Raw genomic sequence first — 288,358 nt, 5'->3', positions numbered from 1 at the left:
TACTCATGGAGAGCAATGAACTAGGATCTGTGAGTGGATAATGCGGTGTGTTTACGGAGTCTGAATTAGATGTTGTTTGAGTATGTTTCACATCAGGCTTTCAGGTCCCAAACCTGGAATAGCCATTCCTTGCATCAGTGGTTCTCTTGCAGCTGGTGGTCTCCCTGGGCGCTTGTTAGAGATGCATACTCTCAGGCCCCACAACAGAACTACTGAATCACAAAGTCTTCTCCATCTTTTGAGAGTGCTAGAGTTTGAGAACCACGGCTCTACGTTACTTATGTTGTTTTATCTACATCCTCAGTTTCTCAGCCTTATTCTTAGATTAAACATGAACCTTATCAAGCTCTGGTTGGATATTTGACTGACTTTAGCTTGAGGTCATCCAAACATTGTGATGGGAGCTTCTGATTTCCTTCAGAATTTCTTCATAGCTATCTCAACTTCATTTCGCTTCATTGAGGCTGCAATCTCTGGAAGGAAGATAGATGAAGAAAAGAACTTTAGTAAATGAGTGGGGAGAATGGCTTGCAGGCAATTGTGATTTTAAACCTATACCAAATCTCCAAGGATCTGGCCAACTTCAGAAGGAACAAATTTGTGGCCAGGCAAGCTCCTAGGGAAATTTATGGTTGAAGCAGTTCCCTGTTTCTGGGTCAGGAAGTGATAGCACACAGATGGAATTTACAATGGGAGCATGAATGGAGTCTACTTTGCTAAGCCCCACCAAGGCTGCTTAGCAAAGGCCCTTTTCACAGGCTCAATTCAAATATAATGAGAGCTCCCCAGGCTCTTGGAAGACCTGGCTGGCCCCCTTTCTCTTTTTCCTCGACTGCTTTCACTTTTTCACAGAGGACTGGCCGTTGGGGTCCACTTGGGATTGGTGCAAGCCTTGATTTGGCAGGAGAAAGGAAGTAGTACACTGTGGCCTACAAAATTGAATTATTCTGCCTCTCTGGCCCCTTGCCTCAAATAATAAGCCTTTGTGCTTTGAAATGCAGGGAAGTCCCAGTTTCTCAGGCTTAGAAAAACAAAACAAAGCAACCTTTCTACGGTCTCCTCTCCGGCCTTAAGTTGCTTAGCAGGGAGTAGTTAAGAGGCAGAACAATGATTAAATAAAACATTTCTTTATTATTTTAGAAATTACTCAGAAAGCTGACTTTTAAACAAACACACTTGATACATTCCTTTGGAAGAACAAAAATATTGGGTCAAGTTAAAAAACTCAGCTTAAAAAATCATATGGAACAAATTGCTGTATGTTTAAAAGAAAAACCCAAAACTCAAAATAAAAGATTTTTGCTATAACCAGTGATCCACTTATGAAATATTTGACAGAGCAAAATTGTATTACCAAGAGGAAGTCAGTCTTTGGAATCTGTTGAGGAGGTTAAAAGTTTTTAAAAAAAGGTATTTATAACCATTTACCTTTATATTTTCTAATTTTTTTCATGCCTTTCTCTTCTTTTAAAGGTGCATTATAATAGCAGTACAGTCTCTCTCCCTCCCTCCCCCCTTCCGTTGTGCTGGTCCTAGGGCTTGAACTCAGGGCTTGGGCAATGTCCCCTCAGCTTTTGTGTTCAAGGCCAGTGCTCTACCACAGCTCCACTTGCAGCTTTTTGGTGGTTAATTAGAGATAAGAGTTGCATGGACTTTCCTGTCTAGGCTGGCTTTGAACCCACAATCCTCAGAGCTCAGCCTCCTGAGTAGGTACAATTACAAGCATGAGTCACTAATGCCTGGCTTCATTTTTTTTTTTTTTTGCCAGTCCTGGGGCTTGGACTCAGGGCCTGAGCACTGTCCCTGGCTTCTTTTTGCTCAAGGATAGCACTCTGCCACTTGAGCCATAGTGCCACTTCTGGCCGTTTTCTGTATATGTGGTGCTGGGGAATTGAACCCAGGGATTCATGTATACAAGGAAAGCACTCTTGCCACTAGGCCATATCCCTAGCCCCCTGGCTTCATTATTTGTTTTGAAATTTTGGCTTAGGTCAGTGGTAAGTACTTGCCTAGCATGCACAAGGCCCTGGCTATATTTCTTTCATTGCACAGACATTGTGTTGCCTTCTGTTCAGAGGGCCCATGGGAGCAGGGTCTACTCAGAGTCTCTGCTTTTAACATCTTCTTGTTCCTTTATGAGCTGCTTAACCTCTAAGGTAGAATTAAACATTTCCCCTTAGTGTTCCTGATTATCACATTTATCTCCTATCTTGTCATTTATCAAGTGCTTATTATGTGCCAAGTTCTGTTCCTGACACAATAAAAAATAACACAGTTATAGCAATGAACAAGACAGACCAAAACCCCTTCCCACCAGGCACGAGTGGCTCATGCCTGTCATCCTAGCTACTCAGAAGGCTGAGACCTTTAGGCCGTAGTTCAACGCTAGCCTGGGCAGGAAAGTCTGTAAGACTCTTAGCTCCAATTCATCACCAGAAAACTGGAAGTGGAGTTGTGGCTCAAAGTGGTAGAGTGCTAGCCTTGAGTGAGAAAGCTCAAAGACAGTGCCCAGGCCTTGCGTGCAAGCCCCAAGACTGACAAAACAACAACAAAAATCCCTCTTTCTGAATGGCCAGAGATATACAAAAAACCAAATAGTAAGTTGTTGTCTGTAATCAAAGTGGATTAATTACAATGGTGAAAATATGGAAAGAGGATAGGAGCCAACAGGGAAAGGGTTTCTAATTTTGATGAGCTGCTGAGGGAAGCCTTCATGGAGAAAGTGGCATTAAAGCAAACCGATGGAGTGAAGAAGTTCTGTGGTGTCTGGGGAAAACCTTGTCCCGGTCAACTGCAAAGGTCCTGCTGTGGGAGCCTGGTGTGTTTAAGGAACATCAAGGAAGCCAGTATGGGAAGAGTAGGGAAAGCACCTGAGGGTTTAGGAATATGGGAAGGGTTAAAGATCACTTTGAGCTTTGTAAATGATGGTGGTTGAGGATTTTCAGCAGATGAGGAACATATCTTAGACTGTTTTCTGCTGCTATCACAGATTATCACAGACTGGGTTGCCGGGCTAACTCTAAACCCCCTTCCGTGTAGAGACCCTGGGCCTATTTGCCCCCTCCGTGTGTTCCCCTTTCGCTCTCATGCATATCCTCTGGCCAGTAGGAAGTAATGTGGGAGCAAGGGCCATGGGTAAGCTCTGGACGGGGTGTGGCCGCGAGAATGCCCCCCCCCCCCCCAATACTCGCCAAGGAGGCCAGGTATGCGTGGACATCTCGGAGTAAGCTTCACGAGCTTCCCGAAGTTTTATTCAGGGGAGGGGTTTACCTAACAGTAATGGCGGTAGGAAGAGGAGGGACTAACTGGCTATTAACGATTGGCTGATGAACTGTCCATCATGGTGATGTCACGGAACTTCCCGCAGAGGCGGAGATCACAGTCCCCCCAGGACCCGGCCGCTGGGCTCAGAAGGCTCCATTATGAGACATGTGCTCCAAGACGAGAGGCGGGGCTGGTTTAGCTCCCTCTTCCGGGGGAGGTTCCAGACCCAGGGAGAAGGTAGGAGTGGCTAACAGCCAAGCAACCCCAGGTCTTAAAGGTATAGCCATCCCGGACACTGGGTAATTGATAAATAATGGAAGTTTGTTTGGCTTATGGTTATGGGAATTGGGAAATCCAAGATAACAGGCTGTATCTCATAAGATCTTCATGCTGTAATAGAACGTGGTGGAAGCATCATGTGGCAATAGAACAGAAGGAGAGAAAGGAGGGAGGAAAAGAGAGAAAGAACAAGGAGGGAATGAACTTACTTTGTTACCACTCCTTCAGTAATGAGATCAGTAATGGCTTTGATACATTTATGAGGTCAGACTGACTTCGTAAGCACCTTGCAAGGTTTCACCTTAAAAAAAATTGTTATTATAAAGATGACATACTGGGGCTAGGAATGTGGCTTAGTGGTAGAGTGTTTGCCTAGCATGCATGAAGCCCTGGGTTCCATTCCTCAGCACCACATAAGCAGAAAAAGCCTCAAGTGGCGCTGTGGCTTAAGAAGTAGGATGTTAGCCTTGAGCAAAAAGAAGCCAGGGACAGTGCTCAGGCCCTGAGTCCCAGGCCCCAGGACTCGGAAAAAAAAAAAAAAAGATATACAGAGGGGTTATAGTTACATAAGTCAGACAAAGAGTACATTTGTCTTTGGACCATGTCACCCCTTCCCTCCCCACCCACAAACTATATAGTTCACTTTCAACGTAGTGTTCCCCTTTGTCCCTCCCTTTCTGTGCCTCTCCTACCCCTCCCAAAGACAGATTTCACCTTTCAATACCCAATGGCAATCAAATTTCAACTGGAGTTTTAGAGGGCAAATGCAAAAACCGCCGAGGGACACGGCTTCTGTTTTCTGCTTTAGAAGATCCCTTCGCTGTTACTGGCTTGAGGGTGACTGCTAAGTTCCTAGGCTCCTCTGCAAGTCAGTGCATTGCATGACAGCAGAGACCAGACTTTTGTTGTTCACAGATGCTTTCAGTAACCTGCCCAGCATCTGACTCAGTAAAGGTTTGTTAATTGAACGAACGCCTGAGCCCTTGGCTAGACACAGGGATATTTGCTGTCATTACATAACAGGTATCAGAAATTCAACCCAGCTAATTTCCAGTATTCAGGGTAATGGTGGGACACTGGCTCCTATTATACATAGATATAGACTATGCAGTGGACTATGCAGCTAAGATACAAAACTAGAACATTTGTTGAACTTCCAGTATTTAGCCAGCTGAGCCCTAGGCATTGGTATGTGAAGGCATGTGGATTATTCTAGAAACAGTGTTACCATTTTGAGTTCAAGCCTGATGGCAGAGTGGATATATGCAAAATATTGCTGGGTAGGTTTTACATAGGTGCTTTTCTATATTTTCTCTCTCTCACATTGACTTTAGGAAATCCTTCATAGTATGGGTAAGTAAACTATGGCTGGCTGAATCTGTTTTCTTCAGTTTTACTACTGAGCTATAACCTTAGACCCTTGTGAACTATTTTTGTGCAGGCTAGCAGAGTAGTTGAAAATAGTCAGAGGGGGGCTGGGAATATGGCCTAGTGGTAGAGTGCTTGTCTCGTATACATGAAGCCCTGGGTTCGATTCCTCAGCAACACACACACACACACACACACACACACATATCCAGAAGTGACAGAGTGCTAGCCTTGAGCCATAAGAAGCCAGAGACAGTGCTCAGGCCCTGAGTCCAAGCCCCAGGACTGGCAAAAAAAAAAATTATATATATATATATATAATTATATATATATAATTATATATATATATATATATATATATATATATATATATATATATATATATATATATATATATAGTCAGAGGATCAGGGATAGTGGCTCATGCCTATGGTCCTAGCTTTGCAGGAGGCAGAGGTAAGAAGACGTCCATCTGAATTTTGGTTGGCCTGGACAAAAAGCACAAGAATAACTAAAACACAAAGGGCTGGGGATGTGCCTCAAGTGGTAGAGCCCTTGCCTAGTAAGTCTGAGGCTTTAAGTTCAAACCCCAGTACCACCAGTGCCCCCCACCCCGAAAAACAGAATTCCAATTCTGGTGTCTGTTATAAAGTTCTGTAGGTACCCAGCCACATCTATTTGTTTACATATGTCAGTAGCTGTTTTTGTGCTGTAAAAGCAGAGAACAGTAGTTTTGACAGAGTGGCTTGTTAAGCTCAAATACTTTCTTCCTAAGTAAATTATCCTAAGTAGTCTTCCTTGTACTCCTGTGGTCTTCAGCTTTTGAGCCATTTCAGTGTTCTAATCATTTTCTTTTTCAAAGTGCTTTCCCTTTGATTTTTAAAAAAAACAATATATGCTTGTTTTAAAGCATCCAAACAAATGTATATAATGATATAAAACCTCTAGAGGCCCCCAAGAGTGTTAGAGAGCACAGTCCACATGCCCCTCAAGGGGACACATGCATGCAGGAATAGGAGGCTGCTGTGGCCTAATTTTAAAACCTGATTTGGGGGCTGGAAGTTTGGCCTAGTGGAGAGTGCTTGCCTAGCATGCACCAAGTCCTGGGTCCGATTCCTTGGTAACACATAAACAGAAAAAGCCAGAAGTGGCGCTGTGGCTCAAGTGGTAGAATGCTAGCCTTGAGCAAAAACATCTCAAGGGCAGTGCCCAGGCCCTGAGTTCAAGCCCTAAGACTGGCCAAAACAACAACAACAACCCCAAAACACCTGATTTTGTGCATGTGAAAATTTGTGCAATCCCTTTCTGATGAGTATTAGGGGTGTGTTCAATGTTTTTCTACTATGAGTAACTTTTTTTTTGTTGTTGTTGGTTGTGGGGCTTGAACTCTGGGCCTGAGCTCTTCAGCTCAAGGCTAGTAATGCTCTGCCACTTGAGCCACAGGGCCACTTCTGGTTTTCTGGTGGTTAATTGGAGATAAGAGTCTCATGGTCTTTCCTGCCTGGGCTGGCTTTGAACCTCGATCCTCAGATCTCAGCCTCCTGAATAGTTAGGATTACGGGCGTGAGCCACGAGTGCCAACTTATGGGTAACTTTTTGACACTAATTTCACATATGTTCTTGTGGGTTTCTTTCTTTTTTTTTTTTTGCCAGTCATGGGGCTTGAACCCAGGGCCTGAGCACTGTCCCTGGCTTCTTCTTGCTCAAGGCTAGCCCTCTGCCACTTGAGCCACAGCACCACTTCTGGCTTTTTCCATATATGTGGTGCTAAGGAATCAAACCCAGGGCTTCATGTACTCTACCACTAGGCCATATCCCCAGCCCCTGTGAGTTTCTATTCTCTGTTTTTAGGACGAGTTCTGATTTTGGTGGAAGATAACATCTGTGTAGAGATTTGTTCCTTTTGTTTTGTCTTTTTTTTTTTTTGATGTTGCCTATTTTAATTTTAGACATAAATTTCCAAGCAGTTTTCAAGTAATATATGAAAGGATTTTAATGGCTTCTTTTAACCTTTTGCTTAAGTAGAGCCTTCATATGGTTGACTAAAAAACTTCAATCAATGTGTGATGGGTTTCTGGGCTGGTTGTCTCCCTGGCCATTGTTGGATGGCATTGTGTGTAACCATGGTGACAAGACTTACTATCATTTCCTTCTTAAAGAGTTGTCATACCAGTGAGAGAAAAAGAAGGGACAGATTACATTAAACAAAAGGAAAGAAATGTACATATCACCTGACCTGGAAGGGATTGTTTTATGGTTAATGTTCATAGAGGTCATAAGCATTGTAGACTAGAATGACGATACCCATCATTGGGAAGGCTAAAAAAAATGATGAACACAAAGGGGGGGCGGGGGGGGAAGGGAAGGTAGGAGAAAAATTAGGAAGGGCACAACAAGTATGACAAGTAATGTGTTGACTACCTTAAGTATGTAACTGTAACCCCTCTGCACGTCATCTTGACAATGAAAAATAAAAAGAGTTGTTGCACCATCAGTATTTCCGGTGTCTGTGGCCCCCGCTGGCCTGTGTGTTCAGCAGCTGAACTGCCTCCAGAAGCTGATGCTTTGGCTGGGGTGCAGCTAGGTGGGCAGGGACAGAACCTGGCTGGTACTTGGAAGGCTTCTTCCCTACTTCTTGGCCTTCCCCTGCCAAGGGACCTAATTGTGAGCTGTGTAGTGCTATGCAGTTTTCATATATGTCACATTGCTGACTCATTCTTTTGTCTAGTGAGTACCTCTCTGCCCCAGGTTGTAAGCTTCTCAAAAGGAGGGATCTTTCCTAATTCATCCGTGTCCCCCAAGTTTCAGATATAATAATACCTGGGACATACTAATGCATGGGAAATACATGCTGAATGAATGAATGAATACCACTGTGAGTGAAAGAATGCAAGAAAAAATGCTAACTTATGGAAGGAGACATGGCTCAGCAGTAGAGTACTTGCCCAGCAAGCTGAGGCCCTGTACAAACCCCAGTACTGCCAAATATAATAGCCAATGAGCAGAAGGGGAGGAACACAGAAAATGAACATACAGCGGAAGGTGGAAATTACAATGAGAAAACAAGGGCTCATGTCTGAACCAGGCCGCCTACCACTCAACTCTACTGCATGTAAGTCTAATTATGCACAAAGGGGAATTGCTTCAAGCAACAGATGACTTAAAATGTATCGATTGAGTGCCTGCTACCAGCTGGGCACTATCCTAGGTGCTTGGAAATCAGTCTTTCGTGGCAACTGTGGGGCTGAAGTTCTCAGATCAACTCGAAGAGAGAACCTTCTGCAAGAGGTGTAATTAGCTTCAGCCTCCTGAGACTGTGCCCCAGAGTTCATGTTGATGCGACATTCTTCTAGGGCTGTCCCTATCTGTGACCGAGCATGCAAAGACACTAGAGCACCAGAGCTGAGGCTCATTCCACCAACCATTTTCTCTCCTCCCTCCCCCAGCCCCTTCAGTGTCAGGCCATAAAGTCTAAGGCTTTCTTTGCTGTTTCCTTAACCCCTAGGTGGTTTTCCAATATATCCCTTGTATGTCTAATTCTGTCTTAACATCAGTGTCCTGAAAGTCCCAACCTGATGACTCTGTTCCTGAGAACCTGCCCTAATGTAAGTGGAAGAGCACCTACCTCTGAAGGCTGTGATGAGGATAAAATGAGATAATGTGAAGAAGGCCTTAGCAGAATGCCAACACGGGGTTAGGAGCTCAGGAGGTGTGTTGTTATGATTGCTGCCCTGTCCCCCATCTCCTTCTCCAGAGAAGAAGGTGGCAAATGGTACTTGTCAGGTTTCAGTTTCATCAGCTGCTTTAGCCCAAGGGACTGCACCCTGTGCCCTTAGGTGTTTCTTTAGAAGCCTGGGAATAATTGCTGCTGAGTATTGGGAGTGAGAGAAAGAAGAGAGGGCAATTGAACATGGAAGAAGAAAAGGGGTTTCCACCGAATGACTGTTTATTGAACAATTGCCATGTTCTGGGCTCTGCAGGATGCTAAGTATAAAGGTGACTAGGGCACAGATGTTGTTAAAGGGGAAGAGAAGTATGGACAACCAGGTCGGAAACAGTACAACACTTAGATCTCGTGACAGAGGCAGACAAGGTTACCTTGCACTTTATCATTGATGTTTTCCTCCCTTTTCAGACCGAGTTAGCTCTCTGAGTGAGCTCTTAGATTTTCCCAGAGTGCACACTTTTCCTGTGGGCTCTTACTATGTGTCCCTATGCTGCCATATGGAAAACTCTAGGAACACAGAGACCCCATGTGCCTTACTCAGATGCACCCCCAGGATCCGCATAGTGCTTGGCACAGAGTGTACAGCTTCTGGGACTCAGTTTCCAGTATTGTACAATACCTGCGGTCAGTGACTTACGAAGAGGAAAGGTTTATTTTGGCTTAGAGTTTTGGTTCATGGTTAGTCAGCCCCATTTTGGTGGCACTAAGGTTTGAACTCAGGGCCTCATAGCACACTCGCAGGGCGGGCATTCTACTGCTTAGCCATGCCTCCCGTTCTTTTTGCTTCCTGCTTGAAATGCATCTGGACTGTGATCTGCCTATTTAGACTTACTGTAGTAGCTGGGATGAAAAGCCACAATGCCAAGCTTCTTACTTTGATATGGTATCTCATGGACTTTTCTGTCCAGGCTGGCCTGGAGTCCCAATTCTATCAATCTCAGACTTCCAAGTAGCTGAAATGACAGCACGTACCTCTGTATTCACCTATGAGTTGAGAAGAGGTCTTACTAACTTTTCTGCTCAAACTGACCTCAAACCATGATCCTCCCATTGCTAGCCCCCCAAATAGAAGGATAACAAGTGTGATCTGGTAGTGCTGGCCCCATTGCTTTTGAGCCTGTAGCAAGGCAGCCCATTGTACTGGGAGCATGTAACAAAAAAGGCCTAATTGTCTCTGGGCCAGGGGAAGAAAAGAGAAAGGAGAGCGGCGTCCCACAGTCCCCTTGGAGGGTACTCTTATCTCCAGTGACCTGAAACCTACCAGGCCCTACCTCTTAAAGGTTCTGCCACCTCCTATTAGTGCCACAGATTGGGAGTTGACCCTTTAACACATGGTCATTTGAGATGAAAACTATAGCACAACTATAGTGTTCATGTGAGTTAGATGAGGCAATATTTATCAAGTATAGATCACTTTGCAAATGTTATCCTTTTGTTTTGGCAGTACTGGGATTTGAACTCAGGACTGCACACTTGCTAGGCACTTGCTCCATCACTTGAGCCACTTTGACAGCCATTTCTGGTGTTGGTTATTTTTTGAGATAGGAGTCTCAAAACATGCCTGGGTTGGTCTGAACCTAAATCCTCGTTTGTGCTTCTCTGCAGAAGCCTGGAATGATAGGTAAATATCACCTCTTCCAGTCAGTGGTAGAGATAAAGGCTTGAGAACTGCTCAGACTGGCCTTGAATCTCTGATCCTCCCGTGTCTGCCTCCCAAGTGTCTAGGATGATAAGGTTGAGATACTGCTTAGCATTTTTTTTTTTTTTTTGCCAGTCCTGGGCCTTAGACTCAGGGCCTGAGCATTGTCCCTGGCTTCTTTTTGCTCAAGGTTAGCACTCTGCCACTTGAGCCACAGCACCACTTCTGGCCGTTTTCTATATATGTGGTGCTGAGGAACCGAACCCAGGGCTTCATGTATACAAGGCAAGCACTCTTGCCACTAGGCCATATCCCCAGCCCCGAGATACTGCTTAGCTTATCAAGGCTGTATAGACTTTTCAAATTGGTAGTCTTATTTTTCTTCCAGTGCTGGGATTTAAACTCATGACCTTGTAGTTGCCAGGTAGATGGTCTGCTGTTTGAGCCATGCCCTTGGCTCTTTTTGCTTTAGTTATGTTAGTTATGGTCTCACATTTATGCCCAGGCACACCTGGATTTCTGTCCTACTATCTGTGCTTCCTGCACAGTTGAGATGTCTAAATTTTTTAATTGGTGGAGGGTCTCATGAACTTTTTGTCTTGGCTGGCCTTGAGCCACAATCCTCCTGATCTCTACCTCCTGAAAAGCTACAATTGATTATAGGTAGAAGCCACCATGTGTACAGCTGGTGTAATCTTTGGGATAAATACAGTGAGCTGTGTGATCATTTTTTGTCTTCTTCACTTTTATGAATGGGGACATTACAGGAGTTAATATGAATCAATTGCTTGTAACGAAGCTTTTCATGTGGTAAGCACTAAAAAGTATAAATATAAAATTATAGTTATACAGAATGAATAAATTCTAGAGAGCTGATGTATGACATCATGCCTATGGTTACTATTGCCATAATTGTATCCTTAGCCATCCATGAAGAGGTAAGGTCTCATGTTGTGTTCTAACCACAGCTGAAAACAAGCTAGCAAATGAAGTGAAGGGAAAATCCAAACACTGTTACAGTTTATCAGTATGTCTAGAACAAATGCTATGTAACTTTAAAAATTTATCATTTGTATCATTCCTACTTCAAAAGAAAATGGGCAGGGGCTGGAGAAGTGGCTCAGGTGGTAGAGCTCCTGCCTACCAAACAGGAGAACCGAGTTCCAATCTCATACCACTTAAAGAAAAAGTGTGCTGGGTGTTGGTGGCTCATACCTGTAATTCTAGCAACTCAGTAGGCTCAGATCTGAGGATCATGGTTGGAAGTCAGCCTGAGCAGGAACGTCTGTGAGATTCTTGTTTCTAATCAACCACCAGGAAACTAGAGGTGGCGCTGTGGCTCAAGTGATAGAGTGCTAGCCTTGGGCAAAGGAGCTCAGGGACAGTGCCCGGTCTGGAGTTCAAGCCTTACAACTGACAAAAAAAAAAAAAAAAAAAAAAAGGAGGTGGAAAATGTAGAATAAAAGATTGTTAGCTGTTAAGAATATTGTCCTCGTTTTCAGTGTGTGTGTGGGTCATTTTACTGACTAAAGTTCTGAGGTTCAGAGTGTGGAAGCATCTTCCTTGGGATTGCCCAGCTGTGTGTTGGCAGAGCAGTGACTAGAACATCTCAACTAGGATTCTCTGGTGCATTCATGGAATGCTTCACCAGGTGGCGCTCACTCCCTGGGATAGGATCTGACCATGGCTACTGCACCCCACTTCCCCCTCTCTAGGGTGGTCTAGCATGCTATACAGCTAGTAGGGATTTTGAGCATGTCTAAGCCCTCATTTTAGAGGGAAAGAAATAAAGCTTTATTTATCCAGGCTCAGAGACATCTATGGTCACCAGGCGGTGCTGGGGTAGAGTCCTGGTTGATCTAATTCTGGGTCCCATTTGCTTCCTACTTCTGAGTGACATCACTTACCCACCTCTTCACAGACATTTCTGGATCTTTCCTTGCAGGCACAATCTTACGCTGGACCCCAGTGAGCAGAGTAGAATGAGTGTGCATCTCTGCTACCTTGTTAATTCCCAACTATGCTGTCTAGACAGGGAAAGCCTTTAGGTGCCAAGTGAGGCCCCCGTTCCTTCCATTTCTTCTCTTTCTTTAGAGGGACTCAGGAGGCTCATGTGTAGTCCCTGGTCTGGGGGCCCCTGGAGCCAAGCTGCTTTGTCCCAGCTCTTATCCTCCTCTGGCCAGCAGATGCCTTGGCAATGAGTGAAACTGTGGGTCTTCTTATCCCCTCTATAAAATGGCAGCAATAAAATAGCTTACCTCGTAAGATGACAGTGAGAACCGAGTTAATACAGGCGAGGCACTCAAGGCAGTTGTAAGTACATGGCGAGAGCCATGAAAGCCGTGGCTTTGGTGATTCCACATCATCCTGCCTGGATGTAGAAGGTTCTGTGAGAATTTCAGGATGACTCATGGTAACTCCCCACCTGTTCATTCATTTCACAGCATCCACTCAGAGCAAGAGCTGACATCCATTGCAGGTACACTACACAGTATGCCAACCCCAGGGTTTCATGACCTCCATGGATACACAGCACAGCTCAATGAAGCGGGCACTATTATTGTTCCCTTTTCTTGGGGAGACTTGGATAAGATTGTCACTCAGCTAACATGATATGGTTAGTGACAGAAGAGGACCTAAGGACAATGATTAGTATAAGCTACTCTATTCTACCTCCTTGAAATCAAGGAGAACAAGCATAAGCCACTGAGCAGCCACAGGCATCAACTATGTATCCCTGAAGGACCCAACCTTCACAGAAGCAGGACCCCCCCCCCCCAATCTGTAGGGTGAGATATCTTCTCCCTTTTATCCCGGGGCACAAGAATCATATTCTCTTGAAAAGTGCTTTGACCAACAAACACAAAGGCCTCTTCATATCAGAGTTAGTATAGAGCTTAAAAGGGTCATCTTCCTTCCATTTTGTTTTTTTTTCTGCAGCCTCAAGGCTGGCTATCTAGGAAGCTAGTAGCCTTCAGCCCAGTCACCTGGGATCTAACAAAAACACTCAGTGACTCAGGCCAGCTTGTCTGGGATTTTTCCTCTCTTGGCACATGGAGAGTTTGTGCAGCATTGGCAGCTTTTAGCTAAGAAAGAAACAGCAGGCCCTTGCTGCATTTCCAGAATAAGAATGCCAGGCAGAACCAGAAGGAACCATACCTAGGAAGTACAAAATGGCACCCTGACCCGGGAAAGGTCTTGATTAAGATGCCAGTGAAAGCAAGGAAGGTGACCAGATTTAAGCCCTTTGCTTGTCTCCAGTACCTTCCCAGAACTCTCAGTTCCTAGAGGGGCTGAGTTGGGAGTGGGGTGGGTAGCCAGGCTAAGGAGTTCATGAACATTCCACCAGATGATGCTCTCTCCGTCTTTCTGTGACTCTCTGTCTCTGTCCATCTGTCTGTCTCTTTGTGTTTTTTTTGTTTGTTTTCCAGTCCTGGGGCTTGGACTCAGGGCCTGAGCACTGTCCCTGGCTTCTTTTTGCTCAAGGCTAGCACTCAACCACTTGAGCCACAGCACCACTTCTGGCCTTTTCTATATATGTGGTGCTGAGGAATCGAACCCAGGGCTACATGTATATGAGGTGAGCACTTTACCACTAGGCCATATTCCCAGCCCCTGTCTGTCTGTCTCATATGTAATAAAAAATAATGTTTCTTCTTAATCTCACCATTATCACTGTCTTGGTGATAACTATCATCTAATGGTGAGCACCAGGTTTTTCTGATACTTGCTAAAAAAAGGAAATAGTCCCCATTTGTGTGACAATAAAGGATGATTTCAGATATTACTTCCAGATGTCTCCTGGTTTTTTTTTCCCCACTCTTGTTGAGAATCACTGTCCTAAGAACAGACTCTTTCCTCCTTCCCTTCTGGAACACGTTTAAAGAACTTTCTACATTGCCATGCTTTGCTGGCTTGTTAACCAAACACATACTCTGTCCTTAAATGATTCATAGTCTAGCTAGAGAGACCAGAGCATCATGGAAGCAAAGGGGAAGAGTTTCAATGGAGACAAGAATTAGAAGCTCAAAGGAGCATAGAGGGGCAAACCCCTCAGTGACTGTGGAGATTACAAGAAAGACAAATGGCAGCCAAGGTGGGTGAAAAACATGCTAGGCAGAAGGAATAAACAAAGTACAGTTGGAAGTGTGACCTGGGGAAAATATATTTTAGTATGTCTGTACCCCAGAATGGCTCAAGTGGTAGAGTTCCTGGCTAGCCAGTGTGAAGGCTTGGGTTCAAACTACAGTTCTGGGCTGGGAATGTGGCTTAGTGGTAGAGTGCTTGCTTAGCATGCACAAAACCCTGGGTTCGATTCCTCAGTGCCACATAAACAGAAAAAGCCAAAAGTGGTTCTGTGGCTCAAGTGGTAGAGGGCTAGCCTTGAGCAAAAAGAAGCTCAGGAACAGTGCCCAGGCCCTGAGTTTAAATCCCAGGACTGGCAAAAAAAAACCCAAAAACACCCAAAACCCACAAACAACAGTACTACCAAAAAGTATAAAAAAATGGAGGGTGGGAGAGAGAGAGAGTATGCACAATTAAAAATGAATGGAATAAATGGCCAATGATCACATTAAAAATTCTCAAAGTCAATGATTTACTAGAGAAATGGAAGCCACAGGATACCATCTCACATCCATTATGGTGGCCATTATTAAAAACAAGAACACCCAGAAAAATCTGGGTGTTGATGGCTCATGCATGTAATCCTAACTACTCAGGATCCTGAGATCTGAAGATCATGGTTCAAAGCCAGCTCGGGCAGGAAAGTCTATGAGATTCTTTTTTAAAAAAGAAAACTTTTTTCTTTGTATTATTATCTCTAAGCAGTTATGCAAAGGAGTTGTCATTTAACAAAGCAATTTATGAATTCAAAGTAAGAGTCTTATCCCCAATTAACTGCTAACAAAAAAAATCTGAAAGTGGATCTGTGGCTCAAATGGTAGAGCACCAGTCTTGAGCCAAAAAATAATAGCTAAGCTAAGGGACAGTGCCCAGGCCCTGAGTTCAAGCTCCAGTACCACCACACACACACACACACACACACACACACATGCACACACATACGTATGCACAAACACCACGCACACACACAAAAAAACAGTTGTTGATATGGTATGGATGTAGAAAAATTGCAATCCTTGTGCATTATTGGTGGGAAGGTGAAATATTGTAGCCACTATAGAAAGCAGTATGGTGGTTCATAAATATAGAATTACCATTTTACATTTCTGTGTATATGTGCAAAAGAATTGAAAGCAGAGACTTGAACATATATTTGTATACTAATGTTTATAGCAGCATTATCGTAATAGCCCCAAAGTGGAAGCAATCCAACTGGCTATCATTAGAGGAGCAGAGAAACCACATGTGATATCTATATCTATATCTACATATGTGAGTATGTGTATACAATAAAATATTTTCAGCCTGAAAGAGGAATGAGAGTCTGATACATACTACTACATAGATGAGCCACAGAGACATTATTTTAAGTGAAACAAGCCATCTACAAAAGAAGAAATATGATACGATTTTGTTCATATGAAATCTCTCCAGTAGTAAAATACTTAAAGATAGAAAGCAGAATTTTGACTATGATGTACTGGGGAAGGAGATGGGGACAGAGGATCAGTTTGGAAAGGCAAGAAAGTTGTGGAGATGAATGGTTGGTAATAATTGCACAACCATGTGTAGACATAATACCAGTAACTTGAACATCTAAAAATGATTAAAATGGCAGATTTGGTGGTATGTGTATTATATACAATTATGAAAGAGTTGAAGAAGACAGGAAATATCTTGTCTGTTGTGCTATTCTCCATTATCTTTGTCTCTGAACATATTCCTTGACTGTCATTTTAGTGGAGTCTCAGGAAGAACAAATAAGAATGTGTGGTCACTCCACCAATTGCAACTAACTCCCCTAAGACTTTTTATCTGAATGCTATCTATATGGATAGTACTGTGCTATAAAATACAAGGATGGGGGCTCTCATGTTTAAGGAAGAAAGGGAAATCAAAGACATGGTATCCTTCTGCACTAGTATAAAACAATTTTGACTCTGAGGCCATTAAAGAGTAAAGAAAATAGATTTACAGCAATATTTAATGTACTTTCTGTTGTCTTGGACTGGGGCCCTAAGTTGCCTTAGCAACAGACCAGAACAGGAACTTCATTAGAGGAAGAGCTCCTTGGATTTTAACCATGTTATCCAATCAAGTATGAATGACCAAGTAGACCGTCACATGGCACTCAGAAGATCTGCTACTCTGATAATCTGCACAATTAGCCAAATCTAATAAGTCTCTGGAAAAAGTAAAACAATTCAAACCTTGCTTTTTACATCTTTTCCAGAGTCATCAGTAGCCAAAAGATTTCCTTGGAATTTCTTTGGTAGAAATGTGCAAAGCTGTGTTAGCAATGTTACTGGAGCAGGGCAGTAAGGGGCACTAACAGATAGATACTGAATAATAGACAATATCTTATTGTTGGCATTTGCATTTGAAAGAAAATGCCTGGCATATGCAAGATCATCACATAAAGAAATCACTTTGTACTAGTCAAGTTTTAGGTCCTCATTACAGGGGCGTGGGGGGTTGTTTCTTGGAGAAGAAGGTGTTTTCACACACACGCATGCATGTACACACGTGCCTACTCATCTGAAAAATCATTAGTAGTAATTTCAATGTATCCTGCAGTGGGTCTTGTATTATAAGGGAATTTAGAATTTAGAATATGGTTAGAATCAAGCATGGTCAGGATGGCGTCAAGAATTTTAAGCAGAATTTTGGGGAAGAAAAAGAAAGAGTTGCATCCTCTTGAGGAAGTCTAGTTCTTTAAGATTTTTTTGCCATTACTCCAACCTCAGGTTGTCTGTTTGTGTTTAAGTCGGACTCCTTTCATGCGTTTCTCCCTTACTAGCCTTCTAGGGGGACCAGGCAAAGCCATGAAATAGATCACGTTCTGGTCAGCTTCTTCAGGTAAATGGTTATTTCCAAGTCTGTACCAACCCTGGAAAGGCCATTGTTTTGTTGGTTCATTTTTTTTTTCTCCCTAAAGGATAACTTTGGCATTTAACCCCCATATTCACAATATATGTCTGTTTTCCTGCAAGTTTACTTTCATTGGGTTGTCTTTTCTGGATAGAATTGTAGTATAATCAAATATATTATTTAAGCTAGTAGGTTCTCTTTATCCATTTATAGTATTTTTTTTTGGCAGCTGCTAATTGTAAAGCCCAAGTAAGGTACTGTGCAGTTTTCAGGGGGATCATATGCAGCCCTTTGTACTCTTGAGGGACAACATACAATGAATGACAGAAGACACTCAGTGATTAATTACCGAGTGAGTGATTTATACCAGGTGGTCCCAACCTGAGCTCTCAAGGGTCTTAGAGAACAGTAATGGGGAGAAAGTGGAGGGCTGTCCAAATGCTTTTTCCTGTACTTCAAAAGGACTGGCCCCCAAAGCTCATATTTACTTGAGATTAGATGCACAGGCTAATTAAACCAAAACATCAGCTTTTTTTTTTTTTGCTCCAGGCTAGAATGCTAGCACAGTGGAGAAATACCAGTTACCTCCTGCTGACTGGAAGCTCTGAGTGGCAGTTACCTTTGTCTTTGATGAATAAAAGATGAGAAAGTGAATTCGTTATTACTTGATAAATGTGTTTTGTTTGGCGTGACATTTGTGAGTGGAAAATTATAAAATATTCTATTTTGGTGAAAGGATTGAGAATCAGTGAGACGGACTAGTGACTAGTTGGAAGCTTAAGATGGGTAGAGAAAGGAGGGCAGGTCTGGTGGAGAGCAAGGAATGGGCCCACCTAACTAAGCAAGGTTTTAGAAGATACACACGCACGCATGCACGTGTGTGTGCGCACACACACACACACACAGCTTATTTCTGCAGTGGTTCTCAAAATGTGGTGTAGGCCAACAGCATCAACCCCATCTGGGATCTCGTTAGAAATACAAACTCCTGAGCTCAGTCAGGGACAGAGCCCGGCCATCTGGGTTGTAAACAGCCACCAGGGTATTCTAATGCATTACAGTTTGAGAACCACACATCTCTACAGTTCTTCCCTCAAATTTGAGATACTAACAAACCAGTGGATGATTTTAAGAGGCACCTATGCAGTCTAAAATCAGGGTGGAAACAAAATGAAATTATGGAGAAATACTGTGGAGAAAGTTGTTTCCTTTTCCAGTCCCTCATGACTTCTGATAACATCTAGTAAAAAGACCCAGTTTGATTCTAGCAGGTTTTGAATAAGAAACCTCTCCTCTCCGCCCTCCCCTGATTAAGAAGACAGGCTTCATTCAGTTTCAAGAGCTTTGGCAAGCAATAGAATTTAACTTGAGATAATTTGGTTCTCTTTCATTTATTTTTACAGTTACCATCTTTTTTGGCAAGTGATACTAGTTTTCAATTTACAGGGGAGATATATTCCATATGAAAACTTCATAAAAATTTGATTCAATACAAAGAGAAAGGCAAATAATAGTGCTAGATGTATGTGAAAATGGAAAACATAGGATCTATATGACTACAATTTGTGAAATACATTTAAGGTTGTGTGTGTGTGTGTGTGTGTGTGTGTGTGTGTGTGTGTACCAGTCCTGGGGCTTGAGCTCATGTACTGGGCCCTGTCTATGAGCTTTTTTTTTTTTTTTTAACTTAAGGCTAGTACTCTACCACTTGAGCCACAACTCTACTTCTGGCTTTTTTGGTGGTTAATTGGAGATAAGAGTCTCATGAACTTCCCTGCCTGGGCTGGCTTTGAACCATGATCTTGAGAAGTTAGGGTTACAGACATGAGCCATCAGCACCTAGAACTTCTCAGGTGTTTTTTTTTTTTTTTTTAAAGGGAGAGAATAAGGCACAGAAACATTCCCATCACAGAAAGTGCAAGTGCAAGGAATAAAGTGTCTAAATAGCCAAAATGTTCCCAGCTATCAAACTATGACCCATTCACGCTATAATCTCTGTATAAACAAAATCTTGCACAGCAAAGGGAACTCATGGTACTTTGGAGTTAGTTATGCCATGACTTTGTGCTACTTCATTTCCTTAAATACAGGGCTGCTGAGCTGTAATGAGAGCTGGAACACAGCCTTTGTAATCTCTTGACAAAAATAAGAAAACAGTTATTGAATAGGTGACAATTACCAGCATGTTTTCACCTACACCAGCCTCATAGAAATGCTTTTTCATCACTTTATTTTAGTCCAGGAAGTGCCATAATTAGTTGGTTTATATACACACATAGGTGTGTCTTGCAGGGTTATTCAGGGGGAAATTTTACTACATCTTCATGCCTCCCAATATTTTAATTATGAGTAAGATCTGATTAAAAGCAATAGGATGGACATCCTATAAGGCAGTGCCTCTATAACTCTTTTGAGTTTCTTTTTGTTTTTGTTTCCAGCCCTGGGGCTTGGACTCAGGGCCTGAGCACTGTCCCTGGCTTCTTTTTTTTTGCTCAAGGCTGGCACTCTGCCACTTGAGCCACAGCGCCACTTCTGGCTTTTTTTTTTTTTTTTTTTTTTTTATCTGTGGTGCTGAGGAATCGAACCCAGGGATTCATGTATATGAGGCGAGCACTCTACCCACTAGGCCATATTCCCAGCCCCCTCTATAACTCTTTTGAAATCAACTCCTAAGCTTAGCACAGAGCATGCATGAAGTGCACACCACACACACACACACACACACACACACACACACACACACACACACAACCTTTAGCAAAGATTTCGTAAAGCAGTTCTCATTTTATAGCAAGAGTCACACTCAGAGTTTTCATTCTATTCTACTTCATAGAATTAAAAATCCTAATCCACTAATGGTCTTGTTTGTTCATAGGTTTACCTGTAAGCTTGTTAAAATTTGTTTTTGTTTTTTGTTTGTTTGTTTGCCAGTCCTGGGGCTTGAACTCAGGGCCTGAGCACTGTCCCTGGCTTCTTTTTGCTCAAGGCTAGCACTCTACCACTTGATCTGCAGCGCCACTTCTGGCTTTTTCTATATATGTGGCGCTGAGGAATCGAACCCAGGGCTTCATGTATACGAGGTGAGCACTTTACCACTAGGCCGTATTCCCAGCCCAGCTTGTTAAAATTTAAATCACTGGGTTCGGGACATTTCCACTTTCCCACTTTCTCCTCTCTGGACATACTGATTCAGTGGGTTTGGGCTATGGCTTGTATTTGCAAGTTTATTTATTTATTTCAGTACTGAGGATTGAACTCAGAGCCTTGCTCTTGCTATACAGGTGCTATGCTGCTTGAGTCATGCTCCTCCAGCTCTTTTTGCTTTTGTTATCATTCATATAGGATCTTGTTCTTTTTGCCTGGGCTGAGTTGCACTGTGATTCTCCTATCTCCACCTCCCAAGTAGCTAGGATTACAGGTATGAGACACTTCATCCAGTTTGATTGGCAAGTTATCATAATATCCTAGAGAGTTTTGATTCAGGTGGGACTTGGATCATATTTTAAGAAAGACTATTAAAAGGGAAACAATAATATAATCCAAAAATATTAATCTAAAATTTATGAATCTTGTGGACCAAATTTGGAAGTACCTTCACTGTTTACTGGATATATCTCAAATCTAGAGTGACATTCAGGCTTTTCATTGTCTAATCTCTGTTGAGCGCTTCAAGCATATTCTTATCCTGGAGGTATAGCTTCAGCCTTTACTCCACTCTGTTCCATCCAGCCAAACTATATCAGTCTCTTGGCCATTTACCCAGTGCCTGCTTTTACATAGCTGTTCATTATTGTACTATGTAGGATAGATTCCTTGGCTGTACTGTGAACAGGTGAAACATTGACTTAACATATGAAAACAGCTTCATAATTGTGCTTATGAGCCAGAAGTTTATTCAGGAATTCTCATGTATCTAATACGAAGGGTAAACAGAACTCTGTCTTTTGCATCATAGATACTTGCTGAACTTGGTAATTTTATTTTAATTTTTTTTTTTGGCCAGTCCTGGGCCTTGGACTCAGGGCCTGAGAACTGTCCCTGGCTTCTTCCCGCTCAAGGCTAGCACTCTGCCACTTGAGCCACAGCGCCGCTTCTGGCCGTTTTCTGTATATGTGGTGCTGGGGAATCGAACCTAGGGCCTCGTGTATATGAGGCAGGCACTCTTGCCACTAGGCTATATCCCCAGCCCTGAACTTGGTAATTTTAGAGCTTTGACTTCTGAGAATAGAAATTTTATTTAGGAGAAATTATTGTTCATCCATATACCATCCTGAAGTGTTCCCCCTGTGTTTTCTTCTAGTAATTGAATTGTTTGGGGCCTTACATTGAAGACTGAGTGATTTTGAGTTTATTTTTGTATTTGGTGAGAGAGAAGGTTTAGTTTTATTCTTCTGCATAAGAATAATCCATTTTCCTAGCTCCATCTGTTGAAGACACTGTTCTTTCTGCACTGTATGTTCTTGAGGATCTGTTGGCTGTATGTGAATTTAATTCTGCCTTTTCCCCCCCATTCCATTGGTCTGTTTTGTCTTATGCCTGCATTGTACTGTTTTGGTTATTGTGGCTTTGTACTATGTTTTAAATTCAGGTTTTGTGACACCTCTATCTTTGTTCTCTTTTGCCCAGGATCGCCTTTGACTATTTGAAGTCTTTTGTGTTTCCATACAAATTTTAGAATTATTTTTCTATTTCTGTAAAGAATGTCACTGATACTGTTTAGGAATTATATTGAATATGTAGATTGCTTTGGGTAGTAAAAATTAAAAAATATTAGTAAATAGTAAAATTAAAAATATTAATTCTTGGGTTGGGGATTTAGCTCTGTGGAAGAGCACTTGCCTGGCCAGTACAAGGCCCTGCGTTCAGTCCTCGGCTCTGAAAAACAAAAAAGAAAGAATGAATTATAAAAAAAATTTAAACCTTCTAATCCATGAACAAGATTGTCTTCTTTGGTTTCTTTCTTTACTTTCATAGTTTTCATTGCAGAGACCTACCAATTCCTTGGTTAAATTTATTCCTAGGGTTATAGTCTTGTTAGCAATTGTAAATGAAAACACTATCTTGATTTCTTTTTCAGACAGCTCAGTAATGTATAGGAATATTATCAATTTTTACATGTTGATTTAATATCCTGAAACTTTACTCAATTTGTTTATTTTTCTAACAGAGTTTTGTTGTTGTCTTTATATCTCTGTTGATATAAGATCATGTTTTTTACAAATAGGTGCCTTTTGACTTTTTCTTTTCCAATCTGGATGTCCTTTATTTCTCTCTCCTAATTGTCATAGCTAGGACTTTAGCATAGTGCTGAACAGAGTGATGAAAATGACCTCAGGTCAGAGGATTCTTTGATGGCCCATTTCAGGGGAGCTCAGAAGAAGGTTAGAGATTCTGCTTCAGCTGTTTTCTCAGATGCCAAAATGACGGGATTTGAAAGAGAATGGTAGCTGTCTCTTCCCTATGCAATCTATTCTTATAACACTAGTCTCATATCTTTACTTCTGGACAGCAGAGATGGTCTACCCCTGTGGGGAGGAGTATTTCATCACTGGCATTGTTTGGAATTGCTAGTAAGTTATAACGACAAAAGCATATCAACTTTTATCCAGTGATATCATGCTTTTAGTTCTTCATGCAACTAACTCTTGACACTGTTCCTAGATTCTCACTGATCATTTAGTTCACAGATATCTGGCTTTTTTTCACTCCATCTTATATTACTTGGTTTGAAAAGTATGGTCCACAGACTCTTGAGTTCCCCAAGACTCTATCAACCAGTCCTCTAGGTTAAAATCGTTTTGCATTAATATAAGTTCATCACTGGTGATTTTACTATGCTTGCATGAATGGTACAAAAGCAATGGTAGCTGAAGTTGCTGGTCCCTGATCAGAAATCAAGGCAATGGATACTAAACTTGAGTAGTACAATTGACCCTCATTCTCTGCAAAAATCCATGTTCAAATGTCTGGTATAAAATGGTGTGGTATTTGTTCATAACCTATTCTTCCCATATACTTTAAGTCTAGATTACTTACTTACCTCCTACTGCATATATTTAGTAAAGATGCTTCCCTCCCCCTGCCCCCACAATATTTTCCCTTTCCAGTTGGTTGAATCTCTGGATCTGAAATTTCTGGATTTGGAGGGCTGGCTGAGGTCACTCTATTATTCTTCCTTGCCACATGCATGATAAAACAAAACTAAAAAAAAACAACAGCAACAGTTTCACATGTGTGTTTGATGAAGCAGTACAAATGACTTACTCATTTAATGTCAACTTTAAGTGCACACGTCTTCTCCGTGTTTGTGTAATTAAATGAGAAATACACATAAAGCACTTACGCGGCACACGGAGGTAGGCTGGCTGTCCACGGTTGAGCTGTGAGCTGAACTAGCCTTTTTTTTTTTTTTTTAATATTCTTTACTCCAAAGACTGAGGGCCATAAAATTGTAGAAAGGTTGTGCTTCAGGAAAACTGTACATTGTTTATTGCACACCCTCAATTGATTCTGATGCTGTGTGGCTGTTACACAGTTCTGTTAAATTGCAGATAACCAACAGCAAGGCAAAACAGTCTTGTCTATAGACATGCAAATGAATTCTTCCCAGTTGACAGACATCCCTTCCCCACCCAGTGGGAAAAGCATTTTTTTTTTTTTATCCATTTGTAATTTCCTTTCAGTCTTTTGTTCCCTGTGAAGTTGTGCATCTTAACTTTTCCTTGGAGCTGGCTAAAACCTTTAACATGTCAGGAGGACACTCTGAGCTTTATCATTAAAAAATTATATTTTATGAAACATTACAGTTACTCTAGCATGGGTATTTGGAAGAAAATTTCTCACAAATAATTGAAATGAGCCTATCAAGGAAAACAACCAATAATAATTTGTTACTGGGGCTGGGAATAGTGGCAAGAGTGCTTGCCTTGTATACATGAAGCCCTGGGTTCGATTCCTCAGCGCCACATAGATAGAAAACGGCCAGAAGTGGCGCTGTGGCTCAGGTGGCAGAGTGCTAGCCTTGAGCAAAAAGAAGCCAGGGACAGTGCTCAGGCCCTGAGTCCAAGGCCCAGGACTGGCAAAAAAAAAAAAAAATAATAATAATAATTTGTTACCTAAAATCACAGTTCAAACTTTCAAGTTGAAATTAGAATATGATAATGTCTCAGTCCTGAAAGACTTACTTACATTATGAGATTGGTTGTAATGTGCAAGTTTAGTTTTAGCTTATGTTTATTTTATTTATTTATTTTTTAAAACCTTGTTTTGTATCGCTTCTCGGCCTTTTGGCTAAGATCAAGTGTAAAACCTTGTTTTGTATCCCAGGCTGGCCTGGCCAGGAAATGGCAAGCCTTCTTCCTGCCTCAGCCATCAGAGTGCTGGGAGTACAGGTGTGTACCGCTATGCTTGCTGAGTTTTGTTATGTCAAATGCTGTTTTGTCTTACTTACCAGCCTGGACTCTGAGTCCAGGACCTGAATGATCACAGCCAACATCCTAATATTCTTGGTCTTAGTTTCCTAATCTATAATACAAATGGGGTTAGACAGCTTCCTAGGGTGAGGTTTCCAGCTCTGTGAAGTAACATAAAGCACATTCCTTTCTTTGCCTTCAGGAGGTTCCCAGTTGGGTGATGCATAAAGTCTGGTCAAGCTGCCAGAGCAGTAACTTTCACAGCTGTGTGCTTGTGCTAACCCTGTGGTGCTGGGGTATGGATGTCTGGATGGTGGTAGAGTGAAGAAGCCTGCCTAGGCGGAGAGGATGAGGAAGCGGCCAGTCCATCAACGTAGAGGCAAGATAGTAGCTTAGTAGTTAATTTATCATGTTGTCACTGAATCTTAGAGCATGGTACTAGAAACCTAAGCAGAAAGCTTCTATTACTGGATGATTAAAAAAAAAAACACACCAATTCATGAATTGCTTTCAGTCAACATTACCTTTGCTTTCTGAGCACAAGCCAGGCTATTGTGCTGGGAATAATCTGTGTTAGTCTTATTGGAGTGGCTTGTGTTGCCATAGTTACTGTTTGGGTTCTGTGCACCTAAAATTACAAGTATTATCAGGCAAAAAAAAATTGCTGATTTTTCTTTTTTCCTTTTCTTTTCTTCTCCTCTCCCCCCCCCCCCCCCGCCCCTTGGAAAATCAGAGTGGAAAGAAGGTAGACTTTATGTCCTATTGTATTAAATGTCAGTTTTGATTGGAGACTCATACCCAGCCTCTGCTGGGTAACAGTGAACTCTCCAGCGGTGAAAGGCAGGCTTGGCCATGGCCTTGAAAAATGAGTTATCAGCTTCCTGCTGAGGACCTACCATCACTGCCTGGTGACGGATGGAAATGCAGGTTGTCATTGCCAGTTGGGCAGCTCAGGAAATTACATGAGGCAGTGGATCCTTTATGATGGAGCAACTCAGAGCTGGTCAGCAGGTTTCTCAGTGGCTGCCACTCTGTATAAATGCTAACTTTCCCCGAAGCACAGAAAGCTGGGGCAGACATTGTCAGGGAGGTGGGAAAGGGGGAAAGGCCCAACTAGCCATCTATAGGGGTCGGGGGTGGGGCGAGGAATGAGAGCTTAACCACTTGGTACTTGTGAGCAACTGAATGTGCAACCCAAGAACCTGCTTCAACCGCCATATGTCTTTAGACTGCTGCCTGTTTGCCTGTCTGGCTCACGGACTCTTGAGTTGGTTCATGTCGGTGGCCCAGAAGTAGTCCCCTTTGCCTGGTCGCCATGAGCTGGACTAGTCTTTATGTGGCTGTCTCCTAGGAGCCCAAAGCTATGCCACATGGCTGGAAGCTGTGTTTACAAGCTTTTCATCTGTCTTTCTTAACTTGTGGTTGCTATGGTTTCCTTAGCCTGCTGGGCCTGGCCCTTGAAGAGGGACAAGCTGTCCACTCAACCAAAAGCTGCAGCTTCGTCAGCATCAGTATTTTGGCCAGGGAGGGACTCCCATATATCATCTATCCATTCTGCGCCCCAAACTTTTCCCCTATTGAAGCTGCTCTTGACCTTGGCCCCGAGATGAGTCTAGTGTGGGCTCTATCATGTACTACCTGTCCGAGCACCCTCTGCTCATTTTGCAGACCGATTCATCAGTAGCTCAGACTTTACTGCAAATTCTGGCCTTGTCTATTATTGTAACACCCTACTTATATCCAAGGCTCATGTTACCTGGAGGTAGCCATCATCATCTCTCTGTCATGGACATCAGTTGCTGCTTGTCTAGCATCCACTGCCCCCTTTTCAGATGATAGCGTTTTATGTTTTGGGGATCCATTGCCAGCCTATTTTAAGATTATAGGTTTCGATTGGGATTCATCCAACCTCTCTTATTCCAGGCACAGTCAATTAATATATTATTTTCTAGCTTCAATGATTGGTCCAGAGATGGACACACGATTCAACCCAGGTTGAAAAAGAATCACTTCTAGAATTTTCACTAGCAACCTTTTGCTGTGTGGTTCTTTAGGGTGTTAAATGTAATCTTGATGGGAGGAGGAAGGGCCACTGTGTAAAGAAAGTGAAACAGCACTGGGAACAGAGCTCAGAGATCAAGAGCAAGCCTGGGACTTGACGTTCCGCATGCTCTAACTGTAACCTAGTTACCTTGAGTCACAGTAAAATGCTCTTTTTTATGCAAATGACTGTGAGGTTTTCTGTTGCCTGTACCTGAAAGAGTCTGAAACATCCCAATTCCAAGGATACCAGGCTCAGTGAAGTGAGATCACCAACCTGGGATAGTAGGCTGCTGGGATTTGACCCCATTTCTCTCAGCTTCAATGACTGAGTCTCTCCCACTATACTATACAGACTTTAAATAGCAACCTTACACTTTGACACCTTTCACAATACACAAAGTACTTCCTATGGTTCACCCCACCAGTTCTACTGCTGTCATTATCTTCTGGCACACAGGGTCGTTGTTATTATTATTAAGATTATTAACACAGTGTTATTATTCCAGTTTTTTTTTTTAATGAAGTCAGTAAGGATTAGTTACATTTGCATTTAGCTTTTGAGTGGCAGAGTGGGGGCTGCCTCCTTCAAGTCTGGTTTACTATTTGTTTCCATTTCCCTACGTGATGGCTGGTGGCCTCTTGAACCTCCATGGCTTTTCCCTAAGGTAGTCTAGTCCATTGCATTCCTCCAAGGCCTTTGGCTGGGCAATGACACAATGGAAAGGGCTTGAGGCCTGCCGGACAAACAAACCCAAGTTTAAGTCCTGCTTGCACAACTTCCTCCCGTTGTAATTCTCCTGCCCATTTAGGCTGCTACATACCATAATGATCAAAATGCCATACCACGGGTGGATTATAAACAACAGAAATTTATTTCTCACAGTTTTAGAGGCTTGAAGTCTTAAAATCAAGGCATCAGCAGTTTAGGTATCTCCTTGTCTATAAGATGATAGCTTTCACTGTTGTGTCCTCATGATTGAAGGCCTCTTCAGGTAGCATCTCTCTGTGGTCTCCTTAGTAAAGGCACTAATCCCATTCATGAAGGGTGAATCACCTCCTAATTCAGCATTCAGATTTTCTTGGGTGGGACCTTAACAGTAACCAAATTCAAATTACTCACATGATCTGAGTTTCCTTTTGGTAAAGCCTATGAATCAGAGAGAATAATACCTACCTTGCCTACCTTGCAGGGTTTTTGTGAGGATTAAATGAGGACAATGCATGAATCATTCTGACAACTAACATGAATTGCACATTTACCGTGTGCATTAATTCATTCCTCAAACCAATTGTACATAGTCAGTACTATTATTTCCACAGGAGAAAATTAAGACATGGGTAAGTCATGACTTGCCCAAAGTCATGTGTCTTGTGGGCAAGCAGAGCTGTATTCATCCTAATCCATGCCGGTTGAGTGCTTTTTATCACAGCATTGTGAAACTCATAGCACGTGTCCACAGAGCAAGGACTCAGCTAATATGGGACTCTTTATCTATCCCACTCCAACTTTTCTGGTAATTTTATGAACCATTGTTTAGAACAGAATTGACCCAGGAAGATAGACTAGGCCTGGATGCCATTCAAGATGGTCCTAGCAAGACAGGTGGGCTCAGGAATCAGACCCATAGGAGTAGGGAAAGGGCACCTTAGTGATACAGAAGACTTTTAAATCTCAGGCCCACGGCTCTGCTGCAGTTTCTGTTAAGCCAGAAACCTGTTAAATAGCAACTGACCTGGCAAGAGAAAGGACCAGGGTGACTCCAGTGGGTGTCAGGCATACGTGTTTTGACATTGACTCAGATTTAATCGTGATAACTTTTTTTTTTTTTTTGCCGGTCCTAGGCCTTGGACTCGGGGCCTGAGCACTGTCCCTGGCTTCTTTTTGCTCAAGGCTAGCACTCTGCCACTTGAGCCACAGCGCCACTTCTGGCCATTTTCTATATATGTGGTGCTGGGGAATCGAACCCAGGGCTTCATGTATACGAGGCAAGCACTCTTGCCACTAGGCCATATTCCCAGCCCCTCTTGATAATTTTTTTAAGGAAATCAGAAAAAATTATTCTGAGCCTAAGATGAGTGACCACGGCCCAGGATCACAGATTTAAGTTACTCTGAATCCCATAGTCTTGATGGATTGACTAATTGATTGGTTCAACCATTCCTTATGTGTTTTCTCTTCTTCCCTGTCTCGGCACTCTTCATGGTTCAGGAGACACACATAGGTGGTACACACTTGGATCTGCGGCTTTAGGTTGGAGTGGGAAGGGGTGAGAGGGGGCTCCTAAGCATTCCGTTTGAAGAACAATAGATGGTTCTGCTCCACTGACAGACTGCTGGGCTCTTATTTGACTGAGTAGACTGGCACTTTAAGACTAAACTCTGAATAACTGGAGGACAACAGAGCTTACTTTTTAGAGGCTAAAAATAGAGGAAGAAGAAAAGGAGGAAGAAAAGTAAAGCAGACGGGAGAGCAGAGGACTTTGGGGGAGAAGAAAAGAATATTAAAAGGGACTTTTATGAGGCTTTATTGTGTTACACACAATATAATCTTTCTTTCCTGCCTCCTCAAGTGTCCTGTGGTAAAATGGAGGATCCTGGGCAGTGTGTGGTGAACTTTGATCTCTTTTGAGGATGCACGGAAATGCTGAGTCCCATTTTAAGGTGGGAATGGGATGAACCCAAAGTTTCCCACCAGGATCTTGCTGTGATTGAGTCCCTTGTTTTTGGGTTCCTACTGTGTGGCAAGTGTTATGTGGCATTCTGTTTACAAGGATAGCAAGGATATGGTCTCTGTAGAGCAGGCATGGAAGCAAAGGAGAGTGATTGTCTTTAATCTGGGAGACTGAACATTAGAATTATTCTAAAAGGAAATGAGACATAATGATTCATATAATCGCAGACAGATACACAAATGGGATAAAATGGAAAGCCTAGAAATAAACTGTAACATATATGATTGAATAATTAAACAAGGATGCCAAGACCATTCAATGAGGAATAGACAGTCTTTCGAATAAATGGTTTTTGGGGAAAAATGGATATCTAGATGCAAAGGAATGAGTTTAGGCTCTCACTTCTCACCATATATGCAAATTAGCTCAAGCTGGGTACTGATGGCTCACACCTGTAATCCTAGGATTATTCAGGAGGCTGAGATTTGAGGATCAAAGCTCAAACAAAGCCAGCCCAGGCAGACAAATCCTTGAAACTCATTATCTCCAGTTAACCAGCAAAAGCTGGGACTGGAGGCATGGCTCAAGTGGTAGAGCAATGGCCGTGAGCTTAACAGTGGAGTGAGAGCATGAGGCCCTGAGTTCAAGCTCCAGTACTGGTATTAAAAAGCAACAACAATGAAATGAACCTCTAAGTATATCAAAGATCTATCTCTAAGAGCTAAAACTACAGACTCTTAGAGAAAACATAGAAAGAAGCCTTTATGGTATTTGACTTGATAATTTCTGGGAAGTGGCACAGAAAACATGGACAGCAATAACAAAAATAATAATAGATTGGACTACATAAAAAATGGAAACTTCTAGTTGGGTGCCAGTGGCTCCTTAATCCTAGCTACTTAGGAGGCTAAGATCTGAAGATTGCAGATTATGGTTCAAAGCTAGTCTGAGCAGGAAAGTCTGTGAAACTTGTATCTACAATTAAACACCAAAAAGCTGGAAGTAAAGTTGTGGTTCAAGCAGCAGAGCACTAGGTCTGAGCAGAAAAGCTTAAGGACAAAAAAAAAAAAATCTCAAAACCTTAGGACTGACACCAAACTAAATTAAAAAAAAAAAAAGGAAACTTCTCATATCCAAAAATACACAAATAGTAATGAGAGAAAATATTTGTAATGAGAGAAAATATCTGTGAGTGATAGTATGAGAGAAAATATTTGTGAATCATATATTCAATAGAAAGGTGGTAACTAGAATAACGAACTACAGTTCAGCAACAACAAAAACCAAACAACTGGCTATGGTTTGGATCTTGAATATCCCCTAAAGTCCCATATGTTAAATACTTGGCCCCTAGCATAGCGCTGTTGGAAGGTAGTAGAAACCTTAAGGGATGGAGCCTGGCAGATGTGTTTAGGTCAAGGGGAATGTCCCATTGGAGGAATATGTGAGGGCTGGCCCTGGCCTCTTTTTCTCTTCCCTCATCCTCTCTCTCTGCCACCCTCCCAGAGGTGAGTGGTTTTGTTCTGCTACAAACTCCTACCACGATGTATTGCTCCATGTACAAAATGGAGCCAATCAATCATGGACTGCAATTATGATCCAAAAAAACAAACAAACCCAATCCTTTCCTTTTCTTCTTCTTCATTCTTTTGTGTGTGTGTGTGTGTGTGTGTGTGTGTGTGTGTGTGTGTGTGTGTGTGTGTGTGTGTGTGTTGTGGGGCTTGACTCTGGGCCTGGGCGCTGTCCCTGTGCTCTTCAGCTTAAGGCTAGTGCTCTACCATTTGAGCCACAGCTCCACTTCTGGTTTTCTGGTAGTTAATTGCAGATAGTCTCATGGATTTTCCTGCTTGGGGCTGGCTTTGAACCGAGATCCTCAGATCTCAGCCTCCTGAGTAGCTATGATTACAGGCATGACCCCCTAGCATTCAGTACATCCAAGTGTTTCTGCCTGGTTATGATGTTCATTCATTCTTCACACATCATCTTTCATGCATTCAATATGTTCTAGGAGACAAGACAGAGGAGTTAGTTACTGATTCATGGCTATATACTCTGCTTATTTCCTCCTAGCCTACAGGCTTTGTCACAGGATACCTCCTTAGTCTTATAAACAAGGCTAGTGATGGAACAGAAATCCAATCCTAAGAAATAATACCCTATGGCCAGCAATTCTAGCTTCTCTGGAGATGGAGATTAGGAAGATCATAGTTCAAGGACAGCCTGGCCAAAAAGTTCTCAAGACTCAATCTCAACCATAGCTGGGCCCAGTGGGAGGCCAAGACAGGAAAGACTGCAGAAAAAGCTAGATGTGGTGCCTTGTAACTGACCTCGAAGAGTGAGATACAGGCCAGCTCAGACAAAAAGTGGGTACCAATCTCAGGAAAGTAACCAAGCCAGAAAGGCTGGAGGTGTGGCCGTGTAAGGTGGGGAAGTCTTCTGCCTGTCATTGGATGCAGGCTGCTGAGGGAGGTTCAGGGCAGAGCTTGAGGTGAGTTGTAGCTTTGAGTTCTCCACAGTAAGCACTCCAGGCACTTGGACTTAGTCTAGAAGTGCAGGCAACAAAATAAAGACACAACAAAGGAGGATCTGGGTGGCACAGCACGCGCCCACTCCCTAGGGACCAGCCCTCTGCTTTGGTCCTCACAGTTATCGAAGTAGGGCATTTATTGGGAGGGTAGACAAAATACCAGCAGCAGGAACTAAAAGGAGTTGGATTTAAAAAAAAAATCTCTTGCTCAAATAATATTCTAGCAAAAAAAAAATAGAAATAAAATTTTATTAGACTCCCACTCCCTTCTGTTTTACTTGTTTTCACCTACTGTGTTATTATCTGGTAAGTATCCTCATGTACACACCAATTTTACATAGTTATGATTATAGCTATTATGTAGATGTGTACATAGATAATATTTGTATTGTATGTATATGTGACACTTTTTGCTGATCACCATGTGCTTTGTTATTGTTAGTTTTGTGTGTGTGTGTGTGTGTGTGTGTGTGTGTGTGTGTGTGTGTGTGTGTGTGTATGTTGGCCTTGGAGCTTGAACTCAGGGTCTGAGTACTATGTCTGAGCTTTATATGCTAAAGGCCAGTGTTCTACCATTTGAGCCACAACCCTACTTTCAGCTTTTTGGAGATAAGAATCTTTCTTGCCTGAGCTGGCTTTGAACCCCACAGATCTCAGCCTCCTGAGTAGCTAGAATTACAAGGCAGGAACCACTAGTGCTTGGCCTTACAGTGGTCTTTTAAAAAGGATTTAAGTTTAATATAGAGAAGTGTATAGTATTAAATACACAATAAACAAAACTTAGTTTGGATGAGTGTATGCACCAGAGTAATTACCATCCCCGTCAAGGTAAACATTGCTGTTATGGTCTCTTTGGGCTGAACACTGACCCATACGTAACCCTACTTGATTTCTATAACAATAGGTTTGTTTGGTCTAAATTAAAAAAAATTTTTTTTTTCCAGTCCTGGGGCTTGAACTCAGGGCCTGAGCACTGTCCCTGGCTCCTTTTTGCTCAAGGCTAGCACGCTACTACTTGAGCCACAGCGCCACTTCTGGCTTTTTCTATATATGTGTTACTGGGGAATCGAACCCAGGGCTTCGAGTATGTGAGGCAAGCACTCTACTACTAGGACTCATGTATTTTTATTTTGCTGGTCTTGAGGCTAGAACTCTGGGTCTACATGCTGTCCCTGCACTCTGTTGGATCAAGGCTAGTGCTCTACAACTTGAGCCACAGCACCACTTCTGGCCTTTTCGATGATTAATTGGAGACAAGGGTCTCAGGGACTTTCCTGCCTGGGCTGCCTTAGAACCATGATCTTCAGATCTCAGCCAACTGAGTAGCTTGGATTGCAGGCATGAGCCACCAGCACCTGGCTTCATGTACTTTTTTTTTTTTTTTTTTTTTTGGCCAGTCCTGGGCCTTGGACTCAGGGCCTGAGCACTGTCCCTGGCTTCTTCCCGCTCAAGGCTAGCACTCTGCCACTTGAGCCACAGCGCCACTTCTGGCCATTTTCTGTATATGTGGTGCTGGGGAATCGAACCCAGGGCCTCATGTATATGAGGCAAGCACTCTTGCCACTAGGCCATATCCCCAGCCCTTCATGTACTTTTGTAATGATAAGATATGTGTACTTTTAAACCAGGCATGGTGATGCATACCTGTAATCCCAGTCATTGGGAGGCTGAGGCAGGATTGTGAGTTCCATATAGCAAAAAACTGTTTCAAATAAATAAGTAAGTAAGTAAATAAATAAATAAAACAGCAAACAGGCAAGCCGGATAGCTGGTGGCTCATGACTGTAATCCCAGCTGTGGAGATTGGGAAGAGCTAAGCTTGAGGCCATCCCATTTCAATCTATTGTCTGGGTGTACTGGTTGCATGCCTTTGATTCTAGCTACTTCAGAAGTCATTGGTTAGAAAACTGAGGTCGGAGGCCCCAGGCAAAACAATGGGTCCTTGCTGAAAAATAAAATAAAAGAGGGATGAGGATGTGGCTCAATGTGGTGAGTACTGCTTAATAAGCAAGAAGCTCAGAGTTTAAACCCAGCCCTGCCAAAAGAAAAGACTTTTATTATCAGTATTAAACAACATAGGATAATATTATGCAACATTATAAATCATCATTGTTAGGCCCGCTTCCTACATGTAGTAGATCCTCAAACTGTTGAATTTCCAGCCTCATTGCGCTGAATCACAAACTCTGGGTCTGGTATCCAGCAGTGTGTTTTTAAGCCCTCTAAGTATTTCTGACACAGTGGTATTGGGAATTGTTTCCTTCATTCAGGCTTCTTTTTATAAAGACATTAGTTTCCACTGGGAATGTGGCTTAGTGGTAGAATGCTTGCCTTGCATGCATGAAGCCTTGGGTTCGATTCCTCAGTACCACATAAGCTGAAAAAGCCAGAAGTGGTGCTGTGGCTCAAGTGGTAGAGTGCTTAGCCTTGAGCAAAAAAAGAAGCCAAGGACAGTGCACAGGCCCTGAGTTTAAGCCCCAGGACTTGGGGGGGGGGTGAGAGAGAGAAACAAAGAGAGAGAGAGACTAGTTTCATTGTGAGACCACCATACTTTTTTTTTTTTTTTTTTTTTTTCCAGTCGTGGGGCTTGAACTCTGGGCCTGGGCACTGTCCTTGAGCTCTTCAGCTCAAGGCTAGTACTCTACCACTTGCCACAGTGCTATTTCTGGTTTTCTGGTGAGACCACCAGCCTTATGACCTCATTTGACTTTAATTATGTTTCAAAGGCTCTATCTCCAAATTCCATCACACTTGGGTTTAAGGATATAGCATGTGAATTTGAGGGGGCACAGTGCGAATTATAGCAGATCTGCTGCCATGTCAACTTCTGTGGTTGTGGCAGGATTCAGCTCCTTGCAGCTGGAATGAAGATCTCTTCCTCAGTTCCTGTTTCTACTTGAGTCTCTCCAGAGTGGCAGATGACTTTACCTCCAACAGGCCTTCTAGCATTTCTCCAGCCTGTAAAATGGGGAGACTCATAGCTGTTAGAGCTGTTGTGGGGTATCACTAAGAGCTTTGAGTAGGAGCTGGCACATTGTTGAGGCTTCTTAAGTGGTGATGTTATTCCTATTATAACTTCTACAGTACTTGACACTCATGAGGCCTGGCTGTTGTGTAGGCAGCATACAGAGATATGCCTGGTCCCCTGCTATAGCACAAAGATTGTCTCAGGTAAAGAACACTTTCTCAGCTCTAGAGTGAAGACAAGGCTTTACTCAGGCACTCAAGACTACGACACTGGCAGTTCTCAGAGATGTACAATGAAAATATAGTAGTCACACTTTTGTCCCCTACAATAAAAGCACAGCTCAACAACTTGGAACAAGCCCAAGAATTTCCTTCCCATACCCAAGAACTGGAGGCCTTGCAGGGTTGGGGAACTTCTTTCTTCTGCCAGTGGCCATTTGGATATTTATAACATCATTATGGGCCATACAAAATTACCAATACAGGCAGATTGGCCTCAGGCAGCTGACCAGAGGTATTGTGTGTTTGTCTTTCATGTACCAAATAATGTTGCTACAGTATCCATTGCTTATGGCATGGCATGAGTTCTCTGGAAAGTGCAACTTGAGCCTCTCTTATACGATTGATCTGAATTTGTCCCATCTCTTAAACCACTGTCTCTGTTCTTTGTCCTGTACTTGCTGATTTTACAAAGCATCTGTGTGTACTTTCTTGGCCTTCAGTCCTGGACACGATGAACATGCTTTCCAGAGGCCTTGGGAACTTTATCTCTCTTAGTGATTATTTGGGAATGTCATAGAGGGAAGTATTATTTGGTCTAAGCATCACGGAATATAGATAGCTTAATCCTTGCAGGGGAAAACTAAGACCAAACTGAATGTCTGTTCTGAATTATTTTTCTGCTGAAATAGAGCCCAGGAGGGACCCTAACTTGCAAAAAAATATATTATTCAGCCTGATGCTGATTTCATTTCCTAAAAGCAGTTGGGTCCAAATAACACTTTAATTGAATTCAGCCTCTTGACCTGACACTGACTGTTCTCCCTCCCTGTGCTTCCCAACATTACACAAAGAAGAAGGAGGGGGTGGGATAGACAAAAAAAGCGATTCACATGAATTTATAGGCCAAGCCACTTCCACATTCCATAAAGCCCAAATGACTGTATAGGAAACAGCTGCGGTATTTACCGGGGCCTGGTAAGGCCTCATTACCGTGCCACCTCCTCACAGGGGGTGTCGGGCTCCAAATGGAGTGCAGTGGAGGGAGTAATTGACTCTGTTGCCCTGGCACCTGGTGTTTCTGCCAAATGCCTAAGGTCAGCACCACAAACCCCAGGGGCTGGGTGGAGAGGGGCCTCGGGGCTTCTAGTGAGAGTGGGGAGCAGAGCCAAGTAGAAGTCAGATGGGATTTATTCGGTCCTGTTTTTGCCTAGTCACTACAGAAATATTTATCAAACACCTGTATGTGTCAAGCACTGTGGCAGGTATTACAAAAGACAAGCTGTAGAACTGTCCTTGACTTCTTAGAGTATGTACCTGAGTGTGGCCCTGTCCAGCACAGTAATTCTTAGACATAGGTGGAAATTTTGAGTGCTCAGTGGTCATGCATGGCTAGAAGCGATTGTATTGGACAGCACAGAGGACAGAACACTTTCATGATGGCAGACAATTCTCTTAGGTATGGTGGTGCAATGGAGATTTGGTGTGGAGGGTCTGGTGACAGTCACTAAGTGAATAAACATGCATATATAGTAAGTTTCAGCTATGGTTGTGCTATGAAGAAAATTAGACAGGGAAGTAAGCTAGGCATCTTTGGATAGGTGGTTTGGGTGCACCCCTCTGTAAACCAGGATCCTGGGAGGATCTGCTTGAAGAGCCAGTGCTTGAAGCATTCCAGAAATATGAGAGCGTTCGGAGTAGGGAACAAGAGGAATAGAAGTAGGAGATGGAGTGAGTAGCTGGGCAGAGGCCCAATCACATGGTGCTATGGGTGGAAGTGTTATAATCCGACTCCTATACTCACTCTGGATTCTGGACAGAGCCTGGTGAATAGGGAGGAAAAGTGGGGGAGGCAGAGGAACCTGTAAGCTGTCCGGATGAGAAGTGGAGGCCATGGTATCACAAGACGGATGGGCAGCAATAACTCCGAGAGAGACAGTATTTGAGATGGTAGCTCTGTGGGATACATTTCTTCACCCTAAATATCACGGTAATAGTAGCACCCAGTGACACAGGAATACAGTGAGATGGTATTTAGGAATGCCACAGCTTTTTCAGTATAAGAATAGCATCATCTTATCTAACCCAACCTTGTCTCTGAAACTGTTTTCCTTCCTTTAAAAATATTTTTTTTTTAGGTGGTATTGGGGTTTGAACCTGATCAGGGCCTTACAGTTGCTAGGCATATGCTTTACCTCTTGAACCATGTTTCCAACCCTAAAAAATCTTCTGGTGTGTGTGTGTGTGTGTGTGTGTGTGTGTGTGTGTGTGTGTGTGTGTGTGTGTATACGTGTTTCTAGAAATGGAGCCCAGGCTCTCGAAAATGCTAAGCACCCACTATACCACTGAGGTATACCCCCCAGCCTCCAACCACTTTCTCTCTCTTTGTCTTGTCTATTCTGGTTTTGGCCCTGCCATTGGAATAACCTTTCCTCAGAGGGCAGAGGGTGAGTTCCTTTCAGAGCTTCCTGGATGAACTTGGACCTTGCGAGCACAACTTGTGGGCTCTTCATGCTCTGGCAACCTCTCTATCTAGTATCTCCTCTCTCACCTTCCACCTTGAGCTGTGGGTTCCAACTACACAGCTCATCACCTCTTAGCTCATACCTCTTCCTTGGCTGAGAACATATCCCCTTGCTCTTGGACTTGCTATCTCTGGCTCTCTGTCTTTCTAGGCTCAGCTGAGAAATTTCTGCCTTCAAGAAGCTGTCTGTGACCCTCCAAGTCTAGGGTATATTACTACTACTATCACTATTACTGTGAGGCTCTGTTGAATTTTAATTGCTTATTTGCTTGTGTCTTTTCCATTAAACTTAGATTTCCATGAGAGTAGGGATGTCTTTCTAGCTCATGAATGTTTCCAATTCAATGCTTAGCACTACTTAATGTACTTAAGACATATTTAGTGAATCAATCAATTAATCCGTATTCATATCCTTTGGTACAGCTACTCTTATTTTTCTATACCTTCACTTCCCTCACTATTATTTCTTGAAACAATGGGGCATCAAGCTTTCTAAGCCGAGTGCCACATAAAACACCACATGTGGCTTAAACAACAGAAATGTATTTTTCTCACAGTACGGAAGTTTGATGTCTGAGATCAAGGTGTCACTGTGAACCCATTTCCTGCCTTTCAGGAATTCTCATTGTGTCCTCACATGACAGAAAGGAAGCAGGCCAGCAAATATGCTTACACACTGGCATCCCTTCTTTTGCTTATTATTATTATTATTATTTTTGGCCAGTCCTGGGGCTTGTACTCTGGCTTCTTTTTGATCAAGGTTAGCACTCTGCCACTTGAGCCACAGCGCCACTTCTGGCCTTTTCTATATATGTGGTGCTGAGGAATCGAACCTAGGGTTTCATGTATACCAGGCAAGCACTCTTTGCCACTAGGCCATATCCCCAGCCCCCCTGGCATCTCTTCTTCTAAAGGCTCTCATTGCATCATTGTGACCTCATCTAACTCCAATTTCTTCCCACTGGCCTTTCCTTCAAATACTGTGACATTGCTGATTAGAAATTCAACATATGAATTTTGGGAGGATACAAACATCTAACCAGCTGCAAATGTAGTAACGTAGCACTAAATAAAACAAATTGCCAGGTATGGTGTATGCCTTGAATCCTAGCACTCTAACCCTACAAGGCTGAGGAAGAGGGATGAAGAATTTTAGGCCAACCTGGGTCATCGAACAAAATTCTGTCAAAAAAAAAAAGATACTAGTTGTTCGGTGGATTCTTGGAGTTTATATATAACCCCCCTTCCAGTTTCAAGTTCCAGAGCAGATAAGGAGATAAAGGAGACAGAAAGGTGGCGATTTTGTATTCGACAGATACTCAACATGACACTTACTAGGTGCCAATGCACAACTCGCCAAGGTCACATTGGTAGGTGGTGGAAGACTGGGGTTTCTCAGAATGTAAACTTTATTAGTGATAAAAACTTGCTGGGTCCTGATGGGCCTGGGCAAGTAAATCTGTGAGATTCTTATTTCCAATTAACTACTCCTGCCTGCACCCCAAAAGCTGAAAGTTTTGGCCAAGAAACATTATACTTATAGCCTGACTTATGGAATTGTACAACTACATAATAATGATAATGATAATAATAAAGCTGGGAGTAGAGCTGCAGTTCAATTGGTAAAGCATTCCTTGAGCATAAAAGCTCAGGGACAGCACCCAGACCTTGAGTCTAAGCCAGGACTGGCACAACAACCACCAACTCCAACAAAAACTAGCTTGGTTTAAGAGGTTCGGAAGGCTAGCGAATGATCCAAGGTCAGCTGGTCTCTCTCAGGTAGCTGCACTCACCTCCACAGGAGCAGAACATGTCTTTCTTTTAAGCAGACAGATATGGAAAGAGAGAATTTAGGAATGATCTCAGACTTTCCTCCTCAATTTACCCAGAGCGAAGTCACTTTTCCTCTCCTGGGTAGGGGTTGGGGAGGGGTGGGGTGAAAGGTTGGAACTGCCCATGTAGCTAAGAGCTTGAACCCGGTAGAGGTTTTGGTGCACATGCTACATCATTGCTGGAAGTGTGCAAATTCTGCTGGCCACAGAGCCAAGAGCTTCAGTGTTTAAAAGTCCTTCCTTCTGTTCTTCAGAATTAGAACTCTGAGGCCCATCTGTGAATTGCTGTCCCCGGGGCTGCCCAGTTCTTGGATGGACAAGGAGACAGCTGGGCTTCATAATGGAAAGAGCTCTTCTTGGAAAAGGAAAGGACTTCTGCAGCATCGCAGCAGTCCTTATATTCTGTGTCAGGTCCAATAGCTGAGGAACTCGTTTCCTCTCTTTTCCTCAGGAAACAAGAGTAGAAAGCAGAGCCTGCACCCAGGCCTCTGTATATATGATATATATATATATATATACATATACATATACATATATATGTTCCTATATATATATGTATATATATTAATGTCACAAAGTTGAGTTGGAAAAGTCATTAGATGAATGGTCAGGTGTTCAGGTCTCTTTCCTGGAGCTGCCTTGTTTAAACCCATGGGATGCCTGTGTACCATCGTTACCTCCACTGTAAAATGAGAACACTATAACCTATCTCGATAGACCTTTTGAAGATCAAGGAAGTGGATGAGAAGGTGTGTTTTATGAACACTAAAGCTGGATAATTTCAAGCTGCTATTATTAATCTTTTCTTTGAATCTATCCTGTGACTCCCATTTCCTTTCCCATATTGCTTTCAGAGCAGACATATATTGATTTTGCCCATCATCTCCTTGGAGAACTCTCAGACTCTCTGGGTCCTGTTGATTGTATGTATAGGTCTTGCCTCCAGGCAAGCCTGCTCTCTAGTCCTGGCCAGGTATAACAATTCTGCTCCCATGGCTACAATGAGTGCTCAGGGATGGGGCTGATGATCGTCCTCAAAACTTTTGTTGGAACGTTTGTCTTCCTCATTGGCATTGCCATAATGTACGCCAAGGAGTGTTGGGGGGCTTCCCTTTGCCATCTTACAGGAAGAGCTTGCTACCTTACAGTAAGGCAGGATAGAGAGTTGGAGAAAGACATAATCTTGCTGACCTTGTTACAGCACCTGGATCCAGCTGTGCCTGATTATGTTGATTCCAAGTAAGGTTGCTTAGTATTATATGTATTTCCCTATGAACACCCTTTACTAATTTTTCTCCTGGCCTGTTGATGTTTTTCTTGGGGACCTAACACATTTGTTTATTATTGTGGTGAAATTCTCATAATGTAGAATTAACCACATTGAAGTATACAGTACAGTGGCTTTTAGTACATTCACAGTGTTGTTGTAACTACCACTTCTATTTTGAAAACACTTCTTCATTTCCAAAGAGACCATAAGTGTCCATCAAACAGTAGCTGCATATTTCCCACCCTTTCTAGCCTCTGGCAACCTCTGACCTGCTTTGGATTTACCTTAGATATTTCATATAATTAGGCTTATCATATGTAAGCTCTTGTCTGTGTTCTTTCACACAGTGCATTTTTAAGATTCATCTATAATATGACATATACCAGTACTTATTTTTTTTTTTCTGTTATGGTACTGGAATCTGAACCCAGGGCTCTGTATTTGTTAGGCAGGTGCTCTACTGTTAAACCACACCCTAGCCCTGTGTTTTTTCTTATGTTAACTTTAGGATTTGACCTTGCTTCCTGCTTGGGCATAAGCCTGGATCATGATCCATCTATTTTAGGCTTCCTGTCATTTCTGGGATGGCAGGTGCATATCAGTGCATTCAGGTTCTGTCTGTGGAGATAAAGTGTGTAGACTTTTCTGCCTGGACCGGCCTGGAACCCAAATCCTCCCAGTCTCAGCTTCCCGGGTAGTTTAGGATGACAGATGTGCTTCACTGCACCCATCTAGAGTTGGAAAGGGGTCTGGTCAGCGTTTCAGTTTGGGCTGGCTTTGAACTTCAGTCTTCCCATTCAGCCTCTTAGGTAGCTAGGTTTATAGGTATGAATACTGGTCCCTAGCTTTGCTCATTTATTTTACTAGTCAGATTTATGTATCTTACTAATTCCATCATCCACTCATAGATATTTGGGTTGTTTCCAACTTTGCCACTGTGAATAATGTAAGAACACACACATATATATGTTTGAGTTATATATGAGGGAAATTAGTATGTATGTATGTACTAAATAAAATAGTGCTTAGCTATGGTAGGTATTATAAACATTGCTTTTCAGTGTGCTTTGATTTTTCCTATGGTATCATTTTTTTGCCAGATAGAATTTTGAATTCTAGCCAGATTGTATCTGAATACTGTTATAGAGTTAGTTGAATTTATCAGTCTTTTTTTTTGCTTCTGGATTTTGTGACATAGAAATACCAGCCATGTCTTAAGGTTATAAAATATTCTCTAGCCAAAGCTTCCACTTACCTACCCATTTTTCCTGTCAGTAAAACAAGAATTAAAAACAAGTTTCATTGATTCCAGAGGGTTACTGTGAGGATTAAATAGGATAGGATATGAACAAGTTTTTTTTTATAAAGTATAAGAATATCTATCTATCTATCCATCTAAATATGGCGTACTGCCTTCTACACTATGAATTGTATCAGATTCTGGCACTAACCAGGTGAGTTTTATTGTTGCTTTCATTCTGCAGAGCCTAGATTGGAATGTTAGAATTGTTCATGGAGCAGGCCAAGGATTGGTAGTAATGTGGAACAGTAGAGGGAAGGTGTTACTATTTGGCTAGAAAAATAGAATTGCTTTAAACCAAAACCTATTCTGGTCACTTTCTGGTCAGATGGAGCCTTTTTACATTTCTTGGTCTACTAGGAAAAACAAACAAACCAGTTTAGTGAGTTTTGTATTACTCAGCTGTAATTTCCATTAAGCATCACCAATGGTCATTTGTGTCATATTTTTCTTAATCCTCATTTGTTTAAATGGAGAACTTTAGATGAACACTGTATTGGAAACATACGTGATTCTAGAGAGTAAAACATACATTATTGCTTGATGGCAGTTATGACAATTCCTCTGGAAAAGAACAGGGCACTGACTAATTCCTTGGGTTCTGATATTGGTCAGAGCTGGGCTTCTTCTACTGGCTGCTTATATGCTCTTGGGCAAATTGCTTCACTACTCTGTATCTCACTTTGCTCACCTTCAAAGCAAGGATGATTATAGTCCATGACCCATTGGGTTGTAGCAAGAACTGGGTGATGAAATCTACATAGAGTGTGAGCTCAATAAAAACAAAAACAAAGCAGCTATTTGTATAATTCAGAAATATATAAAAAGAATTCAGGAAATGAGGCCCAAGGAAGTGAAAATCCACTTTTGTAGGGGATATTTTCATCTTTGGGGGTTGGCACAGATCAAACCACATGGTAGAATTCCTCCCTGATGCATACCACAATTACTTGGGGGAAAATCTGGTTCCTCTTACTACCACAAGATGGATAGACATCAGAAATAGCAGATTATTGTCACATTGTTTGGACCATTCAAAGGGGTTGCTGCAGAGGGGTATCCTGGGGAGTCAAGTGAGTTGTGGGGAGGGAAAGGGTAAAGCCAAGATGACATGGGCCCAGACTACACCATTTACTTCTTAGGGACAAGTGATCGTGTGTGTGTGTGTGTGTGTGTGTGTGTGTGTGTGTGTGTGTGTGTGTTGGTCCTGAAGCTTGCACTCATGGTTTGGGTGCTGCCCCTGAGCCTTATTTATTATGTTTTTTTCAAGGCTAGCGCTGTACCACTTGAGGCATAGCTCCACTTATGGCTTTTTGGTGGTTAATTGGAGATAAGAGTTTCACAGACTTTCTTGTCTGGGCTGCTTTGAACCCCAACCCTTAGATCTCAGGCTCTTGAGTAGCTAGGATTACAGGTATGAGCCACTGGCACCTGACAGGGCAGATGATTCTTGATGATACGTGATGATGAATTTGTAGAGGCATAACCCTTTCCCTCTTTCCCTCATTTTCTTCCTTTTCTTCCTGTTTCATCTTGAAAATCTGTCCCAGCTTTGGTCATTGGCTTAGTGTGGTTGGGCCTCTCAGAAAAGAAATGATACCTGTGAGACTTTTGCTGTGTGCAAAATTAAATTAAATTAAATTCATGGGCACATCCTGTTCAATGGATGAGATCATTATCATTCGATGAATGAGAAAATGGAAGCTCAGACAACATAAGAAACTACCCAGGGCCCCTCATAGTTGGGATATGGCACAGCCAGCAGGCATACCATTGTCCCTCCTTCTCAGACATCTGGTTGCTTCTGCCACTTAGTGCATAGCTCTATTCCACATACTGCTTCAGCTTCACAGAGGTTTTCCTGACATCTCCATGGCTCAGTGTGGTGTGTGTGAATCTTCTAGGTGTGTGTGTGTGTGTGTGTGTGTGTGTATTTAAATTTTTCATCATGGCCAAGAGAGCTGACATTTACTGAGTTCCTGACACAAGTAGGTACACAAGATCATGTCACGTTCTCGAGTCATTATGGGTTGGACTCCTGGAGAAGAAAGAGTTAAGGAATCTAGTTTATTGCATTCCACAGCCCACTGCAATGACTCCCATTTTTTACTTTGGGAATCTAGGCTTGAGGCAGATGATGTCTTTGAGACGCTGTCGGTCTCAGATCATATCTTTCTCTGGTGACACTTGTGGCTTTTGCATAGGAGGCCCGAATATACAGAAAACGGTGAGCCCGGGAGGATGTGGGCTGTAGTGTCTATTTATGGGCTTTGTGACCATCTATCTCACAAGCCTCATGACTGACCAGTGGGACTTCTCCCTGCTCTAAGCCTATCCTGTGCTTTCCCACCTGTAGGCGTTGGCTCCTGCTGATCACTTAGTGGGAACACCCTGTCCCACCTCACCCTGGTCACTAGGCTGTTTGTTCTAAAGACCTTCATTAAAGCTACAGTGTCCTCTGGGAAGCCCCCAAGGACTGATAGAGCTCCCTTCATTTTTTTTTAAATAAACTATATATATTTTAATCTCTTAGATAAATTAGGTGCCAAAATATATTATAGTAACATTTTTGGAGGACAAAGAGAAATGATAGATGTAAGGAACTCAAAGAACTTAACATCAAAAACACTACAAATAACCTAATGTAGGGCATATAATGAAGTTTAAGAGGTAGATATTGTGATATCCTTTTACAACCCTCATTTTTTCCCATAGGTTATGGGGCTTGAATTTGGGATGGGTGTTGTCTCTGAGCTCTCTTCCAGTCACAGCGCCACTTCTGGTTTTCTGGAGGTTAACTGGAGATAAGAGTCTCATGCACTTTCCTGCTCAGGCTGGCTTCAAATCACGACCCTCAGCCTCCTAATAGCCAGGATGACAGGTGTGAGCCACTGGCACCCACCTTCCCCCCCTCCTTCTTTTTGCCAGTCCTGGGGCTTGAACTCAGGGCCTGAGCACTGTCCCTGGCTTCCTTTTGTTCAAGGCTAGCACTCTACCTTTTGAGCCACAACACTACCTCTGGCTTTTTCTGTTTACATGGTGCTGAGGAATCGAACCCAGGGCTTCATGCATGCTAGGTAAGCATTCTATTACTAGGCCACATTCCCAGTCCCCTCCCCTTATTCTTGATGTCTCCTACCTTCTAATATTTTTTCTTTCCACAGTACATCCATTTTCTACCATATTAATGAATTTCCTCATTTAGTTTGCTTTTTGTCTTCTCCCACAGGGCCTCCAGTAGGAGGCCCTGTTCAATTCCAGTAGGTCCCATTGAGGATACATTCTGTTCGGGGCAGACTTTCACCAAGAATATTGGTCTTAATGGTGGTTACTTTTCCAGAATTGTGTGATTGGGGAGTGAGAAGCATGAGCTTCAGAAGGATAGGGTTTTGGTGGTGGTGGTTGTTATTTTTTTTTGAGGATTGTTAGGTCTCTGTGCCCAGAACACCACCAGACTGACAGTAAGCCTTAAGCAAGTATTTGTTGAGAGAATGAATGAAAGGGCTACCAAGAGAGCCCATTTTGCTGGTGAAGAAACTGGGCTGAGTGAGAAATTTGCACAAAGCTTCAGGAGACACTGGCCCAGCTGTTTGGGACTGCACCCCTGCCCTCAATGACTTTTGTAAAGCTAAATGTTGCAAACTCCTGGCTTTATTCCCTACCAAGTAATTGCATAAAAAATATTAATGCCCTTCCCGACATGGATCAGGCTCCCTGGTAGATTCTTAGGTGGAGTGATAAACTGTCATGTAGCTGTTGACTTGAGAGATTGAATTAAATTTCACAAAAGGAGAATGTGTAGTTTTTGTTAGGAAAAAAAAAAATCCCTAGCTCAACTGCCAATAGCTGGAGTGTGTGGGAGCCTCCCAGGCCTTCCCAACCTGATTTATTTTTTTTTTTCTCCTGTAGCCTTCTCTTTTGTGAGCTTTTCTTCCCCTTTTTGCTTGCAGTGAATTCTGCTCTCCTGTAGGCTACAATGTGTCAGTTGTTATAAAATCCGGGAGGCGGAGTCTAGTGACGAGCTCAGTGGGGGAGAGATCCGCCAGCCCTGCAGTCCAGCCCTGGGCTCTCGGGAGCTCGCTCGCTCCAGCGCTGCCCCAGGAAAACTTGATTTCCATCTCCTGGCTTTGATCCTCACTGGACATCAGACCAGAGGCGCCGAGGAAGAGAGGGAGAATGCGCGATGACCGGCCCTCTGGCAACCTGACCACCTCCTTAGCAGAGCCTTCCAAAGCAAGCTGGGGGCTGGCTGCACAACCCAGGAGGCGCCGCGCCTCTCGCCTCTCGCCTCTCGTGGATGTGTGTGTGTGTGTGTGTGTGAGTGAAAGGGCGGGTGTGGATGTGGATGAGTGAGGGTGTGTGCGTGCGTGTGTGTGTAAGTGTGGGTTTGTGTACACGTTGCGACGGTGTGTCTAGATGAGTGTGCATGTGCATGCGTGAGTGTGTGTGTGGTGTGTGTGTGTGTGTATGTGTGTGTGATCCTGGCGATTATTATTAATCTTTTTTTGGAAGAAAAATCTTGGAAATCTAGGGCAGTTTACTGTGCTCCTGGGGTGATTCTTCCTTTTCAAGAGCTGACCAGTGCAAGCCACTAGAGCCATTTTCTTGGAAGTAAAAAAAAAACACACATTTTCCTCCCTGAAGAAGAATTTTTACTCCTGCTCTGCAGCCAAGTAAAAGAGATCAGCCCCTAAACCTGTGAAACTGACCAGCGCGGTGTGATTACCGGGGCCCCAGAAAGGACTCAGAAGGGAAGGAGAATTCAACCAAGCAAACTGTCAGTTCCTTTGGCCACATCAGAAGATGTCATCTCAAACTAAGTTCAAGAAAGACAAAGAGATCATTGCTGAATATGAAGCCCAAATAAAAGGTGAGATACCTGCCAAGGGACTTTGCCTTGCCTTTCCTTTCCCCCTTTCTCTTGCCTTCTCTCTTTTCCTCCCTGCCATCGCGAAATGTTGTTATGCATCAATAATCTTATTGTGAGGAGGAACAGTGGCCGCCACACAAGTCCAGGCTGGTTTCCACTGCAGATAGTGCTGGGGCTGGGAGTCGGGATTCTGGAAAGGGCAGCAATCTCTGCATTGCAGGTGTGCGAGGAGGATCTTACGCCTGACTTTAGGAGTGTCGCGGATACTCCATCATCCTGGGCAGTGACATGTCACTCTAGGCCATTTTGACAGTCACAGCCTCTCCCCTGCCTAGCATGGTAAAAGCCCCTGAATAGTGATGCTATTTTTTTTTTCTTCCTATGATCTACTCCTCCTGTCCTCCTTTTGGCTTTGTTGTGGTGGTGATGGTTTTGCCTCTCTCCCTCTCTCTGGGCAGGAATTCACATGCATGTGTTCAGAGAGCAGCCTCCCCAGGCAGCCCTTCTTTGTTGGTGTTTCTCGCCTGGCCTGGGTTGCCATGGATTAACTGTTATGAAGCATATTGATCCAGACTAATGCAAGCATTTAGGCGTAAAGAGAGAGCTCGGTGCGGAAAATGTATTATCTCGAATATGCAGCCTGATCCTTCAGTGCACTAGCGTCTAGGGTCATTAGTGTTGGTTCAAAGCCAATGCTCTAGACTGTTGGGCACTGCTTGGCTTTTGTGGGTTCTAGGGAAAGCTGGCCCGGAGAGTGAGATGACCCAGGGCTGCAGCTTTGGTGCCATCAAATGCACACTTCTTTCAGAAGCCGCTCCCTAAATCCACGCTAGCTGCAAGTAATGGAAAAAAAGGACACAACTGCATAGCTAAGCCCAGGCCAGATCTGGGCTTCTCCCATCCTCGGGCATTCTAAGCTCCGCTTTGACAAGGAAAATCCCCGATCTCTGTGCACTGTGCTCCATCTTCCAAGAGGCTGCACCCTAAGAGAAGCTGGGCACGTGGTGCTTGGCATCTGCGTTCTTCCTGGTCATGGTTCTCCGTGCTGCGACACAGGTCAGCAGTGTTGCGGTCTCTTCCCGACAGAGCAAAGGCAAACCACACCTTCACTGGATGTGGAGGCCTGTCTTTGAGCTTATATAGGGTCTGTTGAACAAGTTGATTTGGGGGGCTCGGGAGACCTGCGGTTGCCACCCCTACTTCTGGAGCTGCTGTGGCTGAAGATTCTGAGTTCCAGGAAGTCAGAGGCTGCCTTGGGAGTGTGGACTCTGGTGGCTACAGTCTCCACTGCTGTGCTAGCCTCAGATGCGGCAGCAGCTTTGGAGGGGAGGGGGCGGTCACCAGGGGAGGGCTTTGTGTTTACCACGGTCTTTCCAAGTCCTTTTTCTTTTACTTTGGGTCAAACCCAGCATGCTAACCACCCCTGAGCAAAGACTTTCCTCTTCCCACATCACCGCCTCCTTAATTTCCAGTTCAATGTCAAAAACTATGACTTAGGAAGCTTCAGCCTGGCGGAGGATTCAGACCAAGCCCTTTAGTGGTTAGAGCTTTGAATTTACCTCTCTGCTCAATACAAAAGCCCATTTTCATCTTTGAATATACAGGCATTTAACACTAAAGTGTTACATACTTTGTAGGGAGTTCATGTTTTGTAAGACTAACTTGACAGTTCCTTTTACTTTATTTTTTTCAAAGATCAAGGTCCATGTGAAAAATTATATGATAGAGAAGGTGATGATGAATTTTGCACAGTTTGGGTTTAAGCACATTGTCTTGTAGAAAATGTGCTTATCTCATTTTTAAAAAATGGCTACTACTGTGCTGGTCAGTGTTACTTGAGGAGCCGTTAGGCATTGATTTGTCTGACTGATTCTTTTTTTTACCTTTCACCTTTATTTTAACAACCAATCACCAAGCACTAGGTAATGAATTTCCTCTGGAAAGTTGTCCAAATGTTCTTCTGTCTCCTAGACTCTGAATTCCTCTGCACTCTGGTTGAAGGAGTGTAATTTTATTCCTTTAAAACTGATACTAGGGCTGGGAATATGGCCTAGTGGCAAGAGTGCTTGCCTCGTAAAACTGATACTAAATTATATTGCTGTGCTGTTGGAAGCCCTCTGAAATTGTTCCCTTCATAATTCTATTTGTTTGCCTGGGGTATAACTCCTCAGTAGAACACTTTCCTAGCATGAGTGAGGCCCTGGGTTCCAGTCCCAGCCTCACACACACACAAAATGCATTTGTTAATCCTATTGTCATTATTAATGTGTCCAGGCTCCTCAACTTGAACAGTTTACTCCTGCCCTGCACCCAGAAGAGTTGGTATAAGCTCCGTTTCAGAGATGGGAAACAGAGGCTCAGCACTGCTCAGTGACTTGCCCAAGGTCACAAGGCCGGGCTTCTCCCAGGCCTGGCGCTCCCTGATTCATTGTTTGCCAGAAGCTGCCCCTTGATGGATTGATGTCAGGAGCAGATGGCAGTCTTGTGGGGGAGACTGGCCAGTTCTTCTCCATGCTCCATTGTTCCCCTCTCATTTTCATTCCATTGCCTTTGTCACTTGCCTCTGAGGAATGTTTGACCAATGACCAAAAGGAATGCTGGGTGTAGTTACCGTTCTCCATGGTATCATTTGACTGGCTTGGTGCACAAGAACCCACCGTATTAGACAGATTTTGCACTCTGAATTTTGCCGAGGGAACTTGTAATTTTCAAAAAGGATGTTGACTTATTCTCTCCTCTTTCTGAAGTGTTTATTGACTTAACAAAGGAGAATTTTTTTTTTTTTTTTTGCCAGTCCTGGACCTTGGACTCAGGGCCTGAGCACTGTCCCTGGCTTCTTCCCGCTCAAGGCTAGCACTCTGCCACTTGAGCCACAGCGCCGCTTCTGGCCGTTTTCTGTATATGTGGTGCTGGGGAATCGAACCTAGGGCCTCGTGTATCCGAGGCAGGCACTCTTTCCACTAGGCTATATCCCCAGCCCCAAGGAGAATGTTTTTAAACAGTATTTTTTCTATGGTTTACACTTTTAGACTTCTCTTGAGATACTTGGATCACTTTGATTATATACCTATAATGTCATAATAAACCATAAACTTACATATTTCCAATGATGGAGAACACAGAATGTCCCATGTTCATGCGTGCTGTCTTTGGACAGCTCTAGCTTGTGGGTTGCATTAAATATGTCTTTTCTTATTGGCTGTATAGTTTCTCCCCTTTGGGACTTCTTAGAACAAGACAGATGCCCTTTCCCTATGACTACTCATAGAATTTTTGGAGCCTCTGAGTACAGCCCCTGCCATTAACGTCATCTACATAAGATGACTCCATGCCACTCACCACCTTCATTGCTTCTTTGGATTTTCTGCATACTGGGTTACAGAGATCTATGTCTTGGGTGCCTGGAAGAAAGAATTAATGAGTAAAATTGGCCATGTTGACAATTGGCTTACTTCCTGAGAGCCATAGGAGAAAGGGGTGATGATGATGATGGGCCAGTCATGCTTGCATTAAACCGCTTGCTGCCATTTAGGAATATAGGTTCAGCTATATATTTCATAAAAAAAGAGAAAACAACACAAAAAAGATACTGGTCATCTGGGTGAAAGCTTTATTTTTTTTTAAGGTGTTGCCAAAAGGACCTTTTACTGTCAATATCCAATAAATCAATATCTAGTAAATCAATACCAATATCAATACCTGTCTACAAGTTGGGCACTAAGTTCTAATGTGATTTTCTAGATGCACTCAAAGAAAGAAGACAAGTATCTCCATCTTTATACTGTCCGTAATACTTCTGTTAACATAGCCCCCAGGTTGAATTAGCACTTGAATTAGTCCTTTAGCTTCATATTGCATATATCATGTATATGCTGCCTGCTATATTTCCTCTAATTTGCTAGTCTAGGAGTCTCATCAGAAAGAAGGAAGTGAAATGAATTTACTCTGACTTGTTCTTGGTGACACTGTGCTGGCTCCAAATGGATGTTGCTTCCTCTCTTAGCTGCTTGTACTGTTCCTATCCAAATCTGTTCGGGAGCCTTGCCTGAGAGTGACATCGCATTCTGTAGTCTGGAACTGGAAAGCCTAACTTCTTTTCCCTTTGGAAAATCAGAACAGTATTCTCACCTCTCCATATTTTTGGCATCTGTCCTGCTCTCCACAATTCCCTCAAAGATTGCTGATAGTGTTTGGTGCTCTTATTTGCAGGCATTTGCAGTGTCCTGAGCTCTAATTGATCTTGCTGCCTGACACTGTGGTCTGCTTTGTATTTATTCAGAGTTCCTATTTCAATTTCAACTTCACAGAAAATTGAAATAGAAGTGCAGTGATGGTGGATTGGAGTGCCTTATTATTTACTTTATATTCACATTCATTTAAGGCCATCTTTTTTAATAGCCAAAGTCTAGAGTTTGGGGGAAGAAAAGCAGGTATTAAAGTATTACAGAGGTATATATATGTGTATGTGTGTGTATGTGTGTGTATTCTTCGTTCATACATTCTTTTAGCAATCATTAATTATGTATTTGTACCTTGTTTTCTACTGAGTGTTGTGGGTGATGCAAATTATATGACATATCCATTGCCTTCTGAGAGTTTCTTTGGAATATTGTAATCAAATATGAGAAGGAAATAAAAAAAAAGGCCCAAACAGAACACTCATTCTGAGCACCCAAATGAGCTTAGTCTGTTTTGTTCTTTTCTATTCTGCTTTTTGGCTTTTCCCCCCCCCTTTTTTTTTTTTTTTTTGGCCAGTCCTGGGCCTTGGACTCAGGACCTGAGCACTGTCCCTGGCTTATTCCCGCTCAAGGCTGCTAGCACTCTGCCACTTGAGCCACAGCGCCGCTTCTGGCCGTTTTCTGTATATGTGGTGCTGGGGAATCGAACCTAGGGCCTCGTGTATCCGAGGCAGGCACTCTTGCCACTAGGCTATATCCCCAGCCCCTTTTCCCCCCTTTTTTGAGACAGGGTCTGACTATGTAGCTCAGGCTGGCTTGGAAATAACTATGTAGTTCAGACTGGCCTCAAACTTAGATCTTTCAGTCTCCATCTCCTGAGGTCTGGGATTACAGGCAAGTACTACCATACCCAATTTGAGCTTCATCTTTAATTGTTTATACATACAGTAATTGAAGAACCTCCCTAAGAGTGGCCATGGATTTCGGCAGGAATAAAGCAGGAAAACCAGTTAGAGTGGGGAACAGTGGTAGTAACAGGCACTGTGGTCAGCTGAGTAGTTTATCTGGCGGGAAGCCTCTGCTCTAGCTTATCATCGTGAAGCAGGAATATGAGCCTAGAATGGTCAATTGTTTCACTGTTTCAAGGGAATTCAAAACTTAAACTTAAGTCTCCTGATGCAAACACACACACATAATGTGCATGCATGCAACATATATAATATATACAGTAATGCATGTGTGTATACATATGTTATGTATATATACAGTGATATATATGTGTGCATATATACACATATATATGTTAAATAATTTAGGGGTTGGTGTCAAGGCTGGTTCTGTACCACATGAGTGCCATCTCTACTTCTGACTTTCTACTGGTTAATTAGATATAAGAATCTTATGAACTTCCCTGCCCAAGCTGGCCTCAAACCACAATTCTCAGATCTCAGCCTCCTGAGTTGCTAGGATTAATAGTGTGAGCCACTGGCACCTGCTGTAAGGCTCCTGATTTTTTTTTAAATGATGGCTCAAACTTCTAGAAATACTATGGTGCTTAAACAAACATTGAATGGGCTCAATTCCATTTGTTGGGCCATTAATTCTCAACTTCTGGTCTATAAGTTGGAGTCTATAAAAAGCCTGGTGGTAGAGCCTCAGCCAACTTTAGTATTCCTCCTTGGATTGTTTTTGCCTCTAGGCCTGTGATCTTATATCTACACCAGACCTGACCAGTTTCTCGGAACCATCTATTCCCTTTTCCAAGGCTACATCTTTCTGTACTCATGCCTCTAGCCCCTACCTGTCCAACTCCTGATCATCCTTTGGTGCTTACTTGCATGATTCATCCTCTGTGATGCCTTCTGCCAGGCAGAACGAATCTGTCTTCTTGCTTCTTACTATGGCTCACTTCAGCTTGATGTGCAGGCCTTTGGCCATGAACTGTGGAAGGCAGAGTTACATATGGTAGTTTTGTGTTTGGCAGAGTTACATATGGACACGCTTGTGTTTCGTTGGAAGAGGAGCCTCTTAAGTTACTAATAAGAAGTGCTAATCTTATCGTTTATAGCTACCATTTTCTTTTTCTTTTTTTCTTTTCTGTTTTGGTTCAAAACAGGGACTCAAACTTGGTACTTGACACTTCTGCTCATTGGTTTGTGTTCTGCCAACTGAGCTATGCCTCCAACCCCTAAGTTATTTTCTGTAACATTTGTCTTAGTTAACTTTGGCTGCTATAACAAAATACCACAGACGGCGTGGCTTATATTTACGTCTTTCAATCCTAGACCTGAAGAAGTTCATCATCAAGGTGCCAGAAAATTTGGTTCCTAGTAAAGGCCTATTCCCAGGCCTGCTGATGGCTGCCTTTCTGCTGGGAGTTCACTGGGCATGCTCACAGAGAGAGAGATATGTCTCTCTCTTCCTCTTGTAAGGGTACTGATCCCATCCTGAAGCCCCACCCCCAGGCTCTCCCTAAATCTATTCACCTCCAAATACCATCATTAGGGGTTGAGGGCTCCCACACATGCATCTTGAGGTCACAAATACTCAGACTGTAATAACGTCCATACTTCCTGCTCGATTAAAAGGAGTAGCTTTACTGGGCCAAGGAATATTCTCTATGGTGTTGAATTTCCTTGTTTGTCTCTGTTACCAATGCTTGTCTTTATGGGGTTGAGTTGGTAAAGCCTGATGTGTTGAAGCCACCAGTCTTTGATGTGTGGTGTCGGTCATGTCCCAGTGGGGTGTGGTCTGGTGAGCACTTTACTCCATGCCCCACCCAGTCTGTGGAAATCAGTGGATCTACGGGTCTGTGTTTGTTGCTTCTTGAGTTCTTACCAGAGGAATTTGTATATTAAGGGTGATCTTTTCTTTCCAGAAACCTCTCTTATTCATTCATCCAGTGACTATTACAAGCCATGCTTCAGGCTAGATAGCTTTATTTAGCAGTGGGAGGTAATTCATTTTCCTTTAGCTTCTGTGTCTCAGTCATATATAGGGTATCTCATTTTGTGATCTAACTTTGTGAGCCATTATTATTCTGATTGTGCAGATAAAAAGCTAATGTTCAGAGAAATAAAATGAATTGCATTGGATTGCACAGCAAACAGATCCAGAGCCAGGATTAAACCAGTCTTCCTGACTTCTGCTGTTGTGCGACCACAAGAAGCAGGCCAAGGCCACATGGTGGTGTAACCTGGGGCTGGTCTGGAAAGGGTTTTGATCTTTGACAGCCGCCCTTCCCAACACTTCTACTTCCCCTCTACTTTGTCCTCTCCTAGTCCCTGCTTGATGCTACCTCTGTCCGTCAGATCTCTTCATGTCCCCTCAGGGGGAAAGTGGTCCCTGGAAGCACCCCCACAAACTTCTGTAGGGGAGCTGCTAGATCTCTCTCACCTGCTGGCTCACCCCTCCACCCACCTGGAAATACAACACCAGAAATTTTAGATGTCTTGTAGTCCATTTTCCTCATGGGTTTCTGAAACTGATGCTCAGAGAAGAGCGCTGGCTCTTAGATTACCAGTGGACTAGGTCTCTGTGATTTTTGTTAGCTTGGCTTATCCTGCTGTGGCCTGGTACCTGCCATCCATGGGCGATCGGCAGACATTACTGGTCTCAACTGCTCTGGTGGGTGCTAAGTATCTTCCGAGGAAAGATGAGGCCATGGTGCCTAACAAGGTAAGAACAAGCTAAGTCCAAGAGGAAGCAAAATTAGTCTGATTCCCGAAACGGAGTTCTTCACTTTGTAGCTGCTAGAGAAGGGAGTAAGGGGATGGAGTTGTTCTCCCCTCCTTTGCCCACCCTGTTATGTTCTTACTTTTTTGCATCTTCCAGATGCTGTCTCTTGGATTCTGGAATCTTCTTGGGGGGGGTGTCCCTCATCTTCTCTCCCTTGGCTTGTTGGGATGGGTGGGGGGCAAGGGGCAGGTTTGTCTTTTCTTTTTTCCTCATTGGCTCTTGATATCTACATCTACCTTGGTTTTCCGATTGTCCCCTTTGGCACAGGAAATCTTTATTTGTATGTGTGGCATGTGCACAGACATGTGTAGGACTTAGGGAAATAAGGTACTATCCTGCCTTTTGTCACCACACCCTTTTTATTTAATTTTAAGTTTTTGTGCTGGTCCTGGGGCTTGAACTGAGGGCCTGGATGCTGTACCTTAGCTTTTTGGCTAGCATTGAGCCATAGCTCCATTTCCAGATTTTTGGGTGGTTAATTGGAGGCAAGAGTCTTATAGGGTTTCCTGCCTGGGCTGTCCTTAGATCTCAGCATCCTTAGTAGCTAGGATTATAGACGTGAATCACTGGTGCCCTTGTCTTGTCACCAGGCTTTTAAAGCTGTTGTCTATAAACCACTTTCTTTCTCTTTTTCCTAAGGACAAGTTTTTTGAAAACTCAGAATCAAGAATTAGCTCTTTCTCTGTATTATCCCTAAGGCAGTGAACCCAGAATGTTGTCCCAGGCTGAAAAGTGTCCATGGAATAGAAGAAAATGTGTAAGAAAATCTTCATCACTTCCGTATGTGATGGATTTCATTCCTTCTTTATCTTCACCATGCTGACATGACAACTATGTATCCTTGCTGGGAACAGAACAACTTCCAAACTCTATGTTTCTCATGAAGACCCAACATTGATATTGTGGGTTGGGGACTTAGCACCTTGTTAATTGAACCCCCAGTTGTGAGGGCCCAGATTTCCTGCATATATTGCCAAAGGTCCCTATATAACCCCTAGAGTTATACTTGTAACTGGTCTTCCTGCTTTTTCTGTATTCTGGTCTGTTTTCACAGAAGCCAATAACAATTCTTATTATTTAAATGTGATTGTGCCACACTGCTGTTTAAAACCCTCTTGTGATGTCTCATGGTATGAGAAGAGGGTCCAAACTCTAGACTGGATTTACAAAGCTATGGTCTGATGGTCTCTTCTCCGTTCCCATCCACTGTCATCTGTTATCACTTCTACACATCTCTACCTTCTTGACTCCTCAAGCTTGTCCCCACCTTGGGCCTCAGCACTTAGCTTTTCCTTCTTACCTTCCTTCCTTTCCTTCTTTCTTTCTTTTGCCAGTTCTGGGGCTTGAACTCTGGGTTTGTGTGCTGTCCCTAAGCTCCTTTTACTCAAGGCGAAGACTCTACCACTTGAACCACAGCACCACTTCTGGCTTTTTCTGTGATTAATTGGAGATCAGAATCTTGTAGTCTTTTCTGCCCGGGCTGGCTTGGAACTGCTATCCTCAGATCTCAGCCTCCTGAGTAACTAGGATTAGCTCTTAGCTAGCTTTTTTTTTTTTTTTCCCCCTGAAGCAGTTTTTCCCCTGGATTGCCACTTGGTTGGCTCCTTTTTGATATTTGACCTTCAAGTTGAATGATACCTCCATTACCGGAGTAGTCAGACAGCAGTTCTTTATTGTTCAGATGACTTGAATTCTCTGCAGAGTACTTTTGACAATACAATATTTTTCCTTCTGTGTTGTTTCTTCTCTCATGCTTTACAAGAGCATGACTTCAAAGGCTGGTGTGGTTAGGCATACTGCAATTTAGCACTCAGAAGTCTGAGACAGGAGGATTGAGAGTTCCAGTCCCATCTTGGATATCATAGTAAGACCCTGTTAAAAACAAATGAAACCAAGGATTTGGTTTATCTCACTCATTTTTTCCCTCACCTAGAATAGTTGTTGGTATGTAATAAGCAGTCACAGTTTTTGTTTAGTGAATGAGTGTAGATGTCCTTGAAATCAGCATTGCCCACAAGAACCAACACATATTAAGCTTTGGTTGCATCCTGAAATGGATCCAGGCTTTTCTTGACTGAGAGATAGCTCAGGAAGATGAAGAATCAAGAGAAGGGACAATTCTGTCAATGCAGAGCTACTCAGTGGATGGCGTACAGGGAGTGAATTGGTCTTTTCATCTTGTAAAACCCAAAACGCTCTACCTGTTAAATAACTTCACATTCTCTTTCTTTTCCTAGCTCCCAGCAATCCCCATTTGACTTCCCATCTCCATGATTTTCTACTCTAAGTACCCATGTAAATGGAATCACGATGTCTTTGATGGGGTCAGAAATGTACTTCTTTTTAAAGACTGATTACTTACTATTCCATGGTATGGACATTGCTTATTCACTCATCTGTCAGTGGATGCTGGGGATGTTTCTGTGTTTTAGTTATTGTGAATGATGCTACTAGGAACATAGCTAAATAAATATGAGAGTTTTTTCGAGACAAGGTTGTACTGTATAGTCTAATCTAGTCTGAAACTCATGATCTTTTTGTCTCAGCCCCCTGAGTGCTTGGAATACAGGCATTTGCCACCACAGTAGGCTTTCTTTTATGATTATGGATGTAATATATGCTCATTATTTGAAAAGATAAAAATACAGAAAAAATACAAAAAGAAAGGGAAAGAATATAGAATCTACTAGCTGAGATAATGACTACAAGCATCTATTTGCATTTCCTTCCAGACTTTATATATCTATATCAAATCTGCTTTTCATCCGTGTATAACAAAAATTAGATTATTGATCCTTAATGCAAAGTTATCAAAGTAAAGCTGGTGTATGATGTTCATGTTTTTGTTTTTGTTTTTTTGCCAGTCCTGGGCCTTGGACTCAGGGCCTGAGCACTGTCCCTGGCTTCTTTTTGCTCAAGGCTAGCACTCTGCCACTTGAGTCACAGCGCCACTTTTGGCCATTTTCTGTATATGTGGTACTGGGGAATCAAACCCAGGGCTTCATGTATACGAGGCAAGCGCTCTTGTCACTAGGCCATATCCCCAGCCCTATATGATGTTCATGATAAGCATATATGCTGAGGATTTAAACCGGACCACAGTTTCTAAGTGAGAGAATCAGTAAGTGTGAGCTCCCACAAGCATTCGGGTTGTGTCTCTTAGGGCACTAGTTTGTTGGGAGACGTTCTGTTGCAGTGATCGCTTGTGTTGGCTACTTCTGTCCCACCCTTGGCAGGCTTTCTATACAGTTTTTATCAAACTGAGCTCACTCATCATGAACTTCCCTACTCCCTCATCCGTCCCAGTTACATTCAGCTTGAATTTTCCCTCTCCCTAGCCCCCTGTAGTCTCACTTCCCTCAGTCCCCAGGCAGTAATTCCTTTGGCAGGAATTTTTTTTCTTTCTTTTTTTTTTTGCCAGTCCTAGGCCTTGGACTTGGGGCCTGAGCACTGTGTCCCTGGCTTCTTTTTGCTCAAGGCTAGCACTCTGCCACTTGAGCCACAGTGCCACTTCTGGCCGTTTTCTGTATATGTGGTGCTGGGGAATTGAACCCAGGGCTTCATGTATATGTGGCAAGCACTCTTGCCACTAGGCCATATCCCCAGCCCCATTGGCAGGAAATTTGAAAAGGAGAGTTTTATCCAAGGTAAAGAATTTATTCCGAGTAGGCAATTGCTCTTACCATTTTCTTCCCTTGATACTTTTGGATGTCTGATTGCTTGTCTGCTCTCAAAGATGGTAACCGGCTATCCTTTTGCTTCTGAACGCTGGTGAGAGTATTTTCAACTTACTGTTCAGATTGGTAAGTTTTTCAACCATTTTTTCAAACAGGAAGACCTAGATTCTTGTAGAGGAGGGAGTTCTCACTGAGAATTTGGCTTCGGCAGATAAAATAGTTCCTTAGGGACGTCTTCTATAACTTATCTTGTCCTAAAATGGATGGATGGATAGATGGATGGGGGAGAGAGGAGAAGGAGATAGAAAGGGAGAGAGAGAACTTTTACTAAATGAAATATCTATATGGTATCTTCACCACCTTCAGAGATGAAAAAGAGTGAGTGTTATTTCTGTGACTTAATTTGTATTGAAGAATGCCAGCTGGCTGGACAACATGCCTATTCTCTGTTGTCTCAGCAGGATACTCTTGAGTAGAGTTGGCCAATCCAATGTCTTTACTTTTATCACTGGACTCTCCAGACAGGTTATTTTGGATTTCCCAAAGATATATCACCTTGAGGGAAACCGAGACAGACCAATAGTTACTCCCTGGCCTCATAGTTACTCCCTGGCCTCAGGCACTCATAAGTAGTGCTGATTGTTGGTGCCTCAATTGCTGGTTTTGCTAACATCTTCACTGTTTAATAAATGCCACTGTGTGATTTTTATTTTTTGTCCTGGCCATCTAGATTCCTGATCTTTTGGTTACCTGAGTCTTTTGAATGTATATGTCCCTCACCTTTCATCTAATTTGGAACTTTGTCCTAACTTGGTCCTACTAGTTTAGGCTCCATTCTGAGCATCATTGTGTTGCTGTATTTCATAATTGGCATAATAGTACCATCAAGACACTGCTCAAAAATGATATAGGGGGGCTGGGGATATGGCCTAGTGGCAAGAGTGCCTGCCTCATATACATGAGGCCCTGGGTTCGATTCCCCAGCACCACATATACAGAAAATGGCCAGAAGTGGCGCTGTGGCTCAAGTGGCAGAGTGCTAGCCTTGAGCAAAAAGAAGCCAGGGACAGTGCTCAGGCCTTGAGTCCAAGCCCCAGGACTGGCCAAAAAAACAAAAACAAAAACAAAAATGATATAGGCCTGCTTGCTCTCTGCCGGAAACAGTTATGTTATTGGGAATAGCAAAACAGAAATACTGAGACCGTGGAGGCCCACTTCACTTAGATTTAGTTTAATAAGTATTTATTGAGCTCTTGCTGTGTTTCCTGCCCTCTTAGGTTTAAAATTCTGTGGGGAGGACACCTTGTAACCTGTAATTACTGAAGTGTTGACTTTTATATAAGGGGTGGTATAGAATACAGGGAAGAACCTATAGCAAATGGATCTAAATGGTTGAAAATGCTGTGGGTGATTTTCTGATATTGATCCGTAAAGCTGAATCGTACTGGCTAAGCTTATCTCTCTAACAGTATTTCCAGCGCTCTTTAGGATCCAGACAGAAACATCTTTCCATTTAAAAGAGGGTCAGAAGTCATCAAAATATTTAAAGGGTCAAGAATCTAAGTGCTTCTAAAAGGGAAACACAACTCCAGGCAGAAAAGATAAAAACTATCCCAGAAAAAAAGGATTTTAAAATAGTTTTACTTAGGATGGTAAATAAAATCACAGGGTAAGTACTTTAAAGGTGAAAGCCTTGGATTAACTGAAAAGGATAAAAAAACCACCTTGGTTGGACAGAATTAAGCTCAGCAATAGATGAGCCAAGGAAATGGAAGGTGGGAGGAGTCAACAATGATTCAGAGGTCATGCTCTGGACAGAACCTCACTGACCTGGCTTTGAATCATTGTTCACTGCCAATGAGCTGAATGGCCTTGGTTGGTAAGTCATTTAGGTTTTCTGAGCACTGTTTCCCTCACTTGGAAAAGTGGGATAATGACACCTCACAGTGAGTATGTATGTAAGTTAATTAAAATAAGATACATCAGAATTTCTGGCCCAGTCTTTGGCACACAGTGACATTTATTAAACAGCAAAGATGTTAACAAAACCAGCCATTGAGGAACTAGCATTCAGCATTTTGGACAGTGAATCTGAATGTACAGATGGAGCCATTTGTAAGTGCGCCTTTGGAAAGGAAAGTAAGATGGGGCAGAACTCACAACATTGACAGTAATGGAGATGACAACATAGGTTGCTGGCAAAAGAAAGTTTTAGTATGTGGCAGATAGGTATGATGCTTGCTTTGCCCCTTTCAGAATGGTTCCTAGACCACCTATATAGAATCACCTGGGAGGAACTTATAAGCAGTTGAGGTTCTGGGATCTCATCCAGAATTGCTGGTGTTGGATCATGGGTATGTGAGTTTTATAAGTGTGCTAGGTTTTATATATTATTGGCCCCCCCCAACTGTAAACTCTTCAACCTGACTTTGCCTTCTGGGGTTTTGGTGCTTGGGATGGAACCTAGGGCCTTGTACATGCTAATAACCAAGTCCTCTACTACACTCACAGCTCTGTATATTTTTTGTTTTTGAAAATAGAAGAGTATTTATTAATGGAGTAGATTCTTTCTGACTGAGGGGGGAAGACCTTGTTAAGTGTGTGTGTTAACTATTTGGTAAATGAAAGAGTGTGTATATATATTTGGGTGGATGTAAAAACAGTCCTATGTTTCGTAATAATCAGTAATGATATTTACCCTGGTGACTAGACATAGGAACTAGGGAGAGAAGGATAAGATGTTAGTGACAGATAACAGTGGAAAGAAGATGCTTTAATCCCTATAATCGCCAATTTTAATTGATGTCTGAAAAAAGTGAGTCGAAAATGATGACTATAAAGATTGTGTATACTTTTTAAATTGAAAATTCCACCCAGAGTCAGTGGTTCATGCCTGTAATCCTAGTTACTTAGGAGGCTGGGATCTGAGGATCTCAGCTGAAAACCAGCCTGGACAACAAAGTCCATGAGACTATGATCTCCAATTAACCACCAAAAATTTAGAAGTGGAGTTGTGGCTCAAGTGGTAGAGCACTATCCTTGAGCAAAATAGCTCAGGGACAGTGCCCAGTCCCTGAATTTAAGTACCAGGACTGGCACAAAAAAAGCACCCCCCCCAATTTCTCTAAGTAAGGAATTGATGAATTAATTTATACTGAGAATAAATTCCAAGAACCTCATAAATGCTAAGCATGAGCTGCAGCTCTGAGCTATATCACTCAGTCCAAAGTATGGAATTTATTGGCAAAATTTTTTGTACAAGCTTGCCCACTCTAAAGGGAAAGAGATACCACCAAGAGTTATTTAAGTCATGCTTAACTTATTGTGGCATTCATTATTTATTATAAGAATAACTGTAAGAATGACTGTTGAAGCGAATTGTAATACTTTCCTGTGTCAGTCCCTCATGTAGTAAGGAAAATGTTTTTCTATACTGTTGCAAAGTTCTAATAGATATAAGAGTGGAAAAGCCAAGCCCACCATTTCAATGTATTAGATTTAAGTCCGGAAGCGTCATGGTGATGTGGCTGAGTGGGATTCAGACCACTAAAATGGATTTGACCCTATCTGTTATCTCTTTTGAACAAGTCACATCTCCATTTTCCATCTTCATGTCTTAACTGGAGAGTCAGCTGAGGTGATGTGTAAGCAAACTTCACTATGCTGCAGAAATGCTCATTATTTCTATTTTTTTTCTGGCTCCTCCTCTGGACATGGTGCTCTTAGTGGGCTTGTTTATGTGTCTGTCTCCCTGTGAGCTCATTGAGTGCAGGGGCCTTGTTTTTTACTCACTCCTAAATTCTTGTGCTTAGTGCCTGCCACACAAGAGGCATTCAAAGACTGTTCTGGAATAGCTATCAAGGACAGAAAAATACACACCGTTTGGTGCAAGCTTATGAAAATATTAAGATAGTCTTGTAGAAAACATTATACTTCACTTCTACTTAAGGGAATTAAAACACACACACACACACACACACACACACACACACACACACACACACACACACCCCTGACCTAAGTCTACCACAGAAATGATACTGCTAGAAGAAAATAAAGAACCTCATTAAAGAAATTTTAACTGCCCAGTTTTCTAAAGGGACAGAGCTGTGCCACTCCCGTCTCATTGCTATCAACTCTATGACAGCTGTTTCCAACGGGGGTGGGGGGGCAAGATGAATGAAAAGATTGTGAAAAGGCAAATCCTGACACTCCTGGAGAAAATATCCCAACGAAATGGGAGTACCTTGGTTCACCAGTTTCACTTATTGTTTGTCAGAGTTCTGGAGCAGCCTTCTCTGGGTTCCTTACACAAAGGCCCTCTTTGGCCTCTACCCCAGACTTTGGCAGTAGTCACAAAGTCCTCATTTCCCCTAGAAGTGATAAAAATTCCAGTTGCTTGACAAAATTGAAAGGATTATCTGAGAAGTTCAAGGTAGGGGGGTTGCTCTGGTACCTCAGAGGCCCTGATAATTATCATCTGAATGGACACGGGAAGACTGGAGCCCTGACACCCGGAGTTAGCAAATAGGGGACCAATCTCAGTTTTGATATTCAGGCTGAGTTTTCAAAGGAACTTTCACATTCCTTTTCCCGCACCAGTTTCTAAGCACAGAGCAGCCAGATAGCACCATTGTACAGCGTCGTAATTGTTTATGAATAAATGCCAATTCTTGCATAAACTACTGTGAGCCTAGGTGAAGTCTCTTGTGATCTACCTGGTTGTGTCCTGTTCCATGTTTTAGTTGAATATTTGAGTGGGAATGTAAGCACTTTCATCTAGGCTGAGAATGGCAGGAAACCAAGAAGGGCAAGCTTGGAGCCTCACGGTAAATTAATCATAAGTTGAAAATGCATTTAGGAGCTAGGTTTTGGTGGCTCACACCTCTAATCTTAGCTATTCAGGAAGCTGAGATCTAAGAACATTGATTTGGAGCTAGCTGAACTGAAGTTAGAGACTGTCATCTTGAATTAACCTACAACAAAGCCAGAAGTGGAGGCACGGCTCATACCTGCAATAGCAACTACTCTTGTTGAATGAGATTCTGCCGTTGAGACTACCAAGGATTGGTCCCTAGGAATGAATGGCCACCTCTTGCAACATGGAGGTGCACTGGAATACAAGTGTAGTGTCTGGAAGACCTAACAATGAGAGGCTCCTGAAGGACAGCCAGGCATCCTCAGGAAGCCTGGATCTTACTAAGGGCAGGTGTTCTAGGCTTGGTGAGTTGCCCCTGCCAAACACAGTCAGAGTAGGAAGTTAGGCTTCAGAGGGAGATTTGTTTCAGGTCAGAGTAGGAAGTGAGGCTTCAGAAGCAGATTTGTTCTAGGTCATGCAGAAGGTTGTTGCTGACCCTGAGGAGTTCACTTTCCTAGGAGAAGAAAATACTTTCTGTAGCTAAAGGGAAAAGCCTTGCTTTCTGATAGAGGACGAGACTGACTGGAGAGGCCCATTGACATATCCATTTCCCCCCCTCCAAAATGGGAATGTCAACTTTCAGTTCTTACCAAGCAATTTGGGAAACAGGTCAGTGATCCTATCTTAGTCCCCAGCCTACCTCAGACCCCTCTCCCTCCCCCATTCTACTACTCAGAGATGCATCTGTTTTGCACATTACTGTAAAGTTTTTAAAGCTAGACTTTTATGCAGAGTTTGCAGACTGGTGGTACAGGCCAAATCCAGGCCTCATATGTTTTCTTTGGACTGTACTGTGTCCTTTAAAAATGTGAACTTGATGCCAACATGTAAAAATGAGATTTCACGTAAAATATGGGCTTCCAGCACCTTTGCAAAAAAAAAAAAGAAAAAAGAAAAAAAGAAAATCAGAAGGTCTAGAAGCACTGGATCAGCTAATTCCTGCCTGGTAGTCTTGGCTAATGGTGAGTTTCATGTGACTGCTCTTCTTCAACAGGACTTGAGCCTTTCCCTGGCTGTTATTCATGGGAGCCCCACATGGCCTCTCAACTTGTTTGTGACTTCTGGTTCCACGTGTTTTGTCTTGTTTGTTTGTGGCCCTACTAAGGTTTGAAATCAGGGCCTTATACTTGCGAGGTTGGTGCTCTACCACTCGAGTTATTCCAGTCCCTGTGTGTGTGTGTGTGTGTGTGTGTGTGTGTGTGTCTGTGTGTGTGTGTGTGTGTGTGCGCGCGCGCTGTACCAGTACTGGGGCTTGAACTTAGGGCCTAGGTACTGTCCCTTAGCTTTCTTATTTTTTTTTTTCTTGAGGCTAGAACTCTGCCACTTGCTCCACAGCTCCACTTCTGGACTTATAGTGGTTAATTGGCTTACTGATGGTATAGTTACTTGGGGTGTCCAAGAGTATGAGTGGAAATCACAGTGCTCCCTCCCAAACAACAAACAAACAAAGAAATGAAATCAATCCACAAACACAAACCGCAAACAAATTAAATAAAAGTGTGGACCAGATTTGAGCCACAAGCTGTAGTTGTCCACTCTTTGCTCTGGAGTCAGCCTCCTATGGTATATTTCCTAGACAAGGACAGCGCTCTAGGCCCCCCAGGTCAGTGGCCATGTAGCAGAGGTTGAATGCTTTGCCCAGGGATACGAGTGCTAATGGTTGTCATGGCTATGCCACCAGGCCCATGACTATGGCTTGTATCTGTTTTTCATTATTTGCTGCTCCTTTGGACCCTTGGGTTGATTCCTTGTTTTGACTACTGTGACTATTATGTAGTGAACATGGGAGTACAGGCATCTTTTCAACATAAATTTATTTTCTTCAGATACATAAGGAAGGGCTTTATTGGGCAAATATGCCTTCCTTGAGGTTGAATTCAGAATAGAGTTTTTCCCAAGGAGATCAGCATGGGTAAGACACTGATTATACAAGTGAATGGCGTCTTGGTGGGGGCATTAAAGTGGAAGGTTCCTTGACAAGAGCAGGAAGCAAACTGCAGGAAGGTGTGGAAAGTAGACTATTTTACTGGAGACCCAACCCACAGCAGCCCATTAACTGTCAGGAGAGGACTGGAAGCCAAAACTGCTACCCTGGAAAAAGGAGAGCACACTCAGAAAAGGGCCCCCAGCTTAATGCTGTAAGAGGAAGTTCATGCTGATAGATATGTGGTCTGGCTGTGGAGCTGGGGAATTGAGGGATGAGACTTGGGCACTGGGGACTAAGCAGATCGCATTGCCCATAGGGTGGTCCAAGGTGGAACCTGACAGTGGGAGCAAAGGAGCAAGCCAGGAACCCCAGGCATCAGCAGGGGCCTGTGGTGCATCAGCAACACGACTGGCAAGGAGAATGGAGTCACTGTGCCTTCTTCAGGCTGTCTTCTTTCTCCTGTTGCTAAGGACCTTGCAGCCTACCATTAGCTGATCGTCTGGAGGGGGGCGGGGGTCTGTGTTGACATAGCTTGAGATGCCAACCCGATGTAGTGAGTGGTGCTTGCATTGGAACAGATGCTTTCAATGCCTGGAGCCGAAAGGACAGGGACTGGGATTTTAGGACAGAGACACTAAGCCCAATGTCAAGGATTCCATCTGTGCCCTTTGTGGAGAGAGCTCTTGTTTGTGGATGCAGTGATCAAACAAGATGCCTGCTGTCCTGCAGCGAGGGAGGGGAGCCCTGCCTCTGAGCACTTTTAGGGCAGCAGCTGGTGGGTTGTTGTCTAACAATCGGGGCAGCGTCTTTAGGGAGGAGCAAGCGGAGCAGGCAGTATAGATGCTGCTGTGGATGGCTGGCTCCAGAGGCAGTTGCCTTTGATGGCTGCAGCTTCAATTACAGGTGGGTGGAACAGGGACAGGCCTTGGAGATGGCAGATCGGATAGGAATTCTTGATCCTGTTCTTCCTAGCTGTGAAGCTATTCCATATCCATCCTCTGTAAGTGGAGGCACTCATATTCGCCATTATAATCTGTGTGCCTGCCACACAGTCTATGTGTCTGAGTTATAGCTGAAGCTCCAGCCATTCTTCGACTCAGTATTTGCCCTGGTGCCCTCCTTGTGCTGGTTATGAATAGCCATGCAGCTTCTGATCAGAACTTCCACTAGCAAGGGGCTGGCCATCTCAGAAACCACACTGTCCCTAGTGGGAAAGGTTTCCTAGGAGGAGATTCCTTGAATAGAACTGCAAGGTGGCTCTGTCCATTGGTGCAACTCAGAATGTGAAAGCTAGCTGACTCATGGTGATGTTTGCATTGTTGAAGCTTCATGTCCTCCTAAGTCAGGAATGGGATGGTTTCTGTCTCTTGTGCTGGATGGGAAGTGTTTATCAGTACTGTGCTGAGAAGGATTTTGAGCCTGTATCCAAGATGTATAAGAAAGAGTACTTACCTGCTGTTTACTCAGGACACTGCCCGGGGGCAATTACTGGCTTTCTCTGCTAAGTATCTCTGGCTTAGGTTCTATCTTGCTTTCCCATGGCTTTTATTTCCTCACCTCTTCTCTGTGTTTGTTTGCTTCTCCCTCCTTCTCCTTCCCTTCCCCTTCCCCTTCCCCTTTTCCTCCCCCCTCCCTCTTCCCCTTCCCTTCCCTTCCTTTCCCTTCCCTTCTTTCTCATACTTGAACTTATCGACATGTAAAAGGCAACCATCAGTGCCCTGCTTACTCCTATCTCATTTCTAGGGTCGATATAACCCACACTGGCTGGTGGGCTGAGGTCTCTCGTATCATAAGGTTTTCTCAGAAATCTTCCAGTATAGAAGGGGACCCATTTTTGGAGACTGAAGTCTACCAAAAAACCTTGTAAATGATAATGTCCTTCTTAAAACCTGGTGGCCAAAGCCAAGCACTATAAAGTCCTCTGAATTATTATGGAGGACAAGAAACTAACACTGCTCTAATGAACACCTGTTAGTGCTTACCCTATATCTGCACGGCTGGCATGCTGGAGCTCCTCTCATTAAGGTAAGGGGGGCAGCAGAGACAGATGTAATGAGGCAAGATGCCTTCCTGTGTCTACTCTGCCAAGTACCCACCACCCTCCCTGCTTTTCGTGAGGTAACGACTCAGGCATGACTCACTGTGGGAGGAAGTAGTTCAGCTCAGACTGGGAAGTACTTACTGCCTCCTTTGTACCATTGCAGTTCTCTCCTGCTGTCCCTGCTGGGCCTCTGTCACTCTCGTGGTTTGGCTTTGGCAAGTCTGAGGTCTGTGGGGGGACCTGTGGCCCCATCACAACGAGAATCAACCTCCATAGATCCCCTTCTTCCACAGTGAAGGGGTTGTCCCTAAAGATTCCCGGACTATTGTCCATTCTTGAAATGCCCCCACCTCCCAACCTGGAGCAACATACAAAAAACAAGAGCAATAGAGCAATATCCCCTCAAAGAAATGAGGGCTCTGGGGCACAGCAGTGGACTACGGATGACTAATTTTATTAGTAGTTTAACTTTCTTACAGCTCAATTTATTTAAAAGGTATGTTTCCTGGATGTTTCCATCGGGCCCTAGCTCTGGGTATAATTTAAAGAGCATGGTTTTAGATGCAGAAGACTTGGTTAACTAGCTCCAGTCTTGACAAAGTGTTTACAGTGGTAAAATACACATAGCATAAAATTTACCATCTTGTCCACTTTGTTCAGTCCAGTCCAGCATTAAGTATATCTCAAATACTGTGCAACCACCACCACATCCCCTTCCGCAACTGTTTTCCTGTACTCACTAAACACTAGCTCTCCCCCTCCCCCTCCTCCAGCCACCCTGACTGTGCTTTCTATCTCTGTGAATTAGATTACTCTGGATAGATCACAGAAGTGGAGTCGTAAAGTATTTGTGAATGGGTTATCTCACTTGTCATATTGCTTAAGGATTCATCCACATAGTAGCTGGTGTCAGAATTTCTTCTTAAGGCTTAGTATTATTCCACTATATTGTAGAACACCTTTTGCACAGGCATTTACTTGCCAGTAAATGCTTATACTGCTTTTATGTTTGGGCTGTTGTAAGTTAAATTTCCAGCCTTGTTGGTTTTTAGTCATGGGTCAGGCAAGTGATTTAGTCACTCAAAGCCTTAGTTTCCTGACCCATTAAATCAGGATTCATTCTTTGCCTAGGATTGTTGTAAGAACTTATTGTTTGTCACTATGTAGTGACAAAAGTCTACAAATGCTGCTTATAAACATGACACTGAGCAAATGTGTGTGAGGACATTACTCGGAGTTCAGCTTTGCCAGTGTGTGGTATAGGAATAAGTTATGAGAAATTTTGAGAACCAATGAAGAGATTGAGGCTGAGAGCATTCCAAGGAACATTTGGGGCAAGGTAGTTTTCCATTCTGGGACTGTCCTAATATCACAGATGTTTTACACCCTGGCCCCCTCTCTCAGCATTGTGAAAACTTCAAACATACCTCAGTTATTTGCAGGATTGGTTAAGCCCCAAGACAATAGAAAACATAGGCTTTTATTTTTTTTTCACGTTTCATATACATATGTCATTGAATATTTTATTTTATTTCTTTTCCCTTTTTTATTGTCAAACTGATGTACAGAGAGATTACAGTTTCATACATTAGGCATTGGATACATTTCTTGTACTGTTTGTTACCTCCTCCCTCATTTCCCCCCCCTCCCTCCAAAACATAAGCTTTTAAAAAACATTTTAAAAATCATTAAAATAGACAATTATTTTAAGAAAAAGAGCCCCTCTGAAATCCACAATGGGAGAAGTTACAAGGCATCCAAATGTTGTATCTCAGTTTCCAGGTGTGCTATGGAATCCCTTGATCAAATGAAGGCCAGAGAACTTGGGACAGGAGGGGAAAGTATATGAAGAAAGATGAAAAAGTCTATCTCTCCATTCCAGAGTTGCAAAAAGAAACTATGACTAATAAGGAAAATTCATTGTAGGACACTAACCACATGCTACAGGCAGATCGGATTTCTCTTTCTTCAGACCAGAAAGTTAAAGGCACAAAAACCAAGGCATATTTTAAACCATCTTCTCATTCCTAGTTCAAAGTAAACAGAGTCTAATATCTCTGAAGGGATAAACTGAAGTACCATTGGGAGAAAGGAGAGCTGAGCAGTTGGGAAGGGAACTTCCCTTTGTTTTTAACACTATGTGTTTTGCATACTATTCTTTGTGCCTATATTGCATTTTCAAAAGATGACATTATTTTAAGCCATCAGAGAATGAAAAGAGAAGGAAATATCTCAGCAGACTGGCCCTTTGAACTCCAGCCTCCCTTGTAGATTGCATCTTTTCCAATGTAAACAAAGAAAGGTAATTATTTTCCTTTGGTCTCATGGAAATCTAAGCCATTTTGCCTTCAACTCCTGGAGCCATAGCAGTGAAAAGGACCACCTTCTCCAAAGCCTTTATGAGAGCCAAGAAGGGAAGAGATTTTCCCAAGATGCCCCAGTTGGTGAGTGGAAAATCTGGAGCTTAAATGTAGACCCTTCCCTGCCACACCAAACTTATTTGATACCGGGATGGAGATTTTAAGCAGGGAGGCAGCACGGTCAGTCTTTGCTTTGGAGTAATTTCTCCTCCTAGAGTATAGACATAGATTATTGGTAGGCAGGGAAAGCAGTAAGACTAGTTAAGGACTAGTGTACTAGTCAGAAAGTACAAAGAGAAAAACCATCCTTGGAGTATGTCATCTCATGTAAGCACTTTCCCACGAAGAGGCTGGTGTTCTGCTGCAAAGGACAATATTCTCCGCTCTCCTGCCCATGAGGTCCCTCCTCCAGAGAGATGTATGGATGTAAGAATGTGGGTAGGGACAGATTGCATATTCTCCTGGATGATGCAGAGTTCTGGGTCTGCACATTCCTATAGTTAAACAGCATGTGTTCACTGATTGTAAGAAGGTTTCCCCAAGACTTTGCTTTTCACTTCTAGCTAGCCTTTCTTGTGGGCACGGTGAGTCAGAAGTTCCGTGGAGGGAATAGTCTCTTCCTGCGACATTGACAATGGGCACAGGAGCAGCAGTGATACTGCCCAGGGACACCTGTGTTGGCTGTGTGGGTTTCTCCCTATGCAAGGAACCTGCTTGAGAAGTGATGTCTACAGTCCAGTATGGTCTCTGCTTACATGGCAATTTGCCTTGGCTTGGAGCTGCAGGAGCCTGGAGAAAGGGGCATCTTTTTTCATTTAGCATCTGAGCTAGCAGGAGCCCTTCCCAAGCCTTGGGGATTTCTGCTTCGTAGCCTGCTTCACTTTCTCCATTCTTGTCAATTACCTTCACTTTAACCAGTATTTATTAAGCACCTACCATGTGCCAGGCACTAGGTTTACATGGATAAGCCAACAGACCTAACTCTTACCCTTGTGAGCTTACAGTCACATGTAGGTCATGCTATCTTCCTTCCTCTCTGGGGAGGCCAGGCTGACCTCAGCCTCTTGCTTCTGAGGCAGGAGACATTGCCACATGATTTGGGAGCTAGGAAACAATGACTGCTACCCATTGCACACCTACCCCGTTGTCTGTCTAGATGGTAGAACTGGTATGGTTTATGGACAGTTTTTAGCTCCTTCATTCACCTCTGATTAAGAGAAATAAGAAAATGAAAAGAAAAGGCAGCGCTGTGGTTTTCATTGGAAAAGAGTGAGAGTTATTTTAGTCTTCATGAATCTTCATAAAAATGTTATTCAAAGTATGTGCACTTCTGTAATATATCTAACATTTCAATAAAAAGTTCAGAAAACATGAGTTAAGTTTGTCTACTTGCCAGAGTCTAGAGCTCAGAATTCCAGACAGGGAGATGGGCTGGTGTATCCACCAGGGTTTCTTGGTTAGGTCTTTTCCTCAGCTTAACTGAATAATTAGATTCTGTGATTAGCTTTTGGTATCTCAGAGTGGTTGACACCAGGAAATTCACCTCACCTTTTCTGGGCTGTTCTCCTCAGCTTCAAGGTGCCTGGGAAATGGAATCAGACATAGTTTGCTTGGGGAACTTGAAATGAGGGAAAGACAGAGCTGAGTAGTTTTCAGACTTCTTTTTTTCTCCAGGCTGTGGTGGAGCTTGGAGAATTAGGGATTCCATACAGCTTGTGACCAGATGTAGTGTCATCAGTAGGGTGGGACTAGACAGTGTCCAAACAAGAGTCAGTGTTCAAAAGTCCCTCTTTATTTGCTTACTTATTTATTTTCATATTTATGGTGTATCTGAGTGTGTATATGTGTCTGTAGTTTTGCAGTGCTAGTGATTGAACCCAAGGTCTTTTGCAGGATAAGCACATTTTCTACCTGTGCTGTACAACTAGTCTCTGGCATATGTGTTTTTAAGTTATATTTATAAAATGTCTACTTTCCTCACGATATTTTGTTGAGAACTTGTTCAAACATAAAGCCAAAATATCTCATTTCAAGAAATCAAATAGGTGAAAAACAAACTATAGAGAAAATGAAAAGTTTTTACAATTCTGATTCCTGGAGAAGTGCCACTTGCCAGTGTAGCCTATAACCCTGCAATCCTGCAAGGGTTTGCTCCAAGTGTATACTAGTATATATTATTATGATTGCTTTAGCAATCTGATAATGTTTATATTTGTTTAAAGTAGGCATTTGACATGTGAGAAATTATTGATCTGTTTTTTTGTTTGTTTGTTTGTTTGTTTTTTTGGGGGGGCAGTCCTGGGCCTTGAACTCAGGGCCTGAGCACCATCCCTGGCTTCTTCCCGCTCAAGGCTAGCACTCTGCCACCTGAGCCACAGCGCCCCTTCTGGCCGTTTTCCATATATGTGGTGCTGGGGAATCGAACCGAGAGCTTCATGTGTAGGAGGCAAGCACTCTTGCCACTAGGCCATATTCCCAGCCCTGTTTTTTTTTTTTTTTTTTTTTTTGCCAGTCCTGGGGCTTGGACTCAGGGCCTGAGCACTGTCCCTGGCTTCTTTTTGCTCAAGGCCAGCACTCTGCCAACTTGAGCCCCAGTGCCACTTCTGGCCTTTTCTATATATGTGGTGCTGAGGAATTGAACCCAGGGCCTCATGTATACGAGGCAAGTACTCTTGCCACTAGGCCATATTCCCAGCCCCTGATCTGCTTTCTGTATTTATTTTTTGATGATACTGGAGTTTGAGTTCAAGGCCTCACACTTGTCAGAAGAATGCTCTACTGCTTGAGACACACCTCTAGCCATTTTTGATTTTTTTTTTTTTAGTTGACTGCTTTATTGGCTTATTCCTCTTCCCATGTGCTTTTTTTTTTTTTTTTTTTTGGCCAGTCCTGGGCCTTGGACTCAGGGCCTGACCACTGTCCCTGGCTTCTTCCCGCTCAAGGCTAGCACTCTGCCACCTGAGCCACAGCGCCCCTTCTGGCCGTTTTCCATATATGTGGTGCTAGGGAATCGAACCAAGAACTTCATGTGTAGAAGGCAAGCACTCTTGCCACTAGGCCATATTCCCAGCCCCCATTTTTGATTTTTAATTGCTTTTTAGATAGTGTCTTGTGTTTTGCCTATGCTAACCTCTGCCTATGATCCTCTTAACTATACTTCTCAATTAGTAGATGTGAGTGTATAGTCATGTCCTGCCACATATAGCTTATTTGTTCAAATGGGACCTCACTCACCATTTTCCCCCCGAATGAGTGTCCAGCTGTGAGCCTCCTGACCTCCACCTCCCAAGTAGCTGAGATTTTAGGCATTAGCTACCATCTCCAACTTTTACCTTCTGTGTTTTTAAATAAAGAGTTTGTTGAGGTATACCTTATGTACCATAAAATTAATTCATTTAAAATCTATAGTTATTGACTTTTACTAAATTTTCAGAATTATGTAACTGGTACCATAGTTTAATTTTAGAACAGTTTTATGACTCCTAAAAGATTCCTTGGGCCAATTTGCAGCTCTCCTCTGATTGTCTCTGTCACACCACTTATCTGTCTGACTCTGTAAACTTGTCTTGGATAGACATTGCCTGTAAGTGGAATGATAAAAGATGTGTTCTTTTGTGTCTAGCTTCTTTTAATGAGCATAATGCTTTAGGTCCATCCACATTGTAAATGTGTACTAATACTTTGTTCCTTTGTGTTGCGGAATGATATTCTTCTTCAGGATATGCCACATTTTATCTGTTTTTACCAGTTGGTAGAGGACCATTTGTTTGTTTTTAAACACTTTTATTGATAATGTAGATAGTGTTAACACTGGGAATTCTTGTGCATTTATCTTTGCATACACAGATGCATGTTTTTGAAGGTTATGTGTATTTAGAAAATGAGGCTCAGAATCCATAGATGTAAATCCTTGAAATTTACATAGCTAGTATTAAATAGTCTTCCAAGAGAAGTTTTGTCCAACTCCAGTAGGATACAATTCTAACTGGGCTCACAAACTTGTCAGTGCAGGGCAGAGTTAAGATATTAAACCTTTCATAATCTCAAAAGTGAAAATCTCTTTCTTGGCATTTAAATTGACATCTTTCTTTATTAGGTTGTTGGCCAGTTATATGTCCTTTCCTTAAAATTCTATTGTGTTGTTTATCTTTAGCTGTGGTTTAGAAATAACTTTGCTCCTCTTCCCACTCCATGCTATCCATGGTAGTTGTACTGTACAGATTTTTAAAAATCTTACATCCTTATTTTTCTTTCCCTTCCCTAGATCCGGTAGGCATATATACAATATCTAGTGTACCAAAATCATATACAGTAACCACGTAGGGTACGCCACAGGAAATTCATCCAGAACTTTAAAAGGTAACGTCAAGAGTAGAATCCTCCTGTGTCCTTCTCTTGGAGTTGTACAGATGTTTTTGAGTAATCATCTCTATTAGGAAAAGAACCATTTGAGTACTTTATGATGTCACTCAGCATTTATAATATGCCCAGAAGAAGGTAGGAGAGATAAAATATTGATGGGAGAGAAAGCTGAGGAACGTCAGCTGCATGGCATCTACCAAATCTGACCTTCTCTTAGTCGTTTTGGAATCCTGTAAGCACAGCCTCTGTGTGTTGGTGTGAAAGTAGAGAATGGAGCCCCAGGGTATTTGTTGCCTCCAGCCACAAGTTAGCAACCATACTGATACTCAACATGACTCAACATGCTAACTGTGAGCTAATTGTCCCAGTTAATCTTTGCAGTGAGTCTGTGAGACCAGTACCCTTGTTTTCCCATGGAAAAGACAGGGATCTTACAGCAGCGTGCTCCAATCAGACAGCAAATAGTGCAGGTGGGATTCAGATTGAAGCTTCCTGGAAGCCCACCTGTGTCACAGGAAGACTCCTGGAACAGGAGGTTCTTCATTTGTCACAATTGGGATGGGCCTGGAGGGAGTTATAGTAAGTGCACTAAGCCAGATTCAGAAAAACAAACAAACAAACAAACAAACAACCTCAGGATTTCCCTTATATGCATTTTTTTTTTTTTTTTGCTGGTCCTGGGGTTTGAACTCAGGGCCTGGGTGCCTCTTTGTGCTCAAGGCTAGCACTCTACCACTTGAACCTCAGCGCCACTTCCAACTTTTTCTGAGTAGTTTACTGGAGATAAGTCTCACAGACTTTTCTCAGCCTCCTGAGTATCTAGGATTACAGGCATGAGCCACCGGCACCCAGCATGAAATCATTTTTATAAAGTAAAAAACAATAGAGATAGACAATAAAAGTCACTTATGTGAGTCAAAAATAGATAAAAAGACACAAAGAGAATAAAACAGTAGTTACTAGGGGGTAATGGTGGGAGAGAAGCAAGGTGTAGGTCAAAGAATTCAAAATAGCAGGTGTGTAGGATGAAGAAGTCTACAGATCTCATGTCATGCAGGAAGATCATAGCAAATAAAACTGTATTAGGGATTTTTGTGAAATAAGTAGATTCTAGCTGCTCTTACCACACAAAAAGTAACAGATAATGGACATGTGTTTTGCCTCACTACTGCCTTTACTATCTCTATGTGTCCCATAACATCATGTTATAAACCTTACAAACGCATAATAAAATTTATTACTTTAGAAAAGATGATCTTCACAGAGGCCAGGACTGTGCTCTTCACCGCTGCCTCCGTGCCTGCCTGGCCCAGTGCCTGGTCCCACCATAGAGCTCATAGAACGAGGGTCAAGTGAGCGAATGCTGCAGTCTAGGTTGGGATCTCTGGACTTTGGGGAAATGGTGCTTTGAGCATCATTTGGATTCATGCTATTCAACTGTGAAGTATTAACAGATTGTTGGAAGGGAACTCATTTGGTCAGAGCCCTGTTGCTTGCTCTCTGGTCTGAGCCCCAGGAAAATGGAGCTAAAAACCCTAATTCAGGATATTAGGATAGCTGACTAGCTCATCCAGGATTGCCTGGGACATTCTTAGTTTCTACATATGCCAGAGACTCCCTCAGTTCCTGGCCAACCAGCATGGCAGTCGCTGTTACGGAGGACTGACTGAGGCACTCAGTGCATTTGTCCATTCAATAACGGTTTGTTGATCACTAAGTATGTGCCAAGTGTCATTTCAGGGTTCAGGGATATTAGCAGTGAGCAAGTAAAGTCCCTGCCCTTTTGATATTACCTTTTAGCAAGGGGAGGTGGAAAGGCCATGCTGCTTGGTAAACAGTGTAAAGGCAAATTAAGAGAATAGGGTAGGAGGCTCTGGGCCAAGGGCTGTTTTAGAAGGGGGAGGAGGCAGGAGGGCCTCGGGGACAAGAGGATCCTTGTGCAGACATCTGAATGGGAAGAGAAGCTACACAAGCAGACCTCAGTGGAAGTGTACTGCAGGCAGACAGAACGGCACCGCCCAGGGCCTGGTGTGTCCTCGCAGAGTTTGGGGAAATGAAGGAGACTGGCAGATGTGACAGGTAGCAGAGGCATCAAAGGTCCAAAATCGTGCAGGTTCTATGGGATGGGGACAGTAGAGGATGTGGGGTTTTATTCTGTGTTGGCTTGGGGAAAGGGAGTGGTTTATGTTGTGACTGTTGTGCTGAAAATAGAATAGAACAAATGTCTCTTCATTTCCTTGCTGGATTATGTCTCCTTCTATTTGAGGACCACCAGAGAAGTTTTGCAGAGGAGGTGATATTTAAAACATGGGCTCAGGAATCCAACTTCCTGAGTTCAAATCCTGGCTCCAACATTAATCAGATGAAGAATCTTGCAATGTTCATCTAATGCATTTAAGCTATGGTTTCCTCATTAGGAACACTGAGCTAATAACAGTACCAATTTTATGTACTAGGTTTGCTGTGAGTCTTAAATGCTAATTCAGGTAGAGGTTAGTATAGAGCCTACATATTCTACTCTCTTCCTCTCTCCTTCTCTTTCTTTCTCTCTTTCTCTCCCTCCCTCCTCTCCCCCCTTCCCTCTCCTTCTCTTTCTCTTCCTTCTCCTCCTCCTCCTCCTCCCCCTTCGTGTTGTGCTGGAAGTGGAATCCAGGGCTTTGCACCTGCTGGCAGGCACTTTGCCCCTGAGCCAGACCCTCAGTCCTCTTTGACTGCTTTAAAATGTACGTCTCTGTGGCATTAAGTACAGTCACTTTACTGTGCAACCATCGCTACCACCCATCTCAAGAAGATTCTTTTTATCTTTTCAGACTGAAATTCTACTCACTAAGCATGGACTTCCTAGTCCCCTTTCCCCTGCCTGAGGCAACCATTCTACTTTTTGTATCTATGAACCACAGTAGTTTAAGTCCTCCTGGTGGCCTCATACACAGTGGCTCATCTCACTTAGCATATGGTCCTTAAGGTTTATCCACTGAGAGCATGTGTCAGAACTTCCCTTCTTTTTAAGGCTGAATAAGAATAGCTCAGTGTGTGGATGGACCACAATTTCTTCATCCATTGATCTGCCAGTGGACATCTAGGATGCTTCCATCGCTTGGCTGTTTTGAATACCGCATCTACATTGTACACACCGGATCTATCTTTTTTATTCCGGTTTATTTGAATGTAGAGAAAGGCTAGGCATATAAGACCAGGAGCCAAGAGGTACAGATGCTTGATTTAGGTGAGCCTAGATTCTCTGGTCCTAAAGGCCACCTCAGGAACCTGGTTGTAAATATCAAACTAGACATAATCCACAGACCTCAGAGCTGCACTTTCCAGTGCTGCAGGTAATGGCTACATGTTGGAGACATATTGATTTTAAGGTCTTAGTACTGAATAAAAAGAATGCAATATATTCCAGTGACACTGTACTATCAGTTATATAAAGAATAATGTTTGGGTTAAAGAAAATATAGTATTAAATTAATTTCACCTCTTTTGCTATCTACTGTGTCTATTGGAGCATTTTAAATTCTACATGTGCTTGATATTTCAGTTGGACAGTCATGGTCTGAAGGTACCCATGCATTTTCAGCAATCAGCAATGTTCTTTATGGGTGATCCTGTCCTGTTTGGGGTTTGAGAGGAGATCCTCTCCCAGAACACCAGCCCACAAACGAGTTACATCCCTAAGTTATTGCAGTCTCATTGTGATCAACGCTTAGCAGCCATGGAAGCTTAAACAAGCCAAGAGAAACATAGGGCCCAGCACTGCTGCCGCAGCATGGCTGTTAACGTGCAGCTTGGCCGCCTCCACAAAGGGAGGCTTCAGTACCACTGTCCCGCTAGGATTCGTGTATTTGCTTCCTGCTCCCCAGTGGCAAAGGGGGGGGGGCAGCATTCCTTGCTCAGGCCCCTATATTTTATTAATTATATTATCAGTTTCTTCAGTGAAGACCCCTGCATTCATTTAGAAATTTAGCACTGAAAACAAAACCAAGAGGACCCTAGGGATGGTTAAGGTCCCTTTGGCCCCAGCTTTGGCTATAGAATTCTTGCTCAATGGGACTGGAGAGAAAAAAAAAATCTGTTTTGCATCTGGAAGAAAGCTTTTGTGTGTACACTCTTTTCTTTCCCTCCATTTTATCTCCCAACAGATAGGGTATTCAGGGAGCAGAGACAACTTGTGTTCAGCACAGAAAGAATGATAAAGTCAGAGTTCAAGGCCCTGGAAGCAAAGGCACATTTAGTCCAGGCCCAGGAGTAAGCTGGGTGGCAGCCCAGATAGGAGACCTGGGAACGTGGCAGGCTGACCCCCCCCCCCCTCACCTTCTCCCCCACTCTCTGCCACGGTGGGTTCCAGCTAATTCTCCACCTAGAGCTGGATCTCCAGGCCTGCATGTTTCCATATCTATTGCTTTTAAAAAAACCTCTTTTTCTTGTGGTGGTCCTGGGGTTTGAACTCAGGGCCTCCCCTGTTGGAGCTTCAATGCGAAAGGCAGGTGATTTCAAAGTGGTGGGCGAGAGCTATCGTACGGTATGGTCAAGGCCTACAGTAGGAACACAGATGTATCTGTTCTAGTCTTAGAGATTGAGGGGAGCTTCCTGGAGTCAGTCATATCAAGGCTGAGGTATAAGGAATGGAAACACCTGGTCAGTTCTCAATAAGTTAGTAAGATAAAATATTCTTGGAACTGCCAGTAACTAGTCAAGTTTTCAGCGATCCACTTAGAAGTAGGAAAGTGGCTCCAAGAAGTAATTCCTGAGGGCTCCCGGCAAGTATATGGTAGAATTAGCCTTAGACTCCAGTTTCCTTGTGCCAAGTGCTTTTCCTGAGCCTGGGCGGGTGGGACAAGCAGCAGCTGTAGGCACATAGCTTGGAGGGATTGGGGATAGGATGCTACCTCCCTCCCCGCCCCCCCCCCCCCAGTTTAATGAGAACTAATACTCTTTTCTTGTGTGCTGGTCCTGAGGCTTGAACTCAAGTCCTGGTGCTGTCTCTGAGTTTCTTTTGCTCAAGGCTAAGGCTAGGGCTTGACCACTTGAGCCACAGTGTGACTTCCAGCTTTTTTTTCTCAGTAGTTTATTGAAGATAAAAGTCAAGTGGACTTTACTGCCCATGCTGGGCTTTGAACCGTGATCCTTGGATCTCAGCCTCCTGAGTAGCTAGGATTACAGGTATGAGCCGCCAGCACCTGGCAAGAACTAATATTCTTTATGAGCATGAGTTCCCAGAGAGCTGGTCTCTGCATGAGATACTTTGGGGCTACAGTTTCATGGGACTTTGTGCAAGGTAGTAGGAGCAGGATTGGACTAAGGGAGAGGCCAAGCTTCAGTGCAGTCCCATGGAAAGCCTCAGCTGATCTGACAAGGGAGGCTGAGGCTGGGAAGGCCTTCAGCAACATCGTAAGCTGCAGAGAGGTGGCTGGAACAGCATCTTCCATCTGGAGAGAGACTCTCCTGAGAGCTGTCAATGCCAGTACCCCGCTGGGAGGACCCATGACGAGGGGCTGCCACCAGCCCCAGGCTGGGGGAAAAAAAAAATACAAGGCCTGCAGGCTCAGGAGAGATTCAGGCCGAGCATTGACTCAGTTTCTGTGGAATAGAAATGTCTGGGGTGGGGGGTGGGGCGGGGGGTTTGGGCAGAGCTGCAGCAGGAGCCCAGGAAGATGCCTGAGGGGGAGGCAAGCAGAAGTTTCCATATGGAAGGCAGAACCCTGACTTCCATCTCTGCTCAGAGTTCATGGTTGTGGAGCAGGCTAGAGAAAAGCTGAGTAGCAGCCTGTCCTGGGGCCACCCTTGGGAGGGGTTGAATTTGAGGCTTAAAGGTTGAGGAAGATGTGACTTCACAGAGAAGTGGGGTCTCCACTAACTGGTAGCCTAGCAGGGGACCGAGCCTTGCAGTGGCCCAGCTGTGGCACAGGAGAGGCCAAAGCTGGCAGATGAAGTGGAAGCTCACACAAATCTCTCTTCATCAGGGAAGAGTCTCCAGGGTACCCAACCCAACTGCCTCAAGGGTAAGCTAATTTGGCTGCTGTTCCCACCATGGCTGTTTCCATGGATACATTTCAAGCCTCCGTCTGGTCATCTTCAAAAGCATCAAAGGCAGAAACCCCATCCATGCATAATCTTTTGTTAGATCCCCACAAATAGCTTTTGTTACAACCTTCCTCCCATCCTTCCCACCCATCCTCCAAACAGGAGAAAGTGGTTTAATTGTGGCACCGTGCAAGGGAAAGGAATCCTTCAACTTCTGGAAGTTGGGAGATGTAAATTTTAATCCCTGTCCATATCATTTATAAAGTGCAAATTGCAATACCTAGGGCATAGACTTAACGTAAGGATTCAGTGAGAGAAAATGCATCTAAAAAGTCACTAACACACCTGCCAGGCCTATTACTGCCAGACATGTTACTTTCTTTCCCTTCTTGTTTGTCAGTTGAGTGACTTAGTTTCTTTGCTCTGTATGGACTCTGTACAGTGTCTCCTTGATTGTTCTGTGTATTTGACACAGGGTAATTTGCCCTGATAACTGCAAGTATCAAGTTCCATGACTGCATCCTGGCCCATCTCATGACCATAGCGTTGCTGCCTCCTAAGTTTGGAAGGAATCAGAAGACTGAAGGCGAATGGGTGTCCTTCTCTTTCTCCCTTCTTGAAGCCAGGCCTTTGTGGGAGCATGCAGAGGCACCCAGGGATGGGGAAGCTCTGGTCCCTGGAGTCTGCTTCAGCAGATGGCTCCTCTGCAGCTCTGCTTAGGGGGTTAATGGACACCAGATGTCTCAGCAAGCAGGCTTTCATTTTCTCTTGGAAATACTTAATTTGGCCAAACATCTGCCTTGGCTCCTAGGCTTTTCCATCACCTGAGCACGAATGCTGGTTCAATCACCAATGGATGTTGGAAGAACTCACATACATTTTTTCCTCACTTGGGATCCTGGGATATGCCAGCCTGATTTGTGAGAGAGAGGTGGTGGTTAACTGAGGGCAAGAGTGGGGGAGTCATGAATGGCTTCTGTCGCTTTCTTTCATGTCTGTTGCTTATGAGTCTTCCTGTTGGAGAACCATTGGTAAATCCACAAAACCACATCTGCCCAGTTAGGGAATGTATCTGTCTGGACCAGCTGGTTGTCAAGAGCAGAGCACAGGGTGTCTGGAAGGGGCTTGAAAGAGGCTCTGGCCTTTCTCCTGTCCCGTGGCCTCCACTGGTGCATTTCCAGACCAGCAAAATTGATGATCTCAGGTGTGACTAAGGTTTGGAAAATGTTCTCTGTTACTGGTTTATTGGGTTTTAAACTTTAGCCTGTTTACAGTGGCCTAAGAAGCTTAGTAAGGTATAGGTATCTGGATCTTGCCATTAAATCTGTTTGGTCCATGGTGGACTCCTTGATGCTAGGAAATATCTTCAGCTTTCTTTCTACCGGGATTGTAGCAAAAGAGCATGTCATAGGTACCAATAATTCCTTATAGTCTGGATGAAGGATTCCTTACAACCCCTTAATGTAGTCTGTTGACAGGGTCTTTATCAAGTCTGTTCAAATAGGGTAGTTCCTGTTTTGATAGTATTTATCTTAAAAACCAAATACTTTGGTGACACTTAAGGACAAATACATTTTCCTTTCCTAGCTCATGGTCCTAATCCCAGTGGGACACAGTTTCCTTTGCTTCCTGGTAATAGTTACTTTATCCCCTTCAACCAAGCACATAAAATATACCCTGCAGAGACTTCTACTTTGTTAGTCTCTACTTTTCAATGCCATTTTCTTGGTACCAGTCCAAATCTACAACGTAATACTACATTTTATAATTCATAAGACATTTCTGAGGACTCCACTATTTTCCTTAGCCATTTATACTCATAATGACATTAATCTGTTCTTTATTTTTATTCCTCTATTTAATAGCTGAATGGTGACTGTGTGAAGGGCAGGTTTCCTGTGAACTGGAAGCAAGCATTTTTAATTCCTTTTGGTCAGGACTTGGCACATCAAGCCATAACAAACACGTATGTAGTAACATACAAAGCAATAACAAATACTTATATAGTAACATACAAAGCACTTTCTTATCAGCCATGCTTTGTGTGTGGAAATACTATAATTTCTCCTTTATAGTCTCATTACCTGGTAAGAGATATGACCCAAATTTTAATCTCATGCTCTCAAAAATGTCCATTGCAGCAGTGCCTATCATAAAAATGAAAGCAGAATCTTTGCACAGATGGTAACTACAGATAGTGATAAAGTCTGTATATTAAAAATAAAAGTCACAGTTGGGCACTGGTGGCTCACACCTGTAATCCTAGCTACTTAGGAGACTGAGATCTGAAGATCGTGGTTCGAAGCCAGCCTGAGCAGGAAAGTCAATGAGACTCTCAACTCCAATGAACCATCAGGAAACTGGAAGTAGAGCTGTGGCTCAAAGTGATAGAATGTTAGCCTTGAGTAAAACAGCTCAGGAACAGTGAGTGCGCAGGCCCTGAGTTCAAACCCCATGACTGACCAAACATATATTAAAAAACAAAACAAAACAGAAGAAATGGTTTTGAATGTTTTCATGAAAAGAAATGATGTCTATGAGGAGAGAGCTATACTTACCTTGATTTGAACCTTATACAATGTCTCCATGTATCAAAAGATCACAAGGTGCCCCATAAATATGTACAAATTTGATGTGCCAAATAAAAAAATTAAAAGTAGCAGAACCTGTACAAGTAATACCTAGCAGTAGGAAAATGGTTAGTGGATGGTTGTAGCTACTCAAGGGAATAGTATATGGCCACTAGAAACGAGATCTCTGAAGGCAATGTAGCAACATGGAAACAGGACACAGAAAACCATTTGATTGGTGGTGGGGAGCAAAATGCCACCACGTTTCAAAGAAAATTTCAATCAGTGTTGCTAGAATATTGTTGAAAAAACCAAGAGCACAGAATGGTACACCCTGCCCCCACCCTTGCCAGGCAGCATTCGCCCTTGTGAAGGCTGCCAAGGGGCTGGTGAGTGAGAACAACTTTCAGCTGGCCGAGCCCTAGTGAGCGTGTGAGTCACTGGAGTGTGGCCTGATGCAGATGATTAAGCCCATTGCAAATGCAGAATTAAGTAACTCTGATAACAGAGCCCTTGAGCATCCTTCTTGGAGATTAAACCTTTAAGGCTTTTAGCAGCAGAGAGGTGCTGGGGAGCAGAGATAGCTGGCTTAGAAAGGAAAGGAAAGGGAGGATATTGGATGGGGACAGCAAGGAAAATGCACTACATTCAGGTTAAGGTTCTTTGCTGAAATTGGCCATCGCCTCCAGAAGTGCTGAAAAAAAAAAAAAGCCCCATTATCAGGGAGAGAGAACACAGTGTGTCTGGCTGCTTCCTGTCAGTCATTGGCTTGCTTTCCTACAGGCTGGGCGCCTAATGTTATCTGCCAGCCTGCTTCTCCAGCCCATGTGTGCATGAGTTTTCACTCTTGCGTGGTAGTCATTCTGTTTAACATATATGAATGTCAGTCCGAAAAAACAAGTTTGTTATAGGCCTGGATTCTCTGAAGAAGAAGGACCAGGCCTCTTTTCTCTGTAGCTTCTTGTTTGCACCTGTTGGTTCCATCACGCACGTGCATGCATGCACACACACGTACTCTGCAACTTTGTTGTGCTAAACACAAAGCAATGTGCTGGGCATAGACAGGGGTGACCTTGACCTTCATAGAGCTTACTATTCAAAGCCGATTGTTCAAGAGCAGTCACATCAATTGCAAGGCTCAGTGTAAAGTGAAAAAGTGGGGCCCTTTGTTCAAACAGAGTTTCAAGATGGTGTTAGTAGAGCACCAAAACAACTCTTCTGAGTGCTGGGCTCTCAGCTAGCTGCACAGGCTGCATGCCTAGGAAGCTGACTCGCCAGTCAGATTTTCTTCATCCCCCTGAAGCAGCCTTGGGAGAAGATGTCTTCCTTAATTCCTATGTAGAGAGTGGGCCTATATAGGGAGATAATAGGCACAGATAAAAGGCAAAATAAATATTGACTGTTTGACAAACTGATTGCATTGGTTGACACAGCTAAGGCCACAAAGACAAATACAGAATGTTCAGCATCTTGGGGCGGGGATATGGCCTAGTGGCAAGAGTGCTTGCCTCTTATACATGAGGCCCTGGGTTCAATTCCCCAGCACCACATATACAGAAAACGGCCAGAAGCGGCGCTGTGGCTCAAGTGGCAGAGTGCTAGCCTTGAGCAAAAAGAAGCCAGGGACAGTGCTCAGGCCCTGAGTCCAAGCCCCAGGACTGGCAAAAAACAAAAGCAAAAACAAAAACAAAAAAAAAAACACTTGAATACAATAAAACATACCAATAGAAGGCCTCACTATCCAAAGTTTTGCCCATAGAGCCAGTGAACAGGCTGTGTGTAGTTATTATCAGCCTGAGAAGCAAGCCTTGTGCTCTGTATAACCCACAGATTACCAGTTTCTGTCAAGAAATGGACAACCTTGCTGGGCACCAGTGGCTCATGCTTGTAATCGTAGCTACTCAGGAGGCTAAGGTCTGAGGATCACAGCTCAAAGACAGCCTGGGCAGGAACGTCCATGAGACTCTTATATCCAATTAACCCCCAGAAAACTGGATGTGGCACTATGGCTTAAAGTGGTAGAGTGTTAGCCTTGAGCAAAGAAGTTCAGAGATAGCACCCAGGCCCTGAATTCAAGCCCCACAACCAGAAAAAAAAAGTAAAAGTAAAAAAAAGGAAGAGAAAGAAATGGACAACCTAACTGCAAGTCACAATAAAATTAAGAGTCACTATAGTTAAGATAATTCCATACTTTCTGAAATGTTTTCTGAATATTATATTTAGGATAGAGATTCTACCTAACTTGGGTAATTTGACAAATCAGTTGTGGAAAGATTTTACTCCCTCTGGGAGATTTATAGTTCCTGCCCCGAAAGAAGAAAAGAAACCCGTCAATAAAACTTTTAACCCCAATGTAACTTAATAAAGACACATCTTTTAGAAAGTAGTAACTACTACTTTTCCTTTCTCTCCATATCTGTGTGTGTGCGTGTGTGTGTGTGTGTGTGCCCCTTTGTCTCAAGAAGCATTTTGTAAAGTGTTTAATTGCAAAATACTTAGTACTCTATAGTTTAGAGAACAGGCCACCTTGTTACAAGGCACATCCTGTTGAATAGCTGGAGGTGGGTGCTGGCATCAAAATGCCAACTTTCCTTTCCAGCAATGACATCTGATGCTAGATGAATGATAAATTCAGGGGTGACAGATTTCTAGAGGCCAGTACCCATGTCATCTGAGTCCTTTTTCTATCCTGAAAACTGTCATTTAAGTTTATTTAAAAGGGAAGGCTGTGTGTGTGTGTGTGTGTGTGTGTGTGTGTGTGTGTGTGTGTGTATGAGGGAGAGACAGAGACAGACAGAGACAGAGAGAAAGAGACCAAGACACTCTGTTAGATTCTCTGTTATATGTATCTTTTAAAGAGGAGGACAGAGACTTCAGAAAGGTATGTGTTCTAGAAAAGGACACATTGTTTCTCTTCCTTCTTAAAGGTAAAGGTGTGTATTCTAGAAAAAGACACATTGTTTCTCTTCCTTCTAATGAGCATATTTCACCAGCAGGAAAACATGGAACTAGACATTACAGGGCCTGAATTCTAATCTTGTTTCTGCAACTCACTGGCTACATGGTTTTGGGTGTGGTAGGTTTTCTCTCTCTGGGCTTAAGTTTGGCCCCATAAAATGACTAGCTCGTAAAGTTGAGAGCATATCACCGTAACTTTTTTTCTATTTTTCTTTAATCTGAGTCTGTACAGATTATTTTAAAAGGAAACATATACTTCAATGAAAATTGACAGCTGTGCTATGTATTGAATGTAACTGGAAAAGCCATTTAAGAAAGGATAAAGTATAATTTTGCTATGTTTCCTCTATAGTTGAAAACTTCAGAAACAAAAAAAGCAAAGGCAACATAACTAGCAAAATAAATAATAACGTCCCTTTCCTCACATTAAAGCTTCCATATATTAGTATCACTATATGATCTAAAGAAGACCTTCAAATTTGAAAGGTTTTTAAAACAGATGACATTTTAAATGCAAAAGAGAACACCTTATTTCCTCCATCACAATAATTTAAAAAAGAGAAGAGAGGTGAGGATTTATGGTAGAGAAATCTAATTCAGGGAGATTGGTCAACTATACCTTTAGTGTCTTGTAAGGAGTTGGCATGTTAGTGCTCATTGTCAGTAGAGAGCTGACAGGATAGCTTCAAGAAGAGAGAAAAAAAGAGTAGACAAAAGCCTTTTGCTTGACCCAGGATTGCAGAAATGAATATAATGAATTCAGTCTGAGAATGGAAGTTAGGGGCATCCCCAAACCTCAGCTTCTCACCCAAATGGCTACTACATCATCCATCTGGTTGCCCAGGATAGCAATCTGGGGGTCATTCCATTTTTTCCCTTTTTCCAGTCCTGGGGCTTGGGCATGGGTGCCATCCCTGAGCTCCTTTTTTTCAAGGCTAGTAGTGTTCTACCACTTGAGCCACAACAATATTTCTGGCTTTTTCTGTGATAAGTTGGAGATTAGAGTCTCATGGATTTTCCTGCCCAGGCTGGCTTTGAACCACAATCCTCAGATCTCAGCCTCCTGAGTAGCTAGGATTATAGGTGTGAGCCACTGGTGGCTGGCTCTGGGAGTCAATCTTGACTTGTTTTCCCACACTAGAGTGTAATTGGTTACCAAACCTTCTCACATCTATTTCTTGCATTCAGTTCATGTGTATGGCTCTTGTCCACTACCAAGGGATGACTGCTTCTGACCTGGAGAGGTATCAGCTGTCTCTTTTATGGTTCCTGCCTTCCTGCTTCAGACTCTTCTTCTTCCTGTCCATTCCATCCTGCAATTGGAACTATGTTCCAGAAATGCACATTTGATTTGAGCCCTTCGGTTCCACGAGTACTTCAAGGTGAAGTTCAAATTCATGAACCTTGCAGGCACTAGCCCTCTTGCTCTACTCCTGCCTGACCTGGCCTCCAAAACCATCCTCACATTGGATAGCTCACTGGGTCTCACAGAATGGAAAAAGCTGCAGTTTTACTAATGGCTCTTTTATTATATAGCACAAGAATACAACTTAAGATCAACCTAGGAAATGAATGTAGAGTCCAGAAGTGATAAGACATCTATGTTTTGGATTTGTCCTCTCTCGGTGAAGTCTCCACACAGAGCTTCATTTTCTCAGCTGTGAAATATGACAACACTTACAAAGTACTGCCAGTCACAGAAACCTACCTGAGCTTTGGTGTCCAGAGTTTTTATTGGAGGGTCAACCACAGAAGTGTGGACTGCCCATCTAACAACCTTAGCCTCTCAGTCTTCGGCCTTCCCACCACTCTGAAAGACCAAACAGATACAGCATGCTCAGGACCTCAAGCAAACCCGAGCAGCCCTTAATCACGAATTAGCATTAGCACAAACTGGTGTGGCCTAAACCACAGTGATTACAAAGAGGCCCTGTCAGGCAGAATATCCCAAGGACTAAGAGATTGTTTCCCAGAAGCCGGTCAAGGTCTATTTTTTTTCCCCAAAATTTTATTATCAAACTGATGTACAGAGAGGTTACAGTTTCATACGTTAGGCATTGGATACATTACTTGTACTGTTGGTTACCTCGTCCCTCATACCCCCCTCCCTCTATTTTTTTTCTTTGAAATATGCAGAGTTTGAAGAAACCAAGCCTGTGAGTTGACCCTTTATTTCACACATTCTAACCACCCACCCAACATTCTTTCCCTTGTACCCCACATTCCAGCCACATCATTTAGCCTTCACATCCATGTCTGTCCTGTCCTATCCCTTCCTCATTTCTTGCCCTAGTTTACCAGAAGAGCTTCACTCATCCTCAGTCCTTAAGGAAGTCTTCCCTGACCCCCGCAGGCAGGCCAGGCTTCTCCTTCCAGTTATTGTCGGTCACCTGCTGTTCTGTGGATAGGTTGCATGTCTATTTTCCCTGTAGTAGAATATGCCATGAGTTTCTTTGGTATAGGGAATGTTTGCTTTTCCAATTGTGAAAGCAGTTCCCAATTACCGTAGAGGAATTTGGACAGCACATTCAGTGTCGGCTTTTGCTCTTCAGTGCAGCTTGTATGCAAATGATCATTGTCCTAGAGCCCATGGGGTCTTGACTGTGCCTCCACATGCTGCCCAGTGTCTGAGTCTCTCCAGGATGTGGGTGAGGATGCTGCACCCCTGTGTTCATCCCTGCCCTCTAGGAGCATGTGGAGCACATGGGGGTTGAGGATGCAGAGAGTAGAGGAAGAGAAGAGCTTTTCCATTCTGCAGGGGTAAATACGGATTGGAGATGGGTTCAAGGAAGATTTCCCAAAGAAGCTGACAGTTAGGCTCAGCTTTGAAAGAACTTAGGGTTTTGCTCTGGGATGGCCAAGGTTATAGAACAAAAAGTGGCTGGCCGACCCTGAAGTGGTGGCCTCCTTGCTCACAGGTTCCCCAGACCCAAGGTAGGATGTACCATTTGGCTTTCCTTTGATCCCAAAGAGTGGTTATTCTCAGGTCCCTGCTTTTGCTGAACCACTGGCCACAAGTTCTGATTTGGTCACGAGGCTTCTTTGATTTTTTTTTGGTCCCTTGGCTCTGAATTTATGTAAAACATGAATGCCGGCTCCAAATAGTTGGCTGATTAAAGCCCAATGAAACAACAGCAAAAAGATGGGGGAATGTGCACTAGCACAGATGTCAAGTGGCCCCAGGTAGCATCTGTGCAGGCCAGCTTTGAGCCTGCCCTGAGCTTTGCCAGCTCCTCTGCGACGATAAGTCCTCGGGCTGGAAGCCAGCCTGTAATATTCCATTATGCCAGTTTTAGTTCTAGGGAGTGTTTTGAGCAAAATAGGACCATCAGGGGCCTACTTGTCATGCTTGTCATCGGAGTGAAGCCTGAATGTCCAGGGAGAAAGCCTGTGTTCCTGTGTCCTGCTGCATCATGGTCTCATTTCCCACCGCCCGAATCCCCCATCGCTGCTTCCTCCCACACCACTAGGACTTCTCATGCCTTCTTCAGACTTTAAGGAGTTGGGGAAAGTTCAGCAGGACTTCATGGGGGGTAATTTCCTATGCAAGTCGACTTGGTGTCAATGAGATGATCAGATCCTCCCACTGCTTGTGTTTGAAAATCCAGTTCTGTTCTTTCCTGTGTTTTTCCTACTTCTTGTGTTTACTTCCTGTGCACTGGTTCTGGGATCATCCTTCACTTCTGGCATTTTCGCCTGTGTAGTGGGGATGATGATAGCACCTTTCTCTGTGCTCTGGCAGGATTAAATGAGATTGTACCTGAAAAGCACTTAAGATGTCCTTGACACATAGTAAGCACTTAGGAAGAGTTCTGAGTGTTATAGCTCTACTCTCAGACCCATCTCCTGTCTTAAACTGTGGATTATAGGACACTGCAAGATACAGCGAGAACTGGGTTTGAGCCTTGTCAGCAGTGTACTCTTTGATGCTAGATAAAGCTCAGAGTAAAATGATAGGGGAAGATTAGATCATGAATGGCAACCATGTGAAGGGCATGGAACTTCTGGATTCTCTCACTTATTTCTTATTGGTCCCAGATATGCTCTAAAACTCCTGTGATTATAGCCCTCCAGGCCGCTAGCGTCTATTATTATTACACGGTGCCTGGCTTGGTATCTGTTTTCTTTCCCTGGGTTAGATGATCTAGAGATCCTGAAAGCTTTGATAACCCAGAATCTTAAATAAAAGAAGGGAGGAACGCAATTTTCAGACTCCATAGATAATTCATCCCATATTCACACAACTTTGTATTAGGATGGATACACTGAATTTCAGAAGGGACTTGCTACTCAGCATTTGGCTGAGGATAGCAAGGCCTTCTTTTATTGGTAGCCACATTTCTTTTTTTCTTTTTTTCTTTTTTTTTTTTTTGCCAGTCCTGGTGCTTGGAATCAGGGCCTGAGCACTGTCCCTGGCTTCTTTTTGCTCAAGGCTAGCACTCTGCCACCTGAGCCACAGCGCCTCTTCTGGCTTTTTCTATATATGTGGTGCTGAGGAATCGAATCTAGGGCTTCATGTATACGAGGCAAGCACTCTTGCCACTAGGCCATATCCCCAGCCCGGTAGCTACATTTCTTAAGCTACTTTTCTTAGCATAATATTAGGGAATGCTCTAAAGAAGGTCGGAAAACATCGCAACCTTTGCATTCGTTATTCATTTCTTACTATACTTTCTCGCGTATGGCTTTCAGGCAGATGTAGACAAGGAGTTGCCTCTGCCATAACTTGCTAGAAAATATAAGACTGAAACATTGACAAAAGTGAAAGAACAGTACAAGGCTATGCAATCATGCTAAATTCAGTACTAAAATAGAAAGTTGAAAAATACAGCATCATTGCCTTTTTTCTTTTTAAAAAATTTGCCGTGGCAGACATAACTAATCAATTGCAGCAGCCTTTACTGGTAGTGTTACTGTAACAGATATGCCAGGAGTTGGATACTTATAAAGAAAAGAGGTATGTTTAAGGTCATAGTTTTATAGATTCAAGGGCATAGTGCCAGCTTCAGCTTGCTGTTGATGAGAACTTCATGGTGGCTGATATCCTCATGTCATGAGTAGATACAGGAGGAAGAGATCACACTGCTGAATAGATCCAACAAATAGCTTGCTCTTGAGAGAGCAAATTCAAGGTCCCAGAAAGCCATTTTAATTCCTGCTGTGGGCACACTCCCAAGAGCTTCTAAGAACTTCCCACTAGGCCCTGTCTCCTCAAGGTCCCCAAACTTTTAACATGACTGAGTCTTTAACATGTGCACCTTTGGGGGACACTTAGACCATGCCCATATCATAGCAAATAGCAGCTGTTTGGCCTTAGCCATGGTCAGAGACCGATGAGCAGCTATGAGCAAGAAAGCCAGAGGAGAGTGCAAGTTCAAGCCTCAGTACAGCCCTTCCCCTGCCAAAAAGAAAAAGGAAAATATGAGACGAACTGGGCTTAAAGCTTATAGGAGAGAATTCTGAGTGGGTAGGACTCGGTAATAAGTTAAGGTAGACCCTTCTTGATGGTGGTGATACATTCTCCCCTCAATGACAGAAATCAGAGCCAAGTATTTTGTCTCCAGCTGAAACGATGAAAAAGGAAAAAAACCTCTGTAGCAGATATCTGTCTGCTTCTTTAAGTTTCTGGTTTCCTTTTCTAGAATTCTTCAATGAACCCATGGCCTGCTTACAAACATTATCCCTTTCCAAGTTTCTTCAAGCCTTTTTTCCCCCCCAGTATAAAGAGAATTTGCAATGAGAAGAGAGCAGGTTGAGGAATAGGGAACACTGATTCTTAGGCCAGCTCCAGTCTTTACCTATTTGCATTTATTATCACGCACTAATTATTCACTGAGAGCCTTACCCTTTGTGGGTTCGCATTAATTTAGATTGCTTTTGAAAAGCAATCAAGGAGGGAATTAAGTGATCATACATCAAAGGGGAAAAAGCCAGGCACCAAAGAGATGGGATGTGCTTTGTGTAATGCCTATCAGGCTGCTCTAAGCCCAGGAAACAGGGGGCTTCACCTGAGCTCTTCCAGCCTTTTGTGAGCCTGGCTGTTTCACCTTTGTCAGCAAGGCTAGAAGAGCTCAGGTGAAGCCCCCTGTTTCCTGGGCTTAGGCAGAGGATTCTGGGAGAGCAGAGGATTCCTGGACAGAGACAGGACTCTTTCCTTTTATTAGTCCCTGTTTAGATGGTCTTTCATATCCTTCCTTCTAAGTCTACAACTGCCAGAGTCTTTTTAAAAATTGATTTATTTATTGTCAAAGTGAAGTGCAGAGGGGTTACAGTTTCATACATAAGGCAGTGAGCACATTTCTTATCAAAGTTGTTACCTCTTCCCTTATTTTTCTCCTACCTTCCCCTATCCCCAGTTCCCCTCCCCCCACCCGAGTTATACAGTATATAGTTTTGTAAGTATTGCTGAGGCATTGGTTTGCTTTTTTACCCTTTGTCTTTCCATTTTGATGTTCTACTTCCCTTCCCTACTTCTGGTAAATGTATATAAAATGCCCAGAGTACCAAAATCATTTACAGTGATATCAGGGATAAAACTAGGGGGAAGAAAGACAAAAGAAAATAGCATAATTTCACATGGTATGTTGAAGCTAACAACAAAGATAGACCACTTATTTTCATGACTTGGAGTTCGTTTTGCTTAGCATCATCTTATGTGTCTATCTATCTATCTATCTATCTATCTATCTATCTATCTTTTTTGAGCTATTATGATCTTCTGCTAGGATTATCCTAGATGTGTACTAATTATTACCAGTGAGAGAAACCATAATGCCAAAGTCTTTTGAAGACTTTAAACAATTGTGTTTAAAGGTTTACTCATCGCTTGCTTATAACCATGAGATTCTCCTTGCTCAGTCTTTCTAAATTTAGGCACTATAAAAAAACAACAACAAGAAAGTTGCCGGACACTGATGTCTCACACCTGTAATCCTAGATACTCAGGAGGCTGAGATCTGAGCATTAGGGTTTGAAGCCAGCCTGGGCAGAAAAAGACTCATCTCCAATAAACTACTCAGAAAAAGCTGGAAGTGGCACGGTGGCTCAAGTGCTAGACCATTAGCCTTGAGCAGAAGAAGCTCAGGGACAGTGCCCAGGCCCAGAGTTCAAGCCCCATGACAGACAAAAAAGAAACCCAAACAAACCCAAAACAAAAACAAACAGGGAACTCATATTTCTACTTGTCCCTCCTGCTTCAGTTACTAGTCGAGGGTTTTCTTTTTTTTTTTTTTTTTGCCATATTATGTTCTTTAAAAAAAACACCCTGTTTTTATTAAGACATAACACACACAAAGCAGTGCATTTGATAAGTGTTCAGCTCAATGCTTGCTTTTTAGAGTCATTTATTTTCCATCTACCCACTTGCTTCTAATTTAGGATGGACACAGAAAGGGACTGGGACCAGAGTCCCTGATCTTGTTTGCTTCCACAGGCTTCTGACAGGGAGCTGTTTGCTGAGTGAATTTGGGAATTCACTCTGGATCTGATCTCTCAGTTTCTGTAGATGGCGAATATAAAGATTTGTGGGTGGTTCTGAGGGTGTCACTGATGGATGTATGCCATGGAATCATCTGAGGAGCACATGTCCAGGGAAAGGAGATGAGGCAGAGGGCAGAGAAAAGGCGACGGAGGGTGAGAGGGGGACAGACAGATGTGCTGTCAACAAGGGGAGACAAAGAGGTTTCGTGGTTTTTGAAGAGCCAGGCGACTTGGCCTAACAGTTTTGACACATACAACCCAAGGGTGCTGTGGTGGGGACCAGAGGGAGTGGCAAAGATAGGAGCTGGCTGTCTGCTTTTGCTACTGCAGAGAGAGGGAAGAGGTTCAGCCTGGGATGGGCCACTGGGCTTGTGATTAGGAGACTGGCAAAGCTGTGCTGCTTTGAAGGGGTGAAAAGGAGGTGATATGTGGAGAGATAATGGATGCGGAGCACTTAGCACCGAGTTTGCGCATATGATGGAGTGGTTCTCCCTTAATTACCTTCCATCTCCCCTTAATTACTGAGGGGAGATTGATTAAATCCTCCTCAGCCCCTTCCTCAGTTAATTCACCCACTGTGTTGATTCTCTGTGACTTCTTTATTTTTGCAGACATATTGCATTTTAGAAAGCTCACCATGAAAGCTCTTTATGTTGAAGAAAAAGTGAAGGAGAGGGAGAATTTAATGCCCATTGGCCTTTGAAAGAACTAATTAACCTCACTCTGGGGCTGTCAAAATGACAAGCTGCTCCTCTGTAGACCATAAGCACCTCCAATGTTTATTCAAGAGCAGCTGATCGATTGGCCTGACTCAAACGGAGTAGATTTCAGTATCTGGAAATAAATATCTACCCTAGGCCACCTAAGGATGAAGCATGATTATTCTTAGGGTCAAAGGTACCTTCTTGGGTTTGGGAGAGCTGGAGTTAGCCTGTTGAAGCTGGTTTATTCTTTAATCTCATATTTAACTGAGGTTCTTTATTTGTAAAATGGTGTAATGCTTAGTTGGTGAGCTATATGAGGACTCATTAAGATTTTGTGTCCCAAGTACTTGGTGTGGTGCAGTTGATAAAAGGTGTTATTAATAATGATTATGAGATGGATTATTATGGAATGTCCCTGGAGCTGTTATAGAATAATTAACTTGTTAAGAATTGATGATGCAGCAGTACAGACAGTTATGAAATATAGTTGGACCTTTATCATTCACAGGTTCTGCATTCAGAGATTCAACCAACCATGGACCAAAGAGATTCGTAAAAAATTGTGTTTATACTGAACAACACAGGCTTTCGTCCTTGCCATCAGTCCCTAAACAACACGGTATAACAGCTGTTGATATGGCATTTACATTGCATTTGATATCATAAGCAACCTAGAGGTGATTGAAGGTATGCAGGAGGATAAGTGTGTAGATTCTACACAAATTCTACAAGGGGTGTGAACATCTATGGATTTTGGTGTCTTGAGTGGGTCCTAGAACCAATTTTTCTTCCCCTCAGGAAACTGTTAGGGAGAGAGAGAGCCAGGGATGATCTTACACAGGAAATAGTCATAAGGCAATAAGGCAGTGTGGCAAATAGTGTAGTAGAAGGGCACTCAGAGTACTGTGAGAATAGGAAGAAAGGGGAGAGGAAGAGGTCTATCTATATCTCTGAGAGAGATAGGCAAGGGTACCCTAGAGGATGAATCTCGGAGGTATTTGGGGTTTGGACTCAGAGCCTTAGGTGCTTTCTGGGAAGGGGCTCGACCACCTGAGCCATACCCCGGGTCTGAAGACTAGACATTGAAGGCCAAAGCATAGAGAAGAGCGCAGTAGGCATTTGAGAGTGAAAGCCTAAAGGCAACGGGGTTTGAGACAACTTGGTGCTTTTGAGGTGGTGCGACTAGTTAGTTCCATGTGGCTTAAGCCAAAAGGGGTATGATGATTTGTAACTGCCTAGGAGGTCGCATGGGGTGATGTGGCTGGAGAATGCTGCGTTGTCTCACTCGACTGGAAAGGGGATCGCTCCCAACACTGCTTTTGTTGACCCTGTGCACCTGCGCACCGCCTTCCCTCCATCTAGTGCTCGTGGAAGCCTATTGAAGGGGACCAAGTTTGGCATCCAAGGCACTTTACAGTCTATTTTTATACATCTCACACATCACATGTTCTCAGCATTTGCCTGGTGAGCCTCCTTGCTGTTGGGGTGGCTGGCATTGATATGCCTGCTCCTCCTGAGTCGGCCCCAGTCACAGACGACTCTTTCTTCCTTTGAACTCTCCTTTTGGACTGCTCTACCCTCGATCCTTTCTTCCTTCTCTTGGAGTACATGGTGGCAAATGTGAGGGGCTGGGGGCCGGCCTAGACCAGGCCAGTTGGGGGATGGAGGGAGAGGTTCATTCTGGTAGAAGAGGTGGGCATTGATGTCTGAGGGTGTTCAGCCTGTTAGGTGTAGCTGAAAATCCGGGCAGGCAAAGAAGCCTGCAGTGCGTTTGGAATCATAGATTCCCAAAAAGTGGAAGAAGCCCTGAAAAAGGGAGTCTAGTGTCTGAGGAATCACAGGGCAAGATTCAATTTGGGGAGGGAGATGACAAGGCAAGAGTAATCTAGGAAGGAAACTGATGCACACAATCAGCACGCTGGGTTTTAGGAACAAGGTAAGGTCCTGGCTGTATGGGATTCACACTATGAAAGCTTCAGTGGGGAGCCCGGGGAATTCGGACACTTTGCCTCAAGGGATGGTTCTGGAACCGGGGGAGAGGCTCTTGGAAAGAGAGAGGCACAAGCATAAGGAGCCAGTGCTCCTTCTAGTCACTCTTGACCATCTATTTGGTCCTTGGCGTTCAGATGCCTTTAATATAGTGACCCAGGCCTCATGGAACTTTCATGTTCCCTTCTTAACTTCCATTCGGGACCAAAAATGCCCTGAAGGCCAGGTCTGTGCCATAATTAATAACAACAAACAACATCAATAACAATAATGGCACTACCAATAGCAGCATGTGCTTAACTGATCCCCTTTGGTGCTAGGAGATTTATATGATTAGCCAAGCCTCTTGATAAACCTTTGAGGTCTATTTACTCCTATTTGGTGAAGAAATGGAAGGTTAAAGACCTTAAAACCCGTGTTGCAGGTCACCCAACTAGTAACCATTGTAGTTCAGTTTTGAATCTAGTCTGATGCAATTTGTACTGTTTATGGCTGCGTTATGCTATGAAGCGCAATCATTTTAGCTTCTGGAAATAGGTCTCAACTAAAAGCCTTGACCATGCAGAAAAGGATCATTACCACGCTCCTCACCTTGGCCCCTGTTTTTATAGAAGGTGCCCTCCCCTCCCCCCTCCACTCCCGTCCTGTAATCTCTCTAGGTAAACTAATTGATGGATTGAATTGGGGGAGGTTGAGGATATGGCAACTCAGGGGCGCTGGTGTAGCTCCTTTTCTTCCTGAAGCCTCTTTGGAGAGGGGACCCCTGAGAGCAGATGGAAATGTCTGCAGAGAGTGTTTTTCAGTTGGCCCCAAAAGCTTTCTGCCTGGCAACAAAGAGCCTTTCAGAACATAGCTCTGAGAGGAGGCAGGAGCTTGCAAGCTGAGAACGGAGAGACACTGGAATCGCTACTGCATCTGGCTCCACAAAAGAGACACACCGCAGAGGATTGGATTTCAGCTCAGAGCACAGCTGCGGGGGCTGCGGGGCTTAGGCTGGGGGGGGGGGGGCGAGCGGTGAGTCTGACAAGAGTGAGGTCTTTAAACGAACATTGCAGTGTGAACGTGTGATGGCAAATTTGTGTTTCAGCATTATGGCACAATCATGTGGGTGTGGAACGACGTGCTCAACTGGTTTCCTGGGGAGATACATGTTTTTAATTAAGCGTAGTTTTACGTTCTAAAAGCAACGCAAGCTTGCTATAATAAAAGTTCAAATATGCCAAGAGGTATATAAACCTATATGTTGAAAGCCATTGTCACAAACCTTAAGTAATCACTGTTACACTGTTAACATGTAGGTATATGGTGTGTGTGCGTGTGTGTGTGTGTGTGTGTACAATGTTTCATATAAGGTGGCCTTTCCAATTTGTTAGGTTTTATTAGGTAACTGAGAACACCACGCTGTATTCAGGCAGGAGAGAGAACTTGATTCTGAGCTGCTGCCCTTGAAGGGGTGGGTGGGCAGCTGTGGGGCCCCATGTTTAGCTAGGGCAGGGGCGGAGAGAAGGTGTGGCCAGGTGGGGGAAGGTGGGGCCACATCCAGAGCCTGGGACTCTCCCACGGTTTTTTTTTTTTTTTTGCCAGTCCTGGGCCTTAGGCTCAGGGCCTGAGCACTGTCCCTGGCTTCTTTTTGCTCAAGGCTAGCACCCTGCCACTTGAGCCACAGCGCCACTTCTGGCCGTTTTCTATATATGTGGTGCTGGGGAATCGAACCCAGGGCTTCATGTATACGAGGCGAGCACTCTACCACTGGGCCATATTCCCAGCCCCTCTCCCACGGTTTGATGGGAGACCAGATGGGGCGGTCCAGGATGTGGCCTCAAAGGAGGGGGAGGTAACTGGCTCCAGGTGTGCCATTTACCCAGGTAACGCAGATACTGGGCAGAGACTTAGACCCTTCCCGGGCAGACCTTACACTATTGAAGTATATTGGTCACTTTTCTATCATTCTAACAAATACCTGAGGTAATGACTTATAGAGAGAAAAGGTTTACTTTAGCCCAGAGTTGGAAGGTTTTAGGCTGTGATTAGTGGACCTCATTGCTTTTGAGCCTGGTGGTTCCTGCCATGGCAGCGGCTCCTGACAGAGCAAACCACTCACTTCATGGCCGGCCAGGAAGCATGGAGAAAAATAAGGACCAGAGGTCCCTTTCAAGGTCATGTTCCAATGACCTAAAGACCTCCCACTAGGCCCAACCTCCTGAAGCCTGTTTTAATTCAGGATCTGCAGTGGGAAGGGAGAAATACTTTTTGGTGCTACCTTAGAAAGAGGAAATCCACTAGGATTCATATAATCCAGCGACAGAGTCGCGGAGGAGGCTGGGTTGAGTGAGGATCTGAAGAACAAGCAGCAGCAGGACATTGTGATGGCTGAGTTTAGGTTTCTGCTGTGATTGCAGGGTTTGCCTTTTTGCCCACGCCTTGAGACTCTGGTTGCTTTGGTAAAACTTGCCAGCAGGAAGTGGGTCAGACCTGAAGTTCACCTATCCCCACAGCCTCTGGGCCTACCCTCCTACTCACCCTTGAGTCCCTCTGGGTGAATGAGGGTGCACAGTGCAGCTAAAAGGAAAGTGGTGAGAGAGGAGAGAGGTAAGGGAAGTGCACAGAATAACTTCCTACCCAGTCTCACTCCCCGTGACTGCTTGCTTGCCCCACCATAATGCTCGTGTCTTTCTATGGGTGGGAACCAGGTGGCCTGACTTTGCAAGGTAGCTGTCTGCTGATTAAAGGCTCTCCAGCTGTTTCCACTCATCCCTCCTGGCCCGGTGTGTCTCTCTCTCCATCTTAATCGCTGTGTGACCTCAGCATGGAACATGACAGCCAGAAAGTCACATGTAAGTCTTGGTCTTCTGTTTGCTAACTGGGTGACCTTAGATGAGTCACATCCCCTGTGTCCTCCCAACCGTGTCTCAATGAAGATGACTGTCACTTGGAAAGGGGGTTGTAAACTGTAAGCCCCATGGCGGTGACAGTTGCTATTCCCTCATTTGACCCCCTAATCACTTTGTGAGACAGGCATTACAGGGTTGGTGCGCCCATTGCATAGATTAGAAAGTGAAGCCTCAGAGAAGTTGAGGAGTGGGAACTCAACATTAAATGTTCCGCTTCTTAGTTGTGGACTATTCTATTTTATTGGGTGGGTGTAGTCACCAGGAGTCAATTGGTGATAATGTTAGATATCATTTTCAATAATAGCAACAGCAATAACTAATATTTACGGGGTACTTCCTAAGTTCTAGGTTCAACTCAGTGCCTTTGATTATCCTTACTTTCTCTTTTTTTTGTTTAACAGATTTTATTAGTGTTCAGATTAAAGTATGATATAGAAATATCCTTACTTTCTAAGTGAAAAAAATATGAGACTCAGCAAGGATAACTAACTTTGCCAGGATCACTTTTCTTGGAAGAAGCAGATCTGGGATTCAAATTCAGATAGGCCCGAGGGCAGAGCCTTGACAGTCGTCTCTGTGGTGCTTATCCAATGGGGCATCTCAAGTTCATGGAGCTTAGATAACCGGAGTGTTCAGGAGCTTAGTGGGCCGGCAGTAATGAAGCCCTCCCCCTCACAGAGAGGTGCCCCAGTAGCTGGGGCTGGGGAACACCATAGACAGATGGCTCGCTTGTGACCAGAGATGGAAGAAGAGTTAAGTTCCAGACCAGCCAGGGCATTCAAACCTAGTAAAGTCTTAGGGCCTTAAGCCAGGACTAATGAAAAGTTGTGGCTGAAAAGATTCCATCTGGGTTTTAAGAAGATGGCTTTAACTAATTGTGGAGAATGAATTTTAAGAGTGCGTATTAAACCATGGACAACTGGCATTGTCAGTAAACGTGTTGCTCGGGTAAATGAAAGGTTATGCCAGTTAAAAAGAAGAAGAGATGGCATCCTGCAGCCTGCAGTTACAGGGTGAGTGGGTCTTGTTGAATATACAGGGTATGAAGCTCCGAAAGGCAGTGGCTGGTGTGAAGGGTGGACCTGCGGGAGGAAGACTTGACTAGTGAGAGTCCTGGGAGAGAAGACGTGCAGGGCCAGGCCTTTGCGTGCAACAAGGGAGCTGAAGTTGGTCTGAGAAACCATTGCAACTGTGGCCTGAGGGCTAGCCAGGCTGTCCCTGTCCCAGCCACAAAAGGAAATTAGTACTCAGAGACATCTCTGGATGTTCCGGGGTGAAACTGTATCATACCACTTGTGTTTTTCTTTCTGGGGCTTTGAGGTTAGAAAAAAGTGGAGGCAAAGCTGCTTTTCCCTGTAGTCTGGCAGGAGGTGGAAGGAAGAGAATGGTGGGGTCCAGACCTTGAGAGGCTTGAGGAGAGTGGTCAAGGCTAACAGGTGACAGACATGGTTGATGCCAGCCTACTGTAGGAGCACTGGCTCAGGAGTCCAGAGACACAGGCGCTATGATCCCATCTAGTCTGTAAAGTTGTGTTATGGGTTCCCCTCTAAGACTCACTTTCTCAAATTGTGTCTAGAGAGATGTCTGACTAAGAACTATTGACTATTGGTTGTAAGTGACAGATGTTTGTTGGCTCCATGATAGGCAAGTCTGGGGAGAGTTACGATTGTAGGAAAGTAGATCTGCTGCTTCATATGGAGTGCATGTTTTGGGAATCCATTTCCTCTAGGATGACATCTCATAACTTCTGCCTGTGTTAGGTATATTGTGTACCAGCCTAGCAACCTATAAGAGAGCTTTGACCAGGAGTTCATCCTGGTATGGATCTCAATGGTCCCACTTGGTCATTCGCCCATCTTAGACCAGGGTTGAACTTCTCTTATTGGCCAGCCTGGGGGTCACATGATCTCCTCTTAGAGGTGGATATAGGGTTAATTCCACAGAAAACAGAGGAGTAAGAATGGGATGGGGGTGATTTCCCTCAAAGGAACAGAAAAATGTGAACGTGAGCTTTTAAAAAGGAATAAGGGGAATGAATGAATACTGGGCAGGCAAAACCTGTATGTACCCTCCTTAGCATCAAAAGGCAGGTCTTCGGGTCTTCAAATGAAGTCAAGTATCAGGACCTCTGACAATGGTTTCTGAACTGTATTGAGACCATGGAGCCCTTTGAGAGTATGATGGAGGTCATAGGCTCCTTACACACACACACACACACACACACACACACACACACACACACACACACACACACCAGACTCCTAAGCATGGTCTCTGCAATGCTGCTGGTCTGTCCTGACCTTCTAGGTCTTCCAGACTCATTGCCTTCCTCACTATTCCTTGAACAAACCATGCTCCCCTCTTTCTTAAACTTGAAGGAGGGCTTGAACTGGTAGTTTCCTCTGACCTAGTTAAATGCCTTCCAGGATGTGTGTTCTCATTGCACTGTGAATCTCTTTTCAACCCCCAATTCACAACTGCAGTTAAAACATTTTAATATGCTCAATAACCTACTATGTATCTTTTGGTCAACGGAAGAAAGGAGCTCAAAGTCTACAAACACAAAATAATGACAAGGGTATGGAAACATTAATCGCCATGATTTGATCAGTATATTCTGTAAGCACACATGGTACTACCACACTGTTCCTTACAAATAAGTGTAATCACTAGATGTTAATTCAAAAAAATTAAAGAAAAGGTTTAAGGGAATGTAAATGTTCCCTACTTTGATTTGATCATTATGTATGGTAGACACATATCAAATTACTACATTCTTCCCCATAAATTTGTACAATTAAAATAATAATAATCACTTAAAAAAATAACATTTCACATGTTGATTTGGTTAATCTCTCTTTTCCATTGGAATGGAAATTGAGGAAGGAATTGATTTTTTTGTTCCTTTCATATCCATAGCAGTCAGTAGAGTGTCTGGCACATAGTTGGTTATCCAATAGATGGGTAGATAGATGGGCAAATGTATACCTAAAGTGAGTCTCTGACCTCAGATTAAAAATCTCAAGAGAGGGCTGGGGATATGGCCTAGTGGCGAGAGAGCTTGCCTCGTATACATGAGACCCTGGGTTCGATTCCCCAGCACCACATATACAGAAAACAGCCAGAAGTGGCGCTGTGGCTCAAGTGGCAGAGTGCTAGCCTTGAGCAAAAAGGAAGCCAGGGACAGTGCTCAGGCCCTGAGTTCAAGGCCCAGGACTGGCCAAAAAAAAAAAAAAATGTCAAGAGAAGAGTCTTGGTATAGTTCAGTGGCAGTACTTTTGCCTAACATACAAGACTCTCTGTATTTCATCCCCAAAACTGAAAAAAAAATCTTAGCATATAAAACTAGGAAAATTAAGACATTAGACAGCTTACTTATAGTAGGGTGAGGCAAATGAGAACCTCTTGGGCCCGTTTTCCTGACAATGTACATGCCACTGATTTTTGTTAATGTCTCTTAAGTGGAGTCTCTTGATGACTAACTGTGGGTAAATATTCATGCTCAAAAACATTTGGGAAGCATGGTCTTTTAATCTAATGTATCCTCCTCTTGGAGAGTCACAATTTACATCAATAATAGCAATACGTATGTGTGTACAAAATTAGTATAACCACTATTTATGGAGGAGTTAGTACATGCTGGGTATCTATGTTAGCTTTCTGTCACTATTACAAGTCCCTCATTTAAAGCAATATATGGGGGTGAAAGGTTTATTTTGAGCCCTTTGCTTTGGGCTTGTGGCAGCACATCATGACAACAGCATAGGGTGGAATAAAACCACACACTTGACCAGAAAGCCAAAGAGAGAACAGGAACTAGGGCCTGCAATCCCCTTCAAATAACCAAGACCTCCCACACCCTCTTAAAGGTACCGCCAACTCCCACTCAACAGACCTTTAACAGGTCGACCTTTAACACATGGGCCCTGGGAACTTTAACACACGGAACCCAAACTGTAGCAGTACTTTGCTGCCTTTTAGGGGTATGTCATCTCATAATAACCTTGTGCAATAAATTCTGTCATGAATCCTTAGAGGATAAAGAATGATAAGCTACCTTCTAGCAAGTAGTAGATCTGAGACTTGAGCCCAGGAAATCTGAGATGTGTTCAAAGTTCTTAATCACTGAAGATGTGATAGATCTTACAGCAGGACCAGTGGATCATGTCACTGATCTCTGTTGATAACAAAACCCTTTTTCTCTACTGATATCTGTTGATAACAAAACCCCTTTTCTCTTAAAACACCTAGAAGCATCACACCAAGTTTAGGACTTGCTTGTGAAATATTCATTTATGTTGGCTAGGACCGAGACCAGAGGAATGTAGGTCTGGCACAGGACCAATTCCACAAGTATTTCCTGAGCACCTCCTCTAACAGGCATGGTGCCAGGAGTGCTAAAGCTGCATCTCGCCGCCAAGGGCATGAGTGCCCCATCCTCTACCCATAGCAGACCAGAGCCTGGCCCTCAGGCTGCCTCACCGAAAACATTCCAATTTTGGGGTCCCTCTAAGTGCTTCTAGCCTTGTCTTCCCTCTGGTGAGTGCTGTTCTGTCTGTCATGTTCAGGAAGTAGTTCAGAGCAAAATGCACATTGGTTCTGGAAATGTTGGTTGAGAACTTACTGTAGCTGCTGGCCCAGTGCTATCAATTGAGGATACAGAGACAAATATAAATTATGGTCTCTTTTGCTAAGATACTCATTATCTAGTGAGGGAGGTGGGCCAATCCATGAGAAGCCATAATAAAGCAAAGTACAAGACAGCCTGAGAAGCACCTTCTCTAGAGACACAAACCTACCTGCTATGGGAGTTCTCAGAAATGAGGACACCACAGGGCCTGGGGTCCCAGGAGCAGCCTGTGCTTGCATTTTACTAGCCCCCCTCCCTTCTCTCTGTCAGTCATGAGGCTTGGAACTTGGGGCCTGGGCACTGTCCCTGAGCTCTTTTTTGCTCAAAGCTAGCATTCTACCACTTTGAACCACAGCGCCACTTCTGGTCTTCTGGTGGTTAATTGGAGATATAAGACGCTTATGGACTTTCCTGCCTGGGCTGGCTTTGAATTGTGATCCTTAGATCTCAGTCTCCTGAGTGGCTAGGATTACAGGCGTAAGCCACCAGCCCCTGGCAGGCCGCAATCTCTTTATCTCTCAAATGGGAGTAATGATTCTTTCTTTCTTTCTTTTCTTTCTTTCTTTCTTTCTTTCTTTCTTTCTTTCTTTCTTTCTTTCTTTCTTTCTTTCTTTCTTTCTTTCTTTCTCTCTCTCTCTCTCTCTCTCTTTCTTTCTTTCTTTCTTTCTTTCTTTCTTTCTTTCTTTCTGACAGTTTTGGGGCTTTAACTGAGGGCCTGAGCACTGTCCCTGAGCTTCTTTTGCTCAAGGCTAGCACTCTACCACTTGAGCCACAGCGCCATTTTCAGCTTTTTCTGTGTATGTGGTACTGAGGAATTGAACCCAGGGCTTCATGCATGCTAGGCAAGTACTCTACCACTACGCCACATTCCCAGCCTAATGATTCTTTTGTGCCAGTCCTGGGGCTTGAACTCAGGGTCTGGGCACTATCCCTGAGTGTTTTTGCACACGGCTAACACGCTACTCCTTGAGCCACTTCCAGGTTTTTCGTGGTTAACTAGAAATCAGAGTTCCGCAGACTTTTCCTGAGCTCTGAGGATCTCATCCCCCCGCCCCCCCCCCCCCGCCCCTAAGTGGCCATGAACTACTTGGGCCCTGCAGGAGTGATTCTTTCTCTCAAGGAGGTTGGGAGGATTAAGTCAGATGAGACATGAGCATGCCAGTCCTGTTGGAGGAGAAGGAGGGGGCTCTGGTTTTTGCAGCCCCCACTTGGCCCTCGTGTGAAGGGACAAGATGAGGTGAGGCTGGTTTTCTTCATGATTTTTGGAGCCTTATATGCCCTCTTGCCTCTGCGTCCTTGCTGGCCCGTGAAATGCTCGCTTTGAAGACTTCAGTGTAGTGCCTGCCATCCACTAAGCGCTTCCTGCGTTGTGGTGGCTCCTGCGTGTCTGGTTCCGTTCCTGTCTGGCCTCCGCTCTTGTGCTTGCTCTACCTGGCAGCCGCCCTGTCTGCCTCTCTCCCTGAATTGTGACTGCCTCCTTTACACATTTCGGAAACCTTTTCCTCCATTACATTTTTTGGATTATTTTGGTTATGGCAAAATGACATAAAATTTACTATCTTAACTAGTTTTGTTTTTTTTCATGACCTTAAGCATTTAAAAATACAGGTCTCAGAGCTGGTGGGCTTAAGGGGTTGAATGCAGTTCAGTTGTGGGATGCCGTTTCTTTGTGCTGTCTCCTTGGAAATACCCGCCAACCATCAGGTCAATGGCTACTTTTTCCTCCCCAGCTTCTCTACCCTGGCTTTCATCCTAGTCAGTTCTAATTTTCTTTTGCTTGGCTGTTTCTCCTACTGGTCAGTGAGCTGCTGGAGTACAGGAACTGTCTTCATTTATTTATTTTGGGACCAGCCTTGCAAACCTTGACATGTAGACCGGCCGTGAGGAAGGTGAGCCCTTTCATTGGCCATGTTGCACCGCCTGTAATGGGCAAAAGGCTCGCAGAGACCGCAGTGCGGCCTTTACAGCCGGTGGATGTGTTCCCGCTCTGCGGCCTCCTAAGCCAGAAGAGTGGAAGGCGTGTTCTGTGCTGAGCTAGGATGCCCGTGACGGAGCCTCCCTTGTAGCATTTGCCTCCCCGCCCCCCAGATGCACAGCTGATTGGGCCACGCCCACGTCCATGAGGCTCAGGGGTTTGTGGCTGTGAGCTGTGCCCGCCACCGCCTCTCCTGTTGGCCTTGGTAGCTCCCCAGCCGCCTCTCACATGACTTCTGTCTCTGTTTACTTCTCCCTCCAGCCTCACTGGCTGCAGCACCCCCCCCCCCCCCATGCCACATTGAGTATGTTCTGCCTTAGACACAGCTTGTGCAGGGACTTCCCCCAAGCCCCTGTCCAGGGACCTTTCAGCAGGCTGCCTGTCTTTAGGGAGCACTCCTAGCCCCCATTCCCCTCTGTCTCCCACTCTCTTCACCACTGTGAAAGGAGGGGCCAGGCACTTTGTCGTTTTAAACCAGAAGAGAAACAGCTCCTGTGGGTCAGAAGGAGGCTCATTTCACAGTCACGGTGGCCAGCCCAGGGCTTGACCGGAGGCAGATAAGAGCTGTAGAAATGGGGTGGGAGGAGGTGGTTGTAAGCTGGGGGTCCCGGCCTGGAGATTTGAGGGAAGATGTTTATGATGGATTGAATTGTATCCCACGAAAGGGTTTTCAGCTCTCCACTGCCAGTACCTGTGCTGTGAACTTACATGGACATAGGGACTTCGCAGGGATCATTAAGTTAAAGCGAAGATGTGAGGGTGGGCTTGGGTGTGATAGGTCTTGGTGTCTTTCGAAGAAGGCAAGTTGGAACCCAGAGACAGACACGTGGGTGGGGCGCCATGGAAGTGAAAGCAGGGACAAACTGGCAAACCCTCTGGAGCTAGGAGAGAAACCCAGAACAGGCTCTCCCTCCGAGGCCGGGAGGCCCTCCCTCGTCCTCACCTCCATCTCAGATCTGGCATTATGTTCTAGCCTGCAGTCTGGGCCACAGGGAATTAGTACATCACTCGAATACCTTCAGAATCTCACCTTGGATTATGGATCAGTGCACATCAACTATGAGGCTTCATCATGTTGTGTTTGGTTTGAACACAGCGAGGCTATTTTGAGGCATCCCGATATAGAATTTAATAAATTATAGTAATATAGTAAACGCTTTAGTACAACTCTTAATAAGATTTTTTTAATAAGATTCCAGCAAGAAACTTTTTCATCTTCTTCCAACTGAAGTAGAGCGAGGCAAGGGCTAATAAGACAGTGATCCCATATACATGATTCCAGGCCTTTCTGTTTCACAAGAAAGACTTCTTTTTTTAAAAATTTAATTTATTTATTAATTGAACACAAATTTTTTTGACAAGGTGTTGTGCAAAAAGGGTACAGTTACATAGTAGGGCAGTGTGTACATTTCTTGTGATATCTTACGCCCTGTTTTTCTATCCCTTCTCTAGGTCAGGTAGACATATATACAATATACAATGTATCAAGAACATATACAGTAGCCATGTGGCCACGCCCAAGAAAGTTCGCCTTGGGCTTTAAATGTAATGTCGATATTAGACAATATGTCAACAGTAGTCTTATATGAACGTACATACATAGCTTTTGAGCTATTGTATTCCCCTGAGAGATCAATTTTTGACCTTTATATGTTGATAATTGTTTGGTTTTAGTTACATACTGTTGGGTTGCTGCCCCAATCCTGTGGGGAATACTATTTGACAAGCAGTTTTTGGTTTCACAGACTTGGTCTCTACTATCTCTCTTTCTTTTTTTTTTTTTTTGGCCAGTCCTGGGCCTTGGACTCAGGGCCTGAGCACTGTCCCTGGCTTCTTCCCGCTCAAGGCTAGCACTCTGCCACTTGAGCCACAGCGCCGCTTCTGGCCGTTTTCTGTATATGTGGTGCTGGGGAATCGAACCTAGGGCCTCGTGTATCCGAGGCAGGCACTCTTGCCACTAGGCTATATCCCCAGCCCCTCTTTGCCATTTTTATATCTTCTCTTGTGAAGTCTCTCTTTAGCTCCTTTGCCCATTTCCTAATTGGTTTATTGGGCTTGGAGGGGCTTAGTTTTTTGAGTTCTCTGTAGATGACAGATATCAGGCCTTTGTCTGTTGCTGTGCTGGTAAATATCCTTTTCCATATCGTTGGCTGTCTTTCTATTTTGGTGGCTATGTCCTTAGCTGTGCAGAAACTTTTTAAATTGTAGTAGTCCCATTTGTCGAGTCTTTCCCCTATTTGTTGTGCCCCTGGGACTCTATTCAGGAAGTTCCTTCCTGTGCCTATAAGTTCTAGCGTCTTTCCTACTCTGTCCTTCAGTAGTTTCAAGGATTCAGGTCTGATATTGAGGTCCTTGATCCATTTTGAGTTGATCTTGGTGCATGGTGATAGGCTTGGGTCTACTTTGAGCTTTCTGCATATGGCTTCCCAGTTCTCCCAGCACCAATAGTTTAAGAGGCTCTGTTTATTCCATTGTATGTCTTTAGCTCCTTTGTCGAATATCAGCTGACTGTAAGAGTGCGGTTTTATTTCTGGATCTTCAATTCTAATCCATTGGTCTTCCAATCTGTTTTTATACCAATACCAGGCTGTTTTTGTTATGATGGCCCTGTAGTAGAGCTTGAAGTCTGGTATTGTGATACCTCCTGCACTGCTTTTTTTGCCTAGAATTGCTTTGGCTATTCTAGGTTTTTTTGCTGTTCCATATGAATTTATGGATTGCTTTCTCTATTTCAGTGAAGAATGTGGCTGGGATTTTGATAGGGATTGCCTTGAATTTGTATAACAATTTGGGCAATATGGCCATTTTCACTATATTGATTCTGCCTACCCATGAGCATGGGAGGTCTTTCCATTTCCTTGTGTCTTCTTTGATTTTCCTTATTAGATTTTTATAGTTTTCATTAAATAGGTCCGTTACGTCCTTGGTTAAGTTGATCCCTAGGTACTTTATTCTTTTTTTGGCTACTGTAAATGGAATTGTTTCCATAATTTCCTTTTCTGTTTGTATATTGCTGGTGTACAGAAAAGCTGCTGACTTTTGTGGATTGATTTTGTATCCTGCTACTTTGCCAAATTGGTTTATTAGGTGTAGGAGTTTGGGGACTGAGTTTTTTGGGTCCTTCAGATATAAGATCATGTCGTCTGCAAATAGGGATAACTTGATTTCTTCCTTGCTGATGTGGATCCCTTTGATGTCCTCCTCTTGCCTTATTGCTATGGCTAGAGATTCTAGCACTATGTTGAAAAGAAGTGGGGAGAGTGGGCATCCTTGTCTTGTTCCTGAGTTTAAGAAAGACTTCTTTTTTTTTTTTTTTCTTTTTTGGCCAGTCCTGGGGCTTGGACTCAGGGCCTGGGCACTGTCCCTGGCTTCTTCTTGCTCAAGGCTAGCACTCTGCCACTTGAGCCACAGCGCCACTTCTGGCCATTTTCTGTATATGTGGTGCTGGGGAATCAAACCCAGGGCCTCATGTATACGTGGCAAGCTCTCTTGCCACTAGGCCATATCCCCAGCCCAAGAAAGACTTCTTGATCATGCCACTTGACCCCCTGGCTGGCCCTGTGAGTCAGTGCCTGGGGAGGAACGGCCTGAGTTTCCCAGGTGCTGAGGTTCCAGCTTTGTGTTAAGTGACAGGGCTAGAATATAAGTGCTCCTGGGACTTAGCTCCTTGTTCTTTCCTTGCTGTTCCTGAACTTGGAGCAGGTCTGATGTTTGGAGAGCAGCTGAATGAGCCCTTGCCTGAGGATGGGGAGGGGAGGGGGACAAGATGGAGGGGCCAAGGAGTTGATCCTGTTTTAGGATCAAGGACAAGGGACATCTACCTGCCAGGAGTGGTCTAGATTTTCTTGGGGCTCTGTGGAGGTCATTGGGTTCTCGGGTGCTCGGGAGCTGCCACTAGAATCTCTTCCAGAAGATCCTATTGTGTTGCTTTGGGGTCATCTACTGCAGGACACGGTAGGATGTGGCTGTTCAGCGCTGGGCTTGACACTTGCTAGACTTGTGAGCTTTTGTCCTGTTGATGGACAGAATAAGGCTGAGTCTGCTGTCACCCCTCACGGACACAGAAAGCTAGGACATGTCAGCTGTGAGCTATCCAGGCGGCCTCATGACATTCTGGACCCCTGAAAGTGACCTTGCCCTCCCAGCAGGAAAATGGCATGAGAGGGGTGTAGAATTCACAGCCCAAGGTCTGAGTTCTAGACTCCATGGTGTGCCAGCCTGGCGAAGCCCTTCACTTCTTCATACCCTACGCCTGTGGAATGACCCAGGAGAGCCTTTGCCTTGCTGTGCAGAGGATACAGTGGGAGCCTTTTGTAGTCGTTGCCAGTGTTATTCACAGTAACAACAACAACAACAGTGGGTAAAACACTAAGACCTTCTCCTGGTGAGACACACAAAGAGCCCAACTCCCGGGCAGCAGGGCAGGACTCGCATTCTTTGGCAATTTTTGGCCTCTTCAGAAAACTCTCTGGTTTCTATCACCAGCTTCTTTCCACTCAGTCCCTCCCTCTACCTCCCCTCCCACCGCTACCACCACTTAGTTGTCATGTGAGTGTTCTTTTTGTACAAAAATCTGGGAAACCCATTCCAGCCAAACAGAAAGACAATTTTACCACGTGAAGTTGAGGGAGTTTATTGCGTTGCCCTGGTTCTGAGCTGCCATGGGCTTGTAAACTTCCCAAGTGGCGAAGACTTTGATTTTGTTGATTTAGAGGTCTGCAGATGTCTGCTGACACCTCCCTCTTATTAGAACTGTATCAATGGCAGCAATCAAGATCTAAGTCCCTTCTTCTGTGTTTCTGTGGGGCTGTCACTATATTAGGTGCTTTTGTATACTTAGTCCTTGTTTGTTCACTCCTCGCAGTTGTCAGACACAGCTCTGTGTGGCTCTCAGCAGATAGGATGTTCTTCTGTCTTCCAGCCTGGAGGAACTCCTGCTCCTTTGTCTTTCAGATAAGGAAACAGGCTCAAGAAGGAGTCCGAGAGATGGCATGGAACCCAGTTATCCTGACTTCCAGCCCCCACCTTTTTATCTCTCCTTCAGAAAGCACTAGCCCTGCTACCAGGAATTGCCCATTGAGTACCAAAAGGAGGGACAATTTAGTGATGTTTCAGCAGTTACTTTCTAAGTCTCCCTGAAACGTGGCCACCTTGGTGTTGCTCAGTTTAAAACTGTTGTCAACTTCAGAAGGCTAAATGTCCAAAGCATGGCTACTCTGAGTCCCAAGTCAAGTATTGGGACTCATAAGCTTGGCACCCAGAGGGAGTTGTTTACTTATTGCATACCTGAACTCAGCCAGGAATTCATAATTAGTAGTTAGTACTGGGGGATCTCTCACTAGTCACTGGAACAAGCAGTGTCACGTGACACCTCTAACTTCATACAGATTGTTCTCTGCGCCTTGAATGTCCTCCACTCCCCACCCCACCTACTCTTATTCCTTGCTTGTTGAACTCCTGTCCATCCTTCAAGAGCAGTTTTCATGGTTCCCAATCCTGCCTTCAACCCTGGGTGTAAATAGATGAAATAGTTTTTAGAGTCTGCTTCTCTCTCCAGACTGTTTACTCCCCAAGTGCAGTGACAGTGTCTTATATACGACAGCTGTGATACTCCAGTTCATAACTTAAGTATTTTCTGACTTTATGCTGGTGTGTACAGCCCATTCTGCTTCTCACTGTCAGAGCTGTCAACACTTTATTATAAAATAAGCTTTGGGTTGGGTGATTTTCACCCAACTGTAGACCAGGAAGTGTTTTGAGTATAGTTAGGGTAGGGTGGGCTGAGCGCCAATGTTTGGTAAGTCAGTTGTATTAAATGCCTTGGTGATTTATGGTGTTTTCAATCTGTGATGAGCTTATTAGGATGTGGCCCCATCGTAAGTTGGCCGAGGGAGGTGTCTGTGCTTCCTTTTTGGTGAAGTTCTGCACTAAGAGCTTTCTGTGCATTATCTCATCCTCTACAATATTATAATATAGATAGCATTACTTTTTCGCACTTCCTAGATGAGCACATAGATTCATAGAGAGGCTCAGAAACGCGCCTGAGTTTATGTAATAGGTGTCAGAGTCTGGACTGAAATCGGTGCTGCCATGTACGGTAGTTGTGGCTATGTGCTACACAAGGGTGCCCGGGGTTGGTGGGGGAATTGAGGCTGACATGTTGTTTTGACCTTGCTGCAGAGCTGCGAATGTTGGGGGCAAAGGTGCTTCTTTCTACTTCATGTACAAGCAGCATGTGGCCTGACTCCAGGGCCCGGGCTCTTAACCATTGACAACCTAAAGGATATGGTTATCATATATTGCCAGTGTCTGGCACAGAGTAAGGCCACCGAAATGAATGGATAGGAGATTATAAGCCAATACACTTATCTTTTTTGCTTCCTTTGTCTTCATTCAGGGACCTCTTGTTTCCCCATAGCTGACTTGGTTTAAGAAGGACATCTTTCTGGAGGTCGTTGGCTCACACCTAGAATCCTAGCTACTCAGGAGGCTGAGATCTGAGGATCACAGTCAGGGCAGGAAAGCCCCTGAGACTTTTATCTCCAAGTAACTACAAAAAGCTGGAAGTGAAGCTATGGCTCAAGTGATAAAGTGCTAGCTAGCCTTGAGCTAAAAATCTTAGAGATAGTGCTGAGGCCCTGAGTTTAAGACCCAGGACTGGTGAAGAAGAAGGAGAAGAAGGAGAAGAAGGAGAAGAAGGGGAAGAAGAAGAAGAAAAGAACCACATGTTACATTTGGCTCACCCTATAGCAAGCAGGTAGAGAAACAAAGAGACAGCTGAAAACCCCCAAAGAGGTCTTCATTTAGTTCTGCAACTGTTGCACAATGTCTTTTATTCTAAGCAATTCATTTGGCCACCTCTAGACCATTGAGGTTGTTAAAGGAGTGTTCAAAAGCACAGGTGACTTGAAGCAAAGGATTCATTCTAACAGGAGTGGAGAGAGCTGATTCTGTTCATGCACCCTGTGCTGAGTGCTGACTGGGCACTGAGCACTGGGGCCAGTCTCAGGACCTGGCTGGGGTGAGGATACTGCTACCCAGCCAAGTGCCTGTCCCACATCACTTGAAACAGCTGGTAAAGGCCAAGCTGGTGGTTGGGATTTAGATACCACAGAGGTATGGCTGTCAGATGACATTTCTGAGCCAGCCAAGATCCAAGTGAAGGCTTGAGGACGGCCACATTCTCCCCGATGGATACCTGGACTAAGGCAAGTGTGCTGGAGGACCTCTCCTTTGTGTGCAGATTATCTGGTGATACCCATGTGCTGTCATTTGCTAGCTTCCCCCTTATACATATCTGTTCATTCTGGGCTTCTGCTGCTCCCCAGCAAAAGGGTGGGGATGTCATCTACTGCTCAGGCCTATGGCAGGCAGTGAGTGAGAGCTGATGTCTTGCGAAGAAAGCATTTTGTGAATTGGAAAGCTGTACACATGCTGCAGCTACCACTGTTTGTCATTAGAGGGTTTTTCTTGTCAGTCCCTGGAGGCATCTTGCTCCCAGCTGCATCTGCTGAGTGTATGAGGAGGCGGTATGGAGGGAGGATTGGAGTGGGAGGAACACAGCGAGACAGGCCGAGGGCTGGAAGCTATTTAGGCCATGCTCTTGTGTAGACGTGGAAAAAAATGGTTCGTGCTTTCAGCCTGGCGTGGGGAACAGGGCTGGTCTTCTGCAGGTGCTGTGGGGTAGTTTAGGGGCTGGACCCTCCTCCTTCCTTCAGTTGCATTGTGCGTGTCTGGGGGTGTTCCTGAAAACCTGCACATCCTGAGGATGGAGCCAGCCCAAACTAGGGAATTGGCAAAGAAATGTAGGTCCCAGCTTCTCCCTCCTTCTCGGCGGGTCTCTGTAGTTTGCTGGTTGTGTCACACTCACCTACTTCTGAGCTCGCCCTCCCGTGTTCCCTCCATCCAGTACATGCTTCCTGTGCCTGTGCACGGCAGATCTGCCTTCAGCACTGTGCCTGCCTTCATTCATTCCATTGCCCAAGACCTGGAATACAGAGGCACAGCGGAGGATTCATTTTCTTGGAACATCTAGCAATGGGGACTGTCTGGCTGTCCAGGAGGCAAAGGGGGAGTCTGGCCCTGGAATTTAAGAGAGGATTGGAGAGCAGGGGTGGGTGTTGTCAGCATGTGTGGGAAGCAGAGGCGTAGGCACCCGGGAGGTCACCTAAGGGGAATGGAAGTAAGAGTCAAGGAGAGCCAGAGAAACAAAAACAGTACATCAGGAATACCAAGTGTCAAATGTTCATGTGCAGACAGGAGTTTTCAGTGGAGTACAGAGTGGGGGAAAGGAGAGACGAGGAAGAATAGGGTAGAGGAAAAAGGAACCAGAAGCAAGGAGCAAGCTTTAGAGGGATCTCTAGCTAGATGTATCCAAGCTTCTTTTGTCTTGGCTGAAACTGGAATTGTGGGAGTCAGGGCCGAGGTGAGGACAGGAGAAAGGAATTCCTACCCCTCGAGGATCAGCATCAACCTTTCTCCTGCCTGGACAGCCACTGCCATAGGTCAGCTTCAGCCCGTGGCCAGTGGGGGGCGGGGGAAGTGGGCCAAAGCTCTCACATTTGTGCCGAGTAACAAAAGGAAGCAAGGCCCCGAGGGGTTAGAATCTCCAGAAGGCAAAGAATAAGGGAGGTAGGCAAGAAAGAGGCACAGGCATGGGAACTGGCAGCTGGCAGGAGGTTTCCAAGTGGGTTTCAGAGCTAGGGCAGTTTCTGGGAGTGGACGAGGTCAGGGTTGGACTGTCGGAGAAGACATGGTGTGGAGAAGACATTTAGGAGAGTGAAAGAGTCAGGGTGACGATCAACTGTCATATGGGCTCTGAAATGCCCTGGCCAGTGGCAGAAGGGAAGTAGCAGGGAGGCTATACCTCGGCATCCAGGTCTCCATCTGCTCCTGAGTCAGGTGAAAAGGTCAGCAGGCTCAAGCTGTGCAGAGGCTCTGCTCCAGGCTCTGCTCCTGGCTTCTTCCCTCTTTGCTCTCCTGCCATGTTCTGGGACACTGTGTTCATCTGCCTGTGGATGCTCGATCACCACCATATCTACACACTGCCTACTGGAAAACAGTCACCCAGATGCCCTGAGCTGCAGGGGAGGCTGGGGGATTTTTAACTGGGGAGGAAGGCACAGTTTCCGAGGGACCTAGCTGGGGCTTTCTTCCTGTGGATGACCATGGGGCCCACCTGCAGTCTGGCCCCAAAGGCTTTAGGACAGGGAGTCCACCATTCAGCAAGCAGTGCGCTATAGTGCCTGGATTGCAAGAGGCGGACAGGACAGGAATGTGTGGTGTCACAGGGCCTAAGGCCTATCAGGAGAAGTTTGACCTAGCGCTGCCATCTTCTGAGGAGCCTGCAGACTCAGCACACAAGAATGGCGATGAGAACCCTCACAGGCCAGGGATAATGGGAGCTAGGGCAGCAGGGAAGGACAGATGGATTGAGACCGCTGGTAGAAGAAGATTCATTCATTCACTCCCGTGTTCACTGTGTGTGCACCCTTCCCAGATAACCTGAGTTTGTGAATCAAATAGAACCACAAGCAGGATCTGGCTCAACCAACTGATGGGTCCATGGGACTGCACACACCTGGCACCAGACAGAGATGGGGCGGGACAGGGGACCTCTAGGCGGAGTTCCCTCCCTCTCCCCTCCCCACCTGTTTTATAGTTCTGGGACTTGAACTCAGGGCTTGGGTACTATCCCTGAGCTTTTTTTTTTTTTTTTTCTTGCTCGAGGCTAGCACTCTACCACTTGAGCCACAGCTCTACTTCTGGCTTTTTTTTTTTTTTTTGGCAGTTTACTGGAGATAAAGGTCTCATTGACTTTCCTGCCCGGGCTGGCTTCAAACCGTGATCTCCAGATCTCAGCTCCCCTAGTAGCTAGGATTCGAGGCATGAGCTGCCAGTGCTGGGCTCCTGGGTGAATTTTAGGCCTTACCAATGTTTCTAGCTGAGAAAGGAGACTTTTTCTGATGAGAAAAGGGAAGATTCCCTAGCAGCAAGGCATGCCACGACAGGTGCAGACATGGCGATAAGGATGCAGATGATCTCAAGTGGAGGAAGACGGCACATGGAAGGTGCCTCCTGCAGCGGGCGTGTGATCTGTTGGAAGTGGGCAGGGGGCCTCCGCTTCCTCAGCCTCGAGGAGTTTGGCTGAGTCTCTGCAGCGTGGACAGGGCAAGGTTTCCACCGGGAGTGCCAGCATTTCCTATCAGGATGCTTCCGCCGGGGGGAATCCTGGGGTCTGTGACTCACCTGGCCCTGACTGCATAAAATCTGATCTGCCACCTGCTACCGTCCAAGGCATAGCATGGAGATGCTGCAATGGTTCAGGGCCTTCCAGTGACCAGCATCTCCACTCCCAGAAGGCCTTTGGGGTCCGTATCCACCTGACTTCCACCTCCCTGCCCCCTCTGCTCTGATAATGGCTGCCTTCCATCTGGGCCCCAGCAGCTGAGGGGCCTAAATTTAGCCACTGGCTTCAGTGGTGAGCCACAGGAAAAGACCGAGGGGAAAGCAAACAGGCGCTACATTTTCAAAATAACTATGGTCAAGATCACAAGCTCAACAAATGTTAGGCCAGCGGAGGGGCCCACACCCTCTGCTTGTTTTTGAGGGCAGGGTGGAAAACAATCTTATTTCCTTCTCCTTTACCTTCCTTGGTTGAAGTGCCCTGGAGGAGGCCTGCTGGCAGCAGGCGGCTATGCTTCCCTCCCTTGGGGGTGGGCCTTGGGCAGGGGGGTTGCTCCCGTGGCTTGTGTTTGGGTCAGCTGGGCAAATATGTTTGGCCCAGGCAAACTAGTTTCTATCATGTGGGACTCATGCTCCATCCCTCTCCATGTACTCAGGGCTGCTGCTTCAGGAAGCCTAATCAGACTGAGGTCTTGGGTCCATGGTGGCAATTTCCTGTGCTTATTCAACACCTGATATGTATACCAGGAATAGTTCTAACAGCTTTACCTGAATCTGTACAGTGCATTTTTCTTAACAACTTCAGAAGAAGGTACATTTCTCACCCTCTTTACAAATGAAGAAAATGAAGCACAAATAGGATTAATGGGCTTTCTCAAAAATCTCATAAAATCAGTTGCAGAACTAGGGCTGAAATTCAGCCTGCCTCCCAAACCCATCTTTATCCACTGCCTCTGTTATAACGGGTTTTGGCTAAGCATTTTTTTTTTTTTTTTTTGCCAGTCCTGGGCCTTGGTCTCAGGGCCTGAGCACTGTCCCTGGCTTCTTCTTGCTCAAGGCTAGCACTCTGCCACTTGAGCCACAGCGCCGCTTCTGGCCATTTTCTGTATATGTGGTGCTGGGGAATCGAACCTAGGGCCTCGTGTATCCGAGGCAGGCACTCTTGCCACTAGGCCATATCCCCAGCCCCATTGGCTAAGCATTTTAATACATGTTATCTCAATTATTCCTCAGTACACCTCATGAGTGGGCAGTCTGTGAAGAGTTATGTCTTCACACACATGGAATGAGTCTCAGAGAGTTCATCATCGCCTAGCAAGTCTGCACAGGGACAGTGAGGCCGGTGGTACCACTGGGCTGTAGAACTCATGCTTCTCAGCCCTGCCAACTCTTCATGTGCTACTCAAAGCCAGCACCCTGCTGTGTGTGCGTCCTCCTGCCAGATCATCTGGGGGCCTTTGTCCCTGTCCTCACTGTGGTTTATCTTGTGTGCCTCATCACAACAATTGACAAGTGCAACAGAGCATGCAGGGACTGCTCAGGATTCAGAATTGCTGCCAGGGCCCCAAGAGCTAGGGTGAAAATAATCCACGTGCTCCTCAAGGATGGGGAATCTTTGCAGTCATCCCAGGGCGGCCATTCTGGATTGTCTTAATATCCCTATTTTTGCACCAGCTATTGCATATACTTCTGTGACTATGTATTTAAGTGAGGCAAAACATGCATAACATGAAAGCCACTATCTTAGCCATTTTAAGTATATAGCTCAGTGGCATTAAACATACTCACACGGTTGTGCAACCATCACTGCCCACCATCTTAGGACTTTTTTTTTTTTTTTGGTAACACTAGGGTTTGAATTCAGGACCTTGTGCTTGCTAGGCAGGTGCTGTACTACAGGTGCCATACCACAGTCTTTTTTGCTTTATTTACTTTTCAGATAGGGTCTCATGTTTTCAACTGGGGCAGCCTGCACTGAGATCTTTTTGAGTTTCTCAGAAAGCTAGGGTGGCAGATGTAAGCCATTATGTCATTATGGCTTGCTGGTTGAGATAGGGTCTTGGGTAACTTTTTGCCTGGGTTGGTCTTGAATTTAACCCTTCTGATGTACACCTCTTTGGTATCTAGGGTTCCAGGTGTAAGCCAATGTGTCTTTCATTTCCCTAAACGGAATCTCTGCCCTACTAAACACTAACTTTCCTTTCCTCTTCCCCCAGCTGCTGGTAGCCACCATTCTATTTTCTGTCTCTATGTATTTTGCTCCTGCAGGGATCTCACGGGCATGTCCCTGCTATCTGGCTTATCTCTCTTAACTCTAGCATCATGTCTTCAAGGGTCACCTATGTGGGAGGTATCAGAATGTCCTTCCTTGTTAAGGCTAATAAGAGCATCCCATTGTCCAGATAGAACACATTTTGTTTATCCATTTATTGGTAGGCATTGGGTTATTTTTTACCTCTTGGAAATGTTTTATAATGTTATCATATATTCAGATTTTGTGAAATAGTTTGTGTGGAAAAATTTTCTAGTAAAAGGTATTTGAAAGCCATTACCTTATCTAAAGGTTTGGGGGCTGGGGGAGGTGGAGACTCAGCAAGCATGAGTGAGCGCAGACCCAGCAAGCAAGACAGGCAGAGCTCAGACTATAACCTTGAGATGACAGCCAGCACTTCTCTCCTTCCTTCTCCTGGTTCTGCTTATTAAAGGAAGGAAGGAAGGAAGGAAGGGAGAAAAAAAAATGCAGCTCTGTCCTAGGCAACTGCCAAGGTTTTCCAGAAATCCCCTGGAACTGCAGAGGACTTGATTCAGCAGTTCCTGAGTGCTGAGGGAGCCAGTTCCATGCAGAGACAGACAGTGGGAAATATCCAGCCTCTGTTTCCTCCTGGCCAGGTGGCCCTGGCTGAGTCTGTTGCCTTCTCAGAGCAAAGGGTCACTGTGAAGATCCAGGGGGATGTACCCCAGGGGGAGGGCCTCACACACATGGGCTGCGGCTGCTTCAATTACGGGGGATAAAGAGATGAACAAGTCAGGTTCTGGCCCACTGTGGGTTTTCTTAACACTACCTTTGAGGATGCTGATATGTGTCAGTTGATTAGGATGGAATCTGCCTGTTTTGTCCATTGCGGAGTTAATTAGCATAAATCAATTCGTTTTTAGTAAGCATTTTGTCGGAATTTTTTTAAGTTAGCATGTTCTCTTCCCCATCACATTTCCTGGCTTTAGCATCATGCTTTGTCAGATGATAAAAGGCCGGGATTTGTTGGTAAAGGCTCCGCCTCCTTGACTCAGACACTCTCTACTAGGCCCTACCTCCCAACACTGCCACACGGAGGGATGAAGGATGCACTGCATAACTTTCTGAGGGACATTCAAATGATAGGCAATTGTATAAGTGAAATATTAAAAGAAACCAAGACACTTGAGAAACGGAAGAGTAGCTTTCTTGTGTGTTGAGGCTTGGTCTCCGGGCCTTGGACTATTGCTTGGCTTTCAAGGCTTTGTGCACTTTCTTGGCTTTCTTGTTCACAGCGGGTATCCTACTACCTGAGCCACACCTCTAAGCTGGCTTTTTGCTGGTTTATTGGAGGTATAATCTCACAGACTTTTCGGCCCAAGCTGTCTTTCAACCTTGGTCCTCTAGGTCTCAGCTTCCTGAGTAGCTAGGACTACTGGTGTGATCCACTGGCACCCAGGCCGAGTAGTATCTTAATAAATACTTACACTTCTTGGAAAGAAAGGGCATAAAGGATATTCTTTTGAGATGCCAGGCCTTGCTCTGCTTTGCTGCATTATGTCTGTTGAAATACACCGGCTTTTTTCTCTACTGATGTCACATTCCCAGAACTACTCCAAGTCCTTTGGGAAATATGTTAATAGATTCTACATCCCTGGCTAGTGTAATTCTCCACTCCAAGGCTGAAGCAGCAATGCTTTAGTGACAAGACCAAGTTGTTACTCCCCCTGGAATACATTGTGGCAAGGGAAATGAGTCTCAGAGGGCCCATGAGAGGCAGGGCTCTAGAGCCGGCCAATTTCTTTGAGATATGTGACTGGACTAGAGTTTTGTGATCTGGAAAAGGAGGTTTGAGAAAGCTGCTTTGACTGCTGTCTAAAGCTGTTGGAAATACAAGTGATGTACTTGCATGTCCTTGTGGACAGTACCTGGTTAGGTTACCTAGAAAACCTCCTACCAAGATGAGCCTACCATTCCAAAACCTAATGTAGTTATTGGTGAAATATGTTGGTTGCAAATTTACATCAACTGTTGACTGTAAAAAAAGACAAAAACAAAGCCAGGCACTGGTGGCTCACATATATAATACTACCTACTCAGAAGATTGAGATCTGAGGGCAAGGCTTAAAACCAGGAAAGTCTGCAAGACTCTTAACTCCAGCAAAAAAATAAAAGCTGGACTGGAGGTATAACTCAAGTGGTAGAGCATTAGCCGTGAGGCAAAAAGTCAAGCAAGAGCATGAGGCCTTGAGTTCAGCACACACACATACACATACACACACACACACACACACACACACACACACACACACACACACACACACACACACACATACACATACCCCAAAAACAAATAACATGCTGGGCATGGTGGTTCACACTTGTAAGCCTACTTACTCTGAGGCAGAGATAGGGAAGACTGGACTGAGAAAAAAAAAGCTAGTGAGATCACCGGCCATCTTAACAAATGATCTGAGTAGAGACTTGTCCCTTATAATGCTACTTATAGTAAAAGGCAAAAGATTTATACGATCTGAAGAGAAACCAGAGTATTTGTCCTAGCTTTTAGGGGGGTATGTGTAGTAGGATTATTGTATGAGCTGGGCATGGGCAAAAATAGGAGCCCCTACATGAAAAATAGCTGAAGTAAAAAAGAACTAGGAATGGGGCTTGACTGGTGGCGCTCCTTTCTAGCAAGCAGGGTCCCTGAGTTCAAAACCCATTGCTGCCCCAAATACCAAAACTTGGTACAAAAAAAAATTAGAAAGGGCCATTTCTACTACCTTTTAGTTGATTGTTGCCACATAGGAAGGAAGCTTGGTGTTTCCAGATTACTAATTTTTTAAAAAGACAATCCAGAAAGCAAGAACTTTTATGTGAAATTTTCTTACTTTTGAGAGCTTGCAACAATCACAAAAATATACTTAGCATGCCAAGCTCTTCAACACTTTGCAGGTTGAATAAGACTTGAGCTCATCCTTCAGCCGGCAGCTGGTGGTACTTGATGTCCTTTCAGCTTTCTAGTTCCTGTCAGATGAGCAGGAATGTCTTTAAAGGGGAGGCAGTGTTTGTGCTGGGAATGGAAGGAAGGATGGAAAACTTAAGTAGAGAGGAATGAGAAGTACTCTTGAGACCGGGAGGTAGGAATGACCCAAGAATGTCTTGAGAAAGAATGAATCTGATGGGGCTGGGTTAGAAGAGGAGGTTAAGGTTGGTTGGGGGCTGGAATATAGTCTCATTTCCTTGTGTCCTCATTTCTTAAGGCTTGTATTCTTAAGTCTTAGTGTTTAAGGACTAGGCTCCAGGGTGCACTAAATTAAAGAGACAGACAGACAGATGGAGGACTGCACAGAGCTCAGTTTACCGGGGAACTTGATGGAAATGTAGTCTGGGTTGGCAGCAAGACAATTAGATTCCTGCTCTTTGGGTCAGAAGGAGGGGTACATATGGGTTAGGACAAAAGTGGCTTCATCCTAGGTGGGGATGGCCTTGGTTGATCTTAATTAAGCTACTCTCAAAGTCAGCTCCATCTCTGGAGCCAGTGTCCATGTAAAGCGCCACTGACCACTTGAATGGTTTTGCCTCTCATAGTTTGCTGGAAACTATACAGGAAAAACTAGCTAGGATTATGCTGGGCGGTCATCGCAAGAGGACTCAAGGTGGCTGCGATTGGGTCAAGCTGAAGCCATCAAATAAGCTAGAAGCGAGTCTGTTTTGAGTCATGTGGTTTAGTGTTTTCTCTTGTTCCTTGGGACAGTGGTGGTGAAGAAATGAACACTACTTGATGGGTGAGAGTCAACACACCGATAGGAAAGGCAAGGCGGAGAGACTCTGGCACAGCTGGGAGAATGTGTGGTATGAGCAATGCTTCCCAAGGAGCTACGTCATGCGTCAGCCAGGCCTTTAATTAGAAACAGCCTCTCCACAGCGTGGCGGTGGCGGTGTGGTAATTCACGTGAATTTCTCAATAGCTTGAGTCTCTGGCTCTGGGTTTTTCTAAATGGCAGTGTTGCAGTGCTCAACACTGGGTTGGTTTCTTTGAAATCAGACCAGATAAACAAGTGGAGAGGACGTGGGTGGCAGTGGTGGAGGAGAGCCGGGCCATGAGTCAGGAGCCCCGGGTCGATGCCCTGTGTCTGCCGTCGTTCCCTCGGGGGTGGGCCCCACCAAACAGGGTGCTGATTCCCTCCTCCCCATGTCAGCCACAGCCCCCAAGCTCACCTTGGAAACATAATGTACGTGGTCAGTGGCAATGTATATGTGTGCCATGGATGGGTGAGGGTGCCGTAGAACACCTGTAACCACGTAATACCCCTGTTCACATGATCTTCTTATTTTGTGTTTTTGTAACAGCATGTATGTTTTGATTGTGTATGGGAAAAATGTTCCTAGGTTGCTACTATATTGTATGAACTTGAACATTGAAAAAAAAATCTCTCTTTTGGGCCTCAGTAGGTATAAAATGGCTGAGTTAGGTCATCTGGAGGCCCCCGTACAACTGACTTTCTTTTTTTGGCCAGTCCTGGGCCTTGGACTCAGGGCCTGAGCACTGTCCCTGGCTTCTTCCCGCTCAAGGCTAGCACTCTGCCACTTGAGCCACAGCGCCGCTTCTGGCCGTTTTCTGTATATGTGGTGCTGGGGAATTGAACCTAGGGCCTCGTGTATCCGAGGCAGGCACTCTTGCCACTAGGCTATATCCCCAGCCTCGATACAACTGACTTTCTTACATCGTCATCTAATATACAAGAAGCTGGGTAGAATGTGGCTAAAGGTATAACTTCTGTGTCCAGCGGATTCCGTTTTTATTTTGATTTTACCCCTATACAATTGTGTGCTCTAGGGGAATATACTTCACTAGAATAATCTTTTAAAATCTATACAATGGGGATAATAGTATCTGCCTAAGAGGTGTGTGTGTGTGTGTGTGTGTGTGTGTGTGTGTGTGAGAGAGAGAGAGAGAGAGAGAGAGCGAGAGAGAGCACCTGTGAGGCAGATACTAATGCTGTGGGGATGTAATACGTGTGGAATAATGTCAGGCACATAGAATTTGCTCAGTAAATGTTATTATTATTACTTTTGCTATTATTTGTAAAGCACTGTAGTAAGTACTTGTCTGAGTGCAAAAAGGAGTCACCATAGTTGAAACTGAATTTGCAAAAATGGATACCATCCGTCTAGCCAAGATTCACTCATGCTGCCTAAGGATTAAAAAAAAAAAAGAGTTTATTGTAAGGATGTAGGACACAATTTTAGGGGAGCCCCGGGGAGCAAGGACTAAGATGAAGACGAGCATGCAGGGTCTTTATTGGAGGGCTCAGTTGGGTTAGTGTTTGTGAAAACCAGACAGAGGTTGCAGGACTGAGCAGAGGAAGGAGCCTGGGCTCTGATACAGTCCCCGTGACGGTTCCAGCCAACTTCAGAAGCACCTGAACCCGGAGAGGCCTTTCAGAGCCGATCTGAGTCGGAAGAGTTTGAGCCTTTCTGTTTCCGTGTATTTGATTTATACGTAGTTGGACTTACGCAATCAAAAGGCACACATGGTGAAAAAAAAAAAAACCATCGTTGTGTACACTCTGTGGCACATTCCGGTACACACTATATATATTCATGTACAGTACTGCATATGCTAAAACATGATTGGTCCCAGATGTGTGCTGCCACTGTCTCCATAGAAGGCCAAGAGCTAAGATAGTTTCCAGCCATCACAGTGCCAATCCACAACACCCAGGGTCTGAGAACAAAGTTGAGCCTGCCCCTCACCCCTCTGGAAGGCCACCCTGCTCATCTTTCTGTTTCTCTCATTCTGTGGACTCTTTTGACTGCCTTCTGTGTCTTTTTAGACTGCCTTCCTCTGCTTGCTCACTTTGTGCATGGCCACGAGCCCAGCATCTACATGGCTTTGAAGGGTCCAGGGCTAACAGTAACTGTGCTCAACTCTTCTGTCGTAGTTCAAGAGGGGAGAAGTAGCAGGGTTTCTCCCCGAACCTGATATCATTGTCTCCTCTCTCTGTGGAGCTGTCAGTGGTTTCTTTGCTGGTGCCTTCTTGTCACTTCCTTCTTTGGTCTCCAGCTTTGTCCTCGGTTCCCTTATCTTTCAGGAACGGCGATTCCTTTCCTTACCTCTACCCTCCTTGGAGCGGTTTGCTGGCTTTCCCTCAGCCAGTTTAACCCAATATGTCTATGGGTTTTTTTTCCCCCCTCCAGCCTCCCATCCTCATAGATGTGAAACCTTGGGATGCTCTGCTCTGCTTTTCCTAGCCAACCAGCTGTCCAGTTGTGTGGAGTCTGCTTCTCACATCTGCCTCCTCTTCAGCCAGCCCTGGCATGGTTCCTCTTGGCTTTGGTCTCTCCTTTCCAACCCATCTCATTAGTCAGATGGATGAATATTCCTGAAATGCACTCCTGATGTCCCAGTTTTCAGTATTGTCTTCTGAGAAAACTTCAACCACCTCTTCGTCTCCAGAACTCCCTCGATCTGGTTGTAACTTACCCTTCTAGCTGCTCTTCATGTTTTCCATGTTTTGATGGCTGTATTCCAAACACCCAGTATAGGTCCTTTGTTAGGTTCCAGGCACCCATACCTTCATACTTTGGGTGGCTTTCCTCCCTTCAGTTCAACCCCATCTCCTCAGTTCGGGGTTCATCTTTCAAAGGCCTTCAGTGATTCATTTTGCCAGATATGGCCCCATCTTGCCCTCTTCCAAACCTTACATTTGTTAGCTGTATTGCTCACTATTCCGCATGTATCTTCTCTTTCCTACTCCATGGCTAAGCTAAAGGGTGGCTTGAGGTGACTCCAACCTCCCTCGTGCCAAGCCGCCTCAAGTATGTACGTAATCTAAGTAAAAATAGGATCTCACGATTCTCAACCAGCTTCAAGACGGTTTCCCTGCTTTCAACAGATTGCCACCTCTAAGCTCTGCCTGTATAAAAGTTAAGAGTCTCCTGGTTTCTTCTAGATTGGAGGTCATTGAGGACAGGATGACTGTCCAGTCATCTTTTAGTCCTTCATAACAAGTGGCTGCCAGTTTAAAAATGAGTCCACCTAGGGAGTGCTTTTTGGCTAAATGGATGGATGAATGAACAAATGAGTGCTACAACATGCAGCTTCCCTTGAATATCTCCCCCCAGCTTTTGTTTCAATGTGGAGACGAAGTGTACCTCTATCTCTCTGTGTCTGGCTACTTTCTAGTAGTTCTGAACATTCTGGCATGAAACCTTCATTTCTTATCTCAGGCTCTCAGTGGGAGGGATTGAAGTACACCCGTGTATACAACTGTAGTCACACAGGGCATCAACCATCCTGGGTTGGCATTCACAACTCACTAGTGCCTTGGGAAGTCACAGTCATTTGATGGGCTCAGGAGCTTCAGTTTCTTGCCTGGAATATGGAAATGCTATCTGTGCTGCCTGTCTCCCATAATCACACAGAATTCATTCATTTCTTCTCCAGTGTAGTCTGAGCTTGAGGAAAGGATTATAAACTGTGAAGTGCTGTGGCACAGGAAGTGAGACTCCTCCCACATATGCACTTGGCCAATTATACAGGGAGGGGTGTGGGGCCGTGGAGAGGGTGGTCAGGGAGACCAGGAACCCACACACTGGCCTCACATCCCAGGCTCCTTGCCTAGGGTTGCATATTGAAGCCCCTGTGAGATCTCATAAATAATGGATGCAAATGGATTTTTAAAAGCACCAGGCATTAGGTAGTAGTAAGGTATTATTAGGAACCCGTACAACCTGTGCCAAAGTAGCTATTTGAGAAGTCTGGCTTCACCCTGTAGCACTTCCTCTCTCCCCAGACGAGATGGTTGGGAGAAGACTGTTCTGAAAAGATGGATTCATGGTCCAAGAAAATGACAGGCAAGGCTTGTTAGGTATTCTTTTTCTGCATGAACCCTGGAAGGCCCTGCCTGTAAAATTGCTAGTGATTATTTCCCCATTTCCTCTGGTGGGGAAAGGTTGTGCATGATGAATTCTTTAAGGCACTTTCTGTTTCCAGTGCCACTGGCCTTCCCCCCTTTTAGAGTGCTGGTAAGTGGGGCTTGAACTCAGGGTCTCCAGCTCTTGCTTGGCTTTTACCTCCAAAGCTGGTACTCTACCACTTGAGCCATGCCTCCCTCTACTTCCACCACTTGGCCATCTTTTGGAATACACACCCATAATTCTGGAGGGGAAACAGCCATTTTTTTTCTCCCTCCAAAAGTTTGTGGCCCTTGGTGATTTGCCATGACTCTGAAATGCAGATGGGAAGTTTACTTGAGCGTTGGACCTTAACTGGACACATGGGTATTTCTTCCACTGGCTTTGGAGGAAGAAAACCAACGCCACGGTAGCCCTTCCACCCATGAGGTGGAAGGCATGGCTTGAGGCCTTTCACCCTCAAACCCAGAGAAGGAGGTTTTGAAAGAGAGGCTTTGAAGGATAGGAGGTGCAGAATGGAGTGACAAATTCTCAGGGCCTGGGCCCGGGTGGAGTGGCAGCCTCTGACCTGCACCTGCATGGTTATCTGTAGTCGAAGTGAAAACTGCTTTTTTTTTTTTTTTTCCTTCTGGAGCCTTCCCATTTCTCCTGAGGCCAGCACGCTGGATGTCGGTGTGGAAACACCTGGCCCAGAATGTGGCCAGTTCCCACAGGGCAAAAGGAAGCGCCCGCGTGCTTCTCACCGGGAGCACGTTGTTATTTTTTTCTTCCCTCTCTCATGAATCACTCCTCCTGGAATCTGCCTGGGGAATGTTCATCTGGCTAATCATCCTGTCCTCTGAATCAGGGAAGCCATCACACTGACCAGGCAAGATGGCTGAGATTGGGAGGGACCAGGTGGCTTTGGCCCCAGATCAAGTTGTAGCTACAGCATGGGAGAGCCAAGTGAACTTGGGGAGCTCCTTCACTGAGCCCCAGTTCCCACAGCCGTAAGCTCCTCTGGGTTTGTGGTTGCTGTAAAGGAGATGAGGTATCTGAAACTGCCTGGCACCGGTGGGTTTTGGATGATTAAGCCCTGTGTCTGCTGATCCTTCACCTCCCTTCCTTGGTGGCTGCCTTAACCTCACATTCTTCTGCTTTCCAGAAGGGGAATTCAAGGTGGAAAGCTGGCTCTAATCTGTAGAAAACATTTCTCTTTTGTGTTTACTTCTGGATAGAGCACCGAGGAGGGAGAGTCCTTGGGCAAGTTATTTAATCTCTCTAAACTTCAGCTTTACCTTGAAAATGGGAGTGGCTATTGTCCTTGCTGCTGGAGATTCAGAAATAACATATGTGGTTACTGGCAAAGACTGTATTTAGTCATAGCCGAGTTAACACCACAGCTCATATAAGTCCAGTCTTCCTAGGCTTTGGGTACAGAGGGTCCCAGGAGCGTGGAGCGGCTGTGGCCTCAGGTAGGGAGTCGTGATGGTGAGGAGAGAGAGTACCTCACAGTGCCAGCGCCCCAGGACTTTGTAAAACTCCCCGTGAGGAAATGCTGGCTGGCATGATCACCGAGATCCCCAGATTTTCTGAAAGTAGGACTGGGCTAGGCCACGTTACTTCCTATCATGGACTGTTGAGTCTTTGTAGTCTACTTATGTATGGGAGCAGTGGGCATGAGACTTATAATGATCATGGTTTTGAACAGGGCTCCCTGACCTGTCAAAGATAGATGGTGAAAGGAATGAATGACACTGGCATTTGCGCATCTGCTATATTTGTTGTTGATGTTTTTTGCCTTTGTCTTGTTAGGGACTTAATTTTCCATGTACAAACAGCTTGGTCATAAACTCAAATGCGAATTTCGTTGCCATTTGGATCTATTCATATCCCCTCCCATAAGCCAACTCCCAGAAACCTCCCTCATTTAGAAGGGTGAACATAAGATAAGTTAGAAGGGAGGGGACCTGCAAGGCAGCAGAAGTTAGAACATGTTGTGTTCTTGCTGGAGCACACTGGACCCACTAGAGTGTTGGGGAGGAATGAATGCAGGATATGGAAGGCCTAGGAGGCTGGTGTTCATGTCCACGAGATGCTGTGTGTGGGGAGAATCCTTGGAGAGTATTCCTACAGACTATTTGCGTGTGTGTGCATGCACACACACACACACACACACACACACACACACACACACTTGCCTGTCCTAGGGCTTGAACTCAGAGCCTCTGCACTGTCCCTAAGCTTTTTGCTTAAGGATAGCATCCTGCCATCCTTGAGCCATACTTTCACTTCCATTTTTCTGGTGGTTAATTGGAGATAAGAGTCTCATGGATTTTCCTTCCCAGGCTGGCTTTGAACTGCTATCCTCACATCTCAGCCTCCTGACCAGCTAGGAATACAGGCACCTGGCTTTTCCTTCAGATTATTGAGCACATATGCTGATTTAGACCAAAATGTGGCATAGAGGTGTGTGAGGCCAAGAAAGTACCCACTTGGTTGACATCCAGTAAGCTCTCCATGATAGGACGGACTCCATTCTAGCTTCTTCACTTTCTGTGGCATTTGAGGCCCACAGCTTGGTTCATAGTAGGACCACAAAAGCAATCCAGTGATCAGCTGACCTAGAGCAGTAAAGCCATTTGACCAAAGTTTCACAAAGAGTTATTGCCCAATCAGGGAGTAGAAAGAATCCACTATACAATACTGCCAAGGGATAAGTTATTAAACACAAGGCGTTTTTCCTCTTTGGTAATAGGACCCAAGACATGAAATAGGAACTTGGCAGAAAGTTCCATATTGCATCCAAAGAACAAATAGATTTATATTAGTGTAGTAAGTGCCTTCTTTGAACCCAAGTATGAATGATGGAATTCCAGTCTGACTGTGGAAATTTGCTGCAACATTGGGAGAGGTGTTTGAAGAAATCTGTGAACTTTTCCTCTTTGGCTGATTTGTGTCAATATGACAGTCAGTGAGCATGTAAACAAAAATGTATATTAATTAATTGGTAGCTAGTGGGTTCTTAGAAATCAACAGGAAACATACTAAGAAGGAAACGAATACTTAATTGTATAAATTTTTTTTCTCAAATTTTTATTATCAAACTGATGTACAGAGAGGTTACAGTATCATACGTTGGGCATTGGAATTGTATAAATTTTTGACTGCTTCTATAACCTTTCCATTATGCAGTTTGACTTTGCCTCAGTTCTCAGGTAGGTAACACGAATCCCCATTCACAGATGGGGTTACTACCCTGAGGAAGGGCAGAAATGATTTCTATTCATGTTTAAGTTTGAATAGGAAAGTCTGCTATGCTTTGGATCTCAGATGTCCCCAGAGGCCCCCATGTTAAAGGCTGTGGTTCTGTTGAGAGGTAGAGGAAGCTTTAGGGGGTGGGGCCTAGTAGGAGTCACTAAGGGAGTGCCCTTGAAAGAAATGTTAGGATCCCGCCCCCTTTCCATTTCTGTTTTTGCTTTCTGGTTGCCAGGAGATGAATTATTTCCTCTGCCATGTTCTCCAACCCTGATGCACTGCCTCACTACAACCCCAATGCAATAAGGCAAGAGACCATGGCTGAAGTCCAAACACGGTGAACCAACCTGAACTTTCCCCCTTTTAAGTAGATTTCTCTCATATATTTGTGCCAGACCATGGCCTATGCATATTTTGACATTACCTACTACTCGAAGTCCTATCACTCCTTACCAAGCCACTAGACAATAATGATTTTGTCATTTTTTTTTCTGAATCTACTCCTCAAAGTTTGTTGGGCTCAGCATTTGAAAGGGTGCTTATTTTGTTCCCTTTTATTGTGTCTTGTTTTATTCTGTCTATCCTGAGAGGCAGAGAGGGTCCCTTGAACAGATCATTTGAAGGGTTTGCTGCTTGATAATATTTGGTAGGGGCTGGGAATGTGGCTTAGTGGTAAAACGCTTGCCTAGCATGCGTGAAGCCCTGGGTTCTATTCTTCAGTACCAAGAAATAAAAAAGTAACAATAATATTTGATAATGCTGACTGTACCCTAACTTGACTCTCTCAAATAACCACTTAGATACCTAACCTTCATTCTTGTTATGGGATGGATTGAAGTTCTCTTTGAAAGAAATATTTTCAGTTTTGTAAAGTTAAAAAGAAAACCCATATATTCACACATGCCTACACATATACGCAAGTGCAAAATCAGACCCTTCTTGTTCCTCCTCTCCTTTCCAAAAGCCAACTGGCAAGAATTTGCAAAGTGACCAGGGTGAAGTCATGGATCATACTCACATGGCTTTCTGAACCATAAAGCACTCACCCTGCTGCAGTGACTTTCCATCTTGTGGCAAGCCTCTGGGAGCAGTAGTTTCAATGTGCATAACGTATTTGGACTTCACTGTGGCCTGGGATATTCTTCCATGTGGCATTCTCATTAGAAGGTCAAGGAAATTCATCCTGTATCCTGTTACTGTCAGTTGAATGCACACATGGCCAGAGGCAGCTTCTCAGTGGAGATTAGCAGCTCTTTTGTGAGTGAATGGGGTCAAGATGGAGACAGCTTTGAGATCGGGAGAGAGCCTGGCTCTGGATTTGAACCCAGCTTGGCTAGGCCTAGCTAGGAAGATTTGCTGGGAAGGCTTCCTGGAGTTATAGGCTGAAGGCTTATAGATGGTTTACACTTAGCAGCTAAAGAATTCACCCTACGTGAATGTGCATATATTTTGTCAGAGCTTATACTCTTTGCATTATTTGATGCTGCATCTCCAACCCCATTTTTGTTATGTGTCTAACCCTAAGGAGAATTTGAGGATGTCACTCCCTCCTTAGGAGATTCAACTCTACTATGCCCATCTGATCTTCCCAGGACTTACTGATATTGAAGATTTTAAAGAAACTGATGACCCTATTCATCAGAAAATTCATTAGAAAAAAATTAAAAAAATCATTAGAAAATACAAACAAACATATTCAGTACAGAAGTTGATGGTTTATGTTCTGTAAGCCAAATCTAGCCCATCCCCTATTTTTATAAATAAAATTCTTTTGTGTGTGTGTGTGGTATTGGGGTTTGAACTCAGGGCCTCACGCTTGCTAGGCAGGTGCTGTATCACTTGAGCCACACCCCTGGCCAAGTCAAGTTTTACAGGCACAGCTGCCAGCACTCATTTCTGCACTGACTATACTTGCCCTGAAGGACTGATGTGAGTGGTTACTACAGAGATTATATGACTGGTAAAAACTGAAATATTTCCTCTCTGGCAGGAGCCAGAAAAAAAAAATAGCTAAACCTTGGCATAGCACCTAAGTGCTATCTGTAATTCTAAGTTACCCACTACCCAAAAGCAAGCATGGCTAACATTTGGATATGCTTGGTCAGTTTTCCCTCTGTGTGTGGGAAGTTACATTTGGGGAGAGGAAACCATAGTTTTATGTTGTAACCTACTTTTGTTATTTAACAACAAGCTGCGAGCATTTCCAGACTAATCTTACATAACACAAATCTTAAACGACATAGAAATTTATCACATATATATGCCAGGATTATTTAACCAACCCTCTGTTGCTGTATGGTTTTGTTGAGTCCAAGTTTTCACTTATATAACCAGTACTGTGATAAATTCCTCGCATGTACGTTTTTGTATCTGTTTCTGCCACCAGATGGGAAACGACTTCATCTTAGTTTTTTTTCTTGTAGGTGTGCCTTGTAACCCACCACATTTGGAGTTACTTGAGGGCAGGGATCTTGTATCCGTATTTCCATTGCTGTTGCCTCACACAGATGCAGTAAGCAGTCAAAAAATGCTTGCGGAAGCTGTGCTTTCTGTACTACTCACTTTTTAGCTGGTATACTGTGCTTTCTCCTCCTCCTCTCCTCCTCCTCCTCCTCCTCCTCCTCCTCCTCCTCCTCCTCCTCCTCCTCCTCCTCCTCCTCCTCCTCCTCCTCCTCCTCCTCCTCCTCCTCCTCCTCCTCCTCCTCCTCCTCCTCCTCCTCCTCCTCCTCCTCCTCCTCCTCCTCCTCCTTCCTCCTTCAGAACTGGAGTTTGAACTCAGGGCTTCAAGCCTATGTAGCTGGCACTCTACCACTTAAGTCACAACTCTAGCCCAGATTTTTGCTGTTTTGGAGAAAGAGTTTAAGGAGCTTTTTTTTTCTTTTTGCCCTGGATGGTCTTCAAACCTGGATTCTTCAGATCCTCAACCTCCTGAGTAGTGAGGATTACAGGCATGAGCTACCGGTTCCTGATTCTACTCTGTAATTCTTCAGTTTTCGAGGTGGTGAAATGTATACTGCATTAGTTTCTAATGGCTGTGGTTGCAAGTTACCACAAACATGCTGACTTAAAACAACATACATTTCTTCTCTCCCAGTTCTGAGAGCCAGGAGTCTGAAACCAATTTTACTGGGCCCAAATCGAGCTGTTGGCAGAGCTGTACTGTCTCCAGAGAAGAGTCTGTTCCTTGTCAATTCCGGGATCTGATGGCTGCTGGCGTTTCTTGGCTTGTAGCCACATCACTACAGTCTCTGCCTCCATAGTCATAATGCATTTTTCTTCCAATGTGTCATGCCTTCTTCTTCTATCAACAGCATTTGCTGTTGTAGGTAGAGTCTGCATTCAGAATCATCTCATTAATTCAAATCTTTAATCATATTTTCAGAGCTCTTTTTTTGCCTTCTAAGGTAACATTTGAAGATTCTAGGAGCTATATATATATTGGTGGTGGTTATATTTCGACCTACCGTGTAGGTTGAATTGATCCTTTTTATTTGTTTACTTCATTTACTCTTTTTATTTCTTAGGGGTTGTACTGACATTTGAACTCAGGGCCTCCAGCTCGCTTGACAGATGCCCTACAACTGAGCCATGTCTCCAGTCTTTTCTGTGCTAGTTATTTTTGAGATAGGATCCCATTCCTTGCCTGTGTTTATACCTGGATCTCAAGCTCTGTGTGTGTGTGCGTGCGTGTGCATGAGAGAGAGAGAGACAGACAGACAGACACAGAGAGAGAGACAGACACAGAGAGAGACAGAGAGAGAGAAAGAGGAGTATCCTGGGTTTTGAACTCAAGGTCTGGGGGCTGACACTGTGCTTTTGTGTTCAAGAGTTCGCTACCACTTAAGCCATAGCTCTTCTTCCAGCTTTTTGGTGGTTAATTGGAGATAAGGGTCTTCTGCTCATGGCGTTTCCTGTCTATGCTGGCATGGAACTGTGATCTTCAGACCTCAGCCTCCTGAGTTGGTAGGATACACAGGCGCCCACCCTTGATCATCTTCTTGTATACTTCCTGTCACAGCTGGGATGACAGATGCTGGTCACCATACCCAGCTATGGCTTGAGGAGGGAGTCTTGAGAACTTTTCTACCTGCGCTCACCTCACACCGTGTCCCTTCCATTCTCAGCCTCCCATGTAGCTCAGAGGCTACGGGCTGGATCCATCTGTACCTGGCTTTTCACTAACTCATTTGAAAATATTTTTAAGGAAATGTTTGGGAGTCTGGGGGGCAGTAGTGTACATGCCGTAGTCGCAGCTGCCTGGGAGGCGGAGGCAGGAGGATTGCTTGAGCCTAGGAGTCCAGGGTCAGTCTGGGTAGCTTAGTGTAAGGAACCACACTGGCACTGGTGCTGTGCTAGCTGCCTTCCATGCCAGCAGGGCAGGAAGGACTTCTCTATGGAGGACTGAGGGCAAAAGTGCTGAGTGCTGGCCAGGCTGCTGGAAGACTCAGGTTCTGGTACCACCCCGGGGTGGGGCTCTCTCTTTCCCCTTTCGTGGACTAGTAGTGTGGACCAGTCACTCCCTCTTGGCTACTAGCGTGTTACATGCACGATTCTATGCTAATGCAGGCAAGGACTCTGAAGAAGAAGGGCTAGCTGCCTTTCACAAATAGGAGAACTGCTTCGCCATAGGCACCCGGGAGAGGTGCTATTCAGCTTTGGGACACTCGCTTTGAAGTCCAGGAACTGCTGGAGGGTTCCATTGGGCCCCACCGTTTCTCCTACAGTGGGGGATTGGAATGTCCCCTCTCCCCCCTCCCACCTCTCTTCAGGAGGCTGCGCGTGGGTCTGGCAGTGCTGTCCTGTGGAAGTCCGTGCGGTGATGGAAATTGCCTGCAGTGCGGTGGCCACAAGCCACGTATGACTTTGAGCACTGGAAAGGTGGCAAGTGTGACAGAGGAATGGATTTTTCCTTCTAATTCACTCTACATAGCCATATGGTTACTGGCCTCGTACAAGACAGTGAAATGGTAATATATGAAGTGCAATGCCTTCTATGTGTCAGCATCTATTTGCTTAACAATATAAGGTAGAGGGGCTCCCCCCCCCCATTGTGTGTGTGTGTGTGTGTGTGTGTGTGTGTGTGTGATACTAGTGACTGAACTCAGGGCCTCATGCTTCCTGGGCAAGCACTCCGAGCCGCGCACTAAGCCATCTGCTTTTCGTTTGTTTTTCATTTAGGGTCTCATGCCTTTTACTTTGAACCTTCCACCTATGCATAGAATGCAGGCATACACCCGAGTAGCTGGGGTTAGAGGCACAGCCCCCCACACACACTTGGCACATAGGGAGATTATTATGAACTCCATTTTTGCAGGGGAAACAAGTCCGAGGGAAATGAGGGGAAATGACCCAAGCTCTCCCAGGTGAATATGCGGCAAGGTCAGGGTTTGAGCCACCCTGGCAGGTGAACCTGCAGCCTGCTTGTACTTGAAGCTGAGGTTTCCTTCCACCACAGAAGGCCCGAGGCCAAGGTCAGAATACGTTGGGATGTGTACATGATGGCCAGGGCCCAGGCCCGGGCTCTGTGCTAATAGCACTGGGGTGACAGATTGAGCATGGGGTGGAGTGGGAGTGATCTCTGAGCCGGAAGGTGTTAGGGCCCCTAGGTGTACACCCCGGCGTGGGATACAGTCCCCTTACTTGGAGCACCGCCAACCCAGCTGAGCGGTTATCCACAGGGCTGGAAATGCTTGATTCCGCTTTTCAGGATGAACACAAATTGGGTGGGGGAGGAGGACTGTCCCTTCTAAGTAGTGCCAGAAAAATCACTGCATTTCAAAGCTAGGGTTCAAGGATTCGAATCCTGACGTGGCCTGGAAGGCTGCATTTCCAGTTGCTCTTGTGGTGACACTCTTGGCTTCTTTCTTAATCCAAGAGGGCCATCTGCAGGCTGGGGACAGAGGCCCCTGGGGCATCGTGGTACACCCAACTGGTCAGACCTGTTAAGCCAGGCTGCGGGCTTGGCCTCAAGTTTCTGGCTTTGTTCCCCACCCCTCCCACCTCCCCACACACCTGTCCTTCTCTCCTATGGAAAATTTCAAACATGGTAGAAGCAAAGGGAATCACATAACTTGCCCCTTCTTCATACCCATCTCTACAATTAGACATCATCAATGAATGAAGTCAAGGTCAACATGCTTTCTTTTGAATAATTGCTGTGCCAGACCCCCAATGTGAGCTTTTTGATCTTCACTCCCCCTAAAGAAAGTATCATGAATCATTACAGATTGTGTACATGTATTGAAAGGTCACATTGCACCCCATAAATATGTATAACTACTGTGTGTCAATTCAAAAACATACTGATTTTTAAAAAGAATGTCTCTACCAGAAGCTATTCCTACACAAGTACAAAACAATAATACATGATTATGAAGAACTGAAGTGTGTAGCAAGGGAACGCCACAGAAATTTGTATCTTCGTAATCTTTTTGTCAGTACTGGGGTTCTGAACTCAGGGCCTTGTACTTACGAGGCAGGCACTCTACCATTGAGCCATACTCCTGACCTGGTGTGATGATCCCAGATGTGCAGAGAGGCATAGGTAATAGGATTCTGGTCAGCGGCTTCGCTGTGTGGAAAGAAGAGAACCTATCTGAAAAGCAAGATAGGACCGACATTGTGTGACTCAGCTGATAGAGCAAACTGTTACTAATAAGGAAAACTTCACGGGGAAGAAAGGATTTATAAGGACTATGCGCTTTCTGATTAATAGTTTAGTAAACATGAAACAGTTCTATAAATAATCTATTGGTGTAAGAAGCGGAAATTCTAGTGTCATTGGATACAAAGAATCTCTGTTCCTGCTTGTGAGGGGCAGGGGTAGCCGTGCCACAGGTGGGCACAGTGACCTTCAGTGAGGCAGTTGCCTGGAAAGCCAGAAGGAGAATGGCAGGTAATGGGTTCACAGGCTATAGATTCTTGGAGCTTTGAATGCCACAGGAATGTGACTTTGGTTCTCTAAGCAACTGGGTGCCGTGGAGAATGTCATCAGGAGAACAGCCCTGAGAACACCGTGCTTCAGGAGACCTGGGGTGCAGTATTATTCCCTGTGCTCTGGGCCTCATTCCTCAGCAAGGGTAACAAGGAGGCTTCACTAAGGCAGCGGGGAGGTCACCCTCCGCTCTGAGGTTCCGAGATCAAAGCCCACCCCTATTTCCAAACCCCTTCTTTTCCCTTCCCCATTTCTGTTCATTTTTCTGTCACTCTCTGCTGTGCTGTGGTTAGATCTATCCCCTGGAGGGAATGCCTGCTGCTTTGGGAACACTTAAAAAAAAACTTTATTTTTCTCTCTCTTTGAAATCTTCAAGGGGAAGAGCCAAGTCTGTGCCAGCTTCTAAGCAGTCACTTGGAAGGGAGTTTGAAGTCAGGAGACCGGTCATGAAATCCCTCAGGGTTACAGAGTGGGGCTCCTGCCAGGGCCTCTGCTTTGCTAGACAGACTCTGAGCTGTCCAAACTGCTGGCAGAATCCAGGCCTGGCCGGGCCTGCAAGCCTCCAGCTGGTTGTATGGTTGTATGCAATGGGGAAGGTTTCTCTGCTCCTTCCAAATTGTCCCTTGTCATCACAGTGTGATTTATGAGCTTTTCCTCCAAAATATGAGAACATTGGCTCCTGAAGATGCCCTGTAATGGAGGAGGCCAAGCCATCGCATTTCAAAGAAGCAATATCTCCCTAGATCCCCGTCTTGTTAGGCAAAGGGTGCAAGAGGTGGAATAAGGGTGGAAAATGCAGGCCGCGGAGGTCTGTAGGATCTATTACAGCATCGAGAGCAACCTGGTCGCTAGAGGGACGTGATTTTCCTTCCTAGCTCTGCTCTGCGCTTCCTCTTTCTCATGGGGGCACTTAGTAGCACAGCGTTGCTGGGACTGCTTACATGAAAGAAGGGTCTACAGAACATGGTTCTGGACCTGGAACAGCTATGTGCTCTTGAAACGCTGGCACCTGTGGGGACTGTTGTGACCATGGATTTGAAAAGTATTGGTGTGGCGGGGCGTGGTCTGGTGGGAATGCCAGTACTTCCATTTCACTCCAGCAGTGGGCCACCTACTTCGCGTTATCTGTGTAGTTCTAATCAGAGAACAAAATGTGACCTTGGACAAGCCCCAGATCTTGGATTCCTTAAAGCTTTTGTTTCTTCATCTGCAAACTAGACAATACTATTCATATCGAGAGTGTAAGGGTCTGATATATATGGTATGTAGTGTGGGGATAGTGTGGTAAATGGTGTGTGTTTTCTGTGATGTGATGTGTGTGTGTGTATGTGTGTGTGTGTGTGTGTGTGAGAGAGAGAGAGAGAGAGAGAGAGAGAGTTTCACACACCAGTCTTGGGCCTGGGCACTGTCCCTGAGATTCTTTGTGCTCAAGGCTAGAACTCTACCACTTGAGCCACAGTGCTACTTCTGGCTTTTTCTGAGTAGTTCATTGGAGATAAAAGTCTCATGGACTTTCCTGCCCAGGCTGGCTTCGAACCCCAGTCCTCAGATCTCAGCCTCCTGAGTAGCTAAGGTTACAGGTGTGAGCCACTGGAGCTTGGCTAGCTGTGTCTCTCACAATCACAATACTTAGTACACTTGAGCAAAGGCACTTGATAAGGGTGAGTAATTACTTGATGCACAGATATCTATGTCCGTGCATCCTAATCTTGTGCTGATAGAATAGTCTCCCCATCCCTCCAGGGGTTGGTTTTCCTTTGAGGAGCTGGGCAGACACATCTGAAAGAGGAATGAAATCTCTGAAAGAGTGAAAACCACCACTTTCAGACTGGCAGGGCAGTCTGAGGTGTCTCTGAGTCCTGATGAGTTCAGAGGAGGCTTGCTGACCAGTGGCCCGGGCCTTGCTGGTAAAGTAGTGTCTGCCAGGGCTCTAAGAAAAAGACTTGCAGCCTTTTTGCTTTCTACCCTCCGAATGAACTTAGGGGGAAAAGCTCTTCTGCTTCATACATTTTAACTTGACATCTAGAATGATTCATTCTAGGTTTATGTAGCTACAAAAAATATGTTTCTGCCATCTTTTAAATATTAACACTTTAGAATAACATTATATCACTCTCAAAAATGTATTAAATGGAACCTAAGTAATACAGCCATTTCTGGTCTGTTCTTACTGAAGTGTCACTTAAGTACAAATGAATTCACAGATCTTAAGTGTGCAGCTCAATTAATTTTGACCAGTGTACTTACCTCCTACCCAGATGGAGGTATGGGATATCTCTAGAACGTCAGAAGGCAACTTTGTGTCCCTTTTCATTTAATACTCTGTCAAAGGTGACCACCTATCTCCTCTTTGTTATTGTAAACTATTTTTTCATGATCTCATTTGTTTTGGTTGCTTTCCATTAAACGTTAGGTCTATGCATTTGAAACATGTTGCTTTAAATAGAAGTAGTAGTTCATTCCTCTTCATTGTGATATAGTCTTCTACCAAAGGATTAAATCACATAAAAATCCCTTTTACTGGTACTGTCTATTTAAGGTTGTTTCTAATATTTGGCTGTAAAACTAGTACTCTTGTATATATTTGGTGGGGCAGGGAGCAGATATAAACACTGATTTATTTTGGTATATAGCCATTAATAGAATTGCCAGGTTGTAGGATAAACGCTGTAATATATGGGTATTCTCTACCATCTATCCACAATTACCCAAACACGTAAAAATTACATTGTTTCTTTATCTTCTTGAATTCCTTCATGGAATTTTATTTTAAATTGTTTTTATGCTTGAAACTTGTTGGTTATGCTGCTTCTTTGTTTCCTCCCAAAACATAAATGTAAATTAAATGACACTTTAAATTCACCCTTGACCATACAAATCTAGTGATTTTTTCTTTTGGATTGATTTGTGATGCAGTGATCATAAATCCACAATTCTTCAGGATGACATCAACATTTTACACATCTGATTAATACAAAAATCAGAATTGTGTAGGAAATGCATGGCGGAACAGTTGATTTGGGGGCTCCTCACACTTTTTTTTTTTTTTTGCCAGTCCTGGGCCTTAGGACTCAGGGCCTGAGCACTGTCCCTGGCTTCTTCCCGCTCAAGGCTAGCACTCTGCCACTTGAGCCACAGCGCCGCTTCTGGCCGTTTTCTGTATATGTGGTGCTGGGGAATCGAACCTAGGGCCTCATGTATCCGAGGCAGGCACTCTTGCCACTAGGCTATATCCCCAGCCCCTCCTCACACTTTTAGTTGCCTCTGGGGGACCTAGGGCCATGTGAAAATGCAGATTCTGATTCAGAAGGTTCTGGGTTAGGACTTGAGATCCTGTGTGGGCTTCCCCCCTAGCTTTATTGACATGTGGACATTGATAGACAGAAAACTGCACATAGCCAGTGTAGACATATTGACGGGCTTGGTGCGTCCCTGTTTGCAAGCCCTGTGGTCATGGTGATGGTGGCGCTGCCAGCTAATGGATCTGTGATCGCATTTGTTCTGGCTGTTGTCCATTAAACATTAGGTCTCTGCGTTTCAAGCACACATACTTTGCACAAAAGGAGTTTATGATGCTTTGATAAAAGGAAGATTTGCTACTACTGACATTTTTTTGAATTGTCTTTTTTTTGTAAAAAAATAATTTTATTGCTATTATTAAGGATTTTACAGAGGGGTTGCCACTTCACAATCCAGGTAACATATACATTTCTCCTTTGGACAATGTCACCTCTTCCTTCATTTTACCCTAGTTTCCACCTCTCATCCCTGCCTACAGGTTGCATAGTTGGTTTTCTGCACAGTGTGGACTGGGTATCATGAGTACATTTGTTCTCCCTTCAAACTGTCTTTTTGTGTTGGACACCCAGGTGTTTTGACATTTTGGGGCACCACGCTGTAGTCAAATTCTGAACAAGTGAAATACCGGCCTTCCTCCTACAAGGAGACAAGACCTTTGTGAAGAGGGAGGTGTGGTGGGCTAGGGGTCGCTCTGTCCGGACGGAGGCGAGATCTCAGAGCAGGTTTTTAGGAGAGAGTAGACATAGGCCCTGAGGATGCTAGGTGGGTTTCCTCCCGCTTCCCCTGGCCTGTGGACTCCTCAGGACACCTTTGTGTGCTTCTACAGACTCCCCCTCTCTCTCAAGGATGTTAAAAGGACACTGGCCACCATTTTAGATTGCACCTTTGGTCAGGTGAAACTGGATGTTCCCTGGACTGGTTTGAATCGTTTGGAGATGATCTGGAGAGGAACGCCTCAGCCATCATGTCTGGGGCTCTGTGGTAGATGACTTTGAACTCCGTGCTGAAGAGCTGGACTGTGTCGTTGGGCCGCAGGGGGCCCCGGATTCCGAGCAGCTTGCCAGTGTGAGCAGAGTATTTGAGACAGATGGATCTTTTGAGAGCTTGTGGGGTAGCCGAGGAGAAGTCCCTCCCTACCTGGGGACTGCAGCAGTGACACCATTAGGGCTTGACGATGAGATTGGCTGTGGGTCTGAGGATTCAGCTGTGATTTTAAATGCTCGACTGTCTGCTTTTCAGTTTTTATGCCCAGACCTGGTTTGATCACTCAATACTTTCTCAAGTGTGGACTCCATTCTTCTAGAGGCTCTTAAGATGTTTGCATATGGAGTTCAAGGTGATTTAAAGCAGAATGCAGGCCTGGCCTCAAATAACACTGAAACCCCAGAGGGAGCCATATCCTCTTGGCAAGCCTCTGGGTTCTGACAGCCCTGGAGAATATCTTCCTTTCGCACCTTTCCCTCTGCCACTTCCCTTTTGTTGACAGACAGCAAACCACTCAGGTTGAGGGCCTTTGGCAAGCAATCGTCCAGATAGGAATTTTTACATAATGATTGCTTTTGTTGAACTCATTTCTTATGTCCTGGCTGGCAAGGTCATGACATAAACTTGGTTTTTAAGCAAGTCCATTCCAGTGAGAAAGAATTAGCTAAACTGCTAGATCTTACGGAAGAACGTCCTAGCCATCCACCCCCACCCTCCCGAGCCCCAAACTTTACATGTGGATATTTCAGAAACTGTTGTGACACGTATGGACTCGGTTTGGGAACAGTGGCTTAGGCTGTGGCAAAAATGGGGTCTCCACCCTATCTCTGTGCCAGCGGTCTGCCAAGGAATGGTCAGGCTCAGACCAGCCCTGGGTGGTAGTGGGGGGAGTGGTGGGCGCTGCTTGGACTGCTGGGTCTGGGCTGGCGTTGCTGGGACGGCTGGGTGGGCCCCGCTGCTGTCCCCGTCAGCGGCCTAACCTTGGACTCCTTGCCTCCTGCAGAGATCCGCACGCAGCTGGTAGAGCAGTTCAAATGCCTGGAGCAGCAGTCCGAGTCTCGGCTGCAGCTGCTTCAAGACCTCCAGGAGTTCTTCCGCAGGAAAGCTGAGATCGAACTGGAATATTCCCGCAGCCTGGAGAAGCTGGCCGAACGTTTCTCCTCCAAGATCCGCAGCTCCCGAGAGCACCAGTTCAAGTGAGACGTGGGCCGTGGGCTGGGGGGCGGGAGGCTTCTGGGCAGGCAGGCAGCTGGCGGCAAGGCATGGAGCAGGCCAGGACTTCGTGAGGCAGAGGACATCCTGGGAGGCCTTGGCTCCGCAGGCTCCTTGTTCCTCTGGGCCTGCATAAATAAAGTGCAAGTGGAAATAAGAGAACTAGAGGAGGAAAGGAGAACTGAGTAACCCCAAGCAAAGTTCCTGTCCCAGACAGTAAGTGCCCAGTATTGACGTGACTATTATTAGCCTACCAAGCACCCGGCTCACAGCTCTCTATTTATGTCTACATGATACCCCTACTCCCTTAAGGACGCCCCGACTCCATCTGGTTGTGCTTTCATCTGGGTGCCTGCCAGCTCCCATCCAAATCCCTTCAGCACAATGACCTTAAAATTGCTTCTCTACTGAGCAGGTACTTCCACCAATCCTCGGTGCCCGGAGACTTTCTCCCCTTACCTACTCACTTATGGTATGTGGACCCCACTTTCCACCCCACTCCCCCCTATCCCACTCCAGGTTCTGGGCTCTGCTGGCTGCACGTCTTGACACTGGCGGCATGGTCTCTGGAGCTGCCCAGGTGGTGGGCCCTCTGGTTACAGAGACAGGCTGTGCTGGGGTCTCATCTCCTGCTCTACCCCTTCCTCTTGAGAAAGGAAGCAGCTAACTTCCCTTCCTAAGTGTGAACACTGGGGAGAGGGGGACACGAGGGCCACCTCTTCCCTTGCCTGGCCTGTCATGAGCTCGGCCAGCCTGGTATGGGTTCATTAACTGAGCCATCACATGGAACAGGAGCCCCAGCTGGCAATCGGGCCAAGCAGGCTGCTTGGTGCACTGTGAAAGTCCAATTAGGGTGTTGTCCAGGCTGGTGCAGCTGGGGTGAGCCCTCTGTGTGATGGTGGAGCTCCCCAAGGCTTTTGGAAGCCAAGGGTGTTTAGGACAAGCTGGACTCACCTTTGACCCCAGGGTGCTCACTGACCCCTGGCTGCCTCTCCCTAGAAGCTCGGTCCACTGGGTCTGAGCTGCATTCTGAGCCCTTCAGCCTTGCTCCCTTGCTTTCTTCCTTTAACAGTGCCCTCTGACCGCCCGGTAGCTCTAGGGTCTGGAGGGCAGTGCCGGAGTTGGGAGTCTTCTTTTATTATCACGACAGGAGGCCCAGTTCTGACCACGGATAGTATGCTTGTGAATTACAGGGAGAAAGGAAGGAGCAGGGGGAGGGAGGGAAGAAAAAGAGAAGGGAGGGAAGAGGAAAAAGGAAGAGAAGGAGAAGGAAAAGAGGAAGAAAAAGGAAGGAGGGAAATGAGGGGTTTTATTTGGTCTATGTAATCCATTCTGGCTGAGACATTTGGTTCGGGAACGGAACTGATTTGTCCAAGATTATGCAGCAAAGTAGAGGCAGAACTGAGATCCTTCACCATAGGTCCAGAGCATCAATTTTTGCTCTGGGGGCCATGGCTTTCCCCAGGCTCCAGGTGCTCGCTATCTGCCTGGAAAGTGGGAACATGTACAGCTTCCAGAAGGTACTGTGTTCAGGCTGGGACTCAGCAGGGCTCAGTTCTGGGTGACATGTGAGTCAAAGGGTGTTCCTGATGATGGCCCTGGGGATCTCCGGGGAGGAGTGGGGGGTGGGCAGGCTGAGCAATACAGAACTCCTTTGCTTTTTTTTTTTTTTTTACTGTTTTGGTGGTATGGAGGTTTGAACTTAAGGCCTTGCACTTGTTCAGAAGGTGCTCTATTACCCCCAGCCCTCTCCCCCAATCCTAGGGACTTGCTTTCTTGGCTGGACAATGGTTCACCTATTTTAGGCTTCCCACAGGTGCTGGGATGACAGCCACATGTTTCCACATCCAGCTCTCCACCACTGAGATGGAGTCTCATGGACTTTTCTGCCCAGGCTGGGCTCGAACCATGATCGTCTGGATCTCAGCCTCCTGAGTAGCTAGGATGACAAGTGTGAGCCACCAGTGCTTTTCTATCTGCCTTGTACTCCCCCATCCCCCCATCCACCATCTGGACTTGAACTCGCTATCTGACCCTTTATGCTCACTGACAGGTGCCCTACCACCTAAGTCCACCTGCAACCCCATGCTTTGCCTTTGTAAAAGACCACCCAGGTGAGAGGGCCAGAATGCAGCTAAGGAAAACTCCTAGGGGGTTGGTATAGGGAGAAGTGCACAGAGGCTGGGGAATCTTACAGAGGTGGAACAGGGGAAAGGAGAGGAGTGCAGGATGTCTCCTGCTTCTCTGACTTGAGATAGAAAGGCCTTCAGGAGATGTTGAGGCAGAACCACCTCTGTGTTAAGCTCCCCGGTTTGCTTCTCTGTCCCCTTTGGAGGAGCAACAGGCTGTAAGCTGTGCGATGGCAGAGAGCTGGGACCCCCAACACCAAGCGTGTTGCATGATCGGCACTAGATGTTAGTCCCGTGAATGAGTGGATGGATGGAAGTCCAGTGGGAATTAGAGTTGCTGTGGGGGACACTGTATCTTTTGGCTGCCTTAGGACCGGGGCAAAGTGTCCCCCATCCCTGTACCCAGCACCCAGCTCTGGGTTTCTGAGAGGGCGAGTGGCCTGGACAGCAGCCTGGCTACTTGGAGAAGGAAGACTAGACCAGCAGGAATCTGGAGGGCCGGTTTGCAAAGCTTGGTGACATGGGAGCTTGTGTGAAATGCACAGCCTCATCCTCCTACGTGCAGCTGCTGTCCCAGCCGTCTGCCTCACGGAGCCCACCCGGGCCTGGCGGCTGGAGACTGCCTGGGAAGATGATTTGCTAGGTGAGAAATAGTTTACCCCCCCCCCCCCCGCTTTCAGCCTGCACTGACCTTCCCTCCTTGGACCAGCACAAAACCCATGCACTGCCCTTTGCAGCCGCGCCTGCCTGCGAGGCTGAGCTTCTCTTTCTGAGGGCCTCGAGCGGAAGCCCTCTGAGAGCAGGGGTGTGCTGTGGCGGGAAGCGCGCAGGGGCTTGGCGCTTGGGTAGGTGAGTGGGCTGTTCTGAACAGATTGTCTAGTTCCATGAAGACAGGATTCTCAGCACTTAGACCCTTTCTCCTCTAGGTTTTTCTAGAGAAATATTTTATAGCTTAGCACTGATGACTCGGGTCTATAATCCTAACTACACAGGAGGCTAAAATCCAGAGGATCATGATTTGTGGCCAATCAGAAATGGCCCCGAGACTCTATCCCCAATTGACCAGCAAAAAGCCAGGCTGGAGACATACATGGCTGAACGGTAGAGCACAGGCTGAGCAAGCAAGCCAAGCAAGAGCCAGGCCCTAAGAAGCCCTCAACTCAAACCCTGATATCTGCAACAACAACAACAAAAAAGAGTTGTTTTTTTTTTTTTTTTTAAAACACCAACATTTTGATATGTTTGGGGTTGGAAGTAGAAAGGGGAGAGGGAAAAGAGGACGAGGAAGAGTAGGAGAAGGAGGAGGAGGAAGGTAAGGGATAAAGGAAGGGGAGGAAAAAGAGAGTCCTGTGTTGGGAACACAGACCTATCCTTATCACTCCCCTTACAGATTCCCCAAGCCCATTGGTATATGGCAGGCTCTGAGAACTTGTGGAACTGGTTGGCTTCTTTCTGGAAGTTATTGGCCACAGAACTCTTCCTCCTCATAACATGTATTTATATTTCACAAATGAGCACCTCTTGGGACCCAACTAAAAAGCTCTGTTGTAGACAAAGGCTGATTTCCCTCTGTAGTATCCATATTCTGCAAATATTGCTCCATATTTGGGACAACCCACAACCTCTTTCTATTCCAGTTCTCATGATTTGTGATAGCCATTACCTCCCAAAGGAGATGCCACTAAAAATGCTTTCTCCAGAGGGGTTGAGTGTTGAGGGCTGGGTTTTGGACCATGGTGAGAAAAGCAACAAGGAATTCCATTGAAATATGGAAGAATTGTTTGGGAAAAGTCAGATTTTAGGGAGAGCTGGGAGGTGCTCAGGTGGCTAATGAGTAATATTCTATGCAAATGTTTTCCACAGAGGGGGTTTGGAGTGTCTTCCAGCTTCGTAGGACAGCTGGGTGGGAGGATCCTAGTGAATAACTAACTTCACTTCAAAGAAAGCGCTTTGCATTTAGATTTAGCCTTCCAGGTTATTCCTGAACAGAGAAGCATTTTTGCAGAATTGGGCTCATGTGTAACAAATTCAGATTGCTCAGTAGAGATGGAGAAGGAGAAAAACCCTGGGCAGAGCTGTGTCTTCACAGATAGTCACCACCATTTCTATGACTAGAATCACTCTAGTAAATGGTCTCATTTTTCAATGACCTCTTACTTCCACATTACCAGTGCCCAGTGCTCTCCCAGATAAATCACATGCATTGTCTCATTGAGCTTTCTTGGTAAATGTCCTGTCTGGGGGGCAGATACCAGTTTTACCTTTCTAGCTGAAAATGAAGAGGTTGTGAGAAATCTTAATTTGCCCAGAGGGACTCAGCTACAGCCCCTAAGTGGTACAGCTAGGGAATCTTGGTTAATCTGACTCCAGGAGTCAGAAACACTAAATTGGTGTTTCCTCCCCCTCTGTAGCTGAGACACCATCTAACCAGACCACCTCTTCCTTTGTGTGGACATTAGAAATACCTCCCTCCCTGCCTGGCTAACTTCGCTCTTCTCACAGAGGCTGGCTTGGGGGGGCCCTGCCTTTGCAAAGCTCCCAGGGACCTCAGGCTTGTAGGCAGTGGTTGCTCTGACTCAGTTGGTTATGTGTGTGCCTCTCCCGGGGCCTAGATCAGACACCATATACAAACACACATGTTCATGCATACACACGCAACATATGCTCCATAAAGTATTCTGAATGAACGGCTACACAGATGAAGCTACTAACAAGGACTTTCTTCACGTACAGGAGGGAAACGGACTTATTTGATGGGGCTGCAGGAGAGAAGTGAAGCAAGGCTAGCATTTCAGAGAGGCAGACTTTCAAGTCGACCTTAATTCTAGTAGCCAGAGCTGTCCAGCCACGAAAGGGCCACCGAGGGAGGCAGTGATCTCCCCTCCATGCGTGTCTTAGGTGACCATTTCTTAATGCCGTGGATGGTTAGATCCAATCCACATTCCTCAAAATATTGAGGAATCACTGGTGACCCACGAACCCCAAATACTGAATTCCCTCTTCACTTCTCAGTCTTGTCCGTGGCCTTGACTAGAAAAACTTCAGTTGGTTGCGCATGCTGTTAATGGCTCTCTGGTCTCCTTTTGAGAAATAGAGAGCGGACCTTGGGCTCAGTACCTCTTTATGACCAAACAATGCTGTTTTGATTTTACCTTTTCAGTAGTCTGCTATTTCTGACAGGTAAAGCTTTACAAAGCAAAACGGAGCGTAGAGCAGGTCCTCTGTGCCTGGCTGTGGAGAAAGCAACAATCAAGGGAGCCGTTGAGCATGGTATGCAGCGAGGCGGGGAGCTGAAGCGGGAGTCCGCTGGCCGCGGGGCCCTCCTGGGCCTCCCTGTGAACTGGGCAGCTATCTCTTCTGCCTTCCTTTCTCCATCACCAGCAGAGATTTTTAAGATTTTTAAGTCACTGCTCTGTGCAATGAATGCTGCCTCCTTTCTTCCTCTCCGCCCGGTTGCATACAGGTCCCCTGGAGCCCTCGGAGACTATTTTCGGCACACTCCAAAGTGTCAGTTGGGATGCAGCTTGTTTATGTATCTCTGTACTATACACGGACATCATTTACATTTTATCCAGAAAATATAAAGTAGATGTGGCAAGAAAGGAGATTTTTCTGAAGTGGCGTGGAGGGATTTAATTTTATCTTGCTTTTTCTAGGCAAAGCTTACCCTTCGCTTCTTCCTCTGCCAGTCCTCAGCTGCTTAAGTCCTCTCCAGGGGGGTCGGCTGGGGTTCGGAGAGTCAGGGAAGGAGTCCTCATCCCCACCTGGCAGGCAAGGGACCTGAGGGCCAGGGAGAGGGAGTCCTAGCTCAGGGACGCACGGCTGACAGCGGGAAGAAGGGACCAGATGAGCCTCGGGTGAGGACACATTGCTCAGTGCCTCATTTTGTAGGTGGATCCGTGAAAGCACAGAGGCGTGCAGGGCAGGCGATGGTAGCCCAGGTGTTGCCTAATGGGGCAGGGAATTGTGTGTTAGCACCAGGCCAGGGACGGGGTCCTGGCTTGTGGGGAAAGTGTCAGCTGCAGAAACTTGCCTCCCTCTCAGAGGAACCAGGGTCTCAGGGCGGTCGAGTTTTGGTTCCTCTGCAGTATGGGACTCTGGAAGCTTGGAACTGGATTCTGTTTGCTAAGCGGAATTTTCCAGCCCCCAGCTGAGAAGTTGGAGAAGCTGGCTCCCTGCTAATTTCATTTTCCTAGCTCACCAGCTTGGCAAGGCTTCATTTCTCCAGCCTCAGTCTGTTGGAACCTCATACCCACCTCCCTTAGCCAAAGAAAGAAAGAAAGCTGTGACTCACCAGAAATGTTCATTGCTACTTTCTGGCTATTAAAATAAAAAAGAAAGGAAAATATATACATATGCAAAAGTTCCAACATTATGTCCTAGCTCAGCAGCTCTGCCTGCCGAGGAGAGGCTTGGCTGCAAGATGGGAAGAGCAGAAAGGTCGTTCAGACTGTGCCTTTAATGAAAGCGCACTGGCTTGGCTTCACCACGCCAACCAGGCCATCTTCTAAAAGGGAGTCTGCAACAGAAAAGGTAGCTGCTTGCAGAGGAAGCTGCCAGGATCTCTGGCTCTTTATTTGCAAAAGGGACAAGTGACCCCCTGGAAAGAAAGAGCTGATGCCTTGGGTGTCTGCAGCTGCACGGGGCTTGGAGCCACTTCTGTCACTCCCAGGATAATCCAGATGGCGCAACTATGGCGCTGGTACATTCTTCGGAGTTAGGCCTTGAAGCCCTACCAGTCCCATGATGTGCCATCTTCTGTTCCTGCCCACCTGACCTCCCATGCTCCTGCCACACGGGCCTTGATTCAGTTCCTCTGCTCTGCCCCAGCACACCCTCCCAAACTCTTTCTGTGGCACTCTCCAATCTGTCTTTCCAGCCAGGTTCCTAGCCCTTTCTGAGAATGTTCAATGACCTTGTCCCCAAGCTCACCCAGTTCCCCTTGTTCTGGGCTGCCATGCTCCTCTCTGGTACTTTCTGCCAATCTAACTACACACATCTGTTGGATGAATATAGGGATGCTGTCTTCTCCACATCCTCTCTGCTCCCTGGAGTCAGGAACCCTCATGGGCTCCATTGTGTCCTAGAGCTTGGCCTTACAGATTGCTTAACACAAATGGATCGTGGGGCTGAAAATGGCTGCAGAGTTGTTTGCTTGTTTGTTTGACAGTGTGGTTTGAGTAGCTAGTTCTAGTGGGATGGATGATCTGCGTGAGAGCACACAGGTGGGATTGCCAACACGGGGAAGCATCCACTCCCAAGTCCAGGTGTCTCCATTTTACCATATTGGCTCCCATCTGCCACCCAGGGAGGCAGAAGGGCCTGGCACTATTGTGATCAAGGCCACAGGCGCCAGCTTTCTACACAGAGGTCACTTTCTGGCCCTGACCCAGTGGACAGTTCGCCTCAACCTTTGAGTCTCTAGCTGAGCTGCCCGCCTCCATACACGCGGGAGGAGAAGGCGGAGGGCAGAGCTGGAGAGGCTCTGCATGGTAAGGCAGCAGGTGTGGGACAGCATCCCGGCAGAAAAGGACGGCTGGGCTCATGCATATCCCAGCCCTCTTCCTAGGCACCGGGAAAGGACTGGCCCAACCACCTCGCCAAGCTCCCTGAAGGTTTGCTTCTCCTTGTAGGCGGTCATCTGTGTCTGTGAAGCGGCCCCGTCCATGTTATTCTGTGGTTTCAAAGGTCACCCTGGTACTTGCTGCCAGCTTCCAGTCTTGTCTCTAGCCCAGAGGCCTCCAGAGCCCTTTGAAGTGAACACACTGCCTCTCATCCCTGACCTCCTTCTGCTCTGCTCTTCAATTGCAAACCTTACCTCTGTACACCCAAGCATCCAAACCAGAAAACTGGGAGTCATCCTGGACCTCAACTCCCACCCCGCCAGATCCTGTCACTTTACTACCCCAGTACTGAACTCCTCAACTTTTCTCTTCGCTCTTGGATGTGGCCTGCTGTCCTCTGCATAGGAGCCACGTGGGGGACTGACAATGCAATTCCAGAGGTTGGAGGTGTGGCTCAGGTGGTGGAGCACCCGCCAATGAGCATAAAGCCCCAGTTAGTGAGTTCGAATCCCAGCCTCTGACAGAAAAAAAACCCCCTGCAATTCTACCCTTTCACTTCCCTGTTCGAAACCATGCAGTGGCTCTTGGTTGAGCTCGCAGGTCGCACTCCTAACGCCCCTTTGCGGTATGTTTTCTGCCGATTTCTCCTCAGCCTCAGCCCCTCTCAATCCCACTGAGACTCACCCACCTGCCAGACATTTGGTCACCACGCTTCTCCACCTGGAAAGATTTTCCTGTGGATACTCCAGCCCCACCTTTGGTCCTCAGTCTAGAAAGTGCTTCCTCCAGGAAGCCTCTGCCCCCTCCCCCCAGCTCCTTTCCACTAGGACCCCACCCATCGGTCTGTTTCCTGTGGATCTAGCTCCCTTACTCAAGTGGAATGTCACAGGTCAGGGGCTTGTGCAGCTTCCATTGGACCCAGTATGTACACACACACACGCACACACACACATGCACACACACATACACACACACACGCACGCACGCAACACACACATGCACACACCAAACATGTGAGCCCACACTGGAAAGCAAAGTAAGAATAGGAGTTGGGATCAGAGAACAAGAATGCCCAGTACAGATACTGCATGGGGCAAGACAGGACCATTGGTTTTTTTTGTTGTTATTGTTGTTGCTTTTGTTTTTTGAATAAGTGGCTTGCTATGTAACTCAGATAGAATTAGCTCATGTTGCCCAGGGTGGCTTTGAACTCGGGATTCTCCTTCCTGAGCTTCCTGAGTACTAGAATTATAGGCATGTGCTACCATTCCCTGCTCTGGGCTTTGATTTTTAATTGTTCTCCTTTCCTTCCGAAGGTTCATAGAGAGGTCTTGGCAAAGCATGGGAAAGGGAAGTTGTGTTTCACTAGTTTGGAAAGCACTCAGACCTGAGTGTGCATCAGAATCCCCTGGAAGGCTTGTGAAAACCCAGATCGCCTGGGCCCATCCCGGTGTTTCTGGCCCAGCGGGCCTGGAGTGGATCTGCAGAATCGGCATTGCTAACAAGCTCCCTGGGTGTGCTGGTGCCGCTCCTTGGGGAATAACTGTGGGAGGCTCTGAGTCGCATCATGCCCAGCCGCGTATGCCTAGGAAACTCTCAATGTGTTCTGAATGGACTTAACATGTATTCTCCTTAACCTTTCTTCCCAAATGCAAAAACAGAACCCTCCAGCCCGTGCCCCTCAGAATTCCACAGAAGGGCGAAGGAAGGGCAAAGCGGTTCAAAGAGCCTGAGTGGATCCTAGGAGCTGGGAGAGGCAGACGTGGGGAGACATAGCCTTCTGTGCTTTGTACCGCAGTTCTAGAACTCATGCATGCGTTTTAGATACAGTCCATTTACTACTTCCTAGCCCCAGGGAAGCAGCTGCTTCTCAGAAGGTGAAAGTGCATCCAATAAGTACCACATTGCAAGAGAGCGGATGAAACAGGATTAGTGTCAAAGACCTGGGCCCTGGGTTCTGACTGCAGTCCTATGCCTGCGGAGGAATCACTTCGGCTCTCCCTAGCCCGTTTCCCCTGCTGTATAAAAGCCAACCCCTCCGGGGCTCCGTGAGGTGGGTGATTCTCTAAAACAATGTGACAGTTCCAGTGAGCCAACCTGAGCTGCCTTGGTTCCCCCAGAAAGGACCAATACCTCCTCTCCCCTGTGAACTGTTGGTATCTGGTCCTGCATCAGACCCGGCGGGAGAGCCGAGACCACGCCACCCTCAATGACATCTTCATGAACAACGTCATCGTCCGCCTCTCCCAGATCAGCGAAGATGTCATCAGGCTCTTCAAAAAGGTAGGGAAGTGGGCTGCTCCATCTGTCTCAGGTCTTTTGCCCCAGGCTGGCCTTGGTATCACTGTGCCAAGAGGGTGGTAGTTTGGGGGGAAAAGGGACCAAAAAGGGCAGGTAGTGAAGGACACGAGGGGCTCTGGGTCATACTTGGTACTCCATCCCTGAGTTTGACCCTCAGACATGTCTGCCAAGGCAGGATCTCACCCACTTCAGCAACGACCCACAAGACTAAAGACCTTTACCTGGGTAGGTAGGTGGTGAATGTGCACTGTAAGAAGTCTGAAAACGGGGAAACTGGGGGGGGACAGCAAAGGAAGGGGAGACACTGTCCAAAAAGAAATGTACTCATTACCTGACTCATGAAATGGTAACCCCTGGGTACATCACCTTAGTAATAACAATAAAATTGTGCTTTAAAAAGAAATCTGAAAAAATGAAGAGGAGTGCATATATAAAAATTGAGACCCCCCCAGAAGTGGTATCACTCAGGCAGTCTGATGTTCTAGGAATTTCTTTGATGCACAAATGCAAGCATGTGCCCTACGAGTGCTTGTAATGTATACATTTTCTAGCATAAAGATACATTTTTCACAAATGAGAACGTTCTTAATATATGACGTTATTGCTTGCTACCTAGCAAATTGTATAATGTTCAAGAACACAATTTTCCTACATCAAAAACATTTCTCCAGGGCTGGGGATATGGCCTAGTGGCAAGAGTGCTTGCCTCGTATACACGAGGCCCTGGGTTCGATTCCCCAGCACCACATATACAGAAAATGGCCAGAAGTGGCGCTGTGGCTCAAGTGGCAGAGTGCTGGCCTTGAGCAAAACAAAAACATTTCTCCAGGGCTGGGGATATGGCCTAGTGGCAAGAGTGCTTGCCTTGTATACACGAGGCCCTGGGTTCGATTCCCCAGTACCACATATACAGAAAATGGCTAGAAGTGGCGTTGTGGCTCAAGTGGCAGAGTGCTAGCCTTGAGCAAGAAGAAGCCAGGGACAGTGCTCAGGCCCTGAGTCCAAGCCCCAAGACTGGCAAAAACAAAACAAAACATTTCTCCAGCGTTTCGAATTATTGCATAGCATTTAATTATATTGATGTACCCAAATTTGTGTACCTAATCTTTGACTGTTGGACAGTTAGGTTATTTCTATCATTTTACTCTTACAAATAATGCTGCTGTTAGCTTCTTTCACTTTCACAGTTACTTTCTTAGGGTTGGTATCTGCAATGGAATTTTAGGGTCAAAGGTTTGTTTTATTTCATTGCTTCTGGAAGCTAAATGTCCACGTGGCAAAAGGGGAAGGCTGTCACTTTTAGACCCCTTGAGGTCTCTGTATCTTGCGCTCCCTACCCAGTGTCTGGCAGGCAGGAGGTGCAAATGTGTGGACTGAGCTCACTTTTATGAATGACAGTTTCCTCATCTGTAAAGTGAGCTTGCGAGTTAGCTTCATCCATACCTTTTCTACCCACTGGGGTTTAAATCCGTGCTTCCCTGAGTTAAACAAACCACACCAAGGAGACAGGCGTTATTGATAAATGGTTTAGGGTATAGCTTCTGGGTTCAGATTTCCTAAATTCTTAGATTCATAATCCTGTCTGTCTATCTGTCTGTCTCGGTCTACCTACCTGTGGCAGCACTGGGGTTTGAACTTGCTAAGTAGGTGTTCTGCCTACCGCGTGTGCCATACCCCTGGCCTCTTTTGCTGTAGTTACTTCTTGTGTTTATGCTTGGGTCAACTTGGACTGCAACCTTCCTATTTACATTTCCCACATATCTAGAATCGTAGGAATGTGCTACTGCATCCAGATTTTTATTAGTTGAAATGGGGGAGGATTGTCTTGCTGACTTTTTGCTGGGGTTGGCCTTAACCCATCATCTTGCCAGTCTCTATATCCTGAGTATCTGCAGCTACGGGTGTGAGACACCCCCTTTAGCTCTTTATTAGTTGTGTATCTTTGGGCATGCTGCTTAAACTCTTCAATTTCCTCATTTGTGAAACGGAATGGAAATACTGTAGGGCAGTTGGGAGGGTGAGCAGCGTTGTTGTCCTTATGTTCTGTGTGGACAGTGTTCAGCGAGAGCTGACTGTGACCCTACAACCACATGGGAAGATTATTACTAAGGCAATGATGAATTCATCTATTCTAGACGGGTGCTAGGTTACCTGGGATTGCTAGACACACAGAGAAGGACAGCTGCCTTAAAATAGGATCATCTCTCTATGGTCGGTCTTTGCATTGTCCACTCGGAGAAGTAGTTCTATAGCAACATTTCAGGTGCAGGCTAATTTCCTGCCCTCTGTTCTCCAACCCGAGCGGTTTATGAAATGTGGTCTAAGTGTACTATTCGCATAAGCAAACAAAATTAAGAAGGTAAATACAGCGCCAAAAAAAAAAAAAAAATCACACGATGCTTTGCAAAGTCCAGCCGAAGCACGCGAGACATCTGCCAGTTCGCACTCCCTGTCCTGTTCCGGCTCCCGCTGGCGGCTGCTGTCACTGCTTTTTCATAGGGGGGAGTGATGCACAGAGAAAGGGTCATCAAGGCCTTTAGGAAATGAAGGGGCTTTTTCCTGAGCCGAGCCCTGGGACAAGTGAGATAAATCTTTTCAGTTCTCATTTAGGCTGACAGCAGCCTGACTTGTGATGGAGGTTAACAGGGTGGAAAATAATGAAAAAAATATCTACAGCTGAGCTCCTGGCTGCCTCGTTACCGGGCCTGTCCTGTAGAACAAAGGAAATGACCCAGCCCCTGTGGGCTGGCTGCTTTCGCGTGGCGTGGTCCCTTTGTGTCACATCAGTTATGTGTAACATTGGAGCCGAGGCCTGAACTCCTTATATAAGGCAGGCTCCTGCAGCTTCTCAGCCATTTTGAGGCTGAGTGGCCCCTAAAGACGGACGCTCCTCCCACGCCCGAGGTGGGGTCCCGGTGCCTGAGGCGGTTATCTCTGACCAGCCTGCCTTGTCTGGCTCTGGCAGCGAGGGGACAGACGTCTGGGCCTGGTATACTTCTTGCAGCTATCTTCTGGCTTGGGCCTGAGGTAACTGTCCTGCCTGCCAGCGTCTCACTGCTGTGCGATGTCATCTGACTTAATAACTGACCTTTGCTTTTTTTTTTTTTTTTTAACTACCCTTTCACGTGGGGGTTGCTCTTATAACCAGAGGCTGCACTTCAGATTCCAGAGGCCCAGCCCGCTTTGAGTGGGAGATGGGCACCAGCCAGAGTGATATGGAGGAAAGGAGATCTTAGAGGCCATCTGGAGTTACAAACAACAGAAATATTGACCAGCCTGCTTTTTGGAAAAAAAGGGAATTTTCCAGCTCATCTGAGATGAACTTGCTTTCAGGCTTGAGGGACTTCTGAACAGAAAGAATGTCACCAAAAAACTCCAATTTCCTGTTCCCTCCGTGTGTGTGTGTGTGTGTGTGTGTGTGTGTGTGTGTGTGTGTGTGTGTGTGTTGTTCTTGTTTTTTGAGGATGAGAATTGGGAGAGGGACATTTTCTAATTTGTCTATCCACCTGTGGTGACTAGATGGTCCTCCTTAGAAGCTTTGATCTGCATCTGTTCTGCTTTGAGTCCCTTTTCCTAGAATAGGGGTCCCTGGGCTCTGATTGGCCCAGCAAGGTCACGTGGGCACTCCTGAAGGGGCATCTGTGGCCACTGAGCAGGCCCAGGAAAGATGCCACCCCCGGAGCCAGATGTGCATTCAACCACACTGCTCCCACCGGCCTAAGAATGGGGGAGGGGGGCCCCCTCAAGAAAAACTAGGGTGTCCTTACAAGAAGAAGAGAGGAGTACAGCAATAGTTGTTCCATTGGGCTTTCTCAATCCTTTTGTCATCTTTTACTAGTTGTCCCTCAACAGAGCGTGCTCATTACTGCTCAGGATAGCTCTTTCCTCCCGGGAACAATAGAGAGTCCTCCTCTGGTCAAATGGCGTCAGTATCCTAAGTGATTTTTTTTTCCCAAGAACAAGAGGGTAGTTCCCAAGAGGTCCCGATTCTTGTCTCTGTGGCAAAGGCCTGCTTTGTAAGTTCCCGGTGTCATCTTCATCTCTGCTACCTCCTTCCATGTGTCAATTGTTTGGCTTTGTGTTTGAATTTTCTGTAAAGTGGGGCAGGCAGGAGGTAGCCCTGGAGTTGGGCATTGAAGGATGGGCAGGAGTCGACCAAGTGGAGAAAAGAGGTTGGGAGTTGAGGTTCTGCGGACGCACTCTCCGTGTTAGAGGTCAAAGGCAACTCGGGTGAAAGATCCCCAAATGGCAGTTTGCAGCTGAGTTTTGCCCTCAAGTGTAATCTGCTCAGTCCTCACTAAAAAAAATTAAATCAACACCTATAAATCTGACAAAATCAGGGTGTGTGTGTGTGTGTGTGTGTGTGTGTGTGTGTCACAAATCAGAAGCTCCAGCCATACCAGATCCCACGTGGGTCATCCTTGGCAGGAGCTCACAGGACCTGAGTGACTGCCAGTTCCATGAGCAGGGCATGCGCCTTTCACGGCCTGCAATCCCTGCTGTTTTCTGGTGTACTGTACCCACTCTGCTCCCTATCTTTACCTCCCCACCCCTATGTGCATTTGAATTTGTAGTCTTACCCTTAAGCCCATCTGCCAGTGGGTCTTCCATTCTGTCATGTGTCCAAATGACATGGAGTGCTCGTTAAGTACAGACGGCTGGACTCCACCCCGCAGTTGCTGATTCAGGGTGAGGCCTGAGAATCTGCATTCTAGAAATTTCTTAGCTGATGCTGATGCTGCCTGTCTGGGGACCACCCATGGATAATGGCTTATCTAGTTGAACCTCCTTGTTTACAGATGAGGAAGCTGAAGCCTGCATCTGGAAAACACAGAGTCTTACTAAAACCTGGGGTTGTGACTCAGGCCTAGGCCTGAATTCACTACCCTGTGGGCCATACCAGACAGGTTTAGTGTGCATCACAGTACACACACACACACACACACACACACACACACACACCGCCATGCCCATACCCCAACCGTTTGTGAGAATAGGCATTGAAGCCTATTCCACTTTCATTCTGTTTTCTTCAGCATCCTCAACAATAGCCATCTATTATTCCATGCTCTGATGCCTGCAGAATTTAATTACTTGCCGTGGCCGTGATGTGAATTTGATTGTTGGAAGCTGCAGGGTGCTGGAAGAAGCACTAATGAGGAAAGATTCTTAGCAGAGAAGAGAGGACATGGGTGGTTGGCGGGGGTGGGGGTGGGGGGTGGAGTTTGAAAGCAAACATTCACTGTGTGGCAACAAGGACTTGGTCTTGAGTGAGTTTTCTCGTTCCCTCCTAGAAGATGTCCATCGCATTTCATAAATAAATCAGGGCTTTTGTGTCCGGTAATTGCTTTGCTTTGTCACAGAGATCAAAAGCATCCATAGCCTTGGGTTCAGAGCCAAGTTTATTTTTCTTTTCTTTTCTTGCTAGTGGGAAGGAGTGAGAGTTTGCCTGCTGGAGGTTTCAGTTATGAGGCCTAGGAGGTGGGGGAGGGACAAAATGGGCAAACTGCCAAAGGACAAGAAGCCTTTGCTCCATCTCCACTTTCTCCCAGTGAGATGAGCCTTGCAAAACTGAGCGTCAGGAGGCAATCCCAACTCATTCAACAAACATATTAGCGCTAGCATGATGGTAGGCAAACAATTAATTATAGCAACAATTAGCCCTAGGCGAAGTGTACTGCACACACGCAATGCTTTAAGTGGAGAAGGGAGATACTGTCATCACCCCGTTTTACAGTTGAGAAAACTGATGCTGGGGTTTGACTCCAGATGGGTCTGACTCTAGACAGGTGCTAAAGAAGACGGAGCACTGCATCAGACACCCCCCCGCCCACTTCTGAGGGCATTCACAGTGTTGTTTAGGAATGGAGACAGGTGTCATTCACTCAGGTGTGTAGCAGGGAGGGCTGGTGGTCACCACCTGAATTCATACAGAGTTATGACAGGAGGCTGAGCCTTCCCACTCTCCTGTCATGTGGCCATTGGATGCCGGCTGCCTGTGGAAGGGGGCCTGGCCCTGGGCAGTTGTCCCTTCAGCTGTGGCAAATCCAAAGAGGGCTGACTGGGAGAGTAGTCTGTAAACAGCAGTCCCTGCAAGTAAGTTCTGCAGTCCTGAGGGAGATCTGAGCAATTTTTCACAATGTCTCCAATAGCATGCAGAGCTTTCTGTAGAGTAAGTGACAAGAGTTCAGACCAAAGCAAAGGCAGGTGGGTAGAAAGGGCCAGGTCCTGTCTCATGAACAGGCAGGAAATCTAGCACAGTGGTTAGGGTTAGAGATGGGCTATGGCTTAATCTCTCTTTTGTCCCATCGGATCCCTTGCTTTCTGTGTTTTCTTGTTTTCAAAAATAACCTCTTGCCTATGGTTGTTGTAAGATATTTCAAATGATACCAAACATCTACCTGGTATACAAGAAGCAATCAATACTCACTGCCCTATTATGTAACTGTACCCCTTTTGCACAACACCTTGTCAACAAAATTTAATTAATAAAAAAAGAAGCAATCAATAACTAGATGTTAATAGAATGACTTAAGAGTGGAGATAGGGGGGCTGGGAATATGGCCTAGTGGCAAGAGTGCTTGCCTCACATACATGAAGCCCTGGGTTCGATTCCCCAGCACCACATATATAGAAAATGGCCAGAAGTGGCGCTGTGGCTCGTGGCAGAGTGCTAGCCTTGAGCAAAAAGAAGCCAGGGACAGTGCTCAGGCCCTGAGTCCAAGCCCAGGACTGGCCAAAAAAAAAAAAAAAAAAAAAAAAAAGAGTGGAGATAGAATGGAAGAAAGATTTTATTCAGGTGCATAGATTTAAAAGAATCAGAAATAGGCTAGGTGCTGGTGGCTCATGCCTGTAATCTTCGCCACTTAGGAGGCCCAGAAAGCCACTCAATGACAGGCTCTAAATGACAGTGGTCTTGTTTCTTTCTCCTTTCATAACCTTTTCCCCCTCTTTTGCTTGCCTTATATTGAGGAGGACCTTCCACCAGTTGTGTGGAAGGAAGAGGCATTTTTGACTTAGAAAAGGCATGCTTCTAATTTCTAAAAAACTCAGTCAATTAGGAATGCATAAGCACTCCATCTGTAGTCTAATGTCGGATGCTTATCAAATATCACCAGCAAATCATACCTCCCATGGAAGAGCATTCAGCAGCATGGCTACTTACAGATTAATATATAAAACTTAATTGTTTTGTGTGCCAGCCCCATCCCATTAGGAAATGACATATAAATGCATTAGAAAACAAGAATGATTGAAAATTAATGCTATTGATGCTACAAATTAGCTGCATCCCAGAAGTTTTGATAGGAATGCTGTCATTGCCATTCAGATATAAATATTTCATGGTTCTCATTGTAATTTTTTTCTTTGCCCATGAATTATTCAAAATTACGTTTTTTTCCAGGTTCAAAGGTTTTTTTAAAAAAAGATTTCTGTGTATTTCAAATTGCAAATACTTTTGTTTTGTACTCTAATAAGAAAATTAGGTCTATAAGGGTTTTGTTTTCCCCCAGAGAAAGGGTATTTGTTGGGGCATTGGCTTTATCAAATTGGCTTTATCAAATATCAAGACTTCCTTGTAAACTGGTTGTAAAATAGGCCGCACTAGAGAATGGCTGGACAAACTGACCAATGAGATAGAACAGAGAGCCCAGAAACAGAGCCCCCCCCCCAACACAGTACACACGGAAAGATCAAGAAATAGTAGCTGTTATCATTATTATTCATAATGATAAATATCATCAGGCGCATTAATACTAATAGTAATGCTATTAATAGTAATAGCCATACATTAATGTAAGTAACACTGTTGCATTAATAGTGATTGATAGCAATAGTCATAATTAATACTAATAGCTAGTATTATTAATAGATATCCAGAAATTCTTACTTTGGCCACATCAGGCCACTCGTTCATAGCCATTCCAAAGAATCCCTGGCTTCTCACAGGCCCGTTGCCTTAGCAACTCTGAAATGAAGTTGTGAGGTTAAAAAGAGCCTCAAGGAGATACTCGGGGAAATGGCCGGGAAGGGGCATGGCTGTCCTGAAGTCAGGCTCATGCCTCAGCATCGGGACTTGAATTTGTATTCCAGCTTATTGCAAAAAGGAGTGAAAACGTAGTGTAGACATGCAGCAGCAGGAGACATGCATTAGTTCTGGAAAGGGAAGGGACAGAAAAGCTAACTGGGAGTAGGGAAAGGGAAAAACATGCAAGGAGGAGGGAATGATAACCCAGATCAGGACGGGAGGTGGACAGAAACTAGTCTAAAGAGTATACTTGAGGAGCTGGGAATGTGGCTTAGTGGTAGAGTGCTTGCCTCGCAAGCATGAAGCTCTGGGTTTGATTCCTCTGTACCACATACACAGAAAAAGCCAGAAGTAGCACTTGGCTCAAGAAGTAGAGCACTATTCTCGAGCAAAAAGAAGTTCAGTGCTCAGGTCCTGAGTTCAAGCCACGGGACTGCCAAAAAAAAAAAAAAAGAGTGTACATAAAGGCAATGGGTGGTGATAGGACTGACTCTTTCGATTAGGGTCTAGTGGTTGGAGTTGCTGGGCCCAGAGGAACACATTGTGCTTTAGACACACAATGGTGCTGGGAGCCGGCCAGTGCTTACATACAGCATATATTTAAATATGGAACATCTGGGTTTTAAGCCAGAGCAAAGTGGTGGAGGGATGTGTTGGGATTTAGAATGGAAAGATAGATTGGTTAGGAAAACCCTCTCAGATAAGATCCTGATTGGCTCAATCTGGGACACATTTCTGTCTCTGATCCAATCACTGGTGAAAAGACGGTATGCTGCCGGTCAAGCTCAGCCTCATGCCTGGTGGACCATCTTGTTTGTCCAGATAGGCAGGGACCAGTCCCACATATATTTCATCTTGTCTTAGAAAAGAGGAAGAGAGAAGCAAGAGATGGCCATCATGACTAGTATGTGCTTCGCAGGGCAGGTGGAAGAGAGGACTAGACCTGTTTGCAAGGGGGACCAAGGACCAGAGATACAGATGTCTATACAAGCAGTAAGCAAAGGCATCAGACAGGTTGGCAGTGTCCAGAGGGCTTGCTGCCCTTCATACCTTCCTTGTGCCCTGAACTCACAACCATTAATGTCTACGTAATGGCTTCTTTTCACCTGCATGTTGCATTGGGCACACAGACTAGAGTAAGTTAACCTTGGATGGGGTGGGGCTAGAAACCTATTCTGCATCTTTAGCTATCAGTTGGGACCTGCCTGACTCTGTTAACCCTAGACAGACAGAATCAGTGCTTAGCAGGCCGTCACTGAATTATGGCAGACTCCCAGGCAGTATTATTTATATACATATATACATACATATGTATATCTATGTATGTGTTGTATATGTATATTTATGTATGCTTGTGTATATGTATGTATGTGTACATATATGTATATATGTACATATGGGATTTGTTTGGGAAGGGAGATATTTTCAATTATAGTTCCAGAAATTACTGAGTGAGGAACCCAAACCAAATATTCCACCAGTAACTGGACAGTCACCAACTGTGCAACCCTGGCCAGTAATGTACCACTTCAGAACCTCTAGCCTTCCTTCATCTGTCAAGTGGAAATAAGAGTGGTACTTCCCTTAAAGGTATGTTAGATCATGTATGGAAGTATACTGATGTCACAGGAACTAAAATCCAGGACTTAGGGGGGACATTTCTTGATTTATAAATGCTGGGGAAGTATGCAGATTTTCTGAAAGTGCTGAGTGCCCAAGAAAAATGTATTTGCAGGCCAGAACAACCCACTTTGTGGCCTTGGTCGAAGGCCTGTTTTCCCACAGAGGGATGATTTTACCCCCCAGAGAACTTTTGGTGATATCTGGAGATCGTTTTGGTTGTGACAAGTTGAGGCTGCTGTCAGCACGCAGTGCCATTTGGGTATTTATAATGTCATTTGCTGGTCATACAAAATTATCAAGATGGGCAGGTGATGCGAAGCATACGTGTCTGTCCCATCGTGTACCAAATAATTTTTGTGAGCCCGGAGCTGGACATTCCCTCCCCCTGATATTGTGGTGTAGTCCAGGAATACAGCTAAATACCCTGCTGTGTATAAGAATGCTTCCACCATAGACAGATCTGTCTCCAAGGGAGCTTACATGACATTAGCTGGAGGCAGGAGGAAGAGGCAGGGAATCAGGCAGGGCGAGGTCTGCTTGTCCTCAGCTCTTGTGGCTTCTGCTTCATTTCATAGGTCTGGTGGGGTCAGAAAGATGGGACGCTGCCCTTTCAACCCCAGGGAACCGCACCGACCTGGCTGAGCCCTTCTTGGCCTAATGTCCTTCCCACTGTCCACGCTTCCTGTTTTCTAAGGGGGTGGCTTGATACCCCCAAACTCAGTAGGCATGAATGTGATGGGAAAAGGGGGGACAGCGAGTGCCAATATGGTGTCAGTTGAGTTCCCAAGTTAGGCATGGTGACCTGCTAGAGATCCTGAGTTTTGGCTTCCTGTTCGTGGTGGAATGATTGGTTTGGGTTCCTCATTCAGTAATTTTTTTTTTTTGCCAGTCCTGGGCCTTGGACTCAGGGCCTGAGCACTGTCCCTGGCTTCCTTTTGCTCAAGGCTAGCACTCTGCCACTTGAGCCACAGCGCCACTTCTGGCCGTTTTTTCTGTATATGTGGTGCTGGGGAATCGAACCCAGGGCCTCATGTATACGAGGCTAGCTCTCTTGCCACTAGGCCATATCCCCAGCCCCTCATTCAGTAATTTTTGGAGCCGCAGTTGAGGATGTTTCCCTTCCTAACTCATTCTCTCTCTCTCTCTTTGTGTGTGTGTGTGTGTGTGTGTGTGTGTGTGTGTGTGTGTACCGTGGGTGTGCCATAGTTCAGTGACTGCCTGCTGAGTACCCGCACTGTGGTCCAAGGTAGATGAACAGTCAGGCAGGTCCCACCTAATGTCTGCCAGTCCCACTAAAGGTACAGAACAGACCTGTAGTCCCAGCTCATCCGATCCTTGAACGAGAAGACTTCTCCCTCTGCCTTTAGCATTAAAACAAAATTAATTGGCACTTAATATTTGTATGTGTAGTGTGCAGTATAGGTGTAATAATCAAGCCGGGTATATGATGGCATATTATGTATAATAATCAAGTCAGGTGATTAACATGCCTAGCTCGTCAAAGGCTCGTCATATCTGTGTGCTGACGCTTCCTCTTCCGTGTTCCAGAGCAAGGAGATTGGCCTGCAGATGCACGAGGAGCTCCTGAAGGTGACCAATGAGCTCTACACGGTAAGTGTTGCCCGGGCCTGCCGCTGCTGGGGATTGGATGGCCTGTCTTGAGGACCCAGAGCTGGAGGGAGGTGAAGCAGGGGTCTCTTACCTGTGTCCTGTGTTGGACTGACAGCCAATCATTGGGTCGGTGTGTAATGGCTGACAGCCCCAGCTGCTGATTCTTTACATCTGGGGTGGGGTCTGAGCATGTGTGTGTGTAAGGGGGGGTAAAAGTTCACGAGAGGTTTGAATGGCCTGAGGATATGGGCTGTGTTATGTGTGAAAATGCAGGAGCACAGTCAAGGCAAGGGAGCGTGAGGGCGAAGGCTCCAGAGGGCAGGAATGTGGAGTGGAGCCTTAGGTAGTAGGCTCACTGCTTGTCTGGGTCCCAGGATCCTCTTCTGCAAAGCAAATCCCTTTTCTGAGGGTGATGTTTGCTGAGGTGAGCCTGTCTTCCCATTTTCCAACATCCCAGTTTGGCCCAGAGCTGACCTGATTCCGACTTGGAGTGGGGGTTACACGAAAGACGCGAGGGAGTGAAGAGCGTGAGCACCCTGGACCTGTGGGGTACGAGCTCTCAGACTGCTTGGAGCTGCCTTTAGCTTCCTTGGAGAGGAAATAGAGTAGCAAGTGGGTCGCAAGCCCCTCAGCCCTGTTGACATCCAGAACAGCATAGAACTGTGATGTCTTCAATGCACCAGGGTTCCTTGTGAAGCGTCTCCTTCCGCGTGTAGGTGGAGAGGAGATGCTGCTAAAATTCCACTTGAAAACCCCTAGTATAAGGGGAAAGACCCTCGGGCCTATGAAGCCTTCTGTCTTCGCTGTCACTGCCTTTCTAAGGTTGTGCATTGTGGAGCCTGCAGGTGGCTGGCTCCTCAGGCCCCCAGAGCATTTTCACAGGGCCTGGAGCTGAAGTGGAAGGCCAGGTTCAGAGCCCAGTCAGCTGCAGGACTTAGGGTAATGCAGTTGCTTTGTTGAGCTTCAGTCTCCCAATCTATAAAAATGGGGATGGAAGGCTGAGTGTGGTAGCAAGCTAGTCAAGAGGTTGAGAGCTAGGGAAGTCAGGCTAGGGAAAAAGTTAGATCCCCATGTCAGCAAATCAGCTGGGCCTGACCTGATCACACACGCCTGTGATCCCAGCTACCTAGGAGGTCTAGGTAGGAGTGGCATAAGACTGTGGTGTGAAGACCAGACAGCACCAGGGAGGTGTCAGGGACAGGAGGGCGGCGGCACCTCTGTGCCCCACATGCCGCCGGTGTTCAGCATGGGGTCCCCAACCCAGCAGGTGCTGCACGCTGCTGTCCCAAGGGCGGGGCAGCTGGATGGAAACGCCACTGGCATCAGACACACGGCAGGCAACGCTTGCTCTACTCGGGGTGGGGGGGAGGGTGTCTGTGATGGCACTCTAGAATTGGGGGAGGAAGCCCCCCTCCCCAGCATCCTCTCTTTTTGTTTTTTGGGGGGAGATCCTCGGGGTACCAATACCTTCCTAGTCATTTGTTGTTGACTGCATTCTGAGTCTTGGGGCAGTTGGCCTTCCGGATCCATGTATTCAACCAGCCACAGATGGAGAGTATGTGTCAGGTTATATCTGTTGTGAACATGTGAGGATTATTTTCCTTGTCATTATGTACTACACGATATGGCAAAATAGAACAACCATTGCATAGCATAGCACAGTATTATACATAATTAATCTAGAGACAGCTTAACGTATGTAGGAGGAACCTAGGTATGCATAGGTTCCTGTCCACCTGGAAACACAAATGATGTAGAGGGAGACTCCAGGGGTGGGTGATTAATTAATTAATGCATTCATTTATTGAACAGCCCTTCGCTCTGCCCGGCCCTCATAGCCTTTCAGTGTGTAAAGCATGTTAGTATGCACACACACACCCATTTATACCTATGCACACGCATGTACGCATGCTCACAATCATACACATTACACACCAGCTCACACACTCTAGTGCTTACACACTAGAATCCTCCTCAGCACAGCACATGGCTTTTGATCACATAGTAGTTTGGGAGGAAAAACGGGCAGAGAATGAGATTCCACATCACTGTGCCAATCCCTCTAGAAGAGACAAAACCAAAACAAAACAACGAACAGCCAGAAGTTCACGCTTGTTTTCATTGTTCAACTGAAAATATGTTTAGGTTTTACAATGAGATTTATCTGTTCTGTTGTTAGCCACCCAGCATCTCAGCTCCTCATCTGTGTTCAGTAGCTTTGCCCAGGCTGGCCCAAGCAGCGATGCCCGGCCTGCCTTTCAAGCTCAGGCTGTAGGAGGGGCCCAGGGCTGCTTTTCAGGGCCATAGGGAGAGGGGCAGGAACATCCACCTCCAGCAGCAGCCGGTGGCAGGTAGACACTGATGACAGGAAGGAAGAGGTTCTGCCTTTTGCAGACTCAAGCCTTGATTGGATTATGCAGCAGGGACGGGAGTATGAAATCCAGCCTGGGTCTCCAGGCAAGTTCTTGCAAAGGTGTCTCTCTCTGCTGTCTCCCTCAGGGGGCATGTGTGCAGAGGGGTTCATCCCAGGAGCCCACCAACCAGGGTCTAGTGTAGCTCTGTACAAGGACGTTCAGGTACAGCCCCCACAACTTCAACATACCATTAGGTACTTCCACTTAATATTTTTTCTCTAAGTTGCCTATAACCTTCCCTTAAAGTCCCGACCCCCCCACCCCACCATCTTAATTAGTGCAAAAGTAGCTGTGTGCATTAGCTAGCACGCGGGCTTTGGAGACAGATGGGCTGCCCTCACGGCCCTGCCGGGCACACCTGTGAGCCCAGCTCTTCCCTGGAACCCGGCACACTTCTACTCCACGTGCAGCCGAGGCTGGGAGAGGGGTGACCTCAGAGGATCCTGATGTCTGGCAGGCATTCGTGCTACACCATTGTCTCTTATGGATGAACGAGGCAACCATATTTTTCCTGCTTAGTTCTGCCTTTTCCTCTCTCCTCTAGCTTCCCTTGCCACTGGGCCAGCCTGGGTCTTCAGTAGGTTTTGCCTGAAAAAGTATCATCACCCCTCCTTGGTCACCTGACCTTCAGGCTGTGCTCTACTCTACACATGCCAGACTTAGCTAGGGGATCTTTGTGTTTAAAAAATAATTTCCTTTTCAATTTAGAAATGGATGGTGTGTGTACTCAGGAAAAACAAGAAGAAACAAAATAGCAAAAATTAAACAATAAAACAGGTGGATGGCAAGAAGTATGTCTTCCACTGTTTGAATCACTATCCCTTTACTACCCGTTACTCTGTTGCCAGTGTCTTCTTAGTGCAGTCTACTACTAGAGTGGTTTTATCCACCATTCAGTTTGTGTCCAGACACACCGCATGCCCAGTTCGCATCAGCAGAAGCCACTCTACCGGTGGAGCTGTGTCTCCCTTTGAACCATGGCCAGGCACTGGTCTGAAGGCTGTAGGTGGGTTGACCCATTTCTTCCTGCTCATACCACCACTTCCATTTTAGGAATGCCAGATCTGAGGCGCAGAGAGGCCACGATCCTCAGGCCCGGGTTGCCCGTCCACGCCTGTGTCGGTGTGCGTGCTTAAGCACCCCCTCAAGCTTCTTGAGTAACGATATGAAACTATTTCTATACACATGAATCAAGTCCAGTTGTCTCCCAGTACTTACAGAGGTTGGCTCCAGCCTTCCTCGAAGATGCCCAGATGTGCCTTGCGGAAAATGCCGTCGTATTCACAGAGAACCAACACGCATCTCTTGTGTATTTTATATCACCTCTAGATTGCTTGTCATACCCAGTACAGTAATGACATGTAAGAAAATATGCAAATAGCTGTTATTCTGTATGGTTTAGGAAATGATAGCCACTTTTTTTTGTCCACTTTTTACTGCCCAATTTTCTGTCAAATTCTTCTGAATCTGAGGAGGTGGGACCTGCAGAGACCAAGGGCCAAGACTGCTTCTATCCATTTGAAAGGCAGTGTCTACAGCCAATGGGAGACAACTAGTATACACAGAAGGGCCCCATGGCACATGGAAACCCAGGTAGCATTGTTCAGCCTTGCCCTGCCGGCTCTGCAGCAGTGGCAAAGCATTACAGATGTGTCAGCACTGGACCACGTCTTCCCTTCTATGCACAGAAGGATCCTGAGGCCACTGAAGGGATTACTAACGTGATGGTGACACTGGAAATTATCTTACTTGCACAAGCTACTCTCCTCTCTTGCATCAGAAACCTGACCCAGCCCAAGTTAGCTGGGCTGTGGGCCTGGTCTGCCCCGTCGGAGGAATGAGGGTGGGTGAGCAGGGAAGCAGGAGTAACTGCAGGGCCCTTGGAAGCTCTTGTCTTCACACCACTCTCAGAGGGAGGCGAGGTGTGCGTCTGGACAGGGCAGCTCGGCCGGATTGCCACATGGGTGTGTTTCGCGCAGGGGACCTCTGCCTGCTTGTCACAGGAGCGTGTGCACAGTTTCAGCCCAGAGTGATCCTCCTCCGGGGAACAGGGCGGCCTCATCGCCTCTCCAGCCTCCCGAGGAACGCACGCTTGGTCCACATGCTCTTATTGATCGTTGGTGTGTCTGCATGAGGAAGTGTGGTTACACATCGCAGTGGGGAATCTGACGCAGAGTGAGGGAACACAGAAGAGCTGTGATGATGAAGGCGCTCACCACCCGAGATGACAGAGAGGTGACACTCAGGAGGCCGTCTCTTGAATAGAACAGGGTGCCAGCAAGGAGCCCCCTGTTCCCTGCTTGGCCAGTCAGGGGTGTTCGTGAATCACTGTCCTGTTTGGCCAGTTGGGATCAGGACTGCTTTGAGCAGTGTGTGTGCGTGTGTGCGTGTACACATACACGCGTGCTAGAAGGGGAGGAAGCCTGCCTTTTGAGTCTCATTTAGTGGCTGTTTTACTCCACTTAATGATGCTATAGCAAAATGGCAGACACTGGGTAGTTTATAATATAGAATAGATACATGTAACTTAACAAATCTGGATTCTGGGAGGTCCAGGAGCAAGGTGCCAGAACCTAGTGAGGGCGTTCCTGCCACACCGCCCCACAGCAGAAGGCAGGAGGCAGGAACGGACCGAAGCAAGATGACAAGAGGAGGCCAAACTCGAGTCTGTGACAGAGATACTCTTCCGATAACGAACCTACAGGCGCAGTAACAACATTAATCACCTCCCAACATGGTTACCTTGGGGGTTAATTTTGAGACACCTGCATTTGGGGGAGCACGTTCAAACCATAGCACAGAGTTATGGAAAAATGACAAGTGTTGAATCACCCGAGCAGATGGCGCCAGCATAGGTGGATGCAGGCGTTCACACACTTGTCTAATTATCTGCCTTGTCAAGAGTGGGTGCACCCTGTCTTCTACCATTTTGAACACCTCTTGCCTAGTGCCCAGAACCCCACTAAGCACTCAATAAATACATAATCATTGAGGCATAGCACTCCTTTCCTCATACAGTGCGTGTACTCGCTAGATCCAAGGCAGTAGAAGTACATCTCCTCGGTTAATCCTATTTCCCCTCCCTCCCTCCCTCCCTCCCTCCCTCTTTTGTTCCCTCCCTCCCTTTCTTCCTTCCCCCCTTGGATGCCTCTTGTCCAAATGTTCTGGCTTTGTTTTCATCTCTGTGGGCTTCATGACCTGTCAGGCATCCTCCATATGGTGACAAAGACTGTCCCCAGCAACGCAAGCTTACACCCAGTCAGCCTTCCCCCCTTCCTCGTGTTTCCAGTGAAGCCCCAGGGCTGCTTCTAATTGGCCTGGTTGAGACCTTGAGCCTCACTCGTTAGGGCCAGATTAACATAATGTCTGCAAATTAGGCAAGCCTGGGTCTCATGCCCATCCCAGGATTGGGGGTGGTGTCAGATTCTCATGGACCCCAGGAATAGTGGAGGGGGATTTTTTTTGGGGGGGGATGTTAGGAAATCAGGAAACTGTTACTGGAGACCTAGATGATCCCAGACTATGAACAATAGATGTCTTCTGGTGGGGCCGCTGGAGTAGGATGCAGCCACGGCTCCAGTGGTCACCGCATGCTCCTCTGTGTACACCGCTCCTCTGTCTGGTTTGGCTCTGGCTCCCCCTGGGCTCAGTGCTCACGCCCACCCACTTCCAAGTCTGTTCATGCTGACAACTGCTCTTCTGTCATGGGCCAATGTCGGTGTCACCTCCTCCAGGATGCCTTCCTGTGGAATTGTGCTCTCCCCTTCCTCAGAGTGGTCGTTACAGTATAGGATAATCACTTGTAGAACCGACTGTGGCCCTACGTCAGGGTAGAGACTCCATATGTCATCCATACTGAAACATTGCAATACTGCAGTATCGTAATACTGTACCATTTTCTGGCATATCACCTAATAATATTACTGCTCGATAAATATTTGATGATTGTGTTAGGGATGTCCTCAACCCCAAGACAGAATCACAAGATCCAAGGTGGTAGAACTGAATCTCCTTCATTTTACTCTTTGTCTCCATCTTTTTTCCCTTTGCCCCCCTGACCATCTATCCACCCTTCACTATGCATTCACCCCTCTACCTGTCTGTCCACTCAACCATCCATTCAACTGTATCCATCAGTCCACTGCTCTGTCGCCCCATTCATCCAGCCAAGCATTCATTCACTCAGACATGCAAATAAACATCCATAGTTGCTGGCTGCCAGTCTCTGCCCTATGATTATGAATGAGGTCCTAGCCCTTGGGACTGTGCATTTTAGTGGGTTAAGCTAGTCTATGAACATGAATGATTAAGGAAATTAAGATGGAAATTAAGTTGTATGGGCCACACGGGTAGTCAGACTGAAATTCTCAGATGTCTAGGCTGTGCCTGTGGAGTAGAGAGGCACCTGTAGATTGATTTGTTGAGAAGTTGTTTCCTAACAACTGACCTTTATTGTGCCCCAGTGTGTTTCTCCGTTGATGCTGTCAGCATTTGGATTCTGTCTATTGGCTTTTGCACTTAAATGTGGGTCTGCAGGACAGTGCGTCTGACACTTACCCGTATTAGGATCGGGGAACGTTGGGATGATGTGAAGCGTGAGTCCACGGCGAAGGGCAGAAAGTCCAGAACAGACAAGCTTAGGAGTCAAAAGCAGTGTTCCCGCCTCCATGCTGCCTGGCTTCCCCTGTGAATAAGGAATGAATACACATCATTTGCTAGCCTTTTTTCCTCTCCTTTCCTTCTCTTTCCTTTTGTTGTCGTTTTGTTTGTGCTTGCTAGACTGGTGCTCTACTACTTGAGTCATTCCCCCAGTCCTTTTTCACTTTAGTTATTTTTCAAATAAAATTTCACATTTCCCCCTGGATCCTTCTACTTATTATGGCCCTCCTATTTACACTCTGTGTAGGTAGGCTGACAGGCATATACCACGATACCTAGGCATTGATGAAGGCAAGGCCTTGCTAACGTTTAGCTCGGGTTGGACTTGAACTGTGATCCTCTTGCTGTGTTTCAGGCACAGGCAGCCCGAGTTATTCACAGGTTCTACATGTACGGATTCTACTAACCACACGTTGAAAATAGCCAGAAAACAACCATGCCTGGGCTGAACATGTACAGACCTTTTCCTTGTCCCTTTTGTCCTCTAAAGAGTACAGTACAAAAATGACTTATTGCATTACTTACATCGTATTAGGTATTCTAAGTCAGGGAGAGAAGAGTTGAAGTATAGAGAAGACATTTTTAGGTTATATGGAAATACCATGCTGTTTTATATAAAGAACTTGAGCATTTGCAGATTTTAGTATTGGTGGGGGGTCTTGGAACCAATCCTCCATAAATACCAAAGCATAACTGTAATTAAATAAAGGAAACATCTAGAGGTTTCTGGTATAAATAAACTCATTTCAGAGAGACCCCCTCATTGTTGGCAGCGGTCTATCGTATCACCCTGGGTGACACATTTGTCCTTGTGCCCTGCAATCAGTGGGATCAACAAGAGTGTGGTCCCTTAAGTCCCCAGAGTTGTGTTTTCCAAGAAAGGAATTCTTGGGACACACCCCTCTGCCCTGGGAAGTTTGGCTTGCTGTAGAATAGGATGAGTGCTCTGTGGTTCAAGAGGAGTGAAAGAAAACAAGCAAAGTGGGGAATAGTGAAGAGGGCCAAGGCAAATGTAGGAGGTGAGAACACCCAGCTGGAACACTGCCCTTGAGTGACGGGGTGGATTTGCTGGTAGATGACTGGACAGTAAGACTGAGATACAGATAGAAGCACTCTTTCTTTCACTGCACTACCTACCGCAGGTAACACACTGCTGATTGACGTAAGCACACGTGGAGCTGAAGTAGTAAAGGTGGATGTGGCAGGAATCCTTGAACTCAGAAAGGGTGGGATCTAGAAATGAACAGCAGCATCTGGCGCGGAGGGAAAGAAACAGGCATGTCTGCCAATGCGGAGGGACAGAGGGAAAGGTGAGAATGTGAAGGTAAAGTAGACAGACCAGAGCAGATGCGGAGGGAGAACTCTGAGAACTAGGTTATCTGCTTTGGCTACCTAGAAGCCTGCAGTCATTCTTTTGGCCACTAGATGTCGAGGATGCACTGGTGCAGCACGTTTTCTGGTTCACTGAGTTGTTCGTACAGGGGCTTAGGGAAACTGGGTTACAGAAGGGATGAAACCAGCAAGGAGAGGTTCCTAGGGCTGCCTGACTCTCAGAGCTGTGTTCTCCACAAGCAAGGAATTTTGGGAACACACTGAGTCTGTCCTGGGAAGCTGGGCTTGATGGAGAATGGGATGAATAGGGGCAGGAGAATAACTGCACGTGAGCCAAAATGTGCAGAAGACAGAGAAGAGCTCTTTCTACCAAGACCCATGAGGAAAAGGTGACTGCATTTTGGATTTGTGTGCTGTTTTGCAACTCTGGGAGGTTTTCAGTATGAAGTATCTGTCTTGAACTTTTCCCTTGTTAGAACAATAGCCAACTTTTGTCCCGGAAGTAGAATAGAAAAGCCAAATTTATAGGGTTCTTTCTATAGCCAAGGAGTGTATCCCACAGGGCATAGAATATCTGTTAGATTATGTAATACTATGCCTTTTGCTGACAGGTCTATTTGTAGGCCCACATACTTAACTGGGGAAGTTGTTTTTATGGAAGATGTTATTTGTAAGAAGGATGTTCCCTAAGGAAGCCGGATGAGTATATGGGGAGGATCTTTCTCACTAATAGGGTGGGAAAATACGGGGTCACCACTCCACAGGGCTAGAGAGCCAAGCCTTCCACCCCCTCTGGGCTATAGCATTTACCCTTTGTAATTTTCTCCTTATCAGCTCATGCCTGATGCTTAGTAGGGACTTGCTAAAGCTGCTAGTAATGATAATCATCATTATTTCCAGTATTCAGAGTGTGTGCTGGGAAGAGGGCAGGGACAAATACACTGCAGGACCGGGAGAGACGCGGTAAGGCTGGGAGAGACAGGGTAGTTGAGACTCGTGTGTCCCCAGGTCATGAAAACCTACCACATGTACCACGCGGAGAGCATCAGCGCAGAGAGCAAGCTGAAGGAGGCCGAGAAGCAGGAGGAGAAGCAGTTCAACAAGTCGGGAGAGCTCAGCATGAACTTGCTCCGGCATGAGGACCGGCCCCAGCGCCGCAGCTCTGTGAAGAAGATTGAGAAGATGAAGGAGAAGGTGAGTGTGGGGTCCCCACGTGGGGCATACAGAGGGGAAGAGCGGGCCTTTAGATGACACCCTCCCCCTTTGCGTGAGGTTGATGTCTTGAAGCAGGCAGGCTGGCGACAGTCCTGCGAGGATTGGTCAGGCCTGGCCAGGACTCAGCCTCCAGAGCACACAGCACCCAGCTGACAGGAAGCGGAACTGTGATGGGACGGGTGCCCAGCGAGCGAGAGTCATCAGGAATCAGTGCAGGTCAGGGCTTGTTTCAGAAGACAGTTTGGTGGCTGGGGACAAGGACAAGGGCCGAATGGAACTTGGCGTGTTCCAGCAAGAGAGACAACACTGGGGTAAATCGCGGAGGGCACGCTTTGGGCAGGACTATTCTGGGCGCTGCAGACCCAACGGTAACAAGCAGGGCAGTTCTAGTCCCTGACTTCATCGTTCCCTGGAGGGAGACACGGATGGGCTGACAGTCCACCCGTATATGAAGAGGTGGTGGGAAGGGCTTAGGAAGAAACACCGAGTAGGCAAGGACGCAGGGGACATTTTAGAGAAGTGTGTCACTTGAGACGAAGCTCTCAACAGTTGCAGTGGAGAAGATTACGGACCTCCTCGCGGGATGGCTCAGCTCTGATGCCCGCTCTTTCTCCTTCCAGAGACAGGCCAAGTATTCGGAGAACAAGCTGAAGTGCACAAAGGCCCGCAATGACTACCTGCTCAACCTGGCAGCCACCAACGCTGCCATCAGCAAATACTACATCCACGATGTCTCCGATCTCATCGATGTGAGTACTTTGGGGAGCTGGGGGCGGGGGGTGGTGGAGGTGCGGGCCTTGGTCTTTGGCTGGCAGTGGGGGTGCTCAGGCTTTTGGAGCCTCACTGGAGCAGAAGAGCAGGAAGTGTTGGAAGCTGGGCCAACCTCCTGGTTGCTACGTCCACGGGTGGGAGGTGGGCTTTGCTGGACCCTGTCACTTGTCTTGGCCAGTCACTTATTCAGTGTCAGCTTCCTACGTCTCCCGTGCATCAGGGCCTTTGCTGCGTGTGGGGGGGTCACAGGGGATCACAATACACAGTACCCTGGGGACCTCCCAGGACGGTAATGAAGGTGTTCATACAGTTAGCACCCCTGGGTCCAGCCAGCCGGGCACACAGCATGGGAAAGAAGATGATGACGCCCGTCAGCCCCGTGTAGGGAAGTTGGCAGGTAGCTCGCACAGAGGGTGAACACGGACTCAGCAGTGCCAGTTGTGCAGGGCTCGCGAGAGGGCACCAGGCTCGGAGGAGGGATCCTGTGGGGGTCAGGCCTGGGGAGGGCCTCTCTGTCCACTCTGTTGGAGCTGCAGCTCTCTTTCACCTCTGCTTCCTGAGCAGGTGGGAGATCCCAGCCTGGAGATGCTTATTTAGCTTAAGGTTTGGTACTGGTTGCTCTGGCCCTGATATGTGCTATTCTGGAATTGGAGGGGGGGGGGTGGTCACTTCTTTTCCCTGGCTGTAGAGGGGATCCATCATCACCAGTCAAGCTTTGGGGGAACCTCCATAGCCAGGCTTTGAGTATGGAGAAGACCAAGGGTGGCTTCCAGAGGAAGGGACTTACAAACCAAATGCCAAAGGAAGAACATTGGTGGCAGAAGGGGTACACGTGTGACATCTTGGAGATGAAAAAGATGGTGGTGAATTTGGGCAGCCAAGTGAAGCTCTGCTATGCCCCAAGTCTCAGCCCTCTGCCCCCCGCACCCCACCCCGCTCTCTTTAAAGGCTTTGGTGTGGTTTGTGTGGTAGTCAGGATTGCATAGTGCTCTAAGGTGAGCACAAGTCGCTGTCCTGGCTCTCATCCTTACCCTGCTATTGTTGCCTCTCCCCAAGTGCTGTGACTTGGGCTTTCACGCCAGCCTGGCGCGCACCTTCCGGACCTACCTCTCCGCTGAATACAACCTGGAAACCTCTCGTCACGAGGGGCTGGATGTCATTGAGAACGCAGTAGACAACCTGGACTCCCGGAGCGACAAGCACACGGTCATGGATATGTGCAACCAAGTGTTCTGCCCCCCGCTCAAGTTCGAGTTCCAGCCTCACATGGGGGATGAGGTAAGTTTCCTGCCGGAGCTCGTGCGTGTGGCTGTGTCTTAGTGGGGTTTCTGTGGCTGTAACAAAGTGCCCTAGGCTGCGTTGCTTAGAAAGAACAGAGGTTTCTTTAGCTCACACTTCTGGGAACTGGGAAGTCCCCAGTGCACAGTGCCAGCGTCTGGGAGGAGCCTTCGTGGCACATCATCCGGTACCTCAGAGCACCGCATGGTATGACAGCAAGTGTGTGAACTTGGGCCTCTGCCCACAAGGCTACCAATGCCATCATGGGGCCCATCCTGATGAGCTTATCTGATTCTGATCGCCTCCCAGAGGCCCCACATCCAGATACCGTTACACGTGGCTTTAGGGGTTACATTTCTTATGTGTGACATCTGTGTCCGTGCTTTCCCATGGAGGTAGGGCATGGATGGGAGGAGGACAGTAGTCCTGGGTGCACTTCGGGGTCCCCGGGGCCGGTTCTGGGTTCAGAGCCTCTCCAGCGGGAGAACCACCACTGATAGCTTCGTTTTGCTGACTGGGGTCCCCCCGCCCCCGCCTATAGAACTGCAGGGCCGTAGCTTCCTAGGCATCCCTCCCCAGCACGTGAGGTGGAGGCCCAGGGAACCCATGGTCTTGTGGCAAGAGTCTGTTCTTCCTTGGCTACCTCACACTACTATGGGCTGGTCACCACGGTGGCCGCTCCCACCACACCTTTGCCAGGATCCTGCCGCCTCCAGTGCTGTAAGCCCTGGACACACCGGACAGCTGAGTTTCCTTCAGGGCCTGTGCTGCTCAGTGTCTTACTGTAGCCTGAAAATGACAAGAACACAGCATGAGAAGACATGATATCACTCTCCCCGGAACAGTACCGTGGGTTCCACAAGATCTCTGATGCAGATATCTTCCCGAGATGTTCCAAATCCTTCCTCCCTCTGGGAGTTGAGAGCGCCCAAACCAACAGGGTAGCAGAGCCAGCTAGCCCCTGCATCCCCGTGGGAGCACAGCTGGGCCATCCCCGCATCGATGCAGGGCGGGGAGGGGGGGGCAGAGGCATCTTCAAAGATGGCACGCGGTGTGGCCTCTGGATGACTCTGTCCTGCTTCATTTGCAGCTGAGAGACTTTCTGCAGAGCACTGCAGCTGCTCCTAGCAGACTCCTCTGTGCTCATGTCTGCCCTGTGATCCACCACCTAGCCCTGAAAATGCTAGTCCAAGACTGCCTCTGGTGACGGTGAAGTTGAGTTGGCCAGTCAGTGATGACAAAGCCCAACTTGGTCAACAGAGCTCTGCTGGTCCTTGTGATTCTTTGCTGTGTTCCTAGAAGAGTGAGACTCTAAAGCATACCAGCTAGCCCTGCCTACAAATAGTTGCAGATTCCTGGACAAAAGCTGTAGGAAAATAGTACGGTCCAGTATCCACGGAGACTAGCTCCGGGAACCCCTCCATGGATACCCAAATCGGAAGAAGCTCAAGTACCCTCTATAAAGTGGCACAGCGTCTACATGTCACCCATACTTTACCTTATGTCTAGACTACTTAAAATACCTAATAGTAAGTAAATGCCTCAGCAGTAGTTATTATACTGTATTGTTTAGGGGATAATGAGGAAAAAGTCTGTACATATTCACCATATTTCCCCATGTATATTTTCTACCCCTGGTTGGTTGAATGTGTGATGTGGAGCCCACAGATAGCCAACTGGGCTTTTTCTCAGCCCTTCTCCTCCTTCCCCTCGTCCATCAGCCTGTGCTGACTGTAATAGTCATGCTTGCCTCTCTTAACACATCTCCCAGTTCCTCTCCCAGTTCCTCGCCCCTCCCTCCCTCCGTCCCTCCCTCCCTCCCTCCCTCCCTCCCTCCAAATGGCAACCCTCCTGCCTCAGCCTTCTGAATGTGGGAATTACAGACATGAACCACTGCACCTGGGTCAAGCGCTTGCTTTCTTTCTACAACTTCCTGCCTTGAATTTAATGAATCCGTATCACTTGATGAGAGTATGTTAAATCTCTTTGTAAACCCGTAATTGTGGCCCAGACGAAGAAGATAATGGCCGGGAGGCCACCTCTGGCCGCAGCAAGGTGGTCTCTGGACTAGGAAGGGCCTGGCTCCCATCTGGCCACACATAAGCGGAGCGCCCCGGGACAGGTCAGCTAGCCGTGCTGAGCCTTCCTCCTTGGCTGCGGAGAGGATGTCAGTGGCGGCCTCTGTCCTGGTCCGGGAAGGCGAGGCAGCCACGGGCCGGCGCAGTTACAGCCGCTTTCTTCCGGCAGGTGTGCCAGGTCAGCGCACAGCAGCCGGTGCAGATGGAGCTGCTCATGCGGTACCACCAGCTGCAGTCCAGACTGGCCACACTCAAGATAGAGAATGAGGAGGTGAGTGAGGGCTGGCGCGTGGCCTGGCGCGTCCCGGGGAGCCCAGGCGTGAAAGGACCGGCCGTCTAGAGGATGGGAGCTTGTACGGCTGCAAAGCACTACCCACACGAGCACCTCTGAAGGCCTCAGGGGTGCTCATGAGACATTAAAGCGGATGGGAAACAGAGAGGAAGGAAGGCTTTGTTTAGAACGATCCTAACTAGGGTAAGCTGCTATCTGTGTGTGCGTCTGCGTGTTTACAGGCAGAGAGAAAAGCGTTACCAGTGGTTAAGTGGCGTGGAGTGCCTGGTGGTGTCTCTCCATTTCTCTGCACTTGTTTCTTTCCCTTCCTGTTTTCTGCCACGAGTATCTGTTTTTAACATCAGAAGTCAGAGTAGGTATTTTAAAACGACATCATGAAATCAATGACCCAGAGCACCCTGATGATGTCAGGGAGTGTGAGAGTCAAGCCCCTCCTCCCCCCGCCTGCCCGGGCAGCTGGGTGACCCAGCATCACCCCCAGGTAGGGTGGATCTGTTGTGACATGAACTGAAGGTGCCAGGCCATGGTCCCTGGAGAGGGGCATCAGGGTAAGAGGCGTACCCACCCAGGGTCCTGGGCAGGTTTATCTCGAGAAACACGGTTGTGGAGGAAGGTGGGAAGATAGGATCTCTGCCTTCAGGTCCTGGGCAGAGACAGCAGGTTTGCCTGGCACCTCCACAAACCACAGAGCGAGTTCAAATGTGACATTGACTGCTGCTCAGGATGCTACAAATCAAAGTAGGCCTGTGGAGCATTACGTGGAGAAAAACAGGTATTTATTCTTTCTTTAAAGGATCCTAAATCGTCTGTGTGGAACAATATATGTGTAATAATGTTAATGAATTCAAACTGGGAGGAGGACGAGGCAAACATTCCATTCTGTGGGCTGGTAGAGGACATGAATATACTTAGATTGATTCCCTAGCTTCCTGTTACTCTATGTTAACAAGAATTGCTTTATCCAGTCAACAAGTATTCATTCAAGTAATATCTACCAGGTCCTTATTGAGCACATACTATGCGCTAAGCATTGTTATTCAGAATAATTGGAACACAACAACACAGTACTTCCTGTCCTGCAGCTTATACTCTATAGAGAAAAAGGCAGACATTAAAACATAAAAGCAAACCAACTGATGAATGAGTATGGAAACAAATAGTGAAAGACACTATGTGGAGACATGAGGGGGCCCCCTACACTATTTGTAGGCAATATTTCAGCTGAGGTCTGGGACATTGAGTGGCAGTGAATTTTACAACAAATATAGATTTCTTTTCTTTTTTTATGATCACTTTTGCAATGACTCCCCGCCCCCCCATGAAAGTATAGGATCTGCCGTTCAGACATTATTCGGCAGAGGAGTACGGTGAGGCCGAAGTTCCTGTGCCCTGTTTTGTAGCCTTTGTGGTTACATGGGCAGGGCTTCTGGTCTATTCCAGGAGAGACTCTGGAGTCATAAACTAACAGCTCGTGCCTTGGCGACTGTCTTTGGAGTCATTTCAGATGGCTCTGGCGGGAGTCAGAGAGCAGATGATTGGAGAATTCATTCAGGGATGATCTCTGCCACCGTTATGCGGACTTTGTCCCCTCCCTTGCCTGTATGAAAGACCTCTAATACGGTCCCTGCTCAAATGACCACCTCCTACTGGGGAAGAGAGTTTGGGGCTACACAACCAGACAAGGTCAAGCTGGACATCTGAGTCCCTTGTCCATCACAGTCGGGCAGATGGCTTGAGGTTGGGGACTCCAGGCTTCTCGCCCATCCAGCTATATAATCTTGGACCAATGAGTAATTTGCCTTACTGTCCACATGGCTATAATGGGGAGAGGGCGCATCTTTGCCCTGCCTCCGAGGGACTTTATAGGAAAGGACTTTGGAGTGTTAAAGGCACGAGGAGAATAAGGGGATCTGTGGATGCACTGTGTCCCCCCAGGTTAGAAAAACCCTGGATGCCACCATGCAGACCTTGCAGGACATGCTGACTGTGGAGGACTTCGACGTCTCCGATGCCTTCCAGCACAGCCGCTCTACGGAGTCCGTGAAGTCGGCCGCCTCTGAGACCTACATGAGCAAGATCAACATTGCCAAAAGGAGAGCCAACCAGCAGGAAACAGAAATGTTTTATTTTACAGTAAGTAGCATCCGGTACCCACAACCCCCACTGTCTGCTGATGTCGGGGAGCAACCTGAGTAAAACAATCAGCAAAACCCTATGGGTTACTTAGACCTAAGACTAAGAACCTCCCAACATGCTTTTGACATTAAGTTATCTGGCATGGTTTTCTGAAAAGCAGAAAGTAACTTAACCTTGGCATTGATCTTGGGTTGATGGTCACTGAAACTTTGCTGTCCTGGAAAGAAAACGAAGAGAGTTTTACCCAAATCAAGCAACAAGAAAGTGGCTACCGAGTTTGGCGTAAACTCCGAGTGACGTGTGCATGTTAAAGTTTGGATGTAGGCTTTGGAATCAATGTCCTCAGCAACCCAAGCCAGTTGCTCCTGTGTTTCCAGCACCTCCTGTAAGATTCCAGCTGAGTTACTTTCCAGTTGGCTAAGAACAAGAAGAGGCAGGGAGAAGAAGGGCCTTTAGTTCAACATGGGCTTATTGAACGTAGAGTGTTAACCTTAAGGTCCCCAACTGGGGACCAGTCTCCCATCTGATCCATATCCCCCACCGGTCAGCTGAGTTCTACTTGAATGTCCTCAGGGTTAAAAATCGCCCTTTTGTTTGGATTGGGACTGTTCTCAGATATTATAATATTTTCCTTTGTCTTTGTTACCTTAAAAAAAATCGACTACACTAGGATTTCTGGCCATTGATTTTGGTTCTGTCCCCTGACACAGAGAAGACCCAGCGTCTCTGGTTGTTGGGAGCTGGGTTTTTATTTCTCCAGGGTAAATGCACTGATCTTTCAGTCTTGTCTTGTAAGCTTTTTATTGTTTTTGTTTTTAAGTAGTTTCTCTATCCTAGTAACTCCTGAACATGTTCCATTTGCCAATGCACCCTCTAACAGAGTCTCCAGGCTGGGTGTGGTCTTGAGTTTTGGAGGATCTTGAGTTGAGGCCAGCCTGAGCTTCAGAGAGAAATCCTGTCTCCGAAACAAAAAAGTGAGACTCCGTTAGGGGTCTGGCCAGCACAGAATAGAATGGACAGCCACCACTTCCACACAAAGACCCGTACTCTGTTCCTATGTCCTAAGATTATATTCTTTGTTTTTTTTTTAATGTTAAAACGATTATCAGCTAACTCTCCTTTTTGTGTACAGCTAGGCATCTATTCTCTTAAAGGTGCTACAGGAAACACCTTCAGTAGGGTCTTACGTCTGCTTCCATTTCGTTACCTTCCTGATAGACTCCTTTGAGGTTCTAGATTGTCAGTGTCTCCATCCAGTTGTTCAACCTTCCTGTTGTCCTTGCTGATCTTACATCATGAGCAGATTTAAGGAGCATGGCCTTCATGCAGTGCTCAGTCAAAAATGTAATGCGTGTGCCGGGGCCAATGCCCACGGCTAGGTTGTTGGAAACATGCAGCTAGGCTGGCCTGTGCTGATTGGCTGATTGGACTGTGCTCATCTCACGTATAAGCACGTACCCACTTCTGCCATCCAACTCCACTGTGTGATAGGCTTTACCAAATTCCTATTGAGACCAATCGTTGACACCTACCGTATTTCTTCTGCTGGCATTCTTCGATCTTGTTAAGAAAGGAAGCAAAGCTGATCTCCGAAAGTCAACCCATGCCATTCCTGGCATTCCCCACCTCCGCCAGGGGCCCTGGTGTTCATGAGAGAATGTGTGGGCTACAGAGATGCGAGGAGGGAATGTGTACATGAATAGTAACTCGCTTTTGTAGTAGAAGCAGAGAGACCTGGGCAGCAGAAGCAGAAAAGGGGCTTCTGCCTTCTTCTTTTTTTTTTTTCTTCTTTTTGTCAGTTGTGGGCCTGGGTGCTGTCTCTGAGCTCTTCAGCTCAAAGCTAGTGCTCTGCCACTTGAGCCACAGCGCCACTTGCAGTTTTCTATTGGTTAATTGGAGATAAGAGTCTCATGGACTTTCCTGCCTGGGCTGCCTTTGAACTGTGATCCTCAGATCTCAGCCTCCTGAGTAGCTAGGATTACAAGTATGAGCCACCAGTGCCTAGTGGTTTCTGCCTTCTTAGAGCTACAAGAATTCTGTAGTGTGTCTGACTAACAGTTATATTTGACCAAGATATTATATTTGCTTCTTAAAACTTAATTTATCAACCTGGTTGGCTGGCATGGTTTCTTGCAACTTCTTCTGGTGACATTATTTTTGATTTGATGGCATTCTTTCTTTTGTGGGTCACATGGGTGGAGTTTATGTCCACAGACAACAGGACTGCAAGCCTTTTTGTGTTGTTGTTAGTCAGTCAATAGTCTGCCAAAACATGAGTTCCATGTTCATGATTACACCTTTGTCCTGCGGAGACTCGAAAGCAAGGTGATCAAAGCCTGTTTCCATGTCGGTTCTTCTATTTTAAATCAGAGGGTTTTCAGTATGACTGGAAGCATCTTTGAAAAGCTTTGGGTCAGTAGTTACCAAATTGAAGCATTCCTGTGAAATTTGCGATGCCCATTTAGATGCCCCTTCCCCCTCCCAGGTGGGGCTGTGGATATTTACCTGCTTCCCGGTCTCTGTAGTCCCGCCCCAGGTGAGAAATGAGGCCTTAGGCATAGGTATTGCGGAATCTGCTTGGTGATGAAGCTACCAGTCAGTCATCTGCCTGCATTTGGAGACATGCCACGAGTGTACTTATTTTATACCAAGGACCATGTGGGAGATTGGAAATGCTCACCATTCTGCCTTAGGTCACAGTGAGGAGTTGCTGTTCTGGAAGGATGCTGGTGTGTGTGTGTGTGTGTGTGTGTGTGTGTGTGTGTGTGTGTGTGTGTGTGTGTGTGTGTGTGTGTGTGTGTACTGTCAGAGGTTCTACAGACATCCAGGAAACGTCTCTTCCAACAAGCAGGGATCCAGATCTTCAGAGCTAAGAGGAGCCAGGAAAGAGGAGAGAACACAGCTTTCCAGCCAGCCAGTCATTTCAGAATGCCACTGAGATCGGCAATAGGATCAGTCCCAATTTAATCCCTTCCCTGAGAGCCTCTCCCTGCCTCTGTGTTGCACAGGAGGATGGTGGTATCGGAGACATTCCTCCGCAGGCGTCCTGAACTTCTCCACAGCTGGCCTCACTCTGCTCCTGAGAGGGTGCACCTCCTTACCTTCCTTCTCAGAGCTTTCTGGCCAAGTCCTCTCTCCACCTCCTATGAAGCTCAAATGACCCCTTTGCAGTGATGCCTGCTCAGATTCCCAGTCCACTGTTTGTGTTTAGTTAGCATTTTGCTTACTTTGTGGTTCATAGGGACCGTCTTGGTCTCTGTGTCTCATGAGGCAGGGGATCAATTGAGTTGCTAGCCCAACGCATTTCACAGGGCCATAGAGGCATCCCCAGTAGGACTTTGGGCCTAGATCTGTGTGGTGTTGGATGGGAAGGGATCAAGAAAAGCTGGTACCTATGTGTGGACCTGGCTGAGACCCGATGGGCTGGGGAGCAGAGGCTGTTTTGCTCTCCGGATGGCTCTCCGTCCCTCAGTGCTACCCCACCGTGCTCTGAGCTTGGCAAGGACTGTGGCCTAGCTGGGACCTGTCCTAGCCCGCCTTTGGCTTTCTGCGGCACCTTGGGCAAATCACCTTCTTGGGCCTGCCTCCTTGTCTCATCCATACAAAGAGGAAAACCTCTTACCCAGTGCAGGCTTGAGCTTCTTTTAACTGGAACATCTCCTAGCAGCCTGAGGAGCCCTTTCTCCTTCAGAGCCGGCAGATGAAAGACAGACTTGTTTCTTGGCCTCTCCTTGGCAGCTTTCAGGCCTCAGCTTCAGGGGCCCCGGGACAGTTCCCATCCTTATTGCTATTGGCCCAGAAGCATGGCAGAGCTGTGATGACCAAAGAAGTCTTTTGCCTTGGGCAGATGGCTGCCCTCACCTGACAAAAGCTGCCTTCATTGCCCACAGCTTTCCTTTGTCTTTCTAGACCCTCTCTGAAAGGCCTGGGTTCCCCCCAAGGAGTAAGTAGCCACTCGACACAGCGGCCTCTAGTTCCCATTCCAGGCCCCTGAGGCTGACCTGATTTTCCTTTGGTCTCTCTACCGCAGAGGTCAGTTCCGGAAGTGGGGACCTCACTGCTTTGCCTTGCAACCTGTAGCTTCCCCTCCCCCCTCCCCCCTCCCCCCTCCAGGGAGATGATACTACAGAAAAAAAAATCATTTCTAAGTAGTAAGTGAAAGTAAAACATTGGTTAAAGTGAAGGCATCTAACAAATTACTTGGTGAGCCCCACGTCTGAAACAACAACAACAAACAACAACAACAAATTACTCGTTGAATCTCAGGTTGAATGACATAGCCTAATAAAAGTGACAAATTCATCCACACATCTCTTTATTTTGCTGCAAGTATGACTTTTTTGTACCTTGTGTCTTACAGAAATTTAAGGAATACGTGAACGGCAGTAACCTCATCACCAAGCTACAGGCCAAGCATGACTTACTCAAGCAGACTCTGGGTGAAGGTGAGTGAGTGGGGGGCTGGGGGTCCCTGGTGAGGCTGTTTTCCACTGGATCTTCTGGTGGCCCAGGAACTGTCGAGCAGCTTCACCTTAAGAGCTTGAGCTGCTTACACAGAGCCCTTGGCAGGGTGAATGAAGCCTGTGCTGCAGCTACCTGCCAGCGCTGGGCATGCTGGGAAAGCTGCTTTAGCGCAGGGCTGGGATGGGCCCAGTCTGGCTGCAAAAAAAAAAAAACAAATAAAAGGCAACCAACCACAAGTCTTAGTTTAGTCTGGGACGTATCCAAAGCCAAGTGACAGACATGCGGGAATGCATATCCAGGGACCCTGGCCCTGGGGCCCATGTCGTGGAGCAGATAAAGGAGCATTAACAGGGTTCACGGTCCAGAAAAGGAAAAAAACCCATAAATGTAAGGCAGAGCTTAGTCCTTAAAGGAGCAGAGGACTAAAGCTTTAAGATGGAGAAGAGTTAGTTGCAATGACCTTTTCCTTCATCTCGTCTCTACCTACCCATCCTGACCTATCAGTATTGGACCATATTGAGTAGGATGGGGACTACAGAGAGGTGTAGGAAATCAAGACAGAAGTAAACTAGAAAGAATAGTGGGGGTAGAAAAGGAAGCAACAAAAAGTCTAAGAACTGCTCTAGGTATTTATATATGGGGGGGGGGTAATGTGTGACAACACAGCTCCCCAAACTAGCAGTAAAGAGTTGGTTTTTAGGGGCTAAGGCTGGGGGCTGTTTCTCATGAGCAATGTAATGAAAGCCAAGGCCAAGCCCTAAGAGCTCGTGGCTACTGTGTATTTTAAAACCAGATTCTCTGGGTTTAGAAAACTAGATGCTCTTTATAAAAACAAAATCTAGATGAATCCTTGCCATGGGAGGAGAAAGCATTCTGTCCAGCTCCTTCTGAGCACTATCAGATGCAACCTCTCATTTTTGTCCTTGCCTGGATGGCCTTAATGAAATAATAATATTTTGGTTGGCGTAACTCCTAGTTTTCAGTCCTCCAATTTTATTTAGCCTTCAACCATATCTTGCTCTGAGATGTGATTAATCCGATCTCTCTTCTCTGAGGTTTGAGCTGCTTATTAACAACAAAAGCTCCAGGGGCAAAATACAGCTTCCCAAGTACCAGAGCAGCAAAGAGCCATCTAGGATCTCCATAATGCTATTTTTCTAGTGAGACAGCTGTGGAAAAGCTTAGTGTACTACCTTTGACAAATGAGACAGGTCTTGTTAGACTGGACAGTTTGAGAGAAGTGTCTCTTAATGAGCTTTCTATTTTAAAACAGTTTTAGCTATTCAGAGGAACTGGAAAGATGCTACAAAGTTCCCAAATTCCCCATTACTCAGTTTTCTCTGAATTAACATCTTCCCCCCCCCCCCCAGTCCTAGGGCTTGAACTCAGGTCTGAGCACCATCCCAGAGCATCTTTTGCTCAAGGCTAGCACTCTACCACTGGAGCCACAGTGCTACCTACTACTGGCATTTTCTGTTTATGTGGTACTGAGGAATCGAACCCAGGGCTTCATGCGTGCTAGGTGGGCACTCTACCACTAAGCAACATTCCCAGCCCTGAATTAACATCTTATATTCTATGTCTATTTGTCACAATTAGTGAGTATTGATACATTTTTACTAAGAACCAAAGTGAATAAATTGCCGGGTGACTTGAAAAACAAGCTGCATAAATTGAGAACAAATCAATAGTCTCTTATTTTTGGTTCCATTGCTGAAGCTTGAACTTGGGGCCTGGGTTCTGTGCTTTCGTTTTTTTCCCCTCAAGGCTAGTGCTCTACCACTTGTATCCCATGAGCCACAGCTCCACTTATGGCTTTTTGGTGGGTCATTAGAGATAGGAGTCCTATCGATTTTTCAGTCAGCCCTACCTGGGCTGACTTCTAACCTTGATCCTCAGATTTCAGCCTTCTGAATAGCTAAAATTACAGGTTTAATTTGCTTGTGCCTGGATTCACTGTTCATTCTTATATATCCACTACACAAAGAAGGTATTTTGTGGCTTCTCAGGGCTAAGGCCCTTTATGTCTCCTGATACTTTATGTCTCCTGATAGCTAGTTTCTATTAGGAGGGATGAAGTCGAAATTTTATAAATGAATAAAGCAATACAGGACAAAGCAATACTTAGATTAAAATACCTTATATTTAAAAAGCCCTTTAAAAATGAAATAAAGTATCATGTTTAGTGCATCCATGTCTCTAAAGTGTTCTTTCGATAGCATGATTCAAGGAAAGTACAAGTTAAAGGGAGCACATGATCTTTCTGATCACCTATACTTATCAGTGAATTTTTGAACACGAATGAACCTAGAACATACTAGTTAAAAAACTGCTAGATGGGGCTGGGGATATGGCCTAGTGGCAAGAGTGCTTGCCTCGTATACATGAGGCCCTGGGTTCAATTCCCCAGCACCACATATACAGAAAATGGCTAGAAGTGGTGCTGTGGCTCAAGTGGCAGAGTGCTAGCCTTGAGCAAAAAAAGAAGCCAGGGACAGTGCTCAGGCCCTGAGTCCAAGCCCCAGGACTGGCCAAACAACAACAACAACAACAAAAAACAAAACCTGCCAGATGTCCAACAATATGATATGCTACTAACATATCTTGGGAGTGAGAGTTAACATTCTATTCTGCCTTGGCTGTTGCTGTGCCATTTCATTGGCCAGAGAAGTCTCAGTTTGTCATCACTTCTGAGTCTTATATCTGTGACTTATTGTTGCTTTGGGGTCTGAATATTCTGTAAGCTCCAGGTTTTAACCCAGGATGTAGGTGTTTTTTCAATTTGCTGAAATCCCTCAAGAATGAATAGTGCATTGTCTATAAAACGGACGGAGCCTCACCTTTTCAGGCCAAAATGTAACAGCCCCACTATAGACAAAAATGACCACCGCCAAAAACAATTTCAGAAATAGGATAAGAGAAGGAAGCCAGCTGCAAAAGACTTCATATTAGGTAGTTTTGTTTTTATAATATATGGGGCAAACTTTCCCAGGGGTTGCATGGGGAGGAGGTAGGAACAGAGTGATGCTAAGTGGGCACAAAGAATCTTTGTGGTTTTTGTTTTAAGGAAAAGACGCATGTTCTCTGGAGGTCAAAAACAAAAGCAAAAGCCCAAACAATTAAACATCCCATACTTTCCCCCCTAGGAGAGAGAGCAGAATGCGGCACCACCAGGTGAGAGTTGGAAGACCTTGCTTTCTTGTTCCAGCTGCCTGAGGTCTGAGCGGGATGAGGTGGGGGAGAGGCAGGTGCGGGGGTGGGCTACCAGAAGTGGGGGGCATTGCTACTGAGGCTGCATGCCTTGTCCTAGCATTAGACTGATGAAGCTGGGCCCTCAGGCTGGCCGTGGGGGGTCCTGCCATGGGTTCCACCCTTGCACTGTGGGTTCGGTGGGAGGGTAATACGGACTCCGGGGTGCCCAGCAGAGGGTAGAGGCTGCGGGGTGGCTGTTTCCCTCTCTCCTGTCTGTTCCATGGCTGCTGAGCAAACTGCCCGGCCTCGGTGGCCGGGCCCTCCCTGGGCCCCTCTGCCAAGGCTTTGGGGTTGGCTGGTGTTGCACCCAGCGAGGCACACGCATGCGCATACACACCGTTGTGTGCCCGAACACCTGCACTGCCAACAAACCTGCTCTTGCCCACACCCTAGCTTGGACTTCATGAGCTGACAGAGGAAGTTAACCCACGGGGACGGACGGGGACTGCTGCTTCCTCCCTCTCCAGCTTGCTCAGCATCTCTTTCCCTTTGTGCTTTGCCCTGAGCAGACCAGAGCCAGTGAGCACTTTCCACTGAGCCGCCGAGAGCGGCCAGCTGACCTGCCCCTTCTTTCCATCTCGAAGCAGACGTCACCACCTAGCTACGCTTCCAGGCCGCCCCTTTCTGAGCTCCCGGCAAGAGCTCTCAGTGGGAATCCAGCTGCTGGACCCAGGGCCAGCAAGCCTGCTACCCTTTGCCCTGGATGGCGGTCAGGAGCTACTTTTTGCCTCACTTTCTGGGCCCAGGGGATGACATTCTTTTCTTCCCCACAAATTCTTTCTAGGAGCCCAGTATCCTAGAAAGCTGAACTACTTGGCAAAAAAAAAAAAAAAAAAGGCAATGAAAACCCCTTAACTCTCCCCTGCTCCTTAGGAAGGGAGTGAGTGAGGCAGAGGGTTTATGTGTGCTGGGTCCAGAGTCATAGAACTCTCCAGAAACTCAGCCTGTGTACTGTTCCTCCGGGCGCAGGCAGTGGAGAACGTGAGGGTGACTCACTCCAGGCAAGGGACTTCCCACATAGGCAGCAGCAGATGTGCAGGGTCACTTTCGAAGAACCTTTCAGAAACAAACTTGTTATTGTTCCTTTTTCTCTGGCAAGAAGGTGTTGTTATAGTCCCTCCCCCCGCCCCCAAACAAGAGAAGCCATAGTTTACACCAAAGTCTGCAAATAATGGAACAGATGGAAGACAAATGAAGCCATTGCTCTCATCCTCTTGTGTCCTGATTCCCAGGACGCAGGCACAAGGAAGGAGATTGTTCAAGCAGAATTTGGGAGAAGAGATCTATGATCCATCCCCTTGGTTAGGCTTCAGGCTGTATCTCAGGGAAAGGCTGAGGGCAGGTTTCTCTTTTGATTTTCTTTTAAAAAATAAATCCCTCTGAGAAGTGTTTTCCACACCCCCTTTGACCTAGGGCCTGGGAAAGCCGTGCTCAGATTAGTAGACCTCCCACTTAGACACCCTACAGTAAATTGAGGACCTAGTCCAATGTAGTCTTGGCTTCTGACTTCTACTGAAGTAAAAGCCTCCCCTTACCTCCAAAAGTCATTCTTTAAATTGTGGACCCCATTGCCAACTTGGAAGTGGTTTTCAAATGAATCTGCAAGGCTTGGGGAGGTATGTCTCCATACTCTGGCCCTCTATGTCTTCCATAGACTCCACACACAGTGTGGAGGGGCCATCTGGGACCGTCATTTGGGAAGATTCCCTCAGACAAGTTGCTCTTGACCTTATATGGATTGGCTGATTTTTGACAATGGTCTGCAACGTGTTGTATTTTCTCATGCTTAAGAACCTCATCTTCCAATGGCCCATATTCTTAATAACCCTGTAATTTAGGCTGGCCAGATGTGAAAATACACTGAGGAAGCATATTGTAAAATGGGTGTGGTGGGGTACTCTTATAATCCAGCACGTGGGATACAGAGGCAGAAGGATCAAGTCTAGCCTGGGCTTGGTAGCGAGACCCTGTCTCAAAACATCAAAGGCTAGGGATAGAGTTTAGGGGATAGAACCCTTACATGACATGTGCAAGTGCAGGACCCTGGGTTTAGTCCTCAGCACCATGAAAAAAAGAAAAAGGATACTGTAAATGGTCAAACAAGCTGAAAAGAGGTTTTCATTATGATGGTTCAAAGAAAATTTGGCTTTCCTAACCGAGGCTGACGTAGTCCCATGGTCTGGATTAGAAGCAACATCATTTGACAGTAGGTCCAAGCAGATGTGATTCAGCGCACACCCAAGCACAGCCTCCAAGAGCTGGAATGCCACTCAACTCCAGTGTTGCCACCATTTCGGTGATTGCTATCACATCAGTTGGGTTGCCTGGGAAATTCTTAATTGCAATTCTTTTTGACAGACTAATTTTGAGTCCAGTCCTGTGTTGTCAACCTATGCTGATTTTCATATGTCTGGGTTGAAAGACAGAAAGGGGACATTGGTCTCTGGTTTCTCTTTCTTCCTCTCTGTGGCTTTCTCGGTTCCTGTTTTCCCTGCCTCTCTCTTTCTTTCCTTTTTTTGCTCTGCAACTGAGCAGCAGAAGAGATGGAAGGCTTAGGCTGCCCCACTTTCCTTGGCTGAGCTGCCCCCCTGCTCCCCACTTTGTGCCCCACCCAGCATTTCAGTAAGTTCATACTGATTTGATATCATGCAAAGAGTTGGGATAGCTACGTCTCCTTGTCAGATCCCAGTCAGTGCCAGGGCACTGGAAGAAAGAAATCTTAGTGGGATTCAAATTGCCCTTTGCTTCCTGGGTTGGTCAGGAAAAAATGGGAAAGCATATCCTATTTTTTTTTAATTTCACTTAAAAAAAAAGTTTAAGCCCCAGAAATTTCTTAGGACTGAGACCCTCTGGTTGGGCATTCTAGGGATTTTGATACTGATTGTCTCTTGCCTACACTAAATCTGCACTTGTGCCAGCCATATGATGTTAGCAGATAGCTCAATGGTACTGCTGGCTGTTTTATGACGAAGTCACTTTCTCAGTTTTACACTCAGACTGGGACTTCGAGTAGGAAGAGCTGCCTCCTCCCCAGCTTCAACTGCATTTTATTTTTGTGACCTCAGAACTGTTTCTTAATCTCACATAGCCTCATTTGCCTTAAGTGTAAAGTGAGTGTAGTCATTGCTTTCTACCATAATATAGTCGTTATAAGGTTATACAATGTGAGATAAAGAAATGATCTAGAAATGCCAAACATTAGAAAACTTAGGTGGCAATGTTGCTATGCTTAATTTATTCCTTATTGCCAAGCTTAAAAAAGAAATCTATGTGCTTCAGTCACATTTTTGGCTTTTACATTTGAAAATTCAAAAGCAGATCCATTGTACGAAATCTCACCCCTGTTACATAGAGACATCCTCGTAGAATAAGTAGTTTTTGAAAAAAGAAATGACATGGACTTAGCTAACCAAATTGATATAGAGCCAATAAGGGCTGGATATAATCTTGCCTGTTGTTTCTTCTCAAAATTTTGGTCTGTGCTGTTGTTTTGGTTCCGTTTTTTGGGTGGCATGCTATTTGGACTCAACTATGTCTTTACCCATGCATGGCCTCTCCGCTGGCAGCATTTGCTCAACACTCAGACACCTAGAAGGGGTTGCCTGGGGTTCCCTCTGTGGCTGGGTTGGTGACAGAGACACATACAACAAGCCCAGCAAGAAAGATAGCATGGCCCTCATTTATCATGAGCAGTTCCACGGTCCATAAGATTCTTGTCCAGTCACAGAGATCAGTCAAGACTTGGGGCCGGGTTAGGGGGTGTCTTTGCTTGTCATGTGTGGATCTTATTTGTGCCTGGCTGAGTCTCCATTGTTGCTCCCCAGATTTTGAACCAAGACATTTGAAAATGAGCAGCTCCTCTTGGTTAGGGAACCTCCTACTAATCTTCAAAAGCCCTTTGTTCCAAAGGCTAGCAGCATTGAGTTAGGCCACTTTGGGTGATGAAATGAGCAAATCAGCCAACACAGGCGTATGCATGGTGAAGAATTCTGGAAATGGGTCTGGTGTGTGTGGGTGTTTCATTGTTCCTGGTGAACTGTGGTGTGGTTTTTTTCCTTCCCTGTGGGTAAGAGTGGAACATGGGGAATGGAGATCCTAAAGTAAAGCAAGACCCTTTCAACCTGAGCCCATCACAAGGATCGATGGGGTAGCCGAGTCTTCATCTGGGAATGACATGGTAGCCCAAGGCTTTGTGACTGTGTGACCTGATAGAAAACATTCTGGCCTTGAGCCAAGAGGCCTGCACTTAAGACCTGCCCATTCTTATCTTTAGACCTCAGCTTCTGCCAGTCAAGTAGGGCCATATGCCCAGAGTTGATAATACATTAATTGTGGAAAGGGGATTGAAAGTTTTTAATGACAAGCACACTTGACTAAAGAACAAGATGATATCATCCCGAATCACCTAGGGACTCCAGAGGAACCCCAGCCTGTCCCCCACTGTCACTTTCCTCATCTCTGGAATGATGATAATTGTCTGTCTCTCAGATCAGCGAGGTAGTAAGTAGTCAAGCCCCTTTGAAATGTCAAGAGGCATTAGAGAGCCCCGCTACATTGGGAGTTGAGACTTTAGTGATAGATTTCAGCCAAACTAATGACATTTAAGCCTTCTAGTCATTTGAAAGTCTCTTGCTTTCTTAAACTCCTGATGACATCTTTCTTCACTGAACCCCCCCTTCCATCTGGTCAGCTCTGCAGGATGCTAGCCTCTGACTGGAGTTTTAGGGGTTTCTTGGACACATACACATCTCCTCTGCCCATAACTTAGAATGCATTTGCGTTATGTGAGTGTTGATCCTGCTTGGCATTGTGGGTAAATTTAGATCTCCTAAAACATCCAAAGGCCTTCAGATGGAACATTGGAACCAATGTGTTGGGGGGCCAGGGACTTCCATTTGCATTTTGTGTTCTCCAGTTATGGGTTTTAAGAGCATCTTTCCCAGTTGTGTGTTTATGTTGGTTGCTTTCTTGATTTTTTTTGTTCCATTTTCCCCTAGGCCCCCCTGTCTTCCCCCTAAACCACAGAAAATGAGGAGACCTAGGCCTCTTTCAGTGTATAGCCATAAACTCTTTAACGGCAGTATGGAAACGTTCATTAAGGTACTTTCTGGGGAGCCGTGGAGTCCGCAAATGCACCCAATGTAATGGCAGCCTCTCTTTCCCTCAGCTGACACCCCGTCCTGACAGTATCCTGCATCTAGCTAGGCCCTGTGGAGCTAGCTCCTCACTGCGCCTGCCATTAGCTTCAGTGAGGACTTTTCCTCGGAACTGCTTTGCCTCTGGCCAGTTCCCCCTAAGTATTGTCCGTGATTCTCAGGCCTAGGGGGAAAGATCTGGTCAGTGAGGTCCAGGTGAGCTTGAACCATCAGTGCAGTGGTCCCAGCCAGCCATCATCATTGCTACAGAAGCGACAGTCCTAGCCCTGGAGAGGAAGTTGGGGAAATCCCATCGTGTAAGACATACTTTCATCTTCCAAGATTAAGAGCAATACAAAGGAAAACCTGTGGGTCAACTTTCTGTACAAGTGATTTGGGTTGTGGTTTAGTTGAGAAAACTCATGCAAAATGAAACATATGCAGTTTGTGCGAGAAAAGTTCCTCCTTCTGGATTTTCCTTCTTGTTAATTGGTGTGGGTGATAGCAGAATAGTTGAGGTAGTCCCTTTAGGATTCTAGGTTAACCCTTTATAACAAATCTAAACTAAAAAAAATAAAATAAAAATCAATGTTTCAGCTTGCTAAGTTTCTCTTTTCCCATTTCCTTGATGTAAAAGGTCCACAATCAAGCATCCCAGAGAGAATGATGAAAGACTTAGATGAGGATGCAGCTGCTAAAAAAAAGCGAATTGGGGATGGTTGGGGCAGGGCGATGCACTTTTAATATTACTTAAGGGAGTGGGAGAGGGAGTCCTTGCCAGTTATTTGAGAACCTTCATCAGCCAGTGAAGATACTTTCTGCAGGAAATAAAAGGCTGGTGTCAATCAGGAGAAAGGTAAAGGCTCTAGGGCATTACTAATGATTTGGAGTCATGAGGCTGCCCCTGCACCAGCTCTCTATCCCTTGTCCTCAAACAGGGTACATTACAGAACTTGCAGGACAGGAGGGGCTGGATACAGGCCCACTCTAGAGCATGGAAGAACCCAGGCAGGACTGCCTGTGTTTCAGGACTATCTCTGTCTATGGACTGAGTGGTGGGGACAGGAGAAGGGAGAGAGCTAATGAGGTGGCTTGAGTGATAAAGCATTTGTCTAGCAGGCACGAGATTTTGAGTTTAACCCCTAGAACCACCAAAAGAAAAATGAGGAGAAAGGAGAGTAGAAGAGCAGGACTCAAGTTGGATTGTCCAGGGGGCAGGAACCACAAGGGCTATTTTAGCATTCCTAAGAAGACAGAATATAAAGGATGTCCAAAAGGAGGGGTCCTTCAGGGTGCATCAAGAGAGAGGAACCATATGACCAGAAGCCATGGCATTAGGAGGTGTCAAAGGAGCCCTTTCTCTGTTCTCCTCCCCCCTCCCTCATTCAAGACCTAGCCTAGACAGAGCCAACTATTTGCCCTCACAGAGCTCAGTGCGGAGCCTGGGATGTTTTCACCATAGAAAATGGAGCGATCAGGACAGATCACCTGGAAGGATATACCCAAAGGAGCAAGATCTCAGAGAGTGCAGAGCAAGAAGAGCTGGGTGGCGCACCAGTGGCCCGGTGACAGGAAGGAGAGAAATGAAGAGAAGACTGGGACACAGGGAGCCCCTGAGGGGAGGGGCAGAAAGAACCAGAGCTCCCAGACAGAGATGTCTTCCCTGATTTGCTTTGGTCTTTGGAAATGGGGTCAGGGCACTTGGACATAATTGATGCTTACTTAATAATATTTGAAAGTTAGGTGTTGGCTTGAATGTTAGTATAAATGAATGTGTAACTATAAAATAACTTGCCTTTATCCCTCCTGAGTAGCACATCAGAGCTTACTCAACTATATGAGTGTTTGTCCCTACTAGGTAGGTTGCTCGGCAAGACCCTTTTGCTGCAATGTTTGTTTGCAATGGCTGTTAGAACCCACTGCATGGCCTTTCTTATTGGTGTCAACACTTTGTGGACACTTTGGGTTTTGGAGTACAAAGCTGCCTTTGAAGCTTAGCTTTGTGACTCTACTAGTGGTACAAAATGGCAAGAGGGAGCATGCTAGGGTGCTTCTGGCCAACCAGCTCTGGAGAGTCCCAGGAGATGGGCAATCCAAAGGACCTGAGCAACGACAGCCTAGTTGGAATGTGTGCAAAGCCTCCTCTGGGGGACAAAATAGTCATTTGGGAAAGGAAGGTATATTTGTGAAGCCTGATTGCAATTCTTTATAGTCACACTCTACATGGTACCTACAATCAGTAAAGTTCAGCAAATTTGAACTGTGTACCTACTGTGAACTTGTTCATAAAGCTACATGCAGCACAGTTTTACTCTGAAGGATAACTAACTTTCAGAGAATGAGGAGTAGCATAATACATTCACTCCTTCAATTGTAATTTTCATGCTCTCTCAAAGTCATCCAAGCAAGAGTCCTTAACTTTTGAAAAAACTACACCTGTGGAAGGACTCTCAGTGCAATAATGCCACTAGGACTCCATGATTATGATGGTTTAGAGAAACAAAGAAGCGGCCCAAAGTTAACCATGGAGTTTCTTGGACTCTGCCGTAATCAACCCTTACAAAATTCTTGATATTTTTTTTTCCTCCTAGACAGAGGGAGATGCCATTTTTATTATGAGTCCATTTTGAGGGGACTGGCGTTGTAATCCCCGCCTTGCCTCTCTACAAAGGGAGTGGTAATTAATCTACCTCATGAACTTGGGATGGGGATGAAATGAAGCAGTATATGTTAGAGAGCTGTGGCCAGCACATGGTAAGTGCTATGTTAAGTCTGGCCTATTGTCATTGTTATTAATTTTAGGACAGTGCTTCTAGAGCCTCACTGGCCTAGGCTGTTGGTCGTTCTGGGAGTCAGTTGGTTATCCAGTGTGACACAGAGCAGGTGATTCCAGTTGTTGAGGTGTGGCTCCCGCTGGAAGGCACACATCTCTCAGGTTCTGAGCTCCCCCTCTTCACAGAGCCTGATGGAGACCCGGCTCCAACCCTAGAGCTTCGGCCCACTGCCCGTGTGGCAAGAAAGCACAGACAGGCTCCCCTGAATGCGGTGGTCGCTGGTTCCTTGCACTGAGTGCAGAGGCAACAGGCAGGCCACCCTCGTTTCATGGCGGTGCTCCAGTTCCCTGTCCTCCCTCCTCCAGGCCTCTCAGCTTCTGTGCTCCCAGCAGGGTTTCAGTGCCAGGCGGGCGTCAGAGGTGGGAAGAAGAGCACAGCTAAGCTTCCACCCGTGTCAAACCACCCATGGCATTGGGAGGAAAACATGGCGGCCGTTTGGAATCTGGAATCACACGTGATCTGCAAAATCACATGTGATTTACAAGATCCTGTTCAAGGAGACCTTGTAAAATTGGACTTAAAGAAACAAACCCTAACGGAGGTTTCCGGAGCGGAATTCAAGGACAGTACGTTTTCCCCCTTTCTCGGGCAGCTGGGCCTACCTTCTGGAGTGTTCAGAGAGCCCTTCTTGCACACTGTTGAGTCACCAGTCCCTTTTGTTGAGAGTTCGATATGGAGCTGGGAATGAGTTCAGTACACAGTTCCTCGCTGACAGTGACTGCGAAAGATCCCGCATCCCTAGTGTTTGCAGAGAAGCGAAGGCTGGCTGGGGACAGCTCCCAGAAGGCACTGAGGCTCAGGGTGACCCCACCCCCACACAGACACCCCAGGACCTTTGCTGGCTGCCATTGCATTTCGGCATTCACGGACTCTGAAGGATCTGCTTACTCTAACTGATCTTATTCCTGCATAATCTTTTCTTTTTCTCCTGCTCTGCTGCCTGTTTATTTTTTGTTATCAGAGGAAGAAGAAATGCTCGAACCAGGAACCAGGTATTTACTAGAAAGGCCCATTAGCCCCATGCAACTGAATGGAAGCCGTCTCTAGATCTGACTTCCAGAACAGTGCTCACTTTGCCTGTTGCTGATGGGGTCCCTCTCCCTTCCTGTCCTCCACTGCCGTTAAACAAATACAGGATTCACAGGTGGGGTGTGGAGGAGCCAAGAACATCTGATCCGTGCTGTTTTTAGAAAAGCATGTTACCTATGCCTCAGTGTTTTCTCGCCTTTTAAGGAGACGAGCGGTTTAATTTGGTCCCTTTCAGAAAAAAAAAAAAAAGTTTAAAATACATTTTATGCTTTTTAAGTGACCTGAGATAATAGAGAGATCAAGCAATCCTGGGAAGCCAGAGGAAACGACTCCTCACCCATTGTGACTGTAGACCAGCCCAAGAAGAAATTGAATATCCTTTTATGTCCTGGATACAGATACTTGGCATTCCATCTTATTCAGCCTTTTTGACTAAGATCAGCCACTAGATGGCCAATGGCTGGCATTAACGACTTCCAGAGCTACTCACAACGTGCTTACTATTGAAGCATGCGTGTGGATGTTACGGCGCCACCTCACAGGCTAGTAGAACTAGCCCTTCCTCGCACAGCCCCAGCCCTGCTTCCCCACACTTTGTTCTTATTTCTGGCATGAGGCACTACAGCACTGGGATGAGGTTCTCACCCTGCCTTTTCATGCCGGAACACGGAGAGAAGATGCTGAGTTAGGGTACAGCGGATTGGGAGGGAGGCAGGGTACTCATCGAGGTCAGGCTGCAGGTCCCTCCCTAGGATGGGTTCTGCCCCCATTCCCCACGCCCTGAGCCCAGATTCCTTGCAGCTGGGTCAGAAGAGAGAGCATTTCTTTAACGTTATCATAGCTATGCCTTTTTCTGCACTTAACTGAAGACTCTGTGGTAACTATTTGTAGACACTTTAAGATTAGCCTTTCCTTGCTTGTTTTCCTACTAATCTGACGGTACTAATATTCTGGCTTGTTGATACCATGCTTGCATTGTCTTTTGCCTATGATGGTTGCCTAGTCTAAAAAAAGTCATATTTTTTTTTATTTTTCCTTAAGGATTCAGGACAAGCTATACCACTTGTAGTCGAGAGCTGCATTCGATACATCAATTTATATGGTAAGCCCCATCTTGGGTCAGAGTTTTTGTCTGGATTGTTCTAGAAGGAAGTAGGATTCTAATTCATCTTGGAAATCCCTGTTGGTGCCGAGCTTCCCAGGGACGGAGGTGGGTGGGGATGCTCTGATTCTTGGTGCTCTCTTTGGAGCCCCTATGCTAGGATGGGGATACAGGAGGGACTGTGAGGCCCTGAGCCTGGGGTAACAGCAGTGTTGAGGGCCTAGACAGAAATAAATTTTGTTCCTTCTCACTCATACCCAACCCAGAGCCAGTATGCCAGTTAATACTATTGGGTCATAAACTCCGAGAAGGGAATGATGTCTGAGATTTGTTAACCCTGGTGTCACCAGAACATAACCTGTGCTTGTCCATTTACTCATTCCTGAAATTATATATTTACTTAATGAATAATTGGGCACAGTTTGGAACACAGGAGTAAAAGAGTGAATAAAAAAGGAACCTGCTCTGGGTAGTTTACATTCTCAACTGAAAGGACAAGGGAATAAATAAGAAGAGTCAGTACAGTCATCCCTTAGTACTGATGGGGGATTGGCGCTAGGACCCCTACAGATAGCAAAGTCTACAAATGCTCACATGCCTTTCATAGAATGCGATAGCGTTTACATATAACCTACGCTCACCCTGTCAGACTTACTTGGGACACCTACTACAAAATAATTAACTACGTAAATAATTGTTAAACTGTATTGTTTAGAGGGTGATGGCAAAGGAATCCGTGCATGTTCAGTGCCGATGTCATGTTTTTTTCCTTGGATATTTTCAAATCCACTTTTAGTTGGATCCACAGGTGAAAAACCCAACGGATCTGGAGAGCCAGCTGTAAGATAATCAGGAATAGCAATAATGCCATGAAACTAATGGAAAGGGGGTAGGAAATGGCTTGCTGGGTGCTGGCTAAAGTAGTGGGAAGAGACCTCTTTTTTTTTGTTTATTTGTTTTGTTTTTGTTGCCAGTCCTGAGGCTTGAACTCAGGGCCTGAGCATTATCCCTGGCTTCTTTTTGCTCAAGGCTAGCACTCTGCCACTTGAGCCACAGCGCCATTCTGGCCATTTTCTATATATGTGGTGCTGAGGAATCGAACCCAGGGCTTCATGTATACGAGGCAAGCACTCTTGCCACTAGGCCATATCCCCAGCCCCGGGAAGAGACCTCTTTGAAGAGGCGATGAGTGAACGTAGCCCAAGTAGAGAAAGACCGCCATGCACCCAGGTAGAGAGAGTGAAGAGCAGGTAGAAGCAAGGTCAGCATGGCTGAGTGGTGGGTGATGAGGCAGGGAAGAGAGTGAAGAGCAGGTAGAAGCAAGGTCAGCATGGCTGAGTGGTGGGTGATGAGGCAGGGAGCAAAGTAGACACACAGGGGTAGTAGAAATTCAATGTTGCTTAGCTATGGAGAGTGCATAGTGTGCATAAACCAAACTTTGACATAGAGAAGACATTTTCTGCATTATGAAAAGGAGAATGTTCTACATAGGAAAACTAAGATGGGAAGGCCCTTGATTCCTCTGTTGGTTGCTGTTTCATCATAACGGTTGGGTCAGGGTCAGAGTCTCCTTTTCATTATGGTTTTGTAGAAACAGGTAAAATAAGTAAGATTTTTTTTTCCTTAAAAAATTTCAGTCTTCCCAGACCAAATTGCACTCTGGAGGCTGCCTTTCTTGAAGGAAAAAGTTTTCTGAGTGAAGAAAAGGCACCAGTGTTGACAGAAATGATTCATTAGCTTGGTACTGGTGGCTCTGCCTGTTTCTCACTACTCAGGAGGCTGAGATCTGAGAACAGCAGTTCAAAGCCAACCTGGGAAGGAAAGTTCACATGATGCTTATGTCCAATTAATCCTAAAGAGAGAGAAAAAAACCTGAAAAGAAGAACTGTGTCTGAATTGGTAGAACAATAGCCTTGAGCTCAAAAGCTCAGGGACAGCAAGAGCCCAAGCCATGAGTTTAAGCCCCAGAATTGGCACCAAAAGAAAAAAAGAAAAAGAAATGGCTCAACGCCTTTGCCTTCAAACTTGGGTAGGCGGTCACAGAGGTGGAAACAGCATGTGTCTGATTATTTGCGGAGCTGTAGTTAATCACCAAGGCCAGTTTTGAGCTGTAGCTAGGACATCTCCATTTGGAATGGCTCCATTATAAAGGAAAGAACTAGAAAGGGACAAGCCTAAGACAGGCACTGGTGGCTCGTGGCCTGTAATCCTAGCTACTCAGGAGACTGAGATTGGAGAATTGCCGTTTGAAGCCAGCCTGGGTGGGAAAGTCTGTGAGACTATCTTCAATAAACCATTTAGAAAAAGGCAGACGTGGCTCTGTGGCTCAAGTGGTAGAGTGCTAGCCTCGAGTAAAAAGAAGCCAGGGACAGTGCTCAGGCCCTGCATTCAAGCTCCAGGACCAGAAAAAAAAAAAAAAAGAAAGAAGAAAAAAAGGCCAAGTCTGACAAGTCCCCAGTGCCCCCCAGTAACCTACTGGGCCCAAGTTTCATGTCATTGACTGTTTGATTTTTGTTTGTTTCTCTTTTAGGACTCCAACAACAGGGGATCTTCAGAGTGCCAGGGTCTCAGGTTGAAGTTAATGACATAAAGAATTCCTTTGAGAGAGGTGAGTGAGACTGGCTGTCTCAAGCTGCATTGAGGGTGGAGGGAGGAGGCCGCGTGTGTCAACACAGGTTTCAGAGCCTGTGGCGCAGAGAGCCCTTGGCTCACAGTGGTTTTCAAGAGCCAAGTCCACACATCTGTTTTACCATCAGTGACTTTACCCTGATAGCCTGAATTAATAATAATCCTCAGCTGGATTCTTTTGGAAAGTATCAATATCTTTTTTGCTCCCCTACATAAAGCTAACTCATAAAATGTTTTACCTACTACCACAACTTGAATATCCCTAATCCAAAAACCTCAAATCCAAAATGTTCCGGAGTTCAAAACATTGAGTTATCAACCTGATGTACAAATGGCAAGCTGACCACCTAGCATCATGAGATAGGTCACAGACACTATGTAGGTGTACTGAAGATATCGGTTAAACCTTCAGGCCATACGTAATACATAAGGGGGATATCAGCTATGAGTGAATTTTATGTTGAGACTTGGGTCTCATCTCCAAGATACCTCATTAGGTATGTGCAAGTGAGTGTGACTTTCTCTAGCACACTCTCCCCTTGTGTCTGGAAAAAGAGCCTTGTACAGAACTCAGAGATATTGATGTATTTGTATAGAATGCTTCATCTGAGAAAGCTGGAAAAAACAAGTGACTTTTAGAATAACCCATTTCTTCATTTTTCCCCCCAGCACAGTGGTTTTTGGCCAACTGCACATTGTGAGGAGGAGACCATATATTCTCCTCTCCCCACAAGTCCCCCCTTTGACTGGCCAAGCACATGAAGGCTTATTGGAAATGAGGTGGCCAGGGCGGGCTCGTGTGTTTGATTTAGCGTGGCCTCCCTTGTCTCAGAAGCCGTGATGGGGACAGGAGGCCCATGGCAGTGTTCATACAAAGGAAGGCCCCACCCACTGTGCCAGGAAAAACTGAGTTCTTACACAAGCGGTGTTTGTCTGCACAGTGCTTATTTTCTCTGCTTACAGTGAAGCTGGAAATCCATGCATTTTCATCCAAGAAGACAACTTCAGACATCTTGATTCCCAATTCTAGGACAAAGCTTTGCCTTAGCAAGGCTGTATTCATGTGCCAGGGGAGGAAAGAAGAATTGATCATAGCTACCCCAGATAGTACTATATCTCCGCTGCCCGTTTTCCAGCACTTTGTTGGGAGGAAGTGACTAGGTTGGAACCTCCACTGGCTCCCTCCTCCCAGGCTCACCCCATCGCACAGACCTCCTTGATCCTGCTGTGGATCTCTTGGATGACCTGGCTTCACAGTGCCTCCAGCCTGGTGGGCACCTGCCAGTGAGCTCGTGGAATACTGATGGAAGCAAATCTATGTGATGCCAGCAATGACTTCCATAGGAATTCTGTAGGAGGGTTAGTGGAAGAGTACCTATTCAATAAAGAGCATCCATGAAGAGAGATACACGTAGCTGCCATCTTGCTTGTGATCCCATTTTGGCCATCCACCCACATAACGTCCTTGCCAAAAAATATTTAACCCAAATTGAGTTGTGGAAAAACAATCGGACAAACCCAATATTTGGGGCAATTTGACAAGATAATTGGCCTGAGCGCTTCAGGAAGAGTTAATATTATGAAACACAAGTGTAACAAACCAAAGTGTCAGAGCCTATTTTTGCCTTCAAAGGGTGAAAGAAACATGACCAGCAAATTACTGTTCTAATCAGTGTGAGCCCTAATTAGAGGTTAGATTTGAAAAGAGTTTATAAAGCTTTTGTAGGACAGTTGGGGGAAGTTTGAATGTGGAGTGTACGTGGGGCATTATTTGGGAATGGAGTGTTCATTTCCCATTGTGGTTGTGTGAGAATGTCCTGATTCTTAAGAGAAATGGGTTGAAATATTTAGGATTGATGTACTGTGATATTCACAAATATTCTTGTCATTGAGCCATGGTGAATTCAGATAGAAAGAGAGCATGCCAGTTTAGCAAGATGACTGTAAGTGTGGTGGGTATTTGTTGTTTTACTTTAAAATTGTTTCTGAAGAGTTGAATATTTACAAAGAGGATGTTTCAGAGGAAACTTAAAATTCTGGAGGAGCGGAGAGTCATATATTAGGAGGTTTGTCCCATTTGCCTTCCTCCATACAGGGTGACCCAGGTCACCTGACCTGCTATCAGGACATCCCCTAGCTTCTCACCAATCTAAAGCTTCATTTCCTGTTTCCACGCAGGTGAAGACCCCCTTGTGGATGATCAGAACGAGCGAGATATCAACTCAGTAGCTGGTGTTTTAAAACTGTATTTCCGAGGACTGGAAAACCCACTCTTTCCTAAGGAAAGGTTTCAAGATTTGATATCTACTATTAGTAAGTATTTCCCAGGTGGAACCATCACGTCCTTGATGAAGCCCATCACTAGTGGTCCAAGGACCAAGGAAGGATGACATGAAATTGTGGCCTTCCTCCTCACAGACCTTAGAACCAAGCTGTGGTTTGCAATGGGAGGGCTGATGGATATGACAACAGCCTGACACAGAAGGAGCTTAGAGGAGCATCAGAGGGAGGCTCAGTGTTGCAGATGGGACCTGAGAGAGCTACAGGAGCGGGTCTCTTAGCAGTGGGCACAGGGAATCCTGGGAAAAGTGACGGACACAGACCACTGGGACCAGCTGAAGCATGTCTTGACCGGGGCAGGGTGCGAGAGGGAAAATGGGATGGAGCAAGAGGGGGAAGAGCTTTCCACCTTGGGTGGTAGGAAGCCACATAAGGCAAGAGAAATGGTGGGAATAAGTTAACCTTGTTAGCACAAGAGGCCTTCTTGACTGTTGTGTTTCTGTGCATGAAGACAGGAAGAGCCCAGCTTGGGGACGTGGGGGCTAATCCCAAGGTATCTTGGCTGTAAGAGGCTCAGATCCCAAATCTGGGGATTTTTTTAAAAAAAATAAACCTTTAGTTTGAGCGTGTTGATTTCATTGGATTTAGAGAAGACTTGGTCTGCCTCAGTTTCACTGCTTTGTTTCTCCCAGGACTTTGTGAGTTATCCTCAGTCAGGAGCATGTCCTGGGAGTTGACAAGGGGAGAGGGAGGCCTGAGAATTCTGCTGTTCCTGTGTAAAGGCCCTGCCTTTGCCCATCTGTCTCCTCCACTACTTCCTGACCATCTTTCTAGATGTGCTGCAGCCTCTAATCTCTGACTTGAGATTCCCAGGCCCCAAAGGTCCAGTCTGAACTCATGGCTCTTATTCAACCATTGTGTCCAGAAGCCCCAATAATCCATTCCTATACAGATCCCTGGGTGGACAAGAAGGTCAGTCCCTAGCACAGGTCATGACCAGGACATGGCCTGATTCAAGTCACAGCGTGAAGAAGTCTCTTCTCAGTTTCCTTCCAACCCTGTGATTATACCAAAAAGAAGACATAACACATACACGTCACCTTCCCTTCTGAAAACAGAGAGACAGGCTCAGTCCCTCGAAATTTGGTGGACAACAATGACTACCTGTATTTGGTAGCTATAATTTTGTTTGCTTTTATTGTGCAATTGTCCAGTTACTGAATCAACTTCAGTATGAGGATAATAAGTGAAACTTCCAGAAATAGTTTGTTTTTCAAAAAATTTTATTACAGTGGGGTAACATTGTTCTACCGTTAGCTATAGTTATCATTACTCTCTTCCTGTGCCTAACTTTTGAATTAAACTTTATCAAAGGTACATGCATGTAGAAGAAAATGGGATTTATGGGGATTGATACTACCTGCCATTTCAGGCATCCACAGAAAGTCTTTGACTATATCCCCACAGATAAGGGAAGACTTACACTATCTCTTAACTGGGGCATGTGGTCCCTATTTTGCATTAACAGATTAAGGTAAAATTTCCTTTTAAAATAAATACATTTATCCAGGCCTTGGAGTCTCACACCTGTAATCTTAGCTACTCAGGAGGCTGAAACTTGAGGGTCACAGTTCGAAGCCAACCCATGCAGAAAGTCCGTGAGACTCTTATCTCTAATTACTCACACAAAAAAGCTAGCAGTGGAGGTGTGGTTCAAGTGGTAGAGCACTAGTCTTGAACAACAACAACAAAAAGCCCAGGGACATGGCTTAGGCCCTGAGTTCAAGCCCCAGAACTGGCACAGAAAAAGACAAAGACAAAAACCTCCTTTTCTTGCAGCCCCTAACTATCCAGACTTCCTTCTACCCAAGTTCAAGGGCTCAGCTTTGGTAGGTTTCTCCACTGGAAGTCCTGAGGATCCATTCTGATTGGTTCTAGGTAGACCATGCCTCTAACCCCGCCTGTGTGCTACAGTGGTGACATTTTGATTGTCAAGCCAGAATTCTGAATGGATTCTCCAAGTGAGAATGACAGCTAGTCCCCGTGGACTGACGTGGACAGCGGAAGCAGCGAATACCTGCCGCTTTGCCCTCTGGGGATGACTAGCACCATGAAACCCTTTTCTGTTACAGAACTGGAAAACCCAGCTGAGAGGGTGCACCAGATCCAGCAAATCCTCATCACCCTGCCCCGTGTGGTCATCGTGGTCATGAGATACCTCTTCGCTTTCCTCAACCAGTGAGTGCCTTGCTGAGGGGCCCCTGACCTCTTGTTGGGAGGGGGTGTCCTGAAGTGTTTGTAGGGGGTGCTGCATTCAAAGCAGAACAATGAACCATCCTGGATTTGAGTAGAGCCCTCCCCTCAAAAGACAGGAACCACGAGGAGGACTGGCCTCTCCCAGGTGACTTGTGGGTACCTGCTTTCTCCTAGCCTCTCCCAATATAGCGACGAGAACATGATGGATCCCTACAACCTGGCCATCTGCTTCGGGCCCACCCTCATGCACATCCCCGATGGGCAGGACCCTGTGTCCTGCCAGGCCCACGTCAATGAAGTCATCAAAACCATCATCATCCATCATGAAGCCATCTTCCCCAGCCCCCGGGAGCTAGAGGGACCCGTATATGAAAAATGCATGGCTGGAGGGGAAGAATATTGGTAAGATGCTATGCCTCTTAATGTTATTCTCATCATCGCGGGTGTTCACCCAACAGTGAGAAGTCCCCCTCCCCCACACGTTCTTACTGCTTCTTAGAGTCTCTAGTTCCACGTGCATTTTCTCATTTAAGCTTCATGCAGTCTTACATGAGAGGAAGGCACATTCACCAAGAGTCGGTGGGTTGACAGGGAGTAGAAACACAAGGTGTCTACATCAAACACGAACGTATGGCTTCATGGATGAAGCTATGGGTTTAAGAAGTCAGGTGTGAGTGGATCTGGGGGCTCAACTCTTACGATCAGGATTGGGTCCTGCAATCCCCATCCCTTAGCTTTGCTTCCCTCTGTACTGGCTTCATTCTCAGACAGCCTTCCCCTTGATGGTTGCAAGAAGGCAGCCAATAACTCCAGCTTTGTAACCCACTCTCTGAGAAGCCTCAGTGGGAAAAAAAAAAGCTTCTCCTTCTCCAATGTTCCTCCCGTACCAGTCTGGGATGTGCTTCCATGCCGGCACTGGGTCTGGTGAAGTCAAGACCATAATGTAGAGAGGGAATGCTGTCTCGGGCTGGGCCTGGCCAGGCTTCTGAGGAAGGAAGTACTCCCGGTAATCGCTCAGAAGGGAGAGTGACGCTGTCTACCACCGGCCTCTCCCACCTAGGACTTCTCTCTTCCACACAAAGCAAGCTTGATTCTGGAGTGTTCTACTCCACGTTGACTGTCCCTAGCTGGGTATCTCCAGGTGCCTGAGACTATACCTGGTCTTAGATCTACTTTTAAACCTTTTCAAAACCAAGTCTAATATGTGCTGGCAGAAAAAAAAGAACTGAAGATACAACAGAGGGGTGAGTCTAGGTAATAGTAATATACTACTTATTTCAGGAAGCTAGAGAGAAGGAATCTCTCATCATTTAAAACTGATTAAAAAAAAACCCAAAACCTGAAACTCAGACTATAAGCAAGAGAGACCCGCCAAAGGCTGCTGCTGTTTCTTTATTCCCAGGATGATACATAGCTGCAGTACAAGTTGCATATTTAGGTCTACTTCCTCCAGGTTGCTACAAGGGAGGTTTTGTGGGTTTTTCTTTCTCCCCCCCCCACCATATTTTTGCAATATGGATTTTTGGCTCAGGGCCTCTGGTTTGCTAGGCAAGTGCTTTACCACTTGAGTCACACCCCCAGTCCTTTTGCTTTTAGTTTATTTTTGAAATAGAGTCTAATACTTTTGCTTGGGAAGCCTTGGATCAGACCACAATCCTCCTGTCTCCATCTCTTGGCCTGGGCTCATAGGTATGCACCAGGTTTTTGCTTTGTCTTGTTTTTGTTTTCTGAGACAAGGTCTTCATATATATAAATCTCCCAAGTTTGAGATCTCAAACTCAAGAATCTTCTGCCTCAGCTTTCCAGGTGCTGGGATTATCAGAGTATACCACCATACTGATCTGGAATTTGTTTTTTGGTGAAAGTTAATTTGGAATTGCCTTAGTTCTGTGCACAGATTTGGTAGCTGCTTCAAAGAATGGCGGTGATTCCAGCCCCTCTGACCTTGTGCACATATGTCTGAGCAGTCGTGATGTCCGGTCAGGGCTCTCTGCTCTCATTGGAGGTCCCAGGGTGCAAGTCCACCCTTGTTGTGTCACAGAAACACTGAACATTTAAGATGCATCATTAGTGCACAAAAGGAACCTTCCACAGATTTTACCACCAACGCAATGATATGTAATGTGTTCTCACAAGGAACCCACAATCCCACCTCTTCTCAAAGAACAACGCAGAGTAGCCACGTTTTTCTCTATCCCGTTCGTTTCTCCCGAGATTGGAAAATCTCAGTTACACGGTCATTTTGGAGGAGCTGTGAAAGGTCAAGAAAGGTAGATTAGGAGAAGATCCCACCACAGTGGTCCCCACGTGCCGGTTGTGGCTTCTTAGGTCCTGGGTGGGCTGCAGGGCGAGAATGTGAGCAGGCAGTTCCAGCCCAGCCTGTGGCAGGCTTCTTAGAGACGGTGAAGACTGAGCTGAGGCAGCAGGGTAAACCCGGGACAGCAGGGAGGACTGGAAGAAGGATGGGCTACGCCCGGGACATTTGGTAATTTGAAGAGTTGCTCTGTTTGGCTGGGGTGTGGAGGATTGAGAATTGAGAGGCCGGAGGCTGCACAGCTTGGATGGAGCCAGGATCTCATCCAGGGCACAAGGAGAATTCTTCCGCAGGAAGCTCACACTCCTTTACTGGACATCGCAAACGTCCCTTCTCTGAGAAGCTATCCCTGACACCTGTGTAGGTCCACTTTGCTCATTTCATTCCTACAGCACACCATTCCAGCTGACAGGTGTTTTATCCACTGGCTTGGTTCCTCGCCCTTCTCTCTAGAATGTGAGCAGTGAGGCACAAGAACTTATCTACCCATCTGTCCATGCATTCCTCCTACCTAACACATGGTATAAATGGGAGCCCACTTAATGGTTCATACCTGTAATCCTAGCTACTCAGGAGGCTAAGATCTGAGGACCGGAGTTCAAAGCCAGGGCAGAAAAAGCCCATGAGACTATTACCTCTAATTAACCACCAAAAGGCCAGAAATGGAGCTGTGACTCAAGCAATAAAGTGAGTGAAAATGCTCAGGGCCAGTGCCCAAGCCCTGAGTCGTAGGACCAGCACACACACACACACACACACACACACACACACACACACACACGTAAACCAAAACAGAAAAACCTGACTAGATGACCACATGAGTGAATTCTGGCCTCAAGAAGCCCAAGGAGCTTATCATGTACCAGCAGGGTCGAGATTGTAGCGGTACACGGATGGCACAGTTTGCCCAGCGCGGGCTAGGTCTGCCACCCTGTTCCCACCACCTGGACGGGCTTGCGTGTTTACACACGGAAGATGAGGCAGCCCTGGTTCCGCCTCTTCACACGGAGTGTGTCAGCACATCTGTGAGATGGGTCAGGACGGCGGGACTGGCTCTCGGCACTTCAGGGGTCCTTTCTGATCCCAGCGGGGCTTTACCATTGCTGTGTGGAGCTCATCGAATAGGAGGAAATGTTCTTCCACTCTCTGCTGCCACGGCAGAATTCTGGAGACTGAGTGATTTATAATGGACAGGAAGTTTTCTAGCTCAGGATTCTGGAAGCGACTTCACCCCAGGGCAGAAGGCAGAAGGGCAAGAAAGTGCGAGAGTGAGCGAGGTAGGAAGAGGGTAGTTGGTCAGAGTCGCTCTTCATACAGTCCCCTCGCGATAAGTACCCCACTCCTGTGCTCACAACTTCCATCCGTTCATGAAGGCCTAGCCCTCGTAACCGCATCACCTCCGCTCAGACCCGCCTCCCAGCACAGTTGCTCTGGAGGTGAAGGTTCCAGCGCATAATCTTGGGGGGGGGGTTACATATTCGTTTGAGTGACAGCCTCCACCTAGAAGATAGCCTGACCCATGCCAGGCCTAGCCCGGGCCTGACGGAGGTGTTCAGGGAAGCTGCCCTCTAGGCACTAGGAGCGGTGGGTGTTATGTGGAAAAGACAGGGTGAGATGCTCCCAGGCCTGCCCTGAGTGGGGGCCCAGAGGAGCACTGGGATGACACCCGTGGAAAGCCAAGGGAAGCGTGAGGGTGCGTGGCTCCCCAACAAGTCCCCTTCTTGTGTTCGTTTGCAGTGACAGCCCACACAGCGAGCCAGGCACCATCGATGAGGTTGACCACGACAACGGCACAGAGCCACATACCAGCGATGAAGGTGAGTGAGGGGTTTGGGACCAGGCACCTGACCTGGGACCCCCGAAGTGCCTTGGGCCGCCCACAGGATTGATCCCCACAGCCTCTACCCCCCCCCCCCCCCCCTTGCAGGCCATACAGCCATCCTTCAGAGCAGTCCTGGCCCGCCGGCAGGGGGAGCGAGCACACGGCCGAGGCCCGTGCCGCCGGAAGGGCCTCACTGGAGTGTTCCGCTCTTTCCTTTGTGCTTGCCCTGAGGCTTGAACTCAGGACCTGGGGCTGGTGCTACCACTTGAGCTACACCTCTGCTTCTAGCTTTTTGGACATTAATTGGAGATGAGAACCTCGCAGACTTTCTTACCCAAGCTTGCTTTCCAACTAGGATCCTTAGCTCTCATTCTGTTAAATATGGGCGTGAAAATGAATATGACATTCACTCCGGATTGTACTTGCTTTTACACCATACAGTGCTTACGTTTTATTTTACATAGGAAGGGCTTCATGTAGGCATACATGCCGAGGGCCCGCAGTAATCATGGGATGGTCTAGGCACATTCCCCCTCCCCCCACCTTTGTATCTCTTGTGTAGGGCTTGAACTCAGGGCTTCATACTCTCACTTCTCTTTTTCACTCAAGGCTCTATGACTTAAGTCACACCTCGACTACTGGCTTTTTGCTGGTTAACTGAAGATAAGAATCCCACAGACTTTTCTGCCCAGGCTGGCTTCAAACCACAGCTTCTATCTCCCCCTCTGGAGTAGCTCGGATTATGGGCTTGAGCCACTGGTGCCTGGCCATATAGTTTTACTTTTAACAGCTCAGGAATTAGAAGTTCTTTACTTGGCCTTTGTATTTCCCTCTTGAGATAGCCCCTGGCAGTGTTGTCAGCACCTATGTTAGGAGAACAGGGTATTTGCCAGTGATGTCTGGGAGCTGGGGAGAAGGTAAGACCAATAGATGGACTTTTACATTCTAGAAGGGCTATTTCAGTTCCTAAAACAGAACTTGAACGCAGATAGTCTTAACCTGTTTGGATCATATGAACAGAAAAAGATAGCTGGTCTGCAGGAGCACAGAAGCCATAAGCCCATTGCTTAACCGAGGCGAGGCTGTCGTTGTCCCAAGAAGCATACATGTTTCATGGGCGTTCATGTTTAAACTGTGCCCAATGAATGCTTCCTCTCTCACAATGACGTCTCGGGATGAGTGTATTCATTTACTAGAGCTGCCAAAACAAAATAACCACAGATTGGTGAAGGCCAGATTGGCGTAAAGAAGCAGCTTCTTCTCTCATAGATCCAGAAACCAGGCACTCACAACCAAGGAGCTGCATTAGCGTTGGTTTCTGTGAGGCCTCGCTCCCTGACTTGTCACCGGCTCTCTCCGTTTATGCACAGAGACGGCTGGGGTCTCGTCCTCTTCTTAAAGGGGCACAGTGCTCTTGGGTTAGGGCTAGCACCCTTGCGATTGATTCCCTTTGCAATACCTCAGTTCTTTTTATAACCCAATTAAAGGCCCTGTCTCCAAATATAATCACATTGGGGTTAGGGCTTTGACATAATGGATTTTGAGGGCACATGGTGCAAAGTGGCGAATTTTGAAAAGTCTGGGGACCCTGAAAGCCTGCATGCCACTCAGAAGTTTAGAAAACACTGGGTGTACGATATGTGGACAAAGAGGAAGGGGCTTGTGGAAACATAGAAACGGAGCTTGTTCTAAGGTGCAAAAGGAAGATTCTTCAGGCGGGCTTTAATAATTGTTAGAATATTGAAAACAAGAGGGGCAGTGGAAAATCTGGCATCGCCACTCCCTGCGGGCCCTTTCGAGGCATCTAGTGGCTTGTTGGAGGTCGCATGGTGGAAAGTGCGTCCAGCATCCCGGCGCCTGGCCCACCCCTTGCCCTCACCAGACACGCTCCCTGTGATGCAGACTCCTGGGCGGCCCCTCTTCTGGTCTCACAGACCTTCCCTCACTTGATTTCCTTCCAGAAGTGGAGCAGATCGAGGCCATTGCCAAGTTTGACTACGTGGGTCGGTCCCCTCGTGAGCTGTCCTTCAAGAAGGGGGCGTCACTGCTCCTGTACCACCGTGCCTCGGAGGACTGGTGGGAGGGCCGCCACAATGGTGTGGATGGGCTCATCCCTCATCAGTACATCGTTGTACAAGATATGTGAGTGGGAACCGGAGCCTTCTGGGAAGAATGAGGTGACAGATTGGTAGTAATGTCTGGAATGGGCAGTTCTCCCAGATGCCATATACTTAATGTTCTGTAAGAAAAGGTTATATGTTACCTCCCTCTAAATGGTAATCCACTGGGAAAAACAACAACCCGTGAATTGCCTATCCTCCAGAAATCCAGAGACAGGGTTTGGTGCCCCTGGCCACAATCCAGAGCCCTTTGTCAGCCTCCAGAACCTTCATCACCCACCATGTCTCTTAGTATCCAGTGGATTTTCCCCTCTCCCTCCACTTCCTGGTGGCCAGCAACAGCTTACCACCTCTTCATTGCCCACTCTCCCTCCAGACATGCCTCTCTCAGGAGACGCGCTGAGACAAACACACCCCGTTTCCAGTCAATAGAGTGCTTTCCAAATACCGATCCTTATGGGACACCTCAGACAGTAGATGCTTCCCATCCCTTGGGAGGCCATGGAAGTCTCCTCCCGTGCACACATTCCCTGCTCAGGGCAGCTGATTTGTCATGGAAGCCATTCTTGGTTCAGCCTCACAGAAGGGGACCAAAAGCCTGTGCTTTCAGGACAGAAGGAAAGGTCATGGCCAGACAGAGGACAAGGACAAACAAACAGTAAGAAGAAGGTCATAGTGGGGCTCCCCTGACCTCCGACAGCATGGACAAGTCACTGCAAGGGGGAGAGAGCTATGGGAGGGGGCTAGCGGAACACCCCAAGAAGCTTGAGCCCCCTTGCAATCGTCCCGCCCCTCAGACGGGACAGTGACGGAAGGACGCACCTCCTTTTTCCTTACTCGGTCCTTAAGCACTTCTCGTGTAGCTTCATGGACTCTGCCCAGCTTGCAGAATCCACGCCCCATGTCTCCAGAAGATCCAGAAGAGAACAAGCTAGAGACTAGGAGGGAAAAGTAGCCGTGGGATGGTGGGACAAAGCGCGTCTCTTGCCAGAGACGGGCTCCAGGAGCCTTGCAGTGGGCACCGTGTGGTGGGAAGGTGGTGCTTCCTGAGCTTCGGGCACAAGGGGGGGTAGAGGGGTTGGGGTGGGTGGAGGGGGTGTTCACTTGGCTACCAGGCTTGGAGGGAGGAGCTGCGGGGGAGAGAGGGAGGAGCCTCCAGTGATGCGCGTCTCTCTTCTCACCAGGGACGATGCCTTCTCTGACAGCTTGAGCCAGAAGGCCGACAGCGAGGCCAGCAGCGGGCCGCTGCTGGATGACAAGGCCTCCTCCAAGAACGACCTCCAGTCTCCCACAGAGCATATCTCGGATTATGGCTTTGGGGGGGTGATGGGCCGGTAGGAAATGCGGGTTCATTTGTTTCTTTCCTGTCCTGTTAGTGCCGTGTGGGTCGTGTCTGAGTTGAGAGAAGCAAGAGGATGGGAAAGAGAGGAGGAGACCGTCGCAGCCCTTTGCTCCCACGGTGATGCTGGGCACGATGGGGTGGGCTGGCTGGAGCTGGCTCAAGCGAGCCCAGTCCACAGTGAGCCGGCTTCGTTAGGGTAGGGAGTGGAGAAGGAAAAGGAAGGCTGAATGTAGGGAACTCAGGCCAGCCTGGCCCACGCAGTGAGACTCTGCCTCAAAGGGAGTAATGACAATGACGTAAGTGAGAGAGAAATTGGCATACGCTCCTCTCGCCTCTACACCTCCTCCCAGCTTTCTGTTGAAGACCTGAGTTGTTATACAGTATCTTAAAAATGCAAAGCAGCTCATATATGTCCTGAAGTATATTACGTCAACAGAGAACTTGCACCTACTCATGTGGTGGGAAAATTGATACTAACTCCACCCACTTATTGAGTGGGAGCAAATCTGCTGATTTCTTCACACCTCAAGGGGCAGGGCTGAGTCGCATGACCTTTCTATCTGCGAGTATCATTCTAAGGACAGGTTACAGTCCATCCTATACTGCTTTAAAAAAAAAAACAGAAAGAAAAGGAAAGCGGATTGTTTCTCACTGCGCCTATTATCGGACGCAGAATGGCGTAGTCTGTGCTTCCGCCAGTGGAAGGTCATGTGACCCGCCCGCATGCGCAGGTCTTTGCGGAAGAGCCAAGTAAACCAGGGGTAACATCCGTTTATGATTGTAATGCAGCCAAACTCCCAGTGCCTCTTGTCAGCATGTCCTGTTCAGTGCAGGACCCTGCCAGCTGACAGAGTCCAGGGAGGGACTAGAGGGCTGGGGAAGGTAGACGAACAGATCATGGCTCCCCAGCTGGGAGGACAGAGTCTCCTCCGGCCTCTCTCTTCCTCTCCCTCTTCCCTCTCTCGTCTCTTCTTTTCATGTTCTTTCTTGATGCTTCTTCCTCCAACCCCTGTGCTTTGGTCCTGTTGGGGCACCCACGGGCCTGCTAAGCTTGCCTAGGGGCATGGGGTCTAAAGCGTGGGTCCCAGTCACCTTCCATTCCCAACACAACGTCCCTCCCCCGCCTCACGTCCCCTCCCCTGCTCCGAATCCCTTCTCCTCGGGCAGCTCCCTCTCCTGCTCAGAGGTGGGAGATGAGTGGAATAGATCTACAAGACAGCACAGGCAGGCAGACGGCAGGCAGGGGCAGGGCTTGCCTCCGTCCACACCTCCCGCAGCCTCCCCGAGCAGGAAGGCCATCCGAGTCCACACGCCCACCCCGTGTTTGCTCTTCAACCACCAGCTTTCCAGGATCGGGGAAAGCCTCCCCCATCTGGGGGGCCTGGGGTGGGGGCAGTGGTAGCCGTGAATAAGAGTGGGTTTCCCAGAGAGGGCGCCGGTGCTCATGGGGTGCTGGTGACTTTTTGGTACAGTCAAGCCTCGCTGCTTCAGACCCCTCCGGATCCCGCCGGAACGAGGGCAATGTCTGAAAAACTTCCCAGCGCATCACTCCCCCCCTCCCCCAACAACTGGCCCTCACCAATGCCTCTGCCGGTGGGGGGGGGGGGGGGGGAGTTCCCGCCTTGACTTTCCCTCGGGTGGACGAGGCGGCTGCCAGGCCCATGCCGTGTGAGCGGCCAGAGCTCCCCGCTTCCAGCGCGAGCCCCAACCTCCCCAGGCTGTGGCCAGCGGGGGCCACCCTGCCCCTCCCTTGCCAAATTGTGCGGTCTGGCTGAACGAGGCTTCACTGTACCCCACCCCCCAACCCCTTAGACTAGCATGTAGCCGTGGCAAGGGGGTTGGCTGTCCCATGCCCAGATGGCCAGGTTGACCTGTGCTCCGTGCCCCCCCCCCAACCCCTGGTCCTTTGCAGGGTGCGGTTACGGTCGGACGGAGCGGCCATCCCCAGGCGTCGAAGCGGGGGCGACACCCACAGCCCGCCTCGGGGCCTGGGCCCCGGCATAGACACGCCACCCCGAGCGGCCGCCTGCCCCAGCAGCCCCCACAAAATCCCCCTCACCCGGGGGCGGATCGAAAGCCCCGAGAAGAGGAGGATGGCGACGTTTGGGAGCGCCGGCAGCATCAACTTCCCCGACAAGAAGGGGCTGTCGGAAGGGCTCTCCATGAGGTCCACCTGCGGCTCCACCCGGCACAGCAGCCTGGGGGACCACAAGTCCCTGGAGGCGGAGGCCCTGGCAGAAGTAAGGGCCGGCGAGGCCCAGGGGCAGCGGGTGGGGACCGCCCCGTGAGGAGCCACAGTAGCCGGGCTCAAGGCTAAGGCGGGAAAGGAGACAGCCAGCTGACTTCCTGCACACGCAGCGGCTGCGTGAAGGCAGCCACCGGCCTGGGTTCTCATGCTGAAGATTCCCAGAGCCCAGGCTGGGTGATAGGAATTAGGAAACTTCCTCCCCAAGATGTTACCATTCATTCGTTCATTCATTTGTCCACCTTTCATTCATTTACTGACACATGTTGGTCGAACATCTGTTAGGATCGTGGTGGGAGTCATCGTACTAGTACGGTACTGTACTAGAAAGCGCAGGGAAGGCCTACACGAGAGCTCAGTCCTGCCCTTGTGAGCTCAGTTTAGAGAAGAGAGTACTGTCAGCCAGGACACAGCACAGCCCTGGAGTGGCAGGTAGGGTCAGGCTGGATACCTTGAAGGAGTGAGCAATGGGATTTTAGGGGCCTGACATGGAGTTCTGCCCAGACAGGGAGAGCCACTGGGAGGAGCAAACTCAGACCCAAAGGGTGAGAAGGACTAAGTAGCTGAAGCTGGAATGTTCAGGCTCTTCCGAGTGATTTTTTTTTTTCTATTTAGATGAGGAATCTTTATGATTTTCACATTTGCCCAATGGATAGAACTATACTTAAGGGTTTGCCAAATGAGTTCCATAGTCGTTTTTGATAGCTCTATTTCCTGGAGTTTCCTTTCTCTCTGTGTCTACGTCTGTGTCTCTTTCTGTCTGAAATTGGAGAGGATCATTATATACCTGTTTCTGGTGTCATCTCCTATGTAGGAGGGAGCAGCCAGAGCCTTGCAGATAGTGAGAATGTGGTGGTGGAGCTGGGCTTACGGGCTCTGTCTTTGGGGGAGTCCAGGAGGGTCCCAAGGGAAGACTACCCAGCGCACCAACAACTCATCAAGCCAGGCACCAGTGGCTCGTGCCCAGAATCCATGCAATCCAGGAGACTTGAGTTCTGAGGATTGCAGTTCAAAAGCAGCCCAACAGAAAACTCTGCGAGACTCTTAGCTCCACTTAGCCAGCAAAAAGCCAGAGGTAGGACTGTGGCTCAAGTGGTAGAGTGCTAGCCTTGAGCAAAAAGCTAAGAGAGAGTACCCTGGCCCTGACTTCAAGCCCCAATTCTGGAACAAAAACGAAAGAAAAGGAAAAATGAAGAAAGAAAAGAAAGAAGTTCGAAGAAAGGAAGGAAAGAAGAATGAAAACTCAGCAGCAGCTACAACTCCTATCCATAACATAGGGACTGGCTTGGTCCCATGTTTGGATGCCAACCACTCAAGGGCTCCCTGGGGCCAGAACCCAGAGCTTGGGTCCAGCAGAGGAGGCTCAACTTGGTCCTCCATTTTGGAGAAACAACACCCTAGCGCCCACCATTAACCTTCAACTCTCCCAGTCAGCGCGAGGGGTGAGCTGCCTAAGGCCAGGCTCAGACCACGTGCGAGTGGTAGAGTGTCAGCTAAGAAAGCATGAGGTCCTGAGTTCAAACCCCAGTATGAAGAAGCAGAAGCAGCAGCAGCAGCAGCAGCAGAAGGATGTAGTCGTGAGCAGTATTTCCACCAGCAGGCCCCACGCACGGCGGCTGAGTCCCACAGGGTGTGAGCGAAGTGAGAGGACCAGCTCCGAGGCTGACGTCACTTTGGGCATGCTGCTCCCACAAAGGGGAAGAAGGGCTTGCATGCAAGGTTGTTTTCAGAAGATTGGGTTTATTGACATGCCCCGCGAGTCTCCAGTAGTCGGGACAGGGCCTGCTCCGTGTCCCGGGCTTCTTGGAATTTTCCTTGCAGAGCATTTTGCAAGCCCAGTCCATAGCACGCACATAGGGAAGGCTCGCTGTGTTCCGTGTGTTCGGGGCTGACACGCCACCCCCTAACTGAGCAACGGCAGAGGTAAAGAAGAACGCGTGGCAAACTGTAATGAGCCAGGAGGACACGGGAAAGCGTGGGCCTGGTCAGCGCCACTCGGATGGCCCTTGACAGCAGACTACAGAGGGGAGGGGGTGTTGTGGGTGGAGTTAGCCCCGATTCTCTGGTTTCAAAATGTCCATTAGGCTTTGAATCTCAAACACAGTTTGCCACGTGCAGCTCTGTCATCAAAGTGAGAGGCGCAAAGTGGCTGCCTGTCCCACCCCGTCCTCCATGGCCTTTCAGCGCTCCCCCTACTGACCACTAATGCCAGGCTCCTGCCTAAACCACTCCACTCACCTGCCTCTGGCTTTCTATCTTTCGGGCTCACCCGTGGCTAGGGAAGGAGATGGGAGGTGATCATTACATTTTCGTTACTGAAGTTTCACCTTTCAGCTCACACTGGGGTCCAGCAAACAGGAAACAGAGAAAAGACCATCTCCTGTGTGTGTGTGTGTGTGTGTGTGTGTGTGTGTGTGTGTGTGTGTGTGTGTGTGAAGAGATAAACTATCATAGAGGAGCATACAATCTGAGGTTAGTTATCAAGCAGACACGGACAATCCCTTACAGTGGAAAGAGCTAGGTGCTGGTGGTTCACACTTGCAATACTAGCTACTCTCAGCTCAAAGCTAGCCCGGGCAGAGAAGTTTTCAAAATAATCAGCAAAAAAGCCAGGCTGATGGCATGGCTCGAGAGTGCTAGCCAAGCAAGCAAGTTGAGTGAGAGGCTTTCCTTGAGTTCAAGCCCTAGTACCACCAAAAAGAAAACGGAAGGAAGAAGCAAGAGCGGGGTGGGGGGGGGAGGAAGAATGAAGGAAGAAAGGAATAGAGGGAGGGAGGGAGGGAGGAAAAGGAAAGGAAGGAAGGAAGGAAAGGAAGGAAGGAAGGAAGGAAGGAAGGAGAGGAAGGAAGGAAGGAGAGGAAGGAAGGAAGGAAGGAAGGAAGGAAGGAAGGAAGGAAGGAAGGAAGGAAGGAAGGAAGGAAGGAAGGAAGGGCAAAAGGATGGTATGAGGCAGTGAGATGAGCCAGAGCCATGAACTCTGACCCCGGGTGGCCTGGGCCGGGGTGGACCCCCAGGGCAGTCAGGAGGCAGCCTGTAGCCTGGGAAAGGGGGAAACTCAGATGCTGAAGGCCAGCATTTCTAGGCTTCAACCCGACCTGTCTCCCCAGATCCATGCATTTCTTTCAGAAGGGTTGGCCTCGGGATTTGCGGAAGAGCTAGCCGGTCTTCCCAGTCCCTGATTCCCAGCAAGGCTGGGCGCCGCGCCTGCCAGCTGGGGTTTTAAGCAATGGCCCCACTGTGTCCTCAAAAGCCGCACATCCTGAGCAGCTCCTTTCGCATCCATGGGATGCACAGCCCATCTCCCTCATCCCACGAGCCGAGGAGTCTGGGCGCTGAGGCTGGAGGACCACTGTCCCGCAGTTTCCTCTGTCCATCTTCTCATTCCATCTCCACCGTGAATGTGGGCTGCTGTAGATGAGCCAAGTGCGGGTGGGGCGGTGGAGATCCACCCCCCCCCCCAAGGTTACACAGCGAGCAGGTGCTGGGCCGTCTTTCCCTCACCCCAGTTAGTGCTGCCTTCCCGGTCCAGGCCTGCTTCTGTCCTGGGCACGTGGAGCTGGCAAAGCTACCTGGTGGTGTGAGGACTCCAGGCTGGCCTGGGGGTGCCGATCTCTGTCATCAACAAGTGCTCTCATCCCGATGAGTTCACAAATGCCACCCGCAGCATTTGAAAATCCCCACTTTTTGAAAATGAAGTTTTCTGATAATACTTCAGAGGGAAAAAAAAAAGTAGCATTTCCTTCCTTCTTCAATGCACTTTGAAAACATTCTGATGTTTTTAGTCATTTTCCCATAGGCAAAGGATGTTTTTTGCCCTTTCAGGTTGACGCTTGTAAACAAATTTGTGGGGTACAATATGAAATAGGCATTATGTCTATGTAAGGCCGATTTGGTAGGTATATGCCTACGGTACATCGATGCCTGACTGGGTCAAGACTCCACGTCAGATTCCCTTGGTTTAGAATTGGGCCGTGCTAGTAACTAGCTGAATGATCAAGGGCAAGCCATTGAACCCATCTGAGCTTCAGTTTCCTCCCCCGTGAGCTGAGTGTAGCAGTTCCTTTCTTGTGAGTGTGAGGACTGAAGAAATACGTTTGGTCTTATTGCTACTGTGTTTGTTGCCATTGTTTCTGAGCGCTGGCTCTATTGTCATACCTCATTCCTTGTGGAGATTGTGTTTCATACGTTCACCAGCTCCCTGGGGTTGGTATGGTGGTTATCTGTCATTTGCAAACGAGGATGGTGAGGTTGGGAATGGTAACTTACCTGAGATCCTATAGCCAGGAGGTGGGAGAGCCCAGATGAGTAGACTGTCTGTCTTGAGTCTAGAACTTGAGTCTAGAACCAGCCGCCAGAAACTTCCCTGTTAAGTCAACGTGCAAGGCAGGGCGCAGAGTTGACCCACATTGATGCTCCCATTGGGGGGGGCTCCCCGGCCTGGGGATTTGCTCTTCCCAGTGAGTCACGCAGTCCCCCCTGCCTCCCGAGGACCCACAGCTGGTCGGCGGCCCGGGGAGGCTCGGGCTGCCCAGCCGGCACTAACCAGAGCGCTGTCTGTGTCCCCAGGACATCGAGAAGACCATGAGCACGGCTCTGCACGAGCTGCGGGAGCTGGAGCGGCAGAACACGGTCAAGCAGGCGCCGGACGTGGTGCTGGACACCCTGGAGCCCCTCAAGAACCCGCCAGGCCCCATCAGCTCGGAGCCCGCCAGCCCCCTGCACACCATCATCATCCGTGACCCGGACGCCGCCATGCGCCGCAGCAGCAGCTCCTCCACCGAGATGATGACCACCTTCAAGCCCGCCCTGTCCGCCCGCCTGGCGGGTGCCCAGCTGCGCCCCCCGCCCATGCGGCCCGTGCGGCCCGTGGTCCAGCACAGGTCCAGCAGCAGCAGCAGCTCGGGCGTGGGCAGCCCCGCCGTGACGCCCACCGAGAAGATGTTCCCCAGCAGCTCCACGGACAAGTCAGGCACCATGTGACCTGCGGGCTAGGCAGCACCGCCACGGCCCGCTGCGGCCCCGCCCAGGCCTGGGGTGGCCTGGGGGGCGGGGGGGGGGGGGGCTCCCGCTTGCTCCCCGGTGACGCGGGCCTCGGAGGGCAGGGCCCGGGAGGTCGGCCTGGAAGGGTGTGTGTCTGTGGAGAGCAGAGGCTCAGGCATTCGCTGACGCTCAACACTCAGCCCTGCAAGTCCCACAGACCTCTCGTGTGCAAGTGACACCCAGAGGAATGCTGGAGCGAGAGCTGGAGCAAGAGCAGCCGAGTGTAGCCATTCCCAAGATCCAGGCACCATGCTAACGGCTTCTCCTCCATATCGCCACTGGAAGAATATTCTCTCAACATTCTCTCTGCATATGTATATATGTGTGTGTGTGTATATATATACACGCGCATATATATTCATATATATGTATGTATATATGTCTGTAGGGGTGTGTGTATATATATATATTTATGCATCTATATACATATATTAGATCTGGACATACACACATGCTAAATGTATATAGTATCTCCTTTTTCTTTTTATGAAACTTAGATTTACCTCAGACCCATGCCACCAAACATCTCCCACTGAGTTATTTGGTGGGATTTGCAGGGACTTTTCTGGGAGAACTTAAGAGGGCCCACAGTAACTGCAAATGAAGCAATATACCACTAACCTGCAGAATAACAAAGACAGAAACAGTCTCCCACTGTCTCCAGAAGTCGTGGCCTTCCAGAACAATCTGCCCCCTAACGGAAGGGTGGGGCGGGGGGGTACCCCAAGCAGGCTGCTTCTAGAGGTGGGGGAACCCTTCGTAGAAAACCCTTCACCTACTCCAGAGACCCTGATCTTCCACTCAGAGGCCAAAGGCCAACTTTGCCCCCCTCCCCGCCAAAGCACAGGAGGAATTGGTGGGAAGTCCCCTGGCCATGACGCCCGCGGGACGGTGACACCCGAGTCCCATTGTGGCACAGTACTGTGTGGGGCCGGGGCAGGCGGGGGTGGGGTGGGGGTGGGGAGGAGGGGGGGGAGATCAAAACAAACGCAGCGATGTGGAATACTTCACAACCTAGAAACGCTTTAGGAATCAATCTGTGGTAACTGTAGAGGTTTAACTTATATCTTCTTCAAATATTTAATTTGCTCTTTTCCTCGTTCTACTAACTATACTGTGTCAGATTTGGAGCTAAGCAGGCAAGGAGGCTCGCGTCACACTGCCTTCGTTTGACGTCAGGCCCCGGCAGGCCTTGGCTTGAGCCCTCGGGCGGGCGTGAGGCACTGGAGCCATGGCTGCCCGATCGGGTGGGAGGTGGAGGCGGGCGAGCCTCGGCAGTGTCTCCGCTAGAGATCGTGGTGTAGTTGAGCTTGGGCAAGTGAGAACAGCTTCCTGGCCTTTCCCCTCCCCCTCCCCCACGTCCTCCGGAGCATTCGCGGGGGGGGGGGGTGAAAACATGGCGGTAGAAAGGGGGGGGGCGTGATTTTTCCGCTGTATGTAGCACGGCACGCTGCCTCTCCGCCGGGAAAAGGCCTCCGCCATGCTCTCGCTCGAGTCCATGTTACCTCTTGTTCTAATGTCTCTACTTCCAGAGACAGGCTGCTTCTGGAGAAGAGAATACAGGGGCATCTGATCCTAACAGGACAACTCGTATTGGCCCGCGATGCTAAACCTAGGGGCCCTTTCCCTGTTTTTCTCTCAAATGCGCCCTCCCTCCTCTCTCCTCCCTCCTCCCTCCTCCTCTGCTGAGGTTTGGCGTCTCCGTCCAGAGCCTCGGCCCTGCTCTTTCCACAGGAGCTGTGGGACCCAGCGAACCACTCCCCCTTAGATGGCGCTGTTCTCCTCTGATCAGGAGGAACGCAAGGCTATCAGACCCAAAGCCACCAGACATTCGGAAACCTCCTAATGGCACTTAAGGACTAGATGATGGCATTTGCCTCGCAGCTTCACCGAGAGCCCCGAAGCATAGACCCGAGTCAACCCCTGGATGCTAAAAAATGCCATCATAGCATTTCCTCCCAGTAAACTAAGTTTCCTCCCCTTGGGCCTCCCGGTCGGGTAGGTCGTGCGTCCCTGGGTGTGTGGAGTGGCCAGACATTGTTCCTGTCCTGTAGAACTGGCTTGGAGGCCACACGGGGGAAGGAAAGATTACGAGGCCCGTGATGAGCTTGACCTACAGCCAGCAGCCCTTCTCTTTTAGCTCCTCTTTAGCCGGCCCTCTGCCTGCCTTTCAGCGCACACAGATCTCCCCAGTTTAGCGCTGAGGACCCTGAGCCCCTGGGAATGTGGGCCCTGGCCAAGGTTGGACAGAGGGCTGGGAGCGGGGTTCACGTCAGGCTGCGGAGGTCCGTCCTTGGCTAGGATGCAGCGCTACCCAGCCAGGATACAGAGTCCCCAGAGGGTCGTCACCCCCCCGGGGAACAGGCCCCATTTGGCTGTGGGGGGGGGGGTTTCTCTGACTCGATGGATCCCGTGTATCCGTACTGAACACAGACCCGCCTTTCCCGAATCGTATGCCGGCGGAGAGCCTCCGCTGTTTTCTTTAAGCAGCTAGTCCCCCCCCCCCCCCCTTCGGCAAATGGCTGACGAGTTTACATTGAGGGAAGCATGCTTTTCCACTCCTCACCCTCCCCCACCAGCCCCAGAGCTGAGCCTTGATGCAGAACAGATGGAAAAACCCTTTCCTCTCCCCCCCCCCCACCCCCCCACCCCCGCCTTGCACGTCTCGGTCCTGTTCTACATCCGCCCAGCCCATCGCCCGCCCGCCGGCCTCCGAGCTCCGCCCTCTCTAACCGCCTCCTGCCTGTCTTAGTCCACTAGATATTGCTGTATTTGCTTCCGTGCTGGAAAGTAACTGTTCAAATGTGAAACTGTAATTTTTTTTTAAAGGCTACCATTTAAATGGTAGCCAACACCACTCACCAAATCTTTGCACCTAGTAGATAGATCGATGTAAAAACAAATACCAGAAACCTAACTGTACAGTGCGCGGGGCGGGGGGCCGTAGTAACCTAGTTAGTAGTTCTCAATAGAGCCAATTGTACAAGGGGAAGTGGTGGCTACTACTTGTTCATCGCCATTATTGAAAGCTGTGCTGATCAGTTAGTGGATAACGGGCATTTTCCTTTCCTTTTGCTCCATGGAATGACTTCTTAACCTTTGACTTATCCCCGGGGTCAAGCCTTCTGTCTTTGTGAATAACTGATGTTCAGTCTATTTTAGGAATGAACCAGCAAGATGTTCATTGAAAACTGACCAAAGACAATTGATTCTGGTCTAATTTCCTGGGTCTCATGGCCTGGCCGCCGCTAAAGACCTTTCTTGGATAAAATTGAAAACAAGCCGTGCTTCCAGCCCACTCTCCCTCCTAGACCCCCCTCCCCGCCCCTCCCTTTTCTCCTAAAAGAGCTGCTCTGAGCTTTGGGAGTGGATGAAAACTCCTCGCCTTTCCTTGTTTTCAGTGCTAACGATTTCTCACCTTGAAGCGCCTTTTGAACCCGGGACAGAGCACACGGTCCGAGGAAATACGGTCTGGGGAAGAAGGAAGGCTCTTCACGGTTAGCCTTTCCCCCGAAGTCACTAAGCAAGGGGTCGGGAGAGATGCGGATTCCCACGACACCGGAGTGGGCAGAGACACCGGGAAATGGCGCTGGCGGCTGCCCCAGCAGCACAGAGATCTGCCTTATAGACACTTAAAGCCGGGGCGTGGGGTGCGCGGGGAGCCCACGGAGGAGGGGCCTGGCGGTGAGCTCCTGCCCGGCGCCCCTGGAGTGCCTTGTGGGGTGTCTGCCTTTCTCCTTCAGGGGGTGAGGGTGCAGCAGGCTTCAGGGGACCCGGTCATCATTTGTGCACAGCAGATGGAGAGACTGCTAGACTCCCCATCTCGCAGTCGCCTCCTTCTCCCGAGTGGCTGCTGGCCCTGGGTGGCGTGGGGTGGCGTGGGGCCCCGTGGGGCCCCTTGGGGCCCGGCAGGGCCTCGGTGAGTGGGGGACGGAAAAGACAGAGCTGGGTGTTGCTTCCCCGATGTTCTGCTATGCAGAGCTAATGCTGACGCCTCCTGTCACCTTCCCCTGGCTTCTCTCTTCCCAAGGGAATTCCAGGTAGAAAATGTCCTCACTTCACAGAATTGCCCACGGGTGCGCGTGAGCAGGGGCTTCGCGGTCAGCCCGAGTCCTCCTGGCCCTCCCTGGGGTTGACCTGCCAGGGTCCCCTGTCCCATCCCCTGGGACTGGCCCCCGGCCGTGGCTGCCCCTCGTGGACACCCCGTTTCTGTGTGAACTGTCCCTGGCGAATCGCAGAGCCGGTCCTTGAGCCTGAACCCCCGGAGGGCACTTCCTTCCCTTCCTTAGACGGAAGTCCTTCCTGGCTGGCACCTGGTCAGGCCCTGGTTTCCAGCACCATGACTGTTTACATGGTTTGGCAGTAGGTTTGGTTCTGATTGCTTCAGAGTGGCTGGTCTATTTTGTTTCCTTTGGTTTCCTTCCTCCCCAAATTGTGACAGGACAAACAAACTGAAACCACCCTAAGACATTGCTGGTTGCCTGTCCCCGTGTGACCTAAGTGTCGCCCTCTTCCGGGTATCATCTCTCTACCTTACAACCAAACGCCCGTCCTATAGAGTGTCTGATTGGATCCTCTGTTGTGTTTTCTGATGGTGCCTGCTGGTTTGATGTGGAGCTATTCTGTGAAATAAAAACAGCTTAACTTTTCTCAAACATGCTCTGGTGGTTTTTGGACAGGGGGTGGGGGCGGGGATTGGCAAGAGTTTGGGGACCCGGTGCTGGTGGAGGGCTCCCACACGAATGCACAGTTCTGCCTTCTGCGTGCATGCCTGCCCCCCCCCCCGCCCCCCAGCAACCACCCTGGAAATAGGGCCTGGAGATGTCCTTGAGCTCAGCTCCAACGAGGTGTAGGTCAAGGTTACGAGAGGAACGCTTCCACGGGAGGGGCCAAAGGAAGAAGCTGGCTTCCGAGCAGCGCCAGAGCCCGTGGGTCTGGACGCGGCAAGGAGACGGCAGGGAGGCTGGGCAGCTGTTGTCCTCTTCAGAAGCTTCAGGTGAATTCCCCGGAGCCACGGGGGCTCATTTCTAATGCCACACACACCGCTGCATTTGGTGCCTAAACACTATAACACATCCCCTTGAAGTTTCATGAGATGTGTGGGCTGGGGTTCAAGCTCTAGTACACACACTGTGTGTGTGTGTGTGTGTGTGTGTGTGTGTGTTACTTATTGACCACTCATTTCTGTCCCAGGCCCTAGATTAAACCTTAGAAAACCTGTTTTTTTGTGCAATTCTCAACACAGCCACTGGAAATGGGTATGGTGAGCACACCCTAGCCTGCAGGCCGAGAGGGGCTCGGAGCAGTGAGGAGAGCCGCCACGGTCCGCCTACGAAGCGCAGCAGCCAGAATCTGGACTTAGCCTGTCTCACTGGGTCATTCCATCCCTCTGCTTTTCACAGGGAGGCGTGGCGTCCCTCATCCCGGGACGGGGGCCGTGGCTCATGAAGCACGCAACTTGCTGCCTACTGCAAGCTCAACCCCACGGCCCGAACGCCCTGAGTCGACATGTAGTGGCCTCTTTGAGGAAGAGTATGGGCGCTTTTGCCAGCTCCCGAGACTGTTTCCACCCACATCAGCACTTGGTGGTGGCTTCTTGCTAAGTTCAAACTCCTCTGCTGGGAAAACTAAGAGCCTACATTCTACAGTCAGTCTGGAATCTGTTTACAGTGCTCATGTTAGAACCCCAAATTAGAAGCCTTCCACTCATTCATTGGACAAGCAAGCACGAAGCATCTTTTTATGCGTCTTGTCCCAAGGTAGCTGTTGGGGACACAGATGGATGAGATCCGGTTTCTGTCCTCCCATCCTCAAGCCTCACACCATCTAACCGCTCCAGGGAATCACTCTGGAAGTCGGAAACAACTTTGACTCAATGATTAGTAAAAGTGTCACTCACCCGCAGGGCCATAAAGGGCAAATTCTGGCTGTCCATTCTCCATGCCAGTCCCAAAGCATGGTCTGTGTATGGTTGGACTGCCCACGTCCTGGACACATCACTTTGAGACTTTTTAATCTTGCAGATGAGAAACCCTCCACTGCACACAGGCTGCCCTGGGCAAGAGAGGTTATTTATTTATTTTGTTCCTATACCTGGAAAGGCCAGGCTAGAGCCGGCTTCAGATGTGGAAGGAGGTGAGAGCGTGACTGTGTGTCAGGGACCCCAGAGTGTAGCGGGTTCTGCCACCTGCACCTCCTCAGCCACAGAAGGATAATAAAAGCCTTGGGGGTGGGATTCTCCCTGTTCAGGATTAAGCCACAGGCCTCCTCCTGAAGCAGTTGTGAGAGCGGAAATTCAGTCCCCTCAACTCAACGCCAATTCACAACTGATGAGAAGGAAGGAAAGGTTTAGGACATTTGCTAAACAAAATGAGGGTCATTCATGAACTGGGATCTCCACGACAGTCCGGTAGGAAGGATAGGCTTTTTATTTATGTATTTATTTATTTTTACCAGTCCTGGGCCTTGGACTCAGGGCCTGAGCACTGTCCCTGGCTTCTTTTGGCTCAAGGCTAGCACTCTGCCACTTGGGCCACAGCGCCACTTCTGGCCGTTTTCTGTATATGTGGTGCTGGGGAATCGAACCCAGGGCCTCATGTATACGAGACAAGCACTCTTGCCACTAGGCCATATTCCCAGAAAGCCCCGCCCCACGCGCTGCCCAGAGTCTGTGCTGCGTTACGGCTCCGTGGCCCTGAGCGCCACCCGCAGGAGCCCAGGCTGGGCCCTGCTGTTCTGCACCAGGCCTTCATCCGGCAGCCAGACGGATGAGGAGAGCTGTAAAGAACCATGCAGATGTTTGTTGAGCTCCTTTGCATGGAGCTCAGTGGAGACAGGGAGATAATATATATTATATATCACATTATATATATATATATAATATATATATCATCCTTTTTTCAACTTGGGTAGCTGACAGCCAGCTGGCCAGTAAAGTGAGTTTGTTACTGAGCTAACACTGCAGTTGTGAGCATATTCCGTGCACTTGGCAGTCGGCCGCTGTTGCATCTGGAGGGCTGGAATGGACGCGTGTGTCTAGGCAGCCCTTATGTCCGGGGGGGGGGGGCGATATCAACCCCACCCTAGCCAGACTCGGCGCCAGGATGGAATAACCGTCCAGAGGAGGTCACGAGGGCAGTCTCTGTCCTATAGATGCAGGAGAATTTAAAAAAAAGGTAATGGTTTCCAGTCCCACTCAGGTTTCGGGTGATTAGTCACGCGGCAATTACTAAAGGATGCACTGACAAAATGCTCGTGCAAACACGCCAATGTCTTCCATGTATCTACGGGCTCCACTCTGCCAATCAAGGCGGTGTTTGGTCGGCTCGCTCTGCGTGGGGGAGAAGATGAAAGGCCCCGGTGAAGGGTGTGTGTGTGTGTGTGTGTGTGTGTGTGTGTGATCAGTGGCGAAGAAGTGGCTCCGAGGAGCCACAGGAGAAGCTGGGAACACACAGCTGACGGGGAGCAGAAGGCAAATGGAGGGGACCACAGCCTCCGGGCACAAAGCCATCGGGTCCCAAGTGAGTCAGGAGAACCTGAGTGGGCACGTGAGTGAGACACTTGCACGCCGACACCACCCCCACCCCGCCCCAGCCCACGCCACTGGGTTCAAGTCGAGCAGATTTGTGCTGTAGACAGATGCACAACGGAGAAAGGGACTCGAACGACCGCAGCCCGCGCGCGTTGCCTCCACTGCGGGAGACCTTTAAAGCTTGCTCGAAGGTCTTCCGACACCTTCAAAGGCAGGCGCCGTGGTGACTCCATCTTAGCCAGAGAGGTTGAGTGGCTGGGCGCCTAGGATGCGATCAGCTCACACTCGCCTTCTCCTCTAGGGCCCCGGGAGCAGACAGGACCCCCGGGGGTGAGACGGAGAAGGAAGCAGCATGCCAGCCACCAGCTGGAGGAAGAAGCAGGGGGTCAGGCCACCCCCATGGAGCTGGGGCTGAGGAGTGAATGGCTGACATCTGCTCACACAGTTCCCAGAGAAGGTGCTAGAATGCCATCAGAGTTTTCCTAGGCCATTCTGTTCAAGGTTGCACATTAGAAACTCTCATGGAGAAAGAGGCTATATGGGAAGAAGGGGAGGCCTTGGGACCCCCAGTGTGCCTGCCCCATAAGCAGTTAAATCTAGAAATGATCCTGCAGCCGGACTGGTGCCCTGCTTGTGGTTGCAAGGAGCCAGCTCCAGACTGGCTCCAGAGGAAACAAGATACTGTTGGCAGCAACACACGTTTGTGGTGGTTTACTTTTATTTTCTGGTGCTGAACCCAGGGCCTGGGCTCTGTCCCTGAGCTTTTGTGCTCACATACTTGCTTGCCCTGGGGCTGGCTTTGATCCTTAATCTTTAGCCCTCAGTCTCCTGAGTAGCTGATAGGTGTGAGCCACTAGCACCTGGCTCATAGACTTGTGTTTGATGAGAGGCAGGCTATGGAGCAGCAGAGGGAAGCTAAGAACTCCCTAGGCCTTTAGGGCAGCCAGAAAACCCAGCCTAGCTCCAATCCAAGACCTGGCCTTGGGTCTTAGCTTGGAGTGTGAGGCAAGTGGCTCCAGGTCGACCTGCAGCTTCTCTTGGCTGCCCAGAGAGCCCTATTTCCAACAACTGTCTGTGGCCCACGAGGCCTGGCAGATCCTGGCTCTTTCCCAACCCACAAGTAAAGATCCCAGGATTTTCTCTGGTCTAAGTAGAAGCACATGCTTACTCTGAGCCAATCACTGAGCGGGGAAGGTGGAGCTTACGCTTACTCTGAGCCAATCACTGAGCGGGGAAGGTGGAGCTTACTATTATTGACTGGCCTGGCCACCTGCCCATTCTCTCAGAGGTTGAGGTCAGCTGAGCCTGACCATGTGGTTGGGAGAGGACAACAGTGGCTTACCACAAGGACAGGATGGGATCTATCCTCAGAGTTGTGACATGGGACAGGCCAACTCCCAGGAACTTCCCACAGCCCCACCCTCCAGGGGGCACCCTGAGAGAACCATTTTACCTAGATTATTTCATTCTTTTCCTTCTGAAACCACATGTGTGGTGGCAAAAGGGAAGGGTTGGGATGAATCGTGGGGTTGGGGGTGAATTGGACCCTGCACATAGTCGGAATCCATTAAAAGTCAGTTACATAGAAGAATGAGGTAAAAATGAATTATTCATGACAGGGTGCATTTATTTTTGCTCTGGGCCTTTGCACGATACTCTGCTGCCCCCATGAGGTCATTTGTAAGATGGCAGGCAAGGTACACGTGTATTCATTTTGATGACAAATTTCCAATTTTGAGGGTGCAATGAATAGTATTAGTTAACCCGCTATATCTATCATCTAGATTTAATACCTATTTACATTTTTCATGCTTGCGTCATCCTTCCTTTTCATTTAGCATGCTTTGCTTCTCTTTTTTGACTTTTAGATAAGTCACCTGTAATTATAACATTTAGCCTGTAATACTCTATATTTCGAAGAATGGTATTTTCTATGTGACAATTCCTTGACCAGAACAAATAAAGTAGATGACAAATTCTCGATGTCGTATAACACCTCACCTATACTCAAATGTTCTTGCTTGTTCCAGAAAGTGTCCTTTTTCAAGTAGATTTTTTCCTTCAAATCTGGATCCAGCCGCGTTTCCACATTGCAGCTCTTTGGTTGCTTCCTGGGAACCGTGATCTCTGCTCATGAACTGTCAAAATCCAGCTTGTTTTCTGATAGGACCTGCATTTGTCAGACTGTTCCCTCAATCGTGGAAACAACGCCTCCCCTCTGCCCTCTTTCCACACCCCAGCAGAGGTCGGACCTATTGGGCCAAACTGATTCGATTTGGTTTCACCATGCTGGATGAGAATGCTGAGATTCTCACCTAGCTGACAGCCCCTCATCAGACATCCCATTTCTAGGTCAGCCTGACCAATAGGTCTGTTCACTCTCTTCCTTCCATCGAAACATTGCTTCTCACTTGCGAGCAGCAAGGGAGCTGTGGGCTGAGAACTTGGAACCCCACAAATGCCATGTCCCCAACACCCAATGGCTTTCTCGCCCACTGAGAGTCATTGCCTACAAGCGAGACATGGAGCTGTCTAATGTTATAATTCAAGTGTTTATTAGCAAGACTCTCACTTCACAAAGGGCTAAGCTCTCCCCCCCACCCCCACAGTTCACTGTGTAAGTGTTTCATTCTTTCCTGATATCCATCACCTTTTGGATTGAGAGTTGAGAGGGTGAACACTTCTAGCGACCGCAAACAAGGACTTCTTTTCTTCAGCTGAGACCCTGGAGAATGTTCTGGGTTGCTGGGGGCCGAAAGCTCACACCTGCAATCCTTACAACTCAGGAGGCTGAGATCTGAGGATCACAGTTCAAAGCCAGCCAGGGAAGGAAAAGTCCATGAGACGCATATCTCCAATAAACTACTCCAAAAAAAGCTGGATGCGGTGCTGTGGCTCAAGTGGTAGAGCACCAGCCTTGAGCACAAAGGAGCTCAGGGACAGCGCCCAGACCCTGAGTTCAAGCCCCCAGGAGTGTGTGTGTGTGGGGGGGGGGGGGGGAAACCTCTTCAGTGTGTCTCCATCAGTGGAAATCAAGATTCTGTTTTGATTCTTAGGTCAGTCAGCGAGACCAGCTTTAGACTGGGTCTCTGTATGTAGCCCAGGCTGGTTTTGATCTCAAAATCCTCCTGCCTCAACTCAGCCTACTCAAACTTTCAAAAACTTCCTTCTCTGGGGGCCTGATGGACGTTGCAGGCTTATCTTGGCCTAGGCCTTAAAAAAAGTCAGCCATTTCTCCCACAGAGCCCTGGTTCTTCCTACTGGGGACCATATGCCAAGGGCACGGGGAGGTTTAGAGCCAGGCAGCAACAGACCTGGCACCCTAGTGAACCTTCCCCCCCCCCCAGACCCGGTCAGAGGCTCGGCCCTGGAAGGCCACGCCGGCGCATGCGCAGCGCGCACGCCTCGGCGGGCGCCCCGGCCCACGGACTACGACTCCCGGCAGGCCCCGCGCTCGCCTCCGCCGCGTCGCGGCCTGCTGACGTAGCCCGGTAGCGCGGGGAATTTCGAGCGGCCGTAGAGCGCGGGAGGGCCGTGGGCGCGGACCCTCAGCGACCCGGAGAGCCACCATGGAGCCCTTGGTCGAGCCTCGGTGGCCTCCGGGCCTGGAGTTCATGAAGGTGCGTGCCTCGGGGTGATCGGGGCTCCAGCGTGTCCGGGGGAAGCCGGGGCTTTGAGGGAGGATGACGGGCCGGCCGCCTCGGCGGGGCTGCCTGGCGGGGTCTCTCCTCAGCCCGGGGCCTCAGTTTCCCCCCCCCCCCCCCCGAGAAGTGGCGGGGACCAGCTTCGCTCCCCCCCCCCCCCCACCACGGTGAGCCGCGGTCGGCGGTTTGGAGGAACCGGGCGTTCCGTGGGGCAGCCGCAGCTGTCGCCGAGAACGCCGGTCCCAAACTGTGGACAACGGCCGTGGGTGGCACCGGCGCTCCCTGCCAGCTTGCGTTCTCCAGGCCGGCGACCCCGGTGACCCCGGCGACCCCGGCGACCCCGGTGACCCAGGCTCCGGGCCGCGCGCCGACTGCGCCCTTCCCTCGCGCTGCCGCCCGGCCTCGCGGCCCTGGGGTCCCGACGCGGGCCCAGCCCCAGGCTTCCATCACCGGCTTAAGCTTTTTGTCTTGGGGGCCGCCTTCCGTGCCCCCCACCCCCACCCCACTCGGGCGTGGCCCTGGGCCCTGCTGCTCGCGTCACCGTTCTAGGGTTGTTAATCCGCACCTGGTTTTTCAGTTGTGTAGAGTTGATGTGGGGAGGGATTTGCGCAGGCGTGGTAAAGAGAACAAGTTCTGACTTGTCTTATCTTGGTGTTTTTTTTTTTTTTTGTAGTATTGGTACAGCAGTTTTGGACTCAGGGCTTTGTGCTTGCTAGGCAGGCACCCTACCACTTGAGTCATGCCTCCCTGTCCCCTTCTTCGTCCCCCAGCCCCTTTTTGCATCGTTATTTTCGGATTAAGTGTCTTGTTTTAGCCCTGGCCAGCCTGGGTCGTGAGCCTTGAACCTAGGCTTCCCTGTACTCGCACCCCTCTCTTGGCCGGGATGACAGGATCAATGATGGTTCACTGGCACACCACGATTATTGGCTGAGGTAGGGGTCATGACCTCCCCCACCCCATCCGATCTCCTCCAGATTTCTGTCTCCACGTAGTGGGGATTGTAGACCCGAGTCTCCTTGCTGGGTCAGAAATCTTGTTCTTTCTGCCGTCATCAGGGTCACTATTTGGGGACTTGAGAGGTCCCCCTGATGTTCCTTACTGGAAGCATCTATGGAATCTGGAGTTTTGAGGTTGTGGCCTTGACATCGAGCTGCAGTGGAGAGGAGCACGGATTTGGATTGTGGTTGTGCGGGGTTAAAGCTGTGCCCCTCGTGGGTGGTGTGACCTTGCATACCTTATCTCTGTGAGCCTGATTTTTCTCAACTAGAGAAAAAACGAGAAAGTACTCATTCATTGATGATTACTGTTAAATATTTTCTTTCAGTTTTTATGTGTTTGAATTTTGAGATTTCCTGCATACAACTTTTGGGTTTAATCAACCCCCTTTGGAGCTGCTTAGGCTTTTTTCTTCAAGGCTGAGATTTTGACAGTATTCATTTCTCTTGTTAAGAAGATTCAGCTACATAGTATCCATTAAAGTGTGAACATTTTTCTATGACATTGATTACCCGTTGAAAACATAGCTTAATCTTTTTTATGTTACATCTTAAAATGTAAGTAATGCATTCTGTGGTTGAAAGACAGCATTAAAAAGGTCCCTGTCTCGCCATGCCCCTCATTTGCCCAGTTCCTTGATTCCTAGCAACCATTATTTATTACTTTGTTGTATCTTTTCAAAACGTTTTTAGTATATATGATGCAAGTCATACCGATGCACTACTACTACTACTGCATAGTTAGTTACCTTCTAGCTACTCAGGAGGCTGAGATCTGAGGATATTCATTCAAAAACTTTTACCTCCAGTTAACCAGCAAAAGAAGCCAGAACCTCGGGTGGTAAAGTGCCAGCTGGGAGTGGAAAAAAAACCCAGTATGAGCATGAGGCCCTGAGCTCAAGTTTCAATATGGAGATCGCTCTCTTACTCTCTCTTGTGTTCTCTCTCTCTCTTTCTCTCTCTCTCTCTCTCTCACTCATCTATGCCCTGAGTTAAGTTCACTATATATGTATTCATTGTACTGAGGATATAACTTGGGACCTCACCCCTGCTAGGAAGGTCCTTTTCTATTGCATTCCAAGGGAAAATAAATGTATGGGACTTGTTCACTTTTCCACTTCTTTGCCTCCCGTGCTGTCACTGATGCTAGCTCTCTCCAGGATGTCCTCATTAGCTCACTACCACACCAGGCAGAAATTATTGGACTGCCAGCTGAAAGGCAGGATTTATTTTTTGTATTGTTTTGTTTTTGGCCAGTCCTGAGGGCTTGGAACTCAGGGCCTGAACACTGTTCCTCGCTTCTTTTTGCTCAAGGCTAGCACTCTACCTCTTGAGCCACAGCACTACTTCTGGCTTTTTCTGTTTATGTGGTCCTGAGGAATTGAACCCAGGCCTTCGTGCATGCTAGGCAAGCACTCTACTGCTAAGCCACATTCTCAGCCCCTGTATTTTTATTTTTGTCAGTCCTGGGGCTTGAACTCAAGGCCTGAGCACTGTTCTTGGCTTCTTTTTTTTGCTCAAGGCTAGCTAGCACTCTAGCACTTGAGCCACAGCACCACTTCTGGCTTTTTCTGTATATGTGGTGCTGAGGAATTGAACCCAGGGCTTTATGCACGCTAGACAAGCACTTTCCTACTAGGCTACATTCCCAGCCGGAAGGCAGGAATTTTAGCCCTGGCTCTATCAAGCCCGGTATTGTGTGCCTGCTTTAGGTACATATTTACTTACTTGTTTATACTGCCAGTATGGAGCCTGCACTGGCCTCAGATTCGTGATCTTCCTGCCTCAGCCTTGAGAGCGCTGAGATTATAGGCACACACCACCATTCCTGGCTAGTTTTTAGTATTTGGGTTTAATAGTCCCTGATTTGACCGTTAAGATGAGTAGTGACTGACTTGATGCCTTTTTTGACAGGGCAGAGGGTACCGGCATGAGGGAACTGGCACACATGGCATGTGAGAGCAGGCCACATTTGCTGCAGCCCTGAAAAGGGCCAACAGTATGGCCAGGGATCCGTGTCGTATCAGTACTGTCAGTCCAAAGCATAAATAAACAACGGCTCTCAGGACAGCGGGGTATGGTGAGGCATACCTGTAATCTAGCTACTTGTGAGGCAGAGAGAGGATGATCTTGCTCTGAGGCCGGCCTGGGCAAAAAAAAAAGTTCCTAAGACCTACAACTGACAGAATCGGTACAAGCCTGGCGTGATGGCCTGTGCCTCCGGCCCCAGCCTCTCGGGAGGCGGAGGTAGGAGGGTGATACCTGTGAGGCCAATCTGGGGAAAAGTGCAGCTGTATCTGAAAAACAAACTGGAAACTACAAGCACACATTGGAGGGTGTGGCTTACGTGGCAGAGCACTTGCCTAGCAAGCGTGAGGCCCTGAGTCCAGTCCCTCGTGCCCAAGAAGAAAAAAAAGTTTTATGTGAAGTTTTTCCAAGATCCCTGTAGTTGTCTGGAGTTCGCTTTTGAACACATTGATGAAGTATTACTCCGTTTGTCTTTTAGGGGAATAAGGGGAAAGCTCTTGGCAGATATTCCGATCTTGATATCTTTTTTTTTTCAGACAATAGATGATTTGCTTCGCTGTGGAATTTGCTTTGAATATTTCAACATTGCCATGATAATTCCTCAGTGTTCACACAACTGTAAGTATATTTAGTTTCTGAGAGTTAGTAAAAGCGTGAAGTTGTGCTAGCTTAGCATCAAATATACATCACCTCCCTTTCCCTTCTTCCCCTCTCCCCTCACCTTCTTTTATTTTTTTTCTTTGGTGCCAGTCCTGGAGTCCTGGCCCTAGTTATTTATTACTTTAGCTATTTTTCCCCCCTGGATAAAGTTTTCATCTGGGACTGGTCTTGATCCTACATCCTTCCACCTGTGCTTCTCTTGCATAGCTGGAGTTACAGGTGTGGACGACCATGCACAGATTATTTGTTGAAATTGGGTTCTGCTAAGTCTTTTGCCCAGTCTGGCTTTGAACCTAGATCTTCTGGATCTCTGTCTCCATGGCAGCTAGACACGAACCACCACACCTAGTCTCCAGCTTCTTTATTATTTTTTTGGTGGTACTAGGAACCATCCCGGGGCAAGCACTCTACCACTGAGTTATATCCTCAGCCCCAAGTGTGTTAGCTTAATGTTTCTTTGGCTTATATTTTCTCATCCCTTTACCTTTTTTTTTGTGTGTGTGTGTGTGTGTGTGTGTGTGTGTGTGTGTGTGTTATTGGTGCTTGAACTCAGAGCCTTGCACTTGCTAGCCACTTACTCCAGCCCCTGTTTGAGATGGCAGTTTTTGAGAATAGGGTCTGAGGTTTTGCTCAGCTGTACAGTTGATCTGTGACCTGTTTGTTTTAGGCTTCTCATCCTAGATGGGATGAGCGGTGTGTGCCACCACAGCCAGATTCTTTCTTGACATAGAGTTGTGCGGACTTTTTTTTGCCTGAGCCCTGGGATTATCTCTCCAAATCTCAGCCTTCCATGTAGCTGGGATGACGGGCATGTGCCACCGCACCCATCTGTTGGTTGAGAAGGGGTCTTGTGTGTATGTGTAGGCTGGACTTCAACCGTGATCCTCCCAAGTCACTGGGATTATGGGTGTAAGCTACCGGTGTCTGCCTTCCAGCTTTTTTATTTATTCATGTTTTTATTTAGATTGATTTTTTTTTTGGTGGACAGTGTATATTTAGAGCTTGCCCTTTGATCTGGCATGGCATTTTTACTTGGAATATTTAGACCCACAAGTGGTTTTTTTTTTGTTTGTTTTATTTGGTGGCTGGTGCTGGGTCTTGCTGCTGTCGGGTGGCCTGTTCTCTGTGTGTCTGTCGCTGGTGTATGCTGCTGTACAAGTCCTCTGTTTCCTCGCTGAGCTTTTGGCTCCTGGCTCTCTCTGCTACTGAAAGTTAGATGTTAGAACCTTACTGCTACTATGGTGCCATCTAGTTCTGTTGTGTGCCCTTCATTTCTGTCATTGCTTGGTGTGTCCTGCTGCTCTGATGTTGAGTGCTTATATAATTGTCGGATCTTCATGGGGAATTTGTTCCCCATGTCTTTCCCTTTTCTTTGGCTTCCAGTCTGTTGTGTAAGCGTTGTAACTCCTGTTGTGTTTTGATTGCATGTGCTTGAGATAACCTGTTCTCTTCCCCTCCTCCCCGTGACTCTCCAGTAAGCAGCATGTAGTTGGGTCTCGGTGGTTGTGGGTGGGTGAGAGTGTGAGCGAGTTCTGAGGCCTGAGTCCTGGGCCTTTCACTCTTGCTTCACTTTTCGCTTAAGGCTGGAACTCTACTGCTTGAGCCATACCAGCTTTTTCCTAGTTAAGTGGAGATAAGAGTCCCACAGACTTCCCAGGTTGGCTTGAAGCTGTGATCCTCAGATCTCAGACTCCTGAGTAGCTAGCTGTAATTATAGAAGTGAGACACTGCTGCCTGACTGGCTTTTCTCTCTCTCTCTCTTTTTTTTTTTTCCAGTCCTGGGGCTTGAACTCAGGGCCTGAGCACTGTGCCTGGCTTCTTCTTCTTCTTCTTTTTTTTTTTTTTTTTGCTCAAGGCTAGCACTCTACCACTTGAGCCATAGCACCACTTCTGGCTTTTTCTGTTTATGTGACACTGAGGAATCGAACCTAGGGCTTCATGCATACTAGGCAAGCACCCTACCGCTAAGCCACATTCCCACCCACCCCACGCTTTTTAAAAAATAGATTCAGCCTCTCCATGTATTTATTGAGGAGTTTAATCCATCTGAATTTAAAGTTATTACAGCAAAAGACAATGTTGGCATTTTGTTCATTGTTTCTGTCTCTGCTTTTTTTTGTCCTTTTCCTCTTTTGTGTATTTGTATTCCATTGATTTTTTTCAGTGACATGATTTGATTTATTTCTCATTTGCTTTTGTGTATTCACCACATATATTTTCTTTGTGGTTACTACAGTGCTTTTATAGGACATCTGATATTTCAAAACCAATCTGTTTTACACTGATAACATTTTAATCTTAAACAGAAACACTGTCGTCCACTTCTGCCTCCCATACTTTGTTATTGATGTCACAGATTACATCTGTTTTTACTGTGGATCCATTAGCACATTTGTATATAATATATATATATATATATATATATACTATAACTACAATAGATAGTGTATATAATACAGTACTGTTAGAGTGTTTAAAATAAATTCATACTTTTTTTTGTAATGCTGGGGATGAAATTCAGGACTAATGCCAAGCAAGCAATGTACCTCAGAATTAGATCCCTAGTCTATATTTTTGTCTTTGAAATTCTATACAGAATTTTAAGTGATTTATGTGTCAATTTTTTTTTTATGGTTGGTAGTATTTTACTGACACACAGTACCGCAGAGTTTTAGAAGGAGCCAAATCCCTTGGACTCTGTCCCTCCCTCCCCCATCACGTAGAATTGATGGCCAGAGTCCTAGCTAGCTATTCCTTTAACATTTCAGGACTCAAAATTTTAAGTTGTACTTCTGTTTTGCTCTGTTGACTTTTGGAAAAGAATAGTGAATGTCTGTTGTAGTTCTTCGGTTCTCATGGTGTGAGTGATAGGTAATGAGTCCATGCCCGTGGTTTTGAAGAGTCCTTTTGTGGGGAGAGGTCTTGGCTTACTCCTGTCCATAGCAGCAGTACATGACAAGTGGTCTGGCCCATGGGTTGCTGTGCTCAAGTGTCAGGTTTTTGCACTAGTCGAATTGTTCTAACTGGATAATGGCAGATGCTCAAAATCCTTGCTTCTAGATCACTGACTCATAAAACCTGTTAAATCACCACTATTGCAGAGATTAGCCAACAGCCATCTTTTTCTCTTTTATATAGTTTGATTCACAAGGTTAATCAAGGCTTGTGTAGAAGTAAATGGTAATTCTCGGTGTCTGCCTGCCTGTCTACCTCTTGGGTTTCGGAGCAGCCATTTCCCTGTGATGTTGCTTTTCTCCTGGATCTGAGAAGATCCCTATGTCTGTTTTTTCCATTTGTGCAGATTTTCCTTGTTAGGGTGGGCTGGCAGTCCCAAGTTCTTTCTGGTGCCTGGAGTGTTTCCTTCTCATCAGAGCTTTACCCTTGTTATAACCTGTCCTTCCATTTCCTCCTGGGTCTTACTGGGCCTGTGGGACTTGCTTATTTGGATTCCTGCACCAATGCAATCATCCTGTTTCCCTTGCCTCAACAGAAGGGCCAATTAGAGGCTCCTCCAGTCAGCTGAATTTGGTCTACCGATAACTGAGGTGCCGCTCCTTTAGCCTCATCTGCTTTTTCTAACTGGGAGTACGTTTTACACTGTCTTGAGTGTAGTGAATTGAGTTTATGCTTATGCCTGCTTAAATTGTTAGGACTCATTACCCCGACTGGCAGTGTAATTGTTTCACTCCTGTTAGCTGTGTGACATGAAGACAGGCCGCTCTTTTCTTAGTGGTTGCCCCAGTGCTCTTGTAAGAAACCACACGATGCTGGTTTACCCAGAGGCAGGCTGGGCAAGTCCCTAATTTGATAACCTAGGTAATTTCTAAGTTTATTTTTGGGCAGACACTAGAGATATCTAATATTTCTTTCTTTTTATTTATTCTTTTTTATTGTCATACATTGGTTATACAGACTGCGTTTCATTGTTACACTCTGACACGTTTCACTCCCCGCATCACCCCCTTTGCTTCTCTCCCCTTTTCACTCTTCAGAAAATTTCAGCAGAATTCCTTGTTCAGGTTTCTTAGTTGCAAACAGTCTGACCATAATACCTAGTATATTTATCCACCTAGTATATTTAACACACCGAGGTGTGTTTCCTGTGGTTTATAGGTGGATAGTATTGCCTACACAACTAGGCTGTCTAGGGACTCATTATGTTTGGTACATTTTCCTTTCCTAGAAAGGCTGTTTAATTACATGTGTAAATGTGCATAGAGCAAAGGCACTAGACAGCTAAGATTATACGTGACATACCCTAGATGATGGAAATTGCCAAAAACTTAAGTCAGATTTTGTTAAAAGTCAGCTTTCTGTATTTATAGCTTAATATTTTGCATTTTATGTTTTGGGTTTTTATTTTTTGCAGATTGTTCTCTCTGCATAAGAAAATTTCTGTCCTACAAAACTCAGTGTCCAACTTGTTGTGTGGTGAGTTTTTTCTTTTTCTTTTTAATTTAGAGATTGGGTTTCTATTTCTACTTCACATACAGACAAAAACCTATGAGCAAATGTGTAGTTATTGGATTAAACCATATGCAGAACATTTTCAAGAAGGATCTCTAAAATACATGTCAGGAGAACTGAGCTTTGTTCAATTTCTCACTAGGATTTCTAAGAACCTAAATTATTTTATGAAGCAAAAATTAGTTTTATGATGAGAATGCTAATTCCTATGGTCTGTATGGCTCCTTTGTCTGTATGGCTCCCTTCCCCCCCCCCTTTTTTTTTCCTGTCTTTTCTAAGGCTTGAACTCAGGGCCTGGGTGCTGTCCCTGAGCTTTTGTGGTAGTGAGTTGGAGATAAGAGTCCAGTGGACTTTCCTGCCTGGGCTGCCTTCGAACTGACATCCTCAGATCTCAGTCTCCTGACTACCTAAGATTGCAGACATGAGCCACTGGTGCCTAGCTGTCTTTTTTTTTTTTAATTATAGTTTCTTTTTTAACTGGTATTAAATTATTCATTTATAAAGGACTAGAATTTGCATTTGTGCAGAACACAAAGATCCATGTTATTGGATTTAACCCAGCCTGGCTAGCTCCTACCTCTTACTAAACCAGACTCACAACAGCAAATGCTAGCAAACCGTGGCTTTAGTCTCTGACACTTTTCACGTTGAAGAACAAGTGGAACTACAGATTGAAGGGGAAGCATATGAGACTAGAGAAAGAAGGAACGGTGAGGCCCAGTGGAAAGGACACAGGGACTATTGCAGATGTGGCTAGTGTGTCTCCCTGGTGGGCGCATGATGTCATGATGTCACTGGGCGGGCCTGAACGGTTTCCCTGTGTGACACATGGCCACTGTGTCCCCTAAGTCCAAGATCTTCCCCAGAGTGTCCCTGTGCTTCAGCGTGAAGTCTCTTCGCTAAGGCAGACTCTGTAGTGTGCTCACTACACAGGTATGGGACATACCCATTTCTTGTATTCTGGAAAGCGGTCTTATTTTAAGTCTGTTTGAAACTTATTGTTCCAAACTTAGTGTTGTTACTGAGAGGAGCACTGCTCCTGTTTTTCAGAAGTAATATTAGGGAAGGCTGAGTGCTGGCGTTTTGGAGGAAGATTCTTGCTCATATTAGGTTTTGTCTTAGTACAGAGTAAATAATATATGACTTCAACAGATGCCTTCCAGAGCATTTATCAGACTTCCAGTTAGCAGGTACTGATTCACTGTTGGTATCACATAAATTAACTTTTTCCAAGGCTTTTCCCACAAGACTGGTTGGGGAGGGGTTGGGGGAGAGCCTCAGGAGGATGGTTAGACATTTTTGGAAATGAGATTACACAAATTAATTATTGCTTTTGACCTTTTTCCATCTTTTGTTTTTCTTTCCTAGGCGGTCACGGAGCCAGACCTGAAAAATAACCGCATTTTAGACGAACTGGTAAAAAGCATGAGTCTTGCCCGGTATGACTTAACTTTGTGACTAACCTCTAACCTCTTCATCTGTGTGTGCCCCTGTCCGTGCACTTTGGCTCTGGGAATGTGTGGTCGAGTATTCTGGAGTAAAAGAAGGAAGTGACATATTATTCACACGTGGGAGTTCCAACATGTAGTGAGAGGAGTTTCTTCCTTTTCTGGGATTGTCCTCTTAGGAAGAATAGTTCAGAGTTAAAAATGGAGATGTGCTGGTTTCCTTGTCGTTTTTCTACCTGAGCCCTAGAACCAGCCTCTTCCCCAGGGAGCCCCCTTCCCTTAGTAGAAATGGTCTTAAGAGTTGGCCTGGTGCTGAGTGAGCTTGTTGCCCCCAGGGGTGTTCCTACTGGGGGTGCTTGCAGTTGTCAGAGCTACAGGAGGCATGTATCTACTTGGTTGTGGTGGTTATATGTTAATCTTTAATTATGAATGTGATTTACTCAGCATGTATAAAGGATATTTTCTATGAAATTACTTGTATTTTATAAAGCTCCGATACTTGTTAACTGTCAAATGCATGAATGTATAAAAGTGAGTTTGGTCATGCAGAGGCATATAAAAGGGTATGTTTTACCAAATGAGACCTTGAGTTTATACTCGTTTTAGTCATATAGTCAGATTTTTCGGCTTATTGGAACATTCTATTTTTTTTTTCCTGCCAGTCCTGGGGCTTGAACTCAGGACCTGAGCACTGTCCCTGGCTTCTTTTTGCTCAGGGCTAGCACTCTACCACTTGAGCTACCATGCCACTTCCGGCTTTTTTTGTGTATGTGGTGCTGAGGAATCAAACCCAGGGCTTCATGCATGTGAGGCAAGCACTCGACCACTAAGCCACATTCTCAGCCCCTGGAACATTCTTGGAGGTAACTTATGCTACTTCTAAAAATGTGGACAAATTTCTTCTGTATATTTATTATATATACTCCTAGGTTTACATCCTGAATGTGATCAAGATTAGTACTCTGAACTCAGCTAACATGACATTCCACACACTGGCTGGCTGGCCAGTTTGCTGAAGCTAGGGCAATGCAAAACATGCTTTCCCAGATTCAGAAATTGACACTCTGATTCCCCTAATTAAAATGCCTATTTTTCTCATTGTAAATGCTTCAGCAGTTTGTGAAGTCTATGAGAGGAGGGCCATGATTCTAGGAAGGCGTTTAGGGGCTGTTTAATTTTCTTGAAAGAGTCCATTTGTTGAGACTTCTTTTTCCTTAGCTGGTTGGTTCTGAAGCATAGCAAACTCCCTGCTGGGAGAAGGAAGCCTTGCAGATAGCAGCTGCTAGTGCCAGTGTGTTTAGAGTCATAGGCCCTGGGGATTTTATTGTGCTTTTTTCTCTCTCTCTCTCTGCCTTCTTGGAATTTGTATTCCGCCAGGATCATCCCTGTAGTAGACATCTCTTAGAAGTTTGTTGTGGGTAGATATGTGGAAGTACTTTCATCTGCAAAATCAGTAGGGATGAAATTCAAGCGAATTAGTGTTACTGCTTATTGGAACTCGGCTTTGGGATTGATGAGATGAGTAAGTGTAAGCTTATTAAAATGAAAGATATTTGTATCCTTTATTGACTTTGTTTCTTGTTTTTCCCATTTGGCATTGCTTTTCACTTACTTACTTTTGCAGTGCTGGGGTTTTGCACTCAGTACCTCACGCTTGTAGGCATGTGCTCTATCACTTGAGCCATACCCCACTGCCTTAGCTGTATTTTTGGATAGGGTTTCCTTCTGTTTATTTGGGGCCAGCTGGAACCATGAGCCTCTTATCTATGTCTGTTGTATAGCTGGGATTTTAGGTGTGAAACTCAATGTCTGGCTTGTTGGTTGAGATAGGATCGTGTTCTGCTTATTGTGTGGACTGGCTTTGCATACCAAATCTCCGGATTTCATCCTAGTAGATGGGATCATAGGCATGTGCCACCATGCCCGGCTCTTATTGCCATTTTATTTGCTATTCTGGTTTTTAAAAATTCAGTTTTCTAAATTGAGTATAAGAAGGTACTGGAGGGGGCTGGGAATGTGTCTTAGTGGTAGAGGGCTTGCCTAGCATACATGAAACCCTGGGTTTGATTCCTCAGTATCACATAAAAACAGAAAAAGCCAGAAGTGGTGCTGTGGTTCAAGTGGTAGAGCACTAGCCTTGAGCAAAAAGAAGCTTAGGAAGTTATAATATGAAGGACATATTTACAATAATAGGATTTTGGGGGTTGGAGGCATAGCTCAGTTGGTGGAGTGCTAGCCAATGAGCAAAAGTGTCAAGTATTGAGTTAGAGTCCTGGTTCAGACCAAAAACAAAACAAAACATTTTTTGTGAGTTTTTATATAACTGAAGCAGAATAAAATAATTTCTGCTTTGTCTCTTTTTATACTATTTCCTATTGAGTGAAGCAAGTAGCCCCTAGGTGGCATGAGTACTAAAGAGTTGTGCTGTATTGTCTTCAGGCCAACAGATTACCATGGTAAACATTTGATCTCTTTCTATGCCTGTCTCAATTTTAGGTGATAAATATAGGTCATTTTTCCTGTTTCCTTATCAATAGATATTTGGGTTGCTTCCCGTTGTGAATGTTCTTATATTATGGATCTAGAAGTGTGATTCCACTTATCTGTTTGTTTTGTATCTTCAAAGCTGGTTTTTAAATGATTGAATTTAGTTACATTTCCACTAGCAAAATGAGAGCTCCATCAGTCCCATAACCTTAACAGCATTTAATATTCTCAGTCTTTTTAACTTACCTGGGAGTTTGCTGTTCATTCCCTAAGAGAGAGAGTGTGTGAGTGTGTGTGTGTGTGTATGTGTATGTGTATGTGTGTATACTGGGCTTGAACTCAGGGCCTGGGTGCTGTCCATTAGCTTTTTTGTTCAAGGCTAACACTTGAGCCATAGCTCTACTTCTGGCCTTCTGCTGGTTAATTGGAGATAAGAGTCTCATGGACTTTCCTGCCCAGCCTGCCTTTAAGCCCTGAGCTTCAGATCTCAGTCTCCTGAGTAGCTAGGATTATAGGCCTGAGCCACTGGTGCTTAGCTTCATTTCCTAACCTTTTAAGTTGGAAAGTTAGAATGTTGATTTTCAACTTTCTTATTAATTTATTAAAAATTTCCCTATCAGTACTATTTTAGAAAAACATCATGCTATTACTAAATATAGATGATTTTTTTATTTCCCCTGGATTTGATTATGTTGTTTAGAATTATGGTGTTTAATTTCTTAGCATTTGGAGAGTTCCTAATTATCTTTTTCTCAGTGAATTTTATGTGACTTACACACCGGAAGTAGCTAAGGCTTTGCCGGGCTAGATTCACCTTCCCTGGTATGGGGATGCTAAGCTTACTCCCTTATCAGTGCTCCCCTTTTCACCCTCTCCCCTGGGCGCCCGACTCGGGGGCGGCCAAGGTAGAGCAAAGGGACACGGGCAAGCCTAAAGTGCACGTGGCCTAACGAGATCCCCTTTTCCTCCCTCCTAACCCACCAAGGAAGCCAGGCACAGACGGATCTCGGAGACGCTTCAGAGCGATCCGGTTTATTCGGGAGGGGCTCACAGTAATATAGTAGTGATGAGGAGGATTGAGCAGGAGCTGGCGATAGGCTGGCGAGCTTGTCCATTCAAGAGCAGCTCCCAAGGACCTCCCTCATGGGCTAACGTCACTTTCCATAGTACCGCCTTCTGGGCAAAGCCCACGAAAAGGGAGCACACATGCTCGCTGGCTCAAGGTGGGGGGGATGGTCTCAAAGCTACCCCTTCTGGTTCTGGACCCAGAAGGAGATAGGTGTGGCTCACTTCCACACTGCCCCAGGGCTGGGGGAAGGGCAGCGTTTCGGAGTGCTCTTATCGCCCTTCCCCCCCTTAAGGCCAAGATGAATCCCCAACAAGGCTTGATTTTGTTGTGTGTTTTTTTTCCCCTCCCATTAGTTTTAGAAGGTTCTTGGCCATTTATTTTTCTAACACTGCACATCTCCTGCACTGTTGGCAAATGATGGTAAATGGATGAGGATTTCTGAACAGCCTACTGGGGTTTCTTTGTGGCCAACACACGTCAAGTGCTCTGTACTCCCAGTCCTCACCACCTTTGCCCTGCTCTGGTTTTTTTCTCATCAGTGAGATCAACCCAAATCCCAGAACAAGCATTCACGGTGAGATCTTGGAGGAGTGTTAGATAATTTCCTATGTCTTTTTCTCTTAGGGAGTTAAAGTTTTGTGTTGATTATAATCCAGTGCCTATAAGCAGTTATTTTATATGTTTTGTTCAGGTTTTGAAGTTATTTACAATTGATATTTGTCTATTCATCCATCCTTTTTTTTTAAAATTGCAGTGCTGGGGATTGAGCATGAGGCCTCGTGTACGCTAGGCAAACCTTAATTAACCTCAGCTTTTTTTTTTTTTTCCTTTTAATAGAGTCATGCTAACTTTTTCAGGACTGGCTTAGAACTCTTGAATTTCTTGTCTTTCTTCAGCATAACTAGGACTATAAGCACATGCTACCACTCCAGCCTCTGTTTTCCTTTATACACATAGTAATTATCTTTTCAGTTAGGTTTAGTGCTTTGTGTTTGCTCTGACAAGAAATATGTTGGTATGTTTGTGATTTAGGATTAAGTTTATATTTCAGAGAAACAAGTCTTAATTGCGAAAACAGGTCATGGTTATCCAATTCGTCATGTATAATTTGGTATCTTAATTATCTGTTGTTTTTTTTGTTTTTTTTTTTTCCTGTGTGTGTGTTTCAAGAAATCGTCTGTTGCAGTTTTCGTTGGAGTCACCACCTCTATCTCCTGCCTCTTCCTCTTGGAAGAAACTTCCTATCAAAGTATCTACTCCTGGGGTCTTCCGACATCCTACAAACCAAGGAAGCAGACTAATGGACAGTTTCTTGACCAGGGAAATTGGAGATTCCCCATCAGAGTTGTCGATGAAAGAAAATGACAGACAGTTTAGCCTTCAAAAAGAGACAGGCTTTTCTCCTGAGACTGACATGGCAGGTTTTGTAGAGAAGATGGCACCTGGCTCCTCAGACGTTCATGGTCCAGTGATGCCCTCTACATCTGCTCTGAAGCGAGATACTAAAGGTAGGAAAGTACTTTCCTATGTGCATTTTCACACTTACGGAAAACCTTATGATATAAGAATAAACTGTCAGCAGTTTTTGAGAAGTTGGACAGTATTGGGGTTTGAACTCAAGGCCTTGAGGTTGCTACTGCTACAACCACACCTGCAGCCCAGACATTGTCTTTTGAGGGGGTAGAAACAGACCAACGTCACCTTGCAAACTCAAAGATTGATGTAGTCGGGCACTAGAGGATTGTTTGATCTCTTTCCCTCATGGAGAGAAATTGGAGATGACTCTCAAGCCTGAGAAGTTTCGTTAGCTCATGGTTCAGGTGTGGTGTGACTTTCTGGTTTTCACTTTTAAGTGCCCCGTCTTCCTTCATTGAACATGTCCGCTCCAGTGTAATGCGAAACAGCTCTTGTTATTTTATGAAACCCCTGCTTGAACTCCACATGCTCTTCTGCCTGGTATTTTAAAGGTTTTGACATTAACCTCTAGGCCAGCTGTCCGACTTGTTTCTTACCTCCACCTCTACCTACATAAGCTCATCATACCAGGTCTGGCTCGCTGCCTATTTTAGTAAGTGAGCGTTGACTGGAACACAGCCACACCCACTGCATCGTGCTTAGGTTTCTGTCCAGCTGCAGTGGCACAGATCCCAAGTGGTGACAGAGGCCCTGATTGTGGTGTAAGCAGGGACCTGGGAAGCCTAAATTCTTGGCTTCTTTGTCCTTTATCAAGATTGTTTTTGTCTTTAGTAAATCCATCCAGCCCACAGTGCAAGGCTGCTACTGTTTATTAGCTTAGATGGGTTGCTTCTCTTACTGGTATTTCAGTGTTTGTATTTGCTGACCATGTAAATTTCACTAATATTTCCTACCATGTTTCATCCTTTTTTACCAATTGGCAGTTCTTGTAGTGTGATTAGTTTGATAAATAACTTTTTTCCCCTGGTAGAACCTCTCCCCCCTCCCCCATGAAGTGTCACATGAACCATACATATAAAACAGAACTGTGGAAGTGTTAGGTTGAAAGTAGGGATAGAGGGCCTGAAGATTGTACTGCTCTACTACCGCCCTCTCCTTCCTACCTTGACAGCTGCTTTTTTCCATCCTTGATGGTCTCTGGGCCCTGAGATACCTCCCCAGTCCCCTGGAGCTCTGTGAAGTAGCAATTTCAGTAAGGTACACCTGACCTGGTCTGGCAATGGGGTAGCCTGTACAGCTAGATAAACACCTTTATTTGCTTGGGCCAACCACTGTTCAATTTTGTCATTACCGTTTTGTTCCAAACTTAAGATTACTTGCATGCTAAAGAGGTATTGCTCCTAAATTTGGGGAAAATTTAAGGTTAGTTTTATGATTTGGTCATACCCTGGTAGGAAAGATGTAACTAACGCAGTCACTAAGTCTTAGATTCTGATTGTATGACTCCTCCCAGTTCAGTTCTTCCTCAAGTGCCTGTGTGTATGTGTGCTCTGACTACTCTCATGGGTCCTAATGACTGCGAAGCTGGGATCTGGATGGAGTTTACTTGTTCAAAGATGCCAGTTTATGTTAATCATTATTGTTCTTTCTATAGATAATAAAGCCTGTTTCTCTTTTTTTAAAAACTATAGTGGACTGTCCTGTTTGTGGGGTTAGCATTTCAGAAAATCACATTAACAAGCACTTGGACACCTGTTTGTCGCGTGAAGAGAAGAAGGAAAGCCTCAGAAGGTAAGAGAGAGAGAGCATGGCAACTGAGTACTTGCGTGAGGAGCCTCTTGTGCTTTAGAAACATGAGAAAAGGTCAGGCTCCCTCTTCATCCAGGTCCCAGTTGTCACATGTCCTCTCTCAGATGCTTCTTCCTTCAGTTTTGCTGTTCTCCTCTGCCTCCCTCTCTCCTAACTTTTCTTTCCCTCAGATTTGTGCTCTGCCACATCTAATAACAAGTATTCAGTAGTTGTACCTTTGGCACATTTCACTTAATATGAAGTTAGTCATGTAGAGTTCGGTTGTTTTTTACAGTCTTGGTTTGTAGCATTTTAGAACTACTGTAAAATGCCTTGGCCAAAGGAAGACAGGCCAGATTATAAATATAGAATCTACAAAATCTTTCTTTGGTTCTTAGGATACTCAGAGTCACTTAAAAATACTGAATAATATATTGGAAAGCTTAATATTTACTTGTAACATTTTTAAAAAATTAAGTTTTTATCATCTCTAAAGGGTATACAAGGACATTACCGTTCACCAAATCAGTTTATGAGCACAGTGCATCTTGATCGGTGTCATCCCTTTCATCATTCTCCCTCCTCCCTATAACTTGTTTTTTATTTCAGTCAAGGCTGGCATTCTTACTTCAGTCACATCTGCACTTCTGTAAGTGTCTTTTGATGATTAAAGATTAAAAAATGTCACTTCATGTTTATGAGTAAATTTGGAGTGGATACGGATTTCAGGTGACAGACTAATACTATTTTAAGTTACACAGGCTGGAATATAAAGTACACTGATGCTTTGTTAATTTGCAGTAGTGGTCATACTTGACTTCAAACTTAAGGCAGTCTTGTGTGCACAGCATTGATGAGAACAAAATTTAGATGTGTAGGTTGCTTGGAGAATTTGGATAGTCCCAAGGATTATTTCTTGTGAGACATGACAGGATGACCTACTTGCTTTTTCCTTTATAAGGGTTTCTCCCCAAAGGATGTGGTGGAAGTCAGAAGCTGAGGGTTTGCTTTGGGGAGTAAGGTATTAGCACTGATAACCTTGCTTGGACTTCTTTCCTTTTGTGTCTTTCATATTTCTTTCATATTTCCAGTGTACTTAGCTAGAGCCATAGTTGTCTGTGCGTGATTCAGTTCAGGTTCAGCAGTGATTCCAAATACAGTTCTAAGTAATTGGCTCCTGCCAGTTGGTTGCAGTATGCCCAAGAGTTTGTGCATACTCTGTCGCCCTTACTGTACTGAAGGTGTCAAGAAGTCCTCACGAAAGACCATTGCTGAATCGTCTTTAATCCAATAATTCCTAAGTTTATTTGATTCTACATCTTTTTGTTCTCATAACTCACTTCTTCCTAGCTTGGTTAAACACACTTGGGAGAACACTGACCCACCCATCTATTTAATATACTTGGCCTGGGGCTTGGTCATATAGAGTCTGCCTATTTTTCATTCTCCTCCACACTTCCCTTACTGATAGGCCATTCTCTAGATGTGGATGGCAACTCACAACCATTTTGTGTAAAATCATCTCACAGTGTACTCAAAACGATATCCTTGGTTCTGAGCCCACTTTACTGAATCATGCACCAAAAGATCAGTGTTATTTTCATGTGTCTGGGGATGCATTTATCCGGCATCACATTTTCAAATTTCTGATAGAAATTGTTGATCTCTGGTGGTGCATTTCCTTGTTAATGCAGTGAATACCACAGTTTTTATTAGATTTTTCACAGTTACAGATTTAATCACCTATCCTTGATAAAGTAAATGTCTTAGATAGAGACTTAATGAGTTGCTTCTCTCTTTGTGGTTATTGTAAAAGTCTGCAGAATGATACAGGTGTGATTTTATTTGCCACAATTTTGTCCCTCCCTGCTGTGATTTTATTTGCCACAATTTTGTCAATCTTGTAGTGTCCGATTGGCTGTCATTATAAAAAGGAATGACATTCAGAAAAATAAATTCTTGAAGTTTGCAGATCCTTTTACAGTGGAGGAGTTACTTCTGGCCTTTAGACTTTACTAATGAAGCATAAAAGAAATAATTTACCCACACACTACTGGCACTAATAGAGATCTATTTGGTTGTTTTGTCTTTATTCCATGATAGTATTTCTCTTAAGTCTGACCTTTGGATCATTGCATCCTATTTACCCTGGGGGGGCCCTGGTAAAACAGATTTCAGGTCTCTATTTTAGCCTTGAAGCATGATGGGTGGAAGTTGGGGAGAAGAGAATGGAGGATCTGTGTTTAGACAAGCCAAAACTCATTTTTATTGTTTCCATCTGTGTTACCTACTGGTCAACTTTGTGAGTTCTTTTTCCATGGTGAGCATCAACTGGGTAAAGCTAACCATCCTAGCAGGTCTTCTCATACTCTACTAGTGCTTTTCAGAACTGTTGCTAGGATTGAGGGGCTCGTTTTTCCTGTGGATCAGAATTTTGTCCCTCCCTCCCCATGGCTGTTCTTGAACTCCTGTGCTTTGCACTCACCTGACTTTTTCACTCGTAGCTGACAGACCACTAGCTGAGCTATGCCTCCAACCTAATTTTTGGCTGGTTATTTTGGAGATGGAGTCTCTTGGGCTTTTTTGCCTGGACTGGTTTCGACAGATCTTAGCCTCCTGAGCATCTAGGATCGTGATTCTTTCGTCTATAGCCTAACCCCCAGTAGCATTTGTACTTGAATCATCTGAGGAAGTTGGGATTTGAGGATTTTTATGTGGGAACTACGGGCAGATTTTAGGAAAAGCACACTTGAAAGATACTGAGAATGGAGTGGTCCACACCCACGAGTTCTCATAGTGTTTGGCTCACAGCCCTCCCATGTGAGCCTTCAGAGTGTGCATCCTTAGGCCTGACCTTGTTCTGAGACTTCTGGCGCTACCTGCACTACTCTGTTCAAAGGTCCTGCTGACACCACCATGTCACTGTCGTCTTTCCCCACAAACTCCCTTCTCTTTCAGCCAGGTAGGTCCTCAAAGGTAAATTAGTGTTTTAGGTGAGAACCTTTGGCAATTCACAATAATCCTCAAGCCTTTTTTTTTTTTTTCCCTGTTTTCAGTTCTGTTCAAAAAAGGAAGCCGCTGCCCAAAACTGTGTATAACTTACTCTCTGATCGTGACTTAAAGAAAAAGCTAAAGCAGCACGGATTATCTATTCAAGGAAATAAACAGCAGCTTATTAAAAGGCACCAAGAATTTGTACACATGTACAATGCCCAGTGTGATGCTTTGCATCCTAAATCAGGTAAAGTAAGAAAACAGTGAGCATGCTTATCCTCTGGATAATGCACTTCTGGGTAGCTCAGAGATTATAAACCATAACCTCAATTTTTAGATACCATTTCAGTAAGCGAAAAGATGTGTAAATACAGTCCTCCAAAAGCCATCTAGAGAATACTGTTGTAAGCCAGTTTTCCTGTCAGCCTGTCTCCCAGCCCCCAGTTTCCTTCCCAGGCTCAGCACTGTTGCCACCTTTTATGTATCTTCCCAGAGACTGTGTAGCAGTACAGAATTGGATCTAGAGAGCCTGAGCTACCGTCTCAGGTTTTTTTAGCTTTATGCTGGGTGATGATTGGCAAGTCATTGGATGTCTCTACCTCAGTTTTCTTTTTAAAATTTTAAGTTTTTATTACCTTATATTAATTATGCAGAGGAGTACCTCAGTGTTCTGGTTTGTAAGGTTTTCTAGCTACTTCATAATGCTTTTGAGATAAACAAAGTACATGTTAAAGGGTAGCATAGTACTTTAGCAAGTAGCTAGCACCTAGTGAACATCACTGTTACTATTTTTGATTCAAAGGATGTATCCTTGGTTATTTATTGTTTTCCAAAAATGTTTGCATTCTGTATGTACTGTTTCTCATTCTTTTAAAAATTAAAGAAGCACAGAAAAGTACATTGTTTGGTGAATGATCACAAAGTGAAAATGCCCTCACACCCCCAGCATTTCAGGGCCCCACCCTCCCCGCCAGTCATGCCTCCTTGCTTTGGCCTCCATCCTGACTTCTCAAGCCTGCAGTCCTTTTGCCTGCATGGTCTTTAGGTAAAAGGAAGGTGCACCATGTTTTGTGAATCATTGTGCTTTTCTATTTTTTCTTTTCCATTACTTATTTTTACCTGATATCTAAAAACATAAAAGTATGGATATTCAGGAAGTCTCCTATGGTATTTTGATAGGTGTATATATTGTACAGTGTTTAAATTAGGTTACACGTGTCTATCAAAATTTTCTTTTCGTTTTGTTTCTTTAAAATATTTTTAATTTTTATTATGAAGGTGATGTGCGGAGGGGTTACACGAGTCGGGTAAAGAGTACGTTTCTTTTTGCACAGTGTCACTCCTTCCCTTGCTCTCTCCCAGTTTTCCCCTCCCATCCCCACTCACAAGCTGTATGTCATTTTCAACATAGTGTTTAAAATATCACTGTTCTGTGAAAAATGTATTTCTTTCAGGAGAAAACATTAGAAATTTGAATTTTAAAACAAGTAAGAGGGGACTTTTAAAGATAGCGACCAATAGTTACTCATCCTAAAAAGCACAAACACAGCTCTTGTATAAAGTTGGTAGGTTCTAAACTTAAGCCCAACCATTAGGGTCTAGACTGTATATTTAAAAAACAGCTTTCAAAATTGTACACACTATGACCCAAAATGATTATCTCTAGATGACAACATTTTCAGAACTGTTTATTCCTGGTTTGAATATGCGTTTTCCTTTTATTTATTTTTAACAAAGAATACGCACACTTTTTGTGTGTGCGCACACGTGTGTGTGTTTGCGTGTGCCAGTCCTGAGGCTTGACTTTAGGGCTTGGGCACTGTTCGTGAACTATTTTACTCAAGGCTAGCATTCTACCACCTGAACCATAGCTCCACTTCTAGCTTTTGGGCGATTAATTGGAGATCAGTGTCTCACAGACTATTACAGGGGTGGCTTCGAACCACAATCCTCAGATTTCAGCCTCCTGAGTAGCTAGGATTACAGGTGAGAACCACTAATGCCTGGTTTTATAAATGGTTTTATAATGAGAAACACAGTTTTGTTTTGTTTTGTTTGCAGGGGGAGGGGACAATGTTGTTTGATTACCCACAAATGGCTACAGATTGAAGGTACAAAAATAAAGTCAGAGTAGGTGTATCTCATCAAAAAGGACTTCAAGGATTATCTAATATGTATTAACACTTACAGGGTATTATGAAACAGACCAATAGGCTAGAAACCTCAAGAATATATCTTGGATGATAAAAATCTGTTTTTAGGATTGTTTAGTCTCACTATATGCAAAAATAAACACTTGAAAATGTAAAAGCCTGTCTATATTCTCAATTAAACAAAATAACAGGAAAAACAGTTTTAAAAGGAATTTTGAGAAGCCCTGTGACTTCAAAGTTGAATGAAGGAGCAAGTTATTTCATGAAAAAGTTGGTCTGAAAAGCACAAAGCTGGCAGCCCTTCTTCCCTTGTTCTCTAGACCCTAGACTCAAAGTCTTTTGCTGTGGCTTAGCCTAGTTTTCCCATTCATTGTAATGAAAGATTTGCACTGATTAGTGACTATGCTTTTGGTCAGCTTCTGCAGTGACATTTGAACCAGATGCACCGTCTAAGCAACTTTCCAAAGGAAAATGAAAATCACAAATCCAAAGAGCTAGTATTTCTCAGTGTAGAATGAACTTCTTCAGACTTGCTTCATCATGCACACCTTAATGTATCCAGGGAAATGAGAAAGACAAGAATGTTATGAAACATTTTTACTTTATAATCAAATTCTCCCCAGCAAAATGTGCAGTTCATTTAACAAATTCATCTTACCCAATTTCAATTTACTAAGTTCACATTTGCAAGTGATTCACAAGTTCAAATTGATTATACAAACCACTGTATTACATGGGTTCAATTACGCCCTAGTCAAAGGTAATCCTTAAGATTGATGTTACTATTTCCGTTTTATTCAAATAAAATAAATTCGTAATCCGTACCCCAGAAACATTTCCATATTTAAAAGAATCCATTCATTTATCACTGTCAAAAGGCAATGATCATGTTAATAACACTGTTGGTCTTGAGACTCTTGTCAGTTTAATGCCATCAAAAGGCGATGTTTCCACCCGGTGCCCATGCCTGTAATTCTAGCCACAGACTGAGCTCTGAGGGTTGTGATTCGAAGCCAGCCACGCCGTGCCTGAGACCCTTATCTCCAACTGGGGCCACCCAAGAGACAGAAGTGGAGCCCCCCAAAAAAGCTAAGGGACAGCCCTCCCGCCCCGAGTTCAAGGCCCAGGATCGTCTCCTCGCCCCTGCCCTGAACCTTGGTTCCAGGCCGCAGGTGCGGATGGCCCCCACGGCCACGGCGTGGCCTCTGGGTGGCTGTGGACCCTCCCCCCCCACCCCCCTCCCCCCCACCTCCCCGGGTGCATCCTCCAACACGCCACAGCGCAGCGCTGCCCTGGGGGGCGAGCCCAAGAACCTTCCTCAGCACTGCTTCGTCCAGGCCACCGCGCCGGGGCAAGCCGCCACCGGGCCACCGCGGGCCGCCGGGAGCGGGCCGGGCTCGGCACCCCGTGCCCGGGAACCTCCCGACTGCGCCGCAAGTGCCGGGCGCCTCTTCCTTCTATTCTTTTCAGTGCACTCTCCACAGTATACACACAATCACGCCGTAGCCCGCTCGGTGATTGAGCCCAGCCTTTTCCCTTTTTGCTGCCGTGAACGATCTTGTACATGTCTACTAGTGCGTGCGTGTGTGCGCGCGTGCACGGTGTGCATAGAGCCCGGAGTGGGGTTCTTTCTTGGTGGTGAGCCGGCAGCTAGCTGGCTCAGCCTTCGTGGACGCAGCAAGCTGCTCCACACCGGAACAGGGCGAGCTTCAGCTGTTCCCCATCCTTGGCGGGGCCGTCCTTGTGAAGCGCTAGGACACCAGCCAGCCAGTTGTTCTGCTCTTCCCTGCCTTTCTCTGTCTTAGGAGGGTAGTAACCTTGAAATGATTAGCCTGCTTCAGTTCTGCTTCTGTCTCTCTATCTCTCTCTCTCTCTCTCATATATATATATATGTATATGTATATACACATACTCAATATATATGTTGGAAATATTTAAAAATAAGTTGTATATCCACACATGTCCATCACTTATTCTGCATATGTGTGTAATATAATATTTTAATCTATATATCTCACTCTGCTTAGTCTTGGAATTTCTATTTTATGAAAATAATTATTGTCCTGTAGATTTGCAAAATGAAGCTTGTTCCGTAAGCATTTCATTTTGTATATCCTCAAGAGAGAATGTTCTCTTTTGTCACAGTACAGCTCTCAGTTTCAGTGATTTTAACCTAGTTGGAATATCCTTAAGTCTGTCATCTCTATTCCAGTTTCATCAGTGGACCCATTAATGGCCTTTTTTTTGACTTTTTTCCCCTGCAGTACCTGATCCAGTTTTGGGTCATGTATTGCATTTAACTTTTCCATCTTTTCAAGTTAGAGCTTTGTCTTCAAGGCAGTAGGCCTTGTTTCCTGATTCGGTATTCCTTGTTCTAGCTCTGTCTAATGTTTCCTTACAGTCACATCTCAGTTGCACATTCCTGGCCAGAGTAGTGTGTGCTTTGTCCTCAGCCTTCCAGCCCTTCACTGTGTTACCTTCTTCATCTGGTTAGTGTCTCCATCATTTTCGGATCCCCTTAATCACCAGTTATGTGTTAAGGTGTGCTTACTAATACCAGTCTTCTATAGGTACACTGTAACTCTTAACTCATTAAAGTTTCGCTTTTATGTTTAGTATCCTTTGATAACTTTTGTTTGAGCTAATCTTTTCCTTGAGAGGCACAAAATGATTCTCCCACCTCAGCATACCTTTCGCACTTGCCAGTTGATGGGTCTCATGATTCTGAGAACACTCCTCCCTTCTGTGCTGTGTCCCATCCTGCCCCCCCCCCTTTTTTTAACTGAATCTCACCGCTGGGGAAGGAGCCAATGCCACTTGTGTTTATTTTGCTGTTTGTATTTTTTCCAGTAGCACCATCTTTATCCTGATTATGTGTTCTCCTGACATGTTGTGTTCCCCTGTCCTCATTTTTGTTACTGTTTTCTTATTTCTGTAATGAGGTAGTGCAGGCTAGTCTTGTCCTTTATCACTGTGTGTTTTCCCTCATCCTAGATAGCATTCATTGTTCTGAAGCCTGTTGTGCCTTACAGCTCCTCCAGGTTTCTTTGCGTTAGTGTTTACACAATGCATCCATCTACATCTTTTATTTTAATCTGTCTTTTCATTTATAATAGTTTTATTTATTTATTTATTGGCCAATCCTGGGGCTTGGACTCAGGGCTTGAGCACTGTCCCTGGCTTCTTTTTGCTCAAGGCTAGCACTCTGCCACTTGAGCCACAACACCACCTCTGGCCATTTTCTGTATATGTACAGGTGCTGGGGAATCGAACCCAGGACTTCATGTATACGAGACAAACACCCTTGCCGCTAGGCCATATTCCCAGCCCTTATTTCTGATATTGTATACTTTGGTCTTTATCTTTCAAAATTCAAGCTGATTTTTTTTTCTTTATTGTGCTGGTCCCGGGGCTTGAACTCATGGCCTGGGTCCCTGTGCTTTTGCATTGAAGTCTAGCACCCTACCCCTTGAGTCACAGCTCCAGTTCCAGATTTTTGGTGGTTCATTGGATATAGTCTCATGGACTTTCCTGCCCAGGCTGGCTTTGAACCACAATCCTCAGATCTTGGTTTCCTGAGTAGCTAAGATTACAGGTGTGAGCCCTTGGCTCTTGGTGGTTGTTTTTTTCTTAATTGTTGCCTTTAGACCACTTAATGTAATTTTGGAATGTCCCAGTATACTTAGCCATTTCTCTGAGGACCTCTGGTTCTTTTCATGAATGAAACTGAGATGGCTCCTAGTTGTTTGTTGTCTGGAATCCCTGTAATCTTTCTAGGCTACTTGGCAGCTTGGTATTGTGAGCAGTGTTGACAGGTTCATGCTGTGGGTGTGGGTGTATATACACATCACACATTCTGTATGTCTGCGTGTGTGAGAATCCATTTGTACTTACATAGTTTAGACGTCATAAAAGCACACCAGTTATGTCTGCTTTAACCACTGAAATGTTCTTTGCTTTATTCAGGCTAGTTGGTTGCTCTGTGGATGTAGTTCTCTGGGTCCAAGAAACATTTACAATTGTGTAGGTTGTCCAACTGTTTCTTTGTCATTCAGCTGAGTTCCACTATTTCCTTCTCTCTGTGTCCTCAGCGGCATCAGTCATTTCCCTGAAAATGACTTAAATCCCTAAATTGTACCTAATTCTAATGCAGTTTTCTTAGTACTGTAGAGCAGGGAATGCCAGATGTTCTCTATCTTGAACAGGGCTTGTGTTACTGGATTAGACAGAATGCCAATGGTCCCTGTGCTTTCCTGTTTACTTTGATGCAGTCAGTTTGGAAAGGAGAGAAGTACTGGCACTTGGGCTGGTGGAGGAGGTCTTGCTTCCAATATTTCTACTCATTCCTTTATTAGGGTGGCAAAAAGTACCTCTCAGTGCTTGGAAAAAATACTTTATTAAAGCTAGGCTATTATTGCATTCTTCAGTGTGGGTTAAGAAAAAAAGCTTTAGTAGGGATTGTTGTAAGCATACATAGCAAAGTGATGTAAACTGATGTTCCTCAAATACCTACCCACTTCATTATCAAGCCTGTATAGTATTTCCTGCCTACTATTTATAGCACTTGTTCTAAAGCATATTTGACTTAGTGTCCTTTTATATACAAGCATGTAAAGGATTATACATTCTTTTACACATCTTATGTACTCCCTCCCCCCATTTTGAGCCAGGATATTGCTGTGTAGTTGTATAGCACAGGCTGGTCCTAACGTTGTGATCCTCCTGTCTCAGACTCCCAAATGCTAGGATTATCTGCTGTACCATATGTAGTTCAGTTGAATAGACCAAGTTTGGGTGCATAAAGATAGCAGTTGAAGTTCTGCACTATTTGTATTCCAAGATCTCTGATTGTGATTGCTAACTATAGGAGAAAGGTTTGCGGGCGCAAGGGTATTTATTTCCCTTGGTATTTATAGACCTTTCTCCTTGAAGAGTTTGACTCCATTTAGTACCTTGAAGTTTGAGTAGATAAAAATTGAGCTTACACTAGCAATTAATTTTTATATTCCACTGGGATTATTGCTCTGGCCTCAGAGGAGAAGGAAAAATGACTTGACTTTTCCTCAGTTTATACTTTGAACTGTGTTCATGTGTAAGAGTTTAGAGTTTTCACTCCTCTTTTTAAAGCCTGTTACTTAAAAATTCTATTAGATGATATTGAAAAATGGCAAAAAGGGCTGGGGATATGGCCTAGTGGCAAGAGTGATTGCCTCGTATACATGAGGCCCTGGGTTCAATTCCCCAGCACCAAATATACACAAAACGGCCAGAAGTGGTGCTGTGGCTCAAGTGGCAGAGTGCTAGCCTTGAGCAAAAAGAAGCCAGGGACAGTGCTCAGGCCCTGAGTCCAAGCCCCAGGACTGGCAAAAAAAAAAAAATAATAATAATAAAAAAATTGAAAAATGGCAAAAGTAAAAGAGGAAGTTTATATTTACAATCATCCATTTTCCTTTACTGTTAATAACTTACATAAACATAGTACAACGATGGAAAAGTAATTAGCCATGATTATGTGTTCTTATTTCAACAGCTGCTGAAATAGCCCAAGAACTTGAAAACATGGAGAAGACTAGGATGCGTCTCGAAGCAAGTAAACTCAACGAGAGTGTATGTTGAGGGACTCTTCCAGTGTCGGGGTAGACATGAAGGAAAATTAAAAGCCAGCCATAATAAATTAGTTTAGTAAGGAATGTATTAGAACACATTTCTATGTGGAATAGGATGGTTTATTTGTAGCTCATCTTTGGTACAGTATGTGTTCATATTTATCAGACTTATAGTGTAAAATATAATCCAAACTAGAGGGTGATTATGAGTTATAGTTGAAAAAGCTTGTTCTTTTATATCAGGGAGCTTTGAAATTGGTCCTTTCTCTGCTCATTACATTTGATACATTACTTAAAGTCTTCATGTTTCAAAGTATGGGGCTTGAATCATATGACTGCTAAGATCCTCTTTCAGTTGGGGCAGTTCTGCAACTCTCGGTTAATTATGGATATATTAAGTACTTGTAAGAGTTTTTGAGGATTAGACTTACTCTTGAGCTATTGAGGGAATCAGAAATACAACATTCCTCATGGCTGCCTTTCTCTAGCTTCGTGGCCCAAAATTTCAGAAAAGGAGTTCCCAAACTAAAATAGACATTGTGTTCTGTGATACCGGAGGAAGCATTTTCTGCCTTCCCAATTAGATTTTATTCTAGGCCACTGGTAATGTGTTTGTAAAGAAAGTAATGACCTCAGGGGAGTAGATTTATAACCAGTGAGTGGAAAAAATGGGATTTCCATTGACTTTATTATTACCTATTGCTAACTGTAACACGGTAACTACAAAGTGGCCTGCAAAAAAAAGCTGCTGGGCTTTTCAGGTCTCAGATTTAAGAAAGCAGCATTAGAAATTTGCCAAGCTCCCTGGCACTGGTGGCTCAGGCCTGTAATCCTAGCTACTCTGGAGGCTGAGCTCTGAGGATTGCAGCTTGAAGCCAGTTTGGGCAGACGAGTCCCTGAGAGACTCTCACCTCTAATAAACTACTCAAAAAAGCCAGAAGTGGTGCTGTTGCCCAAGTGGTAGAACGCTGGCCTTGAGCACAAGGAGGCTCAGGAACGGTGCTCAGGCCCTGAGTTCAAGCTCCAGGACGGGCAACAAGAGAAAGCAATTTGCCTTGCTAAGTCTTGTGTTTTTGCATTTTCTTTCTATTTGACTTTTTCAGTATGACCTTGGGGATTTAGGTGGAAAGGAAATACAAGATTAATGCTTATTGTCTCATTCATGATTAATGGTTAATGTCTTCAGTTTTGTTCCTAGTATTTCATGAATGAATGTGGATAATGACGCTGAAAACAGGAAATCTAATGGATTGTTTTGTTAATACTTCATGTACTATAATGGAATAAAAAATTATTTTGTGTGTGTGTGCTGGTCTTGGGGTTTCAGCACAGGGCCTGGGTTCTGTTCCTGAGCTTTTTTGCTCAAGGCTGGTGCTCTGCCACTTGAGTCGCACAGCTCCACTTCTGGCTTTTAGTTAATTGGAGGTAAGAGTCTCACGGACTTTCCTTGGCTTTGAACTGTGCTCCTCAGAGCTCAGCCTCCTAAGTAGCTAGGATTATAGGCGTGAGCCACCACCTCCCAGCCAGTGTTACAACTTTTATTGATGAAAAAAATCAGTAAATAAGATGTGTATTGTTCATGATAATCAAAAGCAGTTACCCTTCCTAGATCTATAAAGTAGAGATGAGAGATTATATTTTCCATTTAAGTATCCACTTTTAATATTTCAGAGTTTATACTATTTCACTTTCAATATTTCAGATAGAGTTTTAAAACGTTTTCTTGGTTATTATTTTTTAGATGATGGTTTTTACAAAGGACCAAACAGAAAGGGAAATAGATGAAATTCACAGTAAATACCGTAAGTTGTACGTTTTCTTTTCTTAGCAAAGAATTTGGGTTGCCATTTGGTACCCTCATTTTTAAGAATATATTGTACTGACATTTGATACAAACACATGTTAATATTACCTTAGAGATAGTATTTGAGTTGAGTGTTAACTCAGACTTCTTTTTGTATTGTGCGCATCTACCTTTTGGTTTGTGCCTGACATTCTGCTTTGAGCTTACTGCTATGTGCTTTGCAAAGATTAATTAGTTCTCTACAGCATCTCTGAGATGAGGATTGCATTAAGACGGAAACATTCCTGACTCCTTCCTGCCCTTGGTTACAAACTTCTGTAAGGAATTTCTATACCCAGATAGCTTGCAAATTTGTGACAAAGAGTTTGTTCCCAACCTTTTCCTTAAAAAGGGCTTTCACAGGGAAGCATCCTGCTATACCTGCTAATCTTTGTGTATTGGCCATTTGTTTTTAATGTAAAATGAAAGATCTGGCAAATAGTTGCTAATAGATGTTGGTTGAGTATCCAGTAGGTTTTGGTTGTGCTCACAGAGGTTTTTCAGTCAGGAGTAGGCGTGTTTTGAGAGGGAGGATGAAGCACACTGGGACTAGACATATGGAAATGTGCATGCTAACGTAGGAACATGAGCCTGGAGTAGGCCGAGGCTGTCGACAGAGCAAATCGCTTTTCCTGTTGCTAGAAAGTTAAGTATGCTCTAAGCGTCCTCTAGGCAACTTGGGAAGCTCGAGTTACTTTTTTCTCTGGAGAGAAAATGTCAGATGATCACTAAGTTGTCAAAAATAAGGAAGCCAGAAAATGTAAAAGTAATTTAGATAACTAAAATAGTGTTGTCTTAACAATTGTGCCATTATTTAGAAAAACTTACAGTCATGAGCCCGTGGTACCTGGCTAATGATATCTTTTGAGTAGAAAGTACATTAGAAGGGACAAGAAACAGCAAGCAAACTAGTATACAACATAAAGGATTAAGTCTGCTCACATGAAATGTATATTCCATTGGGTAAAATGTATAGTGATTAGTCAGTGATAAGTGCTCTGAAGAAGTACGTGAAGGAGCTGCTGACTTAGCTTTGATGAGCAGGAAAGGTTGCTTCAAGAAGGTGATGGAATCAGAAGAGGTGAAAAGAAGTGAAGTTTCTTAGGCCAGGGTATGGTCTTTTCCAGATATATAAAAGCAGAGTGGGCAGAAACTGTTGAATTGTCTTCCACCGGACATGTGCCATTTTGCCCTGTCAACAGCAGTGGATGTCAGTTCTGATGCTCTGCACCCTCACCAGTAGCCATCCCTGTGCACTGACTCCCACTATTCCTGTAGCTATGTGGTGATGCCTTGTTTTAACTTGTAGCTTCTTCCTCAAGTGTCTTGTGGTACCCTGTTTTCCACCTGTGTATCTTTGTTGGTGAGCTGTCTGGGTCTTTAAAAGTGGTTTGTTCATTTTCTTATTGCTAAATTTTAAGAATTCTTTGTATGTTTTGGATGACAGTCTTTTTCTTTTTCTCAGCTACATGTTTACATCCCCCCCCTCCCCTGCAGTTTATGTCTGCTTTTTTCATTTTACTGGTACTCTGTCCTAATAATTATGAAAACAAGCCTTGAAATGATTCAGTAGATTCCATGGCTTGCTGTACTCTGGACAAAATAAAATCAAGTTTGGGGACAGAAACATTATGCAATCCTTTAAGTAGAAACCAAGTAAATAGTTGACAAAGTGAATACCCACTAATGACAAAAACTCTCAGAAAGCTAGAATTTCTTCAGTTTGATAAAGGGTACTTGTACAACGCCTACAACTAACATACAGTGGTAAGACTGCCTTTTCTTGACTAGGAACAGGGTACAAATGTTCCTTCTTGTCAATTTCATTCAACATTGTACTATAGGTCCTCAACAGTGTAGTATGGCAAAAAAGAGAAAAAAAACAATATGCTGATCTGCATATTGGAAGAAACAAAACTTTTGCATTATAGACAGCATGTTTATTATTGACAAGTAATGAGAATCAATTAGGTATTGTGAAAAGGAATGGCATCTGAAAAGACACTTAAGAAAATGAAGAACCAGGCCATGAACTGGGAAAAAAATATCAGAGTTGATAAAGTACTTTTATGTATGCTATATAAAGAAATCTTAAGAGAATGATAAGGTATATACTGGTGATTTTTGTATGTGTGTGTGGGGTGTAGGACTTGCACTCAGGGCTTGGGCGGTGTCCCTGAGCTCTTTTGCTCAAGGCTAGCACTCTACCACTTTGAACCACAGCTCTATTTCTGATTTTTGAGTGATTAACTGGAGATAAGAGTCTTGGGAGGGCTTTTATGCTCTGACTGGTTTCAAACCGCGCTATCCAGCTCTCAGTAACTAGGATTATAGCTGTGAACCACTAGTGCCTGGCTCTTTTTTTTTTAATGGGTAAAAATTTGACCAGATTGTCCATCAAGAGATGTTCAAATACAAAATGACCACATGAACAGAGATAGTTAGATTTATTAGCAAGTTAGCCAATAGTAAACCAAAGTGGAATGATCTTACACACTCACTTGAAAGGGCAGCAGTGGGTGCTGGCCTGGGTGTCGAACTGGCATCTAAGTGTATTGAATCCATCTATGTGCAGTAGAATCACACTTGGTAATGAAATCGAATCACTTCTCACATATGAAACAAAGGTTTTGGAACATCTCGGCAAATTTGAGTTTGTTGAATGTGGACCTAGCCATCAGCTCTCACAGCCACTTGAGCTCCTGAGAACTTTTATGAGGTAAATTCAGGACTCATAACCAGCAGAACAGAGATATTTACATTCTAGAGTACTCCTTGCCACGTGGCAAATCTCCTAAAACGAGGTGAAAAGATGTGTGGGAACAATCTTATTAGTCATAATCTGTGACATTATTCACTCTTTGAAGATATTGGATTTCTTGTGCCAAAACCAAAGCAGTAGCTGCCATTTAGCTTTGTTTTCCAGCCTGGTGGCAGTGGGGCAATTAGATTTAAACCAGAAAAGGAAAATCTCTTCTTAATTTGGAATTTTATTACTTTGCAGGATAAAGGCACTAAACCCTCTTAACTATTAATATGATTACTTTAGCAAATTCCTTATTCACAAATCTATTTCCTGGTAGCCTAGGGGAAAAAAAATGGAGAATTTCCAGTCCTTGTGGCTCATGCCTGTAATCCTAGCTACTTGTGAGGTTGAGATCTAAGGATCTTAGTTTGAAGCCAGCCCTGGCAGGAAAGTCCTTCCTGTCCAGGAATCTTAGTTCTAATTAACCACCAAAAAGCTGGAAGTAGAGCTGTAGCTCAAGTGGTGGGGAGCTAGCCTGGAGCTAAAGAAGCTCCCCCCCCCCCCCAGCCCCTGAATTCAAGTCCCCGGAAATGGGGGGGGGGTGTTGAGGGGGAAGCGAAAGAAAAGCAAGCAAGCAAGCATGGTTCATGCTCCATCAAGAATCTCTCCTGGTTGTTTGGGAAGAAACCTAAAGTAGCAGCCTAGTGACAGATAGCTTGTTGCCCTGTCTATATTTGGTCCCTCTGTTTAGCCTTTTCTCTTCTGCTTGGCAGCTTTGCCTTCAGCCATGTTTCTTTCCTGAGGTGACGCTGCTAGCTGAGGTGTGCTGGCTAGCTACATACGCCTCTGGGTACTCACTCAGGGATGGTTTGCATTGATGAGATCATTTTAATTTCAGGTAAAAAACATCAGAATGAATTTCAGCTTCTGGTGGATCAGGCCAAGAAAGGATACAAGAAAAGGAATTGGACATCAGAAAACAAAGTGATGGGAAAAGGTAAATCCTAGGAAGGTTCCAGTCTGTGCACATGGTGAGAGATTATTCAAAACAAAAAAAATGAAGTTCACTATTTACTTTTGATATAAAAAGAGAGTAAGACCAAGTGAATGTACTCTGGGGTTACCAGGTATTTGAAATGGGATAAAAGTATTTTTAGGCATACTTCAAGTAGCAGTTGTTGAGTATAAACTAAGTTTATTACTCTGGGGAAAGTGATTTTTAAAAAATGTCCTGAAGAAACAATCTCTAAAGTCTTAACTTCCTTGCAGTTAATGAAAAAATCCTCACTTCCTCAGTAGTTTAACCTTGAGGATATTTTTTAGGTATGGGATTTATTGCTGTAACTACTAAGATACCTACAAAGAAAATGAATTAAGTTTTGTTACAGAACTCTTACTTTAGGGGAATGCAGTCTAAAGCTAATGCAGTTCAATGTCCCACAGCTTATAGCATGTTATTAATTCTGATTCATTTTTAAAATTTGAGATTAATATTAGGTTTCTGTTGCCAAGGCCAGTGAACAAAACAATCCATTATAATGTCTTCTTTCATTTAACTGTTTGTTTCTCTTCTTGTTTGTCCAACTTCTCTTGGAATTCATGTAGGCTTTTGAACATCTGTTCTTTCATTTTGTTAATAGTTCCTGTTATTGTTTATTGGGCTCATTGTTTGGGCTTACTTCCTCCTTACACTCAAATCCTTTGCTGTAGTGTTACTGTTTTTTTAAGAGCAACATGTTGTCTTGTTTATTGATGAATTTCAGGATCTGGTATTTATACATCTGTTTTCAGTGTTTGCAGGGGCTGAATACTCCCAGTTACTAGGGTTTTTTTTTTTGCAGCTTCCTTATGATAGGGCAATGGTTGAGTTGTATCGGATGTATTGAGAGGTGGGTCTTTGTTGACTCATAGTGTATCTCAGTGCTCCAGACAAGTGTGAGGCTTTACCCCCTCTCAGCATTATTGTAGATGGAAGCCACAGCGTGCTTGTGTTAAATTTTAAAGAAGAGAAGTTACTACTTCTGTTATGATCTTTCTAGATGAATTTAGGATCCAAGGTGTATCTTTGTTCTAAGAAGACCTTCCTCAGTCATGGTGGGAATAGAGATCAAGAGGGTAGGCCTGTTGGAATAATGCTAGGTATTTTGTTCTATAGGGTGGGAAGGGGCGGGAGTTAAGCTTTATAGGAGATGTAAATGGTAAGGTGGAGTGAGGTAAGTCAGAGAGAAGAAAAATTAAAATTGTATTGGGTTAAGAGTGCAGTAGAGGCGAGGTTAGGAGAAATGGATAGGTATGAAACAAGTACTACTAATGATCAAGGAGGTAGAAAGAAAGAAAAAGAAAGAAGAAGAAAACCCAGGAAAAAGATGAATAGGAAAACAAAGTAATAAGGTGAACAGAAGCAGAAAATGCAAAACAAAACAAATGAAAGAACAGATGATGTTTTAGTGGTCTAGTTTCCAGGTAAGCATGTAGGTACTGAGGGAAGTCTCCACTAAGGGGTGGGGGAAGAAGTAAGACTGAGTATGAGTTACTTGTATGTGTAGGGAGGGTATAAACAGGGAGAGGGCTATGCAGAGGAGATGAGCTTCATTCAGAACCTTAGATTGAAGAGGTAATTGGGTTCAGATATGATGGTTTTGGTTAAAAAGGCATGGAGGAGGGAATCAGATGCCAAGAGTGATGTAATTAAAAGGTAAATGGCCTTTTCCTGATTTACAGATAAGAGAAATCATAGAGCTAAACAAACACAACATTCAAAATGGCTGAACCAACACAGGAACAAAAGCAACAGAATTTTTGCACAGCAATTATGAATTTCTAGTTGTTCTCACGTGATCCTACATTTTTGTTTAGGGATAGACTTCTCTGAGGCTGAGTGTGCCAGCTGTGCGAAGGGTTTTTGAAGGCGGAGGCTTAGGCAGCGGCTGCGGCCTCTATGGTTTGACTCTGCAGGGAGTCCCAAGTCTGCTAGGCTGACAGGTGCGGCCCAGCTGTGGGCTGTGCTGGACTTTTCTGAGCTGCCAAGCTCTGTGCTTTTACCTGCTGACTTTTGGATTCATGTCCTTTGCAGGGAGTGTTCTAAGCTTCTTGTGGATATTTAACTGAGCAGCTGATTGCTTCTCTGTGTGTTTCTGGGTCTCTATGGACTTCTTGTCCTTCCTTCCTACTGACTTCCTTTCTTCCCTTCCTGAGTCTTCTGTGGGATATTGGGTTACTGGGTTCTTCTCGTTTACAGAACAGATCTGTTACAGTACAGATCTGTCAGATGTTTTCAGTTCACCATCTTGCCCCACCTCCACTCAGAACTTTTTTCTTTTTAGTTGTTTTTGCGGAGGGGTTAGATATCATGCATACATACACATTTAAGCACTACTTTCGCTGGGCTTCAGAGGTGATTGCTGTGAATGAATGGGGATGTGAATGGGGATGCTGGAGACATTGCCAGACTGAAAGGATGGCTTTGTATAGCATCATACATTCATGCAACTTTTTTTTTTAATGGTACTGGGGATGCTTTTAGGGCCTTGAGTCTACTAGACCAGCCCTTTACCACTTGCGTGATACACTCAGTCAGTCCTCTTCCCTTTAGTTTGTTAAGCAGGTAGGTAGGGTCTTGTGCTTTTGCCCTAACAAGAGTAGACTCCTCCTACTGTGCCTCACAGGTGGCTGGGATCACAGGGTGTGCGCCATCTCCTTTGAAGACCTGCCTTCTGAGATCGAAGGCTAGACTTGGGCTGGTCACTGGCTTTAAGTGACCTCAAATTTATCTTCTAGAAGCTACTGTACCTGGGAGAGAAGAAAAAAATTAGATGTTATACAAAAATAAAATTCCTGTTCCTGTTCCATGGTTTGTCTGCTCGACTGTGTTTTCCTGGCCAGTTGAGTGATACGATCACCCAGGTACATTGAGTCCCCCATGTGACTAGTTCCCTTCAAGGTGCTCCTTGTTCATGTGCTTATAAGAGGGGATCCTAGACTTTCTGACAACCCTCGGGTTGGTCCTTTCCTTCCTTTTCCTGATGGACCCTAGAAGATACAGCTTTGTTTCAGTAATGGTGGTTGAATGATCATCAGGCAACATTAGCTAACATTCTTGTGATGCATATCACTCAAAAGCTTAATTATTTCTGGAAAATATATCTTAAATTTCTAAAAAGATACTTCAAAAAACAGAATATGACAAAAATGAATAGAAATACTGACACGTCTGATTAGTTTCCCTTCTCCATAGTAAATATATCTTATTTCACAGGTTCAGGAAAGTTTATCTAGATTCACTATCATATATTAGTGGCAAATATTGTAGTTCTCTTGCTAGCGGATCTTGAATTTTTTGTTAGACTTATCAGTGTTCTCTGATCGTGAAAGTATGCAAGTAGTCCTCAATAATGTATAAATAGAAGACCCATGAGAATTAACTAGGTTTTCCATTGGTTCTTTTGCTTAATTTTTTTTCCTTCCCAAGTACTGGGGATTAAACCCAGAGTCTCATTCATTCTAGGCAAGCATTCTATGGCTTGAGCTATGTCTTCTGTTCCCTCATTTGTGGTTCTAAAGGAAATGTTATTTTAACATAACCCTGGGAAAGAGTAAAGCGCATTATAGAACTCGATAGCAGCACTGTCATGTTGGTTCTTGTGCTCTGGCTGTCAGAGTTTTCTTATCTGTGGCATATACTTCTTTTTTTTTTTTTTTTACTATTACTACGAATATTAAGTGTGATGGGAGTTGTTGACTTTCAGATTTCTCTTCAGTCTTTCCAGTTTTCATCTTTTGTTCCCCTCCCCCCTCCTTTTTAGGACAGGAAGATGTTGCAATGAATTTCTCAGATACCACCTTGGTAACAAACCATTGTCTTCAGTCGAAACCAGGCTCCCCAGGGAGATCTGAAGCCGAGGGAGCAGACGATTCTTCTGGGTGCACTGATATTCAAGGAGCGACTCTTTTCTCATCAGAGTCAGATTCCTGTAATAGGTAAGGAACACGCAGAACCTGATGATCTCACATGTCTGTTTCCCATGTAGATAGAGATAGTGCTGGTGCTTCATGCCTGGCTTGTAATTTCCACGGCAGCAGCAAGCTGGGAGCCGGGAGTGACTTTATTTTCCACATTAAAGCCTTTGGGTAGGTCATTTTTCTACAGTCAGAAAAGAAAACACGACAGGCAATGAAATTATTATCCATTGATATAGCCATACAATGATCAAAATCAAGAAATTGTGTACTGCTATAACAGAATCTATATTATTTCTCTAGTTAGGCCAAAAGATAGTTCCTCTTTTTAACTTTTTTCCTACACCTAAAGTGCACAATTTTTTTTTCTTCTTTTTACAAAATAATGGCCTACAGTCTTCCAAGCCAGAGCAGGGCTGCAGTTCATCCCAGCGTGGGGGTCAAGCTTCCTCTAGGGTTGTAATCAGTAACATCTTCTCTTCTCACTTAGTCCTAAATAAAAATGCAGTGTCCTCGGCTTGCCAAGGCTTGGCAAACAAAAGCATTCTCATCTTGATGAATGAGAACAATAAGTTAATTTACAGAAATTTGGACAGGCCTCTTGAACTCCCAGAAATCATCTGACAAGAAGCTATATAAAAATCCAAAATTACCATTTATCATCTGTGTCCAAGCTGGTAAGAGAAGATCAACATAATAGTAACGATTTCAATTCTAGAAGAAGCCCATACTGGATAAAAACCAAGTTGGCAATAAAAAGCACTTCAGTTATTTGGATTGAACATATCTATTGAATCTGAACACAAAGTTATTCTTAGTTGTTCATCTACCATTTTATGCAAGCTTGAATACCATTCTAGCACAAAGAAAACCAACTTCTATTCATGATCATAATAGGCAGGTGTACATTCTGTGTGACAGCAAGACTGTATGAAAGAAAAACAATCCTCATGGGATGTTTCCATGCGCATTAAGCCTATAACAGCGTGACTCCCCTCTTTCAGAAAGTATTTTTATATGGAAAAATAGTATGGTTTCCTGTTTTCAAAAGCCCATCGGTCTGTCTACCATACATCTGTCTTTAGAAGCATGTGTTTGTAAATTTTTAGCACTAAGTTATCTTTTTTTTTTTTTTTTTTTTTTTTTTGCCAGTCCTGGACCTTGGACTCAGGGCCTGAGCACTGTCCCTGGCTTCTTTTTGCTCAAGGCTAGCACTCTGCCACTTGAGCCGCAGTGCCACTTCTGGCCATTTTCTGTATGTGTGGTGCTGGGGAATCGAACCGAGGGCTTCATGTATACGAGGCAAGCGCTCTTGCCACTAGGCCATATCCTCAGCCCCACTAAGTTATCTTTGACTAATAAAATTGTAGACATTTATTCCTCCGGTTTTTCTATCTTTTACAATAAACACACATAACGTGTAATTTTAGAAGTACTTTAGAAAATCTAGGGTTTTACAGTGATTAAATGGATGTTATAAAAAGAAAAATGAAATTTTTCATGCAACCATTACACTTCAACATATAAGTAATAAATATAATGCTAGAATTATAATTCATAATTAGAATTTAGGACCCACAGTGGCCAAGAACTAAAGGAATGCACAGCTTATGTGCCAATCACTACGCCTTTTGGAAATGACAGGATTGTACAATATTAGGGCCGCAGGAGATCTCAACCAAGCCACTTGAGTGTACTGCCTCGCCGCCCTTTCCACCTAATCTTGAATACAACGGAAGGGAAACTTAGAGAAGGTAAACAAAGATGTCGTACCTCCGATATGCTACGATTTTACTAGGGGAATTTGATTTTGATTGGAAGTAGTTTGGGAAAGAAAAAGGGTCCCTGCCCTGCTTTGCAGGAGAGAGGGTGTAACTGGTGGGTATGGTTGCAGGGTATCTGGATCCTTCTCTATGCCTGGGTGTTTCCCACCAGGTGTGTGTGTTTGTGTGTGTGTGTATGTGTGTGTGTGTGTACCTTCCCTTGCTAGCTCACTACAAGTGTTCCTCTCCTCAACCCCTTTGAGTTCCTGGGCATTTAGTTTTGATTTGTGTTTTAATGATGATAGCCCAGGCTTAGCACAGTTCTTGCCCTCTTGGTAGCTGTGGGGAGGACATTCTGCCCTAAGGTTCTTATAGTCTCTCAGAGGAAAGGAAGAGTGCGTTGGCTTGACAGAGGAGATGTCGGATGCTGGGAGAGGTGTGTCAGAAAGGCTTCTCAGAGCAAGATGGGCATCCAGGTGGATGAGAAGCTTGGTGAGCACAGCAGTGAGGTGAGGGATGGAGAAAATCAGCAATCTGGGGCAGTGGGAATCAAGGAAACACAAGGAGAACTGTAGACACAGTTAGCGACATATCGACAAAAGGCAGACATTGCAATCAGACCGCCAAAAGAAAAAAACAACAGACTTTTTAATGGTGGTACTGGGGATTAAACTTGGTACTATTTGTGCCACACTGCCAGTCCTTGTCTTTGGTTTGCTTTTGAGACAGGGTTTCATGCTTTACCCGGTAGGCTCTGGACTACAGTTCTCCTACCTTTGCTTCCCTGGGATAACAGTTATGTACCACCTTGCTTGGCGAAAGCTAACCTTTTGAAAGTGCATTTCTTTATAATCTGTCGATGTTCTGTGTTGTAAATTCTGTGATAGGAATTCCCACTCTACGTGCTTGTGTATTTTTAGCTTCATAAAACGAAGATAAGATTTTGACTGGTTTAGAATTCTGTTCATAATAAATAAGAAAAAAAGAAATGAGGAGTGCTTTGAGAGGACTGGACTCTGAAGGAACTGCCAGTTCCTTCTAAAGGTTGGACAATCAATAATTATTTTGGATCAATATTCCCAGACCCCCAGATGTGGGGAGCCAGCTAAAAGTTTCTCTAAGAAAAAAGAAAATCAAAATCAGAATCATTTTGTTCTTGTTTTGGTGAATAAAATGGGATGGAATAAAAATAATTTACAATAGATGTGGTTGGAATTTTGTGCTTTAAATTGGTTAGCCAAGACTTCGTTGGTTCTAGTCACCTTAGAAGCTGTGCAAGTCAGGCCCCATCCCATTTCATCTCACTGGTCATTTTATTTTTTTCCTCTGAGACTGGGAGGTTGAACTTACTCTCTGATACTTTTCACTCATTAGCTGGTGCTCTACTATCCGAGCCACACTTCCAACCTCCCACTTGTGATTTTAAATCAGAGGACCAGATGTTAGAGATCTCCAGGTTTCCCCCATGAGTTGCATCAGGAGTGGGATCGTTGCTTCCTTTGGTACTGAATTAGAGCAACCATGAGACCTCTGATGGCCTGTGATCAGCTGTTTCCATTCTTGTCCTGGCATTGTGGTGAACAGAAAGCACTCCATTCTCACTCTCCGAAATGTCATCTCAGAAATCTCTCGAGTATTCATTTGCACGTTTTCTCTCCTCTCTGTGCTCCCAACCAGGTACTTTCTGGAACATGAGTACCTAGAAAATTGCTGATTTTGCTCACTCCTATTGATTTTACCATGTAAGTGGAGCTCATTGTTCTTGTGTCTCAGAAGAATTCAAGTGTAACAGGATGATGGGTTTCTCTTGTAGAGAATTGTTTTTTTCTTTTTCGTTGATTCTGCAATAGACAATTATAGCAGCCTTTAAGATATCATTAACCTGTGATTTTAGTAAGTGGTTCTTGCTCTGAGTACATTTTCCGAGAGCCATTTATAACCTATTTGTTACTGGGATATAGGTGATAGTACACATATTAAAAAATGTCAAACATCAGATCATTAAAAGTTTCGAGAAATAACAACTTTGGAGAGATGATTCTTCTAATACACTTTAATCCTTTGGTCTTAACACTTCATTTCATGTATGAACTGAGTCCAAGAGGCTAAAATCTAGTCATGCAAGTGAGTTTTGAAATTCTTGTGCTCCTTGCACAGACTGTAAGATGGGAATTTTATGATCTGAACTTGGGTGGTTGTAGGCATCCGGAATTTGTACAGTTGGACGTGTGTTCTCAGGATGAGGAACTGTATCCTGTGGGTGTTGGCCTTTCCATGCCTAAGGCACCTGCTTTCAGCACTAGTTTCATAGCCAGCCCTCCATCTCTATCTCACAGGTGCTTGTAATCAAATTAAAGCTTAAGTGACAACAGAAGTTCATCTTGGAGAAGGTAGCTTGTGTTGTTTTTACAAGCTATTGTGATTCCTTTAAGTGTTTGATTTTTATTTTGCATCAGTTATTTATGCCATTGATAGCTGAGAAAACAAACAAAATGAAACATCATGGTTTTTGCTCTCCTCATTTAGCTCAAGAGCTTGATGAAGATCTAGTCGAAGCTCTGAATATTTTGGTAATTCAAAACAATTGCATTGACTCTCAGAATTGGCATCTTCTTTTGTTTCTTAGGTCAGTTTGTAAGTTAGCTGTAAATACATGTATTTAATTCTGCTTCACACTTGAATTTTTCCTGAGAGCGAGGAGAGCTCCATTACTAGGAAATAATGTCTCTTTATTTCTGTTTCAAAACCATCCTAAGCATTCCTGTACATACTTTTATGGGAATTTGAAGTCACTTCCCAGAAAGAGCACGTCTCTCTTTAATTGAGTGTGTCTAACCTTTCTCCTCTGCACTGGTAGGAAACAATAGCGTTTTGATATTGCTGGGAGCCACAGGTATGCTGGAGCCCGGTGCCCTGGGCTTCCGGGTGCCCTGGGCTTTGAGGGCTGAAGCCTTGAAATAAAGCTTTATGTTTGCTGAAGTGTAATTGAATGAACAGAAGAAATATTAAAAGTGTCAAATTTAGCTGGGCGCCAAAGGCTGACACCTGTAATCCGTGCTACTTAGGAGGCTGAGGTCTGAGGATCACGGTTCAAAGCCAGCCCAGGCAAGGCTCTTTATCTCCAATTAAGCACCAGAAAACTGGAAGTGGCACTGTGGCTCAAAGTGGTAGAGCGCTAGCCTTGAGTGAAAGAGCTACCACTAGTTGGATCAGTATGGTGTGAAGGACGAGTTTTGCATTCCTATTCCTGTTTTGTTGCGTGTTTTTTTTTTTAAACTTTAATTTTTCTGAGCCTTTGTCCATCTGTCAAATTGGGAGAAAGCCCAGGGTCTATGAATTAAAGTTAATGTGTATAAAGTAATTAACACAGTAGTTGGTAAAGGTAGATGCTCAGAACATGATCATTGTTTTTGTTATTGTTCTCATTGAGGGGTTTAGTCTTTTTAAACCTAAAATGTTTAGTATTGCAACTAAAAGATATGGAGCTTTTAGACCTCCTACAGAACAGATTAGCAAGAATAGGGGTTTGAGGAAGGATTCATGGTAGTGGGCAGCTTTTATTTAAGTATCATTGTCTTGGTAGATTTTGTACCCTCTCCATCCATACTCAGTGATCTGTCCTGTTAGTTTTTTATAATTTTATGTTGTATGTACTCAGTCACACCCAAACTAATGTTACATTAAGAGAAGAGATGGAGGGGGATGAGGAGGAGATAACTACTAGGTAGTAGAAAAATTCTACTTGTAAGTAATCTTTAATCCACAGAATTTTATAGCAGATGCTTGCATTTTTCCTAGCCCGCAGTGGTACCTCGCGTGCCTCCTGTGCTGGATAAATAACAAGTCCCGATGATCTTGCACCCTGGTGTCATAGAAACAGTGGAAATCAAAGATTAAAGTGGTGCACACAGTGATCAGCTTTCCTGAGGCAAATTGAAACATAATGCTGAGGCAATTATTTGGGTAATTCAAAGTCCAATCTGTTTTGTGAAAATTGAGTTGGCATTTGTTGAACACTTACTGTGTGCCACGCTCTGGGTTGGACATCTTACGTAAGATGTCTTGTATCGCTTCATTTAAAAGATGTCCTTATAAGGTGTGTGTGTGTATTATTCCGAGTTAGCATATGAGGATTTTTTTCCCCCCCTGTCAGCATAATATTCACAGCCTCCAAAAGTGTTTGACATCTTTTCAGCATTCTGGGTGGTTTTTGTTGTTGTTGTTGTTGTTGTTGTTTTTTAGGGGGGAAGGGGTGAGTGGAACTTTGTCACATGTAAAATGATCCACTCTAGCTGGATACTCATGCCTGTTATCCTAGCTACCAAGGCAGCTGAGATCTCAGAATCTCACTTCAGAACCAGCCTGGGCAGACACGAAGGAAACATTCTTATCTCCTGTTAACCTGCAAAAAAGCAGAGGTGGAGGCAAAACTCCAGTGATAGAGTGCTAGCTAGCCTTGAGCGACACAGCTGAGAGAGAGTGCGAGGTCCTGAGTTCTAGCCTCAGTACCAGCACAAAAAGGAAAGATCCTCTCTAGCCTGGCCTGATGGTGTCCGAGAGCCTGACCTGAATGCCCCTCCCTCCCCAGGGAGCGTTGTCTTTTCTGTGTCAGAACTCACATTTATAGAGCTTCTTAAAATGTTCTAAGCCCCAGTAACAGAGAAGGTGAAGTTTATTCTGAAGTAGTTCATTGTTTTGGATTTAAAAGTTGTAGCTGCCTAGGATTGTGAATGCTCCTACTTTGGGTATACTAGAATGAGTAATTATCTTTTTTTAAAAAAACAAGTCTTGAAAGTATTTTAAGGGAGTTTTTGATCTTCAGGACGTATTAAAATGACTAACACTTCAAAGATTGCTCCAAAGGAAGAGATCTGTGAGTGATAATTTTAGAAACATTGACTGTTAGACCCGGTATTCTTTATAAAGTCCTATTTAACTTCAGGAATGTGGCTGTTGAGTGGAATATAGCTGAGTACCTTACTTTAAAAGGAGTGAACAAGCCAGGCACAGTGGCTCACATCTGTAATCCTAGCTACTCAAGAGGCTGAGATCTGATGACCAACATTCAAAGCCAGTCAGGGCAAGAAAGTACATTGAGACTCTTACCTCCAATTAACTACCAAAAAAGTTGGAAGTGGAGCTGTGGCTCAAGTGGTAGAGCACTAGCCTTGAGCAAAGAAACTCAGAGACAGAGCCTAGGCCCTGAGTTCAATCCCCAGGAGTGACACTCAAAAAGGGGTGGGGGGCAGGTGAACAGTTCTGTCTGGTGAAGCAGAGCATTGTATATATCAACTCTTAGTACCTCAGTGGTGAGTAGAATTGAAACAGCAAGCATAGTAGGTCATCTTGATACTCCATAGTAGGTAAAACTTGAACTTCCCATCTTTGTGTCAGTCTAGGTGGCTTAATGATTTTTCTGGTAGTGCCTGAAGTGCAGTAGAAGGAAGAAGGTCTTTGGGGCACTGCCAGCCAGGCTGGGCAGTGGCATTAAAGACATGGAGCAAGAGGGGAGTACAAGCAACTCCTAGTGGGTTTTTTTTTTTTGTGTGTGTTTTTTTTGCCAGTCCTGGGCCTTGGACTCGGGGCCTGAGCACTGTCCCTGGCTTCCTTTTGCTCAAGGCTAGCACTCTGCCACTTGAGCCACAGCACCACTTCTGGTCGTTTTCTATATATGTGGTGCTGGGGAATCGAACCCAGGGCTTCATGTATACGAGGCAAGCACTCTTGCCACTAGGCCGTATTCCCAGCCCAACTCCTGGTGTTTTCACGAATCTTCTCTACCATCTGTTTCCATTGAGGCAGCATAGTAAAAACCTCTTAGGCTTATGCTACTAATGTACAGCAAATATTTTCCTTTAACAAGTCACTGATTTGTACTGGTGATTTGAAAGCTCTTGAGCAAAGTGATGAGCCTTTAGATGACAGGCATGACTGTCTTGCTTACTTAGCTGGAATAACAGCCAGGTTTATAACCTTCCTGTTTTTTGTTTGTTTGTTTTTTTAAAGTGTGCATATTAGGTGCTAGCAAGAGCTGACTTCACCCTTTCTCTGGTTTTGTGACAGGATCCACGCTCTCATCAGCCTAGCTCAGGAGTAATAACATTGCTTCTCATCAGTAATAACACTGCTCCCAAGGGGTGTGGAGGTGCAGGCCTGAGGTCACATGCCTGTGGGTCCCACCTACTCTTCAGAAACATGGGAGGTTGGTAGTTAGCTAGCCCGGGCCCAGTTAGCACAAGATCCCATCTGAACAACAACCTGAAAGCAAAATGAGTAGGTGCCTGGCTCGAGCAGTGGAGAGTACCTGTCTAGGAAGCACCAGGCCCCGAGTTCAGTCTGTTTCTTAGGACAGCCATAGAGTTAGTGCTTCCCTGACTTTCATTACCATGCATTCCCACTTCTCTCCTAAGGAGGCCACATGTAGCTGGTTATTTAACGAGGAGCGCTGTTAGGATGTTGCTTCACGTGAAAGCGATTGATGACGCATGAGCGTGTTGGCCGTCCTTCCACTCGCATTGACAAAAAGTGAGAGAGCAGAGGCTTCGGTGCTGTGGTGGTCTGGATCAATGGTTCCTGCCCTGGGCCTGAAGGGGTGATTGCAGCACATGTGTAGACAAAGCAAAATAAAGCACATGTGTTAGTGTTTGTGGGGGGGGGGGGAAAGTGCTTGTTACAGGTACAATGAAGACATATAAACTAAGTATTACTGATTTTTTTTTTTCCTTTTGTCTGAGACCAGAACTTGAACTTGGTATCTGATGTTTTCAATCACTCTGGTGCTCTACCACCTGAGCATCGCTTCCAGCCCCCTACTGAACACATAATCATTTATCGTGATCAATTTATTACTGCTTTAAAAAAAATCACTGTTTATTTTCTCGAGTCGCAAATATTAAAAACTACTACTATGCACGGATTCTTTGTTCTGAAATGCCTGAGAGCCACTATAGTGGGTGTCTAGAGAGGCAGTGCACTTGGGGTGTGACTGTCTGCCCCCCCACATAGGCCATTACACATAGGAATACTGATCAGTAAGCCCTGCATGTAGCCCCTTGAGATCCAGGGAACTGGGGGGGGGGGAGGTCCCTTGCATAAAAGTTGGTATGACCACTTTTGCCCTTTCCTGTTAGGCGTTTTGGGCAAGTATTATTTCAGAATGGTTTGTTAGAACTGGTTGAGAATGATTTGTCACTACAAATCTTCATAGGTTTTAAACTTCTGTCATTATAAGAATAACCTGTAGAATACGATTGAAAGCTGAGTGAGATATGGCATATATCTGTAATCCTATCTACTTCAGAAACAAAGTCCAGTAGTGAGACCCAGTTCCAAAAACAAAACACTTATACTCCCAAACGGATACATTGAAACCCCTTTCACTACTTGAAGACAATGAGGAGAAGAAGAAAGTAAAAATCTTAGTGTCTTTGCTTCACACCTTGTAAGTCTTCACCCTGGGAAGCTGGGTTTGAGATGATTGTAGTTCAAGGCCAGCCTGGGAAGGTAAGTTCAAGATATCTGCCCCCCCCCCCCCCCGCCGTCTCAGCCTATAGGCTCCTACAGTAGTGCACACCTTTCATCCCAAGCTACTTGGGAGGATAGCCGTTCCAGGCCAGCTCAGGCAGAAGAAGTCTAAGAGACTCTTCCTTACTGAGGGAAGATGGATGCAGTCGTGGGGGTCTGTGGTCTGAGCAGTGGGGTGAAGCCTAAAGTAGGCAGGCTCCTAGCCAAGGTGTGCGCCCAAGCAGGGACACGATGCCCGTCCCCTAAAACACCAGTGAATCCAGGCGTGGTGGCTCAGGCTTATTGCAACTACTCTACTTGGGAGGTGGGCTGGCAGTTCAAGGCCAGCCTGAGTAAAAAAAAAGTGTGTGAGACTCCATCTGAAGCAATGGCTAGATGAGGTGATGCGCGCCTGTTATCCTAGCTACAGGTGTAGCTCCGTGGCTGGCATCACCAGCAACACGGGGAAGCACAAGTAGGAGGGTCACCGTGCAGGTCAGCTGGGGTACATATTGAAAATAACCAATGGAAAAGGAGCTGGAGGGTGGTTGAGCAGCTTTAGCAGTATGGTCCCAGCTTAGCCACAAAACCCTATAGAAACACAAATGCACTTAACAAAAATAAAGAAAGAAAGAATGGGGGCTCAGCTCGAGTGGTAGAGCATGCTCCTAGCCTGGCCCTGGCCCTGGGTTTTGTGGCTAGTACTGCAAAAAAGAGAAGATTGCATTAACACTTCCAGGCCTGTGAGTTCTCCCTTGGGGTTGGAATACCTCAGCCCTCTGCTCCCTGGAGAGCGAGAACGCCCGAGTTGTCCCCACAGTGCTGTGTTGGTTCGGGTCACCGGGTCTCGAGAAGAGGTTTTCTGATACCGGTGTACACATAGCCTTTCTAAAAATAAGTTGTATTGATTTGGGTAAGAACAAGATGCTTAAAAATGATTTTAAAATCTTAAAATGTTTTTTTTTTTCCTTTTAAATAACACAGGTCTTCCATAAATCTGCTTTGCATCCTTGCCAGTGATATAGCCCTTGGAGCCAGGCTGTATTTCTAACCAATTTCCTTTATTGGCACAGTTTGGATTAATTACATTTTATTTGACTTTGGTTGCCAAGAGACTAAAAGCCAATTAGGAACTTATCTCTCGTGAATCTTGTTGCTAGAGTTTTGTATTTTTTTTTTAACCTTTGTTTTTCATGGTGTTGGAGATTGACTAAAATGATTTGCTCTTTGGTTGACATGTGAAATATAAAATTCTCACAATTATTTGCTTTAGATAAGGTCCTTATATTGAGGGATTTATAGAAAATTCCTTAAGGTTTTTTATGCCTTTAATAAAATTGTGTGAATAATAAACCTTAAATATTGACGAGTTTTCATGCATGTATGTGGCTTGTGAAACCATCCCCCCAGTCAACGTGGTGAGCGCATCAGGTTCCTTGTGCCATTTTGTCACCTTCCTTGGCCCTCCCCCCCCCCCCTTGGACTCACACAGAATGACTGCTGGTCTGCTGGTTTGTTTTCTGTCCTTGTAGATCGGAGGTTTATGTTAGTGGAAAGTGTGCGCATGCACGCGTACACACACACACACACACACCCCGGCACTACTGACACACATATTCTTTCAGTTCCAGCTCAGACATCATAAGAGATCTCCTGGAAGAAGAGGAGGCGTGGGAAGCATCATATAAGTGAGTTCTCATACTCAAGAAATAAGCATATATTTTGAGAAATGCAAATTTTATGCTGCTGATTTTCAATCAAGAGAATATTTGTACTTTCTGATTTAGGCAATTAATAATCTTGCTTTGGTGTTTCTTCGTAGAGATGGGATGCTATTTTAATAACTCTGGTTACTTAATAGAAGTTGTTTCTGTAAGCCCAGATTATTTCTATGCATTGTTTAGTAGTTTGGCCTTAAGTACTGGCTCATAACCATCAGAATGCTTTTATAAAGAAAATAGAAGCCTTTGTATGGGAATCTTCATGTGAGACATAGACATCTACCTGTATGTGTGTTATTGTCTTCTCTCCTTTTATAATAAAAGGCTGGCCCTCCTCCTACCTGAGACTCATTCCCTTCTTATTTCTACCTCATTCCTGCTCTCTTTCCAGGCGCCTTGGCCCTTCTTGTTTCTTGTTCTTCTATAGGCAATAGCTCTCACTATGCAGTGGTGGCCTCTGTACCCGCCATTGTATCCCACATCCCTTCCTTAATAGCGGATGTAGCAAATTCAGCCAGTCCCATCATTCTTCCGCCAAAGCCGCCGTGGGTCCCGTGTTGCTAACCGACAGGCATGGTTTAGACCTCATCTTTACGTTAAACTCTGTGAGTGTGGGAAGAGGCTGGGCCGTAAGCATGCAGGAACCAACCAGCAAAACCCCTTCCCACCACTGGTTCTGCCCTCAACTGGCAGCGTTTAATGGCAGAGTTCACAGAGGGAAGTTATTCAGAGGGCTCTGTTTAATCCTTACAGAGCAACCGGCAGTATTTACAGAGCAGTCACATTTTGTGGGGAGGCAAAGCTGTTGGGAGGCTTTTCCTGATTCTACCTCTAAAACTACACTACATACATAAGTGCACACATAGTGAAACGCACAGTCACTGAGGCTGTTTTATGCTCAGCAGAAATCAAGAGGCCTCAGCTGGTCAACAGAATTCTCCCAAGTTTTGTTCTCTACGAAGTGAGAAGATTGGGTTAGACGAACTCCTGCATTCTTCCTGCTTTACCATTTACTGTCGGTGAGCACCAAGTGGTGGCACGTGCTTTCTCAGAGCCTGGGCACTGTCCCTGAGCTCTTTGCTCAAGTCTAGTGTTCTTCCACTTAGAGCCACAGATCCACTTCCAGTTTTCGAGTGGTTATTGGAGATCAGAGTCTCATGGGGACTTTTCTGCCCAGGACGGCTTCAAGCCCTGATCCTTAGATTGCAGTCTCCTGAGAAGCTAGGATTGATTATACAAGTGAACTATCGGTGCCCGGCTGTTTCTAGTCTTTAACAGGAGTGAGTGTTGAATTTTATCAAAGTTAAGTATTTGCAGTGCGGGGGTTGGAACTGAAGCACAGAAGGCAAGTTCTTTATTGAGTCACCACTGTAGTTGCTTTAGCCAGTGCTTTGAATGTATCTGCGGAGATGAGTAAGGGATTTTCCACCTTCATTTTGTTAGTATGGTAATGGACTGTTTTTGTTTTTCAGTGTTAAATTACATATTATTCCTGAAATAAGTCTTAATTTGGTGGTGATGTCAGACTTAAATATATTAGACTTGGTTTCTTAACATTTTGCTAAATACTTTTTTGCTTATTAATGTTGACAGTTTATCTGCAGCTTTTCTCCATGAAATATGCTTGTCAGACTTTGGCCCTCACTGAAGATTATGCATTGGTTTTCTGGATGGGCCCTTTGCTCCATACATACCTTAGGGAATTGAAAGTACTTGTAGCAGGAAAACAACTAATCACATATTTAAAGGAGGAGGAGGCCCTTAGAAAGAGCCTCTTTTTATGGCTGGACCAAGAAGAAAAGTGGATTTTTAAATCACCTATATCAAACTATCCAAAGAACTCAAGGCAACTCTGTGTAAAGAACTAAAAGAGAGTAGGAAAATAGTGAATCATCAAATGCAGAATGCTACTAAAGCAGTAGATGTCTCTTTGGTTCTTTTTTTTTTTTCTAAATTACATTTTAGATTTGATAGGCACAATAACCAAGTTCACCAAGGCTCAAAGCAGATTTCAGTAGGAGGAAGGAAGAATGAAGTTGAAGATTGGTCAGCTGATATTATCTATTCTGAGAAACAGAAGACACGGATAAAGAGTAATAAATAGCTCCAGAGCCCAGGGAGCACCATGTAGTAAGTATGTCAGCATTCGCATAATGGAGACCTGTAGAAAAAGGACAGAAAGAATACGTATACAAATAGTGAAACAAAAAGCTTCCCAGATTTAATGAAAAACATTACATATCTAGCCAGGCCCCAGTGGCTTGGGCCTGTAATCCTAGATACTCCTGAGTCTGAGATCTGAGGATCACAGTTTAAAACCAGCCCAGGCAAAGAAGAAAAAGTCCGTAACCACCAGAAAACCGGAAGTGGAGCTGTGGTTCAAAGTGGTAGAGCACTAGCCTTGAGCAAAAAGTGCTTAGGGACAGCACCTAGGTAGGCCCTGAGTTCAAGCTCCACTACCAACAACAAAAACAAACAACAACCAAAAAAACCCATTACATATTCTACAAACTGCAAGTAACATAAGCTCAGATATCCACACCATAATCCAACTGCCAAAAGTAAAGGAGAAAATCTTGCAGGAATCCATAGAAAAGCAAACTTATTACCTATAAGTGATTGGTGATTTCTCAGTAGACACCATGGAGGTCAGAGACAATAGAAGGTCACATTCAAACTGCTAAACCAAGCATCAACCGAGAATTTTGTATCTAACAAATTTGCCCTTCAGAACTGAAGGAGAAGCCGGGCACTAGTGGCTCACGCTTGTAATCCTAGCTACTCAGGAAGCTGAGACCTGAGGATCGTAGTTCAAAGTCATCCTGGGCAGGAAAGTCCATGAGGCTCTTATCTCCAATTAACCACCAGAAAACCGGAAGTGGCTCAAAGTGGTAGAGCACTAGCCGCAAAGGGAGCTCAGGGACAGCATCCATGCCCTGAGGTCAAGCCCCATCACCACCACCACCACCAACAACAAAGACCTGAAAACTGAAGGAGAAATAAAGACATCAAGAGAAACAGCCCCTGAGAGAGCCAGTCATGAGGAATGCAGCTTTTGCTGAAAAAAACACTGTGTACTTGGGCCACATGAATTAACTAACGGCAGCTTCCATTTGTGTCTATGTTCATTATCTTAAACCACTCACTTTTCATTCACCACAGAATCCAGGAAAGGACAGGACTGATTACTAACATCTTTACGACAAGGGACCAAACTACTAAGGACAGCAGAGTCTGGCAGGACAAATGCTCCCTTTCCTCTCCCAGATGGACACCATTACCTTTGGAGATGAGATTGCTCCCTGTAGGGAAGTCTAAAGTTGAACTGTGAAACCTGGAAACGGTTTGAGAGTTTTGAATGCCATCTTGAGAGATAAAAGACAGTTTTGATGTTCTTTTTGTCCATGACTCTTTTTCTCTTGTTTTAAAAGATAAGGGGTATAAAGCAGTCATTACAAATCTGTGTTTTGGGTCATACCATATGTTCTGATTTATGTAACCACTTACAGCACAAGAGAATCTTTGGGTATTACTGGCATTAATCAAAATGAGATTTTTTTTTCCAGAAATTGAGAATGAGATTTTGATGTAAATTAATGCACTCATTACAATCCCAGGGCTACCATTAAGAGTATAAAATTCAAGATGTAGTATAAGAAATGAGGGAATTCAGATGTTGCATTAAAAAAAACCACAAAAGTTTTATACCTAAGAAGGCAAAAGCAAAATGGCACACAGAGATCCTACTTGATCTATAATAACAATAAACTGAAGTTGATTAAATAATCCAATTAAAAAGCTGAGGTTAGCAGAATGGAGTGAAGATGCACTTAACAAGAGCCCTAGGATGCTTGAGGCAAAAATAATGGGTGGAAAACTACCTAAGAGCAGCAGGAGTGAAACTATCAGAACTGTTTCCAGGGGCCTTGACTCGTCCTATTTACAGTCCTTGTGGGTGGGAAGCCAGGCAGGTTAAAATGTGCTGTGGATTGCATGCAGACAGTGCTCCTAATCCTTGGTGGCCTCCTGCCACATGGGGAGAGTGGAGATTCCCTGCTCTGGAAATCCTAGCAAGCTTTATAGGCTCCAGTCTGTTGAAGCTCTTTGAAACGTTGTATCAAAAGCTGCATTTAGAACACCCTACAATGCAAAACTTAATGGGGATTTTACACTGACCTTTTTGTATCATTTATTTGCCTTGTCATATTCTTAATAAGCAGTTTGGAATTTTGAAGAGATATGTATCAGAATTTTAAAAGAATGTATGTGCTTTCTTTTTGCTCTGCATCTTTACTTGCTCTATCAGTGCACATTGAAGAGACTATCCTATGTGCATTTAATAACCTTGATGCCTGTATTAAAAATGATTGAATGTGTATGTGTGGGTCTTTTTCTGGAATCTTACTTTTTCAGTCTTCATCAATAACAGACCCTTGATTACTGTAGCCTTACAGACTTGCAATAAAATAATGTGAGATCTCTTTTGTAAAATATATGTACTAATTTAGTGTCCACTTTTGTGTTCTCTACTGTATGGGTGTGACAAGTGTGTAAGGCCAACAAGTTTATTTTCCATCATGTCTCTCTCACTTCCGGTGATTCTTTTTGCACACTCATTGTTTCTTAAGTTTGGATGAGTTTTATTGCTGCGTCTTTTAAGTTCACCACATCTTTCATCTCCTCTCTACATTATACTTATGAACCCTTTGGAGGAATTGTTTGTCTTTGATAGGGTGAATTTTTCCTGACTTGTCCATTTGACTCATCTTTTCCCTGTCTCCATTTGTCTGTGGGTGGTGCCCAGCTTTCCCACCAGAGCCTTTTTATGTAGTGATTATAGCTGTATGAAAGTCCTAGTCTAATGGTTCCAACAAATGGGTTATCTTGTATCTGCTGGCTGCTTTTTCTCTAGGGCTTTTCCTCCTTTTGTGTCATACATTTTGACTGAATGGTGATCATACTGTGAAGTACCCATGAGACTGAGATAAATAGTGTTTATGTCTAGAAATGGACATGGGGAATTAAACCGGGTATTTCAGGACTTGGCCTGGCTGATTTTCTAGCGATTCACACAATCTCAGTGCATCGAGGGGTCCACATTCCTCTAGCAGTTACCTGCTTTTTACCTCTTGTATAATATAGAGTTGATTTGCCTCCTGCCTACCTTTCAGCCATCTCTGAAAGGTCTCCTCCTCTCTGGTCACTTTGTGTTCCGGTGTCTGACTTGGTGTTGGGCTTATATAGGACTTTTTTTTTTTTTGTCCAGTCCTGGGCCTTGAACTCAGGGCCTGAGCACTGTCCTTGGCTTCCTTTTGCTCAAGGTTAGCACTCTGCCACTTGAGCCACAGAGCCACTTCTGGCCATTTTCTGTATATGTGGTGCTTGGGAATTGAACTCAGGGCCTCATGTATACGAGGCAAGCTCTCTTGCCACTAGGCCATATGCCCAGCCCTATATAGGACTTTATGTTGCTCTGCTCCAGCCCTGTCTTAGTAAGCCCAAGCTCCTGTGTCACAGGGATGGCGTTTTCCTAGCACTCTTCCTTCCACCGACCCTCGCCCCCCCGCCCTGTTGTAGTATTCCTTGGTGTCTATGTGAGATCCTCTGCCTGCGATGAATTTCTGCCCTCCAGAGGTGGATATTGTAGTGTTTGACATTTCTCCAGAAGTTGTGAGTCTTTCCTTGGTGCTCACGAAATTATTCTCTGTCCTTTCTCGTGAACAGACTGACTATACTTCTGCTTCTCAAGGGACAGTGGCACTTTGGTTGAGCCCAATGGGCCAGTGCTCTTCTCTTAGACTAAAATAGACTTTATTTCCCCCAGCTTTTAACATATTAGGATGTTAAGCAGACGTGTAAAACTGCTAGCCTTGGATTCAGAAGAAATTTCACTTTTCTGTGATCTCTGCATTTTCACCGTGTATCATTTACAAACAGGGAATGGTAATGATTATACTAGCTACAGGTCTTTCAATGGAATAGGAGGCTAGTTGGGGTTTTAAAGAAATAACACCTGTGAAAGTATTTATAATCTAGACATTGCTTTAGAACAGTAATTATTGCATTCTAAGATGTCATTTCTTTTCTTTTTCAGAAATGATCTTCAAGACAGAGAAGTAAGTCCAAGACAGAATCGCCGCACAAGAGCAGCAGAAAATGCTGAGATTGAGCCAAGAAACAAGCGTAATAGGAATTAGTGTGGGCCTTTGGCTGCTTTTTTAATACAGTGATAGCATATGGTATTTTTGATTACCATATATAGGTTGCACATTACCCAAGGAAACATGTTTAAGTCTAAATGTAATAATTAATTCAGTGTCCCCGTCTTCCCTGCCTTTCCAGAAGCAGAAACATATTACAAAACACTTCCCTTGGTCAATTGCCCCCTGCATCTAAATATTTCTCCCTGGAAACATGAGCAATCAAGTGTTCACCAGCCTTCCAGGGTGGGTACGCTGCTTGGCAAAGATATTTGGCTTGATATCTAAATTTCAGAATGCCCTTACATGGTTTTCCTTTTCTTCTATAGAGAAGCCAGCTTCACAAATCCTCTTTACCTTAACTGGCAGTTGACTTAAGAGTGACTGTGTGTGTTGTAGCTTGCACTCTTAGAGTGAGTAGTACCAATGTAGGCAACCAGCATGTCCAGCAGAGCAGTGACTAGATGGTTGTTGCCCAAAAGTTTAGTGCAGTTGTTTGTTAAGCCCGTGTTTTACATATTACTGAAAGTAGGATTGTAATATAAAGTCACAGTAATATAATTGTTGAAAGTCATATAGTTATTAGTGTTGTAATTTAAAGTCACAGTAACTGGAACATTAGGCATATTCTTCCGAAGTGGCACTTAAAATGATTGCTGTTAGTACTTTTTCACTTGGGTCAGTCGTATCACTAACACTTTGAATCCGAGCTGTTAAACAAGTATGCAATAAATGGATTTCATAAATGAGTAGACTTTTAAAAACAATGTCCTTGTAACAGTATCCTGTGAGTCACTTGAGTAGAGCTATAAATCATGGTAATGAATTGTTATAGCAGGGCTGGGAGTATGGCCTAGTGGTAAAGTGCTCGCCTCGTATACATGAAGCCCTGGGTTTGATTCTCCAGCACCACATATCTAGAAAAAAGCCAGAAGTGGCGCTGTGGCTCCAGAGGTAGAGTGCTAGCCTTGAGCAAAAAGAAGCCAGGGACAGTGCTCAGGGCCTGAGTCCAAGCCCCAGGACTGGCAACAAAAACAAAACAAATAAACAAATGAATTGTTATAGCAGGGTGTCTCCCCTGGTCCAGTTCCTACTGTGTTTTTGGTGTTTGAGAGCCAGCATACTCCCACCCTTCACCACCAGCCCAGTCTAAGTATGGCAGCTTTCACATAACTTGACAGAAAATTTGGCAGTGTTAAAGCAAGAAATGTATTAATGTGCCAGGGATGGCACTTGTGGCGTCCCTTCTCCAGAGTGTGCCTCTGTTGACACTGGTTTTCTTTTCATATGCTTTGGTGTTTCTGATAATGTGACATGATGGCAAGATTTAGTGTTTTTCACACTGAAATCTGCTGAGTTCTCTGTGTTCCAAGTGGCTATAGAATAATTTGTCATAGTCAGTTCATCTGCCTGAGGTTATGAGTGCTACGTTAAGAAACCTAAAAGCAGGCCTCCTACTATGTGTACTTTACAGTCAGACCCAAATCTAGCCTTCTGGATCATGAAACTTCCACCGCCTTCTTCTCCTGAAAGGAAGGTGAACGATTGGACAATGTCTGTCAGCATTAAGACCAACAGGCACTTCTTCCCCAGCAGGTGAAGACCCCAGTGGTATGTTTGCTCACCCCACTCTCTGATGCCATCAACAGGGTCACCCCGAGGCTCAGACACTTAATAGACCCCAGCACAATAACAGTGGGAGATTTTAGTATGCCATTCTCACCAATAGGGTTATCCAGCTAAAAAAGAAACCTCAGGGTGGTTTCAATAGGCATGACTAGAAATGTCATCCAGCAGCTGCCGTATGCACATTCTTAGCAGATGTTGGAGCTTTCCCCAGAATAGATCATATTCTAAGAAATAAAGCAAATCTTAACATATATTTGTGATTAAAAACCCTTAGGAGGCCACAATGGAATAAAACTGGGAGACAACAAAACCATCTACAGAAAATACTCGAGCACATAGAGACTAAAAATACGTTGTTGAATAGCCAAGTGGTTTATTGGAGTCAGATGGTGAAATCAATAAATTCCAAGAATCTGTTGCATTTACTAGAACCATTTGAGTACAGCAAAGACAGTGTTAAGAGGAAAAGTTTATGCCTATGAGTGCCTACATCTCACACACGGTGAGATCTGCCCCCCAAAAAAGTAATGCAGTTCAAGCTCATCTGGTTATACCCCATATTAGCAGGTGGAAAGAATTGATGAAGACTATGGCAGAAATTAGTGAAATGGAGACTGAATAACATTTTTTTTTTAAATCAATGAAACAAAAGTGTTCTTTTAAAAGATGAACAAGATCAGGGACTGAGTACTTAAGAGGAGGCTGAGATCTAAGGATTGCAATTCACAGCCAGCTTGGGCACTAAAGTCCAGTTAACCACCAAAGGCCCAAAGTGGAGCTGCATCTCAAGTGGTAGAACAGTAGCCTTGATTTGAAAATCTAACTATCTCAAGGATAGCACTCAGGCCTCTGAGTTCAAGTCCCAAGATTTGCACACACACACACACACACACACACACACACACACACACACACACACAAGGAACTGTCACAACAAATGCCAACGAGATCCAAAGCATTATTAGGGAAGACTTTGACTGTATTCTAATAAAACTAGACAATCTACAAGAAGTTGATATATTTCTAGATGCATTTTACTTACCAAAATTGAGTCAAGAAGATACAAACCACACAAACAGATCTACAAATAAGCAATGAGATTGAAGAAGTAACACCCTACTGAAAAAGCCCAGGATAGATGAATTCCCTATTGAGTTCTACTGGAGATTTAAAGAAGAACTAACACCAATGCTTTTCAGACTGTTCTATATAATACAAGGGCAGGAACATTACCAAATTCATTCTATAAAACAAGTGTTACCTCAATACCAAAACAAGTTGAACACAACAAAAGAAAAATTAAACCTGAAGTCAGAGATAAGGACACTCTTTACTTTTAATATTTAGTGCTAGAGGTCTTAGCCAGAGCAAGAAGGCCAGCAAAAGAAAATTTCAGAGTATATGATCCCATACTGGAAAGACTAATGCTTCCCTCCAACATACTTTTAACATAACATATAACCTTACTATATAATGGTGAACAGCCTGGGTGATGATCTGGAAATCTTACCTAAGGTAGACTTAAAAAAACAAAACAAAACAAAAAAAAAAAACCTCTGCATAAACTAAGGAAGTAAAAATCCTCTAAAAACTAAAACCTTGAAGAAAGAAGTTGAAGAAGAAGTCATTGAATAGAAAGACCTGTGTTCCCATGTTCATGGATAGGCAGAGTTAATGTGAAAATGGCTCTCCTGTGCTAAGCAATCTACAGATTCACCGCAATTCTCATCAAAATCCCGCACGTCTTGTGTAAATTGAGTTCATCAGAAATCTAAATTAGACTCATCTTCAGACTACTGTATTGCTATTGTATGTTTATCCAAAGGAGTTTATCCAAAGGAGTTTATCCAAAGGAGTAACATACAAGCAACATACCTGCACACCGTGTTTATTGCTCCTCTGTAAAGAATAGTCACGTTGTAGAATCAGCCATGGTGCCCAGTGGGTGTGGATAAGGAAGAGGTGGTATATATTATCTGGGTATTGTGGCTCAAATCGAATCCTAGCTACTTTGGAGATGGAACACCGGGGATTTATGGTTCAAGGGCAGCCCACACATCAAAGTTTGTGAGACTTCATCTCAACCTATACCTGATAGTGTATTTCCTCAGCCACACCCTGGCATGTAAGACCCTACTTCAAAATTAGCCAACACAAAAAGCTCAAGGTGTGACTCAAGTGGTTAGAAGCACTGCCTAGCAAAAATGAGGCCCTGAGTTGAGTCCCCAGCACTGCCCAAAACACCATGGGGTATTAAATTGCCATAAAGAATATATTATGTCATTTGGAGGAACATGGAGGGAATTAGAGATCTTCCTCTTTAAGATAAGTCCCAAAAGTCAAATATTGCCTATTTTCATCTTTATGTGGGATCTAGACCTAAAATCATGGTGGTGACAATAACAGTGTGACATGAGTGTTAAAGGGGTATTGTATGATTGTGGGGGGAAGGAGTCAGTCATTTAGACAGGGAGAGGGAAAGAAGTGGCCTCTGGGAAAGGGGAGAAGAAGTTCAAAGTATGTTGTATGTATTTGTGCTTATAAATGATGATAATAATGAATCCTAGCAAACACTCAAAAAAATGGAGGAGAAAGGAGATGGGTAAAGAAACATAATAGGAGTGAACTTGTCCCAAGAACCCTATGCTTCAATGGAATTGTCACAATGAAGTCCCTTTGTTCTGGTGAGGTCTGCTAACACAAAATAATAACAGAATAAAGCCCAAAGCAGAAACTAGTCACCGATGGATCTGATGGGAAGGAAGTCATCCGTGTCAGACAACACAGAACCACACTGCCGTGTGTGAGTGGCCAAAAATGAAAACGGCTGAAGGTTAACTCCTTAAAGCTCCTGTCTCTAGATCCAGTTACTCTCAGGTCCTGGGAGTTAGTACTTCCTCTATTTACCTTCGAGAAAAATGCACATTTTAGCCCACAACACCCCATAGAATGATCTAGGCTAAAATCTCAATGGCACCAAGCTGAGAAGCACCTAACACAAAAGAATGCCTATGGTTATCTATGCCTATGGAAAAATAAGGCCTGGTAGCCATTTATTGAGCTCTAAATATTATTCCT

At 45.5% G+C, this 288,358-nt stretch overlaps 2 protein-coding genes across 5 annotated transcripts; both read left to right on the top strand.

Annotated features, from left to right (window-relative positions):
- The first annotated feature begins 46,426 nt into the window (after positions 1-46,426).
- On the top strand, positions 46,427-219,515 carry Srgap3 (SLIT-ROBO Rho GTPase activating protein 3). Of its 4 annotated transcripts, none has more exons than XM_048356205.1 (22): positions 46,427-46,909; positions 141,130-141,322; positions 151,152-151,314; positions 162,533-162,595; positions 172,009-172,194; positions 172,836-172,964; positions 174,043-174,264; positions 176,512-176,613; positions 178,570-178,767; positions 183,131-183,215; positions 186,381-186,408; positions 191,484-191,586; positions 196,526-196,586; positions 199,117-199,194; positions 201,393-201,527; positions 203,627-203,732; positions 203,925-204,152; positions 207,802-207,881; positions 209,848-210,028; positions 211,191-211,340; positions 213,261-213,588; positions 218,160-219,515. In XM_048356205.1, exons 1-22 carry the CDS (start codon positions 46,843-46,845, stop codon positions 218,571-218,573), a joined length of 3,300 nt encoding a protein of 1,099 aa, XP_048212162.1. In that variant the 5' UTR covers positions 46,427-46,842; the 3' UTR covers positions 218,574-219,515. The 4 variants fall into 4 exon arrangements, 3 of the variants coding, with proteins under 3 accessions (XP_048212162.1, XP_048212164.1, XP_048212163.1); XM_048356206.1 differs by lacking the exon at positions 46,427-46,909 and adding an exon at positions 129,043-130,165; XM_048356207.1 differs by lacking the exon at positions 213,261-213,588 and having other exon boundaries at positions 218,160-218,312.
- A 10,141-nt stretch (positions 219,516-229,656) lies between these two features.
- Positions 229,657-284,418, top strand: Rad18 (RAD18 E3 ubiquitin protein ligase). The gene is made up of 13 exons (XM_048356203.1): positions 229,657-229,784; positions 233,368-233,449; positions 237,861-237,922; positions 239,327-239,397; positions 244,133-244,470; positions 246,070-246,169; positions 249,223-249,407; positions 256,844-256,920; positions 258,661-258,721; positions 262,407-262,505; positions 266,311-266,485; positions 277,356-277,418; positions 283,546-284,418. The coding sequence occupies exons 1-13, from the start codon at positions 229,734-229,736 to the stop codon at positions 283,646-283,648; spliced, it is 1,467 nt and encodes a 488-aa protein (XP_048212160.1). The 5' UTR covers positions 229,657-229,733; the 3' UTR covers positions 283,649-284,418.
- Positions 284,419-288,358: the final 3,940 nt, after the last annotated feature.

This window comes from Perognathus longimembris, chromosome 10, assembly GCF_023159225.1.
Source record: "Perognathus longimembris pacificus isolate PPM17 chromosome 10, ASM2315922v1, whole genome shotgun sequence".
Classification (NCBI taxonomy): domain Eukaryota; kingdom Metazoa; phylum Chordata; class Mammalia; order Rodentia; family Heteromyidae; genus Perognathus; species Perognathus longimembris.
Note: the sequence above shows the minus strand (reverse complement) of the source record. Positions and strands in the feature narration are given on the sequence as shown.

Coding starts and splice junctions, on each gene's coding strand:
- Srgap3 (XM_048356205.1), top strand. CDS start 46,843: ATGTCATCTCAAACTAAGTTCAAGAAAGACAAAGAGATCATTGCTGAA. Junction 141,323..151,151: donor TCCCGAGAGCACCAGTTCAA/GTGAGACGTGGG, acceptor TGGTTCCCCCAG/AAAGGACCAATACCTCCTCT. Junction 174,265..176,511: donor AGCCTCACATGGGGGATGAG/GTAAGTTTCCTG, acceptor TTCTTCCGGCAG/GTGTGCCAGGTCAGCGCACA.
- Rad18 (XM_048356203.1), top strand. CDS start 229,734: ATGGAGCCCTTGGTCGAGCCTCGGTGGCCTCCGGGCCTGGAGTTCATG. Junction 249,408..256,843: donor TGCTTTGCATCCTAAATCAG/GTAAAGTAAGAA, acceptor TTATTTCAACAG/CTGCTGAAATAGCCCAAGAA. Junction 266,486..277,355: donor GAGTCAGATTCCTGTAATAG/GTAAGGAACACG, acceptor ATATTCTTTCAG/TTCCAGCTCAGACATCATAA.